At 47.6% G+C, this 236,840-nt stretch overlaps 8 protein-coding genes and 2 long non-coding RNA genes across 18 annotated transcripts; 5 read left to right on the plus strand and 5 right to left on the minus strand.

The window, feature by feature from the left end:
• Positions 1-10,864: 10,864 nt before the first annotated feature.
• DNHD1 (dynein heavy chain domain 1) lies at positions 10,865-80,404 on the minus strand. Its single transcript, XM_014560088.2, is given in 47 exon segments — positions 10,865-11,842; positions 12,034-12,672; positions 12,674-12,822; positions 13,044-13,193; positions 13,357-13,448; positions 14,218-14,419; positions 14,506-14,628; positions 14,803-14,989; positions 15,190-16,152; positions 16,283-16,461; positions 16,639-16,791; positions 17,017-17,298; positions 19,601-20,072; positions 20,250-20,681; positions 20,813-20,995; positions 21,245-21,394; positions 25,024-25,126; positions 25,201-25,405; positions 25,602-25,810; positions 26,011-27,604; positions 30,359-30,692; positions 30,933-31,125; positions 31,290-31,467; positions 31,674-34,560; positions 34,648-34,745; positions 35,053-35,178; positions 36,597-36,804; positions 37,329-37,423; positions 37,832-38,030; positions 38,125-38,252; positions 40,531-40,877; positions 40,879-41,021; positions 41,494-41,651; positions 44,287-44,530; positions 44,621-44,886; positions 51,901-51,952; positions 52,086-52,223; positions 52,333-52,587; positions 60,321-60,477; positions 62,295-62,405; positions 62,486-62,689; positions 67,162-67,335; positions 70,758-71,574; positions 71,828-71,901; positions 72,337-74,199; positions 74,615-74,741; positions 75,904-80,404. Coding segments are annotated over 45 exon segments (14,673 nt in total). The 5' UTR covers positions 72,603-74,199; positions 74,615-74,741; positions 75,904-80,404; the 3' UTR covers positions 10,865-11,488.
• A 1,300-nt stretch (positions 80,405-81,704) lies between these two features.
• TIMM10B (translocase of inner mitochondrial membrane 10B) lies at positions 81,705-83,066 on the minus strand. The gene is made up of 3 exons (XM_006185651.3): positions 82,963-83,066; positions 82,667-82,762; positions 81,705-82,504 (listed from the first exon to the last, which is right to left on the minus strand). Exons 1-3 carry the CDS (start codon positions 82,999-83,001, stop codon positions 82,328-82,330), a joined length of 312 nt encoding a protein of 103 aa, XP_006185713.1. The 5' UTR covers positions 83,002-83,066; the 3' UTR covers positions 81,705-82,327.
• A 77-nt stretch (positions 83,067-83,143) lies between these two features.
• ARFIP2 (ADP ribosylation factor interacting protein 2) lies at positions 83,144-88,079 on the plus strand. Of its 3 annotated transcripts, none has more exons than XM_014560093.2 (8): positions 83,144-83,299; positions 84,094-84,234; positions 84,488-84,584; positions 85,323-85,441; positions 85,620-85,841; positions 86,381-86,538; positions 86,687-86,861; positions 87,311-88,078. In XM_014560093.2, exons 2-8 carry the CDS (start codon positions 84,136-84,138, stop codon positions 87,464-87,466), a joined length of 1,026 nt encoding a protein of 341 aa, XP_014415579.1. In that variant the 5' UTR covers positions 83,144-83,299; positions 84,094-84,135; the 3' UTR covers positions 87,467-88,078. The 3 variants fall into 3 exon arrangements, with proteins under 3 accessions (XP_014415579.1, XP_032345049.1, XP_032345050.1); XM_032489158.1 differs by having other exon boundaries at positions 83,208-83,353; XM_032489159.1 differs by lacking the exon at positions 83,144-83,299 and having other exon boundaries at positions 84,103-84,234; positions 84,378-84,584; positions 87,311-88,079.
• A 2,315-nt stretch (positions 88,080-90,394) lies between these two features.
• On the plus strand, positions 90,395-114,050 carry TRIM3 (tripartite motif containing 3). Of its 2 annotated transcripts, XM_032489160.1 has the most exons (12): positions 90,395-90,570; positions 98,417-98,581; positions 104,314-104,545; positions 104,770-104,921; positions 105,137-105,317; positions 105,608-106,340; positions 106,468-106,571; positions 111,326-111,493; positions 111,684-111,852; positions 112,102-112,172; positions 113,214-113,354; positions 113,477-114,050. In XM_032489160.1, the coding sequence occupies exons 2-12, from the start codon at positions 98,427-98,429 to the stop codon at positions 113,627-113,629; spliced, it is 2,259 nt and encodes a 752-aa protein (XP_032345051.1). In that variant the 5' UTR covers positions 90,395-90,570; positions 98,417-98,426; the 3' UTR covers positions 113,630-114,050. The 2 variants fall into 2 exon arrangements, with proteins under 2 accessions (XP_032345051.1, XP_032345052.1); XM_032489161.1 differs by lacking the exon at positions 98,417-98,581.
• A 6,021-nt stretch (positions 114,051-120,071) lies between these two features.
• HPX (hemopexin) lies at positions 120,072-128,848 on the plus strand. The gene is made up of 10 exons (XM_032489168.1): positions 120,072-120,231; positions 120,383-120,447; positions 120,546-120,617; positions 120,784-120,905; positions 122,525-122,675; positions 123,321-123,533; positions 123,809-123,916; positions 127,995-128,125; positions 128,206-128,368; positions 128,503-128,848. Exons 1-10 carry the CDS (start codon positions 120,161-120,163, stop codon positions 128,772-128,774), a joined length of 1,368 nt encoding a protein of 455 aa, XP_032345059.1. The 5' UTR covers positions 120,072-120,160; the 3' UTR covers positions 128,775-128,848.
• Positions 122,643-134,830, minus strand: LOC116666459. 2 transcript variants are annotated; one of them, XR_004323333.1, is made up of 4 exons: positions 134,699-134,830; positions 132,295-132,424; positions 131,550-131,626; positions 122,643-122,768 (listed from the first exon to the last, which is right to left on the minus strand). It is a non-coding gene; the product is annotated as an uncharacterized LOC116666459 (long non-coding RNA). The 2 variants fall into 2 exon arrangements; XR_004323332.1 differs by lacking the exon at positions 122,643-122,768 and adding an exon at positions 130,538-130,658.
• Positions 134,831-134,915: 85 nt separating this feature from the next.
• On the plus strand, positions 134,916-156,815 carry APBB1 (amyloid beta precursor protein binding family B member 1). 4 transcript variants are annotated; one of them, XM_032489164.1, is made up of 15 exons: positions 134,916-135,055; positions 142,219-142,950; positions 148,391-148,566; positions 148,665-148,721; positions 148,805-148,890; positions 149,005-149,068; positions 149,493-149,642; positions 149,992-150,119; positions 150,225-150,230; positions 150,528-150,642; positions 150,789-150,873; positions 151,130-151,213; positions 155,750-155,865; positions 155,993-156,169; positions 156,254-156,815. In XM_032489164.1, the coding sequence occupies exons 2-15, from the start codon at positions 142,233-142,235 to the stop codon at positions 156,419-156,421; spliced, it is 2,130 nt and encodes a 709-aa protein (XP_032345055.1). In that variant the 5' UTR covers positions 134,916-135,055; positions 142,219-142,232; the 3' UTR covers positions 156,422-156,815. The 4 variants fall into 4 exon arrangements, with proteins under 4 accessions (XP_032345055.1, XP_032345053.1, XP_032345054.1 ...); XM_032489162.1 differs by lacking the exon at positions 134,916-135,055 and adding an exon at positions 135,109-135,446; XM_032489163.1 differs by lacking the exons at positions 134,916-135,055; positions 150,225-150,230 and adding an exon at positions 135,112-135,446.
• Positions 156,816-156,938: 123 nt separating this feature from the next.
• On the minus strand, positions 156,939-161,445 carry SMPD1 (sphingomyelin phosphodiesterase 1). Of its 2 annotated transcripts, XM_014560090.2 has the most exons (6): positions 160,981-161,443; positions 159,336-160,108; positions 158,620-158,791; positions 158,232-158,308; positions 157,889-158,034; positions 156,939-157,698 (listed from the first exon to the last, which is right to left on the minus strand). In XM_014560090.2, the coding sequence occupies exons 1-6, from the start codon at positions 161,278-161,280 to the stop codon at positions 157,289-157,291; spliced, it is 1,878 nt and encodes a 625-aa protein (XP_014415576.1). In that variant the 5' UTR covers positions 161,281-161,443; the 3' UTR covers positions 156,939-157,288. The 2 variants fall into 2 exon arrangements, with proteins under 2 accessions (XP_014415576.1, XP_032345058.1); XM_032489167.1 differs by lacking the exon at positions 158,620-158,791 and having other exon boundaries at positions 159,296-160,108; positions 160,981-161,445.
• A 13,341-nt stretch (positions 161,446-174,786) lies between these two features.
• Positions 174,787-181,444, minus strand: LOC116666630. Its single transcript, XR_004323563.1, has 3 exons — positions 181,434-181,444; positions 176,651-176,655; positions 174,787-175,012 (listed from the first exon to the last, which is right to left on the minus strand). It is a non-coding gene; the product is annotated as an uncharacterized LOC116666630 (long non-coding RNA).
• A 24,175-nt stretch (positions 181,445-205,619) lies between these two features.
• On the plus strand, positions 205,620-207,568 carry CAVIN3 (caveolae associated protein 3). The gene is made up of 2 exons (XM_006185672.3): positions 205,620-206,106; positions 206,676-207,568. Exons 1-2 carry the CDS (start codon positions 205,723-205,725, stop codon positions 207,075-207,077), a joined length of 786 nt encoding a protein of 261 aa, XP_006185734.2. The 5' UTR covers positions 205,620-205,722; the 3' UTR covers positions 207,078-207,568.
• Positions 207,569-236,840: the final 29,272 nt, after the last annotated feature.

The following is a 236,840-nucleotide window of genomic DNA, read 5'->3' on the forward strand; positions in this document are numbered from 1 at the left end:
AGCTTCCTTTTTCTACTCCACACAGTGCTTGTGAGTTCTCTTCTAACACTTGCCCCCTTCACTCACACCTTTCCAGCTGCACTGTCTGCTTTGCTGTTTGTTGAGTATTCTAGGCGTGCCCCTGCCTCGGGCCTGTTGTACTGTTACTTCACCTACTTCCACAGATATTACTTCCACACATATCTTTATGGCTCACTTCCACACTTTATTCAGGCCTCTGTTCAAATGTCAGTGTATCAGAGAGTCTCGCTCTCTAGCTGATACTTTCCACTGCTTTATCATGCTTAGTGTTTCTTCAGGGAGCTCATCACCATCTTCTAAATGACATACGTACTTGTTTATATAATTATCATGTATTTCACCACACTAGAATGTGAATTCCAAGAGCAGGGAATCATCTGTTTTGCTTCATACTGCCTCCGTGGGATCTAGTACACACTTGCACCTGACATCTGTTTAGAGTGTTCCAACACATGTCTGTTTAGAACATTTAACAAAGCCATTCCTCTAGTTAAGGACACTTAGATTATCCAAATCTGTGTGACTACAAAAAATTACAGGAAGAATTTTCTTTTAAATCTTCTTTTGAGAATGTATATATGAGTCTTGGTTCCAGATTTCAAGTTAATTTGTCAGGCCAATTATCCCACAATTAACAACACTAAAATCTGAACAAAATACAGACTGAAAAACAACTATTTGAAGGTCCTGGAAAGTGAACAAAAGCAGGCAGAAAGCAGAGGAGAGTTTACCCTTGAAAGACTTTGGCTGCAATGGGTAAGAATTGTGATTTTGTGGTCTTTCTGTCTGAAGATTTTCCTTCCCCACCCCATTTTCCAGCCCCACCCTATCCCCCAGTTCCAAAGGCAGAAAACCACAGCCTTATTGGCTCAAAATAGCAGAGGACAGAATTCAAGGCTGGTGAAGCAGCTGGAAATTTAAGAGCCGAAATCCTGAAAGAGAGAGAGTGGTGTAAGGGGTGAAACCAAACTATTGACCTAAACTGTCCAAGTCTTTGGATGACCACTAAATTACACATGTACAGGGGAGACTCAAGTGGACCTAGCAAAAAAAAAAAAAAAAAAAAAAGCTGCAGAATCCAGTGAACAGTCTATTCCTTGAATGATAAGAGATGCCCTGGGTTAGATGTGCAAATTTGCTGGTTTTTTGCCTGAGTGCATTCTTCGGTTTATATCCAGCATGGGTGGCAGCTGCAGTGTCAAAAGACAGGGTTTGGCAATGGAGAGCAGCTGGAAATTTAAAAGGAAAATCCCAGAAGCCAAAGGACTGTAGAGGAGATGAGCTCCGAGACCTGCCCAAATCCTTGGCCAGTGTCTGAACTATGTAAACGCAGGTGAGGTGCTCTGAGGCTAGGCTAAAAAAGCAGCCGCTGGAAGCCGAGAGCACTAAGCAGATGGATCAACTGTTGCGTGCTCAACACAGGAAATATAAAATTTGCATTTTGAGCCCACCCCAAAATGCCTTCTATAACAACATCAACAACAAATCTTTAGAACATAACAGAATGAAAACTTAACAACTTACCCACAATATCCAGTTTTCAACCAAAATTACCAGACATGCAAATAAATAGGAAATTAATTATACCTTGTTATAATTATTAAAATATGAAATTAGACAGTAATTTTTACTCAGGGTAAAAGACACTCAGTAGAAATTGACTCTTAGGGGGCTGAGATGTTGCATTTAGCTGTCACATCATTCAAAGAAGCTGTTTTTAATGTATCCAAACAATGAAAGGAAAATATGTGTAAGAAATTCAAGGAAAATACGGCCTCAATGAATACACAGGTAGGGAACCTTCCCAGGGACAGAAACTACAAGAGAGAACCATAGGAAATTCTAGAACTGAAAAATATAAATAACTAAAAGGAAAAAAAAAAGACAATACAAGTTACTCAATTTGAACAACAGAGAGAAAATAAACTAAAGGAAATGGATAGAACCTGTGGGACTAGAACCAAAGATCTAACATTGTGTCATTAATGGCCCAGAAGAAGATGAAAAAGAGGATGTAGCTGGATGGAAAGTAGCTGAAAACTTTGCAGATTTGGTAAGAAATCCATATGGATTCAAGAAGCAAGTGAACCCCAAACAAAATTAACAGGAAGAAACCAATTTAAAACGTACCATAATTGAAGTTATGAAAACTAAAGAAAAAAATTGAAACAGCTGGAATTGAAATGACACCTTACCTAAAAGGGAAAAAACAATTTGAATGAGAGCAGAGTTCTTATCAGGAACCATGGAAGCTATAGGGGAATGGCACACTTTTTTTTTCTTTTCAGATTTTGAAAGAGAAGGACTCTTAACCCAGAACCAGCAGTGAAAATATCCTTCAGGAGTGAAGGGGAAATTTGGATATTCTCAGATAAAGGAAAACTAGGGGAATTTGTCACCAGCAGACCTACCCTAAAAGAATGGCTAAAAGAAGTTCTCCACATAGAAAGGAAATGATAAAAGACGAAACCTTGGAACATCAGGAAGGATGAAAGAGCACAAAAATGTGTGCAAATACAGCCAGCTTTCCTTCTCTTGAGTTCTCTGAATTGTATTTGATGGTTGAAACAAAACTTATAACATTGTCTGATGTGGTTCTAAATGAGTTAAGACAATTATAAACAGGGAAGGATAAAGGAAAGTAAGGTTTCTATACTTCACTTGAACTGGTAAAATGACACCACCAGTAAACCATGTTAAGTAATGAATATAATGTTAATACATAAAGCAACTGCTAAAAAGCTATATAAAGATACAAACTCAGAAACAGTATAAATAACTCAATAGTTCTAAAAATAGTCAGTTAGCTCATAGAAGGCAGAAAAAAGAAAACATGAAAATCAGAGTAAACAGGAAAAGAAAAAAAAGGTGGCTTTACTCCCTAGTATATCAATAATTACATTATATGTTACTGAACTGAATACACCAATTAAACAACAGACATGGGCAGAGTGAGTTTTTAAAAATGACCCAACTATATATATGTGTTATTTACAAGAAACTCACTTTAAACATAAATGTATAGGCAAATTAAAAGTAAGAGGATGAGAAAGATGTATCATACAAACAAGTCAAAAAATAGGAGTGGCTACAATGATAACAAAATAGACTTCAGAGGAAAAGAATCTGACAGGGATAAAAGGGGCATTATATAATAATAAATGGGTCCATGCAGTAAGAAGACAACAACACTAAATGTATATACACCAAACAACAGTGTGCAAAATACATGAAGTAGAACTGATCGAACCGAAAGGAGAAATACACAAATCTACAACTGCAGTTGGAGACTCTCAAGAACTGGTAAAACAACTAGACAGAAAATCGACAAATACATAGAACTCAACAATACCTTCAACCAGTGGGATCTAACTGACATTTATAGATTACTCCACCAACAAAATACACATCATTTTCAAATACCCATGGAACGTATCACCAGCGTATCTTGGGCTATAAAATAAATTTCAACAAATTTTAAAGATTTGAAATCATATAGAATATGTTCTCTGACCACAAAAAAATCAAACTAGAAATCAGTAACAGGAAAATTTCCAAACAGAAGCTAAACAGTACACTTCTAAGTAATCCATAGGTCAAAGAGAAAGTCACAGGGAAATATAAAAATACATCGAATGTAATGAAAATGCAACGTATCAGAATTTGTGAGACATAGCTACAGTAATACTGAGTATTGCTCAGCACCAAATGTATGGCACTAAATGTGTATGTTGGAAAAGAGACAGTCTTAAATGAATAATAATATCTTCCATCTCAATAGTCTAGGAGGGGAAAAGAGAAAAATCCAAAGCAAACTGAAGGAAGGAAATAATAAAGGTAATAGCAGAAATCCATGGAATTGAAAACAAACAAACCAATAGAGAAGATCAATTAAACAAAGGGCTGTTTCTTTAAAAATATCAATAATGTTACAAACTTCTAGCAAGACTAAAGAGACATATTATCAATATCAGGAATGAAACAACAAGTATCACTACCTGTTCAGACAAATACATAAAGATAATAAGGAAATACTGCAAACAACACTGTGCATGTATATTTGACAACTTAGTTGAAATGGAACAATTTTTCAAAAGACACCAAAATACTACAGTTCATGCAAAATGAAATAAATAAATAGCCCTGTAACTATTAAAGGAATTTAAACTTGTAACTTTAAAACTCCCAAGTAAAAGGATTCTCCAGGTCTTGATTGTCTCATTGGGGAATTCTACCAAATGTTTCAAGAAGAAATAACACCAATTATATGCAATATTTTTCAGAAAATAGAAGGGAACATTTCCCATCATTTCAAGAAGTTACCGTTACTCTAATACCAAAACCAGAGAGGATATACAGACCAATATGCCTGATGAATAGAAATGCAAAAATCTTTAACATAATACCAGCAAATAGAATCCAGCAATATATGGGAGAGAGTACAGCTCAGTGGTGGAGTGCATGCTTAGCATGCATGAGGTCCTGGGTTCAATCCCCAGTACCTCCATTAAAAAGTAAATAAACCTAATTACCTCCTCCCCAAAACAAAAACAAACAAAAAGAATCCAGCAGTATATAAAAAAGAATTATATAACATGGCCCAATGGAGTTTACTTCAGGGACGTAAAGGCTGGTTCAGTAGTAGAATATCAGTCGATGTATCCACCATATTTAAAGGCTGAAGACAAATCACAGGATTACATCAGTTGGTGCAGAACAAGCATTTGACAAAATTCAACAACCATCATGCTCAGAAAAGTAGGAATAGAGGAGAACTTCTTCAGCTTAAAGAATGTCTATTTTTTAAAAATCTACTTAATGGTAAAAAAAAAAAAAGAACTTAATGCTTCCCCCTTAAAATTGAAAAGAATGCAAGGATCTCCACTCTTACCATTCTTATATCAGTACAGGGCTTGAAGTTCTAGTTAATGCAGTAAGATAGGAGAAGGAAATAAAAGACATGCAGATCAGAAAGCAAGAATTAAACTGTCCCTATTTACAGATGACATGTTTGTCTACACAGAAAATCCCAAGGAATCTACAAAAAATTCCTAGAATATAGTAAGTTCAGCAACATTACAAGAAACAAGATAAACACACAAAAATTAATTGTATTTCTATATACTAGAAATAAACATGTAGACACTAAAATTTAAAATACCATTTACACTTGCTCAAAAAGAAATGAAACACTTAGCTATAAACATAACAATACATTTATAGGACTTCTATGCTAAAAACTGTACAACACAGATGAAAAAAATCAAAGATCTAAATAAATGGAGAGACATACCATGTTCTTGGGTTGCAAAACTTAACATAGCAAAGGTATCAATTGTGTACCCATATGGGTAAAGAGGTTTAACACATTCCTACCAAAACCCCAGCATGGCTTTTTTTGTAGACATAAATAAGATTATTCTAAAATTTGTATGGAAAGGCAAAGGAACTCCAATTCGTAGACAGTTTTGAAAAAGAAGACTACAGTAGGAGGAGTCAGTTTACTCAATTTCAAGACTTACTCTGTAGCTACAGTAATCAAGACTGCAGTATTGGTGGAGGAAAGGATAGGTACATAAATCAATAGAATGGAACAGAGAGCCCAGAAACAGACCCACACAGCTGTGCCCAACTGCTTTTTGACAAAGGCGCAAAAATAATTCAATGGGGGAAAGAGCCTTTTCAACAAATGGAGGTGGAGAACTTGGACATCCACAGGCAAAAATAACTGCGTACACACATACATATATAAATCGTTATCTGTCTTGACCTAGTCTCACACCTTGTACAAAAACTACCTCAAAACGGATCAGACTTAAATGTAAAATATAAGATGATAAAACTTTTAGAAAAGAAACACAGGAGAAAATCTTTGATATCTAAGGTGAGGCGAAGAGTTGTAAACTTGATGTCAAAAGCATGATTCATAAAGGCAAAAAAAAATGGTAAACTGGGAATTTATCAAAATTTAAAACCTTTGCTCTGTGGAAGACCCTATGAAGATAAGAAGCTACAGACTGGGAGAAAAGATTTGCAAACCCCGTATCTGACAGAGGAGGATTGGAGTAGGACAGAACACTTCCCAGCTCATTTTGCGTGTGACTCTCTGAGACATAAACCCAGGAGCGGAACTGCAAGGACATACTGTACTTAATTGATTTTCATTAAGTGCTGCTAAATTGCTCCCCAGAGTACGCCAGTATTCCCATCTCCCAACAGTGCATGAGAATTCTTGTTTTCCACTGTCTGCCTAACTTGTTACATTAGAGGCAACAGAATGTCGTAGAGAGAATGGGTTCTGGAGACAAATGCGTGGATTCATAAACTGGCTCTGCGTATTTCACAGTAACTATAAATGGGGTATGAGCTTTAAAAATTGTGAGTCACTATACTGTACACCTGTAGCTTATATAATATTACACATCAACTATATTTCAATTTAAAAAGTACAAAAAGGGGAGTTGACAAGATTGTTAAAAAGATTAAAGGAGACAGCTGACTTGAAGGTGACCACTTCAGCACCTGCTATATGGCATGTAGGATCTGCTTCCCAAAATGGGTTAGCCAGTTCAGTCTAAAAAGACTAAACACTCAAAAGGCCCATGTCACTACCTCCGGTGCTGGCACCAGCCAGTCTTAACAGCAGGCTCACGCTGCCCGGGGATGGGCTAATCATTTGTCTAAGAGCACAGAGGGGCCTCCTTCCCCCGACTCACACAGCTGGAGAAAGCAATCCTCAGTGGGGTGCACTGGCATCCTTATTCTGATCGATGGCTTAGATCCTCGGGGACAGCCAGTACAACTGTACTGGATGCTGACTATACTCTTTCAAGCAGAAAAAGTTCAGATTAAAGTAGTGCTGTCTTGGGCACCGTCCAAGAGGATTTGTCATCCTGAAGTTTTTAAAAGTACTCCTACTCAAATGCCATTCCTTGCCCAGCTCTCAAGCACAAGCTCACAGGCACATGGTCTAAAATGGGTCCAGTCTTCTCTCACCAAGTGAGAAAAGTCAGCCAAGGAGAGGAAGAACTTGAAACCTGAGTAAGAGTACACTTCACCTAAAATAAGACCCAGGTATTATTTTGTTGTAGTAACTACAGACTGAATTGTTTTAAAGCTAGGAATAATACAATAAAGTTTAAAAAAGAGAGAGAGAGAAACACTAGCTCTGACTTTGTGATCTTGGATAACCGACTGAACCAGTGTCTGAGTTTCCTGATCTGTAAAATGGAATAATAGTTCCTGTCTTAGAGCTACCAGGGCTTCTTAGGCATTAGTGGGCGAAGCTGGCACTTTTTATTTTTTTTCTTGTCTCAGACATTTCCCCCACATATCTTATTTCTGAATGAGGATTTCAAATTAGACTGAAAGCTGAAAATATATACATGAGTATCAGCTGAGCTACAGAGCACACGTCAGTGAGGTTTTTGGTCGTTGGATTATTAGTGCATACAGTGTGCAGAGCAGGACCACAGATATCCTCAGAAATTTGGATATGCAAATAAAATTTAGCTCTTTTCTCAATTACTGATCTGATTTTCCTCACAAATCTCACTCCCATCCTCAACTCCACTGGATAGTGGAAGAGGCTAGAAATAAATTTGGCTCAGTCTCTTTAGGCTTCGTTTATTCTCTTTGAAATACATGCTCAGGATTTCAAATTCTGAGCATTCTACTTTGCTCCTCTCCAACGTGTCAGCAGGGTATGGAGAGGAGGGCTTATGTGGCATTGTGATGCCAAAAGGAAGGGGTCCCCTGGCCTAATACTTGTTCTTGGGTGTGCACAAGCTGCAGTCCTCTGGGTATGGTTGGCCCAGTTCCACACTTGGGTGTCCTGCCAACATTTGCTTCTGAAGCTGATGAATTTGGAGTCTTGTCTTTTTCAGCTGTCAGGGCCTTGTGCCCCACCTCCCTGCCAGTTTGGCTTCCTCTCAATAACTCTGTTTGGTGCTGCAGACCTCAGTGATTCTCTGCCTCATACTCCACTGAACCTAACAGTTCTCTGTTCAGTTTCCACACCATGTAGGGATCAAGGGACACTTCTTCCTGTCCATGCTTCTCTGCCTTCTTAATGCTCTTGGGGCCACAGTAAGTCCATGCTGCAGGGCAGTTCCCTTCTGAACTGCCAGTAGGGAAAAGGGCAAAAGGCTCCTTGCCCTCAGTACCTCAGTTGACTGCTCCATCCCAAAGTCCCAGATCAGGTCGATTTGATTTGGTCATTTTCCTCCCTCCCTGTCTCGTTCACCTCCCACTACCCCATCTGTCAGGACAGGATGGGACATATTTCTCCCCTTTGCCATGTGTCTATTTCTTCCTTCCTTTCACTGTTTGACACTTTACTTTCCTAATGAGATTTTAATTTATCTGGTAGACAGTTTCAACAGTGAAATTGGATGCAGTTATTGTATTTGAGCTATGCTGTCATATGGTACTTATAATCTGTAATTGCCTGAGTTTACTAGCAGAATGTGCTGGGCATAATTCAAGAATGAATTTCAGTCAGTTATGCCTCAATAAAGCTGAAATTAAAAAAAAAAAAAAGAAACGCTAGGTAAAAGAAAAAAAAAGAGTAAATTTCGGTCTAGAGAATGATGTGGATTTGTAGAAAACATTCTGTACAAACCAGTTTACTCGTATATCACTGCTGTTCCCTGTTCCCGCTGGGGGAAATAGTAGTGACGGTACATAGGGACAGGGGGTTCATTTACCCACAAGGACTTCTTTGATACTCTGCTAATCTCTTCTCCTGAAGGAACAGCCGTGCCCCTGGTTGACTGTGGAAAAGAAAAGGGAGGGGTTTCTGAGGAAAGTGCAAGTTTTTGCCTCTTTGCTCAGCCTTTTGTTAAAGGACATGGTTGCACCGCAGTCACTAGCAAGCGGGTGACTGTGAGGAGGTTGTGCACCGATACTCGGTCTGTGCTTCATTTGCATTTCCTCCACGGTGTAGCTTGTACCTAGCCAGACAGCGAGGGAAGTTAAGTTGTACTTAGTAAGTTTTGATACGTGGGGGCAAGCTGGGGAGCTGGTGTTGGCTTTCAGCTCTGCTGTACTCTAACTGAACTTTTATCAGAGAGGTTTGCCCTCGGGTAGCAAGCAGTTATGTAGCTAGTAACAACTGAACATATTAAAGCGGAACTCCTGATTCCCCACCCCCAACCTGTCTCCCTCACATTTCCTGTCTCAGCTGACACCATGATTCACCCAGTTACTCAAGCTTAAAATCTAGGAGTCATCCTAGACTTGTCCCCTTCACTCACTCTTCACATTCAGTCCATCAGCAAGTTCTTCTGGCTTTGCCTCCACAGTATGTCCTAAATCCATCAGTTCTTCATCTCCACTGTTATGACCCTGGTCCAGACTCCATCATCTCTCACTTGAATTACTTCAAAAGTCTCCAGACAAATCTTCCTCCCTGTTACTCTGGATTCCTTCCATCCATCCACCCACCCACCCACCATAGAAAAGTCACAGTGATCTTTGAAAAAGATCATTTCCCACCTAATAGTCTCCAATAGATTCCTCCTTATGCTTTTAAAAAATACAAGCTAAAGTCCATACGACTCAGTAACAAAAAACAACCCAATCAAAAAATGGACAGAAGACCTAAAAGACATCTCTCCAGTAAAGACTTGCAGATGGCCAACAGGCACATGAAAAGATACTCAGTATCACTAATTATCAGAGAAATGCAAATCAAAACTACAATGAGGTATCACCTCACACCAATGAGAATGACCATCATTCAAAAGTCCACAAACAATAAATGGTGGAGAGGGTGTGGAGAACAGGGAACCCTCCTACACTGCTGGTGGGAATGTAGTTTGGTGCAACCACTATGGAAAACAGTATGGCAATTCCTTAAAAAACTGAAAATAGACTTACTATATGATCTAGCAATCCCACTCCTGGACATATGTCCAGAGAAAACTCTAACTCAAAAAGATACATGTACCCCAGTGTTCATAGCAGCACTATTTACAATAGCCAAGACATGGAAACAGCCTAAATGTCCATTGACAGATGAATGAATAAAGATGATGTGATATATATATTCCATTATAAATATAATGGAATGTTAGTCATAAAAAAGAAGGAAAAAATGCCATTTGCAGCAACATGGATGGACCTGGAGATTATCATACTAAGTAAAGTAATCAGAGAAATACAAATACCATATATCACTTATATGTGGAATCTAAAAAAATGGCACAAATGAGCTTATTTACAAAACAGAAACAGACTTACAGACACAGAAAACAGACTTATGGTTACCAAAAGGGAAAGCTGGGGGAGTGGGGACTAAATTAGGAGTCTGGGATTTGCAGCTACAAACTACTATATACAAAATAGGTAAACAAGGACCTACTGTATATCACAGGGAACTATATTCAAATGCTTGTAATAACCTATAATGAAGAATATGAATATATATATATATATATATATAATGAATCACTGTGCTGTACACCAGAAACTTACATTGTAAATCAACTATACTTCAGTTTAAAAAAATACAAGCTCATTATCCTGAAAAGGCTATATGTGATCCTTCCCTTTCTATATACCTTTGCGTCCTTTTGGCCCACTCTGCCCCTCTCTCCGTGGTCCAGCTACACACTCTGTTCGTTGAATGCCCCAAGGCTGTTCTGCCTCAAGACCTTGGCATCTACTGAGGGCTGTCCCTGAAACACTCCTAGATCTTCAAATCGCTCCCTTTCAGATAGTCAGCAAGGCTTCCCTGACCACCCAAACTAGATTAACTGCTCTCCTCTAGTCACTCTAATACATCAGCCTACTGTAGTTTCTTTATAGCACTTAAAAATAATCAAATTTAACTCATTTATATGTTGGCATTTTATTTATTGTTCATCTCTTGGCATTAGAACCACCTCATCAGTGCCTGGACGAGCACCTGGTCCAGAGGAGTACTCATAAATCATCACTGAATGAACACAGGACCTTGTGTCTTACTTTGTTTTTGTTTTGTTTTGTGTGTGTTTGTGTGTGTGTGTGTGTGACTCACTCAGAGATTCCATCCCAGGGAAGGCGATGGCTGGTAGGGCAGGACTGGGGCATTCCCAACAATACCACTAAGTGCCAGAAGAAATTATCTGGGAGTTCTAATGTTCTCCCTTTAAAAATGTCTCTTGTGGGTTTAGCACAAGTGCTGAGAGCACAGTCAAGAGCTGGGCAAGGACTCAGGACCGTGTGTGTTAGCCATCACCAGATCTGCCTAGCCCCTTGGATACATGACTGATACCTGGCCATGTCCCCAGTGTACCCACACTCTCCTCTCCCTAGCTGCCAGGCACACACCCTCCTCCATTCAGTGTGAACAGACCTCTCTCTGTTGTGCACACTGTGCTCTCCCCTCTGTGTCACATTCTTGGTGTGCACACACCCTACATTCCTTCTAAGTCTCAGAAATCTGTCATCAAATCACTCCACCTTTATTTTGGCTGAGGATTCAGGTCAGGGGTGGGCTGCACACGTGGACCCTCCGTTGGACGCAGGTGGCAGGGCTGAGCTTCGTGGGCAGGGGCAGGTGCATCAGGATCTTCCTGCTGTGCAGCCTGGTGGTGCCAAGGGGCCCTTCCATGTACACAGGACAGGAATACACAGCCAGGCCTGCTGGGGGCAGGTCGTTGGCCCCCAAGGCCTGGGCACTGATGCTGACGCTGACGGGAGGCAGAGGGCTGGGCTGACGGGAGGAACTGTCCTGCAAGGCCCCTGCAAGTGGGTCCCACTCGGCATTCCGGAGCTGTAGCCCAATCAGCAGCAGCCCCGTCTCTGGTACTGTGGGATTGGGGACGTTCACCACCTAGAGGCGCCAGAAACTGGTCAGGCAAGGCTAGGAAGCTGAGGGGTCGTGGAGCTGGATCAAAGAAGGAGATGGGGCGATGAAGGGGCAAAACCAAGAAGAGGCAATGTGGGTAACTGCAGGGTGTAATCAGGGACTTAATCAGGGATTTGAAGGGCAGAATTGGAAACGAAGGGGCAGCACGAAGGTACCTGGAGGTGCAGAGGGCTGCTCAGCTCCTGACGTCTGTCGGGGAGCTGACTGGAGCTAGAGCCTTGACAACCAGGGAAATTCGTCAGGGCGACCACAGCAAAGGCAGCCTCCCAACGCAGTGACAGCAGCAGGCGGCGCGGGTGGCAAAAGGCTGATAGGTGAAAGATGCGCTCTGGTACTTGGGTTCCCACACCCAGGTAGCGAACCAACAGCTGCCCACGACGCGACAACTGTCGCAACCATTGCCAGGGCGGCTGCGGCCCGGCAGGCGCATGGGGTCGCCAAGGCCGGGGTAGGCGGCCAGCCCAGAGAGCGTGAGCCACCTCCGCGCAGCGCCGGGAGGCGCACGGGGGCGCGCCCTTCAGCTGCTGCAACAGGCAATCGAGGTCCCGTTGCAGCGCGCCCACCAGCTGGCTCACTTCCAGCACCTCCGCCTTGAGGAAGCCCTCCAGAGGCCGTCGCGCACTCAGCCCCAGCTCCACCCACCCGGCGCCAGACTCATCTTGGCAAATGGTCTCGGTCAGCAGAGCCTGCAGTGACTCCAGCCTCCGCTTGGCTTGCACTAGGCGTTGCCGCAGACGCCTTTCAGCGCGCCGGGAGCCTCCGCAGGCCGCTGGAACCCATGTGGGTGAACTCCTGCTGCAGCGCGCTCAGGAGAGCGCGACTCTGGCGTCGCCACAGCCAGGTCTGGGAGCCAGCACTCAGTCCGCAGATCCGGGGTTCAGGCAGTGTGGGTAGTAGGTGCATCTGAGCCTTGCATTCTTCCATTGCATCCAACTCCCCTAGTTCTTGGGGGTGGAGGGGAGGGGTGAGAGACAAGATGGCCTCTCCTCACCTTGCCAAGGGAGTAGGCCTTTCCCTGACACTTTAAGCCATCATTCGGTAACTGTGATTACTGTACCCTTCTACACCTTTATTGATACCTCTGTTCATATGCCCTTCAGTGAGGTGGCATATAACTATGCTGCCCCTCTCCCACCCCCAACACAGATACTTGACTGGAGCTTACCTGGACTGGGCATCAGAGTGGCCAGCAGCTGCTGGGGTGTGTGTGGTTGGGCCCAGTTCCCACTGCTGGGGCCCAGGCAGGCTTGCGTCAGGCTAGTCAGGGCCTCCCTGTCCTTGTTGTCTCCCACTGGACCCCCATAGAAGACCGAGGCTGAGGATGAGGTCAGAGCCCCTCAGTTCCAGTCCCTCCAGTTTCCACCAACTCCCAAACCAAAGTTGTAAGTTATGTCCCCATCTCTGTGCTCCCACCCCTACCCTTTTCCAGGCTCTCCCTGGGGGGCTGATGACTACATGGGGGACAGAAGGAGTCTCACCGGCCAGCTCCTGCATGGCGGCCCTGGGATTGCTAAGGCTGGCCCACAGCTGGTCTTGGATCTGAAGGGCCTGGGTCAGGGTCACTTGACTCCTGGGGGCAGGGAGCAGGAAGTAGGGCCTCAAAACCATTTATATGCTGAGGACTTAAAACATCTTTCTCTCCAGCCCAAACCTCTCCTGAGCTCCAGACCCATGAGGGCTTACCAGTCATCACCAATTGGCACCTCAAATACAACTTCCTTTCAACTGAAATCATCTTCCCCACCCCACACCAGCCAGTTGTCCAAGGCAGAAGCCTGGGAGCCATCCTTGACTCCTCCCTCTGCCTCACCCCATATATACTCTCTCCCTGCACTGTGACTACATGAGTCCCTACCACCGCTACCACCATCTCGTTCCTCAAGAAGACCAGAGCCTCCTAAAACTGTTTTGCTTGCCTCCAGGCCTGCCTTGTCTGGTCCACTCTCCACACTGCAGCCAGCTTGATCTTTCCAAACAAGAGGATCATGTTTCTTCTACTTAAAATCCTTCAGTGCTTCCCACTGTCCTCAGGATCCAATAAGGTGCCTTGCCATGGTGCCTACTCAACAGCCAGCATGTCTACCTCAGCTACACTGATGTCTTCTCCCTCCTGCTGAGCTTACTTCCTTCTGCTCTGAAGGGCCCCATCACCACCTGATCTGCCTCTGCTGTTAAGACTCACTTCAGAGGGAGATCCTAAAGCCCTTGGAGAAGCCTTCCTTGACTTACCCTTGCCTTGCCCTCACATTTTGGAGCTCCCCAGAGATGAATCCCAGAGTGTGAAAAATATTCAGTGTTTGCTGAGTGACTGACAGAGCCAGATGGGTGGGGTCCCTCACCAGCGCCCCCTGTGGGCCTGCAGCTTCATTCCATAGAGCTGCCGGTGTAGCAGGAGGCCATGTAGAAGGAGCAGAGGCAGCACCCTGGCTGGGGGTTGCACACTGAGTCCTTGCTGGGCTAGCTCCACGCTGTCCACCAAGACGTGGCCCAACTCCAGGGACTGGTCCCAGAAAACAGGCATGGAGTGCTGAGTCAGTATGGCTGGGGAGGAGGGAGAGTGCAGAGTCAGCACAGTACAGTTGCCCTCCCCTGCTCTAATCTGAGAGCCTGTGGGGGAAGCTCCTCACCTGGTAAGGAAGCAACAGCCTCTGCAGACACAATAAGCCAAAGACGGAAATCTCGGTGGACAGTGGCCACGTTCCTGCTCACTTGTTGAGCTAAAGGCAGTTCTAACTCCAGGTCCGAGACCACTAGGGGTCAGACATAGGGCTGAGATCAGTCACCGGGTAAAGGGTCAGACACAAACCTAGGGGGTCAGGAGTCAAATACAAGGGGGCCAGGAGAAGGGCCATGGGACCTGAGTTCAAGCTCAGGACCAGGTGTTGGACAGGGTCCTAGAAGCCATCTGTAGGCAACAAACCCACCCTTGGCTCCATCCAACAGCCCCAGCAAGGGCTGTAGCAGCTCTTTCGGCCAGTGAGGCATCAGATGACAGTTCTCCAGCACCAGCCAGTGCCCTTTATGCATAGCCTGGCGGAGAGTGCCCACCACAGCTGAGACCGGGTCCCAGGCTTCAGAGCCCAGAGCTATCACCTCCAGATGCTTCTGCCCCTGGGGACAAACAGCAAGATGGCAGAGTAAATCAAAGTGATCCCAGGGTGACCCAAGGGACCCAGAGTAACGCCACAGATGACCTCAAAAGTTCCTGAGTAATCCAGAAAGATCCATGAGAACGCTGGGAGGGGGGCCCCACACCCCATCCCAGCCCGTAGGAGTTCGGTTGCTCTGTGGCTGAGAGGCTGGGTGCAGACCTGCTCATGTTTGGCAGCCAGTTTCTGGATGACAGTCAGGGGATGCAAGGAGGCAGTGGGGTGACCAGGTGGTGGCAGCAAGATCAGCACGGGCTGAGTAGCCTGACTCTGTTCAAAGGGTATGGTGGAGGTACCCAGGTTTTCATCCAGGGGCCGGCCCAGGATGCTGGTGGTGAAGGCTGCCAGGGCACTGGCCAGGCACTCAGGTCGCAGCACACGCCACAGGATCAGCTTCTGGAGGAGGCTGAGTGGGTCAGTCCCAGGTCCCGGCGCAGGCCCTAGCACTGTGGATGGCAGTGACAGATAAGCCTGCCAAACACTAGAGTGGCCTGCCAGGGACGCACACAGCCCAGCAAATGGGGGCAGCAGCTCTAACACCCCACATTCATGCCAGGCTCTCGGCCCTAGCCAGGCCGGTCGAGCCACGCCTGAGACTAACTTCCTGTGGTCTGTGCTGGGAGAGGCTGCCAGTCCAGGCCAAAGCGCCAGCCTCTCCAGCTCTGGTGCCTTCCTTGCCATTCGCAGCACAGCCAAGGCACCCAAGGCACCCACCAGGGGTACTTGGGTCAGGCCCAGTGTAGCAACAGCACTGCCCAGAAGCTGGCGGGTCAGCTGTCTTTTCAGCTGCAGCAGGTGGCAGGGTAGTTCCTCCCTGTGATGAATCTCACGCTTCATGCTATTCAGAGCCCGTCTGGTGGCTGCCAAACAGTTCTCTGGACTCACACAGAAAAGCGGCAGCAGGTTCTGTAGTGGGCTAAGAGCCTTTACAATGGCCATTCCGTGCCAGACCACGCGTCGATAGGGTGCGCACGATGCCGCCTCCTGCAGCCTCAGTTCCTCTAGTTCCTCGCAGTGGACACGCAGCTGACACAGGCCTGCCTGGGCCCTCACTATGCCCCGCAGGAACTTGGCTGGCTTCTGATGCTTCGAGTTCTGGAGCAGGAGCATCGTCAGCAGCCGCTCCTGCAAACAGGCTCTGGTGGCACAGGTCCAGCTCTTTCCCACAAGTCCCCGGTCAGTGACACTCATCTCCACCCCCACACCTTGGCCCCTACAAAGCTGATCCCAACCTGTAGACTGGACCCCCACGCACCTCAGCAGCCTCCACGGCTTCCCAGGTGTCCAGGAATCTGATCTTTAGGTCCTGCCAGTGGCTCTCGAGCTCGGGACACTCTACACACAAGATTTCATGCAGCATTTCTTCTTCCAGGATTTCCATGTTCATGCCCAGATCCAGCACATTCAGCCCCTTCAGCAGTTCACAGCCTAGCACTTGAAGTCACATGGGACACACTGAGCCCCTCCCCTTGGCACAGCCAGGGGTGGGGGGCACAGGGAGGGTGGCTCCCCGCTAGGGTCCTGCTCCCTCTCTGGGCCAGAATGAGTGAAGCTAGTAGGGCCCTCGTGTGTCCACAAAGGTGTGCTGGCAACTTACCCGCCGGGCCTCACCTTTCTCCAGAGCACTGAGGCGGAGGGCAGTGCTCAGGTAGAGACAGAAGCCAGGCTGCACCTGGGGCGGGCTCAGCTGTTCCCGCTGCAGTAGCCATTGCAGTTCTGGGCACTCGAGGCCCAGTTCCATGTTGGTCAGCAGCACAGGCTGGCCTGCGAGGCGGAGGCACAGACACCCTACCACCATGCCAGCACCTGGGCCCCTCAGCCCCCCATGACAAAATCTGGCTCCGTCCAGCTCCCCGCTGACTGAGAGGTGGGTTCCCTCAAGGCTCTTCCACAGAGTTAGGGAGCGAAGGTGGGAGCTGAGGTCACACTGGGATGTGAGAGGTCTGTGGGGCCACAGGGACATGCTGGGGGGACGGGGCCAGCTCTTACCACTGGCAGCTGCCTCCCGGAGCTGAGGCCCCAGCTCTGGGTCAGAGCCGGAGAAGATGTGGAGGTGGGGAGGGGGCGGGGACTGAGTCACAGGTTCCTGCCTCTCTGTCTCCTCCTCCTCCTCATCCTCCTCCTGTTCTTTCTCCTCTTGCTCCTCCTCATTTCCCCTTTCCTCTGCCTCCTGCTCTTTTGTCTTTTCACACTCTTCATCGCTATCATCATCTTCCTCTTCCGTGTCCTCCTCCTTAGGCTCTTTTCCTTGATTTCTCTTGAAGCCCTTCCCTGTGGAAGAAAGAAGAGGATCTCTTCTCAGGATGGGGGACTCAGGCTTCTGGGGAATCCCGTTCACCCAAGGCCTCAGCTCATGAAGAAAGGTCCATGAGAAGACACCTTAGGAAAGTTGCTTAAGCTCACTATGACTCAATTTCCTCAGCTGCAAAATGGAGTTGACGTTAGTGAGTCCAGCCTCATACGGTTACTGGGACGATGACTTGAAAGAAGAAGAGAAAGCACTCAGCAGGCACCCAGCAAGCACCAAGCAAGGGTTAGTTAGAAGAGTCAGTGCACTGCTCGTTTTGCCTAAGCTAATTCTGTCACTAACAACTACAAGAGTCATCGTAGCATAGAGATCCATGCCTGGAAGTAGTAACCTGTAAGAGAAAGGCCATAAACTGTGGCATTAGCCAAGTCATGGGCAGTGCTGTGGACATAGGTGGTTGGCTGACCAACAGCCATTTGCAGCCCCCTTCTCCTGTGTCTCCTCTCCTGAGGAGCTGTAAAAGATAAATATATATATTTATGTGTCAAGACACTTAAGAATCTTAAGAATTTTTTAAAATATTAAGTGTTTAAAGGGAAAGGTATAGCTCAGTGGTAGTGTTCATGCTTAGTATGCACGAGGTCCTGGGTTCAATCCCCAACCTCCATTAAAAAAACAAATAAACCTAATTACTCCCAAAGAAAAAATTTTTTTAAAAAATTAAGTGTTTAAGAAGTGGGCAAGTGGAGGTTTCCAGGTCCACAATTTGCTGTATTCATTTCCTATTGCTTAACAAATTACCATAAATTTAACAGCTAAAACAACACCCATTTATTATCTCTCAGGTAGGTTAGAAGCCTGACCAGACATTCTGCTCAGGGTCACACTGGGCTAAAATCAAGGCTGAATCACTGGGGCTGCAGTGCTCATCTGGGACTTGGGTGCTCTTCCAGGCTTACTGGTTTTTGACAGAATTCATTCCCCTCTCACACTTTCCCTATAGCCCACTCCATCTTCAAGCCAGACAATGGCTCACTGAGTCCTTCTGTGCTTCAGATCTGTCTCACTGCCCCTTCTTTCTTCCTTCCTTCTTTGAAGGGCACATGTGATTACTTTGGGTCCACCCAGATAATCCAGGATAATACCTCTAGTTCAAGGTCAACTGATTAGCAACCTTAATTACATCTGCAAAGCCTCTCTTGCCATGTAACATAACATAATTAAGGGAGTAACACCAGAGGACAAAGGTCATGGGGGCCAAATTCTGCCTACCACATTTGGCTATTCAGACTTCTGGAAGATCTTTTGTTTTCCTGATGAAGAGGACAGAAATGGCTAAGAGCAACTCTGACATGATGCTCGAAGGGATAAAAACCAATTTAATACATGTATGGTGGCTTAAAACAACAGAAACTTATTATCTCAGAGTTCTGAAGGTTAGATGTTTCTTCGCAGTGTCTCCTATTGGAGAGGGGGTAAATTAATTAATAGTTACACATGTGATAGTTGTATAATGGACATTTTTGTAATGGTGTATGGGCACAACAGAAAGTCATGCTGGACAGCCAAGGGATAGACTCTAATAATAGTAGCAGTAATAAATTGGTAGTAATAATGACTGACATTTTTGAGAACTTGTATATATTACAAACTGTGTGAACTCTGTTTACATGAAATATCTTAATTCAACACTTTATGAGATAGGTATAATTAAGACCCTAATTTTGTTGGCAAATAGGCTTAGAGAGATGAGATACTTTGCCTTAGGTCACACAGCTAGCAAAGGACAGATATTTGACCTAGAATCTGCTTAAAGAACCCATGTTACAGTACAGACCACTTTATTATACACTTTCTACTGTATTGAATAATGTCTATTATTTTTACCAGTGCAACCCCCAACCCCAGCTTCTGGGAAATAAACACTCTTCTTTCTCTCCCCCAGGAAACACTCCTTTGGATGCTCTACTCAGATGCATCCCTGAGCGAAGCAGAGCCAATAGAAATAGTTCCCCAGAATTCCTGAACATGGGATAAATTTGGGTAGTAAAGCTCTGAGTTGTAGTCTAAGTTTCTAACAGGGCTGAGCAGACCAAGGAAGTGGAAAATCATGGTCAGTCATGTAGATTCAGAATCATTGTAATATGGGCCAAAAAAATGTAAATGTGCCCTAATTTATTAATATCGTGCTGGCTGATGAAACCTGGAATACCCTGGCCACAAAAATGTAGCATCTTCCTTATGAAAGGGAAGACCACATGTGGCTGAGAGCGTTGGGCAGCTCAGACACCCAAGCAGCACTGTGTTTACCATCCCCAGCTTTACCTCTGCCCTCGGTGGGACCTGGGGCCGAGCATCTAGTCTCTTCCAGAGGCAGTGGGTTCAGCCAAATGAGGGCCTGGTTGCTGGGGTCCAGCAGCAGAGGCCAACGGCAGCTGAAGTAGTGTGTGTGACTTCGCAGAAGCAGGCCTGCCAGGCGGGCTGACTTTGCCTGGGGCTTCAGGTCTCGGTCCCATTGGAACTGCTGGGATTTAGAGCTCAGCAAGGACAGAAGGCTGAAGGGGGAGCGGGTGGAAAGCAGGGGGTTCTTTGGTGGCATGACGACAGATTTCTGTGTCTGCTTCAGAGCCTGCGCCACGTCATCTGGGCCCAGGGTCTCCTGGCAGCCCCTAGAGAGAGCCAGCCACTTGTCTAGCAGCTCCTGGCGCCGCGCTGGTGGGAAGGGACCCAGGTAGACAACGGCAGCCGAGCACAAGAGGGCATCTCCGAGCACAGTCGTGCAGTGCCCCTTCAACTTCTGGAGTGGAAGAGACCAGAGGGTGTGCAGGCCAGTGGGGAGGGCACCGTTGGAGGGTCTGGCAGGGAGGGAGGAAGGAAGGGGACGGAGGGCAGAGTGGGACAAGGAGAAGCAGAGAGTGGGGGCCGTGGTGCAGAAATGAAATCGGGGGTGGGCACTCTGGGAGGGGCTGGTTACCTGGAGCTCCGTAGTCCAGGAGTCCATGGGTGTGAGCAGTGCAGCCTTTATGGGCCACTTGTGATACTGGCCACACTTAGCCTGATGGAGGTTCTCTACCACATGCCTGTGGGCAGCCTGGGCATCTTCTAGCTTCTTGGACAGGGACAAATCATACTTTAGGATCTCCTGGGCCTGGAAATGATAGTGGGCCAGGCGAGCCTGCTCCCGAGCCAGGGTGGCCTCCACCTGCCGCAGCAGCAGGCCCGTGGGCAGCCCTCGGCGCTGGGCCAGCCCGTAGCACAGAACGGCCCAGAGCCAGGCTGCCAGGCTTGCTGCCGGTATGCTCACTGCCCGCAGGGCTGCATCACTCATGCCCGGAGCCTTCAGAGCTAGGCTTAACTTTATCATCTCTGAGTCTGTCATCTTCTCCTTGGGGAACACCACCAGCTCCTGGGAGAGTGTGTGTTAAGAGGGGCGAGGGAAGACATAGATGCTCTGAACCTTGTCCCGACAGCCTTCTCCTGCCAAGTCTCCTCTTTATGCCTCCACCCTCCTCGTCCATTGTGCCCCACATTCCCTACCTGATAAAAGTCCTCAGTGCATAACAGCTGCTTGGCGCTGGCCCAGCCTGTTTCGCGGTGGAAGAGGTCACACAGAGCATCAGTCACCTGGACCACAGATTCTGGTGGTGCTCGATAGCTCCTTATCTCCTCAAAGTCGGCCACCTGCAGCTGGCTCAGGGGCCCCAGAAATGCCTTGCCCATCTAAATGAGGAGAGATATGCTCTTGAAGGGAGTTCCCCAAATGACCTCTTTCTTCAAGGTATTTCCAGGAGGGATCATCTTCTCTTAGGTTCCCCTGCAGGACCATTCCTCGAGCCGTCCTATTACCTGTGCCCCCTCCCCGAGGGGACTCCACAACAAGTTGACCCACCCTCTCCTCTGGGCATACTGTGAGGGGCTGTCCCCCTCCAAGAGCAGAGCAGCGCAAGACAGGCAGCAGGAAGAGCCCACCTGCTCCAGGAAAGCCTCGTGCTGAGCCCGCAGGGCATCCCGCTGCTTGGTCAGTTTCTCAATGAGATTCTCCTGCTGCTGACACTCTGCCAGCTGCCGCCCATACAGGAGCTTCCTTTGGTCCCACTGATGCTGCAGTCTGCTGAGGCTCTGTGAACAGAGTCGAGGCTCTGCAGGTCTAGATGCTGGGCCAGGTGGGAAGACCCTGGAGGAAGACCCTGTGGGCTTGGACTCGGGCGTGCTCCTCACTTGACACTCAGGGTGGCCAAGCTGAACTCCCAACAGGACACAGATGCACACTGAGCTCTGAAACTGTCCTTGACTGTGAGTTACACATCAAGCCCTGCAGCTCTCCTGATCTACCGCATAGGCCCACGCAATCTCAACCAGTAACCACTATGCTTCAGATTGACCCATTAGTGGCATTTGTCGCAGAAGACAGTTCTACCCTCTTGAAACATTTTTCTCCCTTGACTTGCATGATACAATGTTCTCCTTTGACTTTCTCCAAACTCCGTGGTTGCTCTTTCTCAGTCTCTTCCTCTGCCATCCCTTAAATATTTCTCAGCAAGTTTTTCAGGGCCCCCTTCTCTTCTCACCCTACACTTTTGTGCATCCTCCCTAATCTCACAGCTCTGATTACCACTTAGATTTTAACAACTTCCAAATCTTTGTATCTAGCCAGGTTCTTTCCCAAGACCCACAGTCCCATATCCGTCTGCTTAGTGGGAATCTCCTCTTCATTGTCTCACAGGCCCCATCAGACTCCACATGTACAGAAACTGAGTAGCAGTATTGGCTGTGCCTTCCCAGATCTCTTGCAGTCTTACCCATCTCTTCATGAGCTCTTTTCTCAGAGAACTGTGGCAAAAGACACCCATGTTTCCCAAGGAAGAAACCTGTTACCCCGACTCCCTCTCTCCCATTCCCCCCAAACCCAACCCATCTCCAAGGCCTTTCATTTCTACCTTCTGAATGTCTCTCAGGCTTACTCCCATCCCCAACACTATCACTCATGCCCACGCTCCCTCACTCCTGACCCTCAGTGCTGGCTTCCTAGCTGGTGTCTCAGCTTCCTAACTCTTACTTCCCCTCTACTAATCCATTTTTCATGCTGCAGCCTAACTGGTTTTCTAGTAGCCAAGTAGCATTATCATTGTCATGTCTCTTAACACTCGCCACTCTTTCATTTGGTTTACAAGAACTCTGTAACGCAGAGGCCTCTACTTATCTTTCCAACCCCATCTCCTTTTCCTCCCCCAGCACCCTACTCTCCAGCCATTCCCAACTTTCAGCTCCTCCAATGTGGTACACATTCCCTTGCCTTGGGGCCTTTGCACCTGCTACTACTTCAGTCTCACTGCAACATTCTTCCCACCCTCTTTTATGCCAAATCTTACCTAACCTTCAGGTATCAACCTTGATGTACTTCATTCATTCGTTTACATCTTTAAGGAATGTTTTTGAGCGCTGACCATGGTCTACAGATGCCTCCGTGCTATAGACTGGCACTGTGCTTTCTCTGCAAAGTCTTGCTGTATCAGAGCACCCTGGACTTGCTCTGTCATAACACACTGTTCTGTAATTACCTGGATGAGCCTATATCTTCCAGTAAACTAGGCACCACGAAGGCAAGGACCGTGCCTTATCTTTCTTACTAGGAGGCAATTTAACCTAATATTAATAGACGCCAACATTTATTGGGCTGTTGCTATATGCCAGCACTTTGAAATGCTTTACATGTGAGACCTCTTTTAACCCTCATCCTAACCTCTGTGGATCTGAGTTTTCTCATCTGAAAATGAATGTAAATGAAAGAAATGTAAAATGAAAGAAAGGATGGCTGCCTTAGAAAGTTGTGGCGATGATTCTATCTGTCTATCTCAATGTAACCATAGATACAAGCATAGACAAAAATATTAACGAGTGCCTGCACAAAAAATGAGTTCAATTAGTTTTTGTTGACTACAGTAATGAATAAATGAACCAGTTGAATATGAGAAGGAAATGAGATGGAGGGGTCCAGAATGACTCCTCGATTTAACTTAAATGACCTAGTGGTTGGTCACCGGTACCATTGCCTCAGGTGGGCAACACTGAAAGAAATACACACTATTATGGCTGTTGAGTGAATGTCCCTGAGACTACAAACTCCTCTTATCTAGATTTTGAGCTTCTTATGTTGTGGTCTGATACATCTGACCCAGGGATCAAAGAATAATACCACTTCCAAACCAGATCAACAATTTCAGGTATTAATCATTTTGGGAAAAGGTAGGACCCAAGAGAAGAAACTGGAATTTGGAAAACATGGGGAAAAGGACTCCTGTCCATCTATGAACTTCTTAATTTGTCTGCATGTCGACTAAGTTTTGATGTTTAAGCTAAGCTAGCATTCCTCGGGGACGGATGGTAGGAGGGCACCGGTACTGTGCGGACTCCCGGGAACACCGTTTACACAGAACACAGGTAAAATAATGTGTGTAGACACGATGCGAGCCCTGCCCCTGGAAGAGGCCTGTCAGCCACAGGGAGCTGTAAGGCCTGAAAGCCAGCAGGCAGGTAAACCAGGTTATGTTTGTGGATTGAGCACTAGTTTACTTCGCTGTAGTTAGCCCCAAACTTTCACCAAAGTCTTGTCTAGCAGGAAGGAAAAAAAATGCTATTTCAGAATTTCTATCATTAAAAACAAAAGATAAGGGCGGGGGGGGAGGATATAGCTCAGTGGTAGAGTGCGTGCTCAGTATGCACAAGGTCCTGGGTTCGATACCCAGTACTTCCAGTTAATAAATAAATAAACTCAATTATCTCTCCCCAAAATAAATTAAATTAAATTAAAAAACAAACAAACAAAAGAAAAAACTCTTGATTTTGAGACAACACTTGTAACTAAGAGAGTTTGGCTACAGAAGTTGTGGTGACCCCACTGATACCGGTTCCAGCTAGATTTGACGGGTTTGTGTATACAAAGAAGAAAATTGCTCCATATAAGAAAACAATAGGATTTAGGGTTTGGGCTGTACAAATCTCTTACTACATGAGAATTGTATTTGCGGAGCTCTGAAGGGAAAGTGGGTGGCTGAATAACACTATGGAGCAGTTCTGCAGAGATGGGAGGAGAAAAGTCTGTCACTGGAAATGCCCTGTAGAGGAGGGTGACAGAGGAAAAGTCGGGACGCTGAGGTCTACATGCCATTTAAATCTATTTCTTGTTCTGTTCTAATGTAAATTGCCCCCACTGCCATCACCCATTCACACTTTCCCACTGTACACCAGAGTGTATATTTTTATACATACAGTGTATATATTTGTATATTTGATGCTTTTGTGGCAGGAAGAGGTGCAGGGACACGGTGGCACGGGAAAAGAGGACAGCTACAAGAGGTGTGCCAACTAGCAGTGATACAGAATCCAGCAGAAGAGGATTAGGGTGAGAGGTGGCCATGAGGATGTAATCCTACCCCATCCCCAGTGGGAATCTATGGAGAGCTTGGGGAGCAGACTGAACTTCACACAGTCAAGGTCCCAGGGACAACCAGAAGCAGACACTTGGATTTCATGTGTTAGAAGAGGCAGCCTGGTCTCCGCTGTGCCAGGGGCAACTTTGAGTCTGAGCTCTAAAGGAGGAAGCAGCGGGAATTAGAGACAAGATCCCCTTGGGGGAAGGGGGACTCTTGGGAGACAGAACTAAGGTTCAGTCTCGTTGCTTCCTCCGAAGTCCCCTTTTGGGCACCTGCTTTGACCCTGCCGTGCATGCCTCATAATCCTCTCCCCCTTACCTCGCGAGAGCCTTTTAGCTGCTGCTCCAAGGCAAAGACCACGTTGCTGTGGGCATTGTGCTGCTCAATCAGCATCCTCAGATTTCCCAGGGCATTCTGGATCCTGGAGATACAAAGTGCCAGTGAGTGGACCCGAGGGAGCAGAGGAGGTTTGGGGGAGGGAATGAGGGCCCTCACCGCTGGGCCTTGTTCTTTATCTGCAGGGTCAACTGTTGCTGCAGCAGCACAAAAGTGTCCAAGAAGTCCAGGAAAGTCTTGGGGGTGACTAGTGGCAATTCTGGGCACAGGTGCCCTTGGTAGCTGGCAGCCGAAAGGTGGATGAGAGCCATGGCTTTGGCCACACTGGGGACTGAGGCCTGGAGGTCTGGGTACTTCAAGGAGTCTGCAACGAGCATGGCTTTAGCCTGGACTTCTGAGCTTGTGGGAGAACAAGAAACGAAAGGAACCCTCTCTGGCTCAGGAAAGAGGGCAGAAAAGGTGAAGAAGGCTCAGTTAGGTTCTAGAGAGGCTGACCTCAGTAAACATTCTCATTAGAACCTAGTTGAGATGAGTGGCAAGGGCAGGTAAAAAGAGCTCACCGTCATCAAGGGGTGGGCTCTGAGTACCCTCCAGGTGGTGCTGGACCACACTGACCAGGGAATCGTGGTCCCAGGGCTCATAGTGGTCAATGCTGGCGATGGCCAGCTGAAGGAGCCTCAGGAAAAGGGTGGAGGGCAGCTGTTTGTGGGCCTGGTCATCTCCGATCAGGATGAACATGTGCAGGTGGCTGCACACTTGCTGGTAGAACCTGTGAGGAGAAGCTCAGATACTGGCCCCCACTTTAACCCTATTTTCCCATCCAGTGCCTGTCCCAACCCTGACCCCTTAGCCCTGATCCTCTGAGCCCTCACACTAGCCCTTGGGTTTTGTTTGTCTGTTTGTTTTTTGGCCTTCGGCCAGGAAGGGGCAAGGACAGGACAATCCCTGCTGTGGGGTTCTGGGCCTCACCTCTGCAACAGCATTTCCTTCTTGATGTTCTGCTTGACACTAAGGTTATCCCTGAGGAGATGCTCTTCAATGTTGTCCAGATCTGCCTCTGTGTACTGGTCAGGGAAACTTCCTGAGGTTGCCAGGGCCAGTAGACGATGAAGGGTAGTGAGATCCACACCCCTGGGCACCAGCAGGGCCACTGGCTTGCCTAACATGCCAGCATGCCAGCTGGCCTCCCGCAGACACTGGAGAATGGCCTCCTCTGATCCACATGGCAGATGGAGGAGGCGGGCCTGACAAATGTTAGCAGCCAGTGTGATAGCGGTACGGCGCCCAGTGCCCCGAGCCCCCGACAGCAGGAAGCCATGCTGCCAGGGCCTGGCCAGCACCCGGACCAGGCGGGCCACATGCTGGGCCATCGAGTGGCACCGGGCAAGGTGGGGGCTCAGCTTCAGCTGAGCAGCTGAGGTGGCCAGCTGCTCCTCTAGGCTCTCCCACTGCCGTTCCAGGTACAAGTTGGGGCTCTCGGAGTTGGACCCTAGCATCAGTTCCTGACTGAAGACCAGGTCTGAGGGCTTTTCCTGGGGACGGAGTAATAGGACTGGTAGCAGCAGGGGAGAGATCAGGTCTACCTGGGCTGTCTTCTGCCACCGGTTCTTGGATCGATTTAGCTGGCTTTTGTAGCTGGAGGTCCCTTTGCCTTCCTCCTGGCCTATCTTCTGACTTAGGCTCCCTGTGGTCTCCCTCTTTACTGGGGCTATGGATGGTGCTGAATTGTTGGCTGGTGAGCCTGTGGTGACCTGAAGGCCATGCGGGTCCTCCTCCTCCTCTGTCTCACTGCCGCTGCTGCTCACATCCTCCCACTGGGCCAGCTCCCCTTCAGATTCCACCTCAGACACCTTCTCCTCCATCTCCTCCTCATAGCCCTTGCCCAGGCTCTGGGGCGCCGGCCCACAGCAGAAGACATTCTGAGCTACCTCAAGGAGCAGGTTGGCACAGAAGGAGCGCTCCCTGGGGCTGTCCAGCCGGTCACAAAAGGTTCTCTGTGCCTCATGCAACCAAAGACGCACCATGTTGCGCATGGCTATCATGATGGCCAGGTGGGTGCCGCGTAAGCCGGACACCCGGCGCAAGTGCTCCTGGTGGTCGGGACAGTCCACAAAACCCCACGAGCCCACCCTGGGGGGCAGCAGCTGCAGGCTTCCCAGCAGCTGGCTCACCAAGTGCAGGGAGAAGCGGTAGTGGGGGCGGAGGGGTGAAGGTAGAAAGCAGTGGCCCACCACCTCGCAGGCCTCCACCGAGGCCCGGACCAGGGCTCTTGCTAGAAGGCTCTCCCGCTCCACAGAGGGGAAGCGCTCGAGCCAGGCCTGGATGCTGGGTGTGTGCCTGCTCAGCAGCGCGGCCTGGGTCATGCTGCCTAAGGCCAGCACCGTGAAGAGTCGACAGAGGCGTGGGCACAGCGGGCGCTCGCAGAAGCCCGGCACCGTGGCGGTGGCAAGGAAGTTGATTTTCGGCTGCAGCGTCTGTAGTTCCAAGGAGCCGTGGGCATACACGGTGCCGTCCATGGCCTGGCGCAGCGTCTCCAGCACTGGCTGACAGCTCTTCTCTGGGTCTGCAGGACAGGAGGAAATTAAGAGACAAAAATGATAGTCATTTATATGTACCCACATATTTACCGCCTCTGATGCTCTTCATTCTCTTCTGTAGATCTGAGTTTCCATATGACATTCCTTCTCTTCTGCCTGAAGAATATCTTTTAGCATTTCTTGTAGCAGTCCTAGCAGCAATGGATTTTCTCAGTTTTCATGTATCTGAAATATCTTTATTTCATCCTCATTTACAAAGGTTTCTTTACTGAACAGAGAATCCCAGGATGACAGAGTGGGGTTTTTTTTTTTTTCCTTTAAAAAAATTATTTTTATTTTCTTATTTTTCATTTTTTTAACTAATTTTTTTAGGGGGGGATTAATTGGGTTTATTTATCTACTAATTTAATGGAAGTACCGAGGCTAGAACCCCGGGCCTCGTGCATGCTAGACATGCACTCTACCACTGAGCTATGCCCTCCCTCCTCCCTTTTAGTGCTTGAAAGATGTTGTTCCATCACCATTGGGATTCTATTATTTCTGATGAGAATTTGACCATCATTCATTCTTAATGTTATACATATGTACGTAATCTGTCCTTTTTTTTCTCTGACCACTTTCAAAGGTTTTCTTTGATTTTCAGCAGTTTGAATGTGATGTTCCTAGATGTGTTTTTCTTTTTATTATCCTACTAGGGGATAACTAAGCTTTCTATATGTGAAAGTCAATACTTTTCAAGAAATTTGGGAAAACATGGTAATTATTTCCTCAAATATATTTGTCTGCCCTATTCTCACTCTTCTTGCCTTCTGAAACTCCAATTATATATAAATTAGATTGAAGCTCTTTTCATATTCAGTATTTTTCTGTTCTTCAGGGTTCACTCTTTTTCCATTTCCAATGTGCTATTAAGCCAGCCAGTGCATTTTTCCTCAGTTATTGTATTTCCCAGTTCTAAAATTTCCATTTAGTTGACTTTAGTAGTTTCCATTTCCTTGCTGAGATTACCTCTGTTTATTAAGATCCTATTTTCAAAAAAAAAAAAAAAAGATCCTATTTCCCCTTAAAAAAACTGAATGCTTTTATAATAGCTGCTGTCAAGTATTTGTCTGCTAAACTCAACTTCAAGGCCATCTCAGAATCAGTTTTTATTGACTGTTTCCTCTTGACGAGTCAGTTTTCTGTTCTGTTGGATGTCTACTAATTTTTGACTTTATGCTGGCTGTTTTGGTGGCTGTCACTCAAGAATACCTTTTACCCTGTCAGCTGTGTATACTTCACTCTACGACATTGCTGGCAATGTTTTCAACCTTCCTGTTGAAATCTCTTCTCAGTTGCCCTTCACAGATCTGGCGGTACCACTTTTTACTCTTTCTGTTATCCACTGACATCCTGATTACTTGTGCAAATTCATTGAGAAGGCCAAATAATATAGTTGGAAAAAATTACTGGTTTGGAGCCAACCAGGCTTGAATTTTACTCTTGGTCTGATACTTACTGGCTAGAGTATCTTGGTCAAGTTATAAAATCTCAGTTTCTTCATCTTTAAAATAATCATAGTAAATCTCCATCATATTAGGCTTTTATGAACATTAAAGATGGCATAGGTAAAGCATGTAGAACTCAATAAATTGTACCAAATATTATTAAGTACTTATACCACCTGGTTCAAATTTTCTACATTGCATAAGGGACTTCAGTGTCTGACTGGACAATCCATCTTCAGCTTTAGCCCATGGACTTCCTTGACTTCAGTAACCTGTACCTATACTTCGTTTTTGTCCATTCCCACAGCCATATTCAAAACCGTTAATCTCTGGAGATGTATCACTTTAGAAACTTTAAACTTCAATAGCCCAAGCTTTCATCACAATTTCTCCTCTTTCCTTTCTTATCTTTTCTTCTACAGACTTACTGAGCATTTACTTTCTGCTGGGTCTATCAGAATGAATGAGGCAATTCTCTGTTCTCACAAAGCTCAGAGTGGATGGAAGGGACAGGCCAGTAAATGTACATGTCACAAAACCATGGTTGTCACAGATTTTTGTACAGAGCACAGGATGAGCATCAAACCTAGCCTGGAGGCTCAGGCTTCTGGGAGATATTGCCTGAGATTATTTGTAAAGAATAAGTAGGATTTAGCCAGAATAAAGAAGGCAGAGAGGATGGCAGTCCCAGAGGCCAGAAGCAGCCAGACTTACTGGATGCCTGTACTACATAGTTGAGTCTAGTTAGAGCACAGAGTGTAAAAGTCTAGAGAAGAAAGCCTCATCACAAGAAACCTTGTAAGAGCATTTGCCAAAGTTCCAGGTAATGACTGTCTGAACCAGGGAAGATGGAATGGACATAGTCAGAGAAGTTTTAGAGGTACTTAGGAAGCAAAATTAAGTCACAGGGTGACTGCACATTGGTGAGAGAGGGGAAGATGTCAACAAGATTTCTAGCTGAAGTGACTGGATGGATGGTGGTACTGGGAGCAGGTGGTACATGGGAGCAGGGTGTTGGGGGAGATGATGAGTTCAGGGTAGGGTCTGAGGGTCCAATGGGACAACAAGGTAGAGATATCCAGTAGATCGTTGGATAAACAGGTCTGATGCTTAGAAGAAAATCAGAGATGGTGGATGAGGCCACACAAGGGATACGATTATTCAGGCAGCATGTGTAGAATGAGAAGATATTAAGAATGGAACACTGAGGTTTGGTCTGCAGGTGTATGTTTGACAGTCAGTGAATATTGCTAGGTATTTTACAGTCTCAAGAGTCTCCTCCCAGGTCCTCACCAGAAGCAGCCAGGTGCAGATCCTCCAGCAGGAAGAGGAGGAAGCCTTTGGAATCCACGTGCCGTGTAGACCACTGGCTGGCTTGTGGTTGGCTTTGGAACCCTTGGTTCAGCAGAAGGCGAAGGTGGGTGGTACGGACAGCTGGCCCTTGGTTCAGCAGAAGGCGAAGGTGGGTGGTACGGACAGCTGGGTGGATGGGGCTGCACATGTAAGGGTGCAGTGGCTTCACGAGCACCTCCACAAAGGCTGACTTCCCTGTTGCTGCCTCTCCAGCCAGCAGCACGGGGTGTCCCTCTGACAGAAGAAGGTCCACCACGTATAGGAGCCGTTCGGTCTGCAGGACAGGAGCAGGGCTTACTGTGGCAGCTCCAGGTTAGCACAGTAGTCTGGCTGAAAGAAGAGGCCTAGGGGCCTTGTCTTAAAGCTGTGCTTGCAGAACACTTCGTATATTCTTGTAATTGTGAAAACATATCAAAGAATGGGGGCAGGTGGGCCTCGGCTAGGCCTAGGACCCGACCACCCCAGGATCTCTCTTGGAGCCTAAACCCCAGCTACTGCCCCACTGTCCTCACACCTGGGGAGAAGGGTTGAAAGTGCCCTGAGGTCCCTTGAGGTGGTTGCCCAGGTATTGGCCAGTGAAGGGGGCCAGTGTCCCATCTTCAGGGCATACACGTAGATCAAACACCAAGGCTGAGGGTGGTGGCTCAGGGTAGTCGGAGAGGCAACTAATAGAATCCCTCAGGAAGGTATCAAAGAAGGGCCAGAGCCTGCTTAGATGGACATACAGGCAAAACTGTCAGGCAGTTACAACAGTTCCATTTGCGATATACTCACACACCCCACCCTCCTCCAATGATGTCACCTGGGGTTTGGCTCCCATGGGCTATTCCATCTCAGCCCTCTGCATCCCCCCTGCCAACGCTGTAGATACCTGGAGGGAAGGTGGGCTCCAAAGCCCCAGATCAAAGCAAAAAGAAAGCTGCTGACAGCCAGCAAGTGCTCCCTGCGCTTATCAGGTACACCATCACCATCAATCTGGTACCGGTTCAGAGAGCTGCTTTTCGAGGACTTGAAGCTTTGGGCCACAGTATCACTATATTTGAGGTCTTCTGCAAAGGTCACCATGGCCAGAATCGGAGCCCCAGTAGCAAAAAAGGGAAGGGGGTTGGGGAGGTGACGTTGGTTATTGCTTCTCACTTTCAGTCTCCAAGCCCAAGGCCACCTAAGAACCCGGGCCTCAGGCTCCAGCTATATCTCAGCTATCCTTGAGGCCACATTGCTCTCAAATCAGCCCTGCCCTTTCCCTTTCCTTCACCTGGGATATGTGCCTTCTCCTCATCATCTATGCGCAGGTGCAGGTCAAGCAGACAACGCAGGATGCGGGCTAGGCTGGTGACTTCAGCCACACCTGGGCAAACAGCCTGCTGCCCGTGAACCTGCAGCAGAGAGCTGGCACCCTGGCTGGTGAGGAATTGGATTGTTGCAGGCACCAGCACGTCAGCCAGGTAGTTGAGCTCAGTGATAGTCTTGAGCTGCAGGCGGTACTCCCGGGGTAGGGCTGCCATCAGGACGCTCAGCACACCCTGCCAGGTGTGCTCCCCGCCACACCAGACTAGGGCACAGCGGCCTACCAACGTGGGGGACATGCCTGTTGCATCTCCCATCTCCATCAAGAGAAAAGTACCTGGGGGTCGTGCTATCTGCTGACCATTGGGGAGGCTAAGCTGAGGAGGGTCACCCAGGAGGCAAGTGACAGAGTCCAGCCAAGCGGCACTGGGAGCCCCATCACATATTATCCAGTGATGAATCCCCACTGCTTCCTGCACCTGCCCCCTTGGGCCCACAGTCTTGCACCGAATGGCTTCACAAAGCAGCTGGGGGAAGACACCATGGTGCCAGCAGGGGCCCTCAAGCCATCCCAGGAACTCCTGGGGGCTGAGGGCACTGGGATACAGGTGAGTAAACTCCACGGGCTGGCAGCTCTGGGTTGAGGTAATCTCCATGGCTGCCAACCGATTCTGGATCTTAAATAAGCTGTTCCAACAGCTGGTCTTGCCACTACCTGCAGGGCCCAGAAGCAAAACACCGGAGGCCTGGCCCAGGGCCTGGCTCAGCTGCTCCAGCGACCCCAAAATATCAGGGCTGGGATGCAGGCGTCCTTGCTGCAACTCCTCCTCCAGCAGTGACTTCCTCAGCCTGTGAGTCATGGGCTCTGCCAGTACCTGGTGGGCAGCAGGGAAGAGCCCACAGAGAAGCTCCCGGAGGCTGCACAGGTGGACCTCATCCAGGATGCTGAACAGTGGGGAGCGCAGCAGGGCCCGCAGCAGGGTGGCCTCCTCAATGGCAGCCAGGTTGCAGGGCTGCTTGGACTTGGGACCCTCTGTGGTCGTGTTTAGGGCCTGTATCGTGTCTTCCAGTACCTGCTTGAGCAGGGGCAAGCGGCAGGGCAGGGGCCTAGACACCAGCTCATGCTCTAGGGAGAAGAATCTGGACAGGCGGGTCGCCATGCACGTGGCGTCCCGTATCCCTGCACCCAGCAGGGTCAGCTCTGCCACTTGCTGCAGGTCAGGCAGCACCAGTGCCACAGGCCGCAGTAGGAGACGCAGGTTGGCAGGCACGGCAGGGCTCAGGGCCCGCAGCGTCAGGAGACAGCCATAGCCAAGGCGCATGTCCACGTGATGTTTCTCAAAGCAGCCACTGCCGAGGAGCTGGGGGTGGGTGGGGTCAACAGTGCTGGTACTTCGGGAAGCCTCCTGGTACAGTGGGGCATAGAGGTGGTGCAGTTCAGCCAAGCGCTGGCCCAGGGCAGAGAGCAAGCCCAGGGGCAAGCGCTGAGCTGCCTCTAACAGCAGCCAGGCACCACCCTGCAGGGCACCATTCAGGTAGCTGCTCAGGCTTCGGGCCTCTATGTGAGGCAGGCAGGGAATCATCACCAGCTGGCGCCCCAGGGCCTGTGCCAGGTTCTGCACCGTGGCTGCCTTGCCCACACCATCAGGGCCCAGTAGGGTCCCACAGGTCACCTCTTCCAGGGCCAATAACAGCACTAGGGCTGGCCGCTCAGGCAACAGGTTGGGTAGAGACCCCAGTCTGGGACCCAGGTATTCATAATTGTACAGGAAAGACCGGCCCAGTACATCTACCCAGCATGCAGCTGGTGACAGAGAAGTCTCAGAAGATGCAAAGGACTTGGGACTCTGCGGGGGTTTCTGGAGGGTGGTGGGAGGTGAACCCAGGTGATACTTGAGTTGGCGGGCCCAGTGGAAGTCAGTCAGATCGCTGACCTGGTGCTCCTGCAGCAGCTGCGCTATATCCCGGTGAGTCACCGCCATGACCAGCAGGGCACTGAGCAGGCTGGTCTGGCGGACAGAGGGCAGGGGCTGCTCACCCTGAGAGGCCCTCTGGGCCTGCAAAAAATGTACCAGGACCTCAAGCTTCCGCACATGCATGGGGACCACTGCCAGGGTCTTCCCCTCAAGCAGAGCCTCCTCCATGTGGACCCGCCACACCACCTCCTCTGCCACCAGCACACACTGCCACGGGAAGGCCTGGACCAAGTCCAGCCAGTGCTGGACATACAGTTGTGGGGGCAACTGGCTTTGCTGGGGCAGCTGCTTGAAGGCCTTGTCTAGGGACGGGCTCAGAGCAAGGCGGGCAGCCACGCAGTCCTGCAGCATGTGCACCAGTGACACACGCAGACACTTCTCCAGAGAGGCCAGCCACTTGGGGAGATCTGGATGCAGGGGAAGGGGCCCCTGCAGCTTCACCTCCTCCCCACCGGCCCCGAGCACTGCAAGCGCCTCCACCTGCGTCTGCGTGCTTGGGCTTGACTGCTGGCCACCCATGTTTTTATCAGTTTGGCTGAAGTCGAAAAGCATGGCCCGCACGTGAGGAAAGCAGCGTCGGACCCACAGCTGGGCCTCACAGGACTCCAGAGGGGCAGCCAGCAGGGCCACCAGCTCACTGTCGCTGAGGAAGAAGAGGCGGGGGAACTGAGCGCACACGCTGTACAGCACGCTCTCCAGAGCCATGATGATCCCCTCCAGCTCCACGGAGCCAGCTTGCAGCAGCTGCTGCAGCTGCTGGCCTTGGAAGGAAGGGCTGCGCTTGGCACTGGGCACGATGAGTGACAGAACCAGGGGATCAGTGACAGAGATCTGCATCAGGGTCCGATACTGCTCATCCACAGCCTTGAAACGGGAGCTCTGTGGGGAGGGAGAGGGTCAGAGTGAGGGCGGTGCCCCCCTCCCACCCTGAGCACTTGTCCACCCAGCCACACCCACCTTTCCTACCAGGTCAGAACTAGGAAACTGGATCTTCATCTCATGCAGAACTTTATTCAGAAAGATCCACTTCTGCTGGAAGCTCACCCACACCTCCAGCAGGGCACCTGTGAGAGCAGCCAGAGCAAAACTGGAGGGAGACTAGGGTTCTGGCTTCTGCAACGGGGTTCAGTCTGCTCCTGCCCTCTTGGAGTGCCCTACCTCCAAAAAACTCTGCTTAGCAGGACCCAGGGACCTTGCTCTAAGGAGAGAAAACCTAACACCAGGAACAAGTATCTGGTCACTTCAGCCCAAGAAGTAGCCCTGAAAGAGGTCCTTACTCTGTCCTCGCCCGGCCCTCACCTCTCACCCCATCCTTCTGGACCATCTCGCCTCAGGTCCTACCCATCAGCCCAGTTAGAGGCCTGCACTCACCCAGGTCATGCATGATGGTCACCCACTCCAAAGCCCTTCTATTTAATTCTCCAGACTTCTGGATGGCCAGGATCTTGCACAATACTTGAAGACTTTCCTGGATAGAATCCTGCAAGCTGCTGTAATCTGAGGAAGAGGGGGGCTCCAGCTGAGCTGAGCTAAGCTGAGCTGGCAGTCAGATGGGGCAAGGGTGACTGATTCCCCAAATCCACTGAAACTCACAGATCTCAAACTAGTCTCTAGAAAACACAAATATTTTTTTTTTCTTCCACTAGTTGAACTGTATGCTCACCAAGAGTCAGATTATATTTGCAAACCTGTTTATGTGACTTCCGATTATGGGAGCTATAATTTAAATGACAGAATTTACTCTAATAGTCTGTTAACTACTAAAATATGGGTAGAAAGAGAGTTGCTGGTTCTATGGAAACTAGGGCAGGCTTCAGCAAAGGTGAACTAATAAAAACATGGTATTAAATAGCAAGTCAATTTTTTTTTAAATTCTAAAACTGTAATAAAAATCTAGAAAAGTCCTGGACTCAGATAACTTCACAAGTGTCTTCATGTCACTGCTCAACTTTACAGAAACTAAAGCGGAAATAGCAGACGATGCATTAACGCAAGAAAGGCAGTAAGGAACTTCTGTTAGTTGATTGCAAATCAAAGAAAAGCTCTTGTCCTTAGGTTAAAAGGTTAGTAAATAAGTGCACGTTATATAACTCAAGCTAAAATAAAAACCGTAAGCAACGTATGCATATTTTACGATTTCCCTATTTAACTAGCTTCCTAAATTTGCCAGTTGGGTTGCAGTTGTGTTGCATAAGAGCACTTCTCCCCTACACACTTCCCTAATTAACCATCTTAGGGGCCTGTACATATGCTATTCCCTCTGCCTGGCATGCCCTTCTTCCCTTGCAAGTTTGGCAAATTCCTGCTCCTTCAGAAGTCAGCATGAGGCCTTTGCCTAAGAGAAGGGAAGATTTCTCTGACTCTCCTGGTCCTTTGAAGTCCATCCTCTTTCTGAGCTTCTGTTACCCTCAGTTAAGCACCCCATCATGCATTTATCTCTATTCTATTGTCCCTCTCTCACCAGACCAGGAGCTCATAAGGGACAGGACTCCAGTCTGTAAATCTCAGGGTCTCCTGGGTTCAGCTTAGAGGAGACAGGTGAGGGAGGGAATGAAAAAGGAATGAATGAGTAGGGCAAAAGAACAGATAGCAGCGGGCATCTAGAGGATGGAGCATTGAAAGCTGGAGAGATGTGACCATGAGGAATTTCTTAGCACACCCAGAAAGGGGGGGACCTCTGCTGAAGAGGCCAGGCACTGGGCAGGAGGGAGGGGGCAGGGGGCTCCCAGGAAGGTTAAGACTGTATGGGAGCTACATGGAAAGTATTGTCTCAGAACAGACTGATGGCTCAGGCTGTCCAGGAGTTTGGGAGGTGGGGGTGGCTAGAGAAACCAGCTCCGGCAGGGCTAGGTGGATGAATATGGCTCTCCGCAAGGTGAGGGAGCTTTCACTGGGCCACAGGGGCTGGGTCTCACCTGAAAGGATGAAGGTGCCACTGTCCTTGCCCACGACCTCCCACTGGGGGCTGCAGAGCGCTTGTCTCCTGGAGCGCTCTGAGGTGGGGGGCTCGTATGGCATGTGCAGGATGAAGTTGAGCAGCCGCAGCTGGCGCGCTTCCCAGGCCCGCTGCAGCTGCAGGAGGGCCTCTTGGGCATGGATCCGTTCGTTTTCACACTGCCAGATCTGGAATAGCTCAGTCTCAGGAACCAGGACTGTGTAATGGCTGAGGGGATAGCCTCGGAGCTGGGACTTGAGGGCCAGGGCTTAGGGCAGTGGAGGTCTCCGAGATGGAGAGTGGGGCCACCAGCATCAAAGACAGGCCACCAGCAGCACACTGTGACCTAAGGCTGGGGCCCTGAAACCCACTGTTTTGCAAGGTTCCTGGCTGAGCAGACAGTACCTCCAACAGCTCAGGCTCTTTTTGGACAGGGTAAATGTTGGGGGACATCTATTATCCTGTGTGCCCACAACTTTGGGGCTGCCACCCACTTCCTTCCCTTGGGGAGGGCATACTCTCAGTCACAGAGAGTCTGGAATCACCCATCACATCCCCATACCCTCCAGGCAGGCTACCAATCTCAATCCCCCACCCATCTGCCAGTATCTGCTGCCCCTTGTCTCAAGGGGCTGCTGGGCCTTAACTGGCTCTATTAGAGCTCAGTAAATAGGCCCTGCGCTTGGACTATCCTGTCTCTGGTGGGCCCCACCTGATTGATCTGATCTGCAAATTCCAGCAGTGGACAAGTGAGCAGCTGGCCCAGTGTCAGGAGCTCAGCGTTGTGGAGACCGCCTAGTCCTAAGGCTGGAGGTAGAGGGACAACAAGTTAGCGTCACACTCAGTATTTGGCAGATTCCAGCCCATATCCCAGAGCCCAGCCCAGCTCAGCTCCCAGACAGCAGATCTCAAAGCCCAGCAGAGAGGCAGGGGCCCAGAACCTAAGGTCCAGAGCACAACTTAGAGTCCAAAGCTAAGACTCCCGCCTAAGCCCAGCCCAGGTCAGCTGAGAGGACCCACATGGAAGTGCAGGGGGTTAAAAATGTTTGTCCCTGTGTGGGGGGAAGCAGGTTATGGTACACGGGGTGGCGGAAGGCCAGGGGCAACCCAGGGAGGAAAGGTGTTTCCAAAAGGAGCAACAGGGAGCTGAGTCGTCCCATTGTTCTAACCGGATGTCCTTCCCTTCCCCTCCCCTCTGACTCTACCCGAACCCACCTCGCAGGAGGGCTTGGAAGTTGTGGTTCTGCGGCTGGAGGCTGCCCAGTTTGGTGATCAATGGCAGGAGGCTGCGAAACTCCTCCAACATGTGCATACAGTGCTGCAGAACTGGGCTGTGCAGCCCCAGGGTGGCATTCATCCGGGCGGCCTCCGTCAGCCAGCCATCTGTCTTCTCCTGGGCCATGGGCAGGTTGAACTGGAGGCAGAAAGGCAGCTGGAGACCCTTCCCCACCCCCACCCCTGAGGACACTCCACTCCTAGGCAGGAGTTCCAAGGAAGGGTGTCAGCACCTTGACAAAGGCCATGCACTTCCATTCGCTAATGTTTTCTGAGATGACTCGGTACAGGTGCCAGATGCGCTGCTGCTGCACAATCGGAAGGGTCCCACAGACTGGCAAGGGCACAGGACTCGTGTCCCCTGTGGGGTAGGGCTGGCTGAGGCCCGGGCTCCGTGCTGGGGTCCGGGAGAGGAGGGGGGGATGGAGGGGGTGGGGGCATCAAGGGGCATGGTCAGTCACGAGTCCATAGCGGCAGAAGGGAGGGTCCTGAAAGGGCCAGAGGTGGGGGGATTATCCAAAATTGTTCAATACACTGATCCAAGGGAGAATTAGTCCAAGGAAAGAAAATCTACGAAAATGTGACGGTGATCAAAGGGAAGGATTCCTCTTCTATTAGTCTCCATCTCACCTCACTCCGTCCGCATCACACTCTTTACTGTTGCTCAGATACACCAGGCATACTCCCTCCTGCTGAGGGCCTTTGACTGGCAGTTCATTTCTTTCATTTCTTCCCCCAGAGAACCATATGGCCCACACCCTCACCAAATTCAAGCCCTTGCTCAAATGTCACCTTCTGAATGAGGCCTATGCAGCCCACCCCATTAAGAACCGCCAGCCACCCTCCCTGGCATTCCTGACCCCTCTTTGACTGCTGTACTCTTTCTTCTACACCACTTGTCACTTTCTAACATACTCCAAAATGTGGTTATATTTTATGTTTATTACTTGCCTTCCTCTCCCAACTAGAAGGTTGAGTTCATAAACTTTCTAACATACTCCAAAATGTGGTTATATTTTATGTTTATTACTTGCCTTCCTCTCCCAACTAGAAGGTTGAGTTCATAAGGGCAGGGGGGTTTTGTCACTTGCTCACTGTATACCTCAAGCCTGGTGCACAGCAAGTATGTATTGGACAAACGGATGAGTTCAGTGAGATGTCTATGAGAAGAGACCTGGCCCACGGGGAGGACCATAGGGGTAAATGGTGATGCTTCCTATTGTGTTTGCCTCTGGCCATTATTCCCTCATTCATCTCACAAGTTACTGCATTAGTGCTTAGCCAAAATTTACATTCAGTTGTGAGATACGTGTCAAAAGTAATTTGTAATTAATAACAATTATAGTAGTGAGGTTTGCAATTTGCTGAAAAGACATCAGACCAGATTCAAGAATATTATGATAATGGGGAGGGTATGGTTCAGTGGTAGAGTGTGTGCTTAGCATACACAAGATCCTGGGTTCAATCCCCAGTACTTCTGTTAAAAATAAATAAATGATTTTTTTAAAAAGAATATTACAATAAAACTGTCAGTCTCATTCACCTGAGTTCCAGTGTACCTTCTTGAGTGAGAGAAAAAGGGAAAATTTACACCCAAATGCTGAGAATCATGTGTCTTATCATGTAAGCATCATTTATCACAGTGGTCAGAATACTTAAAGACTGAGAATCACCAGGCTATCAGAGCTCTGATCTGACCAAAACAAACAAACAAAACCTCACATACACATAAACAAAAAAAAGTAAATTAAAACTCTTTAAATCTTCCTTTGTCTGAAATCAAAAGATCTAGCTAGAGACCCACAAATATTCCAACCAGTAGCAGGAGAGGTCAAGGTCTGTGGTGTGTATCAGTCAGAGTAGAGGATGAGGGTCTCCCAATACTTGATCAAAGAGTAATCCCTTGTTTGAGGATGGTCCCAGAGTGCCCTCCACCTCACATTTGGTCAAAGGGCCCTCCCTGGGATTGAGGATCCCACAGGCAGAGATGGTAATAGTCGGCAGTTGGCCAAGAGGCAAATCAGAAGGAATGCATCCTTCCAACGGATCCTAGTAACTGACAGAAGTGACAGTACCTGAGAAAAGAAACCTGAGCCCACAAGTTCTTTACGTGCACAAGAGAACCAGCCTAGCTGCACCACTGCACAGAAGCGCTAAGGCCAGTAGTTCTGTCCTGCCTCCTCGTATGCGCCAGTGAGGCCCTCACCAGCCACCTCTTTATAGATCCGTGGCTGTGGAGCACCAAGAGCCCCTTTACCGGGGGCCTGCTGCCTGCTGTAGGGCTGGGCTGAACAGGCTACACAAAGGCTAAGATTTACAATGAGCACACCTTTACATTTCTCCTGCATAGGCTTTCAGTCCTCTGACCCCATCACATTCTGGTGGAACACTCACCTACTTGCCTTCCCTTCCAGACTGTGAGCCCCCAGTATCTCAACCCTAAGCGCAACACTTGACATATCCAATGTATTTAGATTTTGTACTGCAATTTTCATTTATAAAAGGGACTAAAATGAAGACATGTGATTCCTGAGTCTTGCTTAGGGTCACGTGGGATGCATGTCCCTGAGTCTCAACCCTGATCTCAGTGGGAGGGCCCATCCTAGGGTGATGGTGGAAGGGGTGGGGACCCCCGGTACCAGTGAAGGTGGAATAGGTGTGGTGCAGTTCACTGAGGCGGCTGGCTGTGTTCTGGAACTGACGCTCCAGGGAGATGAGATGGCGCTCGGTGCTCCTCTGCTCCTGGGCAGGGTCCATGAAGGGACCGGAAAGGGCCTTCTCAATCAGGCCCTCCAGCTCCGCCAGGGCCGCTGCCATCAGCTGCTGCAGCTTGGGCATGATGGCATGTCGCTTGGTGAGCAGGAACTCTGAGGCCTGGCTTTTCTCAAACTGGAATGCCTCCCACGTGTCCAGAAGCTGTAGGGCAGGCAGCCGGTGGTCAAGCAGACGTGGTTGTGGAGAAGGGGCACAGAGAGGGACCGGCAACTCCCGACCGCCTTCTCACCAAGATGTCCAGCGCCTCATCCTCAGTACTGAAGAGGCTAACGCGGTTGCGGATGAGCTCATAGAGTGACCGTGTGTATTCCATTCGCTCCTCCAGTTCCGTGTACCTCTCGTTGGCCTCGTTCAGCTGCAGGGACTTTAGCATGAGACCTGCGCACCTCTCTGGGCCCATCCCTGGGGGGCACTCCCACCTGCTAGAGTCTCCAGAAGCCAGCAGGCACCTTTTAACCAACCGGGATCAGGGCAGTCTGGGATCAGGTCCCCCATGTGACTTAGGTCTCCCCAAAGACAGCACAGTCCCTCCCCCAACAACTCTGATGACAGGGCAATCGCCCCCTACCTGACTGTCTAGAGAGCAGAACTCTGTCTCTGAAAGCAGCGCTGTATCTGTCTTATCACACCAGGGCCTCCCCCTGAGGGGAGGAAACCGAGGGCCTCACAAACAGGGTGAGAATTGGTGAGGGCAGATCACACACATGAGCACAGTTGAAGAGCAGCAAGCCCCACCGGGAGCTCAGCTGAGACCTGAAGGAAGCGTGCTGAGCATGCAGGGGGGCGGGCCCTGGACAAGCTGGGAAGGAAGGGTGTGGAGAACCCACCTTCTGGGAGCACCATGAGATGGTGTGGATGTCTGAGTTGATGGTCTGGAAGACCTTCATGAAATCTGTCAGCTCTGTTATCAGCTGCTGACTGCGGTTCCGGCACTCATTCTGTACCTGCTCAAGAATGTCCTTCCTGATGTTCTCCAGCTTGGCTTCTGAAGACACAAGAGAGGAAGGCATGAGGGGTTGCAGTGCTGGGGGAGTGCTGGAGGTCCCGAGTAGGAGCAGATTGAAGGGGAAGCAGACCATGAATTCATTTCCTTGCTCACTGAATACTTGTTGGACCCCTGCTCAGTGTCCAGTCAGCTGCAGTGCACTGGGGCCTGGGCTGGCCACTGGTAGACAAGAATAATGAGATAGAAAGGGTTCCCACTCAGCAGCTCACAACATGGTGGCAGAGACAGACGTATAAATGGACAACCACCTATCAGTGTCATAAATGTTCTTCGAGGAGCCCTCAACCTGGCACGGTGAAGGGGGAGGAGGCCTGAGGAGGCTGGGGAAGGCTTCCTCGGGAAGTGGACATTGGAGCCAAATGTATTGAGTGGTTAAGGCTCCAAGGGGCATGCCAAGTGGATGAAAGCACATGCGAAGGCACAGGAAAGCTGTGTCCATGAATAGCAGAATGCCCACCAGGGACAAAAATTTTCTGTCTGGGGAGTCTCACTGCCTCTGCTCCAGTAGAAGAGGTACCAAGAGGAGTGTGTAATCTGTCTTTTGTTTTTAAGGATTAAAAGAAAGAAGCTGTCAGGCGGATTTGGGGCTAGAAGATAACCTTGGAAGCTGCCTTTGGCAATATGAACAACTCCACTGCCTCCGAGGACAGGAATAATACCGATACTTCATCAAACCCAAGATATCACTGATTGTAAGAAACACCATTATTTTAAATAAATCACCAAAACCCAAAAAATGATGCCATCTAAACTTGGACATGCCATCAGTCATAATACACCTCTTAAGTTCAGAGATGATAAAATATGTACAGAACAGCAAAATACAACACAGAAGTAGGAGATGCAGTGTATCACGAAATACAGTTACAGAGTGCTTACTGCATGCCAAATACTATTATTATTGTCCCTATTTTACAGATAAGCAAACTGAGGCTCAGAGAGGTTAAATAACTTCATCAGCATCACATGATGGCAGAGCAAGGATTCAAACTCTGGGAGCCTGGCTCCATTCTGTTACATTTCATGTTTTGAGGGATTAAAAGTAAACTGACTTATCCCTCCATGAGCACTTCTGCAACAAAGTGGGATAGTGAATTCCAGGGGCAGAGATTGAGACATACTGGGAATGGACCTTTGGGAGCTTTGGAGGAAATAACCAATAGGACTCGGCACCAAGAGCTGAGACTGAGACAACCAAGAGAGAGGGAATCTTCGAGGGGCACCCAAGGTTGAACAGAACACAAAGATGTGAACTTAGCTTTTCAAACTATCCCACTGGCCCATGACAGTAACTAGGCCATTGCGATGGGACCACAGTACCAGGCAGGTGAAGACAGAGGAGCTCAACATTGACACCGTGTGGTAAAAGGGCGCAATGGATGGATAAAACATCAGGACTCATCAAGGTTGGAAGTCAGAGCTGGATGGAGAACAGACCTGAGAGATATTTAAGGAGGCAGAAAAATGGAAAGGATTTGGTGACAGGTCGGGTGTGGTGGAGTGAGGGAGAGGGAAGAGTAAAGGATAAACCCAAGTTTCTGGTGAGGCCAATTCACAAGACTGGGTGATTATGTCATTCACTGTTCAAGGGAGCCCAGGTAGGAGAGGAACCACGTAGTGTTTGCATTTAACCTATGTACATCCTCCCGTATACTTTATTTTTTTAACACCTTTACTCTGGTATGGTTCCTGTACAGTAAACTACACATACTTCTAATGTACAGTTTGACTGAATTTTGATAGATGTATATACACCAATGAAACCACTGCCACAATCAAGATAGCTAACATTTCCATCACTCCCCAAAAGGTGCAATTTTCAAATTCCCAATTTATCCCTTCCCATCCCCTTTACCTCCTGGTAACCATAGGTTTGTTCTCTATGTCTGTGAGTCTGTTTCTGTTTTGTAGATAAGTTCATTTGTGTTCTTTTTTTTTTTCTCAGATTCCACATATAAGCGATTCCTCCTGTATCCTGTAAGTCATCTCTAGATTACTTATGATACCTAATATGATGTAAATGCTATGTAAATAGTTGTCAGTGTGTGGTGAATTCAAGTTTTGGAACTTCCTGAATTTTATACACGGATGCAGAACATGCAGATACAGGGGGCCAACTGAATGTTCTTCATTCACCATCAGCAGAATTTCGGAGTAAGCCAAAATCAGTTAAAGGGAGTAACTTTTTTACACATGCAAATTGTAGTGTCAATTTTGACTGCTACATGTGGGGAGAGGGCACCCCTGATTCCTGAGAATCTCTGTAAAGAAACAGAATTCTCTGAGCCTAAGGAACAGGCAAGGCTTCTTCTCAGTTACATTTGGTTTGAACTATTTCTACACCATAAGAATTGAAAGTTGCAGTTGCAGGAACATGATTCCTAAGGAGTATGGGGAACGGGCAGAGCCAAAACAGATGGAGAGGCTAGTCCTCTGGAGTGATCACACCTTCAGTTACAAAGGGAAGGGGCTGGGACCTGGGGCTTTAGGAGGCTCCACAGGTCCAATGAGGAGGGGCCAGCCCCAAAGGTCCCCGGAGGACACTGAAGGCGCAAGGAGGGCCATGTGGAGAAGGTAAGGATGCTGAAGGAAAGGAGGGAGGATAAGTACTCACCCAACTCTACCTGTACGCCATGGCAGTTCAGTAGCAGCAACCTGCCCTTTGTGATCAACTCCCAGGGTATACTGGAGACACGACCCTGCCAATCGTTCAGGCAGCTCACCAGCATCCCGTAGTTCTTGATAGGACAGCCTCTCATAGACTCCAGCTTCTGAGGCCCCCAGGCCTGCAAGAACTCGTAAATGCCTGTCATCCAGTGATGGTTCCGGCAGAATTCCTGCACCTCCTGCAGCATGCCCTAGGGGCAGACAAGGTGCTTAGGGCAGACGTGGGTGGCTGCGATCGGAACTGGTGGCCAGTATCCCACTCCTTAAACCTCTGTTCTTGCCTTTAGCAGGGCCTGTTGTACAGCCAGTGCCTGCTGGATTCGAGGGTTGTTGTCCAGGTCCTCTTGCAGCTGCTTATAATTGGGGGGCAGGTACTGGCCCCGCAGCCGGTACCCACGGACCTCCAGGGCTTCAGTAATTGTGTGAGTCTTCCAGGGCCATACCAATCCTATATTCGGGCCACAGAAGATGTCCACAGCATCGCTGTGCTGGCCCTGGAACTTGGGCATCACAAATTCCATGTCCGAGTCTTCCTCTTCATCTTCTTCTAGTGGGGTACATGCCGTAATTGTCCATGAGTGCCCTCCAGGGACCACACCAACCTCTCCCTCTATCCTGAATGTGCACCTACATTACACACACACACATACATACTCCCTGCTCATGAGTCAGTTCACATGTACATCTACATCATAAACACAGTACCAGACCCACCAAGAGAATTTATTAGTTAGGGTTCCTGTGCAGAGAATAGAAGTTACTCCAGCTAGGATAAGCAGGGAGGGAATTACTATGGAATATCACATGGGTTGTGAATAATTTGAAGAGCTGAAAGACAAAAACACTCTAGGCCAAGTGTCTAGGGCTTGGTGCTGCCTGGAAAAGTGGGATGTCACTGCTGTACAGCCAGCAACACAAGCACGTAATCACGAATGATCACGATCCCACCAGCAGAATGGATGGCCTTTGTCCTGCCTCTCTCCCCTACCTACCTCAGTTCTGACCTGAAGTCTTAGGTAGATCTAAATCACATACGACTCCCAGCTGCACAGGGGGCTGAGAAGTGCAGTGTGTAGCCCTCTAGCCTCTGCAGAGCAGAGAAAGGGGTGGGAAAGGAAGCTGAGCCAGCCAGTCCTCAGTATCTGCCTGAAGGAATATCCTTGAACTTGGCCTCCCTCTTAACTTCTTAAAAACCGGTTAATTGCCAATTTCAGTTTTTATGTTAAAAATTTTGTACAAAAAAGGGAGAACTGTGGAATCAAAATGTTCAGAAATCAGATCCATGCTACCAGCCCCTGAACACCACGGTGCCCCGCCCCACCCCCAATCCCCAAGGCCCAGGCCCCAGATCTCTTCTCCATTTCTACTCACCTTCTAGGAGAACTCATCCAGTTTCACGGTTTTAAATATCATCTATTTGCTCTCAAATTTATGTCTAGCTCAGATCTCTCCCTGAATCCCAATCCCACTTAAAGAACTGCCTGCTCCACACCTCTCCTCAGATGTTGAACATGCACCTCAGACTTTTAAGAGCCAAAGATGAGCTCTGATTTCTCTCCCTCCTCCAAATCGTTCCTCCTGCAGGCCTCCAACTTCAGTAAATGGGAACTCCATTCTTCCAGGTGCTCCAGTCAAAAATTTCAAAGTCATCTTTGACTCTTCCCTCCCACACACAACTCACTCAGCCATCACAAGATCCCATTGGCTCTACATTCAAAATATACCCAGAATCCAACCCATTCTCAGCACCTCTACCATCACCTGCCCGCTCTCCCCAGCCCCACGCACCATGCAACGTCGCTGCACTACTGCAGTACCCTTCTAACTCGTCTCCTTGCTCTGGTCCTTACCTCTACCACTTTGCAGGCTCTGCCCCACATAACAACAGGAATGATCCTTTAAAAATAATGCTAGAAGGGGTTCTGGGAAGAGGGCGGAAGGGGCAGCTTAGTTTTGAAATCTATCCCGAATCCCCACATGAATTTGGGATATAAAACTGACAGAGCAATTAGACAGTAAAACCAAAATCCCATCGGGATAACATTTTTAACAAAATGAAGACAAGGGATCCTCAAAAACTCTTAAATATAAGTGGGTGGGGACAAAGCACCTACAGCCTCAAGACCCACATGGTATCACCATTTGTGGGAAGGAAGCAGAGGAGACAGTGACACATCAGACTGACTTGAGACCAGGAAAACTCCAAAACAGTCAACAGCCATTTCTTGGAAAGCAGGGAGCTAACTTGAGAACAGCGGGTAAAAGGGGAAGGGGCTGTGCCTTGCTCCAGTAGCAGGTGGGGTAAGGTCCGCAGGTGCTGAAGTAGTCTATGCTCGATAAACTCCTGAAGTTGACTGGTAAGGGCTCCCTCCCGGGGCAGAGCACAGCACTGAGGTGAAACTGCTGGGGGTAAAATAAAGATTGAGCAGAATGGAAGCAATAGAGAAAAAGGAAAGAAAAGGTCTGGATAAAGGTGGGAGAGAGACACCAAAACCAGGCAATCTCAGAAAGCTAGCCACCATTTTTGGAACACTACAGAAAACCAACAGAAAAGGAAATTGAGAGGTTAGAAAACTATTCTGAACCAAGCCGTCTCCTAAAAGTTAACACAAGCCAACTTTTTACAAATGAACAACAGAGAAGTATCAACATCAAACCCCATACAAAGGCAGCGAAAGTAAAGAGAGAATGGGGAGTAGATCAAAACAAGCCCATTTCAGAATGAGCCAAAGACACAGAAAAACGACAAAATCCATGAAAGAAAAACATGTATCAGTTAGAAAAACTCAGAAATTATGCTGTGCCACTCATGAAAGAATTAGAAATAAAAGAAAAAATCATTTTAGAATGGAAACTGAACTACAAAAGAAGATAATAACAAATAAACTTAACAGATTAATAATGCCTTAAGAAAAACAGAAGGTAAAAATGCGGATAATTGCAAAATAAAAAACAAAGAAGTTTTTTTTTTTCAAAGAATTCAAGAGAAAAGGACATATATTTGAGATACACGATAAGGATCTAAAATACACGTAACAGGAGTCCCTGAAGAAAAATCTAAAGCATGGAAAGAGAACAATACTAAAAACTTTAATTCAAGGACAGAAATACAGAAGACTTAAAGCTATATTTTGAAGGAGTATACCTGAGAAAACTGCCTCAGGATGCTCACTACCAAGACATATCCCACTAAAATTACTGAACTGCAAGGAAAAAGAAAAAACATACTTTAGGTATCTAGGCAAAAAAAGCAAGTGATTTGTCAGGAAAATATAATTAGATTACTATCAGATTTTTTGAGAACAACTTTGAATACCAGAAGAAAATGGAGTAACATCTTTAAGACATGCTGGGGAGTTTCTGGAGAAGATTTCCTTTCCTGATAAAATGTGAGTCAGGCAAGGAGAACGTCTCTCTCTAACCTTGCCTCACCCCACCCCCATCCGCTTTTTTTTTTTTTTTTTAACCTGATTTTGCTTGAGGATGGGATGCTTGGAGCTGCAGCTTGTCTTGCAACTACAAGGCAGTAAGACTGGGGATGAAAAAAGAGTTTTGATTGCAGCCTCCGCTCCCCTTGTAAGAGGCTCTGCTCTTACTGAGAGCTACGGCCAGAAAGGAGTAGGGGAAGGGTATAAAAAGCCTGCTACTTAATGACGTTTTGAGCCACTGAACCAACCTGGAAGCTACCTAGAGACTTCCTGTTATGTGAGATGATTGTTTTTATTGTTTAGGCCCCCCTTAGGTCTTCTGTTACTTCCAGCTGAAAGCATTCTCAGTAATTCAGAATTCAAACACAAGAAATCAAAAGCCTGCAAGAAATAAAGACTTGATGACACTGCTTGAGCCCTGAATCCAGCTGCAACCATGAATTTCTTAGTTATGGGAACCAACAAATCCCCCCTTTCACTGACCTAATTTTGAGTTAGGATTCTGTAATCCAAAACCAACTGGCACATTTAGGCTCATACAACAGATATTTGTAGCCGGTACAAGCACAGCTGAAGACTGGAGCCCCCTCCACCACATACACCCTTCTAAGAGGACACGCTCTGACCTATAGCTGAGTTAGCTGACTTGTACCATGACCCATCCCCTTGCCAGAGCTCATGGATACGCGGTTCTCTATAGATTAGGCTGAATCAATTCTATTCTTTGTCTTGAAAATTTGAACAAGGTCACACAGCCAGGAGAACTTAACTGAAAGGTCATAAAGAGTCAAGAATTGAGCTGGTGCCATAGAAAGTCGAAGTCGTTTGGAAGCAATAGTTATAAGGGAGCAGAAAGTTCAAAGGAAGCAGAGTCAGCGAGTGTTAGGAGAGAATCAAGGGAATTCTCTGGGAAGAAGCACAGAGAGAAGTAGAGATGAAAGGACAATCAGCATTCTGAGAGGCAGGGGCTCCTTTCTTGACTTTCAAGTTTCAATTTCTCTGAAGCTTGGTGCTGCCACATCTTTTTCTGCCTTTGAATTTGGTAACTTTCTGTTTTGTGAGCTCCAAAACAAACATAAGGTTGAAGAACTGTGACTCAAGGTGCCAGGACCCATGAGAGCACTCAATCAATATGATGCTGTATGGTCAGTTCATGTGTGCTTCTGAGCAACGGAAAGAAAAGCCAGTGTATTTTTAATGTGATTCGGCAGGTGCAATAGCCCAACAAGACAAAACACTAATAATTTCTTAGCCAAGGTAAAAGTGAAATAAAGAGAACTCATATCAACTAAGTCAAAGATACATAAGTTACCTGTCATTGCTGAGGGATTTGGGCTTCCATTTAAAGAACACATGTATTAGTATAATATATATAAGTCAACATGGAGCTTGCATTTTTAATTACCCATCCAACTTTGAAAGACCTAAATAATGGTAGATATTTACTGTATGTTTACTTGAATGAGTGACTCAGACATTTCACACAGAGCAAAGCATCTTAAACATATTTATATGACTTTTCATCTCTTCAGAATTTCATACAGAGTGGCAAGAAAAAAACTCTCTTCCCCTCTCATGTGTGAATCCACTCATGTTACACTACTTCCATCTAGACTTCCTCTTGCTGGTGATACTATTCACACCTCACCTTCTCAAGAGATCCCCCCCCCCCCGCCACATGCAGCCCCCTGGAAAAATATAGAGGAATGACAGTTTCTTCTCTGCATTATATCTTTAGGCTAACTTCAACACCATCCCAAACAAAATGTACATCAAAAGATTTTATAATGAAAATGAAGCAATCCTTTGCCCCTTTTTAGGGTTACAGATTTATCTCATCACAAACATCAAAAAGATATTCTGATCTTGGGAGAATCCTGTCATACTAAAATTAATGTAAGAACTTTACAATAATAGTTCCTGAACTTGACACTTGTCAGGTGAGAGAAATGATTATCTGATTCTATTTTCTCAGCTTTAAACTGCAGAATATTCCTGATATGACTATAAGAGCATCAGATAGTAATATTAATAATCTCTTTTTGGTCTCAAAATGTTTCAGTACTAAGACTATCCTCTCAAAAATGCCGGAGAACATAGCTTATGTATAGATTGTGTTGTAAGCACGGTTATGAATAATACATTGGGTATTCTTCTAGGGACTAGAATCTAGTCAAGGTGTTAAGTTTCTGTGGTAAGGGGCTTGGTTTTCATTTTTTTGTGTGTATAAGTAGAGGTACTGAAATCACTTTGTAATGTGGTTAAAATGCCATGTGAATTTTACCTAATTTAAAAGATTTCTCAGGTGGATACATGTTTCTTAAAGACTACTAGTAGTGTTTTAATTGCTACATGTTTACTTTTATTGAATATTACTCTAATTTTCATGAAGAACTTTCAGAAAATCCTAAATCAGAACTTTAGTTTGGTTCTTCCACCATATTAATTTGATTTTCCATGCTGATCTTTTTTTCTCCTTCAAATTTTGATTTTGAAAAATCTCAAACATGTAGAAAACTTTAAAGATTCTACAAACCCCTTTATCCATTCACTCAGATTGAACAATTATTAACATTTTGCCACACCGCTTTTCCATCTTATTTTCCCTAAACCATTTGAACGATACAAGCATTGTGACATTCGATCCCTAAATACATCAGTCCCTGCTGCTCTTTTAAAAGTAGAAGGGATGATCTAAGACATTGCAGGTAAATAGGGTCACTTTCAGAATACAAACTTGTGGTTGCCAAGGGGGAGGAGGTTGGGAAGGGATAGACTGGGAGTTCAAAATTTGTAGATACTGACAGGCATATGTAGAATAGATAAACAAGATTATACTGTATAGCACAGAGAAATATATACAAGATCTTGTGGTAGCTCATGGCAAAAAAAAATGTGACAATGAATATATGTATGTTCATGTATAACTGAAAAATTTTGCTCTACACTGGAATTTGACACAACATTGTAAAATGACTATAACTCAATAAAAAAATGTTTAAAAAAATAGTCTCACTTTCACTAGAATTTTGAATAAAAGTTTAAGCGGTTTTTGTTTGCTGGTTTTGCTATTTGAAGGAAAATACTACAATATATTCCTAGTATGAGTTAGTGCAACAAATAATGAGGAAACACTGTGAAATGTATGATTTATCTACATCTTTAATACTAATAATAGTAAGAAGATACTATTTGTTGAATGTACCACTATGGGCTGAGCTCTATTCTCGACATATTACCTCTTTGATTCTTCAAAATAATGCTGCAAGTTAGGTATTTTTATCATTCCCATTTTACAGATTAGTAAACTAACGTGTCTAATTTCAGAGCCCTTCCTTTTTCCACTGTATCATATAAGACAAATATCAAAAGTCTCTAGATTAACCTAGATTCATTTGAGAAAAAAACGTGCACCAAATGGTGTGATTTGTAAAAGACATGAGTTCCTTTCAATGAACCTTGTCCTTCCTTGTCACCTACTTCCTGAAATTAACTTCGCATCTTTACGTCATCTTAATTAAAACATACTGGCTGAATGGGAAAATGAAAAAGCATCTCCATGTCAGATGTGACTGAATGCATTTAACGAGTTTATTTATGACAGCATGAGTGTTCCAAATAAAGGAAATGTGAAGGTGTATTTCCTCCCTGATGATTAACAAGTGTGTGGATTGATAACCAATGATAACTGGTAACTATAAAATAGCTCAATATTACCAATGAATTATTCTGTACGAAATTAAAAAAAAATCAAATATTGAATAGGCAGAGTTCTTCAAACAAGTACAAATTAACTCAGCAATCAGATCCAACAGTAAATGAAATGCAATTATGACATAAGAGAAAAACCTCGTGGAGTTAGGAGGAACAACAGAGGACAATGCACTCATTTACACTCTTTCATACACCCCTCACTACACTCACTGCTTGCACACACACACAGGCACACGAGTGAATGAGCAAAAACATGCCCCAACCCTCCTACCCACCGACATGTGTGCAGACGCAGGTTAGAGCTGCTCCATCCACATCCAAGGCCTGACTCTGGCCGTCACAACGCCGCATCTGCCCTTCTCCCTCATTCCCCCCTTCCGTTCCCCCTTCCTCCCCTCTGCCTAGGGCTCCTTAAATACCTTCAGAATATAGGGGATCCCAGGAGGTCTTCGGGTCTGTAGACTGCATTACCTTCACGCCCAGGTATGGAGAAAGGGCAGAAATAGCAAACAATGAGGGTTCAGACCAGGCTGAGAGTTTCGGAATGTACAGAGGATAGGAACCGGGAATTCCTACAGCCAGCCCCCGGCCCCGCCCAGAATACCTTCAGGGTGGAAGCTGCGACAGACTTTAGGCTCCCAGTTATAACCTGGATCATATTTTCAATACACGGCTCATGAGACAGCTGGCCACAACTGTCAAAGACCAGCTGTGCTGAGAGAAAGGGTTTCTGCCTTGGGGCCTGTAAAGAAGGGTCAGGCGAGGTCGCGGGCCTAAATGTCAGCATCCGCGCCCCTCAGGCCGGCCCCTGCCTGCCCACCCACCTCCACACATGCCACCCACCACCTCACTTGCAGGATGTTGGCCACGAAAGAGGTGATCTCCTCTTCTATGATGGACACGAGGTTCTGGCAAACCATGTAGTCCACCAGGCGGGCCAGCTGTCCCATCTGCAGCAGCCAGGCCTCTGCCTGCTGCAGCTTCTGCTCCAGCTGCTGGCACTGCTCCCTCTGAAGGTGTACAGAGCCCTGGCCAGTCCTGATCCTCTTGCAATTTTTCACTCGCTCCTGCAGGCCCTGTTGCATGTGGTATGTATCCTCATGAATCTGCCGGCAGAGAGAGTGGAAAACTCGCTGCAGAAAGGGGGATGGAGAGCAAACTGCCACCCTCTGGTCTGTACAAAGCTCTGACAGCTTGGAGCCTGAAACCTGGAACCTGGATGTGCACATAAAGGGCTGCTTTTTAGTAGCGATTGGCCCCAGAAATCTTTAAGAGAAGATGTGAAATGGAGAACATATATTGAGAGGCTTCAATGTGCTAATTCGATAGGCCAGGCCTGTCTGCTAAAAGTCCCCAGGGTGGACCTCAAATAGAAAATATGTGCATGTGTAAAAAGAGAGCTTCACAATGCGTTGATTAGACAAAGAAAAAGAAAGACTGGATAAGCAAGGCTCAGCAATTATTCCAGGACATGGAGTCCAATCACTAGGCCTGGGTGATGTGGCCTGCTGACCAGCACAGCAGTCTACGTGAGAGTAGAAGCTATCTTTGGCTACTGACACAGACTGTCTACTGGGGGCTGGGGAACATGGGGGAAAAGTCTGGGAGCCTCTTGGTGGGTTCTTCTCACATCTGGAAAGTTCCTCAGCCTGCAAAGGTTGCTGGTAGTTGCCACCTCTCTGGACCTGTCCTGTTGAGGAAGAGAGACACTGGGAGACCCTGGAAAGATGTGCTTGGCCAGATGGATCTTTTGTCCTTGCTACCTCTCCTACCATTTCTGATCAACAGAGCCTGTGATTAGAACTCAGTGGTGTCTGGAAATTGTATTCTGCTAACCCTGAGCTCAGATACCAGTCTTCTGAGACCCAGACACAAGGCAGGTGAGACCTAAGCTAGCCGTGTCATACACAAACATGCCTCAGACTCGGTAAGGTGTCCCCTTCCATGCTCTAGCAACACCCTCGACACCCAGGGCTTCCCGCGTCATAGTCCTTAGTCCACTGTATCATTATCTAGTTGCTCGTGTGACTTGTCTACTACTGTAAATTCTTGAAGGGAGAGGTCTCTGTCACACTTTATTTGATGTCTCCACTGCTTAACACAGTGCCTGACATGGCCAGTTGCACAGTAAATGTTTGTAGAAAGGAAGTATCACCGCATATTGGAAGGGCTTACTGAGTGACAACTAGGACAGAGCATACAAATAAGCACCAAAGCAGAACTTCTTCAGTATACGTTTTTTAAATCCTCACCACTAGGGGCAGTGTCTTCAAGGTTCTGAAGACATTTTTTAAACCTAGAATATTGTATTTAGCCACAGTATAACTGAAATTTGAGGATGAAGACATTTTTAGATATACAAAGACTCTAAAAATTTACCATCCACAGATTCTCTTTGGGAAAAAAATTAAACAATAGTGTATTTCTGGCAGAGGAAAACGAATATAAAAGGCTAGTGTATTCTACAAGAAACTCTGATGAGCAAAGAAATCTGAAACATATTGTTAATTTTAAATGGGTAAGCTGCAAAACAAGAATGTTCATAACAATCTAGAACTAAAATTCCAGGAGATATCAATGTAAGCGTAATGAGAAGGGTGGAGGATGGAGAGAGGAAGAGAGGAGAAAAAGGAAATGAGGAGAGGGCTAAGGTGCTTACTCTGCTTGGAAAGAAGATGGACACAGCTTCAACTTGGCATTCATTCATTCAACAAATACTCGCTGAGCACCTACTATATGGCATACCTTATACGAAATACTAGAGAGATACTAGTGAATTATACAGATATGAATGAAACAGAATCCCTACAGTCTTGTGGGGTGGGGGGGATACAAAAACAAAATAAATAAATAATATACAATAAACACATAAATAATAAATTTGTATGGTATGTAAAAAGGTGATAAGGGCCATGAAGAAAACAACAGAGCAGGGAAAGAGGGATGAGGAGTGCTGGTGATAGTGGGGGTTTGCAATCTCAAACAGGGTGACTGGAGAAGGCCTCTCTGAGAAGGTGCTTTAAGAGAAAGACGTGAAAAAGACATGGTTATAAAAATGTAAGTTGAACGGCTACACCTGTTGGGCAGGTGGATAAATGTCTTACATATGCATTCAGCTGCAAGTAAGAGAAAACTAGAAAAAGTGTGGCTTCATCAAGTAAAAGGTTTATTTATTTAATGCAATAAGTAATCTGTGTATGGCATATTGGCCCAATAATATCAATCAGGACAAAGTTCCTTCTGTCTTCCTCCTCTTCCATCCTTTTATATGCCTTTCACCCTCATCATGGTGTGGTGGCTTTTCCATTACCAGAAATTACATCCAAGGGTTAGGCAGTAAGACAGGAGTAAAGGTTCAAAAAGACATCCCAGTTACTTATGTCTCTTTATCCCAGCGACTTCCACTTAAGTTTCATTGCCCAGAACTGAGTTACATAACTTCCTCCAGGTAGGAGTCTCAGAAAAAGAATAAAATCAAGATTCTAAAACTAAGAAAGATGAGCAAACACAGTAAGTAGTTCCTGGGCAATGAGCAGAAGAATAAAATGTATAACACCCAAGTCATTAGAGGACAGTAATAGCAACAAAAATGAAATCAACCCAACAAAGGACAAGAAACACAAGGAAGAATCAAATAGAAATAATAGGGGATAGGAAACACTAAAATGAGACGAGAAAAATAAATCCAAACCTATCAGTCATCATAAGAAATGAGATGAGCCTATTGCAAGACATAAATTCTCAGACTAAATTGTTTTCCAGCTCTTTATAAGAGAAACATATAAAACAAAGTAACAAAGGAAGCTTGAAAACGAAAAGACAGAAAAAGTTCAAGCAAACACTTGATGCTGTAAACATCAGAGAACTCCAGTAGAAAGGTAGTAACAAGAATGAATCCTTTTTCATATCAATAAAGTCACCTAGAAATAGTGTTATGAACCTTTACACACGTAACAATGTGATTTTGAAATACATGTTGTAAACTGAAAAAACATCAAGGAGATGTTAACAAATCCACAGCCCTAGGAGGGGACTTTTAACATCTCTCAGAAACTGAAAGGTAAAGTGGGTAAGAAAAATGATTGTGGCTATAGAATATTTGAATAAAACACTGAATGCGCTAGGTCTGATATTTTTTTTTTTTTTTAAGGTTGGGTTCCCTAAAAGCAGAGCCGAGACAGGAATTGGGGGAAATGTGACTTACTGAAGGAATGATCTTCTTGAAATAAACTTCTAAGGGACTGAGGGAAGCAAGATGAGGAAGGGAAGGTGCCAAGATGGATCTCAGCCAACGCTGTTCCCCATCTGATCTGGAGGGGCAGCGGCCTTTGGAATGCACATCACACTGGAGAGTTGTCCCTCTGTGAGACAAGGAGCCAAGAAAGGCAGGGGAGCTTTTCCGTGTGAAAGAGACTGAGAAGTGACCACTAAATGCAACACATGATTCTGGAGGGGGTCAGAAGCAGGAAGGAAACAGTAATAAAGGACATTGTTGAAATAATTGGCAAATGTTTAATAAGGATTAAGGGTTAGATAACAGAATGTATCAAGTGAAACATCCTAATTTTTTATGAGTGTACTATAGTTATGAAATAAAATGTCCTTGTTCCTATGAAAATAACACTAGCATACCTAGGGGTAAGGAATTTGATACCCACAAGTCACTTTCACATGGTTCAGGAAAATAATGTATATACATATAGAGAATGAAAAAGAGCATAAATGGTAACAGAAAAGGGACAAAAACAATCTGGATGAAAGGTAGGTGGAAGTTTATTATACTATCCTTGCAACTCTGCTAATAAGTTTGAAATTATATCAAAATTAAAAGTTACACAAGGAAGGAAGGAAGGAAATGGGTTTATCCCAGTAATGAAAAAGTGGTGTAATACTGACAATTCACCATATTAACAGACTAAAGGAGAAAATCCCATGATTATCTATACAGAACAAGAAGAAAAAAAAAAAAGATTGGACAAAATCCAACACTCACTCATGAAAAAAATGTCTTAGCAAACTAGGAATTGATGGAAACGTCCTTAAAAATGGATGTGTCTACCAAATACTCACATTTAATACCATTATTTATTTGTTTCTAATCTATTTTATTAATTATTGTTATTCAGTAATGCTACATTTGAATGGGTAGCAGCCTGCTTTTCTTTAGCACAGATTACAAACTTTGTTCTGTAACAATTCAGTTGTCAGCTATGACGATTACTGATCCTCCCTCATGGCCCTCCCCCACCTTTGGGATGACTACCAACAGGGACAGGTTCCATTCCACTCCACAGCGCAGTACAGAAAGTGGCTGCAAATTGCATTTTCTTGTCTTTTCATTCTTTTTATGGTACATTTTAAAAAGTTAATTTTAATAAAGACATATTTATTTTAGGGTTTATAATTTTTACATTTTAAGAAACCCTGAGATGATAAAAATATCCCATATTATCTTCTGAAAGCTTTTTGGATTTTCTTTTCACATTTAATGTCTTTTATCCATCATGAGTTAATTTTTGTGTATGGTATAGAGCAACTATTAGAAAATAATAATGTTTTAAAAATACCATTTATAAGAATATGAAAATGAATATATGTATGTATATGCATGACTGGGACATTGTGCTGTACACTAGAAATTGACACATTGTAACTGACTACACTTCAATTTAAAAGCATGTATAAAATAAAATAAAAATACCATTTATAACAGCAACAAAAAAAATCAAATATCTAGAAACAAATCTAATGAAATATATTCAAGATCTCTACAGGAAACCTTAAGAGTAATTAAAGAATAATTAAAGAAATTAAAATAAATCAACAGATCCATGTTTATGGATTGGGAAACTAAATATTGTTAAGATATAAATTCTCCCCCAAATTGAACTATAGATTCAAAGCAAGCTAATTAAAAAAACGCCTAGTAAATTATTTTGTGGAAATTGACAAGCTGATCCTAAAATTCATATGTAAATTCAAAGAACCTAGAATAGCCAGAGAAATCTGGAATAACAAAAAGTTATAGGATTTACAATACCAGATATTACAACTTACTATAAGGCCTACAATAATTAAGACAGTGTAACACTGACAGGCAAATAGATTAACGGAACAGAGGAGAGTCCAGAAACAACCCATACACAATCACCTGACTTAAGAAAAACACACAGCTGTAATTCAGCGGGGAAAGGATAGTCTTTTCAATAAATGAGAAAAACAAAACTTGACTCTTACCCTACACCATACATAAAAATTAATTTGAAATGGATCATATACCTAAATGTAAAAGATAAAGTAATGAAATATCTAGCAGAAAATATAGGAGAATATCTACAAGATTTTGGGGTAAGCAAAGGTTTCTTAAACCAGGACTCAAAGGGCACTAACCAAAACAAAAAGACAAAATGAACGTCAAGAAAATTAAGAACTTCCATTTATCAAAAGACACCATTAAAATAATAAAAAGATAAGCCACTATGTATATATATATTTAATATAGGATTCTTATCTAGAATATATAAAGAACTGCTACAGATTAATAGGGAAAAAACCAGACAACCCAATAAAAAATAAGGAAGAGTTAGACACTTCATAGAAGATGGTACCAAAACGGCCAATAAACATATGAAAAGATGCTTGACATCACTGGTGATCAAAACCACAATGAAATACCACTGTACACTCACCAGTTTGGCTAAAATTAAAAACCCTGACAATACCAAGTGCTGGTGAGATCACAGGACAACTAGAAGTCTGATGTGAATATAAACTGATACAACCACTCTAGAAAACTGTTCGGCACTGCAAAACACACATATACCCTATTCCAGCAATTCCACTTCTGGAATATATACCCCAAAGAAATGAGTGTTTTTGTCCATCAAAAGACATACAAAAATGTTCATAACCACGTTATTCACAGTAGGAAAAAAAAACTGGAACCAACACAAAAGTCCATCAATGGAGAATTAGCAAATAAACTGTGGTATATTTGTACAGTAAAACACTGCACAGTAATACAAAAGAGTGAACCACTACTACCTAAAGGTTACGGATAAATCTCACTAACATAATGTGGAGTGAAGAAAAACGGACAAAAAAGGGCACATGCTGTCTGATTCCATTTACATCAAATTCAAAGTCAGAAAAAACTAATCTATGGTGACAGAGGTCAGAGTAGTGGTTACCTGTGGGGGCACTGATGAGAGAGGCACCAGGGAACTCGCTATGGTACTGTAGGTGTTCTGTATCTTGACCCACTGGTAGTTACATGGGTGTATATATACACACAAATTTCAGCAAACTGTACATTTACAATTTATTTTCTTTACTGCATGCAAATCATATCTTAATTTAAAAAATAAAAGTAAGTTAACTATGACCATAGAAAAGTTATTCCTAGTATTTTTGTAATATTAAAACAAAGCTCAGACTTAAGAACTTGGAGGTAGAGAAAGGCCGCAGAGCAGCTCGCCCCCACCTTCGGCCCTGTTCAGTTTTGTGCAGTGGCAGGTCCAGGCTTTGCTGTCTGGACGCTAAAGCCCACTGCCTCCTCTTGTCCCACACTATGGCTCCAGGATGCTGACACTCCTAATGCCATTGGCCCCTCTCTCCTAAACCTCCTGAAGAGAGACTACAAATCTCCTCTTCTGCCAGTCTTTGAAAACAACTAAAGAATAACCCTGAAGGGAAGGGTCCAATCAGTACAAACTCAAAACACACAGAGGCTCTGCTAAGTTCAAATTCTCAAGCCTGTGGAGCTGTTATGCAGCATCTTCTTTGTGCAAGGACCCCTCCAGATTCTTGGGATACAGCAATGCACAAAACAAAGGTCTCTGCTCCTGTGGACCTTACATTCTATCATGGGCACTTGGCTTACCAACACAAGTAAATTACATGGTGTGTTAAAAGGTGACAGGAAGCACGTAAAAAGGACAATGAAGAGTAGGGTGAGGGGATAGGGAATTCTGAGAGAGGGAAAGGATTTGACTATTTCAAATCATGTGAAAAAAATTATTACAGGATTTAAAATACTTATTATGGAAAATTTAAGATTTTCCAAGGGCTATCCACAAAAGAAGTCACTGATTCCTCCTGGGAATAGAAATTCCTTGCGGTCAAGGCCACCTTTGAGACTTTAGGGTCCTGTCCCTAGTGATTAACCTTCTCTGATGAAGTTTAAAGTGATATATAAGATCCAAAACCTGGCTCAAGCCAGGCAAGGTAGGCCAGGCCTCCTTCATGCCATTTCCCATTTTCATAAAATCTAAGTGGGTCCCGTCTCTCAGAACTGGACTATCTGCAGATGGTGATTAGCCAGAGAACTGCGTGAATATCCAGCCCCACCTGATAAACAACAAACTATGAGGATGAGCCACAAGCAAGAGGCAAGTACAAGGCAGAGCCCTCCAGAGCCCTAGGCAGGGGGCACGTACCACAGACACAAAGTAGGCATACAAAGGAAGGACTCCTCTACCAGCCACGGTGGCTTGCCAAAGGTTCCAGACAGATTCAGAGATAAGCCCAGCAGCATGAAAGATCAGGATTCCAACTCTCAAATCCCCTAATGCTCCTGGCACAAACAACTGAAAAAACAGACACTGTTACATTCCTTCTCCTCTCTGCTCCAAGGCCTTAGGGAAAGGCTGAGTCCAAGTGTCTGCCTACCTGTTATAATCCATCCACCCAGAGCAGAGACTGCTGTTACTGGACTGGACAAGGGCTCTGAGCCAAGTGCAGAGTCCAGAACACACAGGGAAGCTTAAGCCAAGAGAAGGCTGAAACCCTGGTGAGTGCATCTGGGAGAAAAATTTCATGATAAACTGGAGTCTCTTACCAGATGAAGGATGGATGTGCAGAGATGCAGGCAGCGACGGAGCAGCCGCAAAGCCTTGTGGTTCTCCTTGGCTAGAGCCCGCTGCAGGTCCAGCAGTTCATAGCACCGATCTGGTTCGTGGGGGAGCCAGGGCACAGAGTGCAGCTCCTGCAGAAGCCTGGAATCAAGGGATAAGCTGGTCAGAGCTAACAACTCTGCCCTCTCTCCTTGGACACCTTTGATGTCTTCCCAGCCCAGCTCACCTCAGAATGAGTTAAAGTTTAGAGAGGTTATAATATTCCCAGTGACCAACAGTGACAGCTTCCTCCTGAGAGGTCTTTGGAAGAGTTCAAGCCCAGGAAGTTTCTGGCTGGGGAATTCTTTGGGAAAGGCCTGGGGTATGTGAAAATGTTCACACTGAGTAGCTTTTCTGCCAGAAAATAGGGTCAAATAGATCCCAAGGTCTGACTGAGGAGACACTGCAGAGACTTCTTCCTTGGAACTGGAGGAGCTGAGGGCCCTAACAGTCTAGATGGACAGGTAGGTTTTAGAATCAAAGTTGATGAACCCCAACTTCCCTATGGGCTGACCATCCCCGAGGAAACCCACTTCTGTTATACATTCTCCCCTACAAACACCCAGAAAAAGCCACATCTCCACACATCCTTGAAAAAATGAAGGACCCCTAATAAGCAGAGGATGATCATAACAGGTGTCATTTATTCAGCACCATGGCGGCACTGAACATGGTACTTAATAGTCACATTCTCATTTAATTCTCACTACCACTAGGTAGTAGTAGAAATCCTTCTCTCTCGTTTTCAGGTCAGGAAACTGAGGCTCAAAGAGTAAAGTCCCTTGCTGGTATTCAGGACTTAAGTTCAGATCTGTGTAGCCCAATTATGCCATGATGATTAAGCTAGACTGGAGGATATCTAGAGTGGAGGTTGCAAACTGGTAGCCCATGGGCCAAATTCAGACTGAAAAGGTTTTCATATGGACCACTAAGACTTGGCCAGCACAGTGTTTTTATAAAAATCTGAGCTAACCAGGTAAAATTAAGAAATTTTACAAAATGTGGATTTCCAGGTCATCCTGAAAAAATAATGTGGGTGACATGCTGGACCTATATTCCCAATGGCAACAGTCGATTGGAACTGAGTAGTGTGTTCCGTTTAGGTGCAATCTCCAACCTGACTGCAGTCCCATACTCCCTAAAGTCTTGAACTCAACCCACTGCATTTCTTCCATTGTTCCTCCTTGGGCCCCATAGGTGTCTGAGTTTGCAACTCCTATCACAGAAGATAACTGGAGCAGCTGAGGAGCTGTGCAGAGAAAGTAAGAAAGTACTAAAAATAGGAGTAAGGTTTTCTCAAAAAAACAAAACAAAACAAAATAATAATCCAAGCAATGCCATTGAAAGAGCAGAGTTTAGATGGAAATACCTGCATTACAGCCTCAGATCTGACACTTAAGAATTGTATGATCTGGGGCAAGTTGATGGAGAAATACATAATTACATAGATATGTTCACAATATATCATTCAGAGAAAAAACCTGGTTAGTTAACGGGTATGTGCACTATGATCACATTTGTGTATGTGACGAAAAAAAGACTACAAGGATAATAGGTAAACAACAAGGACCTACTGTATTGCACAAGGAACTATATTCAATTTCTTGTAATAACATTTATGGAAAAGAATCTGAAAAATATAGATAGATACACATATGTATATGTATAACTGAATCACTTTGCTGTACACTTGAAACTAACATTGTAAATCAACTACACTTCAATAAAAAACAAAATTAAAAAAAGACTACAAGGATATGTAACAAAATGTTTGTCATGGTTATGTGCAGACGGTAAGATTAAAGATTTTTTTCCTTTGTGCTTTTCCGTATTTTCCAAACTTTCTACAATGAACCCGTTATTACTTCCTGTAAACTAATTTTTGGAAGTCCAGTGAAGCTGTGTTTTGAAGACCTCACCTGCTAATATGCAGCAGCCCAGCTCCGAAGTGGGGCACAGCAAGGAGCAGATGCTTCCCTAGGAACGTCCGGCACCGGTGCAGCCCCTGCAACTTCACGCTCTTCTTCCAACTACAGATCGGAGGGCAGTGACAGTGTGCTGTTGCTCTTTGTGACACTTCTTCCCAAATCCCATACCCATCGCCACCTACCAGGCCAAGGCCTTGCGTAAAAGGCAATACTTGAAGAATGGGATGAACTGGAGCTGTTGCCAGAGGACAGAGTGGTGGTGCCAGGTACCCAGTGTCATCGTCTCACTGCCCTCCTCGGGATGGACGTGCAGGATCCCGAAGGGAGAGAAGATGTAGTGCTCAGGATTCACCTTGTCGGGTGGTACCACCGTCAGGCTGTAGGGCCTTTAAAAAAGAGCACAGACCAGTGGGAGCCCTGGGAACTTGTGCAGACTCCAGGAAGGGACAAAAGAAGGCCAGGAGGGGGAAAACAAGGAGGCAGGAATGAAAGCGGGAGAGAGTGGGAGGAGGGGGAAAGATCAGAATGATCTTCAAACCAGAAAGATGGAATAAATATTAGAAAAAAGGAAACCAAAAATTGGTGGGAAGAAAAAAAAAAGCCCCCTAGCCAGTTCCAAGAAGTTCCTATCTCCAGACCCAAATAGCTTACATTCCATCAAATCTAAGATGCCACCAACTGTAAGTTGCTGCATTTTTTTATGAATCACTAAAGTAAAAAATGTTGCCAATATGATACTCCAGTACTGCTAATACGATACAATTTGTAAGATGCATCACAATTTCAGAGATGTTGAAAAATGTGCATCCTAGAAATTATAAAATATGTATATCCCTAGATGCTGAAATAACATGCAGAGATAATCAGGAAGTGCTGTTTGGAGTAACTGAAGAGGAAAAGCAGGGGCAACTAGAAGACCAGACACAGGCCAATAGAGGAAAACTGCCACCTAGTGAACCAGACAGGTACCTCCAGAGCCATCTTAAAATCCTACTAAGGTCTCCTACTTCAGGGAAATGCACCTATATCCCACGTTAAATACAATTTATATGTAACTATATAATAGTTGTATCTAGTTGCAGTAAACTGTTTGGAGTAATGCTATGTTTGGGCACATTTAATAAAGCATTTTTTTTTTACTTTTCTTTTCATAACTTAGAACCAGTAATATTTTTAAGCACTAAATATATTTTTAAGTCCTTTAAAAGCTGTGTGTCCCAGGTCCCATGCATATAATGCCTAAAGGATAAAATGGTCCTCCTTCAGCTCTTCTCTCTCTAAATTTTTTAGGATATGTTACTAAGCAAATGACTTGAAAGCACTTAGATGGATAACAGAATAAAGTCATATGAAAACCTTATTTCATTTCTGACAGTGAGTAGATCTTCTCAAGTACTATTATCCCCAATTTACAGATGAGAAAACTGAACAAAGAGAAGGCATAACTTTACATAGGGCAACTAAGGAAGAAGATAGGATTTAAAACCAAGTCTACCTGATTCAAGCCCTCTCTCTTAACCACTGGGTCACTGAGCTTCCCACAGGATAGCTACCTACCCTAGCTGAGCCCTGACTCTCCCCAGGGGACACTCCTTTCCCTGTGACCTTCTTAATAGGGGCGACTCTTTCTGTACAGGGCCAGGCATCAGGGACCATTCTCCCCGCTTCCACTGGCCACTGCTCCTGCTGGGGATATTCATTTTTTCTACAAACACGTATTAAGCCAAGCACTGTCAGGTGCTGAGGATACGGCAGGGAACAAGAAAAATCTAGTCCCTAATTTTATGGATCTCAGTTAAACCATTTATCAGCCACCCCTTCTGTCCAAGTGCTATGATGGGAGACGAGGACATAAGAACAACTACTACATAGTTGTCCTCAAAGAGCTCAGATCAACTGGAGTAAAAAGGGATGCCAGAGAGTAAACAGGGCAAGTCACGATCTTCCTGAGTCCCAGACTCATATATTCAAGACTTCCAAAACATCGCAAACTCTATGTCGTCTGTGTACCTGAAACACAGCAAGTTCTATACTAAACTCATCATTAATTCCCCCCAAATTTGTTCCCACTTGTGGTAGTTCATCCATTCCTTCTCCTTCATTCATTCAACAAACGTGGCTGTGTTTCTACTCTATGCTAAACTGTTCTAAGCCCTGAGGATACATTCATTGCTGAATATAACAAACAAAAAAATCCCTGCCCTGGTAGAGCTCTCATTCTACTGGAGAAGACAGATAATAAACGAGGAGCGGGGAGAGCAGGAAAAGGGAGACTGGCACTGCCCGGGGAGAAGGGAATGCAAGTCTAAATCGGGCTGGTAAGGGTAGGGAGGTGAGAGCAAAGACTCTAAGGAAGTAAAGAAATATATTCCTAAGTATGAATCAAAATCTAGGACAAATACAAGAAAACTCTGATAAATGCAAACACACTGCAAAAACCTGTTATATGGCAAGTAAGTAAAGTGAAACAAAAAAATACCAGGCTTCTACTTTTGCTGATGGTGCACTAGAAATGTGGACCAACACTCCCACTTGAGACCAACTAAAAAAACTGGGCAAAATATCTGGATGAAATATGCAAATCATCAGAGAACCCACAAATTAAACCCCCTGGGCTTCCAGCTGGGACCCTGGTTACAATACAGGTGGAACCAGAAGACACCTCCCTCCTTGGTGTGGGTCCTAAGCTGCAACGTCTGCTCTTCAGCTTTCTGAGTCTGTCGAAAGCTCAATTCCTCTTCTCCGACTTTTGGGAGCATATAGTAAAACTCATGCACCTCTGCCTCTCCTGCGATAGAAAAGCAGCACCAAGTGCTGCTTCTAGACTCCCTTCACTGGGTTCCTTCTTTGGCAGATGTTGGTCCTGTAATTACTCACTGCCTTTCTAGTTCTCTTCCTCATGGCTTCTTGTCTCTCTGTGCACCTAATTATCTTTGATTGTGCTACTTCTCTGATTATGACTGAGCTGACAGTTGAAAGCCCTAAGCTTGTAGCTTTCTTTCTTGTAAGCTCTCCACATGGTCAACAGGCACCCCATCCCACCCTGCTACCATCATGATCACCCCCTGCTGGGAGGTCAAGTGCAGCAGCCACTAGGTGTCAGTAGGTAGTTCATCACCTTCAACCACGTGACAATTTAATTGTGATGCCACTACAGGTCACGGGTTCCAAGTATACTATTTCTCGTTAGCAAGGATCCCAGTACTGTCCAGGGCCAAGGACGTTACCAAACCAATATCAGAATCCCATCTTTGAGGATTGTTTCCTGGGACCACTCATAATACCAAGTACGATTATCGGAGTCCAATCAGGAAAACAGAAACTGTATTAGGCATTTCAAGAAAGTAAATTTAATAGAGAAAATATGTTCTAGACAAGGTGTCAGAGGACACCTAAAAAGCAAAAAGGGAATGCTAAGGAAGCACAAAGGCAATAGCTGCAGGGATGGACGCCAGCCCCACAACTAGAGGAACAAAGGAAAGAAGTTTGGGTTCTTAGAAGCAATGGGCTGGGAGGAGTGGCCTGTAGCGCTGGGACTTGGATTTCTAAGAAGGAGATGCTGCCTGGCTGGTACTGGTATCTAAGGAGTTTGGAGAGGGGGCCTTGCAGAGTTGTGACTCAGAACTCTGACAAGAAGGTGCTACCCAGTTGGCGTTGGTTCCTTCCAGGATCATGAAGTGGTTGATTCTGAAAGTGCCTGCTGCTGCCAGGGTGAAGGGCCATTTCTGACGCCATGACAGGAAGAGCAAGTAAAGGAAGGACAGAGTCCCTTCTCCAGTCTCCTTCTAGCACCCCCTATTAATAAAACCTAACAGGAAGCGAGCTGAAAACGGAGAAATGAAATTTGCAGAGTCCCAGCCCCAGTATTACAAAGCAGAGAGAAAAGAGCAGAAATAGAGCCAAGAGACAATTGCTTAGTAACTGGCACGATGCTCTTAGTGAACTTTTGTTAAATGAATTGATCAGTAAATCAATGGATGGTACAGATCATTAGTGCTACCTAAGTTCAGGACAAACTAGTCATTGTATGCAGGAAACAGGGCCCCCTGGGAGTGTGTATCAGATATTGCTTAAGAGTGTGGGCCTTTGAGTTAAGACAGTCCGAGGTTCAAGTCCTGTTTCACCACTTACTATGTGGCCTTGGGCAAGTTACTTAACCTCTCTATGCTTCAGTCTACTCATCTCATATATGGAAATAATAATAGTACCTACCTGTTAGGTAAGAATTAAATGACGCATGTACTTAGAAAAGCCTGATTAATGGCAATTGTTATTATTTCTGGGAAGAGAAGGGACTTGAATAGAGCTTTTAAAAATACTAAGATTTGGATCGAATGGAAGAAAGTGAATGGATGCCTCTTGAGTCATATGGAAGGAAGAGACTTGTTTTTATAGCACAGAGATAAATCTAGGACCAAAAGGATGAAGTTCAAAGAAAGAAGATTTGGGTTCAGTCTAAGAACAGGACACCTTAGGAAACACAAAGCTTCCCTGACACTGTAAAGATTTAAACCCCTGATTCTTACACTAGAGTTAGAAGAGATCACCATTAAATTCCCCTCTGAGGCGATGACCAAATGTTTCCATCATTCTAGGGTAGAATAAAGAAGACAGAGCAAAATTTAGGAAAGAATGACCAAGACCAAAAGCTATGAGAGCAAAGGGGAGCCAAGAGGAGGTGAAGAGTGGAGAGGAGGCTGAGGGGAAGGGAAGGAGGAGGCAACAGGGAGAAGAGCTGAAATGAGAAGGGAGAGAAGGGACAGCAGCAGGTCTGGAGAGGAGGAAGAGGGGGAAGACAGCATAGGACCAAGTCTGGGAGTGGGAGGAGCGGGACAGGGCTCTGGACACAGGCTCTCACCTAAAGTAGCGGCTGGAAGCCACATTGAGATAGAGAAAGTGGACCTTCTTCAGGTATCTCTCTGTCTTCATAACAGTCACTATCTGGCTACCCAGGAGAGAAGTCTGCGGTAAGAAGCCAGTGCTTCTTTTCTGGAAGGTCTTCTCCCTGGGAACTTCAGAGTCAAGCAGAGACCTGCAGGATAAAAAATCAGGAGAGAAGAGGTAGAGCAAAGCTGTCAGGTTGCCACTGCTGACCAGCGAATGAAGGAGATAGATCAGGAGCCCGAGAGGACCTGACATAGCCTAGTCAGAGTTTGTCAACCACCTGCACTAAAAGGAGCTCACATACTGAGCAAATCCAGTCAGTCCATGAGGTGACACAGTCAGGCAACTATATTCACACACACCTGTAAGTGAACAATCCCTCCCTTCCTGATCAATGAATAATCATTCTGGATTGACTGTGATTACTATGAAGTCGATGTTACAAAATACTGAGTAAAAATAATGGGAATACTTTGCTGTCCCACTCATCACCTTGCAAGTCCACAGTCCTGGATTTCTCCTCTCTGGCAACCTTCCTAAGCTTCTAGATCTCCTATCTATTGCTCCCATTATATCTGCCCTCCAACCCTGTGTGATCTCCGTGCCTGTGACCTTTTTTTGCTCTTCCTCCATTATCACCCACCTTCCAACTTCACATCCTTTTCTTTCCAGCCAGGATCCAGTGATGCCTCCTTTAGCCCCCTCCAGCCTGCACTAGTACTGTCAATCTTCCTACTCTCCTACCCCACCAGTCAACAAAATTGGTATTAAAATTAATTACTTAAGAAATCAAAAGTTAATTACTTGGACTAATAATTCTGATTAGACTGAACTCAGAGCACAAAAACAGACCAATAAAAAGACTCTCTGAATAATTAAACTCAGACTTAACCAGTCGGAGTATACCAGTGTCATAGTATAATTGGCCCAAACCTTGATCAACAGAACAAGTTAGCCCAGGGATAACAGTGCAATCCCATTCTAAAGCTCACGTTGAAAATAGGGTTTACGATCTTGATGTTGGATCAGGACATCTTAATGGTGTAACTGCTATTAAAGGTTCATTTCCTCCATAATTAAAGCCCTACAAGATCACAGAACCAGGCCTATTAGCTCCTCTATAGACTCCTGGTAGCTAGTCTCATCTGTGGGCTCACTCTGCTCTGATGTCTTAGCACAAGTCCTCAGGCAGCTACCTCTTGCAGTCTCCTCAGCCACGATTCCAGGCCTCCACCTACCTCCACCCCATGTCCAGCCCTGCTGAGCTCCCAGTCCCAGCCCCTTCCCTGCCTCCATCTCTGCCCAGGGAAAACTGAGGCTCTCAGCCATGAACTAACTCGTTCAAGTTCCGCTGCCTCCCCACACATGTATCTGTACATATTCCCATCCTGATCTCGTCCCTGAATTTGAGAGGAAGGAGTGACTTTCTTCTCTGCGAGGCTAATTCCTCCATTTGTGCTCTGGATCCCTTTTCCCCTCTTCATGATGTATTTTCAATTTCTTCTTCTTCAGCTGTTAGCCTATATTTAATCATTCACTCTACAAATACTTACTGAGCACCTACTTCTCAAGCACTGTCTTAAGGGCTATGAACATCTCTCCATTTTTTTCTTTTTGTAGAATCATGCTCAGCCACCAATACTCTTTCAATCTACTGTCCTAATCTCTCTTTCCCTTTTAAACCAAGCTTCATGAAAAAAACAGTAATACGTGATTTCCAGTTCTTCATCTTCCATTCACTCCTGAACACACTACAATCTGCCTTCCTCCTCACAAAGCTCCACTGAAACCGCTCTCACCAACCTCTTCCTTATTGCTAAACCCAGTATTTTTCAGATTTTTCTTATTTGCCTCAGTAGCATTTAACACTACTGACTGCTCCCACCTCCCTCCCTCCCTCCACCCTACTTTTTTAATGGAGGTACTGGGGATCGAACCCAGGACCTTGTGCATGCTAAGTATGCACTTTACCACTGAGATATACCCTCCCCTCCTGCTCTCTCCTCCTTGAAATTTTCCTCTTATTTTGCCTCCCAACCTGCAAGATATTTTGCTAATCCTAATCTAAATTCAAACTCTCCTGATGTGCTTTCCCCTAACTCTGATGTGTATACACACACACACACACACACACACACACACACCCCCCAGAGCAGCTGCCAGAGGAAAGACAATATTCTTTGATTTTATAGCACTTAACACAAATTGTAATGATATTTTATTTATATCAACTTACTTAACATCTATCTCCCTTAACTAAGCTGTTGTAAAACCCCAGGGAAGGGACTGAGTCTGTTTTGCCATTTCTGTATCCTCAGCATCCAGCAGTTTCTGATCTATATTAGATATACTATACTTCTTTTTTTTTTTTTACTTCTTTTTATTGAGTTATAGACATTTTACAATGTTGTGTCAAATTCCATATCTTATACTTCTTGAATGAATGAATGCCAAGGAAGCCAGTTCTGGAGAACATGGTGCAAATTAAGCTACATTAGTTAGGCCTCAGAGGTTTATTGCCAGCTCCAAAGAAAGGGCAAAGAACTTGACTCCTTTCCAACATCTCAGCCCATTCTCACTTCAGTTAGGTTCCTCCAGGAAAAGAAACTTATACTCAGGGCCTGGGGCAGGTCTTTGAAAAAGGAGGGGTCTGCAGGGGTTACTGAAGGCATACATTGTTGGCACTGGCCACCTTCCATCAGGGCCCCAGGGGCCTGCCTATCTGTCTACCGTCAAGGCTCTAAGGCTTCAGGAAAAACTTGACCCATCCATGCATTTAGAGCAAAAATTGAGGAAGCCAAGCTTGATTTAAGGTAAAACTACCCTTCTTCCCAGACAGTGAATGAGTCACAGACAAACTGGCCAGAGGACAGGGAGAAATTCCAAGACTAGAATTAGAGAACTCTCAGAAGAGAGGGTCTCTGTAGGCATTCTGAAACCCTGAAGAGAGCAATGAGAGCCAGATTAGGGAGGAAAATCATAGCTCCAGGGGCTAGGATTCCGACGCTCGCAGGGCAGGAAGAAGACTCTGGAAGGGTCAGAAGTAAAGTCTCATCTGGTAGTGCTGCCAACTCTAATCTGCCTTTGGAGCTGGCTTAGCTCACACAGACATGAGTGGGAAGGGCCTTCAGACAAGCACTCACCTAGGAGCAGCCCAAGGGAAGGACCTGGACCCAGCGTCCAGCACCCAGCACCCAGCACTAGGTAGGCCCAGAGGCAAGACAGGGATTACAAACGAGTGAGAAAAAGAACTAAGCACTGTCTGCAAAAGAAGTCTAGAAACTCTGGAAACTCAAGGTTTTTTCTGAAGCTTTGGCTTCCTCGTGGTTGACTTTTGATTTTCATGAATTTCTGCACTTTCTTTTGGGGATTAACACTGAGAACACTGGGTTCATTCTGCAGACAAAAAGGAAGCAAGGAGTAGCCTCACACCAGCTTGGCTCGGGGTCAGGCTAATTGCTAACATCAATTATGAAGCTGGCTCTAGACATCCAAGTGACCTGAGAGGCACCCATGAACTGGCTTCTTTCTCTCCTTTGCTCAAAGCCCCAGATACGGTCCCTCACTTACTTAGTCTCTCTTCTTTCAACAGGCTCCTCCTCTCCGTTGCCAGTGTCACTGCTTTCATACTGTACAGGGATGTCCGTCGCAAGTGCCAAGGGCAGGAGGTTGAGGCCATCTAACCACTGGGCCTCTTCCAGGGCCACCTCGGCACCAACGATACCCAGGCTGTGCTGTAGCTCAGGCAGTGTCAGTGGTCGCAGCCATGTGGACAACTCCTCATCTACTTGCTGCCCTCCCCAACAAGCCTGCACAATAGGGCAGGCTGGGCGTGGAGTCCCACGATGGAACCTCTGCTTCTGGGGACAGCAGTCAACATGGGAGGTGCCCTCTAACAAAGAGGTGTCTCGGGGAAAGGCCTGGTCTATGGCAACTAGCAGGTCCAGCTGGAGCTGGGACTCGACCCAGGGTGCCCAGCGGTACAGCTGCTCCAGGAAAGGCAGCAAATCAAGATGACCGACAAGCAGTGCACGATATGGAGGGAGCAGATTCAGCACCGCAAGCAGGTAGTACCATGCGTCAGGGCTGCCGTCCTGCAGCACAGCTGAGAACAGAGTTCGGAGCTCAGCTACCAGGAGCAGCAGGACCGTAGGCCGCTCTGACGGAGTCACGGCCGCCTTCAGGCGCTGTCTCTGTTTTACCTGACAGGGCCAGGGCTGTTCTCCTTTGTCTTGGATACCTACAGAGTGCCGAGATTCAAGGGCTTCAGATGACACCTCTTCATCTGAGACCAAGAGGAGCCAGGTATTCAGCTGCTGTCGAATCGACCTTGCCCACTGCTCAGGATCCGAATGCCAGTTCCACGTTCCTCGTGGCTGGACCTCACCTGCTTGGCCCAACCCAGGAGAAGGGCAAGAGAAGAGGGCTTAGGCTCTAGGCAGGGTCAAGGGGTTAGGGGGAAGGGGAAGGGAGGGACTTCAGACGGGGAAATAAATGGATGGAGCTGCAGGGGGGAGCCAGACCAGAGACCCTGAACCCTCCCTACAGCTTTCCTAAAGACTGGTAAGCAGGCCCAGGACAGAGGTAGGGCCCTCCCAGCACAAAGTTCCTTCCCACTGCCCGGGACAATGTCCCCTCACCTGGCCTAAGGGGCACCGGAGGCAAAGGAAGGGAAGAGAGATGGATCTGCTGCTGAGGGTTCATGGGGATGTGCCTGTTGGAGAAATGGATGATCGAAGACGTGAGTCCAACCACAGAGACTGGCATAAACGTGTGATCACTTGTGGAGGCAAATCGACACACACACTGAAAGGGGCTCACTCAGAGGACCTCAGAACAGCAAGGAACTGTCACTGGGACTAGAGCCTGGCGATCGCCTGAAGGGGGAGAACAGGTAGTCACTCAGAGGCAGCAAAGCCCCAGTCCCATCTGCCCATGCACTGAGGTGGGTGGTTAGACAGAAAGCAGAGGACTGGGTTCACATAACTACTTGGTTGGATGGAGGGGCGTGGGAGAGGACAGAGAGGACCAGGTGGGGAGGAGGAGGAGGAGGATCTGTGGGAGTGTGGGAGAAGGGGACATTCCTGGGAGCAGTGGTGAGAGTGGGGGAGGAGGGCGAAGGGAAGCGGATCCCCAGCAGCGGACTCACCGGCAGCTCCATCCCCTCTCTGCTGTTAGAACGGTTAGAAGAGGCCGGAGCCTCTGCTGAGAGCACCCGCGGAGCCAGAAAGGGGCGGGGCCAAGGGGGAGGGCCTGGGAAGGGCGGGGCCCAGGCCAAACTTGTCGGCTGCGCGCAGGCCTTGGGAATAGAGGTCTGCCTGGTTGCGTCTGGAAAAGAGGGGCACGGTTGACTTGGGAAAGTAGCAATCCTGAGAGCGTCGTGGGCAGGTATAATCCATGTGCCCGTTTACCCATTCACGGAGCGTGTAAGCGAGCGCCGGGCACCAACAAGCTGTCTTTGGGACCCCCTCCCCCGCCAACACACACTCTCAAACATCCACCTCATCTCCCCAAAACCCAAGTAAGACAAAATCCTGGGTCACCGGGGACTCAAAATCAAGGGTAGGGGAGCCTGATGATTTAAAAAAACAAAAATTTAGCGTATGATGGAGTCCCACCTCTGCTTTGGATATCTGGTAAGAATCCCAAAATTAAAAATGTAAAATGCCCACCAAAAGAAAGGAACCTGTTCCTTTCACGATCTTCCCCATCTCAGTAAATGGCAAGTCCATTTTTCCAGTTGCTTGGATCAAAATTTGGACTCCCCACCCTGCACACACACATTCCATATCTAAGCTTTAGCAAATCCTGTTAAGCAACAGCTTCAAAATATATCCAGAACCCAACTATTGCTCACTACCTTAAGAGCTACACCTTGGTCTAAGCTACAACCACCTTTCACCTGGATTATCCCATAACCTTCCTACTGGTCTCCGTGCTTCCACCCTTGCCCCTACAATCTACTCCTTCCAGAAAAGCCAGTGACCCTTTTCAAATACAGGCAGATCCTATCACTCCCCTGCTCAAAACTCACTAATGCCTTATTATCTCATTCTCTCAGGAAAGCCGAAGTTCTGTGTGGCCTACAAGCTGCCATCTGACCCAAGCGGGCTGCTCCCTCTGTAACCTGTCCTACTCTCCCCTATTCACACCACTTCTATTGCCTGCATCCCACGGAGCCCGCTCCCACCTCAGAGCCTACCTATAGTACCTACAGTTTTCTGTGGCTGTGTAACCGACTGTTACAAACTAAGCACCTGATTACTATCTCACAGTTCTGTAGATCCATGCTCAGCATGGCCTGACTGGGTTCTCTGCTCAGGGTATGATAAGCCTGAAATCAAGGTGTTGGCTGGGCTAGATTCTTGTCCGGAGGCTCTGGAGGAAAATCGTCTTCCAAGCTCATCCTTGTTGTTGGCAGGATTCAGTATCTTGCGGTTGTGGGACTGAGGTTCCTGTTTCCTCCTGGACATCAGCTGGGGGTCACTCTCAGGTCCTATAAGCCACCTGTCTTCCTCGCCATATGGCCCCTCCATCTTCAAACCAGCAACAGCACCCCAAACCCTTTTCATGCTTCGAAACTTTCTACATTCTTTTCTGCAACTAGCCAGAGAAAACTTCCTGCTTTAAAAAAGTTCATGTGGTTAGGCCAGACCCACCCAGATAATCTTTCTTATAGTCAAGTATGCCATAAAATGTAACCTAATCACAGAAGTTATACCTATCATATTCACAGTCTAAGGGATTATATGGGGTGTGTACATAGGGGGCAGAAAATCCTGGGCACCACGTTACCATTCTGTCTACCATACATATGCTGTAATAACAAAAAGACCCCAAAATACAACAGCTTAACATGATAGCTTATTTTCTCTCTCACATAACTGTCCAAGTATAAGTACTCCAGAGGTAATATGGCTGCCTTTCAGTTGTGCTGCCTTCTCCAAGGAAATGGTCCTTGTCTTCAAAGTCCAAGAGAGTTCACCATCATGTGTGCTGGGTTTCATCCCAGCTAGTGAGATGGGGTAGAGCAGAGAAGACATAGTCTTACCTTTCAAGGCAAAAACTGGCATTGCACACATCACTCAATCACAGGCACATACCTAGCTGCAAGGAAAGCTGCAACATCTGATTTTTATTTTCAGTAACCATGTGCCCAGATTAAAGTCAGGGGTTCGACTAGTAAAGGGAGAAGACAATGGATACCTGGGGACAAGCAGAGGCTTAGACCACAGTGAATACTCTTCTCCCAGACATCCACTAGGCCTATTCCCTCGTTTCAAGTCCCTGCTCAAAGAGACCTTACTAGTGAGTTCTTCTCTGACTACCTACCATAAAATAGCAACCCTCTCCCCACCTTTCTGATCCTCCATACCCCGCATTATTTTTCTCCGTAGCACTTATTACCGCCTCATATCAATACTTACTTAGTTGCTTATTGTCCATTTCTCCTGACTAGAAGTGTAAGCTCCACGGTGGCAGAGATTCTGACTGCTCTCTGCTCTTCCCTCAGCCCTTAGTGCTGGGCACCATGAGTAGGTGATCAGAATGTATCTGTGGAACAGATGCATAAATGTACAGCAACCTTCGTTAGCCAGGAGGATGGCCTCTGGGAGTCAGACTGCCTGGACTGAACACCTGACCCCAGCACTTGCTAGTTGTGGGATATTTTACTGCAGTTTTATTTTTTATTTTTTTTTATAAAATGAAGATAATAATAGTACCTACCTTACAGGGCTGTCATGAGAATTAAATGAGTTAACGTAAAATGCTTGGAATAGAGGCTGGTAGCTAAGCACTAGGTACAGTGGATCTGTGTGAGCTAGGTGTCTGTGCTGTTGTTTATGGCACTCTACCAAGGACTGTGGACAAAATGGTGAACAAGACATAACAAAAGGGTTCAATGAGGGCACAGATAAGAACTCGTCCTAGAAAAGGCAAGGAAGAGTCATAGAATCATAGTAGGCTCTAAAGTTTAAGACCTTAAAGAACAGTTTTTTTCCAGTTATAAAATAAATAAGTTATGGGGACATAATATTTGGAATAGGGAATATAGTCAATAAACACTGTAATTACTTTAATTGGTGACAGATGGTAACTGGACTTATCACGGTGATCATCTCATAATGTATATAAATGTCAAATCGTATGTTGTACACCTGAAACTAATATAACAATGTATGTCAATTATACTTCAACTGGGGAGAGGGTATAGCTCAATGGCAGAGTGTGTTTAGCATGTATGAGGTCCTGGGTTCAATCCCCAGTACCTCCATTAAAATAAATAAATATACCTAAGTACCTCCCACCAAACAAAACAAAAAAACCCAACCAAATAAATAAAATTTTAAAAATTATACTTCAATTAAAAAAAAAACAAAAACAACAGTTTTCCAGACAGGCAAGGTGAAAAAGGAAATCTGTTCAGAAACTTCTACTGAGCCCTCAACACTACCTAATAACCTAATTATGTTCCTTTTGTCAGTTCACTCTCTCATTCTCTGCGAAGACTATTTCAAGCCTTCTGCTGCACTCTCATCTTCCATTTTCTTGTTTTACTCTCTGGTAACTTTACTTCCTACTTAAAAAAAAAAAAAAAGATGCTGTATCAGTCAGGGTTCTCCAGAAAAAGAGAACCAATATATAGAGAGAGACACACAGAGAAGAGACAGAGATAGAGAGACAGAGAGGCGTTTATTTTAAGAAATTGGCTCACATGATTGTGGGGCTGGCAAGTCCAAAATCCTTAAGGTAGATAGGTCAGCATGCTGGAAACTCAGGCAGGAGTTAATGTTGCAGTGTCTTGAGGGAGAATTCCTTCTTCTCTGGGAAATCTCAGTTTTTGCTTTCAAGGCCTTCAGCTGATTGGATGAAGTCCACCCACATTACTGAGGGCAGTTTCTTTTACTTAAAGTCAACTGATTGTAGATGTTAACCACATCTATAAAATACCTTCACAGTAACACCTCGATTATTAGCGTTTGATGAAATAACTGGGTACTGTAACCTAGCCAATTTGACACACAAAACTAACCATTACACAATTATTTAAAAGGAATTCTCAGGGGAGGGTAAAGCTCAGTGGTAGAGCACATGTTTAGCATGCACAAGGTCAGGTTCAATCCCCAGTACCTCCATTTAAAAAAAAGACAGATAAATAAATGGAACTCTCAACTTCCCAAAACCAAATCACAACTACTTAGATCTGATCTCATCCCTTCCTCCCTCCTTCCTGTTTCCAATAAGAGTTTCTCCTCTCTCTTAAGCCAAGCTCTAGAACTTCGCTCTGGAAATACTCTCTTACCTTCATTTATTAGTATTTGTTGAGCATCATCTGTGTTGGGCATTAATTTGGGTGTCTGGTTACATCAGTGTACAAAACAGTAACACTGACAAAAATTCCTGATTTATGGAGCTGACACTCCAGTGGGGGACACAAATAACAAGTAATAAAATGAATAAACTGTATAGTACATAAGAAGTGGCAGTGCTATGGAAAAAAAGGGGATCAGGAATGTTTTAAGGGAGGACAGGTTGCAATTTTAAGTAGGATAATCAGAGTAAGTCTTAATAAAAGGTGGCATCTAAGCAAAGACATGAAGGAAAGGAGGGCAGCTCTTCCCCCTGTCTTTGCCTGATTAATTCTAATTCACCTTTGAAATCTCAGCTTCAAAATCACTTCCTCAGGGAAGCTCTCCTTCATCCCACATGCAGGTAAGTTGGCACTACTGTATATCCCCATTACAATGCACATTTCTTCTTTGCGAACGTTCATCACAGTTGGGATTACTTGTTCTATATTGACCATCACCATATCGAAGTTAAATTCCAAGAAAACTAGGATAGCATCTTTCTCATTCACCTCTATATCTGCAGGACTTAACGTTGGTAAAAGAAGTCATTCAAATATTTATGAAATATGTAAATACATGGATGAATGTGGGACATACCAAGAAAAGGCAAAACAGAGTCTGGAATTATTAGCATGATGAACACCACAAATGAACTGATTCTTTTATAACCAAGCATCAAAGAATAAAAAAAACTGGCTGAAGAGGAGGCCAGAGAAGTTATCTGGAACCTGATCAGAGAAGCCCCACTTGTGAGGCTAAGGAGTCTGGAGTCAGTGGAAGACCTTACGTAGATGAGTACCATGGTTAAATGCATATTTTACAAGAATCACTCTTGGTTAGTATGGAAAATGGATTGGTAGGTGTCTCCCAATAGCCCTTCTCCTTTTCTTCCTTGAACCCAATTTTTAATTGAGTAAGTGACTGGTAAGAATAAAGATGATGTTCCCCAGCCTGCCTTGCAGCAAGATATGAATGATCTGCTGCAGGTGGAGGTGTTTTAGGTGTTGACTAATCTGTGGATGTTTAGAGCAGAAGATACCAAAAAGTGAGATTTTGAATTAAAAACACCTCTATACCTCTAAATCACTGGCAAAAGGCCAAAGGTTAAATGCAGATTCATTTTGGTCTCTTCAGATAAAAAGCCTTTCTCTGATTATGCAAATAGCTGATAGAAGACTGAACGATGTGCATTCAACAAAGATTTATCAAGCACTTTCATGTGCCAGGCACTGTGATAAGGATACAATGGTGAGCAATGCAGACAAGGACTCTGACCCCACGGGGTGTATAATTACCAACTGTACAAGTGCTACATGCCTAAAACATGAGGAATTATGGGAGCTGGGGTCTGGGAAGTTATTTGAGGAAATAGTATTTCAACTAAGTACTTCCAGAATGAGTAGAAGCTCAGTAGATCATGTAAGGGGGAAAGCATTACAGGCCAGGAAACAGCAAGTACAAAGGCCCTGAGATGGACTAGTGTATGACAGGTTAGAGGAACTGAAAGGCCAGTGTGGTCAGAGCAGAGAGAGGGAGAGTGAGGTGTGGTTCAATTCAATTTAGTTCAATTCAACAAACAGTATTAACTGTCCAGTGTTGACAATCATTGATAAGATCAAGGTAGGACTGAGGTAGGCAGTGGCTAGATCACACAAGATCTTGTAAGTCATGCGTAGAATGTCAGTTTTTAATCCTAAGAAGAATTGGAAGCTATTGCAAGGTTTTAAGCATCAGTTTGTGTCTTCTGGCCAATGGATGGAGACTAGGTTGGAGGGGTGCACAACTGGATAGGGGAAGTAGCAGGAATTGGAATAATCCTGGTGGGAGATCATGAAGATAAGAGAGGCAGCAGAATTTAGGGATTTTTAGAAATGTAAACGGATAGGATTTGGCAATTGAGTGAACGGGTAAGTGAGGTTTCTAGCTTCTGCAACTGGTTGAGTACTAGGCACAAGAGCAAAGTTTATGAGGAAACCTGCTGAGCTTGGTGGGATGTTTCTGAAACACCAAAGTGGAGATGTCAATCAAGCAGCCCGGAGGAGAGATCTGAAAGTCATCAGCAACTAAAGCTCAGAGTGGGGATGACACAATCGCAGAAAAATTAGATTGAGAAAGAATGGGGCTTAGAGATACCTTTAGATTTAAAGGTTGGAGGCCAGTAAGCCTGCAAAGGAGCCTAAGGACTCCTGCAAAGGAGGCCAGAGGTTCTAGTAAAACCATGAGAGTGGAATCATAGACACCTATGTGTTGATGAGGAACTAGTCAATAGTACCAGATGCCACTGAGAAGTGAAGTGGGCCGAGGAAATAAGCTGAGGGCAATAACCGCTGGATTCAGAGATATGATGGTCACTTGGTGAGCTAGGGTGACCTCAGTAAGAACCATTTCAATAGACTAAAGGTTTTGTAGAAGTCAAAACAGACTGGGATGAGGCATGGGAGTGGAGAGGGCCAAAGTATCCAACTTTTCTGGGGGGAGAAGTTTAGAGGTTTTGAGAAGTTTAGCTACAAAATGGGGAAAAAATTGGATGGTAACTGGAGGTGAAATGAGGTAGAGTGGTTTGTTTGTTGTAATGAAACTTTAGCACGTTAAACACTGATGAGAAGAATTTAGTAAAGTGGCAAAAAGCCAGAGAATAAGGAAGGACTAGGATTCAGAGCACAGGAATGAGCACTGACCTTAAGAGGGATGCTTGTCCTGTTTAGACAGGAGGGAAAGAGAGCATGATAACAATGTAGGTGGGTGACCAAGCTTTGGGTTGCAAAATGTTGCAGGAGTTCCCAATGGATAGCTTCTACTTTGCCTATGAATTAAAAATAAGGTGACCTACAGAAAGTGAGAATGGTAGGAGTAATACGAGGCTTAAGAATATTGGTTTGAAATAGTCATTGCAGGGAAGAGGAAAGACGGCTAGAAAAATTAAGTGGGATTACAGGGGCCCAGACTCCATCTAAAGTTGATAACCATGAATTCATAGTAATATAAATCTGCTCTTTAGTGATTTTCCTTGGGTGCCTTTTAGATGTCCAAATGTAGGCACTAATGTTTCCTTTTATCCAAGTCCAACAAAGAGAGGTGAGACAAGGAAATTAAGCCTATTCCAAGAGAATGACTAGAATTTAAACTTGATTGGAATCTAAAGATAAGGTGTTAACGGAAAGAAGGTAGAAGCAATGGCCTGAATGATCCCGTGAAATAAAAAGGTGGTAGAGGAATAGCTCAACAGACAAAGTGGAAGGAATACAGTCAGTGAATAAGATGCAAGTGTTTTGAAGATGGAGCAGTCTGGGTGGTGACAATGGTCAGGATATGACTAAGGGAGTGAGTGGCTAAGACAGGGTGGAAATCTTTGGAGACTAGGTCAAGGAACTAAGAGACCAAAACATTGGAAAGACTGTCATTATAACATTAAATTACCAAGAGGTGGATGGGAAGACCAAAGACTAGCTATTTAGGGGGAAGTAAGAGAGTGACAGTTACTAAGGACAAGTAATGAGACAGGGTGATATAGCTGAATAGGCTCAAAGGAATCACTTTGCAAAGAAGTGGGCCACAAGGTCCACTAAAGTTGTTTAGTTCAAGTTGTGAAGCCACAAGGTCTGGAACAACCCTGTCTCCAATATGTGTTTGTGATAAAGGGATAAAGCTTTGTCAGTGTTTATCCTTGTGTTGTGCTTGGAACATCACATTGCTCTCATTATGCCAATGGCTAACACTTCCATAGTAAGTCCTGAGGGAGCCTTCAGTGACTATGGAAGACAGAACGAATAAGGTTTTTCTCCTAAGTACTGAACACATTTACAGACAGAGAGGAGAGAAGAGATGTTAGAGTTGAGGGACTAACTGGTGGACTAGACTAAGGGACACTTGTTTTCCCATGCCCAGTGACAGGCTGGGTGCAGATGAGCAAGCACAAATGAGCTCTGGAAGTTCGAAGAACATAAGCTTTAGACTCAGATCTATGTTCCTAGCCCCTCTCCAGCAATTACTAATTATGTGACATGGAAACACAGATAATTCACAATGGAAGTTTATTGCAAGGATATAAACACAAATGTTAATGTGGAAGAATCCTCCCACCAGCAGCGCAATATGCCAGGTCCCCATCCTGTCACTGAGAATTCAGTTCACCAGCTCTTTTACCTGCATTTGTACCTTCCAAGGAGAGGACTTTATTCCACCTCCCTCAATAGGTATCTGTATATAAGGTGGGCTCTCCTGGTACAATTGAATTCTTGTTTCCTCATCTGTTAAATTGGGTAATACCAGCAGCAGAACCCATACAAAGTGGGTGCTCAACAGATATTTTGAAAGGCAAACCTGGTGTAGTAAAGGAAACATGGATTTTAAAGTCAGATCTGCATTTTCAGACAGGGTCTGCTACTAGAGAATTTCAACTTCCTGATCTGCCCAGGGGAGAAAAACATCTGCTCTCTGGGTAGTTCTTAAGTTTCTGTTTTTGTTTTTTAGTTACTATTGTGGGAGCCAATGTCTAAGAGCTTCCATTTCCATTTAAAAAATGAAACATGGTCATCTGATGGGGAAGAGCTGAGGGTGAGGTGGGGGATTAGGGAGAGAAGCAGTGAAGGTATAAAATAACTGCTGTGGTGACTAAGAGAGCAAATAGACCAGGAACCCCCAAAGGGTTGCTTGATGGTAGTAAGGGCTTGGTTGCAGCTAGAGATCTTAGTGTCATTCAATATATTTAGTGGCATTCAATATACAGCTGTTTTTCTCTAGCAGTGTGAATGGAAGAGCAGCAAAGTTAGAACAGCTGGGATGATACAAAAAGGATGCAAGAGTGGAAAGAAAATTCGGTGATGGTGTGATAGGCCATTCAGACTGCTGAATACAGAAGTAAATTCAACAACGGGAAGGGCGATTATGAGGAAAGAACAGAGAGGGTGAAATGAGAAATCACAGAACAGGCACAGTGGGAACAACAGGGGGCAGGGGAGGAAGAGCTAGAATTAGATTATAGACAAGTAGCGAGACATTAAGGTAACAGTCAAGAAGTCTTTAAGATTTTGCTTTCCTCCTTTTTTCCCCATAACCACCACCATCTACTTCTCCCTTGGGTTTCTCTCCCTCAAGTCTGTGTTGCAGAATACAGTTCCCCAAGTTTTCCCCTTTCTGACTGCTCCTGAAAACAAGCACACATACCTTCTTTGATAATAGGTTTTACTGCTTATCCTGGAAGACAGAAAAGAGTAAGAAAGTAACAACTCAGGGAAATAGTTGAAGTTCCAGAACACTCCAGAATTCTTACAGGTTTTAGCTCTGTCTGAGGCTACTGACTTCCCAGGAGGTAGTGCCTAAAAGGCCTGTAGTTTCCTAATTTGTTGTTCCTAGATATCTCTTAAATGAGCCATTTAAGTCAGATAGATTTAAGTTAAGGTCAGCTAGATGGGCAGAGCTCCCATTTTCTCTGTCATCTGGGCAGGAACCAACTTCCTGTTGCTACTGCCACAGGACCTTACTTTAAGCAGGTGTTTGGGAATGTTGAGGTTTACTTTCTACACATAGAAGGCAATTTCTCTGCTGCCAGGGCTGAAGCACTGACAGAATAAGAAGAATGGTGCCAATAAAGTGGGCAAAGCTTCCCTGCCCATTATATAAACCAAAAAGAGTAAAAGCGGGTTTATTAGCTCCAGGAAAAGGAGCAACAGTACCCAGCTCTCAGGCAACCCCTCACTTTCTATACCCAGGCTGCACCTAGCCCAAGGTCCACTGGTTCCTTCAATCTGAGGGTCCATCCAGTGCCTCCCTTCCTGGGGTTGGGCATGGCTAGCTGCCTGATGGCGAGGTTTCGGGCTGTTCAGCAGCAGCACCTGGCACAGCTGAGGCAGCCTCGTAGTCGGCGATGCGGCGCTGTACCAGGGCGGGCATGAGCTGCACGTAAGCAGCCATGAGGCGGTGGTTGGAATCGATCAGCTTCCCAGCACAGCTGTGCAGACAGGCCTCCTGGAAGGAAGACCAAAGGTGTTCTGTCAGGTCCATCTCCTTCTTTCCCATCCCTCGCCTAGGCCAGGGCTAGAGGTAGGGGAAGCGCGGGGGAGAGGCAAGTAGCCTATGGTTAACTCTTGAGGATCGGGGGTAAGCTCCCTACTCAGTTCCCCACCTAACCTCCTCAGCATCCAGAGCTCGATGGTGCAGGCTGGGCACGCAGCGCTGGAAGCAGAGTTCCGTCATCCGATTGTAGACCAACAGGAAGTCCCGCAGCTGGGAGGGAAGGGTACAAGGAATTCAGCGAAGAAGAGGACCGTATCTCAACTCAAGGCCGCACCGCCCGAGGTTCCCAGCACCGCGCACCAAGGCCCGACGTTCTCAGCCCTCGGATGCCTGGCTCTTTGGGGTTCCCGCCACGCTGACAAGGATGCTAGGTAAACGTATGGCCCTATAGCGACTCTGCTCCCACTCACGTTTCTCAACTGCTGTTGCTGCTGCTGCTGCTGCTCCATCGCGCCAAGGGCGCCTGCCCTACGTCACTTCCGTTACAACTTCTAGGTAACGCCCCGGAAATGACCTCTTGTGGCTCCCCAGAGACAGCGGGGTTGGCTCAAGGATCGTCCTGCCCCCTGCTGCCTACGTCACTTCCGCCCTTATCATTTGCGACGTGGCCGGCTTCTTCTGCCCGGGAGAGGACGTCACTTCCGCCGAATCCCTGACCTGCTGCTAGGATCGCGAAGGGAACTGGATCCCGAGGTCCCCGCGCGGCCCGGGCCTGGCTCCCTGAGGGGAAGAGCGGCCCGGCCCGAGGTGAGAGGGACATGCATGGGCGAGAGCAAGTTGAATGCACGAACCTGACCTGAGGTCAGGATGCCTCTGAGCCCTGGGGAAGGATGAGAACACACCTGATGCCCAGGTGTATGTGGGGGGAGGGCGGAGACTCACACCTGGGGAGACATAACTGACTTTGGAAGAGATCACATATGTCCTGGGAAAGAGAGGCTTTTGCCAGAGGTCGGGAACTTAAACCAACTGATTTAACTAAGGCCTGAAGGGGAGGGCCCGAGGAAAAGGAGGTGCATGGGATGGAGGAGGGGGAGACCACCTGCAGGAAAGGGAAGAAACAGTAAAGAAGTGTGGAAGGCCAAGCAATGGAGAACTTACCTGAAGTGGGGGGATGGGTAGACACCTGAGCCCTGGAAAGGGGTTCACCTCCTGATCAGGGGAAACACCTGCATGGGGATAAGCTTCTTGAGAGCACGGACTTTATCTCGTGTTCACTGCCTCAAATAGTGCACATGGTCGGCACTCATTAAATGTCTGTTGAAGAACTGAATGCATGAATGATCACTGGAGTCCTGAGTGGGGTGGGGGTGGGGGGGGTGGGCCATGAGAACATGATCTCAGGTTAGGCACACCTGTGGCCTGGGTGTGCGTGTATAGAAGCATGTACCTTGGAGGGGAGATATACATAGAGCTAAGGAAAGAGTGATGTCCAAACCCCAGAACACTGAAGCCCTGGGACAACCTCAGAAATGGCAGGGGAGATCTTCCTCTTCGGAGTACTGGCCAGTTTTCAGAAGTGTCTGTATTGGGCTTTGCAGGGCGCTGGGGTGGAGACTTTGAATCCGGTCCCTTCGCTCGCCATGACGGACGGGATCCTAGGGAAGGCAGCCACAATGGAGATCCCCATCCACGGGAATGGTGAAGCTGGGCAGCTTCCTGAGGATGATGGGCTGGAGCAGGTGCTTCTGTTCAATTCTTCTCCATGTTGTTTCGGTTGAGGAATCCCAACTCATAAACCCTGAGCTTGCACCCCAGTAGCCTTCCCTGAACTTACCTGACTCCCTTCAATCTTTTTACAAATCTTTGTTCTGATTCTGTGCAGACGTCCCTTGTGTGCTCTCTCTCTGATGCTTCAATCCAAGCTTGTTTTCACCCCCAAAATGCTTCAGCTGCCCCTCTGTTCCTGAAGCCCCCCTCTTCTCTGGCCTATAGGACCTCCAGCAGGTGATGGTGTCAGGACCCAACCTCAATGAAACCAGCATTGTGTCTGGTGGCTATGGGGGCTCTGGTGATGGACTCATCCCCACAGGTATGAATGATCAGAACAGGACAGGGAGCTTGAGTGGAGAGGGGGAGAGGGATGGTTCTAGGGATCATAGGATGTGTCTAAGAAGGCTTGAATTCTGTCTAGAGATCCTGGGAACCTCTGCCAGTATGAACCCTATGGAATCTCAGCCCAAGGCCCATTCCCAGGGTTGTCCATCTGCTTCCATTTGCCGTATAGTCCCCGAGATACGCTCATGGGTCCTTTCTGTGCTGTTACCACCTGAGTTGAAAGAAGAACTCTGTTTCACAGACCATTCCCCTGCTCTGGAGCCTGAATCTTATTTGGAACTTTGTGAGGCTTTTCAGACTTTTACTTTACACTCTAATGTTTAGAGGAACAAACAGCCCGGAATCTCACACTGACAAGGATTCCACATGAGAATGTCAACCGGGTTTCTGTTTGATGGACCCACCATTCTTGATCAGCCACTCTGTACTCAGCCTATTTTGGCTGTTTCCTCTGCCCCTGTCCACTAGCAACTCCCTCTTCCCTCCTCCAACCACCACCACCACCTCAAAAGGAGGCTGATACATATTGGGATTTGAGTGTCAGGGCACAAGGTATGAGTTCCTCCTAGTTGGGTAGGAGAATCTAATTGTCTCTAGCTTATGCTCCTTCAGGGAAATCATTATCAGTGCTGGGAGGGAAGTATGGGTGGAACCACAGAGGTTTTTTGATTGTATCTGAGAGAGGCTGGTGTCAAAGAACTTGGTCCTTTAGGGTCTGGCCGCCATCCATCTCACAGTGCTACTCCTGCTGGCCCCGGAGATGAGGTGGCTCGGGGCATCGCTGGAGAGAAGTTTGACATTGTCAAGAAATGGGGCATTAACACATATAAGGTGAGATTCAAGCACCTCTCCCTTCCCTCAAACTTTCCTAGGTGCCTTTTCCCTATCTTCCAGATCCTAGTATCCTATCTATGGCTGAGACTAGGAGCCTGGGGATGCTGGGATAGATACCTGCTGGGAGGGGACGGCGTACTAGGGTCTCTGATCTGTTCCCCCGCTTCCCAATCAGTGCACAAAGCAGCTGTTATCAGAGCGATTTGGCCGAGGCTCCCGGACTGTGGACCTGGAGCTAGAGCTGCAGATTGAGCTGCTGCGTGAGACGAAGCGCAAGTATGAGAGTGTCCTGCAGCTGGGCCGGGCACTGACCGCCCACCTCTACAGCCTGCTGCAGACCCAGCATGCACTGGGTGATGCCTTTGCTGACCTCAGCCAGAAGTCCCCAGAGCTTCAGGTGCCTCGACCAGGCCAAAGAGGGTGGGGGGACTGGGCCCAGGCCCTCCCAGGCAGTCACCCCTCAGCCTCCCTCCCTCCCTCCTGCAGCCCAGAGGGAGAACCCCTCCAGGGTGGGCCCAGCCCTGCCCCCAGCAGCACTCACCTGTGGAGGCGGCCTAAGGGTTTGTACAGAGGTCCAAAAGTTGGAGGGGGTGGGGGAGGCGGCACACTAGGTGCCTCACAAGTAACCCTTCTCCGCATTGACCAGAATACCTTCAGTGCTCAGCCTAATCAGAGCCTCTCCCTTGCCTGCTACACCAGCTTTCCCTGATCTAGGCCTGCGAACTTATCTGAGAGCCCCACTCCCACATTCCTGCCCCAGGCATCCCCAGAATAGCCCCACTAACTTTCTGGCTAAGAGAGCCTTGCTGGAGGCAGTCCTGGGTTGTTCCAGTTTCAATGGCTGTTTCCCCTGGGGCGGCAGGGGGAGGGGGGAGGCTACAGCTCCATTCAGGTGGGGACTGTTACTCAAGGCCTGTCCCTCCCTTCTGCCCTCAGGAGGAATTTGGCTACAATGCAGAAACGCAGAAGCTGCTGTGCAAGAATGGAGAGACACTGCTCGGGGCTGTGAACTTCTTTGTCTCTAGCATCAACACATTGGTAACCAAGACCATGGAGGACACACTCATGACTGTCAAACAGTATGAGGCTGCCAGGTGTGGGCACTGGCAGGGCCTAGGGTTTTGGGAGTTGGCTGGCTTGGGTGGAAGTTTGAGCTTTAGGGGCCTAAGAATTGAGGAAAGAAAGGCGAGTATGTGTGGAGAACAAAGGGGTGGAGACCAGCCTGTATCACCCCCTCCCCAGGCTGGAATATGATGCCTACCGAACAGACTTAGAGGAGCTGAGCCTAGGCCCTCGGGATGCAGGGACGCGTGGTCGACTCGAGAGTGCCCAGGCCACTTTCCAGGCCCATCGGGACAAATATGAGAAGCTGCGGGGAGATGTGGCCATCAAGCTCAAGTTCCTGGAAGAAAACAAGGTGCCAACCCCACCCCTTTGACCCAGCCCACCTTCCCATCTGTAACATTGACCTCACTCCTCTGAAACCCTCCCCATCATTGAATGGGAAATGCAGCCTGGCTAAGGAGTGGGATCTTCCCCCAGCCCTCTCAACCCCTGGACCTTTCCACTCACCCTCTCTCTGATCCCTGGCCCTTTTCTATTGGTGGATTTAGCTGCTGGTCCCAGGGACATAACTGGGAAAAATCACCCCTTGAGCTTGGGTACCAGAATCCCAGGCCCAGCCAATCAAGTCAGATGTCTCCTATCAGATTAGTCCTTATCCTTGCACTCCGTTGGTGGAGTTCAGCTCCCATTCCAAAAAGCATCATCAGAGCAGAGTCCATGTGCCCCTGGTCTGGGCTTGGGCTCATAGCCCCTCAGGAAGGGTATCTGAGTCCAGTCTCAGCTGAGCTTGTGGACCTCCAGATCAAGGTGATGCACAAGCAGCTGCTGCTCTTCCACAATGCCGTGTCAGCCTACTTTGCTGGGAACCAGAAACAGCTGGAGCAGACCCTGCAGCAGTTCAACATCAAGCTGCGGCCTCCAGGAGCCGAGAAGCCCTCCTGGCTAGAGGAGCAGTGAGCCGCTCCAGCCCAACCTGGCTATCAAGAAGGACATTTGGAGGGGCAGTCCCAGGGTGGGGGAGGTGTGGGCATGGGACATCCCTTGCCTCCTGCCCTCTGGCTTGGGTTCCCTTTCCCTGGCTGGGGCTGACACCAGTTGTGCCCACACTGCTGTGGGTAGGGAGGGGTCCTGCAGGCCCAGCGGCTGCTGCCCTGTCCTTTATCTTCCTGGCCACTGGGCTTCATTCCCAGATCTTCTCCTTCCACTCCACAGTCAAAGGCTATGACAAAACCACTCCCTGGCCAATGGCATCACTCCTCAGGCCTATCCCCAGCTCCTGGGGTGTGCCCCCTGACCAATGGCAGAGCCTCAAAAGGCCCTGTCAGCCAATGGCAGCTCTTCTTGGGCTCCCCTGGGCCAATGATGTTGCCTCCAATACCCTTTGTCCCTCCTCAATGTGTGCCCATTGCAGAGAAGGGGACTGGGACCAAAGGGGTGGGGATATGGGGAGCCCCACTTCTGGCCCTACATCTGAATGGGCCTCCCCTCACCTACCCACCCAGTTTAATTGTGCTTAGAGCCCTGGAAGATTGGGACCTAGCACTAGGAATAAACCTTTCATAAAAGCAGGCCCAGTGAGGTCAATTTGTGGGGGACTCTAGGAGGGTGGTCTGGGTGGAGAAATGCTCAGTCTAATCATCCACCAAAACCCTATCAATTCAGGAGAGCTGGGGCTGGACTGAAGTCACAGGTTTCAGGAACAGTCTGAGAGCCCATTGTCCTCCCCCAGCCCCAGGAGGAACCATATCTTTTATTTGCCCTTCAGGCTAACACCAAGATAGCAATGGATCTTAAAACACAGGGCCCAGAGAGGGTTGGGCCCACTGACCTCTATCATCCATTCATTCATACAGCAAATATTTACTGAGTGCTTTTATTTGCCAGACACTGCGCAAGACCCAAGGGAAACATCGGGGAATAAAACACGGTCCCTGCCCACAGTGCTTATGGCCTAGTGGGGGATAGAGGCAAGTAACCAGGCAACTACAATACAGTGATAAATACTAGGATACAGAAATACAGAGAGCTATGGGAGCACAGAGGAGGGGCATCTGGCCTAGACTGGGGTGGATAGGGGGATGTCAGCTTGAAAGCTGAGACCCAAAGGGTGGGTAGATGACAGCCAGGCAAAGAGGCTAACATATGTGAAGGCCCTGGGTAGGAATTGGGAGTAATTCAGTTTCAAATGAAAAATAAGGGGAAGTGGCTAGAGGATGACTACAGATGTAAGGTAGATCACACTGGGCCTTTTCAGGCTGCTTAAGGACTTTTGCCCTTTCAACAAAGGCGCAGTGAAACCTTATCACCAGAAGTGTGATGACCTAGGAGAAGATTAGGATTAAGGTAAGAAGTCCTTGTGAGGCTTAAAATAGTGTTATACAGACCCAGGTCCTCATGCTGGGTAGTCTAGTAGCTCTGGCCCCAAATCCCAAAGCAATCATGAACCCTGCCTGAGGCTCATTCACAAGCACCAGAACACCTGGGCTGGGCACTGGACCACAGTGGATGAGCGGTCAAGGCAAACCCCTGCTGCACCCTGATGTTGAGCCCAATTCTGAACCTTGTGTGAGGCAAGAAAGCTCCCCTGATAGCGCTTTGATCTAGTCTGAGCCCAGGTACCATCACCCCTATGTTCCTTGGCCAAGGCGTGCTGTAGAACTTTTCAGCTTTCTCCCCTACCTCTGTGGGGATCTGGAGGAAAGGGAAATCCAGTAAGTAGCTTCTCATAGCCCTGAGATCCACGCAGTCTGATTATGCTCTTTTGTCACACATACTGCAGCTCCCAGGCAGGCCTCCTGGGCTTTGGTCAGCCTTCAGTCACCTGACTGGAGCTTGATTATTGGGTAGGGTGGTCCACATACAAGCCCCTCATCTTATGGGCCACTGGGTCGGGGTGGGGGAGGTTTCAGCATGAAAGATACCGAGTCTCCAGGTGACTGGAGGCAGGAGCTACAAGCAGAGCTCAACCCTGGTTCCAGCACTTTCTAGCTGAGTGATCAGGGTTAATGTCTGGGGTGCCAAGGGCTCTCAGTTCTTTCCGTTGCAAAACACGGCTAATAAAAGAAACTACCTATTAAGATTATGAGTATTAAAGAAGATAATATATGTAAAGTGATTCGTTTTGTGTCTGGCACATAATAAGCACTCAGTCCCTGTTAACTGTTATTGTACTTTTTATTATTTTCCACCGGGGCTGCTTTTCCACAATGCAATGATTCTGAGAATTGCTCTGGTCTTTGAAGTGAGGAAGGGAGTCGCTGGATGGTCTGAACCATAATTTCCTCGCGAGGGGGCTCCTTAGGGAGAGCCAGGCACCTCGAGCCAAGGCAAGACCCCCCAACCTTTCTACCCCGTCAGCCCCTTCTCCCAGAGCTCTGGGTACTGCCTTTCCATCTTGGGACCCTTCCGCCGCCCAGAGAGCCTTGACGAGGCGCAGACGATCCCTGTCTGCCACCGCTCAGGAGAGACCACATTAGCATATTCCTTAGGAGTCCCCTCAAGAAAGCCTGGAAAGGCACCTCCGGGAGACAGCCGGGACCCGCTCCCAGAGTCCGAAATCCCTGCTACCCAGGGATTTTCTTGACCAAGCCTCAGCCCAGTCCCTGATACCTACTACGCTGCCCTTCCCTGGAGCCGTTGGGAGCCAGAGGCAGTGGGCAGGGGTCGGGGATCGAGGATCCGGGATCCAGGATCCTGCTCACGGGTCTCCCCAGCGCGACCGCAGAGGCAGCTCCCGCAGGAGCCTCGGGGGACTGGGGGAGCGGGGCGGGTTGAGGGTAGGAGCGGGCGGGGCCTCCGCGGCGGCGGGCGGGGCGTGGGTGGGTCTTCGGTCTCCGAGCCGCCCCCTCCCGAGGCTGGTCCGCAGCCCCGCCCCGGCCCCTCCCTCCGGCCTGTGCGGCGGGTCCGGCGGCGGCGCCGGCGCGGGGACAGGCGGAGGCGCGGGACGTGGGGCGGCGCCGCGGGCAGGGCTGGGCGGACGGGCGCTGGCAGCAGGGGCAACGCCGCGGGCCCCTCGGAGTGGCCGCAGTCAGGGCCTTGGCCCTCCATCCTGCCTCGCCGCGGTGAGTGCGACGGGCGGCCCCCAGGGGTGCGTTTGTATCCCTGTCTGCCTCGGTCTCGGTCTGGGTCCGAGCAGCGGTGTGTCTGTCCGAGTGTCTGTGGGTGGGGGCACAGATGCTTTTCAAGAGCTGTGCCTGTCTCTGTCCACGTGAGGCGTGTCCCTGTCCGTGAGAGCAGTGGGGGGATTCTTCGGGCTGTGGCTGCTCACGTGAGGTCCATGTTTGAGGGGGGAGGCGCGGGTGGATGGGTGACGGTTCCTTGGAGGAGCGCGGGGTTTGGGAGCTTGTGTTTGTTGGAGGAGGGTGTCGAACGCTGCGGCCGAGGATGGTGGGGGGTGGGGGCGCGGGTGGGGTCGCTGAGTGAGACTCTGGAATCTTGTGGCCCAGCTTGTCTGAAGGGTTCCTTTCTCCCTGGTGCAGACACTTTCACCCCTTGCTACCCGCTCCATTCTCCTCAGGCATCTAGAGGCCCGCCGGCTGGGATAGAGGACACCTTTTCCTCCTCTAGCACTGCCCCCTGGACAGGAAGCCTCATCCGGAGGCTGTTTCTTGTAGGAAAGGACCCTTCTGTTTCCCCTGCAGCCTGGGCCCCGCCTGGAGGACCCCGGGCTCCTCCCTGGTTCTGGCCTCCTCCCTTCTGGACTTGGCTTCAGATCATGGGCTGCAAACCTGCAGGGACAGATGGTTGCAGGCTGGAGGGGCAGGCTGCACCCCAGGGAAGTCAATCCACTGAAGTCGGGCCCTGGGCTTGTTCCTGGTGTGGGGGTCTCTGATGTGGAATTCATAAAGCCAGGACTGGCCCCAGTGAGGATGAGAGCTGGGAGGTTGGAGCAGGTGCAGAGGTCTTTTTCACAGGTTTCTCCCTACCTGTCTGTCCAGCTCATCAGTGCCCATTCATCCCCTAAGCAGCGCTCTGGTTTGCTGCAGAATTGGAATCAGCTGCAGGCCTGACAGGTGCCCTGCCTCTTTTGGCTTGCATGCCTCCAGTGACAGAGCACTTACTACCTTATGCTATGGGAGAGCTTCTTTAAGTAAAGGTTTTGTTCCTTGGAACTTTGTTCACTTGTCTTGTTATTGCCTTTGCTTTTGCCTCTCTGTCTGGTGAGAGGGAACTGCAGTGATTTAAACATGGCTCTGCTGTCACCAATATATACGGAGCACCCTCTGTGTGCCAGGTGCTGCCTCAGCCACTTAGGGCACAATGACATTCTTGCTGAGAGAAGAGCTTGAGCAAAGGCCCATGGTTGGTATAGTACAGCCTGTGTTCAGAAAAACAGCAAAACCATATGGCTAGGGTGGAGGGTGCCCCGAGGGAGTGTCATGGGTGCCCTAAACTCAGCAAATATTTATTTCAGAAGGGAGGTGGGGGCAAGTACAACCACTCTCTAGCACACCTAGCCTTCCTGGGGAAACCAGTAATCACATACTCAAGGTGGTACTGGATTGGATGTAATCAGGGGCACATATTACAATCTGTAGGGACCTTTGGCTGGAAAGAGAACCTTGGGAATCTCAGATCTGGGGAAGAAAAAGACACCCTCCCCCCAATTTACAAGTAAAGGATTGGAGTAGGAACTTGTCCAGAGTCTTACCTTGCATTAGTGAAATTAGAGTCAGGACTAGCTCCTAGATCTCCAGACCTTTTAACTTAGACACATTTTAGGGGCAGAATCAAGGATATAGTCATAGCTTATACCTGAAAGATGAAAGAAGGAGGAATTGAGAAGACTCCCAGGATTCTGGCTGGTGTAGGCTAGGTGGATGGTGGTGCCTTTTACTGAGATGAGAGATGCAACAGGAAGACGAGGTTAGGGGGAAGTGAATTCAGTTTTAGACTAGTCTGTGTGCATAATCCATGTACGGATATCTAAGGTACAGTTGAATATATAGGGGTTCAAGGAAGTTTTCTGCACAGGAGATAAGGCTTTGGGAGTCATTAGCAAGTGCATGGTAACTGAAACCATGGGAGATGGTGAGATTTCCCAGGCAGAGTATAAAAGTTGAGGGGAGAAGAGGCCCTGGAACAAAGCCCTGAGGAACTAGACATATAAGGAATGGACAGTGAAGGAACAGCCGGAGAGGCGAATGGAGAACTCACATCGAGTGGGTCGTGATAGCATCAAGTACAGCCTCTGCCCTTTTGAGTCTTGCTCCTTGCCCAGCTGGTCCGTGTTTCTTACTTTTTCATGCTTCTGTTCCTTTACTCACTGTTTTCCCGATCAAACTCCTATCAAACTCCTATGTTTCCCCCAAGAGCCAGCTCATATATTCATATATCCCTTCCTCTGAAAGCCTTCTTCTTCTTCTTCTTCTCCTTCTTTTTTTTTTTTTTTTTTTTAATGGAGGTACTGGGGATTGAACCTAGGACCTCCTGCATGCTAAGCATGTGCTCTGCCACTGAGCACACCTTCTTTATTCTCCTCCACCACCTTCAGAGTTAGGTACTTCCTCCTCTTTGCTGCCAGAGGTTGATATCATGACATTTATGACGTTGCAGTTAGATATTTCCATGTCTGTTTCCCACACTGATCTGAGAACTTGTGAAGGACAGGGAGTGTGTCTGTCTCAACTTGTGTCTCCAGTAACCACTTTAAGGGCCTTGTCCAGAGTGCCCAGGGAAGTTTGATTGTTTGATAGGTTGATCAGCTGATTAAATGTTTCATTCACCTACTCAGTCTGGCAGTAGGGGCCGGGGGGTGATGGTAGCTGCAGATTTCATCACTTTCCTTCCCTGCCAATCTTACTGAAAGGATTCCTTGGCTTTGAGGACTTTACCTCCTCCAAGGCTTCATCTGTTTCAGAGAAACCCCAAGACTATAACCTGCAGTCATTTGTCATTTTGCTGAGGTCTCAAACAATCAAATGCATTGGGAGGCTAGTGAACAGGAGTGAGTCATTTTCAGAAGCAAGTGAACCTAACTGGCCTCTTGCATCCACTTTTTAACAATGTCTTGGTCACCTAGCTCTACAACTGTGTAAATCATGTGTCCTGGGACTCTCATGAGGTGGCAGGAGAAAGTCATGGAGGATATTAGGTGCTGTTTGAAAATTTGGGGAAACTGAAAAGCCTTGAAACACATCCTTTGCAGATGTCAAAGAGCCAGTGGAATCAGTGCAGGCTGTCCTCATTTGTTCATCAACTTCCTCTTCAGCCCCCTAGATCTGGCTTCCTCTCCTCCAGCCCTTGGAAACCACACTCCCTTAAGTTAATAACAGCTTCTTTGGAGATTTAGAGCATGGAAACTCTTTGCATAATTTCACAATGAAGATTGTTCTCTTATCTATGAAGCTCTCTTCTCCTTTGGCTTTTATGGTATCTCTCTTCTGATTCTCCTGCCTCTCTGGCCACACCTTTTCAGTTTCTTCGCAGGCTTTGCTTCCTAGGCCTGTCTCTTAAATGTTGAGGTTCCTGTAAACAGTCAGAGGCTCTCCTTTCTTACTGTATACCCTTTCTGGGTGATGTCATCCACATCCATGGCTTCAGGCACCACCTCTACACCAACAGCTCCTAAATCCATGTCTTCAGGCTAGACCTCTTTCCTTGGCTCCAGCCTATCTTTCCAACTGCCAGTTGGACCTCTCCACTCCAATGTCCCATAGACACTTTGGATTCCCCTTACTAAACACTGAACATATCCCCCTGCCCATCTTTCAGAATTTTCAAGCCAAAAAACTAGGAATCATCTGTCATTCTTTCTTCTTCCCTGCTCTTCACTTCTGACCAACCAGTCACCAAGTTCTGTTGATTCCTCCCTATGAAATCTGCTTCTCTCCTTTGCTACTCCCCTAATGAAGTCTGCACCATCTCTCCTCTCAAATATCATGGCAGTCTCTTAACTCTCTAATGGTGACCCCTCTCAGCTATTCTCCACACTGCAGTCAAAAGTTTATTCTTGTCTGTCTATCACTCTATTCTTTAACCCTCTCCCTCTCTCCCCCCACATCGAGGTTTCCTTTGCTCTTTGGGTAAACCCTTAATCCCCTAGCAGGGAAGGGCAAGGTCCTAAACTCCTTAAAAAGGCCCACAAAGTGTTGTGCAAGCTAGCTCCCACCCACTGCTCCGTCTCCTTTCTTAGCCCTCCCCTGTTGCAGGGTTTGATTCAGCCTCCTGATGCAGAAGGCACCGTGCTGTCTGGAACTCTTACCCATCCTGGAGCTCTCGGCTTGAATGGCCTTTCCTCTGGAGAGCTCCCTTGACCTCCCACCTCCAGTACCCTCTTCCCCCACCCCAGATCTTGGTTAGGTGACTCTGTGCTCCTGGAGCAATCTCTGTTTCCCCATCAGAGGTCTCACCGTGTGGCACTGCTGTAATCTATTTGTTAGCTTGTGGAATCCATGAAGGCTGAACTGCAATTATTTGTCTTTGTATCCCCAGGCCCAGCAAAGGTGTTGAATGAATGCTGAATGAGGAAATGAGGTGTCTTTAGACCTTCATTTAAAAGATGGATGGGATAAGGGATGCAGGGGTGCCAGTGGGCAGCCTGAGGAAGGACAGTGAAATCTCAGCTCTGAGTTGAAGATCTTCCAAGTGTCTGCTGTGATAAACAGTCCAGTTAAACCAAGGCCTATAGGACCTCTAAGGAACAGTGGGATGGGAGAAGTGGGAGTCGAAGCCCAGGAGAGGAAGGGAATCTTAGTAAGTTAGGCCGGGGTATGACCTCAGCGGCTACATGCCCAGCACGTCTGGGTGGGGAACTGAAGCAGGAAGGGGAAGGGAGGGAGGAGCTGTCCCTGCTTGGATGTAGCCCAATCCCCGCCCCTGGGTAACAGGCTGGGAGAGCCCCTTGGGCTTGGAGAGAGGCGGAGCCTGCCATCCAGCTGCCCCAGCAGGGCCCAGTAGACCACTCCTACTCTTCCTCCCAGCCCTCCCCTTCACCAAACAGAAGCTTCAGCTTGGCTCTGGCCTTCTGTTCCTTTCACCAACCCTCAATCTGTCCTCCTGCTGTGTTGCTGTCCTCCTATGAAGTCTCCAGACTCAGAACCCATCACATCTGGAGAAAGAACCTCAGAATCTCAGTGCCCACATCATGAGAGGATATGCCCAGAGATGCCCTTCCTACCCTACCCATGTCCACCCTCACATAAACATTAAGGCACATGCAGCCCAGCCCCTCTCCCGCCCCACCCCAAACCTGGAGAGGACTCTGGGCTGGCCCCACTGTGTCCATTCATTCATTCATCCTTCATTCATGCATTGTCTTTAGAGAGGCCCATGGTGTGTCTAGCTGGGTACAGATAGTGCTGACCTGCTCCCACTGACTGCCTGTTTTGAAGTAATCTGACTGTCTTTCTGCCTCCCTTCATGGCCAGATTTCTCTCCTGAATTGTCTGTATCTGCTGTGTTAATTTCTTCATCTCCATTCATCCTTCCATCACTCTAACCTGGCTTCTGTCCCTCCCACTCCACTACAGCCAAATCTGGGGGACACTCTCCAGTCTTCACCTTAATTCACTGCTCCTTCTTTCTTGAATCACTCTCTTCCCCTGGTTCCCTTGATCCCACGCTCTCAGTCTCCCTCTCATCCCTCTGGGTTCTCCTTCACTCTTCACTCTCTGGCCTTCAGCCGTCTCATCCATCCTCATTGCCTTCAGTGTCATTATTATGCCAGTGCTTCTGAATCAATAACCAGCCCAGACCTGTCTCTTGAGCTCCTGTATTCTGTTCCTTACTTGACATCTCTACCTGGGTATCACACAGGCACCTCAGACATAGCATGGCTAAAATGGAATGGCCCAAAGCAGCTGCTCAGCTTCCACTGTCTCTGGGTACAGCCCACCACCTGCTCAAGGGGGAAACCTGGGAGTCCTTACTGCCGTTCCTTTCCCCTCTCACATCCAGTCCATCGTGATGTCCTTTTGACTCAGCCTCATGAGTATTTCTCAAATCAGTCTACCGTTTTGCTTTTGGCTCTGCCAATACCCAACATCATCCTACCTGAAGAACTGGGGTAGCCTCCCCAGTGGCCTCCCTGCTTCATCCCTAACTCCTCTTCAATCCTCATAGTTGCCGGAGTAGCTTTTTATTTTTATTTTTTGTGAATTGTATCATTTCCCTCCCAATTGGGTATAAAACCCAGATTCTTAACATCAAGATCCTTTGTGATCTCATTCCACCCTGCCTGTCCAAACTCCCCTCTGGCCTTTTATTCCCTTCGCTCTAACCATATGGTCCTTACAGGTTCTCAGTGAGCCTTCTGCCTAAGAACCTTCCTTCATCCTCTTCCTTCAGCCAGCAATGATTTCCCTCCCTCACTCCCTGATGCCCCCACTCTCATCCCTACCATTTTCCTTCTGTTCCTCAAAGTGCTGCCTAAAAGTTTCCTGCTTGGAAAGACCTTCCCCAATCACTCAATCAAAAAAGCATTCTTTCTCATAGCATCTTTTTCTTCTATATAGCACTGTCCTCCCCCAATTTGTACGTAGGTATTTATTTGTTTATTTACTTTAAAAATTTCTGCCACCACCTCCCCACCACAAGAACAGTGACCATATCTGTTGTTTCTAACTGTATCCGCAGTGCCTGTACAAAGCAGGCACTTAATAAGTACTTGTTGAATTACTGAATTTAATTCAATAACTGTAAGCGAGTTCTTATGTCAGGCTCTGAGCTAAGTGCTAGGAATGAAAAAATAAAATATAATGCCCACCCTCAAGAACTCTGCATACAGTGGAGGAAGTAAAGAAATAATAATAAGATTATAGTATAGTGTATAAGGGTTTGGTATGGAGGAAATACAGGGTGCAGAATGATACAGAGGTGGAGCACCTAAGCCAGATGTCAGGAAATCAAGGAAGGCCTTCTGGAGGAAGTGACATTTACCTGCAGACCTGAAAGATAAGTGGAAGTCAACCAGACAAAGTGGGAGGGAGGTCTGGAAGAGGATCTCAGGCAGAGGGAACAGAATGTGTGATGGCCCAGAAACAAAAGAGAACAAGGAGTTTTCCAGGAACTGACAAGAAACCAGTGTGACTGCTCACGGAATCATGAAACATGAGGTTTTAGAGGGAGATATGGGCCAGACAAAGCTAAGCCTTGTTGACCAATTTAAGGAGTTTGGACTTTGTCCTCTGGACAATGGAGGACATTGAAAGAATTTAAATAGGGAGTTAGTGACAAGATGGAATCTGTGTTTTAGAAGCCTCATTCTCACCACGAGAGGGATGGCACAGGCGAGGAGACAAGGGCACCAGTTAGGAGGCTGTTGCTGTGTCGCTGGAGGGAGTTGGTGACAACTTGAACTGGGAGTGATATCTGTGCGGTTGGAGAAAAGGGGATAAGATATTTGGGAGGCAGAACCCACAAGTCCTGGATGCTGAATGGGTGTGGAAAAGAAGGGGACCCCAGGCAGTGTGCTGTGAGGTGGGTAAGAGCACGGGCAGAAGGGCTGCGGGTAGTCAGAGGAGACACACTCCGTCAGGAAGGTCTCCTGCGGGGGTCTGAGGGGATGGCGAGGAGGCGAAGGGTGGGTGTGCCAGTGAAAGTGGGCACCCCGGTGCCGTGCGCTCGACACGCACTGTTGCAGGTTCTCAAAACAACCATCTGAGGTGAGGATTACTTTTCCCATAACTGCAGATTAGGAGATTGAGGCTCAGAGAAGGTATATGAATTATCCAAGGTCCCACAGCTGGGAAGAGGCTGAGCTAGGTTTGAAATCCAATCTAACCCTGTGCTTTTATCCAGAGCTGTATCCTTGGAGTGGGAGTGGGGCACTCAGCCCACCTGCCTCACCCTGCTCCTTCCCTGACGGGAGAAACGAGGCTAGCGCTCTGCCGGGGTTTTGAGTGGTGGGGATCAGGTGGAGAGAGGGAGCACTGGCTTCCCTGGAGCTGACCATCTCTCCATACACAGGCCAGTGTGAATGGCAGGAGCATCCGTGGGCACCATGGCGAAGAGGGAGGACAGTCCTGGTCCAGAGGTCCAGCCGATGGACAAGCAGTTCCTGGTGTGCAGCATCTGCCTGGATCGATACCGGTGCCCCAAGGTCCTGCCTTGCCTGCACACCTTCTGTGAGAGGTGAGGGCATGTGTACCAGGTAGGGATGAGGGCCTTGCAGGCCCCCTGGAGAAGGGAGTGATGTGTGTAAACCTGTAAGAGGTGAGGGAACTGTGTGCACACGTGGAAGGGAGCAGATGAACCCCAACCTGCAGAAGGCGAGTTTTTGATGCAAGAGCCTGTGAGAGGACCAGAGGTTCCTAACACTGGGCCGTGCTCCCTGCCCAGAACAGGGCCATCTCTGCCTCTTCCCCATCCACAAGGCAGCCTTCAACCCCACCAGAGAAATCAGACAGAGCTGAGACCCTCAACCAGCTTTGGCACCAGAAGTCTGGGACCAGTGGGAGGATGTTCGAAGCTAGGTCTGTCCCCCAGGCTTCATTGTCATCCTGAGCACTGAGTGAAAGGCAAGAAGCCTCTGGGCTTCTATCTGTTATTCACTCATTCAACAAATATTTATTTATCAAGCAACTATGATGTGTCAGACCTGTCCCAGGTACTGGGCAGGCAGTGGTAAGCAAAACTAGATATGATCCTTGCTCTTAAAGAACTTACAGTAGAGTGAAGCAGAAAGATAGTCATCAAATCGTCATACAGCCAGACTACAGATAACTGTCCTATTGCACCCTTAATGAGTGCTGCAGAGAAAGTGATAAGCAGTGAGAGCTTAGGTGGGATCTGTTATAGGTTAGAGAACTGGGAAGGCTTCCCTGAGGTGCAATCCAGAGGCTGGCTGGGGGTTAACTAAATGAAGGGAGTAGTAGGAGCCTTCCAGGCAGAAGGCAGAACATAGGGAAGGGCCATGTGGTGTGAGGGACTGTGTTGGTCAGCGGTCCTGGAGGGAGCCCGACGAGGCTGGAGGGGAGCAAGCGTGGTGGAGTGTGGTGTGGGATGGAGCTGGAGAGCTGGGTGGAGGAGGCCAGACTGCGAGGGGCTTTGCAGACCTGTCGGGGCATTTGGCTCTTCCCCTGAGAGCCATGTGAAGCCTTTGCAGGGTTTTATGCATAATCACTTCTGTATTTTGACAGTATTCTCTCTCCAGCCCTCATCCCTCATTGCTGTCTAGAGGGTCCTGGTCCCTGGGTCTCTTCACTATCGCCTCCTCCCACGCCCTCCTCCCTTCACAGAGTGGGCTCGGCTGCCCTTCCAGCCCTGCTCTCTCAGATTCCAGCCATACTGTTCTCTCCTCTTCATCTGGAAACAGTCTCAGCCTTCCTTCCTATTCCAAGTTCTTTCATCAGCCTGGTGACTTCACTACCCACTTATGCCTCTCAGTTCTTGACTGTTTCTCCAGGGACGTCCTCTGTGCCACCTGTCAGACTCTCTACCAGTGACAGTGTGGATCTTGCCATCACCCAGAATAACACCACTTCTTCGATGGTTATAGACTCCAGTATCCCACTCCTGGCCCTCCTTGCCCCACTCTCACTACACCAGCTTTGGCTGGATGTAGACGTCCAGCACCCTCGACTGCTCCCTCTTCTCCCAGCCACCAGCTCCCTCCTGGCCTCCCTTTCTTTCCTACCCATCCCTGATCCTATGGCGGACCACAAGCCACCACAATTCCTGCACACCTTTGTCCTTTTCTAAACCCACGCAGCAGAAGCTTGATCCTGGATCAGAGCAGTAATTGGACGTCTCTGCACCTTTTCCTACACTCAGATCACTGAGCACTCCTGGAGAAAATCAGTGCCTGAGAAATTACAATGATAGCTACCATGTATTGATTGCTTACTATTTGCCAGGGACTGGCTAAGTGATTTACACGTATTGATTTACTTAATCCTCACAACAGATACTTTATTATCCCCGTTTTAGAAAGGAGGAAATTAGGGTTCAGAGTCGTTAAGTAATTAAGAGATATTTCTAAGGCTCCCTAGCAAGTAAATAGTCAAGGTTTGAATACGGGTTTGACTGCAGAGCCTTCTCTCTTAACTATTCATTCATTTATCCCTTGGTCCCTGCTCTCAAAGACTTATGCTCCAGTGGGCAGTGATGAACAGTAGGCAAGCTAATAACCAAGCAGGAGAGTCACAGCTTGGGCTAAGTGTTTTGCAGGAAATAAACGGAGTAAGTGGGGGTCGTTGGGCCAGGGGCTAGTCTACGTAGAGTCATCAGGGAAGGCTTCCCCAAGGAGGTGACGTTTGACCTGAGGATGAGAAGGAAACAGGTGTACAGATTGTTCTAGGCAATGGGAACATCTTTGAACTGTTCCATGCAAAGGCCTTGAAGAAGTAGTAGGCAGGGCATGTTCAGAGACCAGAAGAGAAGCCAGCGTGACTGGGTGGGGAGGAAAGTGGGATGACGTGAGGTCCAAAAGAGTCAGAACCATTCATGAGGGAGTTTGGGGATTTGAGGAAAAGTGTTTGGATTTTTTTTCCTAAATGCAGTGGGAAACCACTGGAGCTTTTTTTTTTTTTTTTTTTTTTTTTAGCAAGGAAATAATGTGACACAAATTAGATTTTTTTAAAGCTCACTCTGGCTGCTGTGTGGAGAACAGATTACAGAGATGCAAGAGTGAAAACAGGAAATCAGTTAGGAAACCATCCTAAGCCAAGTATGCACAACATATAGGAAGGAGATCCTGTTGACTTGGAAGGTATTTCACAGGGAAAACCCCAGGTTCAGCAAGCTGGGAAGAAAGCTACAGGGGAATGGAGTGGAATGGTTGAAGTGCAGATTTCAGAGCTGATGCAGTGATGGGTGATGAGATATGGGTGGTGCTCACGGGGGCATGGGAGTGGACAGCTGAGGTGAAGTGAAGGAAGAGCTCACAGTGGGGTGAGGAGGCTGAGGTACTAAAATCTTGATAGTGGGGGGGGGGGTCACCCTATAGATGTCAGAGCCACTGAGGATGATGGCAGGAGGGTGTGTTAGTGGAGGTATGGATAACGGAAGAGAGTGCACCAGAAGAAAGACTTCAGCAAGGGGAGAAGCAGCCACGAAGTCAGTGGAGACAATATCAAGGAGGGGTGTTGGAGGCAGAAGGCACGAGCTTCCAGAGCCGAAGAAGAAGAAGAATTTAGAAGTGATCCAGTTGGGGGCGGGGAGGACTCAACCCCACCTTCTGGCCCTGAGGAATGTGGAGTATGAGACGAAAACCACTCTAACCTCAAGGAGACTGCAGAGGAAACTAGGTCACAAAGAAGTTAATATTTGTGAAGCACTTAGAATCGTGCCTGGCACATAGTGTTGGTTAAATACATAAAAATTAATTAATTCAGATGGAGAGATGTAGAGAACTTTCAGAGAAGAGATAGAGGACGTGGGAAAGTTTGCACTATGCAGATCTTCCCTCCACAAGTTTGTAGTCTCTGAACACAGCTGCCGACAGCCTGTTTCTAGTAAGATTCCTCCCCTCCCTGTTCTCCGGGACCACCCCGCCCCTTTACTTTCAGCAGCTGATCTTGCCTGAGGCAAGCTAGGCATCCTCTACTTTTGCCCCCCTGTGCTCAAGTACATCTACCTCTCTTTTCTCTTCCTTCCATCCAGAGGATGGGGTCCACTCCCCATCTTCAGGCCAGCCTGAGCCACTCTCCCATCCCCAGATCTTGTCCCATGTCTCTTAGTCTTCTCCCCCTCTCCTTCTCTACTCGCTCCTCAATTTATAAACATGCTCCATGCACCCATTACACACAGATAAGAACTCCCCCTTGTCCCTTTGTCTCTCCCAGCTGCCAGCCAGTCCCTCAACCTCCTCAGTCAAACTGCCAACCTCCCATTCACTCCTCAACTGGCAACAGTGAGCCTGCCTTCTGCCACCACTCCACTCACTCTTTTCCTTACAGATAAAAGTACTCTTACAGTTGCCAAATTCAACGGGCATATTCCAGTCCGTCCCTTCCCTGACTCTTAGCTGCTTTTGCCGCTGACGACGACTTATTCTCTTCTTCTGGAACTGCATGCTCACTTTGCTGCCCTGACATTGTCTTTGCTTCTGCCTCTCTGCTCGTTCTTTGCTCTCCTCATTCAGTACTTGCTGAGTGCTCTGTCCTGCTCTAGGCACTGTATGCCCCTTCTTGGCGACCACATCCTCTCCCATGGCTACAGAGGCCATCTAAATGTTGATGACCTTTCCATACTCATCTCTAACCTGGCTTCTTCCCAATTACTGGTCCCCTCTGCCCAGATGTCCCACTGTTTCAGTAAACTCAACCAGGTCAATGCTGAACTTCCCTATTAACCACTCCTCTTTCTATGTTTCTCATCGTGGTGACTGTCACCACCATCCACTCAGTTACCTAAGCTAGGAATCTGGGAGGCAACACTCATGTCTCACTCCCCGTATCTAATCAAACAGCACCTCCTGCTGGCTGTACTTCTTAAATACTTCTCAAATTTGTTCCACCTTGGTCTTCTCAAATTGCTATTGCCTAGATCCAGGTCTGCCTCACCTCTTGCCTAGACTATTGCAAGAGTGTCTTGGTTAAGCACATACTTTGCCTTGGGTCTGGCTCCAGTGCTCACTAGCTTTGTTACCCTGGACCACTTACCCTTTCCGAGTCCATTAACAAACAGAGCGCTTAATAAATGGCAGTTGGATGCTGGGGATGCTGCTGCTGCTACCCCTTATCTGCTGTCTCATCACCTTCACCTTCACCCTCTGCGCAGAGGCAGTGAAGGGGAGTTTGATACAGTGTAGAGCTGGCGATACCGTGCTCCTGCAACTCCCTAGTGCTGTTGGGGTAACTTCTAAACTCCTTGGTGTGGCCCAGGAGCCCTCCGTGAGCTGGCCCCTGACTCTCTCTCCAGACTTCTCTTACCATTCCTTGCTTTCGACTTGGTCTCCAGCCACCTCAAACTGCTTATAATTCCCTACCTGGAGGGTGCTTTTTCTGCTACCTTCTGTATCTGGACACCCTGCCTCCTCTCCCTGCACCTTTCTTTGGCCAGACTAACAGTTATCTGTCCATGAAGATTTTGCTTTTGTCACCTCCTTTGCAGCCCTTCCCTGGCTACCCTCTCTACCCACCCTTGACCCAATGCCCCTTCTGTGCATTTCCGTATCATTGCATCTACTGTATTCCTTACCTTAATGAGAAGTAACACTAATAGCCCACAATACATAGTGCTTTCTGTGAGTCAGGCATGTAAGCACTTTACATTTAATTCTCCACATCTTGTAAAGCCTGTGCTGTCTCCGTCTTACAAAGGAAGGATCCTTGGCTCGTAGAAATTAAATACCTTGTCAGGGTTCACACAGTGTAACAGGCGACCTGGGAACTGAACCCAGGCATCCTAGCTCCAGGACCCATGCATTTAATCATTACATGTTCTCTTTCTATAAGCTCTATTTCTGCAACTTTTTTTTCTCTGTAGACTAGAAGTATTTTAGAGGTAGGCACTGTGGTTTATCTTTGTATCCCCAGAGCCTGGCACAAATTTGGCAAGAGTAGGCAGTCAGTAAATGTTTAATGAGTTAGTGGGGTGGGGGAGGGGCTTCACACATTTTCTGTGAGAAGGGTTTGTAAACACCTGTGAAAGGTGAACCCCTGTTTGTGCACACTGTGAGGAATGCGGATATATCTGCTCTTCTGAGAGACTTCAGGGATGTGTTTCCACTCAGATGTGAGGAGTGAGGCCTTTTACACCTGCTGGTAAGACAAGATGCACGTGCCAACCAGAGGTTTCGAAATGAAGTGTAGCAGCACACCTGTGAGAAGAGGGATTGGCACCCATGGCAGGTGTGAGGACGGGTGCACGGACACAGCCCCACCCCTTCATTCCTTTGATTCCCCCTCCTCCCTGGCCAGATGCCTCCAGAACTACATCCCTGCCCAGAGCCTGACGCTGTCTTGTCCAGTGTGTCGACAGACGTCCATCCTCCCTGAGCAGGGCGTCTCCGCACTACAGAACAACTTCTTCATCAGCAGCCTCATGGAGGCCATGCAGCAGGCACCTGATGGGGCCCACGACCCCGAGGACCCCCATCCCCTCAGCGCAGTGGCTGGCCGCCCCCTCTCCTGCCCCAACCATGAAGGCAAGGTGGGCCCAAGCAGGCCCAGTGAGGCCAGGACTTGGGGTGGGCGGGCAGGAGAGGTCGGGGGAGGGGCCGAGTGGCTGTGGGTGAGAGGGTGTTTCTCTGGATAAGCGGTCCAGGTAGAGGGGCGCACCTGGAAGGGGAGAGGGAGGAGGGCAGATGAGGGAGGGGAGGGGACAAATAAGTTTGGTGTCTAGTCTTTGCCTGACTAGAGTCCTTATGCTGCCAGACGATGGAGTTTTACTGTGAGGCCTGTGAGACGGCCATGTGCGGCGAGTGCCGCGCGGGGGAGCACCGAGAGCACGGCACCGTGCTGCTGCGCGACGTGGTGGAGCAGCACAAGGCGGCCCTGCAGCGCCAGCTCGAGGCGGTGCGCGGCCGGTAGGCACCTGGCGGGAACCCTGGCTGGTGGGGCCTTACGGGATGGTGTTTTAACAGGGACAGGGGAGGGGTCCCGGGGAGGGAGAGACAAAATTCTCAGGGAGGGAAGGGGGGTCTCAGGGAAGGGGAGTCCTGGACGGCAACAGTAGAGAGAAGGAATGGTCTGGTAAGGGCACCCTCAGGTGACCCCGGTATGAGACGCTTCCCCTCCCCAGACTGCCACAGCTGTCCGCAGCCATCGCCTTAGTGGGGGGCATCAGCCAGCAGCTGCAGGAACGCAAGGCCGAGGCCCTGGCCCAGATCAGCGCAGCCTTCGAGGACCTGGAGCAAGCGCTGCAGCAGCGCAAGCAGGCTCTGGTCAGCGACCTGGAGGCCATTTGTGGGGCCAAGCAGAAGGTGCGTCTGCCCACCCTATCCTACCACCGTCAATCATGAAATGGCTTTATTGCCTCCATGCTTCCCTTGCTTTCCACACATGTGCATCCATCCCTAGTCTATAGTTTCTGCCTCCTGACGTGGCCCATAGGTGCTGTGGGCATCTCTGTCCCTTGTCCACTCTCACCCTCTTGTATTTTTTTCATGCCATAGTACTACAAGCTCAGCAGGAATCAGAGGCACTCGCCTAAAATCCCCTCTCCACTCCCTGACCAGTCTGCTCACCCAGTCCTCCCGTAACCCCTCCTCAGGTGTTGCGGACGCAGCTAGACACTCTGCGCCAGGGGCAGGAACACATCGGCAGTAGCTGCAGCTTCGCAGAGCAGGCCCTGCGCCTGGGCTCAGCCCCAGAGGTGTTGCTGGTGCGCAAGCACATGCGAGAGCGGCTGGCAGCGTTGGCGGCACAGGCCTTCCCGGAGCGGCCCCACGAGAATGCGCAGCTGGAACTGGTCCTCGAGGTCGATGGGCTGCGGCGCTCGGTGCTCAATCTGGGCGCGCTGCTCACTACGAGCGCCACTGCGCATGAAACCGTGGCCACAGGCGAGGGCCTGCGCCAGGCGCTGGTGGGCCAGCCTGCCTCGCTCACCGTCACTACCAAAGACAAGGATGGGCGGCTGGTGCGCACAGGCAGCGCCGAGCTGCGCGCGGAGATCACCGCCCCCGACGGCACCCGCCTGCCCGTGCCGGTGGTGGACCACAAGAATGGCACGTACGAGCTGGTGTACACGGCACGCACCGAAGGCGAGCTGCTCCTCTCGGTGCTGCTGTATGGACAGCCGGTGCGCGGCAGCCCCTTCCGCGTGCGTGCCCTGCGCCCTGGGGACCTGCCACCTTCCCCCGACGATGTCAAGCGCCGCGTCAAGTCCCCCGGCGGCCCTGGCAGCCACGTGCGGCAGAAGGCAGTGCGTAGGCCCAGCTCCATGTACAGCACCGGCGGCAAACGGAAGGACAACCCTATTGAGGACGAGCTTGTCTTCCGTGTTGGTACAGAGGGCGAAGGGCAGAGCCAGATGAGGGTGGCGCAGGCGGGAGTAGGGAACAGGGCGGGGCCAGAGGCTCAAAATGACCTCACTGTGAATTTTTTAATTTCCATCCTATCTCTTCCCCACAGGCAGTCGAGGAAGGGAGAAGGGTGAATTCACCAACCTACAGGGTGTGTCTGCAGCCAGCAGCGGCCGCATAGTGGTAGCAGATAGCAACAACCAATGTATCCAGGTAAGCCCTCCCCCACCACCAAAATAAAGGTTTTCAAGTTACAGCTTCTTAAAAAAAAGAGAGAGAGAGAGAGTATACAGGTCACCTCCTGAAAGATGAAACCCTACAGATAGGGTTCCTTAACAAGCAATGAATCATAGCACCACCTCTCACCCACCTACTTGCCACCCCTTCCTCACTGGCTGCGCAGTAACCAACACGTTCACAGCTAGGCACCGGGGTTGACCTTGCTGGCAGCCCCTACCTCCCAGGCTGTGGCTTAGACCCGACCAGCTCCTGGACCCCCAAGAGCTGGTTCATTCTTCCTTCCCCTCTGCCTCCACCTAAGCCTCCACCTGGCTGGCTTACTTTCTCCCCTTTTCACCACCACATGGTCAGGATGCAGGCTCTGCCCTCCCCTGCTATCTTCCTACTGCCTGTGTGGCTCCAGAATGTGTGTTGTCTCTGTCAGTCTCTGCAGACATCCTGTTGACTAGACAGTCACATTGGGGTAACTTGTGAAAAGGGGCACCTCCAGTGGCTAGACTGTAGTGCAGTCTCATAAGTGGTCCTGCCCCTGGCCTTCCCAGAGCCTCACTCCCCTGAGTAAAGCACCCACTACATGAATGGACAGGCCTCTGCTGTACTTCCAGCTCCTTAAAGCCAGAAAATGTTTTTTACTCTCTCTGTTCCCTGTTGTGAGCCTAGGAGCGGGCAGAGCCTAGTGGCGGGTGCCAGTGTGATAGACGCAGTAGAGCAGGGAAAAGCTCAGGCTCTGAAACCAGGCACCTGGGCTTGAATCCTAGCTCTGCCACTTACTGACAAGTCATGTGACACCTCCGAGCTTCTGTGAACTCATGTGTAAAATTAGGAAAAGAATACCTCATAGGGTTGCTGGGAGCACTGAGTGACATAATGTACCATGCCTGACACCTGGTGAGCCTTCTAATGTTAGCTGTTGTTGAAAATATCATTGTCCAGGTGGAGGCTGTAGACAAAAGCCAGGAGGTGGGAAGGTACTGGAAGGGGTTGTTCAGGGAACTCGAAGGATCCCAGAGAGGCTGGAGGTGGATTACGATTAGGAGTTGGGCAGCTGAGGTCACGCTGTAAATGACTTTGGAGAGGAAGCTGTGGGATTTTGATTTTATCCAGGATTGTTTCTAATTGCCATAAACTTTCAGTTCTTGGGAACATTTTATCAGGTAGCAAAACTTTTCCCTGAAGATCCTTACATCACATCTGAACATTTAAACTTCTTACTGACCTGCTGCCTGGGTACCCCTGTCACAGATCCAGCTCTGCCAAAGGGCTGTCACCTCCATGCCAGCTCCTCCTGGCCCTTGCTGGCCACCTAGCCAACTGAAGGTGCCAGGAAATCTTACGGGGGCCCAGGAAGATGTGCCACTTTGTCTCCCCAAGGGGAGGCTGTGCTTGTCCCTTGTTTCACAGTGTAGGGACTTAAGAGGGAGGACCCAGTCCCTTCTGAACGCTTGTTTTTCCTACAGCCATCCTCCCTGCCCCTGGTCCCAACCGCACTCCAACCTTGTAGCTTCTAGGAGCCTGGCTCTCAGATTCCAAAGCAGTTTCTCCTTCTCTTACTCTGGGGTCCTCAGGCCTGGTATGGGCCAGGCTCCCACGTGGACTATGGCTCCCTACTTAGTTCATGAGGATTGCAGTCCTCTGAACTTTTCCTCCTTTGGACCTGGCTCTGGTGGTGGCAAATCCCCTCCTTGTGCTGAATCAGCATCAGCTGACAGAAGAGAGAAAACATTTTGTGATTTTGAATGAAGAATATGATTTGTATAACATCCTGGTGTGATTGTCTTAGTCTAGAAATTCTATCAGCTTTTCCATGAAAATGTCCTCATTTCCTTCAGACAGAATGTTAATCACATTCTCCTCTGAGCTCCCTCAGCCTTTTGCCATAGTACTTTGCATACTTTACCAGAATCACTGGCTTGTTTGCTTTATTTTGCTTTAGCTTCTCTCTCCCCCGACTCGACTCAGATCCTGAAGTTGCTTACTGCTACTATGGCATAGGAGAAAGATGTTCAGGACCAAATTAGGGCACCAGCAGATTCTAGAGATAAGGAAGCAAACACAGCTGGTTTCCAGGAGCCCTCAGATGTCAGGGCAAAGGGAGGGATCAAGAATTGCAGGCTGGGTGCCCTGGGTAGGTGTTGCCATTCAGGAGCAGGCCTGGGAGTAAGTTGATGAATTCGCTTTTGTGTGTGTTGAGTTGGAGATTGCTGTGCAGCATCCAAGTTGAAGCTGTCCGATTCTGGTCCGAGACTGAGCTGAGGAATTCATGCATTTGTTAAATGTTTGCTGTGTGCCAGTTTGCCACACCAGTGCTGCAAATGCAGCAGCGAACAGAACAGACACGGTCCCTGCTTTACCTGGAGCTTACATCCTTGGCGGGGGACAAGGATATTTAAGAGCTATTTAGTCACAGAAGTGACAGTGGGTATGAAAAGAGCTAAAACACATATATCATGGAGACCTAACTTTATGTATGTGTGTTGGTTCAGGGAGTGGAGTTGATCATTAAAAGCTGCTCTGAAGAGGTGACTGGGAAATTCTGAGAACTGGAAAATGAGTAGGAGTTGGCTAGGTGTAAGGGGTGGGACAGGATGGGATGGGAAGAGCAAGACAGCCCCCCACCCCCACCCCAGCCAAGCCTCAGTGTTGAGCTGGAAACTATGCTGCCGAGGCTGGAAGAGGCAGACATGTTGCCACAGTGCTGATCTGGTGGTAGCTCTAAGTCTCTCTCACAGCAGCTCTTCAGCCCATGGTGCCTACCTTCTTGTGCTGACAAGTGCTGTCCAACCATGGGGGAGCAGTGCAGAATCCAAAGGCTGTTCTGATCAGCCAGGGGAGGGCAAGATTCAGGGTCCACATCAGGAGGGAGTGATGTCCATTGATGGGACCAGTTCAAACAGCCCTGCAGGCCTAAGAAATGGGGATGGTACAGGAGAAGAGGGACCAGTCCATTAAGAAGGGAGCAAGTTTGGATCAGAGAGCAAGGCCAGTTTCTCCAGTGCTGCCCCTGACTTGATTCATCTTATGTCTCTAGAGCCTCTAACAAAGCAGTGTGTGAGATGTGTGCAGTGAGTGATGTTTTGGCTGTGCAGGAGAGGCCAAAAGGCTTAACTCTACAGGAGAGGAGCATTAAAACAGGTGCTTTTAGGATGGGGAGACCTGAGCGTGTTGGGCAGCTAAGGTGGAGGAGGTTGGAGAGGGCAGGAGTTTGAAGGGTTTAACCCTGTCAGGGAGCAAGGTCACCGTATCAGTCTCACAGCCCGGATGGGCTAGTCCTTGCCCATCCCCCTACCCTCACCTGCCCCTTCCTTGTCTGCTACGAAGTCTTATTGAGTCTTCCTCCTCCATGTCTCTTGAGTCCATCTACTTCCCTCTAGCAAGTGGTCCCAGCCAACGTCATTTCTCACCTGGACCACTGCAGCACCTCTGACTGGTTGGCTAGCTTCCAGTCCTGACTCCTTCCTGCAGCCAGAGTGCTCTTTCTGAAAAAGCTTCCATGTGTTTTTTCCTACGCCACCAAGCAATTCTCCAAGTCTCAGTGAACACTGACCAGGGGTCCTGTAAATTTGATTCAATTCTGACACGGTCCACCTGGAGATAGTGTCACATCCCACAGGTTAAGGGCTCAGTTCCGAAAGACTGGCTCTACTTCAGATGCCAATTGAAAGTTCGGCTTGTCGCCTGTACTGACCAACCAGCTGTAAATTGGAAGTTCCCACAACCCACTTTTGGGGTTTAATTAATTAGCTAGAGCAGCTCACAGAAGTCCAGGAAACATTTAATTATGTTTACCAGTTTACTATATGGAATACAGATGAACAGCCAGGTAAGAGTTACGTAGGGTGAGGTCTGAAAGAGTCCCTAGTGTAGGAGCTTTGGTTCCTGTGGAACTGGGGTACACACCCTCCTGGCACCAATCCGGAAGTTCATCAAATCTTGTTGTTCAAGAGTATTTAGAGAGCTTAATCTGTGCTTCCCACCCGTTCTCCTTCCCAGAGGTTGGTGGGCAGGGCTGAAAGTTCCAGCTCTTCAATTGCATGATCTTTCTCGAGACCAGCCCCTCCTGAAGCCATCCAGGGATCTCACCCTACGTCTCCTCATTCGCATAAGCTCAAAAGGTCTCCTTTTGAATGACAGAAGACACTCCCATTAATCTAGAAATTCTGAGGGTTTGAGGAGCTCTGTGCCAGGCAAGGGGGACAAATACCAAATCTATTTCTTATTTTACCATCAAAGCAAATCTCATCTTGTCACTCACAATTTTCAGTGAATCCTCATTATACCCAGAATAAAATCTTTTTCCTTTTGTTCTTTATGGGCCTGCCTGCTGCAATCCAGCCACACTGGACAGCAGCGTCCATACTGGACTCTGTGCCATTTACACACTGATGACTCTGCTTAAACACCTTTCTTCCTCCTTCTTTACCTGACAACTTTGGTTCCTCTCTTAGCATCCTTATTAGGCTCTTAGCTCAGATGGCCCCTGCTCTTGGAGCCTTTCCTGACCACCCCCACCCCTTTCACAGTCTTACAATCCCATTCGCCCCTCTGCTGCATGTCCCCTAAGGTGCAGGCTGTGTCTGAGTCTTCTCTGTACCCCCAGCAGGGTGTCGGTAAGTACTTGCTGAATGAGGAATGAACTGGGGTCTCCTCCCTCAGGATCCTGCTCCCTTCCCTCTGTGCCCACAGTCTCTCCCCTCCTGCCCACTCCCTCCCTTGCTCCTCTGCTCCAGGTTTTCTCCAACGAAGGCCAGTTCAAGTTCCGCTTCGGGGTCCGAGGCCGCTCGCCTGGGCAGCTGCAGCGCCCCACAGGAGTGGCGGTGGACACCAACGGAGACATTATCGTGGCAGACTACGACAACCGCTGGGTCAGCATCTTCTCCCCTGAGGGCAAGTTCAAGGTGAGAGGCCTACTGTCACTCTACTCTGCACCCCTGGTGGCCAGCTGAGGTGATCATTCTAGTGCCTCCTGGTGGTCAGGTCCTGGAATGCTTGGTCCATCCCCAACCTGAGGTTCTGCTTTGCTGCCAGGCTGGGACTACTCTCCCACCAGGCAGGTTAGAGCCCCTAACGGGTGTGCCCTTCCTCCAGACCAAGATTGGAGCTGGCCGCCTCATGGGCCCCAAGGGAGTGGCCGTGGACCGGAATGGACATATCATTGTGGTCGACAACAAGTCCTGCTGCGTCTTTACCTTCCAGCCCAATGGCAAGCTGGTTGGCCGTTTTGGGGGTCGTGGGGCCACTGACCGCCACTTTGCAGGTATTGGGGGAGAATTCAGAGACCTATTCTGACACCCCAGTCCTAGAGAGCTTGCCTGGGTGCCCCAGCTCCAGAGACCCCTCCTGCTATATTTTGGCCCTAGGGGACCCCTCCCTTCATGGTGTCCTAGTAGCACCATCCCAGAGACCTCCCCGTCTCCTAGCACCCCAGCTCTCTCATCCCAAATGCTCTTCCCCATCCCACTCAGCATCCCAGCTTACTGCCAGAGAGCCTACTTTGTATTTTCAGGGCCCCATTTTGTGGCTGTGAACAACAAGAACGAGATTGTAGTAACGGATTTCCATAACCATTCAGTGAAGGTCAGTGTTCCCCCTCCCTCCAGGACCACTGTCCCAACATCCTTTCCTCTTCCACAAGACTCCTCTCCCCCTCACTTCCTTCTTTTCTCCCTTGAGATCATTGATTTGAACAGTCAACATTCATGGCATGGCTCCGTTGTCCCAGGCACTATGCTAGAAGCTGGGAATACTGTGATGAGTAAGGCAAATATGTTCCTTATCTTTTAGGAGGGGTGTGGTCCAGTAGGGGAGAGAAAAAGGTGCTAGGATATTACAGTGTGATGTGATAGATTCTGTGATAGGGGAGTGCAGGGAACTGGGGGAAGGCGTAGCAGGAGCATTTGATTCAGGTGAGACAGAGAATGACCTAAAGCACAAGTGGGAATTAACCAGAAGGAGGAGGGACAGGAGGAGCCAAGAACTAGAGGTGGGAACCCTTACCGTGTAGTCAAGGAATTCCAAGTAGTTCAGACTGGATATGAGGAGGGGAGTGGTTCCAGGTGAGAACAGGGCTGGCTCATTCCCTTAAGGGGCTTCCTCTCTTCCTAAGAGCCACAGGGAGTCACTGAAGGATTGCGGGCATCAGGGTGATGCAATCCTGTGTGTCTCAGAAAGATTGCTCTGGCTGGGGCGAGACTAAAGGCAGGAAGATCAATCTTTTGCAATCATCCAGATGAGGACCATTGCAGTGGCAGTATGTGTATTGGGTACAGATTGAAGATAGAATCAGCGGGTTGTGGTAATTCATTGGCTGTCAAGCAAAGGAGAAGGTGGAGTCGAGAATGACTCATGGCCACCTGGGTGTTGCCAATCACTGAGAAAGAGAACATAGAAGAACTGCTTTCCCTGGGAAGATGAGCCGTTAGATCTGAGATGCCCAAGGGACATCAGCTGGCGATGTCCAGTAGGCAGTGAGATGCATGGACGTGAAGCCTGGAAAGAACTGGTTTGTAACTGCAGATCTGGGGGTCCTCAGCCCTGGGATTTCACCTCTTCCTCTTCCAAAGCCCCGCCCTCTGCCTGAGGCCAGGTCCCCAGTCCCCAGCCCTCTCCCCCTGCCAGGTGTACAGTGCCGACGGAGAGTTCCTCTTCAAGTTCGGCTCCCACGGCGAGGGCAATGGGCAGTTCAACGCCCCCACGGGAGTAGCTGTGGACTCCAATGGGAACATCATCGTGGCTGACTGGGGCAACAGCCGCATCCAGGTGAGGCGGGCCCAGGGATGGCATGAGGGGGAGGTTTCCTGCTGGGCCCCACACACCCCCCTCCCAAGATGCTGCCACCCACCTGATCTCACCTACGCCTCCAATCTCCACTCCTCCCCCAGGTGTTCGACAGCTCTGGCTCCTTCCTGTCCTATATCAACACATCTGCAGAGCCACTGTATGGCCCCCAGGGCCTGGCACTGACCTCGGATGGCCACGTGGTGGTGGCTGATGCTGGCAACCACTGCTTTAAGGCCTATCGCTACCTCCAGTAGCTGCACAGGGGCCCTGCCTGGCTCATGGAGGGACGGACATAGGGGTGATTGGACAAGATGGTCTGGCCAGAAGGTGGGCCAGACCTGGCAGCACTGAATGTGGGCTGCGGGCGTCAGCGCGCCCAGTGGCCTCCCTCTCCCCATCTCCCAGCCCCACGGTTGCACTTTATTTATTCGGTTCTTGCTTTGGTGACTGGGTGGGCCTGGACTGTGGTCCCAAGGATGTGTGCAGAGCTTCACCCTCCCCTCCCAACCTCCACACCTCCCCGTCCCCTCAGTCTGCTCCCCATCCCCCAGCCTGGGGCCAGAACAGCCTCTTACTCCAGGGCAGAAGTCCCTCTGGTTGTCTCCCTACCACCCGTACACACTGACAGAGACAGCAATACCCCACCCCCATATTAAATAAATGCGTTCACCAAGATGGTTGTGTTGTTTTCTTGCCGGCTGGGAGGGGAGGGGATGGCGGGACCAGATCTGGACTAAAATGTGGGCAAGCAGCCAGGGAGGGGACTGATTCCCAAATGTGCCCTGATGTTTTGAAGCTTCAGGAGTGGAGAGCGAGAGAGAGGGAACCCTGGGACTCAGCCACTGTAAATGCCTGCCCCCAGGCCCACATCTTCTGTAGAAATAGTAAGTCCTTTGGCTGTCTGCTGAGAGGAGCCTGGAAAAATGACCCTTGCCGAGAACACAGCCAGCAGCGGCCAGGAGAACAGTTGCAGGGATGGTGGCCATCCTGGAAGCCCGGGCCTGGGTTAGGGACCAGGGACAAGCCCAGGTGGGAGCTGGGTGTGGGAGCCTCTGTGGCCAGTTCTAGAGCTCAGTCCTGAAGCCTGGGAGCAATGCTTCATCCGTGACTGCTGCCCCTTCCCCACAGTGGAACAAGGGTCCCAGCACCCTGGCCCAAGCCCTCTTTTGCCAGGATTTGGCTGCGAATTCTGGAGATAATTACCACCAACGCTCAGTGACAGGGGAGGTGGCACTGTGGTTTCTCCCGCTCTACAAATGGCTGAAGCTGCTCTTCATTGCTGAGGAAGAGCAGAGCCCAGGCTTGTATCTGTAGCTGTCATGCTCCTAACTGGGCAGTGACAGCACCTTACTCATTCTCATTCCCCTCGCGCCCGGCGCGGCAATTGGCACAGAAGACACTCACAGGATTTGGGGAATGATGGATCTGGGAAGGTTGGTTTGTGAGACATCGTGGGAAAGTTCAAGACTTTGTCCTGGTGTAGCAACACGGCTCCTGGAGCAAGATGGGAGAGCTTGTCCATGGACCTGTGGGAGACCATAGGGGCTTTGCAGGGATCAAGGGGCACTGTGTGGACCACAGGGAAGTCTTGGTGACATTCACCTCCCTGGTTCTTTTTGACCCCACTGGTTGGGATCTGGTAGGCAGGTGGAGGGACATAAGAACTCCCTGAACTCTAGGGCAAGCATCTTTTTTTTTTTAATTCTATTTTTTATTGAAGCATAGTCCATTTACAATGTTAGTTTCATGTGTACAGAAAAGCGATTCAGTTATACATATACATACATATATTTTTTCAGATTCTTTTCCATTATAGGGTAAGCATTCTTACAAGGCCTATACTCCTGGCCGATTGTGGGTAGGATTGCCTGAGCCCATGCCCTGACCAGCAGAGACCATGTGCTCAATCATCAGTCACTTGGCACCAGGGGGGCCTTCCCTGAGAGCCTCAGTGATGGTCTGTTCCTCCCTTGCACTCCCACCCTAAGCAAAGCACCAGCAATGACACTGAGGATGGAAACTCAAAGTTTCAGCCCTCAACCTCTCCATGCTAACAATCTGGACACCTAAAGTTAGTGAGGGAATAAGATGGCAATAAAGGTGAACTTCCTTGGGCGGGGAGCCCCACATGGCTTCCCTACCAGCCCGAGAACAGGCTCCTGGAGCTGATTTCCACAGATACCAGATTAGGCAGTCAGCCTAAGCCACGCAGAAGCTGTCTCAAGGAGAGGTCCTTCACTTCCTCCTGCACCTGATCACGGTGGGCATTTTCTCTCCAGTTCAGAGCTTGGGCCCAGAAGCAGGTGGCGGGGGTGCCTGGCAGTGGAAGCTATGCCTTGATTTAGCTGGCACAAGTCTTAAGTGATCTTCACAGACTTGGGGGCTGCAGCAGAGCCCCTGCTGGCACAGGTCAGAAAGTTATTTTGTGGTCCTGCAGAGGCTCACACCATGCTTACATGGGGCTGTCTGGTGACTGGAGCAGCCCCATTGCTGCATGTGGCCTGCAGTTTCACTTAGTCACTCAGAAAGTACTTCTGAGTACTTACTACTGATCAGACAGAGGGGTGGGCCCTGGGAACACAGACAGCAATGGTCTTTGCCCTTATGGAGCTTATAGTTTAGTGGGGAAGGCAGGCAAACAAGTAGACACAAGGAACTAAATGTGTAATGCAAGTTTGTGTTCAAGTTGTGAAGGAAATGAATGGAATGCCTCTCTGAGCAATGACCTGCAGGTTGTGGGGTGGTGGGGAGGGAACCATACCAATAGTATGATTTAATAAAATGATTCATATTATATCAAGTGTTTAGTGCAGTGCCAGGCACACAAGTACCCAACGGATACCAGCAAATTATTATTATAATTATTTAGTCATAGGGAAGCAAGAATGGACTATGCTGGAAGGCCCATTACAGAGCAAGAGAAATTCTTGGAGGAGGTGGTTGGGAGCAGAGAGTATTTTTTGGTACCTGGAGCTAATTCTAAGCCTGAGGCGAGGGAGAATCCAGTCTCTGCTCCCTGGAGTACATAACCATGGGCAGCAGGGTCAGCACACTCAGCACTCACTGGGCCCCCGGAGAAATAACTGAGATCAGAGACCCCAGATAACGGCAGGGCAGGCTGCACACAGCCCTCCCAAGGGACAGGGGTTTGGCGTCCAGCTTTAACGTGGCGCCTGGCAATGCAAGAGGATGCTCTGTCCATGAAGATGTTTGCAGGGCCCCGTTCAGACGCTCTTAGAAGGAAGCCAGAAAACTGCTGGTTAGGAGGAACGGGAAGACCACATGAAAAGGGAGATGATTGTATATTTCTGAGCTTGAATTCCCCCAGAAATCAAGCAAGAGACTGAGAGTCCCAAACCCACTCCTACTCTGGGCAGCAGAGATATGCAGAGGAAGGGGACGTGGCACTAAGCCACCATAGCCAGGCGGAGAGGAGTGAGAAGGGAGGAAGTCTGTGGAAAGACAGTTTTAGGGAGGGCAAACTCCAGGGCTGCGGCTTCCAGTTGAAGCGTGGGAGCGCAATGATCCCTGCGGCCTCCAGAGGGCGCCCGGACCCAAGTATGGACAAACACTTGGTCCGCAGCCCAGGCCAGACGGCTGGGAAGGACTCAGGACCAGCAGAAATAGCCACCTTAAGTGAGGAGACGAAAAGCAAGGCCAGCTCTATCTTGGGACCGCTGAGTGTCCTTGCCTTCCGCCCCGGGACCAGCATCAGGAGGGCCAATATCCACAGCCTAGGTTCTCACATGGATATCCTCTCAGCCCCTGCACAGAACGTGAGCTTCAACCTGAGCTGCCTGCCATGCAGAAGACTCTGCCCGCCTAGTCCATGAGGGGATGGGGGGATGGGGGTGGGTGGGAGGAAAGAGGAAGGCTTCCACTAGTGGTATCTAAGCCACCTTAGGGTAGACAAGGCAATTAGGAAACAGCAGTAAAAAGGTGCCACAAATCATTCTTCTGCAATGGAGAGACCCAGGGGTGCTGTGAAGGGGACCAGAGCTGGGTGGGAAAGAAGAGGCCAAGCTGAAAAACTGTCACCAGGTATACATGCTGTGTTCCCTAAAGAGCCCTGCTAGACCAGAGAGGAGGCTGTTCCCTGGAGCAGCAGGTCCGTGCAGGGCCCTGACTGTTGGAGACCGTCACAGTGGGTTTTCTGAGGGTTGTTCATGACTCAGTGTGAATGCTTCCATCTCCCTGTGCAGGCTCAGTAAAATCTGTAGGACACGCAGCCACAGTTCTGGAGTTAGTGATGGTTGTTGAGGGGGTTGCTGATGAAAGGTCATTGGAGGTTCAGAAAGGAGAATCCTGGGAAGGTTATGTAAGGTTTTAGAGGATGAGAGGGAAGAAAAAGTGAGGGGAGTCTGGGAGTAGCAGCATCCAGTGCCCAGCAGCTGGCGGTGGCGGCGGGGGGGGGGGGGTGTAGAGCAGGTCCAGCCAAGGATGCCCTGCACTGGGAAAAGGTGGGTGTCAGGCACCTGTCGTGGGATCTGTGGCACTGCCCATGCTGCCAAGGGCTTGGTGAGTCCAACTTTATTCACTAACTTATGAGGAGGAATGAAGTTAACAAGGCACATTTTCATTGTAAGTCAGGAGAGGATGTTGGGATTGATGGCTGAGGCCTGGTGACAGATTGTTGTCCAGTCCCAGAAATCTCTGTCTTCCTATTAGGAGGAACCCTGGCACAGTTGGTAAGGGACCTGGGACCTGTGCTGAGGTTATACAGGGGAATGTCAATGGCATGGCACCTTCTGAGACAGATCAGGGCCCCTTCAGGGCTGGGGAACAGGGGTCCTGGAACCTCAGCCTGGCCCAGAGCTGACTTTGCACATATTTGTCTCCTGACTCAGCAACCTCAGGCTTGTCTCAGATGGAAATGGGACAGCCTTTGGAAGTGGCCCCGGCTAGTACTGAAGATAGCAGGTACTAGAGATAGCAGGTGAGATCCCAGGGCTGGAGGAGAAGAGGTATATAGGGCTGGGACCCTGGAGAGAGAAACAAGATCTTAAGATGAAGGTCAGTGCCAAGGAGACCTGTGACTCCTAGATCCAATATCCCCCCCATCATAACACATCCCCAGTCCTGAAGGAGGAAAATCGTCAGAAATTCTGCTGCAACATTAGTAATGCTAGTCAGTACTTGAAATTAATTTTTTTCATATATTTCAAATATTTATTGAGCATCTCTAACAGGCATACCTCATTCATTGCACTTTGCTTTACTGTGCTTCACAGATACTGCATTTTTTACAAATTGACGGCTTGTGGTAACCCTGAATTGAATACTTTCCAACAGCATTTGCTCATTTTGTGTCTCTGTAATTTTGGCAATTCTTGAAATAGTTCAAACTTTTTCATTAATGTTATATTTGTTGTGGTGATCTGTGATGTGACACTTGCAGAAAGATTACTACTCCCTTGAAGGCTCAGATGACAGCATTTTTAGCAATAAAGTATTTTTAAATTAAGGTATATATTTTTCTTTAGACCTAGTGTTCTTATACACTTAATAAACTACTATAGTGTAAACCTAACTTATATATGCACTAGGAAACCAAAAAATTTGTATGACCCAGTTTATTGTGAGGTTCACTTTATTGTGGTTGGTCTGGAACCAAACGTGTGATATCTCCAAGGTGTGCCTGGATGTGCCAGGTACTAGTTTAGGTGGGGAAGATGTAACTATGCAAGACAGGCAAAACAAAAGAAAAAAAGCATAAGTAAGCATAGCATAAGCAAAAGCGTAAGTAGATAGATGACATAATTTTTAAAGCTTATTTTTATTGAAGTATAGTTTATTTATAATGTGTTAGTTTCAGGTATACAGCAAAGTGATTCAATTATACATACACATACATATTCTTTTTCAGATTCTTTTGAAATAATTTTGTTTTATTAAATGACATAAAGGAAACAAGCGAGAGTCTGAAATGGCTAAATGAGGTGATTGAGAAAGGCTTCATTGAGAAGATAGCATTTAAGCAGAATCAGCTGTAAATATTGTGAAACCCCAGTACAGTTCTATTTATTCTGCGATGGGTAAACAAAGCACTTTTCCCTTCAGGTGGAAACTATGAAGAAAGTCTAATTACTAGTAGGTCTCTCTTCCTGCCCCACTACTGTCAGCCCTTCCCTCCCAGGTGATTTTTGCTAAGCTATTTGTCATAGGGGTTCGGGGCAAGGGTGGGGCTTAGACATTTGGCGACAGTGAAATATTGTTGACGCATCAAGGGCAAAGCGAAAGAGGCTTGGGAATGCCTCAGAAAGGCCCTTGATGGAACTTGGAAAAAGCTGTTCTCTGTGTTTCTAAGTATGTTTGCGTGTGTGTGTGGTTACTAAGTACACGTAAGAGTGTCTTTAGGGGTCTCAGAGCTGAGCTTGGCACAGTGCATAGAAACGTTAGTTTCCTCTTCTCTCCTCCTGCATTGTTGAGGTGAATCCAGCCACAGAAAGCCAGTCCTCAATCAGCGTACCCTGTCCCCTGAACTTATGGGCATCCAGACCCACCACCAAGGTGACGGGAGCCACAGCTGCGTATCAGGGGCCTGGGCTAGTCACTGCTCAAAAGTCACCGAAGGGGGAGGGGGTCTCCTGCTGGGAAGAGCTAGTCCTGGACTCAGATTTCTGTCCAGACCCTGACCTTATTTGCACTGATGTAATCGGCCAATATTGGCATAGTCCTGAGCGAGCTCACTCCCCGCAGTCTTGGACGTGGGGGTGGTGCCGCTGCCCTCTCTATATAGGGGCTCAGCCAGGTGCCCAGAGCTGTCCTGGCCTTTCCAGCTCATCATGGCTTGGGCACTGGGAGCATTGTGGTTGTTGGTGTGCTGGTCTCTGGCTAACACCCACCCTCTTTCTCTGTGAGTGAAGCTGGGGCAGGCGAAGGAGGGCTGGGGTCTGGGCTACAGTGGGATAGGGCCAGTGTTTAAGCCTGGGGTGAGTTTGGGGTCAGGAGCTAAGGGAGAGGGACTGGGCTCTGTGGACCCGGACATATATCTGTCTCCTCTCTAGGGCTGGTGCCCCTAGTCATGGAGCTGAAGGTGGGAACAGGACCAAGGTGGACCCAGATGTGATCGGTGAGGCCCCAACTCCCTGAGTCTGTCTGTCTGGCTGTGTCTCTGCGTTGTACCATCTGACTGGTCTTTTACTTGCTATCTCCCCTCCTCCTCCCCAGAACGCTGCTCGGATGGCTGGGGCTTTGATGCAGCCACCCTGGATGAGCATGGGGCCATGCTGTTTTTAAGAGGTAGGAGGGGCATTCGGGAACACAGACTTGGTCCCCTTCTCGGAGGGTGTGTCCAACTGTGGGAAATCTTAGGAATCATCTGAGGGTAGCACCCACCGCTTCTTTGTAATTATCTCAGTAGGCTGAAAGTTTGTTCTGGGTCCCTCAATGAGTGTGCATTTTTCAGGGGAGTCAGTGTGGAAGGCTCCCAACTGGACCCGGGAGTTAATCTCGGAAAGGTGGAAGGACTTCCCCAGCCCTGTGGATGCTGCCTTTCGCCGTAGTCACAACAGTGTCTTTCTGATCAAGGTACGGCTGGACCAAGGTCAGGGCCTGGCCAGGAAGTGCTGGAATCAACACTAGGGACCCTCCCCCAGGTGGCCCTGGCATGGAGCCCTTCCCAACAGGTGCCAGGTTTCCTCTCCGTGTACCTTCTTTTCTTGAGAAAGCCCAGGCTAAGGGAGTGTGTGTGCATGTGGGCCTGGCAGGCATGACATCCAGCTGCTCTTTTTCAGCCCTTGTCTTCACCCAGACTTCTCTGCTGCTCCTCACACCATCCTCTCCTTCCTGGAAATTTCTCCCCTTGCTTCCATGACCCCGCCTTGGGTCCTCCTCAGATGCTGGCCAGGTTGTTCACCACATGACAGCTCTGGGCCAGGGGGTCGAGTGGAGGATGAAACCCAGTGTGCTGTGCTCACCGAGTCCCGTGCCCCAGCCCGGGCTGCGCCTGCTCCTTCCGGCACCTCCTCCTGACTCGCACAAAGACGCTGTGTTGTTCGGGCGGCTTCACTGCCAGGTTTCTTTTCCTTCCCACCTCTTCTCCTGCTCTTCTCATGCTCCTTATCCTGGGCCAGTCCCTGAACGTTCCTTGGGGATCCAGCCCAGCCTGTCTGTACGCCCTCCCTGGGCGATCTCAACCACTGCCATGGCTCTGAGGGCTTTTCACGATGTGGACACCGGGTCTGGATCTCTTCCGGGAGCTCCAGACAACTCTTTCCAGTTTCCTGGCTGACATCTTCAACTTAGATGTTCTGTAGGCACCTCAAATTCAGCATCCCCCCAAAATGGAATTTAGTATCTTCCTTACAAACCCACCCCTCCTCCTGTGTCCCTATTTCAGCAAATGGCACCACCCCGTGCTGGTTCCTGCAAGCCAGGAACACATGGGTCTTGAGATCTGGCCCTTGGTTATCTTTTCAGGTTTACCTTCTCCCTGCCACATTCACTGTGTGAATCTGAGCTCGTGGTGTACATGCTACTCCCTCTGCTGGTAACGTCCTTTCCACACTTGTCCACCTGGAAAATTCCTGCTCAATTGTTAACCCTTGGCCCAAATGCTTCCTCCTCTGTGCAGCCTTCCAGGAATTCTCTAGGTAGACTTAGGAACACCCCCTTTATTCCCAATGCATTTCACATGCTACCACCTTGGGGCTTACATGGCTAGAATTGTAGGACACTTTCCAATTTTGTGCAGTGAACTCCTTGAAGGCAGAAACAGAGTCTAGTCATCCCTTTATCTCCAGTGCCTCTCACAATACCTGGCATATAGTAGTCATTTCAGCAACTGTTTCTTGAATGGGTGAATGATCAAACAAATGATGGTGTGGATGGATGGATCGGATCACTGGGGCATGACGATTTGTGGATGTTTGCCCAAACTAGTGGTGTTGCAAATAACTGTGCCATGGTGGGTGTCTGGTTGCGCACAGCCAGATGTGAGTGTTATAGTAATAGTGATGAGATTTGCATAAATTGAGGGTGTGTATTTGTGCAAGGAGACAGCACACTGTCGTCTACAGATGGATTGAGAGTATGTGGGACTGCAGCAGGATACTGTGTAAGTGCAATAGATCAAAGATGTTGTGTGAGCCTGCAGAGTGGCAGAAGTCTGGGGATGCATATTAAAAACAGAGTGCTTTTGTATGCAGGGGGACAAAGTCTGGGTATACCCTCCTGAGAAGGAGAAAGAATATCCACAGTTGCTCCAAGATGAGTTTCCTGGCATCCCATCCCCACTGGATGCAGCTGTGGAATGTCACCACGGAGAATGCCAACAAGAGGGTGTCTTCTTCTTCCAAGGTCAGTCCAGGCTGGAATAAGAGAGCCTGGAGTAGTGGTGGGCTGGTGGTGATGGAGGCAGTTGTAGGGATGGTGGTGGTGGTGGCGAAACCACTATAGGGTTTCCCAAGGAAGGGAAGAAATAGAGAAGCCAATTATAGTCTAGAGGTCAAGTAGGGGAAAAAGAGGAAGTCATCTGGGGAAGGTAATTCTGCTAAAAGTCCCTCACTGTCCCCTGTGACTCTTTGGACAAATCTATATTCCTTTGTCTTACATACAAGGTTCTCCATGACCAAGTCCCTATTGATCCCCCAGCCTCTACTCTTATCAGATCCTTGCCTTGAATAGGAAGCTCCAGGAACTCTATGCTGTTCTGGAGTTCCATCTCCCACTCTTGTCTGCCTTGTAACTCATGCTTCAGGTTTTAGTTTAAGTATCACCTTCCCTGGGATGCTTTCCCTGACTCTTCCCACTGCCCTTGCTGAGCTGATCACATGTACTTTGCTGCTGAATTTTACTGTATGATGACTTTCCTCGACTGTCTCCCTGCTGGGCTGTGAACTCCAGGTGACCTAGAACCACATCTGGTCCATTCTGGGGCCCAGTAAAGGACAAGGGAGGGCATAGCCTGGCCTGACTGAGTGCTTATTGGTTGATCGGACAAAGGCACACACACGTGGTTCTGGGACTTGACCACAAACACCACAAAGGAGCGTTCCTGGCCAGCCGTCGGGAACTGCTCCTCTGCCCTGCGATGGCTCAGCCGCTACTACTGCTTCCGGGGGAACCAGTTCCTGCGTTTCGACCCCGTCACGGGAGAGGTGCAGTCCAAGTACCCTCTGGATGTCCGGGACTACTTTATGCCCTGCCCTGGCAGAGGTGAGAAAACCCCGGTCCCTGGGGCCTCCTGGACATTGTCCACCTTCCCGGAGTTTGCAGACTCCATATGCCCCAGCTCCTACCTTCACCCCGTGGAAGGACACCTTGGCCCTCGCCCTAACCCCTCTTCCACTCTGGCTCTTCTCAGCTGTCCTCACCTATGGAAAACCTGCACCACCACCAACCCCAGTAACCTCAGCCATCGCTTCCACCTCAGACCTTATTCTGACCCCTTGCCTCCCTCTGTGTTTCCCCTCACCTATTTCTCCCCACAGGCCATGCGCACAAGAATGCGACCCACCATGGGGATGTGCGCTGCAGCCCAGATCTAGTCTTGTCGGCACTGCTGTCTGACAACCATGGTGCCACCTATGCGTTCAGCGGTAAGAGATGCCCTCCAACTCCCCTGTCTCAGCTCTCCGCACCTCCCACCTCTTCCATGTGCCTCCCGTCTCTGCTGCATTCCCTCCATTTTCATCACTGTGCCCCACATTTCGTCCCTTGGCCCCCATCCTTGCATCCTAGCATGCCCCCTTTCATCCCTCGTCTCCTAGGATGCCTATTGCTCAGCTTGTCTCTTGCTGCCCAGGCCTCTAACTCCATCCACCTGTCTGCCTCCCAGTACCATCTGCTCCCGGGCTGATGCCTTTTCTGGACCTCTCGGCTCCTATGACTCCTCAGTAGTCCCTTGGCGCCTGTGTATCTTGCAGGGCCCTCTGCCCACCCTCCTCCCTTGAGCTTATCCCCAGGAGCTCTATATTTTTCCAGATGCCTGGTTCCTATGTCCAGGCCTCTGGCACAGCGTTACCTGGGGATGAGATGTTCCCATTGTTGAGAACCAGCCAAAAAGCACTCAGTCCCTTGGACCTTTAGGCAATAGCTTCACTAGCTCAAGGAGATTTCTCCTCTGAGTGCCCAGTGAAGACCCCTCTCCCCAGACCTGTGGCACTATTGGCAAAAAGCCATTTAATGACAGCTAGGGGTGTTCCAGGGCTGCTCAGACAGGTAGTGATGAGTCTTAATCTGTGCTTGAGGACGGCTCCAAGCGAAGGAGTGGATCACCCCATTGCACTCAGCCTGAGATATCTGTATGATCAGGCAAGAATGTAAAACAGTGGTGAGAACACAGAAGAGCGAAAATCTTTTCTTGCTCTTAACCCCTCAACAAGTCTCATCAGATATGGCTACCAAGCCATAATGAAAAATGCACAGTCCCAAAGAGAACATCTCCCCACCCTGTGCTGAGAACAGATGCCTGTGGTGAAAAGGCAGACCTACACTGAGAATACAGGCCAGAGTAAGGGCACAGAAATATCGGGAGAACATGCAGCTATTTTTTTAAAAAGGTTATTTTTCTTTATTCCCAGTGCCCCTGGTCTCATGGCAGGGTCTGTGGGAAATCTCAGGGTCGTGCCAACTCCCAGGCTTCCTTGACTCTGCATGGCACCTGGGTACCCCACCAAGGAGCTCAAGTTCCAAAGGCTGGGGGATCTTCAGCTGTGGGTCTTTCTAAAAGCAGTTCCTGGGCACAATGCAGAATCAGGGCTTCTTGGTCATTCCTTAGTCCCCTTCCCCGAGCACAGAACAACCCAGCAGCTTGCTCCACTGGCTTGCTGTGCCCATCCCAGGAAAAGGCGGGGAGGGGCTCCAGAAAGTGGGTGTCTCCTAGCTGGAAGAAGCTGGGGCCTTTGGTCTAGTTTAACCTGGGGCAGGCCCTGGTGAGAGCAAGGCACCACTGGGAGGACACGCAGACAAAGTGAGACAGTGATGGAGATACAGAGAGATAGACAGAGATGGAGATGGAGATGGATGGAGAGATGTGGAGATGGAGACACTGAGGAAACAGGGCCACAGGACCACACAGAGAGGTAGAGAGATCACCTAGCCATGGCGAGATCACAGAACCTCAAGGCCATGTGTCCATAAACAGAATGTACCTTAAATTCTAAATCAAAAGTATTAGGCACATTCCATAGCTGTTGAGAGAACACCATCGTATTAAAAATCTCCAGCTGAGAAGAGAATGCACTGCCTTGGTGACCCAGCCACTCAGCACAGGGCTGGGCCTCTCCTGTCTCTTATTGATAAATCCCTTGTCCCTACCTCGGAGCCTCTCACCCACTCTTCCTGCTTTGTCCCAACTTTCGGCTTGAACATGGGCCACCATGCCCTCTCCACTTTCTCTCCGGCCCTGACTTCTTAGCCTCAGAGCCAGCTAATAACTGCCTCGGCTGCCCTTTTTCCTACCTGGATTTCCAGGGAGAGAACAGGACCAGCCCAGCCCGCACCTTTATTCCAGACCACATTAAAGTGGCTGCCGGTCAGCCTCTGCGCTGGCTGCAGAGGGACTGGGGGCTCAGCAGTTATTCCCTCTGCACAAAGAGCAGCATAGCTCTGATTCTCAAACTAGGGGCCGTGAGCAGGAGGGGAAGGTGAACGTGTAGTCACCATGACTCGTGCAGTTAATGTGCATAAAGAGAACCTATGCTTGCACGGAGAACACCAGCTACTTTTCGAGCACCAAATATTTGTCAGGCACCTGATAGGCACTGGGCATCATTCTAGGCACTGGGATACAGTCGTCAACAGGGCCGATGAGACACCTGCCCTCACAGAGACTCCTAAAGGGAGAGAGGAAAATCAGAAAGAGAAAATGAAAGAGAATACTTTCAAGTAGCTTTAATAGCTGTGAAGACATTGGAATGCTTCTTATTCTCAAATACCAGGGGTTTAAGAAGCTGATATTTTCAAATATAAGATAAAAAATGTTAAGTGCCCCCAAAAAGCTGAGAAGAAAATAAAACAGGACAATGGGGTAGGAGTGAAGAGAGTGAGGGGCCCCTTCTCTCGAGAGATTTTTGAGCTGAGATTTCAGTGATTAAAAGGGAATCAGCCGCATCAAGCACTGGAGGGAGAAAAGCATTTTCAGGGGGTGGACAGCAAACACTTCGAGGAGTCAAGAAAGGAGGCCAGTGAGGCGAGAGCATTGGAAAGGAGCTTGAGTAGAGGAAGGCAGGGGCCAGGTGATACAGGCCTGGGAGGGATTTTCAACTCTAAAAGGAAGCCAGGAATGGGTTTTGAGTAGGGCCATGATACATTCTGACTTAGTTTTTTAAAGATCATCCTGGCTTCTTGTGGAATATAAATCTCAGAGATAGATTTGTGCGTGCAGGGAATCCAGCTAGGAGTTCCTGCAGCTGTCTGGATTAAAGGTGATAACAGCTTGGACTAGGGTGATAGCAGCAGAGGTGGGTGAGGGGTCATCATGATGTATTTGGGAAGTCGAGCCAGCAGCATACCCATGCATTGGACATTGGTCAGAGTAGGGAAGGGAAAAGAGAAGTTTTCAGAATGACTTAGCTTTTGGGGACTGGGCAACTGGGTGACTTGTGGTTCCTTTTCCTAAAATTGGGAAAAAGTAGGGAAGTAGTACAGTGTGTGTGTGTGTGTGTGTGTGTGTGTGTGTGTGTGTGTGTGCGCGCGGTGGGGGCAGGAATAAGTTTAACGTGTTTTGGTGCCTAATGGCCTCAAATGGACATGTCAGGTAGGCAGCTGAGTTTCAGCCTGAAACTCAAAGGAGAGGTCCAGCAGAGCTGAAGAGGACAGATCGAAAGTCATCAGCACGTAGATGGTGTTTAAAGCCCTGGACTAGGTGAAATCATCAAGAGAGTAAGTGTGGATAGAGAAGAGGCCCAAACTAGGGGATTCCAATATTAGATACCAGGCTGAAGTGGAGTCAAAAAGATAAGGGAGACACTGAAAGAGTGTGAAATCACAGGACCCAAGATCTAAAAAAAGAAATTAAAGGAAGGGAGATGTGAACGGTCAGATGCCACTGAGAGGTAGTGTAAGATGAAGACATTAGATGTGGCAAGTTGGAGGATACTGGTGATCTTGCAGAGAAGTATCCATGGAGGAGGGAAACAGGAGTGTAAGTGAAGTGGGCTGAGGAAGAAAATGTAAATGAGGGTTTATATAGTTCCTTTAATATGTCATTATGAAAAGGGGAGAGGAAAATTAGGGCGCTGGTCTGGCTACTCCCTCCTTCTCCCGCTATCTGAAGGGATTAGAGAACACAGCCAGGGTGAGGACACCCAGGAGAACCTGGCTGCAGTGCTTCCTTTTTAACTTCTGGCCACCACCTCATTGTAGCATCTCTGCACACGGACACCTGAGACACGTAAGGAGCCCCCACCAAACCCCATGGTGTTGGCCTTACCTGGCAACCTGGTCACTGTTGGCCTTGATGACTTGGCCTTACTGACTCCAATTCCAATCAGGTCTCAACGCTCAGCTTTGCCACCCAAGTCCTGCTCTACACCTTCTCACTGGGCCCCTTTCCTCTTGGCCTCTGGATGCATTCTCTGCTACCTCTCAGGACCCATCCCTGCATCTGTCACTTGCATCTTCACTGCCTGGCCTCTTACCACCAGCACTAGAGGTGCCTCTGCTACTCTACAGGGTCCAACTACTGGCGTCTGGACACCAGCCGGGAGGGGTGGCATAGCTGGCCCATTAACCATCAGTGGCCTCGTGGTCCTTCAACAGTGGATGCTGCCTTTTCCTGGGATGATAAACTCTATCTGATCCAGGTGTGTGTTGGGAGAGAAGCTTGAGGTGGAGACTGGGAGAATATCCAGCTCTATGCTGACTGATGTCCTTTGTCCTCCAGGGCACCCAGGTGTATATTTTCCTGACCAAGGGAGGCTATACCCTAGTAGAGAATTATCCAAAGCGGCTGGAGAAGGAATTTGGGAGCCCTAGTGGGATCACCCTTGATGCTGTGGATGCAGCCTTTACCTGTCCTGGGTCTTCTTTGCTCCACATCATGGCAGGTGAGGAGCGTTTGGTGCTAAGGGGTGGCTTGTTCTGCTACTTCTCCACTGCACAGATCCCCATCAGGGCATGAGAAGGGCTGGGTAGGAGCCATGAGGTGGAAGCCATATTATGTCTGGTGTCTTCTTCCCAGGAGAGCGGCTGTGGTCGCTGGACCTGAAGTTAGGACCTCAAGCCACGTGGACAGAGCTTCATTGGCCCCACAAGAAGGTCGATGGGGCCCTGTGTACGACAAAATTCCTCGGCCCCAACTCGTGCTCTGCCAAGGGTCTGGGCTTGTACCTCATCCATGGCCCTAATTTGTTCTGCTACAGTGATGTCGAGAAACTGACCGCAGCCAAGAATCCTCCCCAGCCCCAGAGAGTAAACAGCCTCCTGGGCTGCCTTCCTTCAAATGGCTCCTGAAGTGAGTCTGGCCCAGCTCTTCTCTTGGTTTGCCTTACAATAAAGCCAGAGGGCTTCTCCGCTTGAATCAAAGAGCCCTGCTTGTGGGACAATCTCACTTCTGTCTTTGAGCGGAGAAGATCGTAGCATCTCTTTTGAGGCTCCTAGTGAGGCCGCAGGAGACAAGGAAAGAGAGGGCTGAGGGACAAATCTTATTTCTGCCACAAGTGATTCCTGAATCCCGGTCACAAACTGGCTTCTTCCAGACTATTGACACATAGAGGGGGAACAGAGGGCCAAAGGTAGAGAAAGGAACTGCTGTGTTTACACAGCAAGTAAGAAGCAGCGCCGGGACTCTGCCTCCGCCTGCTAATAACTGACCACAGCGTGGCCCCAGGACATGGAGAAAACAGGGCTGGGGGTGGCTACGCATGCGCAAAGCACCTCACCTCCAAGCTGCTCCATGGCCCCTTCTCCCCGTTCATCATTGTGCCTCTTCTTCCCAAACTTTCCACGGCGCCCTCTCAAATACACCCACTCAATGGTCAATAAGCTTCTCTGTTTTCTTCACACACTCCACAGTTAATACACTTCTCTAGCTCTTTACCTTCAGCCTTAATTGAGGCCAGGCTCTGCCCCAGGGGCCCTCTTCCTTCCCCCGCAGCTGTCCCAGTGGATAGGAAGCAGTCTCAGCATTGGCAGGACTCCACGCACGTCTATGCCATTTTCCTTCCTTCTATGCAGGTTAAATTCCTCTTCCTTCATCATCGAGCAGGTGAGCCATGCCATTCTTGTGACCATCATCTACCAATCTCCTGACTATGTCCCCTCAATTGCTGAAGTCCCCATTTCAGCTACCCAGTTAGGAAGGCCAAACTCAGACCCTAATCCTCATTCACAATTGCTCCACCTGTGAAGAGATTCCTTAAATTCCAACATCCCATCTGTGACCCCGACCTCTTACCCTTTACCCACCCTGCCCCCCTCATGACTTCAGTCTCACGCTCCTGCTCTTTGACTTTACAGAGATGTCTGATCCCTTTATTCTCACCCCGTCCTCTGTTCCCTGAAGGCCATTTTTTCCCTACCCAAACTGAACATCAAGGTTGATCATCTAAACAACTTTCTAAACCATGCTTTTATTTCTCTGCCTCCTTTAACTTCTATTTAATCTAGCCATAAAAAAACAAAGAAGGGGGTGGGGCATAGCTCAGTGGTAGAGCGCATGCTTAGCGTACCCGAGGTCCTGGGTTCAATCCCCAGTACCTCTATAAATAATACATAAATAAAAAAACAAACAAACAAACAAACAAATAAATAGAAAAGAATAACAAAACCCAGCTTTAGGTCAGAGAAAGAGTGAAAACTTTAGAGTCAGACATATCTGAACTCCAGTCCCAGCTAGGCCACTTACTAACTCTGGAGGTTTGATACACTCGGCCTCTCTGAGCTTTGTGTGTGGTGTGTATGTGTGTGCACGCACATGTGTATGCAAAATAGGAAAATGTTTGTTGTTTCAATCACTGTTCAATAAGGATACAGAAAGCACTCTAGATATTCCAAGTAGATGGGAATTTAAAGCAAGGAATTTGTTACAAAGTTGTGGGGGAGGTCTGGAGAAGCAGAAGGAGAAAGCAGGGTTACCAGAGACCAGGAAACTACCAGTAATCTTGGTTTAGAGGAGCAAAAGGGAGAAAAGGTATTGCCAAAGATCAAGGAGGTAGAACCTGCAAATCTGCACTGGCTGCTGACACAGCTGGAGTCTGTATTGCTGATGCTACTGGAAGGGTCTCCATTCGCTAGGTTGGAACCACTGCTGCTGATGTTGCCAGAGGCACTGCCAAAAGCAGAAGGACTTTTCCCTTCTTCCCACCTTCCTCAAGTGAGGGTTCTCATTGGCAGAACCTAATCGGAACGAGGCGACACAGAAATCTGTAAAATATGGTTTTCAGATTTCCAGCCTCGTTGGTACAGAGGAGATTATAGAAGACTGGATGTGGGGCTGAGTACCAACAGGCAATATCTGTCTCATGTATTCATCATAACTCTTGGTTGCAAACAAGAAAACCCACCTTAAAGTGGTGTAAGCAAAAAAAAAAAAAAAAAAATCAGCTCATATGACTTCAGGAAAAGGTAAATAGCTATTAAATTGATGTTATCAGGCATCTGTCCCTCTCCATCCCTTAGCTGTGCTTTCTTTGAGTTGGCTTCATTCTCAGGCAAGCTCATCCCACCTGATAGCAAGATAAGACCAGGCTTACATTCTACCAGCACCTCCTGCCCAACAGTTGCAGGAAAATTCTTGGATCTATTTTCACTGGCTCAAACACAGTCACGTGCCTATCTTTGAATTAATCACTTTGACCTGGGTTAGGAGCCCACCATTAAAGTGGGTTGTGGGGCTGGGATGATACCCATCTGAACCACATGGACTTAGACTGGGGAGGGCATGGGTCTTCACAGAAAACTGATGTGCTGTTACTAATTAGAGGGGGAAAGGATGCTGCACAGATAACAACAAAGGCAACAACAACATGTTCATGACAGGATATTTATCTTGCAAGGTTTTCCTTGTTCTCCAACCAACCCTCCTTCCCTTCCTCGGCCCAAGACTTTGAAAATAATGATATCACTAGGCATGAAATACCGAAACCTCTTGCTTGCTCCCACCTTATTAATTACCCGACCTACCCCCTATCCTTGCCCCTATCCCTTCAGCCTGTAAAGTTCAGGTGTCCAATTCTTCTACATGAGCCCATGATCCCACCTCCTCTCATCACCTCCAGGATCTCTCACCTTCTTTTTTACTTTGAAATTCATTTTCTCTACTGGTATCTTTTTGTAGTTCACACCCATGTTCAAGTATTCGCCATCTTTAAAAAAAAAAAGACAAAATCAGAATCTCTTTAACTTTATATCACTTTTCATCTACTGTCTATTCTTTCTTCCATATTCCTCAAAAGGGGACCCTGCACTTATTCTACTTCCTCATTTTCCTTTCCTCAATTCACTATGGCTTCTGCCTCCATTTCCTGCTGATATAGATCATATCATGGGGATCCATGACCTCTATGTTGCCAAACTCAAAGGATAACTTTTTGCCTTGACTTTGGAAGTCTTTGCTACATTTGAGGTTGCTGACCACATTTTCTTCCTTGAAAGTCTTTCCTCCCTTGGATTTCTTCCATGACATTACTCTCTCCTGATCTTCTTTTATTCTCTGTTTCTTCTTAGTTTTCCTCTTGGCCTTCTTTTCCTCTGCTGCCTTGCCAAATGCTGGCATTCCCAAAGTTCAGTCCTCTGTCCCTTTCTCTTCTCCTCCTATACGCTCCACCTGGGAATGTATTAGAATGGTCCTGTTGAAGATGGGTGTTGAGGACGTCCTTGCCAGGCCTAGCACCTGTCTTATGAATTCCACTGCATATAACATGTGGGAAGATTTTACTCCTTATGGATTTCCCAAGTGATAACAACCACCCTGAAGAAAAAAGGTTTATTGGATCAACTACAAGAAAAATGATAATATCAAAGCAATACTTACATGTAATGGTAGAAGAGACTGCCTATACTCCATAAGTGTCTTTGATGATGAAAGAGTTGAAAGCTCTGTTCTTCCCTTTGGGGGCCTTGGGTGCCAACTGCCTGGTAACACAAGTATTCACCAGTCTGACCTATCAAACCAAACAGCATAAAGCCAGTACTCCTGGTTAATTACTCTGCATGGATTTGCTTCTAATTCAAGGTTTTCCTGATAGGTCCAAGATAATAATTTTAAAAGAATGCTGCCTCAGAGGGACCTACATTGCTCAAAACCACACACAGCATCTGAGGTGGCTCATAGGCCACTGGCTGCTCCTAAGCCAAGAAGAGCACCAGAAGAGGGGTGAGATACAGAAGAGAAAGGATGGATAAAGGACACCAGTTGACTCCCCACTGATTAGGAGGCTTTGCAGACCTAGGATCAGAGATTCAGGAAGACTGTGTGTGGGCCAAACTGTACTGAGTGTGAACTGTAAATTTTCCTTTTTGCATCTTAGCTAATTAGACTCCTCTTCCCCACCCTCACCATCCTATCTGTGAGCTTCTGGTTACTTGGTGAGACTTCCCTGGATACTGCAGCCATCCTGCTCAGTGGGACTAGCAAGACAAGTATTCTGGTGGGCTGTTTGTAAATGGGTGATATTTCTGGATTTTTTTTCTTCATTTGCTCAAGCAGAAATCTGGAAGTCATCCATTCCTTCATACTACCATAGCCAATCAATCACTAATTTTTGTGAATTCTATCCCCTGAGTATATCTAAAACCTATGCAGTTTCCTCCATCTCTACTCCCACCACTATGATCATCTCCCACCTAGACTACATCAGTTGCTTTCTAACTGGTCCCCACACTGCCTAGTTTTGCTCTTCTCCTATCTATTCTCCAATGAGCAGCCAGAAGCGATCATCTAAAAGGCAGGGGTGAACATGCCTTTCCCCTGCCTCAAACCCTTTGATGACTTTCCATTGCCCTTAAAAGAGTCCAAAACACTAAGCTCAACATACAAAGCCCTCCTCGATTTGGTACCTGTCCACCTTTCCACCTCACCTGATGCCATTCTTCTCCACTGTTGCATCCATACTGGCCTCCTTGTACTGCTCCTTTGACTTGGAGTCATTTTTCTCTTCTCCTGGATCACCTCTATCTCCTTCACCCTTTCCCCTCATAGAAGTGCCACTTCCTTATGAGAAAGCCTTCCCAAACCTCCCGAGGACAAATTTAGTCCACTCACATAGCATCCTGTGATCATATCTCCTGCAAGATACTCATCACATTTCTAATCACATGCTTAATGTCTCTTTCCCTGTTAGTCAAGCTTCATGAGGGCAGGTACTGAATCTTGTTTCTTTACAAGTTCCTAGCACCAAGGACAGTGCCTCCCACACAACAATTACTTGTTGTGAGAGAATGACTGAATGAGTGAGGACACCTTTCTTCTGGGTAATTCTTACTCATCTTTCAAGGACCAAGACCACATTATATCCTCCAGGTTGGAGTTACCGTGAACTCTGATTCATCTTTGGATCCCCAGGGCCTAGCTTGGGACTTGGTACCTGGTTCTTATATCATAGAAGTTTGTCAAATCATAATAAATTCTTGGCCAGGAGTTGATAATTGTTTAAGCTGTGTGATGGGTATATGAGAGTTCACTATACTGTTCTGTCTCCTTCTGTATATATATAAATAAAATATATATATATTTTAAAATTTCTATAATAAAAAGTTAAAACATTTATATTCACTCAAGTCAAGTGAAAGTGTAGTCAAAGATGATCTTGAGGCAACTGGCCTAGGCAAGGCAGTAGTAGATGGTGGTGCCACTCACTGGGATGGATGAAGTAGCGCTGCATCCAGTCTGTGTGTGTGTGTGTGTGTGTGTGTGTGTCTGTGTGTCTGTGTGTCTGTGTGTGTCTGTGTGTGTCTGTGCGCGCGCGCGCGCGCGCACGTGTTGGGGAGGGTTCTTTTTCACCCTAGTGAAACTTCTTAGAATAAAGGCCAATAAAGAGGATGAGATAATGAATTTAGATTTGGACATTTTTAGTTTTAGGTACCTTGAGGGCCTCCGGAGCCAGCTGCTCAATAGTTAGTAGGTATAATATATTAAAACCTCTGTCTTAGAGGAATGAGCCAGGAGAAGGTTTCTGGATGGTAATATTCCCCTGCCACTGACTTGACCACTGGGAACTATCCCACTACCCAGGGTGTCTGGGTAACTTGGGGCCCCACCATTCCTTCTTTCACACTTTTCACCCACATTCTCCCCTTCTTCCTTCCCTCTTGTGAATTTCTACCAGGGAATGATTCATTGGTCACATCTGCAAGGCCCTGGGGTCACAGTTTCATGTTCAGCCGCAGGGGCAGGGTGTGAAGAAACATCTGAGTTCCAGTTCGATTTTACCACTTACCTGCGACTGCAGGCAAGTCGCTTTATCTTTCTGAATCTCAGCATCTGCCTCTGAAAACTGAGGCTAATCACGGTGGCGACTTCACAGGGCCGACGCGAAGATGGATGCATGTAAAGGGTTTTAACACAAAACCTGGCACGGTGTGAGCAGTCAATAAATACAAGCTATTATTATCACCAACGCTGCGTCCTCATCGCCTCTCCACCAGGACGTCAGGGAGTGTTGCCGCAAGAGCGGAGCAGGCTGCCTCCTCGGAGCCCCTCCCCGCGCAGCCACGGCCCGGCACCACCCGGCTGCAACCTCGTCCGTGCGTCGCCCCGCTGGGGTGCGTGGCCAGGGCCCTGCGGGGCGCGCAGGGTGAGTCTGGGGCCTCGTGGTGGAGGGCGGTGCCAGGCTGAGCGGGGGTCGGCAAAGGCGGGGGCAGCGCTCAGGGACCCCGGGACACGGGCGCAGGGATGGCGGCCGGCGAGGGGGTGTGGGCCGCGGGGCTCACCGAGGCCCGAGGGTCCCGTAGGGAGGAGCCCTCCGCTCGGCTGCAGCAAGTGGCGCCCCCGAGGGGCTCGCGCCCGGCCCAAGATGGCGCCCCTCCCCCACCCCCTGGTCCGCGCGCGCCTCCGCGGCTCCGGGCGCGGTCCCGCGGCCCGCGCGCTCCTGGGCGGGGGATGTTGTGATGGAGAAGCCACCGCGGAGCCCGAGCCCCGCAGCCTGAGCCACCTCCGCTACCTGGGCCTGGGGCCTCCCCTCACAGGTAGGAGCTGCCCCTGTCGGGGCCCAGCCCGGGCGGTCGGATCCGGACCCCCAGCGGCGGGCGGACTCTGCAGCAGCCCTGATCCCCCGGCCAGGCCCTATCCCTCGGGCGGCCCTCCCACCGCGTATTCTGACCGCCCTTCTGTCACCCCACCCCAGCCCACCCCACCCCTTGTAGACTCCACTTCGGTCCTCACACCGTCCCCTCCCCGACCTTTACCTCCTGCCCCTCCGGGATGAATAGGGAACGAAAATAGGGGATGGAAAGCAGGGGCTTTAGGAGGTGGGGGATGGGAGCTAGGGGATGGGGGAGGGGAGGCCAAGGCCTGGGAAGGGGACGTGGGGTGAGGTAGGCAGAGAGATCACACGGATTCCTGCAGGGCCCTAGGCCTGGAATCTGACAAGCCGCATTCTGTTGCCCTCCGCGACCGAGGGGTGTGCCCTGGGGCCGGCGGTGTCCCCAGCTCAGCCCGGAGGCCTAGCACTCGCAGGAGCGCTCATTTAGAGCCGTTTTCCCACCGCCGGTTCAGAAGGTATCCCCAACCTATTTTGAATCTGCCTGTGGATTTCTTGCTTTCCCAGCCCCTCCAGCAAAGTCCTAGCTCTCTCCACTCCTTAAAGCCTCGTCTACACTTGCTGTCTTTTATTTCCTCATTTCCTATTCATTCTTAAAACGACTTCACTCGATCTTCTGCCTCTGGCACCCACGAAACTGCTCAAGCCAAGGTCACCATAGACCAACTCCAATGGACACTTCCCTGTTAGCCCCTTTACATTTCCGTACTATCAGTGGTGTATGTCAACCCTCCTTGAAACGTTCTCCTGGCTTCTCTCCTGCAGCACTGTCTGCGCCTTCTCAGTCTGATTTGCGACCTCCTTCCCCACCCTTTAGATGGTGGGAGGCTCTTGATTCTTTCCTGGCTATCTTCCCTCATTCTGCACTTCCTCCTCATATTTTAATCACCCTCAAGTCTTCAGGTTTCACATATATATGGTTACCAGATTTAAATATCTCGCCCAGATCTCTTTCCTGAACTCCAGACTCAGTATCCACCTGGTCTCATGATAGCCCCTTGGAAGTCCAGCAGGACTTCAACGCTTCCAGACCCCAAGCTGTGTGACCCTCCCTATGCTCCCTCTCTGCCATTCTTCCAAACCTGTTCCTCCTTCAGCTCTCAGAAATGGCTACTGTTTAATCATTTACCAGAGCTGGAGTCCTGGACAGCATTCTAGATTAACTTCTCTCTTCCACCCTCCACATCTATATCACCAAGTTCTTTCGCACCCACTACCCAAGTATTTTTCAAATCCATTCATTTCACTCCATCCCACCGACTGCTGCCAAACATAATCTAGACCACACACCCCCTTTTTCCCTTGACTGCTCTGATAGCATACCCTCTTATCTACCCCCCATTAATACTTTAACATAGTATTTTCCTTAAAAAAAAGCACATCTATCTCATCATTTATTCATTCAACATATGCTTTGAGCACCTAATATATACCAGGTATTGTTAGGCACTGAAGATTTAATTATGAGCAAAAGAGACTTGGTCCTTGTCCCCTGGAGCTGACAGTCTACGGGGGAAATCAGATAAGAATAAAATTACAAATGTAGTAAGTACTACGAAGGGAAAGATGGATGGTGCTTTAAGAACACATAAGAGCACTAGCTAAACTGGTCTGGAGGTAGGGAGATAGGTCAAGGAAGGCTCCTCTGAGAACATGACATTTTGAACTAAGAGGTGAAGGATGAAGAGGAGTTAGGCTGAGAGGGTAGGGGAAAGAGGTTCTAGGCAGAAGGGGAGTCATGTGCAAAAACACCTTGTGGAAGGAGAGAGCATGATATCTTCGAATCAAAAGAAGGCCAGTGAGGCTGGATAGCAGAGTGTAAAGCTGGAGAGGAAGGTACAGGCCAGACTATTTAGGCCATGTTAAGAATTTTGATCTTAAGGTCCTTGTCCTTGGTGTGGACTGTTGACAGTAGTGGACATGGAGAGTAAATCAAATCCAGAATTGAATGTAGGGAGTGAGAGAAAAGATAGTTTCAGGAATGGTACCTCTACTTCTGGTTTACACACCAGGATGGGTGGTCATGTCACCCCATGAGCCAGGATCCTGAAAGGGGACCAGTTAGGCTGTGGGAGAGAGAACCATGAATGGGGATATTGGTTTGAGAGGCCTTTGTGACATCCAAGTGGAGATATTGAGTAGACAGTTGAATGTATATGTCTGGAGCTCAAATGAGGGGTCTGAAATGGAGGTGTACTTTTGGAAATCATCAGTGTATAGGTGGTAACTGAAGCCAGGGGCATGAGAAAGAGAAAAGGGTGTAAGAACAAACCGTGAGAAACTCCAACATGTAATGGCTGGCGGAGGAAAATGAGCCAGCAGAGGAGTGTAAGAAACCACCAGACAGTAACTAGAAAGTAGGAAGAAACCAGGAGATGTGGTGTGTGGAAGCCCATGAGAGGCCCATGGTGTCAGATGCTGCTGGGACTACAACCAAGATGAGGACTCCAAGGGTCTGTTGGATTAAATGACACAGAGGTCACGGTGACCTCGGTAGGAGCTATTACTGAGGTTTATTGGGCGTGGAAGCAGGAAAGAGTTGAGGAGTGAGAGCCAGGTGGGGAAATGGCAACAGTGAGTGAAGAAAACATTTCAAGGATTTTGCATGTTAGGGGAGCAAAGAGATCGAGCAGCAAGTGGCACTGGAGGAGAGTCTGGTCAAGAAAGAGTCTGTATTTAAGCTGGAGATAGTGGATCCCAGAGGAGAAATTGATTAGATAAAAGAGAAAATGGATAAACAGTGGCATAAAATTTCTGGAAGGAGGCATGAAAGGAAGGATTTAAATGACAGGTGAAGTAGTTGGTTTTAGGAAGACGTAGAGAAAAGGATAGATACCGAGTCAGTAAGTGTGTGTGTTTGAGAACTTTCCTGGGCTGATGGCTTCCATTCCCTCTGTGAATTAGGAGTGGGGCTCATCCTCTGGGAAGGAGGGGTGGTGAAGCTAGTGTTCCAAGGAGATTTGTGTTCTCGTCTCAGCTTGAAGGTCACATCCTCAGGCAGGTCTTCGCCGATGTCTTGGCTAAAGTAAGGCTTGGGCTCCTGTAGTGCCCTGTTCTTTCCCATCATAATACTCAATCATTTATTCAACAAATAGGAAGTGCTTAGAGTTACTAAAAGTGCTTAGAGTGCTAGATCCTTGCATTACACCGCATGGCAACAAGTTGTTCAATGACTATTTCCCCACTAGACTGTGAGCTCCGTGGGGAGGAGCCATTTCTTTATTATTCATCACTCTCCCCACCCCCCAGTGGGGGTGCCTGGCATATAGTAAGCAATCAGTTTAGAAGACCACTGACCCTGAGCAGGTCTCATCACCTGCCTCTGTGGTCTCATACCAGCCCCGTTAGGCTTAGTGGCCACTCTTTTAATTCCTCCCATGAGAGCCCCACCCAGTTCCCTGACTTAAGTCAGAATCCATGTGGCTCTTTCCATCCTTTGAGAGGCTCCAGGGCTGGGTAACCCCAGTGAGAGGGGAGAGGTTAGGTTGTGCCCCTTCTTGAAGATACTGGGAAGCTGGTCATACTTTGACCTCAAAAGGTGACCACTCTGGCTTGGGCTAGGTGCTCAGGCTTCAGTGCTCACTCCCGACAGAGCTTCTTTTTCCTCCCCTAGTGCTTTCTGCCTCGGTGACCAGATGGGCAGCTTCCTTTTCCTCCCCTAGTGCTTTCTGTCTCCTTGACCAGATGGGCAGGGGTGCCCTGAAGTCACCCTGGCTTTACTCTATCCCAGCCTCACAGTGCCTGTGCCCTTCCCAGACCACACGTCCAAGTGCAAAGGAGGTTGGTCCCAGCCTGAGCGCTGAGAAACCTGGCTCCATCCACTCCTGCTTCAGAGAAGGCCCATCATCCCTATGCTGCTCTGAGCATGGCAGAGTCACAGGAACTCATGGAGATGCCATGCAAAGGAACAGCTTTTGAGCCAGAATGTCGGTTTAAGCTAACCCCTTCCCTCCCTTTTTCCTAGATCTCAGCCCTCACCTGTGTAGGGCCACATCCTAGTCCCTTCTCAGGGACCCTCCCTGACACTCCCGTTGCCATCCCCAGCCCATGGGGCCACACACACCTGTCTCAGGGTCTCTTCCCAACTAGTTCCAAGCTTCCTAGTTCCTAGTTCCTCTCACCGCTCCCTCCTGACCAGGGGCCCACTCTGTGCAGATGCACAGTGCACTCTTTTTGGTAATGGGAGTGTGAAGTTGAATAAGACACGGTGTCAGATGTTCTGATAGAATCCCGTACTGGGTATCGTGAGACACAGAGGAGGGAATGGACACCTGAGGATGGAGAGAGGGGACTGAACAGGAAAGACTCACTGCTTAGGAGCTGTGACCGCTGAGCCAAGTTTTGAAACATGAGCAGAGGTTCTCACAAGGGGAGACAGAATTCCAAGCCTAGGGAGCAGTGTAAACAAAGAGCCAGGACTGTGTGTGTGTGACGTGCTCTAGAATCCCCATACTTCACATGGCTGGAGTGTAAGGTGTGAAGGAGGCAGGACAGGAGAGGAGGTCTGAGAGGTCATAGGGATTGGCTCAGTGAGGCTCTTGGTGATCTGCTGACAAGCACAGACGTTATCCTGAAGGCAGCGGTGAGCCATCTAATTTTTTGAGCTGGAGAGTGACACAATCCGGTTTCCATTTTTGGAAGATTGCTTTGGTTCTGGATAGAGGCAGAGCCGTTTATTTTTCTCACTTATACCAGTGGCCACGAGATTTCTCATTGCCCAGGTGGAGCTGTACCAAGCAGACCAGCAGTTACACGTGAGGCAGACACAGACAGGAACCTTCTTTCGTTTAGTTCACAGGTGAGGGCATAGCACTGTGCCAGGGTCTGAGGAGCTAGAAATGATGGAAAGGTGCGTGAAGGCTCCTGCCTCAGGACCACGTGCTGCACCCGAGAGATGGCAGAGCCTTGCCAGGCAGCCTGAACCCCTCACTGCAGCCTATGCTCAGTGCTGAGAGCTACACTGAGGAGGCAGGGAGAACTGGGGCAGGGGCGTCAGGGAGAGGAAGGACTCGGGGGGAACAGGGAGGTGGAGAACCCTCAGGTGAGAAACTGAGGGAGCTGTGCAGTGGGAGTCAGAGAGGAAGGTGTGTGTCAGGGGGCAGTTGGTGAGGGAGAGTTGTGTGGTGGGGGGAAGGTCAAGTGGGAAGGGAGAACTCTAAGGGAGGGTGTCAGGGAGGGGAGGGGAGTGTGAGAGGGGCTGCCTAAGAGGGCCAGGATGAGAGGGAATGGGGGAGTGGTTGATCAGGGAGAACCAACTGTGAGATGGGGGGCCGGGAGGCCCCAGGGACGAAGTACCTTATGGTGGGGGTCAGGGAAGGAGAGAAGCCCAGCAGAGGAAGGTCAGGGAGATGGGGACATGGAATGGCACCTTGAGGGTGGGATCATTAAGGAAATGGGATTGGAAGGCTAATAGGTGGAGAAGGTGATCCATGAAGGGCTTCTGAGGATGGAGGAGGGAGTCCAAGGGGACAGGAGCGGGGAGCTGTCACTGTGGAACAGGAGAGTCCCTCACCTGAAGGGCACGTGGTGTTTGGGTGGGTACTAGGAGCAATGATTGAGACACAATCACATGACCAAAGTTTTTCTGAAACTGATTGAGGAGTTGTTAAACAGGGCCTGGGGGAGGTAGGAGGGGAGATTAATACATTGATTCAACCAATATTTATTGAGGTCTTACTCTGTGTCAGCACTGGGCTAAGCTCTAGGCAAACTGTATTAAAAAAAAAAAAGCCAAAGTCCTCACCACCATGGAACTGAAATTATGGTCACGAGGAGACAATCATTAAACAAACTAGATGATAAATTAGCATGTCAGGTGGTGTGAGGTGCTGGGGAGAGTTTGGGGATTGCTGAGAGGGGGCATGGTGGCCTGCAGTTTTAAAAAGAGTATTTAGGGAAGGCCTCGCTGATAAGGTGACATTTGGATAAAGACCTGAAGGGCTGGAGGGTCCCAATCAAAGGCTTCTGCGGTGGCCCAGGCATCTGGCATTATAGGGGCTGGCAGAGGAACGGGTACCCGAGGTGAGATGCTGTATAGAAACAGTCACCAAAATGCAGCTCCAGCTGGCCAAAGGAGCCATGAATTGGAGCTGAAGGTCCTTCTTTTGTGACCTGCCTTCCCAGGACCATGCCCTCAAGGGCTGGGTCTGTGGCTCATTCTCTCTTGTCCTACAGTCCCTAGTGCAGGGTGGGCTTGGGGGCTGATTGGTTCCTATGATGATAGGAACACAGCCTTGGGAGCTCACAGTGGTGGGGCTGTGGATAGTAGGGTAGCAGGAGGAAGGGGGCAGGCAGTGTTCAGCGTCCAGAACACATGAGCCGGTCCCACACCAGCTGTGGCCCTGGCACAGTAAGCCCCAGTCGGATGAGCTGGGGGTGGGGATGCACAGAGAGCCATTGTGTGGAGTCTCAGCCCTTGGGAGTGAGAGCAAAGCAGGGGCTGGCTGTGCTGTCCCAGGAAGCTCAGGGCTGGGGATTTGGGGATGGGGTGGGCTATGGGCCTGGGCCTGGCCAGTGGGGTGGTGGTGGAACGAATGGTGGTGGTGATGGTGGACGGAAGTCAAGCCCAGTTATTCTCCTGGGAAAATAGCTCAGCGGACAGCAGTGTGTGCTAGCCAGCTGAGTGTAGGGAGATAAGGAGATACAGGACACGGGCCTGGGGCAGAAGGCTCAACATGGTCTCCCCTCCCCACCTGCAGGATCTGCCAAGGCCATGTCTGTTCCATCACCCCTGAGCCAGTCGGCCATTAATGCCAACAGCCACGGAGGCCCCGCCCTGAGCCTGCCCCTGCCCTTGCACGCCGCCCACAACCAGCTGCTCAACGCCAAACTGCAGGCCACGGCCGTGGGACCCAAGGACCTGCGCAGCGCCATGGGGGAGGGTGGCGGGCCCGAGCCAGGCCCTGCCAACGCCAAGTGGCTAAAGGAGGGACAGAACCAGCTCCGGCGGGCTGCCACGGCTCACCGTGACCAGAACCGCAACGTGACCTTGACCCTGGCTGAGGAGGCCGGCCAGGAGCCTGAGACAGCACCCTTGGGCCCCAAAGGCCTGATGCACCTGTACTCTGAGCTGGAGCTCTCCGCTCACAACGCGGCCAACAGAGGGCTCCGAGGACCCGGCCTGATCATCAGTGCCCACGAGCAGGGCCCCGATGACGGAGAGGAGAAGGCGGCAGGGGAGGCCGAGGAGGAGGAGGATGATGAAGATGAGGAGGAGGAGGAGGACTTGTCTTCTCCCCCAGGGCTGCCGGAGCCCCTGGATAGTACGGAGGTGCCCCCGGGGCCCCGGGCCCTTGCAGACGGCCCCCGGGAGCACAGCAAGAGTGCCAGCCTCCTGTTTGGCATGCGGAACAGTGCGGCCAGTGACGAGGACTCCAGCTGGGCTACCTTATCCCAGGGCAGCCCCTCCTATGGCTCCCCGGAGGACGCAGGTACCTTGTGGAGACTGACTGGAGAATGTGGGAGGGCAGGAGGGCAGAGGGTAGGTCCCCGCATACAGAGGCCAGGGCCAGCCTGGGTGTGAGTCGCAGAGCCCGTGTCCCCAGTCCTCAGCTGGCCATGCCCAGGTTCTCCGAAGGAAACTGTCCCTACATTCAGAGTGCTTGAACAAGTTGACGGACCCATCCATCACACACCCCGTGATGGATTATGGACTCGGTCTGTTTGTGGGGCACTTACCAGGTGCGGGCCCTGTGCTCAGCCTTACTGTTATTTAGTCCTCACTATAACGTTGTGAAGTAGATACCATTATTATGCCCATACTGCTGGTGACGAAAAAGAGCCTTAGAGAGGTTTAGCCCTTTCCCAAGGTCACAGGTAGCCTGAGATCACAGTGGTCCTGAGATCTACACCAGGTCCAAGTGTGGACCTGAGCTCTTGGCCCTGCCTTATGTTGTCACCAATGCATACAGCACGATGGGCCCAGGTGCACCAAGGACAGTTTGTAGCAGGCAACACCTCCCCACCGGGGTCTGTTTGGAAAGGCCAGGGGTGTTATGTGCAGAGCACTGTGCTGGGCATTGCAAGAATGCTGTTTTGTCAGGAATAGGATATTGGCTAAAAGTTACGGAAACAAAGGAAGAATAAACATGCTTCATTGGGCTGGGGGGATAGATATTAGGACTCTGAGGATTGATCATTAAATGTGTCCCGTTTAAATAAATTGGGTCTCTGCATTTGCTGGTGTCACTTAGAGATGCAGACAGAACTGAGGAGCAGAGGGCTGCAGCCGCAAGCCCGGAGCGGGTTGGAGTGCATGGAAGGACTCCTCTGGCACTAGGCAGCAGGCACCATCCCCACAGCCCAGGCTGGGGGACCTTTGAAGGGAGCATGCGGCTCAGATGAGCCAAGAGCAGCACGCCACCCTCTTTCAGAAGCTTACTATGGGCCTTTTCAGGCATATACAAAAATAATAGAATAAGGAGCCTGATTTACCCATGACCCAGTTTCAACAATTAGCAACACATGGCTAACCTTGCTACATCTATACCCCAAGCTACTCCTGGGCCCCACCCTAGGTTATTTTGAAGCAAATATGTAAATGTTCACTCATGCATTTCTTTCCTTTTTTTTTGGTGAAGTGCAATCAGTTACAATGTGTCAATTTCTGGTGTACAGCACAATGTCCCAGTCATGCGTATACATCATTCATGCATTTCCAAAAGATAAAACTCATCGAAAAAATCCACAATAGCGGTATCATGCCTACAAAAATTTAACAATAATTCCTTAATATCACAGTTTCCAGTCAATGTTTACATTTCCCAGTTGTCTAACAAGTGTCCTCTTGTCCCCTTTGATTTGATTCTTTGCATCAATATCCAAACAGGAGCAGACTTTTTGATGGTCGATACATCTCAGAGTTTCCTGTGATCTATACATGATCCCTCCCTCTATTTTTGCTCCCAGTTTTGTTGCTGTATTAATTGAGACCACTGCGCTGTTTGTCCTGGGCTTTCTGTGGGCTGATTTTGCAGACTCCTCCTGTGTGGTGTTGAACATGGTCCTCTCCCCCTGGATACCCCGTAAATTGGCAGTGAGCTCTAGAACCATGGTCAGGTTCAGATTTGAGGGTTTTGGGGCTTTGTTTTTGCAAGAATACTTCATAGGTGTTGAGTACTTTTGTCAAATTCACAGTCTGATTGACTCGCTTTTGAAGGATTTTAGTGGCCATTGATGGTCAGCGCCTGGATCCTCCTTAAAGGGAACAGCTACTACTCCACTCCAGCTGCTCATTTATAGGGTTGAGCAGGGAAAAGTGTAGTCTTGATGCAGCCAGTTCATGTAACTTTTCAAGGGAGACTGAAAACTAGATATTGATGTGAAACATCCTAATTTCTTAATGTTAACAACCAGTTCTGCTTTCTAAAAAATACCACATAGGCCACACAAAATCTATCTGAGGCTTGCATCAGTCTGCAAGTTGCTTGTTTGCTACCCCTGCCGTAGGGGGTGTGAGTCAGAGGCCAAATAACGGAGGACCTGGTTGCTCAGGGCCTCCTGCATGGTCACTTTGGTGGCCTGGTCTGTGAGCCTGCCGGGAGTGGGAGGACAGAACTGCTGAAGAGCTGGGAAAGGAATGCTGGGTGCGGGCAGCGGCCTCAGCAAGGGAGCTGGTGTGACGAGAGAACCTGAAGGATCCCGCTCCGCTGGAGGCTGTGGAAGTGGAGGGTGGTGGTGCAGGGCCAGCCTGTATCACTACTTACTCTTGTGACTGTGTTGTTATCACCAGGAAGGCCACAGAGGAGGTCTGGGCTCCTGCAGGAATGTAGTAGAATTGATTAAACATTATTTTCTCCTTCCTACTCTAGGATCTCCACAAAGTTGTTGATTGGATGCATGTATGTGAATGAATGAATGAATAAATGATGAGTGAATGAACTTTACTACTTGTGTTGGGTTCTTACTTGGTGCCAGGCCTTGTCCTAAATGTGAGAATGCGTACTGCAGGCGACAGATGTTCCTGCCCTCGTGACACTCAAAGTCTAGAGTGGAGACAGAAATGAACAGGCAGTCTGAGCACTGGGGTGGGGGAGGTGCAGGAGGGGCGCCCAACGCTGCCATGTACCCGGTGGGGGAGAGGGGAGTGGGTCAGTTTTGAGAAGCCACCTTTACACTGATGCCTGAGGGAGGAGTGGGTGAGGCCAGGTGGAGATCCAGGGGAGGGGGCTGGGCTCTGAGAGGATAAGGGGCATGTCCCAAGCAGGGAGAGAGAGACCAGGGGTTTGGGGGTGGTCAGAGGTAAGGCGGAGAGGCAGGCGATTAAGGCGCACATACCCTGCAGAGGAATTTGGGTTCTTCTGAGGGTGAAGAGAACAGAGTATTCAGCTGGAGAGAAGTTTAGCATTTTGGAACAATCATTTGGGCTGCAGTGTGCAGCCCAGGTTGGAGGAGACTAGACAGGAAGAGGGAGACCACTTGTGAGGCTGTTGCAGTGATCCAAGTGAAAATACCGGTAGTCTGGACTAGGGCAGTGACGTGGGGGTGGAGAAAAGGAGAGAGCATTACTAACTCCTGAGCGGGTGACTACATCTGGCTTAGCCAGGAAGGCATGTGTGGATGGATGAATGACTGAATGATACATGAACCTTTGAATGCGTGGGGGAGCACCTGAATGAACTGATGCAGGAGTTAAAGTGTACATTCCTGAATAAATGTGTGCTTGTGGAAGCAAAGGCCCCGGGTGGGGCTATACTCAGAGGGAGTCGTGCCAAGCTCCAGAAGGGCCTCCCAGATGGTCAGGGTAGGGGCGGGGAGAGCGGCCCCTCCAGGACAGATCGGAAGGATGAAGCTCTTTGAAGCAGGAAGGTGCAGGCTGACGGGGATGGCAGATGGATTGGTGTGTGTGACTCAGTCAGAAGATGGCGAACTAGTCCCCAGATTCAAGGGGTGTATGACCCTTCAGGAAGAAGGGTATGGCTCTGGGGAGCACGGCTGTCCTGGGTGTGGTGCTCTTGGAAGGTTTGGCCTGAGGGCGATGGAGGGTCTCTGGGGAAGAGGAGGCATTCTAATTTCCTAGGGCCTGAGGTGAGGGGAGGGTGGGGGGAAAAGAAGCAGCAGTGGGTACCTAGAAGGCTGGATGGGCAAGAAGAGCGCCTCCTGTGTGGGCCCACCTGACCTGGAAGCGGAGGGTGGTGAGGCACCTTGCCCCAGTGACTCTCCCATCAGGTATGCAGCCACCCGGGTGTAACCACGCCCATTCCCTGCCCTCCTGCCTGGTTGCCCAGCAGCCTGGGTCTGGGGACTGCCTGTCCCTCAGCGCTGCCTCTTGGACCAGTCAGGGTTCCTGGTTTCCCTGGTAACGGGAAGCACGTCAGCAGTCTGGGCGCTCCCAGCCGGTCCTGGTGCTGCGGTTGCCGAGGAGACGCTGCAGCCTGGCTGGGCCCTGGCAGGTGAGGGGGGTTGGTGCTGGGAAGCCCCAAGCCCAGCCTCAAGCTTGCTGGGGCCCAGCCCCTGAGGCCCACTCTTGGGCTTGAACTGCTGGGCAGGTTCTGGGTGAAGGCAGGGATCCCTGGAAGCCTTGAAGCCACACCCTGTTTGTGCTGAGAGCTCTAGGCTTTGCAGGGCCCCAGGTGGCTGGGGTATTCCCGAGGGGGTGAGCCTCCTGGTGTCCCTAAGACTTTGTGTGACTGTAACACTGAGGTGACCGCTGTGAGGTGGAATGGAGATTCAGGATTGGGGGAGGGGAGTCAGGATCAGAAAGAAGAGGTGTGAACAGGGACGGCTAGGGTCTCACGAACCCACTCCCCATCCCCTTCCCTGGTGGTCCTGCCCCTCCCTAGTGAGCTCCAGGCGGGGGAGGATCTTGCCTGGCAGGCACTCTGCCCTGGTGAGAAGGGGGCGGGATGAGCTTTTCTCTGCAGCCCAGCACCAGGCTGTGAGCCCAGCTGGCTGGGCTGGAGGGGCTGTGAGGAGGGAGGGTGGAGGCAGGAGGGGCTGGAAGCCAGCGCCATGTTCTCCCAGGACATTTTCCTGGCCATCATCCTGCAGGACAGCAGCCCAGGTGAGAGGCAGCACGGGGCTGGACATGATGTGGGGTGGGGCTGGCAGGGAGAGCAGCATCGGAGGAGGCAAGAGCCAGGCTGCAGGACTGGAGCGGTGTGGCTCTGCCGGGGAGGAGGGGCTATGTCACAGGTGCAGGGTGTGTGTGCATGTGCACGAAACGTTTGCCTGCATCTGTGTGTGGCAGGGGTCAGGGTGTGAGTGTCTGAATGTGTATTCACTGTCTGTGGTACCCACACGTGTTGGTGGTCGTTGTGGGTGTGGTCTCTGCACACACGTATGGCAGGGGCTGGAATAGAGAGCTGTGTGTGCACACCTCTGTATGTGGTGTTTGCATTCGTGGATGGCTGGAGATGGTGTGTGTGTTTGCCCCTGCACATGCGAATGCACCTGTATATGAAACCTGCTGTCTGTGCAGCTATTTCCTGTTTGTGCACATCCTTGTGTTTGTGGTGGTTGCACAGGTGTGTAGTAGGGCTTGTATGTGTTGTATGTTTTGTATGTCTGTGTGCATGTATGTGTGTGCAGGAGCTGGTAAATGTGTGCACCTGAGATACAGATATGTGTGACAGGAGGTCATTTGGGGTCACTCAACCTCCCTCCCTTCTCTCTGCCTTCCTCTTTCCCTCTGTGTGGCCACATTAGCCAGGAGCAGAGCCCAGGAGGAGACCTGAGTCATGTTCTCTGCTGGTGCCCCCTGCCATGCTGTGACTCCAGATTTCAGGCTCTAGGGGGAAGCAGGAACCTTGTGCTGGAGCCCTTTCCCCACCCCTTCTCCACCATGGGGTCTCGGGAGGGGGTGGGCATAGCACCCATTCACTATCTGCTTTTCGTGGGGGCAGACATTCACCAAGCCTCCCCCCCTGGCAGATTCCTTTTGGAACCCCAACGCTTTCGAGACGGATTCCGACCTGCCGGCCGGATGGATGAGGGTCCAGGACACCTCAGGGACCTACTACTGGCACATCCCAACGGGAACCACCCAGTGGGAGCCCCCGGGCCGGGCCTCCCCGTCACAGGGGAGCAGCCCCCGAGAGGAGTCCCAGGTGAGGCTCACAGGCCTGATGACTTTGACCAGGGGTGAGGGTGGTGCTGCTGGAGCAAGATGAGCCACCCATTCCTTGCTCCCGTCCCCCCCTCCTAGCTCACCTGGACGGGCTTCACCCATGGAGAAGGCTTCGAGGATGGAGAATTTTGGAAGGTGAGAGGGGGGCCCTCCTTCACAATGGGGGAGCTGGAGAAGGGGCATCGTTTGGGTCCTGATTCCTCTCTCCTCTCCCCAAGGATGAACCTAATGAGGAAGCCCCGATGGATTTAGGACTGAAGGACCCTGAGGAGGGGACATTGCCCTTCCCGGCTCAGAGCCACAGGTGAGAGGGAAGGCATGACACAATGGGCTAGCCGTGGGATGGATCTACCTGGAAGGGGCCTTGGGACAGCTCCCTGTTTGGAGGCCTGTACCAAGTGTTACCATCTGCCTCCAGCCCAGAGCCATTGCCCCAGGAGGAGGAGAAGCTGTCCCCACGGAATGCCAACCCAGGGGTCAAGGTTTGTTCAAGACCAATGCCCATTCCCCCGGGCCCATGTGCAGGAGAGCCCCTCGGGTCATGTTCTGGGGGCCTTTCTGGTCTCAGTCCAGCCCCCAGGTCTGAAGCTCTTCCAGTCTCAGCACAGACCCCTGTGTCTGAGTGGGAGGCTCCTCAGTTTTTAACTCAACCAGCCCAGTGGCCTGGCAGGGGCCATTCCAGACTTGACTCAGATGCTTCCTTGACTAGCAAGGGTCTCCTCCGAGACCATCACCCCTCCTGCCAACTATATCCTGTTTATAGAGCCTAGTGTTAAACCCTCCTACCCACCATGTTCTGAGTCAGGAACTCCTCTGGTCTCAGTAAAGTTCCCTTGTCCTGGGCTGGGGGCTCTTCCGGTTTTAGCTCAGACCCTCTACCCCCACACCCTCTTTTGTGTCTGGCAGTGCTTCGCCGTGCGCTCCCTAGGCTGGGTGGAGATGACCGAGGAGGAGCTGGCCCCTGGCCGCAGCAGCGTGGCTGTCAACAACTGCATCCGTCAGCTCTCCTACCACAAAAACAACCTGCACGACCCCATGTCTGGGGGCTGGGGGGAGGTGAGGGCCTGAGCTGACAGGGTGGTGGGCAGCAGAGAAGTGAAGGGGAGGTAAGGGCTGGGACAGCGAGCTGCCCATGGGAGGGCTGGGGCAGGGAGTATGGACCCAGCGAGTGACAGCCTATGAGATGGACTTGTGACTCCAGGTTGGGCCCTCAGGAGATGGTTGTCTCATGGCGATGGGGATGATAAAAGGAGTCACGTCAGAGGTGACAGGTGTGACCCCTACCAGACTGACACCAAAGCAAGGGCCCCCAAGCTGCGGCTCACCTCCCTCGAGCTGGAGGTGGTGAAGATCAGCCACCTTCCCAGCTGCGGCACCGCTGAGCGCCTGCTTCCTGGGCCTGCAGGGGAAGGATCTGCTGCTACAGCTGGAGGACGAGACGCTAAAGCTGGTGGAGCCACACAGTCAGGCGCTGCTGCACGCCCAGCCCATCGTCAGCATTCGCGTGTGGGGCGTCGGGCGGGACAGTGGAAGGTGGGAGCAGGGCCAGGGATCCTCGGGTGGGGGCTCATGCTGCAGTCAGAACGGGGCCCCCCTCCCTAACTCTGTTCTTTGCCTCTCTTGTGCTGCGGGACCCAGAGAGAGGTACTATGCCTAATTTACCTTGACCGTTCCTCACCCCACACTTGGACCAGATGCTAAGAAGCACCCGACTTGCCCTCTTCTGCCCTGCCCCTCGTGCCCGCTGTGCTCGCCCATCCTCCCCTACCTCGGCATGCTTGCCTGTCTACCCTCCAGCCAGAAGGCAGCACCCACAAGGCACCATCCTGAGGGCAGAAGCCCTGGAGGAGCTGCAGTGGACAGGGAGGGTACGGGTGGGGTGGGGATGAGGCACAGCACTGGGTGGCACTGGGAGACACTGAGGTGCCCCTCCCCCAACAGGGACTTTGCCTACGTAGCTCGCGATAAGCTGACCCAGATGCTCAAGTGCCACGTGTTTCGCTGTGAGGCACCCGCCAAGAACATCGCCACCAGCCTGCATGAGATCTGCTCTAAGGCACGGCCCCTCTGCACCCTGGACTAGCTGCCACCTTTGCTCTACAAGGATGTGGGCGGGGTCACAGAGTTGGGGTGGGCGTCTCCAGCTTGATGAAGCCCTAAAGGACCTCCCTTGCTCTTCCCCTCCACCCCTCCCTTCCTCAGATCATGGCCGAACGGCGCAATGCCCGCTGCTTGGTAAATGGACTCTCCCTGGACCACTCTAAACTTGTGGACGTCCCTTTCCAAGGTCAGTGTCACAACCCTGCCAGGTCCAGCTCACCTTTATTGGCAAAGGTAGGGTGAACCAAGAAGCGTCACAAGCTACTGGGCAGAATGGTAGAAAAACGGAGACTTAATCCTTTGGATCAAGAGTGTAGGGACTTTGGTTAAAGAGAGGCAGGTGGAGGGGGAGGGTGGGTGACTGTCCAGCTTATGCCCTGGTTCTGGGGACTGGGAGTCAGCAAGACCTGCCATGTGACTGATCCTCCTCTTCTCTCCTGCAGTGGAATTCCCAGCTCCCAAGAATGAGTTGGTACAAAAATTCCAAGTCTACTACCTGGGGAATGTGCCTGTTGCTAAACCTGTTGGTATGTGTGTCCTTTTTCACCCAGGGATCACTACCTTGATCCTAGAGCTCTGCCCCCACCCTCTTTCTCCCAGTGCCTCTTCTACCAGACCTTCCTCATGCTTGGTGTCACCCTGTTCTTCAAAATGCATCCCGCTTCCTGTACCTCTGTCCCAGCTGCACTCTGTGTCCTGCCTTCATTGAATGTGAACCAGGCACACAGGGAGACCTACTCTTGAATCCCCTTGAAAAGCTTTGGTTGGGTTGGGAGGCGGGTCTTGGATGGCTGGAAACACCGGAGCAGCCAGGAGCTGGGCTTGATACTACGGCACCTACTGTGGGCTGCGGGCATCTAGACAGGAAGCAGGGAATATGTTTGTTATGTGCTTTATTGTTTATAAACTACTCCCTTAAATGTCATTTAGCTTATGAGGTTGGGATTATGATAATACCCACTTTACAGATAAGGAAGCCAAGGGTAGAGACTATTAGATTCTCTCGTATTTCCAGTGCTTTCACACTGCCGGTTATTTACTTGTTCATTCACTTAGCAAATACCTATGCAGCCTACCACGTGCCAGGTCCTGGGAGAGCAATAGCCAGTCCTTCTTTCCTGGAGGTTACAGGCGATTACAGTAGAAAAAAGGAACTACATTATTGCAAAAATAAATGTATAATTACAAATTGAGTCATTCATTGAAAGAAAGTAGCAAGGAGCTAGGAAACCATGTAACAGAGGGGCCTCACTTAGTCTAGGGAGTCAGAAAGGACTGGAGAAAGTGATATATGAACTGAGATTAAAAAATGGATAGGATCTAATGTGGTCAAGTGGGATGGAGATGGGAGTAGTCAGGAGAGGTCATTCTGGGCAGAGTGAACAGTGTGTGCCACAGGGAAAGGCACTTTGGCACTTCAAAGGCATTGTGAGAGGGCCAGCAGCATGAGGTGAGGCTGGGAGCTGGGCAGCGGTCAGACCCTGTGAGACCTCATAAGCCATGTAAACCATTTGTTCTTCATCATAAGAGCAGTAAGGAGCTATGAGAGGGTTTTGGAGAGCACACTTGGTGTAACCCTTTGAATTTTGTAATGCTCACCTTGGCTATACCACGGAGAGAGATGATCGGCAGGTGGAGGTGGATTTGGGGAACTCAGGCGGATCTTGCAGGAGTTGTGGCCAGTGATGAGAGTATCTTGGACTTTGCTGGGGCTGAGGAGGAGTGTGTGGATTTAAGAGATATTTAGACAGTTAAAGTCAACAGGCCTTGTGATTGGTTGGATATAGGGTGAGGGACAGAGGCCTCTAGGCTGACTCCTAGCTTCCTGACTTTCGGAACTAACTGGAGAGTGCCATTCTCTAAAGGTAGCAGACACTGGAAGAAGCCCATTTTGGTATGGAGATTTGAGTTTGATTTCAGCCATCCCGAGTTTAATGTGCCTTGGGAAAGCTGAATGGCAAACTCGGGTTGGCAGCTGGATTGAGAGAGGAGAGGTCTGGGCTGGAGATACGAAGGTGGGCATCACTGGGTTAGAGAGGTAATCAAAGCCATGCGTGTGGAGAAGACTGACCCTGGCAGGTGGGCAGCTGCTGCGAGAAGGGAATGAGGCTAGGCCTGGCCGTGAGCCCCTCCAACATCTAATGGACAGTGGAGGAGGATGAAACTGCCCAGGGGAGTGAGAGGGAGACAGGGCAGAGGGAAAAAGGAGACTGCTTCAACAAATGGTTGGGTGTCATGTCAAAAGACACTTGGGAAGAACTTGATAGTGGTTGGTGAATCGATAAACACAGAAATGAAAGAATGAATGACACTTGCCTCAGAGGGCATAGCTGGGAGATGGTAGACCCAGGACTCAGAGCCTGGTCATCTTCAGTTCTCTGCTGTCCTCTCAAACCGTGCTGACTAATGATCAGCATCTTACATTCAGTGACGAAAACCTTAGATAGGGTGGAGATTGAGCTGGGATTTGAAGGAAGGCCTGGATCTGCAGAGGAGTGGCACTGCCACAGACATGGAGCTGGAGGTGGTGAGAAGATCCTGCTCTGGGGTCAGGAAGGGGGCGTGGCTGAGCCCTCCACCTTTGCCTGAGTTTCCTCCTCCCTCACCCCCAACTTTGAAACCCTGTGGCCTCTTCCAGTTATTATGCTTACTCCCCTGTCCACCTGCCACCCACGTAAGCTCTCACTGCACGACAGCAGCCCCCTGCAGCCCTGGACGGCCCCTCTGCTGCTCACCGGCTCGATGAGTCGGCTCTGCTGAAGCCAGGGCTTTCGCCCACTCGTCCCTAAGCTCATTTTATGCTTTATTTATGCTCCCCTTTTAACCTCCATGAATTTAACATTGGCCCCTCCTGAAGCGGGAAGATTCACTCGTTAATTCAACAAATGACTAAGGGCCTGATCTAAGCCAGGCTCTACTCTAGGTTCTCGGTATATGTTAATGAACAAAACTGACCAAGATTCCTGCCTTCAAGTACCTGACATTCTATTCGGATAGGCAGGCAATGAAATTGGTACATTATGTAGAATGTTGGAAGGCTACAGTTGAGATGAAAAAAAAATGCACAGCAGGATAAGGGAGATTGGGAGTTCGGGGCTGGGGTCAGGGTGCAGATTTCAGTCCTGAACTGTTTCCAGTTATGACAGACTTTTCCCAGGCCACGTAGTTCCACTGCTTTCCCCGCCTCCACATTGGTCCTCCCTACTCTGGGGCCGGGTGCCACCCCCACAGCTCCATCTGCTTATTAAGCACTTTGACCTTGATGTCTGATTCACACTCATGATCCTTGAGCTTTTCCATTGACTGGCATCAGTGTCATTAACATCTGAGCCCTCTGCATTCTGCCCTGGCCCGCCCACTCCTGCCTGTGTCATCACCCTCCATGGTTCCTGGGTGGCTTGGTTGTACCAGTTTGGGTACATTTGCCCGTGTCGCCTTGAGGATGGCTTACTCATGCATCTGGAATTCCTTCAGTAGATAAGCCTTGTTCTAGGACTGGGGACACAGACATGAATTAAACTTGAGATGGCCATAGCCCAGTGTGGAGAAAAGGGTTCCCAGCAGTTACGGGTTGTGCTAACACTTGTCCTAGCAATGCCCCTTCTCTGCCCTGCAGTAGGGAAGGCCTCCCAGGAGGGGCCTGGGTGAACCCTGAAGCGTGAAAATTGGGAGTTTCTCAGTCAAGGGAGAAGGGACCCTCTAGACAGAGGCTTTTCCCTCACTTACAGTCTGTCCCTTGAGGGCATCCTCTTCTCTTACTTTGTATTCTCCATTGGTCTACCTGGGCATCTGCCAAGATTAGATGTTAATAAATGCTACATAAATTATTCAAAGTTCAGGGAGCAGTAAAATGTGAAGCTTGACAGGTCAGATGAGGCCAATTTTTGGAGGACTTGCATGCTTAGGAGAGGAGTTTGGCTTTGATCCAACCAGAGGTAAGATGAGCAAGGCCAAGATAAGGGAGGACCTTTGAGTAAGACATTTGTCCTCTGCCCATAAAGGGTCCACCTGGTCTACTCCTAGCGGTAGCTCAGAGGCACTGAAAGGGGCAAGAGGGCCCGCGAGCTGACCACGGTGGTGTGTGCTTCTGCGCTGGCATCGTTCATTCTAACCTCTTCACTGTGATGGTGCACAGGTGACAGAGCCAGATCACGAGCAGTGTGGATACCAGGACACGTGCCCCACCGTGCCGTGTTCTCCTGCCTTGGTTCTCTGCTGAGTACAAGCAGGAGTGGGATGCATGGGTGGAAATGTGTAACAGCAGTTTAAGGTTGAGAAGACATTGTTACAATGGCAAGTTGATTGATCTAAAAGCCTGGAAACTTGGGCTCCTTGGCCTTGGAGCACATCACAGAAATTACTGAGCGCAGTGAAGATTCTGACAGCCCTTCTGGGTCTAAAACTAAGAATATAGAGAAGGGGGAAGAGAAAGGCCTGGCTAAGAACCTAGGATCTGGAATCAGACTGCCTGCCTTCAGATCCCCATTCCTCAGTGTGACCTAAGGTTTATTACCTGATTTCTAAAAGCTTCAGTTTCCTTATCTGTGAAATGGTGATAAAGGAATCTGTTGTGAGATAGTAAATGGCAGAGTGCACTGTAATGATCAAGAAAGTAAACATTCCTCAAATGGATGTCTTAAAACAAACAAACAAAAAACCAAAGGTTGGAGAGGACTGGCCTGTAGGGGCTGACCTGGGAGGCACTGTGGTGTGAAGCCCTGGAAGGTCTGAATGTGGATGAACACTGAAAGCAAGATACAGAGAGGGCAGAGCTTGGGGAGGGTCAGTCTGCTTCGGAGGCTGGAGGAAGAGGCAGTCAGCGAGGAAAACCAAGCTTGGGATTCATGCTGGAAGAGGCCAGAGAAGTGCCAAGTCCCCGAAGCCAAGGAGGAGAGCACCAAGGAAGGGGTACGTGCGCCGTGTTGTCAGGAGGTGTAGGCTAGTGAAGCCGGGGTGGAGCCGAGGCCCTGAGCTTGATGGGGCAGAGCTGGAAAGTCTAGGGTAGAGCTGGGGTGTCTTTTCCCCACCCCCAGCAGTGCCATGCTCATGTCCTTGTCTTTCAGGGGTAGATGTGATTAATGGGGCCCTGGAATCAGTCTTGTCCTCCAGTAGCCGTGAGCAGTGGACCCCAAGTCATGTCAGTGTGGCCCCTGCCACCCTCACCATCTTGCACCAGCAGGTAAAGACCTGCCGCGCCTTGCCGTGGAGGGGAGCCCAGGGGCGAGGGGAAGGGCTGCCTGTAAGATGGAGGTGCCCAGTGGAAGAGGGTCGGGCTGTTCCTTTCCAACTGGCTCCCCTCCCTGCAGACAGAGGCAGTGCTGGGGGAGTGCCGGGTGCGCTTCCTGTCCTTCCTGGCCGTGGGCAGAGATGTCCACACGTTTGCATTCATCATGGCTGCCGGCCCAGCCTCCTTCTGCTGCCACATGTTCTGGTGCGAGCCCAATGCTGCCAGCCTCTCAGAGGCCGTGCAGGCTGCATGCATGGTAAGTGGGCAGGGTGGTGGAGCGGTGGCACCCAGCCCACAGTGGGCAGGCTGGGTCGTGACTGCCCCTCCTGTCTCTCTGCAGCTCCGCTACCAGAAGTGTCTGGATGCCCGTTCCCAGGCCTCCACCTCCTGCCTCCCAGCGCCTCCGGCTGAGTCCGTTGCCCGGCGTGTAGGGTGGACTGTCCGCAGGGGCGTTCAGTCACTGTGGGGCTCCCTCAAACCCAAACGGCTGGGTGCCCACAGCCCCTGAAGCCCTGTCTTCCCTCCACCTGCTTGCATTGGGCCCCAGGGAACTCAAGGGTTCGGGGCAGGGAGGGGCCCTACAGGCTATTCTTAGACCTCAGAGCTGCCCCTCCCCATGAGCTAGGGTTCCCTGCCTAGGGGCTGGGGAGGGAAATCTAATCCTGCAAGGAAGTGACAATACTGGTGGATTGATGAGAAAGGAGCAGGAAGCAAGGCCAGCCCCAGGGTCCCTATCCCCACGTTTCAGGTGGAGCAGGAGGAAGCGGTCTAGGCCAGGCCCCATCTTTGTAGGGTCCTGCAGGGGCAGGAGGGGACTGGTCAGGCATGGGTCCCCTGCCCCCTGCTCCGTGGGCACCTCTGCTGTACTGATATCACTAATAAAGTCTGTCTGCCCTGCTGAACTGTGTGCCTCCTGTGCCTGCACTGCACCATCACTCCTGGTACCCTGATCCCTCAGTTAGGCTCTTACTCCCAGGGCCCCCTTGCCCTGCCTGCCTCAGAAGAAATCAGGTCACAGCAGGGTCTTGAGTCCAAGTCTCTTGTTTTTATTCTAACAGCCTGGCAACCAGGCAGTAGCAGCAGTACAGGGTTCCTGGCTGGCCAGCACAGGCCTTGGGTGACAGCTTCTGTCTGGTCTGTCCAGGGCAGTGCCAACTGAGACCTCTGCTCCATGGCCACGAAAGGACAGCAGCCTCAGGGCACCCAGCCCCACTCCCATATCTTGCTAAGTCAGCTCCAAGAATGGCAGTCTTGTTTTGGAGGTGTGCCTGGGCGGGGGGATAGGCTCTTCCGCCAGACCTCGCTGTGGTGCCTCTCAGGGGTTTTCACTCCTTTCCTAAGACACATGCTTTCCCAACTCTGGGCCCTGGGAGTGCTAGCAGAACAATGGCCTTGGCCACAGGCTCTGGGCATCAGGAGTGCTTGCGTCTGGCACCAGGTGACGACATAGAGCAGGGCTGTCTGAGCGGGCAGAGAGCTGCGCACACAGAGTAGCCAGGCGGCAGGGCGTGCCACAGGGCTCCGAGGGCGGGTGGCCCTTATGGTAGAGAAACCAGAAGGTCTGGAAAAGTCGCATGTCGCTCCGCATACGGTACACTAGGTCGTGCCAGGCGGCAGGCAGCGCGTTGGGCAGCCCGTAGGTTTCCCGAGCCTTGTAGAGGAGCTGCCAGTGCGGCGTGGCTCCGGGCTCATTCGCCTGTGTCAGGTTCAGGATGTAGGTCTCATGGTCCAGGACCACGTGAGAGCTCCCCGAGTAGTTGCCATCTATTTGGTAGACGCGGTAACCTGCAAGAGGGAGGAATGACTGTAGAGGGAAGAGGCAAAGGCGACTCCAGGGAGGGACCACACGTCAGGCCTGCCCTTGCGCGGCCTTTCCTCCGACCCCGCCCCCAAATCCGCCTCCGCTTTTTTCTATCTCCCCAACTTTCTCCCACCAATTCCCTCTATCCCGAAAACTCAATTCTGCTCCACTCACCAGGATTAAGGCTGATGTAGGTGGTGGCACTGGGTGCCAGGAAGGCTACAGATAGTGGCCGGCTTAGGGTCTCTTCGTCATAGAAGACCTCAAATTCATCCACGTGGGTGTGACCAAAGAACTGACCAGCCAAGGTGTTCTCATACCTAGCCAGGAGACAATAATCATATTCAGAAGGTTCTAGGTTCTAGTGGTGGGGGTGGGGGGGAGTCTGGTGCAGACAGGATGCTTTCTTTCTCCATCCTGTTCAGATAAGTAGTTTCCCCACCCCAGTGGGGCAGCAAGGATGGTGAGATGCTCAAGGGAATTTCCAACCCACCCCCCTGCCCCACCTCCCTCCTACCTGTTTACAATTCGGTAATAATTCCAGCTCCAGCTCTTCAGGCAGTGCCCTGGGGGAATGTGGCCAATTATATGCACCTGTGGGGAGAGTTAAGGAAGGTTATCAGGGCAAGAAGGGTCCAGGAAGCCCTGGCCAGGAGAGTTGGTACTCATGTCTCCTACAATCGCTGGCATTCCTGGCCAGAGAGAGGGCGAGCAAGTGAAAAGACTTAGTTCTAAGGGTGACCATGAGCTGAATCCCCAGGGAACACTTGTTGGGTGTGCCAGAAAAATCAAGCTTCTCGGCTCACAGGTGCTCAGCTCCAGATAGGAGTCTGCTCATGAAGGGTCTGCTTTTCCACCCACCCCCCCCACACCTACTCCAGCAGGTTCCCACCACTCTCCCTCACTTTGTCTCCTCGATCCTCAGCGGCCTGAAGCTCCCCCACCAGCCACTGGAGCTGCCCAGCAGGATCTGTGGAGTTGATCAAGAGCCAGAAGTTCTCACGGGAACAAAAGTTCATATTGAGAGAGATGAGGCGGAGGCCAGGGCGTGGGGAAAGGGCATAGAACCCCCCAATTCTGAAACAAAGTGAACACCAGGGGTCAGCATGCGTTCATAATCCTGGTCCTGCAAAAGGAAACTTGGGGGAGGGCAGAGGCACACAGGACATCACCCCTACCCTCAAGCTCACATTCTAGCTGAAGACCAAACAGCACTGATTACAGGGCCCTTACGAATGAGGAGAGTGGCTCAGAGGGTGAAAGGCTTTGGGAGTCAGGGGAGAGGTAAAAGTGAGCTAGAAAAGGAAGCGAAGGTCATCCAGAGGGAAGAGGGCCTGGGCCTGGGCAAGTTGGGAAAAGTTGGGATGCTAATGAGAAGGCACTTTAGAGGGCTCACATGAGCCAAGACACAGACTAGCATGGGGAGAGGATGCTGCTAGCCCTATAAAGGAGGGCGGGTGGAGATAAGGGTAGAAATAGAAAGTGAGGTCAGATTGTGAGGGCCAGTGAGGACAGCGGAGGACTCACTGCTAGAGCAGTCACAGATAGTGCCAGGTGCCTGCTCCCTTCACTTTCACCCACCTGTCTTCTCCCTTCCTGGGTTTCTATGGGCCTCAAATACCTGAGGGTGTGAAGGGCTTCAGCAGGCAGCCAGGGCTCCCATGCCTTGGCCATCGCCTCATAGAGCCATCTGGAAGACTGGTTGCCCTCTATGAAGGGGGGAGGGAAGCCATTGACGGGTGTGCTTTCATGGTTGCCCACGGCAGGGTACACTGGCACTGGCCCTAAGAACTTCTTCACAAGGGCTGTGACGGTGGTCAGGGCCCGCAGCTGGTCCTGACGAGACTGGTGCCAGACATTGTGGGCAGGGATGTCTCCCGTCCAGTACACCATATCAAAAGGGCCGGCAGGGCCGAGCCCGCTCAGCAGGCTCTCCAGGGTTCGCAGGGGCAGGTCACACTTGCTGTACTCGCCCCAGTATCCAGCACCTGACCGGGAGGCAGGCGGCAGGCCAGAGTCCCGGCGGCAACACAGTGGGTTCTCACAGTCAGGGTCGGTGCCCTCCAGGTAGTCATGATCCCAGTGCAGGTCAGTGAGGAAGAGGACGCGGCTGACAGGGGAGCCTGGGGCTGGGGGCTTGGGCGGCTGGGGGGACGGCTTTGGCACAGTTGGCAAAGAGATGTTCCAAGATGAGAAGATGTCCCAGTGCCCACAGGAGGATCCCAGGAGCAGGCCACAGGCCTCAGATGGGCTCAGCACTGAGCGTGTCCACACCTCCACCATGTCGTCCTCGAAGAGCTGGACAGCCGACTGGCATACAGCGGGCGGTGCTATTTTCAGCAGCTTGCACAGCTTGATGGCCACAGAGCCCACCCAAGCCACACTGGGCTCTTTCTGTGGCGGGAAGAACCAGCGGTGAGAGGTCAGGGACAGTGTACAGGGACCAGGCCAACCCCTGGATACCATCCTTTGGGCCTCTATACCCAAACTGAGGCTAGAATGCACTCAGTTCCACCACAGTAAAGAGATGTCAGTTCATCCCTGCCTCCCTCAGGCATCACCAGGCTAGTAGGTTTAGCTCAGCAGCATTTCAGGCCTTTGCTTGCCGGGCTGGCTTTCTCAGGCACTGTCTGCTGAGTGCCCTGAAATTTGGGCTGGGCAGAATGACAGACTGCCCAGGGTTTGGGGACATACACAGGGACAGGGCACTCTTTCCCTAAGGATCCCCACAAAGCCTGCCTACCAACCAGGGCCCATCAGGATCAAGGCAGCCCCATCTAGCCCCACACCTCTGGATATTTCTTAATTCAAGTCCCTTTTGAGTAGCTAGTCCCAGGCACGGAGCTCAGAGATGGAGATGATAAGTGTAAGGCAGAGCGACTCAAGTCAGGCACACCTGGGTTGGAGTCCCAGCCGCTCACCCCTCACCAGCTGCCAGTCCTCAGGCCAAAAAGACTTCAGCTCCCAGCGGTTTCTATTCATTTGTAAAATGGAGATAACAACGGTAATGAAACCACCTTGCAGGCTGGATGTTACTGCATACATGGGCTAGCACAGTGCCCAGCATGTAACTTGCACTGTTGCCTTACTTCACAAGGTCACAATGGAGGTAGTGGTGGTGGTGGTGCCATGCAGCCATGGGTGTCCTCAAAGGAGAGCAAATTCAGTAAAGGCTTGTGGATGACAGCCTCTCCATTAGGGGACACGACAGCGCCGGCCTTAGCCCCAGCCCCCACTCTCCCTCCCCCAGCCCCTTTACCACTCACCCGCAGCCCGAAGTCGATGGCGGTGAACAGGGCTTTGCAGGCTGGGCAAGTGAGGTTCCACCACCCAAAGGCTTCTCGGAGCTGGGGCGCTATGCGACTGGATTTGGCGGGATAGCCTTTGGCGGGAAGAGGGTGGGCCCCGGCTGGGACCCAGAGAACCAGGGAGTCGGATAGGGCCAGCGCCATGGCCAGGCTCACCCACAGGAGCCTCGGGCTGGGGGCCCACAAGGACCTGTCCGGTCCTTGCTCCCGGCCCGACCTGGGGCGGCCCTGGCCGGGAGACACTCCTTGGCGGGGCATTACCCGTCTTCCTAGACCGGGCTGATTCGCCCGACAGCCCCGGCCAGTGTAGGCTCTGGTTGGCTCTCAGGATCCCAGGCGGTGCCAGGGACACCGACCAGCACCCCTTTGCAGTCGGCTGACGCTGAGACGCGAGCGGCAAAGCAGCTCCGCCTCTTCCTCTTCCCCGGTTCCGCAGCAGCTGATCGCGCTGGCTGGGGGCCAGATCAAGACTACGGAGGCGGAGGCGGAGGCGGAGTGGGCCGGGCGCACCCGGGACCCGCCCAGGATCCCGCCCGCGGTCCCGCCCCGGCCCTGACCGCGAGCGGTCACAGCTGTGGGGGGCCGCTGTATCCGTCCCGCCCTTGCTGGCGTGGATCGTGTGGCTGGTGAGAGGCCCATCTGAGGTTCCTAGGCACCGCCTCTCCAAACGTGTTCTCACCTTGTTGCCTCTTTGGACCAGAGGGCCCCCTTCCTCAGTTTCTCCTGTCCTACCGCTGGTACCCACACCCTTGAGTCGCCCTGACTGAGAATCCTTTTGATTCATATTTCTCTAGATGGAAGGACCCTGGACTCATGGAGGGACATCTATACCTTCATTATATGGATGAGGACACTGAGGTTCAGAGATGGTGAAGTGGCTAAGAATGGTAAAGACCATATCCGCCAGAAGGGCCAGGAACATGGAGTAGAACTTGGGTCTCCCCATCTTCCTGTATCCGTGATGGTAAAAGCTATCAGTGACTGAGCTCTACAGGATGTTCCAGGCACTGAAACAGGCACTTTATAGTTATTAATTTTCAGTTCTAACAACAATCCGAAGAAAGAAGTGTAATACTATTATTATCTCCAGTTTACAGATGGGGAAACAAGCCTGGGGATGTGGCAGAATGACAATTAAAACCTAAACTGTTTAATTCAGTGCTTCTCCAAGATCCACAGAACTACCAAGTCCTGTCAGTTCTTTCCTTTGAGAATTTCTTCCAAGTGACTCTCCTCCGCCACTCCCTCCACCCAGTTCTGTGGGCATCATATCAGATAGAGTAATGATGGTATAATAGGAAATATATTTTGTCTTCTCTCCAGTTTTTGGCACAGAGCTCCTAAAATCCTTTAAACTTCCTGAGTGATAGGAGTGTTTTTTGTTATTTGCACAAGCCCCTTTCAATCACACCTGAGTTTGTAGTAATAAGGTGACTTAGGGTAGGGCCCCTAAATAGCCTCAGGATGGGCTAGTCTCCATTAAGAACTAGTGATTAGAGAGTGAGACTTGTTTCGATCTCACCCCCAATCTCCAGGTTGGGAAGAGGGGCTGGAGATTAAGCTCTGTAAATAAACTCTTGGAGAGTTTCTAGGTGGGTGAACATATCAAGGTGTTGGGAGGGTGGTATACCTGGAGAGGGCATGGAAGTTCTGAGACACCCCCAGTTCGCACCTGGCCCTGGGCATCTCTTTCATTTGGCTATTCCTGAGTTGTACCCTTTGTATTAACAAGGACATGTAAGTGAGGTGTATTCCTGAGTTCCGTGAGCTGTTCTAGCAAATTATCAAACCTCAGTAGAAGGTCATGGAACCCTAGAATTTATAGCTGGTTGCTCAGAAGTAAAGGTGGCCACCTGGGACAGATGAGGTAGGGGGTCCTTGGAGGAAAAAGACCCAGATATAGATTTTTGACTTAAAAGAAGCCATTTTAGGCCTAAGCCATTTTGTGATCTAAGCTTGGACCAATGCTTGCCCTTGAAGAGGTCTCAGTAATAAAGATCCTAAGGGGAAAAAAGGGAACAAGACTGTTTGCAGAGGAAGTAACCATAGCAAAGATAAAAAATCAATTGTAAAGACTCTCAGGGCTGGTAGCGAGAGTGGTAAGGATAACTTTATTCTTGATTTTCTCTAGGTTTTAGAACCTTGGAAACCCATTTTGGAGGCTCCCAGACTCCCGGACAGTGGGGAGAACTTGGGGAAAGGGAATGGAGCCCAGTGTTTAAAGATCTAAGATTCACACAGCCCCTGCCACCATCAGCAAATTGGGTTCCAGTCTTGGAGAGTGATTGGCAGAGGGATACTATGGGCTGCCTGGTGGGGACCATGAACTTCCTAGTCAGTCCGGGCTAATTTGATCCCATTTAGGGTACCTATGTTCCACTGTGTCAGGAAACCTGTTCAAATTCTATACTCTTGAGCTGCCTAGGAAACTACAAATTAAATCCATAATTTCAGTCAGAGCTAGAATTGATGGGGAAAGCTCTCCCTCTTGTGGAATTTATAGAGAATACCAGGGAGCTAGACATCTACGAACTTAAGGGCAGGGACCCTGAAGAAATGGATTTTCTGACAGGCAGTTTCACCCCGATATGCACAGAGCCCTCCAGGGCAGAGGGCAGGGCGGTGGCTAAGGGGATGGGCTTTAGAATCAGGCTCCTGTTAGAATCCCGGCTCTGCCACTCTGCTAGTTGTGTGACCCTGCAAGCATGTCACTTTCCAAACTTCCATTTCTTCCTGTGTGACATGGAGATAATAGCACAAGGTTGTGGTGAAGATTCAATGAGATAAAGAGTAGTCCTGTAACCTATAATGAAAAAGAATGTGAAAACAAAAATATGTATGTACATGTATGATTGAAACATTATGCTTACACCAGAAATGGACACAACGTTGTAAACTGACTATACTTCAATAAAAAACAAAAACATATAATGGAAAAGAATCTGAAAAAAAAAAAAGTCCTACTGTATAGCACAAGGAACTATATTCAATACCTTGTAACAACCTATAGTGAAAAAGAATAGGAAAAGGAATATATGTATATATGAATCATTATGCTATACACCAGAAATTAACACAGCTTTGTAAACTGACATATTTCAGTTTAAAAAAAAAAAGCAATACATTATGTCTGCATCTGCCATCTGTACTGACTATCGCTGATTTAGTGAAGTCCAGTTCCCAGCCCTCCCCAGCTTCCCATACCTCATTCATGGTGTCCACTATCAGGGGAGAGAAACTCTGGCTGCTGTGAGGTGAAGGTCAAAGGAAAGAATGTGGGAAACTTTGAAAAATCCTCCCCCACCCTGGGGAAGATGGAAGCAACATTTATTCAACAGACAGTAACTTAGCTCCTTTTATTGCTATGCAATCATATATTCATTCACTCAAAACACACACACACACACACACACACATTTATTAAAACAAAACCCTCATTGAATTCAGCCTCCCTAGAAAAGCCCTACTGTATAGTCATCTATTGTTATTCATGCAGCCTTCCTGGGCCTCACTCTCTCCACCCCTAAACTTCTCATCAGAGGGTTCATTCAATACAAACAATTCTCTCTCTATATGTATATGCATGACTGGGACATTGTGCTATACACCAGAAATTGATACGTTGTAACTGACTGTACTTCGATTAAAAAAAATAGCAAAAACAAATAAACAATTCTCTGCTGAAAAAAAAAAAGGGAAAAATTCTACATCTAAGAAGAATACAATTAGAAATCTCTATGCCTTGTTATATGGCTGTCCTGGAGGATCCGTTGGGGGGTTGGTTCCAGGAACCCAGTGATACCCAAATCTGAGGATGCTCAACTCTCTTACAAAAAATGTACATGAATACACTCAGCCCTCTGTATCCTTGGGTTTGGCATCCTTGGATTCAACCAACTGCGGGTTTCAGTTGACTGAATCTGCCAATGCCAAACCCTTGGTTACTGAGCACCAACCATGCCAGTAACCCAACAATTCCAATCAGATAAGCTCTTCCACAGGGAAAGTATGAGGAATCATGAGAGCAGAGAGGAGGAGCGTTGCCTGAAACTGAGGGCCCTCGTGGAGGTTTTGGGAGGAAGTGATTTGTGTGCCCAGGTGTGCCCCCAGCACAGGGGAGGGCTGGGCAGGTTCGGGAACTGAGGGAGAAGGCAGGAGCCCTGAGAGGGAGATGAGAGAGATTGTGGAGATTGGAGGCAGGAGAGGCTGGTACCAGCCAGATTAGGAGGATCACAATAAAGAGTTTAGTCTTAATCCTCAAAGAATGGATATATTTATTGTTAATTTTATTCATTCAGCCAGCCAGCCAGCCAGCCATCCAGGTGACAAAAGACACTTTTAGAAGTCTACTCTGTGCCGCGTGTTGTGCTTGGGACCATGAGACACAGAGATGACTAAGACACCAGTATGTTCCTCAGACAGTTCATCAACCTGTGGGAAGACTTGAAAGCACAGACCTGCTATAAAGATCTTTTGATGAAGCAAGCTACCGTGGTCCTGAGGAGGTCAAAGGAGGAAATGATGGATTCCTGCTGATTAGGCAGTAAGAGTTGACAGGGATGAGAAATAGCTTTTCCAGAGGAGGCCAGTCTTGAAAGACGAGTTTGTGTGTGCCTGGAGAACCAGACTGAGAAGTGGTTTCCCCTTTCTTCTCAATGCTTGAGATACACTAATGTTCTTTCAGAGTCTATACAATATGTTCCCAGCTTATTCAGGGACTCTTATGCTGGTCCTCTGACCTAAAAAGTTCTTCCCTCTTCTTTCACTGAATTAACTTCTAGTCATTCTTTTTTTTTCTTTAACTTATTTTTAATTAATTAATTGTTTGGGGATTGAACCCAGGACCTCGTGCATGCTAAGCACATGCTCTACCACTGAGCCATACCCTCTGCTCTGTTTAAATTCTTATCCTTTAAGTTTCAGCTCAGCCACTCCAGCAGTCACAGGATGCCCCTCCCCATGCTTCCCCTGCAACACACCATCAGGTACCCAAACCGGAGACAATTACCGGATGTCTGCCCCACTAGACCACAGCCGAAGTGGGGACATGGAGAGGCAGGGCCTTCAGTTTCACTGCTTTATCCCCACTTCCTGTATAGTGCTCACTGTTTGATTTCTGAGAAAGCAGTGGTGCTGAGGTTGGGGTCTGGAGGAGAATGTTGACAGTACAGAGATAAGCAGAACAACAAAGAATTTAAGCAGAAAAAACCAACCTTATTGACCAGGAAGACTGGGAACCCAGGCCCAAAGGTACAAACTTCCAATCATAAGATGAATAAGTACTGGGGATGCATGTACAACACGGTGATTGTCGCTAACCCTGCCATACGGTGTATTTGGAAGTTGTTAAAAGAGTAGATCCTAAGAGTTCTCATTGGAGGGGAAAAAACCCACTGTTTTTTTCTTTTTTGGTATCTATGAGATGATGGATGTTAATGAAACTTACTGTGGTAATCATGTCACAATATATGAAAGTCAAGGCATTTTGCTGTACACCTTAAACTTACACAGTGATATGTGTCAATTATATCTCAGTAAAACTGAGAGAAAAAAGGAATGGGAATCCAGATGTTAGAACCAGAAAAAAATGATCTAAAGCCTGAGAAAAGATGACCTTTTAACATATAGCACAAGTAATAAAGTTGAACAGCTTAGACTAAATGGAAAATAACTGTATTTGGTCTGCTTGATCTGAGGAACAGCTCCTTTTAGAAAGTTAGAATTTAACCCTCACAGTTGGGCATTAGTCTTGTGATAAGCCTAATGATCTTTAACCAAATATATTTTTCTTGTGTTTTATCTAATAATTTTATCTACAGACTCTTCCTCCAGAGACAAATTTTTTTCAACTGGGTTTCTTGGAAGCCTAGATTCCATGAGGGGAAGCTTGGGAAAAAACCTTTAACCCTTGGTTGAAATCAGCTTGTCTGAGAAGTTACTTTAACAAAGCTGTTGCTTTGCTTTGTGTGAGTAATACCACCAACACTTTGTTACACTGGTGTAGGGACCACACCCCAGTAAGGGGTTTCAGCGACCCGTCCTGGAGATGGGAGAGTGAATAGGGAAGATTTCAATGTTTTTAAGGGCCAGTTTTCTTCAAATTGAAAAAGTAGTATATACATGTTAAAAATTGTTTTCAAGTACTTTAATGGGTGTACTTTAAATAGAGAAAGCTTTCTTCCTACCCCAAACTCCTGAGCTTCTCTCTGGAGAGAACCATGACTACTTTCTGTATGTGTAGAATTTTCTACCATAATGTGTGTGTGTGTGTGTGTGTGTAACAATGTCGAATGGGACTTCTGGTATCTTAATATTTTGACAAAAGCTCTAACTTTAGACAATACACATACCCAAAGGATTACTTAAGGTTGGCTGAAAAGATCCTTTGACCCTCACCCTAGCATCCACCTTCAGTCTATATAAAGTAAGCCCAAAATTCTATGAAAGTCAAAACACAGGGGGCAAGTGCTATGGTTTTCAAAGTACGTGTATATTTGTGTACGTGTGTGTCAGGTGGGGAAGCAGGGTGTTCCAAGAAAACCACTCAGAGTGGTTGGGAACCTGATAATTTTCTTGGGGAGAAAGGCTTGGGGGGGTTGCAGAAACATATAACCAGTGAATATATTCAATGAATATACCCAGTGCAGCTACCAGAGCAAAGTATGGTGAGGGAGTTCCTGGAAGAGCTTGTTATGTGACATAGCGTCCCCTGCCCTCTTTCCACTGTTGATGAAAATAATCAAGAAACAATCAGTAATAAGAATAGAAAAGAGTTTTATTTGAGCCAAACTGAGGACTAGCTTGGAAGCCTGCTTCCCAGGTTCCTCTGAGAAACTGCCCCAGAGAAGCAGCGTTTTCAGTAGTTTTATATCTTGTCAGAACAAAGAACATTAAACAAGTTGGGGATACATTTCTTCAAGTTTAAAAAAAAAAAGACCCCCCAAAACAGACCAGCATGTAGAGTGTGGCCTTGGCACCTGGGAAGGGGATCTTGTCATCCAAGGAAGACTAGCACTGATATCCCAGGTAGACAGGCATTTAATCTTCAACATGGACATTCTTTTCTTCTGGTCAGTGTGCCCTTTTCTTTAATAATTAAAGCAGATGTCTAATGTACGTTTGATAGGTCACAAACAAGCTAGTTTAGTTAGCAGAAAATTCAAGTTAACTCATGTGTAAGCCAGAATGATGTCCCTATATCTCAAGAGGTGAAAATTTCTTTTATCACCACCTATATAATTTTTAAACTGCGAGGCTGGCTGGGGCCACCATCAATGTTGGAGCAGGGAGAGAAGGCAGCAGTAGGGTCGTCTGCATGCTCGTAGCTTGAAATGGCAAAGTCAAATGGATGTTGCATAAGAGAACTGATGTGAAGGAACCTTGTCCAAGGGTGTGCTGGGCACTGAGGCTAAGAGACTGTAGAGTGTGAAGAGGAACTGAGGAGATAGATTGTCTGGGGTAGGGGGTTTGGGGGTGGTACCTACCCCTTCCTGCCCACTTCTTCCCCCATCCGCCATGCCAGGAAACTGTACAGGATCACCATCCTTCCTGGGCCTCTGAAATCCACAAATATCCCCAGGAGAGAGCCAAATTCAGACACCTCTACACAGAAGGTATAAAGAGCTCAGTTACAACAGTCCAGTGCCTCACGTATAAATGCACATCCAAACACCTTGTGGGGACCCTGGAGGAGCCAGCTGCAGGAGGCGAAGGAGGTGGATGGAAAAGAAAAGAGCTGCTCACATCACCTTTCATCACCACATGACCCCGAGCCGCAAAACTGGTCTAAGCTGGAAGTGCTAGGCCCATAGGGGAAATTTTGAATTAGAAATATTTTAAATTTTGATTTAGGCAAGACTGAGTCATTTTAATATATCAAAGTGAGTTTATTGTTATTTACCCATGTGAGACTCTTTCCATCTTAAATGACCAGAAATCTATGAGATTTACTTGAGACAGCATGGGTGGTGTGGAAAGGTCATTCAGCTTGTGTGAAAGCTGTGGTTAGAAAGAAAGCTGGGACTTGATTGTACGCCACTGAGTTCAGTTCATTCAGTAATCCAGTACGTGTGTATTTATAGGCAACAATACAAAATACGTAACAGGAAAAAAAAGGTACGTTGTTTCTTTCACTTAGCAAAGTATCTTTTCATATCAACTACACAGAGCTAACTTCTGGGTAGTTCCAGGGAGCCAGTTAATCACAAGGCTCTGCACTAGATTCTTTTTTTTTTAATTAAAAAATTTTTACTATTATTTTTTCAGTGGAGGTACTTGGGATTGAATCCAGGACCTTGTGCATGTTAAGCTATACCCTCCCCACCTTGGATTCTGAATGGAGGGTTAATGCCCAGAGGCAGATGAGGATGGAGGTGCACCATCTCCTTCAACCTGGTAGTGTATTGGAGGAGGATGTGTGGCTCGGAGGCCAACTTGAGCTTTTGCCTAAGAATTTTCTCCTCCAGACACCCTTCAACCAGATTTAGACTTTGGGATGGATCTGTAGAGAGAATTGAGGCTGTAGACCATTCCTCACCCAGCTAGAGGTGTAGAGGACCACAACCTGACATATAGTCCATCTACTGGGAGAGAGAAACACACTTTTTACTTGCAAATTCCTATGAATAAATGATTTTTGAGCACTCATCCTCAAATATTCATTTGTTTACAAATGACTACATATAAATTTACTGTTGTATCTTTTTTCTTGAAAAATTATTAAAATTAACATTATTAGAATGAAATAAGAACCTTTTCTAATAGTCTAATATTTTATTCTCGCACCTCAGTGTATTGGCTTGTGCACTGTTTAGGGGGGACAGTTGTGAATGAAAAGTATTGCCAGCCATTATCAGTAAACAAAGAATGCTATGGTCACCAAACATTAGCCACTACCACCACCACTGATGGTCAGAGGAGGGGACTCAGGATTCGGACCAGCAGGCATCCTGGCCTCTGCTGCAACCCACAGCCATGCCCCCTGAGGGAACTCAGGGTAGGAAAGAACAGGATACTGGCCCTAGACAGCTATATGCATATCAAAGGAATGAGTTCAATGAGCCCAGACCTTTACACCCTCCCATATATAGAAAAGCTAAATTCCTTAACTTGGTATCTCTGGTTTTCTTTAATTAACAGTCATCTTTTGATGTTCTGTCTACCTGGTCTCTGTTGCAAAAAAACTCCTATATCCTGGCTTCTCCTTTGCCTGAGTGGAACAGTCTCTTAGAATGGTCTGAGAGGCTGTGTTCGGGCTCGAGTCCTCAGGAAATCCACCAAATAAAACACAACGCTCAACTTTTAGTTTGTGCATTTTATTTCAGTCGACACAGCCTATAAACTAAGAATGGTTTTTACGTTTTTAAGTAAAGAAATTCAAAAGAAGAATTATTTATTGTGACATATAAAAATTACAGGAAATTCAAATTTCAGTGCCTGTAAATAAAGTTGTGTTGGAACCCAGCCACGCTCACCTGTTTATCTGTTGTCTGTGTCTGCTTTTATACCAGAGTGATAGAGCTGAATGGTTGCAACAGAGACCTGATGCCCCTGGAACCTAAAGCGTTTTGCCACCTGGCCTTTTAGAGGAAATGTTTGCCATGCAGGACTCTAGACAGTGGGAAATGCATATTATCTCAAGGAAATTTAGGATTATTCTAGTAGGAGGAATGCAAATAGAAACAAAGGGCTACTGTTCAGTGTGGTGTGTGTGTATGTGTCTGTCTGTGTATCTGGGTATATTGCTTATTTTCAAACAAGTTTTTTGGTATAAAAAAGGGAAGGGATCAAGGCATAGACTTTATGCAATAGACAGGGAACAGAACAGTGATAGGCAAGGAATTCAAATCCCCCATTCTTGCACTGGAGAAACTAGATAAGGATCCATGGAACTTCTACAGCAAGGAGCTGGTAGTGACGAGGTGGGCTGGGAGCCTGGACCGGGAGTGATTGTTATGCCAGGGTCAGCACCAAGATGCCCAAGCAGCCCGCACCGCCTCCGTCAGCCAGCATCAGGAAGCTGCACAGAAGCCACGCCCTATGGATGTCCTGTGAACAGTCACATGACCACCCCCTGTTACCAGTGTTGGCTGATGATCTCCCAGTCATTACTGGGAGGAGGCTCTCCACCCACTGTGCCCACATGTTACTAACGATGCAGGGCACCTGTGTGTGTCCTGAGACAGTGCTTCACCCCAACCACACTGCCCTATGTGGACCCCACTTTCAGTAACTCAGGATACTTTGAGCTCCAGTGAAGCAGGCGGTCAGATCTTTGACACCTGGGGTGGAGTGCAATGCCGGAAGGACCATCCCGTACTGGGGTGGGGCAGAACGGGGCTAGGATTCAGTCCCACAACCTATGGACCATTTACATTTATTTGCATCTCTAGTGTCTACAGACGCTAAGCCTTGGAGGCACTTTTCGGCCAGAAAACAGAAATTTAGCTAGAAAACCAATATGTATAGTTGTGTGGACATGTGCATGGGAATGGTGAGCCTGGATGAGCCCTCCTCCCCTTCCTTAATAGCTCTCTGAGGTCATCGATAACTTCAGTCTGTCATTTATTGTTTTTAATATTTAAAAAATTTGGGGGGGAGTAGGAATTAGGTTTATTTATTTATTAATGGAGGTACTGGTGATTGAACCTAGAACCTCCTATATGCTAAGCATGCACTCTACCACTGAGCTATACCCTCCCCATCAAGTCTGTCATTATTTTTCTCCCTCTTTTGTCTGCCTCATCCTGGCTTCACATCCTTTCTATACCATATGCTATAATTTAAGGTTACAAGGATTCTCCACAGTTATCTGCAGCTCCCTTGCTCCTCTTCCCTCTGTCATTTTCATCTGGCGTTTCTACTATCAAATCCATGTTATAGAAAATTCTACAGGTGAGAAGATTGATACGATGGTAGATTCATAAGCCACAGCCTCACATGGGCCATCAGTGCTGCCTGGCAACTTTTCTGTCTTTCTCTAGTCTCTAGAGTTTGCCCAATTTTTTGCTACAAAAATTGTCCCATAACTCTGTAAATTTTCTTATATCTCTGATTGCTCTGTCCCCACACCACGCAGTTGCATTTAAGGATTTTGCCTTTTTTTCACAGATAATTTAGGAGCCACCCAGAGAAACACTGTTGCTTTTATTATATTTTATTATATATTATTATTTATACATAAAATATTACATATAATTATGTTCTAATCTATTAATTTATAGATTTGCTATATAAATTAAAAGCCTACTCACATCTGTAGCTATCCTCTCCTTTCCCTTCTGCTGTGTCCTAACAGCCCAGCGAACACTTATAAAGCACCGTACTGTGTGCATCCACTCTTACGCTGTTTTTATAGATGATAAATGTGGGTACAGAGAGGTTCAGGAACTTGCCTAAGATCACACAGCTGGCAAGTGGTAGAGCCCAGTTCTGAGTAGAGGAAGCATCCCTCCTTCTAACCGAAGGCCAGGACTTTTTTGTATTGCTCTCTGTCCCATCCCTCTCAACTACCACAGAGAGTGGGAGAGTGGCTAGTCAAGGACAATGACAGTCTCAGCCATATCACCCCCTTTTCCTGTGGTCAAAACCAAGTTCTCACGCCTGACTCACAGTGATGCCAAACAAACTGAAATGTCGGAGTTTGGAGCAGAGGAAGTTTTATTGGAAAGGCCATGCAAGGAAAATGGGTAGTCCATGCTCAGAAGGCCTGAACTCCCTGACGGGTTTCAGGGAGAAGTTTCTACAGGCAAGATCTGGGGGGAGGGATGCAGGGTGTAACCCCCCTCTGATTGGGTTGGTGGTGAGGTAACAAGGTGGTAATCCAGGAATTTCAATCATCAGCCTTCTGGTTCCAACCAGTCTGGGGTCCCCATGCCTGTGCTCAGCCTGAAGTTACCTTCCTCCACCAGAGTAGGGGCCTTCGTTCCTGTAGAAGAACTCAGAGATCTGTATCATGCTGTTATGCACATCCCCCAGGGAGGAGCCAGGCCCAGGCCCCATCCTTGGACTGTTGTTTTTTCCTGCCTTCTCTTACTCTCCTAATTAGTAACTGTTTGAATTTGCCCTTTGAAGGTCTAGAGGCAGAAAGTCTTTTTCTTATAAATAAGGAATGGGGGACACAGAAGAGGCTTCTATCCCTGGGAGGTCCCACATGGTCCTGCTTGGTTCAACCCCTTCTTTTATTTGATTGAATCTTGAGGGGAACAGGTGTTGGACAAGAAACGGAATAATATTTTGGAGAGAAAGGTTAATCATCAACTCAGCAAAGGAACTTGATTTTAGAGGAACTTAGTCTCATTCCCTCTCTGACTTCTTCAACCTCTTCTTCTCAACCTGAAAACCCAACTGACATGCCATCTTTAAAAATTAGAATGATGCAAACCAAGCCAAACAAATTCAGCCCCCTCTGTAGACCTAACCTGATCTCCTCCTCCAACTATGCCTCTGTTGCTCTCTCAAACAGCTCTCCACACGTGCTGTCTCCACTTCCTCACTTACTTGTCCTTCAAAACCCTCCAATCTCATTTTGACCCCACCAATCTACCAAAACGTCTGTGGCACCAATGACCTCCACCATAAGAGATCTAACAGACACGTCTTAGTCTTTCTCTTCTGGATCTACCAGCAGAATTGGGCACATTTGATTACTCTGTCTTCAAGCACTCTCCTCTCAGCTTCTCTGTCACTCTGGTTTGGCTTTCTTCCGTTTCTCCCCTCTTTGCTCTTCCTTCTCCCCTCACTGCTCTCCGGAACCCCTGCGACTTTAACTTCCTGTTTTCACACAGGAAGCTGGGCTGAACAGGAAGTGCTACCAACACAAGGTGACAAGTGCTCTTTACTCATATTGTTGCCGGTGGATCCAACTGGTGTTCCAGGTTCTTGTCCTGTTCCAGAAAGATTTCAGAGACAAGTTATAGAGGTTAAAAAAAGTAAAATGAGGATTTATTAAAGGATGGATAGTACACTCTCAAGGGGAGAGCGGGCAGGCTCAGGTGAGCGGCTGCCCTGTGTTTCTTTGACAAGTTAGTTACATAGGGTGTAAAAATGAGTGGGTGGAATTTTCACTGAGGAGGAAAGGGCTTGGGGTCGTATTTCCTGATTATCATCCCAACTCCTCCTTCCCAATGGGAGGAGGGATTTTTGTCCTTATTTAGTCTGGATCAGAAGTGTCATGGCATCGGTGCATGATGGGTACTTCTGATCTGCAAGGCTAATTTTATTGAAATGAGGGCATAATGAGCAAAAGGTTACATTCAGACACTGGAAATTCCTGCCTTTTCTGACCTTTCCTTGCTGGTCTCCAGGCCAAAAGATGTGGCCCCTTATCAGCCCAAAGTTTCCTGCTTTTCTTTCTCTGCCCAGGGACCCCTGGTGCTTACATGATGTATGTTTTCCTACATTTGGCTTGTGCCCCTCCTTTCTGCCCAATTCCTGCCATTTGGTCTGTGTCCCCCTTTCTTTGCTCATATCTAGCTATCTGCCTGCTCTAACAATATTATGATTTTACCAGAGGGGCAGAAGGACCTTGATTTTACAAACTACTTGCTAACCCAGCCTAGCATCAGCGGAGGGTTCAAGGTGCAGGAAAGTAATCTGGGCTGATAGGCAAAATAATGGTTCTGCTGTCAGCTTTAAATGGCATCAAAAACTCTAGCTCCTTTCAGTTTGTGACATTCAGCCCCCTGTGTTACCCTCCTCTAGAATGACCTTCTGGTGATTCATGAAAAAAACAAATGAGGGGCTAGAGGATGGCTGTGTCTCAGATCTAGGTTGAGTCCCTGGGATGTGCCCTACCAAGTGTGGGTCCTTGCTTCATGTGGCAAAGAATTCACGAGCGAGCCACAGTTGCGTAAAGGTGATTTATTTAGAGAGATACCTACTATATAGAGTATAGGCTGTTTCAGAAGATGAGAGAAAGGTCATGAGGTGTGGGGGTTGGGTGCTCAGGGTAAAGTAAAAGTAGATACACACTCCATAGACAGAGTGTGGGCTGTGTCTGAAAACGAGAGAGCCAGAGAGGCAGCCACGAGGTATGGTAGTGCCAGTTTTTATGGGATCAGTAGCTTCACATACCAAGTGGGAGGATCATTCCAACTACCCTGGGGAAGGGGCTGGGATTCCCAGGAATTGGGCCACCGCCCACTCTTTGACCTTTTGCGGTCAGCCTCGAAGCTGTCGTGGCGCCTGTGGGAATGTCATTTACCATGTTGATATACTACAATGAGCATATAATGAAGCTCAGGTTCTACTAGAAGTCGGATCTCTCACCACCTTGAGCCTCAAGGCCTCCTGGGGGTTGAATCTTCCACTATTTTGGTGTTAATTGCTGTCGTCCCTTGAATGACTGTGCCCTGCCCTCTTCCTTCTTGTCTCACTGGCTTTATGCTATTTCCCCTTAGACCAGGCAACTCTGACAAAACAGAGCTGCAATACACTTGCATTTTGCCTTGCAGGGGAAGGAGGCACTTCCTCTTGAGCCAGGTAGATAATTTCAGCCTCTATCATCTAAAAGTATAAGGAAGGCTGTTGCTGAATTCAGTTGTATGGACCTTGCTTGGGCCCTAACCCAGAGGAGGCTCTCTGTCTCAGTGGGGAATGGTTCATTTTCTATTTGGGTTCGAGCAGCCGAACAAAACTGAAGCTGAGGTCTATACAGAACAAGCTTTATTCAGTGGCCAAAGAACGGAGAGAATGCAGCTAAGTTCACAGATCAACTTCTCGTCCACATGGCGAGAGGGATTTAATTTTAAAGATAAAGGGAGGAGAAGTAAGGCTAATGAAGGGGAGGCGTGTGCATTAGTTTCCTGGGGCAGGGCTTTCGAGGGAGTAGATTGCCACCCCTTTGTTACCCTTTTTTGGTCCTTCATGTCTAGTAGGTGTATCATTTAATATGTTGATGTAGTAAAATCAACACATAATGAGACCCAGGGTCTGTTGGAGGTCAGGTTTGTCCCACCACCTTGGTCCCAGCTGGTTCCATCTGGTGTTTTTGTTTGTACCTTCCTTTCTTATCTGTGGGCCCTTTAACTTAAAGATTTGTGTTAACTCCTGCTAAGGGTAGGGGGTAGAAGGGTTTTGAGCAAAGACTTGGAGCAGCTCTGGCAACAATTCCACTGTCTATCACAAGGCTACATCCCATAACAGGATCTTCTGCCTGCTTGGCTCAGAACTTTACCTCTTGGTATTTATCTTTCTTGAATCTAAGCCAAGAAGGTAGTATATTATTTTTTGCAAGTTTTCTTCCTATTTAGTTCTTTCTTTTTCAAATATATCTTATAGCTATTGCTTGTATCTAGTCCTCCTTGTGACACTGTCTGAGATGTTACCAGTAGCCAATAACAGCCTTTCTTTTGCTTTTTATCTGCTGCAGAACTCCAACCCAAAGCAGCCTTCCTGCTTTAACTTTCCTGTGTTAAAGCAGACCCTTAACACATGAACCACTGAAAGATACTTGGGAACCACTGTGGCTGAGGCCTGGAGGCCACACCTCACTAGAGAGCTGGCTGCTTTCCAAGTCCTGCCAGGGCAGCTGTCCTGTGCGGGCAGGGCAGGTGGCTTTCCAGAACTTGCCCGGTCTGTGGTATCCTTTCTGCTGAAATCCACTTGTTACTGACTTGGTCGACCAGACCCACCCTAGGGCCCTAGCCTGGGCTGAGACACTTGTCTAGGCCAGGGGTGTTCTTTTTCCAATCAGATTCATGCAGTCAATAATGAAACCAATGCTGAGACTGGAACAGATATTCATGGCCAAAGAGTGGAGAAGTGGGAACCTAGTTTGTTAATCAATTTCTCAACCCAATTTGGGCAGAGACAAGATATATGGGAGGGTAGAAGTAAAAGGGAAGGATTTGAAAAAAGTGGGAGGAATATTCATGAATTATCTGAGAACAGAGGTGTGGTTTGGATCTGGAACGGATGCAACTCTCCTTTTCAGTCCTTGTATTAATTGTCCCCTTTTCCGGTTGTTGTCATTGCAAGTGTCAGCTGTCTTGACACTGGTGGGTGTGTTATCTAACATGCTAACGTATCACAATGAGTGTATAATGAGGCTCAAGGTCTATTGAAAGTCCGATTTTCTGCCATCTTCAGCCTAGTTGGTTCTAATTAGTTCTGTTGGTTTTTTGTTTGTTTGTTTGTTTTTGTTTTGTTTTTCTTTGTAGCTTCCTTCTGAAACTTAGATAAGAGTAATTGGTTTCTATTCAAGGGAGGGGCAGGGGTATGATTCTGGGGCAGCAGTCTTGGTAACACAATTTGTCTCTCTCACTGTTTCTTTGGAGGCAAATGATCAAGTTCTAATTTTCACTTGCTGCAGTCAGAGAGTAAATCTATGAAATCTGGAGAGGTTATAAAATTAGCTTCTGGAGCAGGGTTCTGGTATCTTCACAGCTAAGAATTAGGGGAGAAGCCTAGGAGGATCAGAAAATTTAATTAAACTATCACAACACGACCCTGAGACAGGTACTATAATTATCCTCAGTTCTCAGGAAACTGAGACTGAGAGAGATTAAGCAACTTGACTGAAGTGATACAGCCAATGAGTGGTGGCATCAAGGCTTGGGATTTAATTCCAGGTTGTCCAAATCCTGGCCATACTCTCAGTGATCCCATGGCACTGTCTCTCTGCTCATATTTCATTGTGAAAATCTTGCCAGTCACACAGGCTATAAGATCTTCAGATTTCTTCCAATTTGGGAGGCCGTTGTAGGTTTCAGAATGCCATGGAAACCTCTCAGATCATGTGCCTCAGGGATGGGACCTTTTTTGCAAAGGTGGAAAGCTTATGTGACACTACAATGTCTACCAGTAACATAATGAGTAATTTTGCAAATGAACAGAAAGGTTTTTTTCCCTCCACTCCTTTGCCTGGGTAAGAAGACAGCTAGAGACGTAAAAAATGACTAAGAAAGTGGCTTTCCTCCTTAGCTTAAGGATGAGGCTTTGGCTTTCTGTCCCCGGACAGGCAGATTTCTATCACCATTAGTAGAAAGACATAAATGAAGAGTGTGAGGATGGGAAGTTGATGATTTGAGGGAAGGTAAAAAATAGTGCTATAGATGGAACAGAAGCCATTTGATTAGGGGAGCATAGTAATGTTACGAGACAATTTTGGGTTTATAGGATTATTAGCTCTCTATTCCCATACTTGTACATTAATCAGGATAAGTATCACTAGCTGCTTCAAGAAACAGTCCTGAAATATCAGTGACTTAACACCATTCAGGTTTATTTTTGGCCCTTGTCACTGTCCAGTGTGGATCTGTGGTGAAAGAGAAGTGAGAGGGACACCAGGTGGATAGAGGTTCCATCACACTCAACTCATGACTCCCGAAGTTGCTGAGACCCAGATATCAGAAGAGGGTGGGGCAGGCGAGGGGCTCATGCAGATGACCTGGGCTGGGAAGCGGCTTTTATGCGCCAGGTCTGGAAACAGTACCCACTGCTACTGCCCAGATCCCCTTGGCAGGAAGTGGGACAAGGGAGGCCTGGGGAATCTAGTTTGGCTATGGGCCAAGGAAGGAGAGGGAACAGGGCTCTTGGAGAGCACTGTAGCCCTTGTCACGATGTGCGACTCTCCAATGCCAGGTCTAATTGCAATACAGGAAAACAGATGTGGGGCATGAGGGGGACTGTGTCCCAGGTCTCAGTTGAGCCCCGTGGGACGTGCCCCGCCAAGTGTGGGTCCTTGGCTTTGCGCAGGGAAGAATTCAAGAGCGAGCTGCAGTTGAGTGAAGGTAGATTTATTCAGAGAGATACATTGAAAGGCAAGAGAAAGGCCACCAGGTGTGGGGGTTGGGTGCTCAGATTAAAAGTAGGTATACATTCCATAGACAGAATGTGGGCCATCTCCAAAGAGGGAGAGAGAGAAGCAGCCACAAGGTGCCATGTTGCCGGTTTTTATGGGCTTGGTGGCTTCATATGCTAATAAGTGGAAAGATCAGTCTAGCTAGCCTGGGGAAGGGGCTGGGATTCCCAGGAATTTGGCCGTTTCCCACTTTGACCTTTTGTGGCTAGCCTTGGGACTGCCATAGTGCCTGTGGGATGTGTTATTCACCATGTTAATATATTACAATTGGCATATAATGAAGCTCAAGATCTACTAGAATTTACATCTCTCATCATCCTGAGCCTCAAGGCCTACTGGGGTTGAATCTTTCACCATTTTGATGTTAATTGCTGTGGCGTTCCTTGAGTGGCTGTGCCCTGCCCCCTTACTGTTTCAATTAGACTTATCTTGATATTCCCTCTCTGCTCTCTTCCATCCACACAGTATGAGGCCCACAGAAGCTCAGAGAATGTGTTGAATTTTTGAATGACTTAAGTGCTTGATAAGAATTCAAGCTTTCTGTTTTGACTTTGATGCTTTTTTTTACCACTTATATTTACCTGACCCACACTGTGAAAAACAGATCACTGTATTCAGTGGGAGAGGTCAGTGTGTGCTAAGAGGTCAAGAACAGCTTCAGGGGAAAGCAGTACCTGAACTGGGTTGTACTGGGTGCATGAGATTTGTCTAGACCAAGCAGAGGTGCTGCACCCTCCAAGCAAGTTTGCAAACAGATTTGGGCTCAGATAATAACCATATTTATTTCCTTAAATTTATTTATTTTACTAATTAAATTTTTATTAGGTTTTTTTAAAAAAAGGCAACACATTCACATGGTTCAAAACTCAAAAGGCACAAAAGGATATAGAATGAAAAAAAAAAAAAATCCCTGCTCCCCACAGCCAGTTCCCTTTCCCAGAGGCAAACATTATTACCAGGTTCTTTGGTATCTTTCCAGAGATCTTCTTCGAATACAAAAAGAAATATTTGGGAATGCCCATCTCTTAACAATCTCACCATTATCTTCGCTAATCTGATAGGATAAAACTTACTTCAGAGTTGTTTTAGTTTGCATTTTCTCTTTTTGTAAGTAAGGTTGAGCATCTTTTTGAGACAGGAAGCGGGCAGGGCACAGCCACTCAAGGAACGCCACAGCAATTAACATCAAAATGGTGAAAGATTCAACCCCAGTAGGCCTTGAGGCTCAGGATGATGAGAGATGTAAATTCTAGTAGAACTTGAGCTTCATTATATGCCAATTGTAATATATTAACATGGTGAATAACACATCCACAGGCACTATGGCAGTCCCAAGGCTAGCCACAAAAGGTCAAAGTGGGAAACGGCCAAATTCCTGGGAATCCCAGCCCCTTCCCCAGGCTAGCTAGACTGATCTTTCCACTTATTAGCATATGAAGCCACCAAGCCCATAAAAACCGGCAACATGGCCCTTCGCAGCTGTCCCTCTGTCTCCCTCTTTGGAGATGGCCCACATTCTGTCTATGGAATGTGTACCTACTTTTAACCTGAGCACCCAACCCCCACACCTGGTGGCCTTTCTCTTGCCTTTCAATGTATCTCTCTGAATAAATCTACCTTCACTCAACTGCAGCTCGCTCTTGAATTCTTCCCTGCGCAAAGCCAAGGACCCACACTTGGCGGGGCACATCCCAGGGGCTCAACTGAGACCTGGGACACAGCCCTCCTTGTGCACCACATCTGTTTTCCTGCACCATTTTCATATTTGAGCCATCAGTACATTCTTTAGCTATTGGATTATTATTACTATTCTGGTAGTATTATTATTATTAATTTCCAGGAGTTTCTCCTATACTGGAGAAATTAAGCTGTTATGGAAACGACAGGCCAGCAAGAAACAAGCACCACTCGGAGGGTTGGAGTATTCAGATGTATTACGCCTGCGGGCTCAGAGGGGCTTCTGCTCCGAAGCTCTGAGCACCTCCAAGACGTGCGCATGAGGATTTATAGGGTTAATTACAAGCTTGGGGTATTCGGCCAATAGGCATGGAACAGCTTTAGCAGCATCATTATCACAAAAGTAGAGGCAGGGAGGCAGCAAGCCAACATTTCAAGGCCAGATATGTCTCTTTGAAAATCCAGCTGGCTAGCAAAAAAAACATGAACGGGGAATCAGCAAACCGACACTAATTAACTTAGATTTACGAGTTAACCCAGCAGGACTCAGATCAGTAATCCGACACTTGTTACACTTAGATTTGTGAGTTAGCTTGTTAGTCCAGCCTGGCTTTTCCTTCACAAAGCCTTTATCACTAATAAAAGTTTCAATTTTTTTTCCAGTTTGATTTTTTGTTTTTTCTCTTTTGTTTTTGCCATTTCTATTTTACATTGTTAAAATTTTGATCTTTTCTTTTATGGGTTGTAAGTTCTGTGACATACCTAGGAAGATCTTCCATACTCCAAGAATCATTCTAGAAAAATCCTGTGCTTTCTTTTGAGGGGAGGAAGTAGGGACTATGGCAGACGTAGCTCCGATACAGATTTGGGATGACCATCGGGGCAGCACTGCTGGCCCAGCCAGTCCCAGGCACCAGAGGAGACAGCAGACTCTGAAGAAGGCACTCCAAGGCTGCATCCCCCAAGTCGTGGGGTCGGGGCAGGGGCCTTGCTTGTAGGAGTCTAAAAGCCATGCTAGAATGCAGAGATCCACTCCTAACCAAGGCGAAAAAGTAAAATAAGGGGAGGCTAGCTGTCCACAAAGTGATGAGAAAGATCTGCTGCCTCTTTGGGGATCTTTTTTGGGTCAGCTTGACCCAGAATCAGGCATCCCTGCACCCCGTGAGGGCCAGGTGATCTCAGCCATGCTCATTGCCTCAAATACTTTTTCTATGCTGATGATTCCAGATTTATATCTCCAGTTTCCACCTCTGAGTTCAGACATCTCTAACTTAACCATGTCAAGAATGGAACTTTTGATCTTTCTTTCTGAATTGGGCAGTCTTCTAGTCCTCTCTATCTGGGGATTAGGTGCCTCAACCAACAATATTATTTGTACCAGAAACTTGAGTCATCTTTGACTTCTCATCTCCCTTTATCTCTCAGTTTCATTCATCACCAAGTCCTGTCTATTTCTCCTCCCAAATCTAGCCTAAAACCTGCCTCTGCTAAGTACCTCTGAAGCTACTGTTGACTGAAATAAATGCACAGCCTAAAACTTGACAGTTATATTTGACAGATATTTCTGAGGACTTGAACCCCTCCGAGCCCAGGATGACAGCCTCCCAGATCACTCTGAGGGACTGCTCTGAAGAGGTAGGGCAGGAGCTAGGATATACAGGAGCTTTACAACAAAGACCAGGTAGTTGGAACAATAAAAGATTAACTAAAGAAATCAAGGCATCTCAAGTTAAAGAATTTAGTGCTTTTCTATGTAAGGGAGGAAGCAAACATTTGGGCTCATTGAATTCATTCCTTTGACAAGCACCCAGCTATCTAGGGCCAGTATCCTGTCCTTAATTATTCTGAGTCCCCTCAGGGTGCACCATTGTGAGTGGCTGCAGAGGCCGGGCTGCAGGCTTGTCTTCACTGGGGAGTGGCGGCAGCCGCTGATGACTTGATGGCTTCAGCATTCTTTGTTTACTGATATGGTTTGCACAATTTTTCGTTCACAGGCAGGGACCCAGGAGTAAAGGCAAAACAGGATGGAAAGCCTGGATGACCGGAGGCCTCTCCCTTGATATCTCTGGGGGCTGAGGATAGATAGGGAAACATGCTTGACTCTTGGGGAGCCCAGAGTCCCCCAAATGCAGCTCTATATGCCCGCTGGGCTCTGAGTCAGGGCCCCCAGCTACTGAGCTGCACAAGGTCCGGAATGAGGGACTGCAGGTCGCTGAGGGGCCCTGGTCTCTGGGAGTGGTGAGCTGCAGGTCCTGTCATGGGGTGGCCCTGGTGGGAGGCCCTAGTCGCTGTGGGGCTTGAGTAAGCGGTTCTGGCCGTTGAAACCCAAGTGAAGTTTTCTGGTCATTATGGGCCCTGAGATAGAGGCCCTGGTCATGGGGGGTGGGTGGGACTGGGGGTTGAGTGAGGGCCTGATCTCCGAGGACCTTTCCCAGAGGCCATGGCCACTGAAGGACTTGAGCAGGGGGCTTCTGATCACTGAAGTCTGAGTGAGGGGCCCTGGTCACTGGGGGCTTACGGGGGAGGCCACCATATTAACTCTGAGCTGAGGTGCATGGGGAAGGCTTCCCAGTAGCCCTGATCTGTCCAGCACGCTCTGCATGTTTCCGGCCTGACCAGCATGGCTCAGAACAGCCAGCAGATGGCACTGTGGCCTCACATGTGGTCAGGACTCGATGGCGGGGAGGGCGGTGGCCTCGGGCAAACAGTCCTTGAGGGGAGAAGCTCAGCTGAGACAGGCTCAGGTGCAGCCTCTACCAGCTTTGGGACCTGCGGAGGTGGGGGTAGGGTGGGGCAAGGGACCCCTGGGGGAAAGGGTTGAGGGGTGGGTGGGGTGGTGGGGGTAGTTAGACTCTGAGCAAACTCCCTGGAGTGATGGCCCCAGGCAGATCCCCTGGAAGCGGAGAATTCCATGCTGTGGTTTAGGAGACCTGGGCCTGTTTCATACCCCACAAGCCAGGACAGCCTGGATCAATAGCTCTGGAGCTCAGAGGAAACGGCTCCAAATCCGGCCTCACACACCCAGGTGCACTGTCCCCTCTGGACTGGTCCAGCCATCCCTGTCCACAGAGCAGGACAAACCAAGATCCGCCCTGAACATTACAGAGACTGTTTCCCAGCATTTGGTGTCCCGTGAAACCCAAACAGAATCAGAGCCTGGACCTTATCAGAGTCAGGGCTCGTCAGAGCCGAGAACTTGTTGATACCTCACATACCGGGGCTTGGTCATGGTCCAGAACCGTGTCACATGCCGGGGCTGTGTCATATCCCAGACACAGGCACAGAGCAGGCCTCTGTCATCCTGCAGAAAAAGGCACATCCCTGGACCCCGTCACCCTTTGTATACGGAACAACCTGGGCCTTGATCCTGTGTATACTGGCACTTCCCGGGGGTCCCGTCACAGTCCAAGCTTGGCCCTGAGCTATGAGAGTATCTGCTGTGTGACAGCTGAGCTGTGACAGTATTTGGGTACACAACCAAGCCCAGGCAAGTGCCTGGATTTGAGCGATGACAGGGCCCTGGGCTGTGACTTTATTCACAGAGTGCAGTAGCTGGTCTCAGAACTTGCACCTGTGAGCTTGGCCGTCATCCACAAGAATCCATGATTAGCATCTGTAACAATCATGGCGACAAGTGCTGAGAGGATACAGAGTGTATAAAGCAGTGCTTTGCCAGCTCTCTGTGGTAAAAGACTAGTTTAGTTTTTTTTAAATTCCCACTTTGGAGCCGCTGCAGACTGACACTTTGTAAAGTGGAATTAAATTGCTAGGAAAAGGAAACTGAAAAAAAGCCATGCAAAATATAAGCCTATATTTTAAAGAATAGACGTTTTGTTTTGGGATAATTGTAAGTTTACAGAAAAGTTGGAAAGAGAGTAGGGAGTTGCTGTGTAGTCCTCACCCAGCGTCCCCTGAGCTAACATCTTAGATAACCCAGGTACATTTGTCAAGACTAATAAATCAGCCTCATACCATTAACTGAACTACAGGCTCTCCTTGGATTTCAGCGGTTATCCTGCTAATGTGTTCTTTCTGTTTCAGGATCGAATCCAGGATACCACACTGCATGTAATGCACTTTTTATTATTAGGTGCAAATGACATATAATTCTTCTGCCAGATTGTTATAAAAGTTTCTAAGCACTTACTCTTAATGTCTGAACTTACCTCGTCATGGACTGGTAACAATATGTGGCCTGTCACTGGGGTATCGGCCAACCTTGAATAGCACTGGAATAAAGAATAGTCACCATGTTTATGGTGGGGCGTCAGGGGAGTGGGTCGGGTAGAGGCAGCCGGCATGAACAACCGGACCACAGGGTACAGAGGAAGGAAAGATGGCAGCCAGCCGGTGGGCCTTGGGCATGGCCTGCTTGGAACAAAATAGAAATGGGAAACTTTCGGGAAAGAAGCCGCAAAAGATACCCAGTAAGGCTGTGGTCCTGCATTTGTGTGCACTGTACTGAACTTCCGTGCAAGTACTGGCAACAAGCAGGAGATCTGGGTGCCTACGTATGAGCTCATTGAGCTACACTGATGTCTGGGTGGTGAACTTAGGACTTGAAAAGACAGTGTTGTGGAGAATGTAAACTGGTGCAGCCGCTATGGAGAACAGCATGGAGATTCCTTAAAAAATTGAAAACAGAGTTACCATATGATCCAGCAATCCCACTCCTGAACATGTATCTGGAGAAAACTGTAATTCAAAAAGACTCACATGCACCCCAATGTACATAGTAGCACTACTTACAATAGCCAAGACATGGAAGCAACCTAAATGTCCATCGACAGATAAAAAAGTTGTGGTGTATATACACAATAGACTACTAGTCAGCCATAAAAAAGAATAAAATAATGCCATTTGCAGCAGCATGAATGGGCCTGGAGATCATTATACTAAGTGAAGCCAGAAAGAGAAAGAAAGATACCACATGATATCACTCATATGTGGAATCTGAAAAAAAAAAAGAAAAAAGGAAAAAGGACACAAATGGAATGAACTTATTTACAAAATAGAGAAGACAGACTTACAGACACAGAAAACAAACTTATAGTTACTAGTGGAGAGAGAATGAGGCGGGATACATTGGGAGTTAGGAATTTGTAAATACACACTACTATATATAAAATAGATAAACAACAATATCCTACTGTATAGCACAGGGAACTATAATCGATATCTTGTAATAACCGATAATGGAAAAGAATCTAAAAAAAGAATGTATGTGTGTATATATACAACTGAATCACTCCACTGTACACCTGCAACTAACACAGCATTGTAAATCAACTGTACTTCAATAAAAAAAAAAAAAAAAAAAAAAAGACAGTGCTGTGTGTGGGCTCAGAGATTCCAAGGTCTGACCCGGGCCCCTGCCAGTCTGAGGACTCCAGTGAGCCAGCACAGTCTTAGGAACACTTAGGTCTAGGATTGCACGACTGGGCACCAGGAAGCACAAAGGTTCAGGGACGGCAAAGTTCCTCCCAGGAAGGAGGAGACCTGGGCAAAGTGGACATGCCCGTGCTCCTGTGTTGGGACCCAGGCCCCCAGCAAGTGTGTCATGTGAACACTCTGGGCCGTAGGTTCCCGTGCATGCAGTGGGGTAAGTGATGCATCAGCTCAAGGAGGAGTCTGAGAATGAGAGGAGAGTCATAGGGAAGCACTGCCAGGATATCTGGCACGGAGCAGGAGCTCCCCTTTCCTGCTCAGGGTGGACCAGCTACAGTCATCAGTTTCCCCACCTTCACATCTTTCCTTTCCTCTCGGAAGCTGGAATTGAGCTTCCAGTAGAGGTTGCCTGGCCCAGGGCCCATCATATTCCAGATTCTCCAGCCTCCTCCTCTTTGCATTAGTGCCCACTGACCCCTTAGGTGTTGGAGGAAGCCCCCGGCCTTCTCTAGGCCTTCCCTCCACCACCTCTAAGCCCGCTCAACACACCTCACTCTCCACCATCATCGCTTAATTAACCTTGAGGACAGTGATGGCAGAAACTGAGCCCGTCTTATTCTGCACTCTCTTTCCAGCACCAACAAGTTCCTGGCCCATAGTCGATGTTTCATAAATATTTGTTGGGGTGGGGAGGGTATAGCTCAAGTGGTAGAGTGCATGAGGTCCTGGGTTCCACCCTCAGTACCTCCTCTGAACACAAATAAATAGACCTAATTACGCTCCCCACCACAACAAAAACAAAAAATATAAATATTTGTTGAATGAATAAATGGGAGGAAAATATGTGATTTCTTCCTTTAAACAATTTTGAGTATAGGTAACAGAGTAACACAGGACGTACAATCAATCAAGTGTCAAAATAGTCGTTTCTTGGAACTGAACAGGTTGCCTGGAAAGGAGATGGTTCTGGGGGAAGGTATAGCTTCTCACCAGGTCCTGGTTTCAATCCCCAGTACCGGCACTAAAAGTAAATATAGACCTAAATACCTCCCTTCCCAGGAAAAAAGCTAAAAAAAAAAAAAAAAAAAAAAAAAGAAAAGAAAAAAAATAAAGTCATTTGCAGGGGAGGGTATAGCTCAGTAGAGTATGCGCTTAGCATGCGCGAGGTCTTGAGTTCAAACCCCAGAATCTCCATTTAAATAAATAAATAAATGAATAAACCTAATTACCTCCTCCCCCTAAAAAAACAAATTAAAAAATAAAAGATGGCTCTGATAGACATGAGTTCAGTATACAATAAAGGTGGAATGAAAAATCATTGGCAAAGGAAGAAGTTTATTCCATACATGGCCTGGGAAAACTGGCTAACACCGAAGAAAACTAAGCTACATCCTTTCCTCACACTGTATACCAGGCACTTCCCAGACTAACTAAACAGCTTTCAAAGCCTCGGGAACAGTAACCTATTCATCACATTTCTGGAAGGAAGGAATTTTCCATCTTAGAAGTAACAGAAGCAGTCACAGGGAGAGATTAACTGACTTGACTATAGAACGATTTTAAACCTTTGCACGTTAAAAAAATAAAAGGTAACCCAGTCAGCTACAGCAAGAACTTTCATAAATTGAGTTTAGAAGAATACATGCAAGCCCCAGTGAATAAACTGGCAGAGTGTGTGATCAGATGGTTTCCAAAAAAGGAAAGACATGAAATAGTGCTTAATCTTAACAATTATAGATTACATTAATAATCTAATGAAAAATTTAATAATCGAGTAAGATATATAATATATCAATGTACAAATAATCTAACAATTATTATATGATATATAATATATACTATTTTATATATACTATGTGTACTATATATAATGAGTTTAATAATCTACGAGGAGGAGGTCCACGGCAGCCTAAGGAGTCAGGGAAGGTTTCACGGGGAGGAGCTTGTTCTGGAAGACATAGCTTTATGGAGATGGAGGGAGCAGTGTCACACACAGGGGTGGCATTTCCTGCTTACTCGCCTCTCCTGGCTTCTCTCTGACTTTGCAGGGCTTTGGAGGCCTTGAGGTGGACACTCTCCTTGGTGTCTCTCTGGCCACCATTATCCATTAGTAACAGAAAGGACTTTCTTCATGGAAACAAACCACCATGGCACCTCAGGGAGGTCTAGCCCAGGGGTGTCCTGAGGGACAATTCTGTGACAGTGGGGTCAGGAGCTGGCCGAGGACCCTGACTTTTCCCATCTCGCTGCCCCCAGCAACCTTGGAGTTTTCTGACTTAAAAGCCAGCTGCCAGCCCACCGTTGCCCCCACTGCCGAACGGGGGCTCAGCTGCTCCTTTTTTATAACTCTCCTGGGAACGTGAACAAAACTTTCTTTAATTCCTCTGAGCACTGCTCAAACTGGCCTTTCCATTTCAGAGTCTTTTCTTTCTGTGACTTTTAATAAATATCTTGAAAAAAATTAAGCAAGCAATATATATTCATTGGAGAAAGTAAGCAGATCACTGGCATTTCGGGAAGTTTTTCTGAAGAACCAGGAGGAAGAAAACAGAAAATCTAAATCGTTCACCAATAGTCAAATCTCCCAGCACAGCCTGTGGATTCCACAAGGAGACCCGGACCCACCATGAGGCTTGAGCTGATTTTCTCTCCAAGTTCCAGACATGAGGAAATCCGGTGCCTCCAATCCTTCCACGTGGGAGAGGTCTCCTGACATCACTGTTGCCTTCAGGCTGCAAAACCCCGATTTATAAATATAAATCTGCTCCCTCTGCTCAGCCTCCCACTCAGCCTCCTTTCTGGTCTAAGGAGCGTGACTCATCCTCAGCCTCATGCAACAGCCATTCTCAATCTTTTCTCCACCTACCACGTGCGATGGATGGCATCCGTATTCATACACACTCTCAAAGGTTAAACCCAATTTTATCTAAGCCCGGGAAGCATTTTTGCAGGAAGTGAAAGCCAATAGTAAAAATAATCATTACATCTCAGTGCAACATGAAGATTTGAAATTGGCATGCCCATCGGTGTGTTAGCGATCTGCCCACTCTTGACTGCTGCACATGTAGCACAGGCTTTGGAGGAGCAGTTCTTGGGTACTGGCTGTGAAGCCACCTCTTCCTCTCCTAAAGTAGCGAGGGTGACATTATTATAGGGACAACCTTAGAAGTGGGTCACCACTAAGTCTCATGCTTGTAGTTTTTCTAACAATCACTGTGTTTTGTTGTATGTCTGTTTTCCCAATTAAACTTTTGTGTTAGTTATTGTATCCATAGCACCCAGCAAAGTGCCTGACATTAATCAGTGGGCAACAATTGAATGAATGGGTGAATGAGCTCATTTTGCTGTAAGGCGGGTTGCCTTTTGCTCTGATTCTAAGGAATCCCAACTTCCTTCTCATCCTGTGTTCCCAGTTGGTGCCACCAGCAGCCCTCTGCTGCTCCATTTTCCAAACCTAGTTAGCTTTCTTGTTTGGCTTATTTGTGCTAGTCTAACATCCCAGCCCTGACACCTCGGCCCTGTTTCCTGGGCTCCTTTATCCAAGGTTCATCTTTTCCAGTCATCAAGAGTCTTGAAGATCTTCTCAAGAACTTTATTCAGAGTGAGAATTTCTCCAGGTTTCTTCTTCTGCCAGCAGGAGCTCTAAGTTGGCTCTCCACATAGATTTTGACACTTTGACAGTATATTAATGCCTTATCTACTTTTATATCACCCAGAGTAGGTAGCACAGGCCTACATACATGGTAGGTCTGTCTCCTTTATAGCATGTACTACAATTTTTATTAAGTAAGTGACCATGTAGTTTGTCTAACATCTGTATCTCCCATTTGGAGGCAAATTCCAAAAGGTCAGGTTCTGTTTTATTCACTGCTGTGTCCTCAACATCTAGCACAAGGCCAATACATAGCAGAGCCCAATAAAGATGTGTGGCAAGAATGTACGGACAAATGAATGAATGAATGCATATATGAATTAGTAGATTGAATGACTGACCCATTATGACTTTAATAAACTGAGGTTGGTTTCATTTTTCTGAAAGGAAGCCTTAAATGCTGAAGGTTCTGTTTGTGAAAGGGAAAAACAGGCTTTGGGGCAGTTGGAGACCAGAAGAGTGGTTAACGCTTAAAGGGACACTGTGGGCAGCAAAGTCAAGTGGAGGGGACCCCGGCCTGGGCCAAAATAGAACTGATGGCTCTGAAAGGGATGGGAACAGCAGTGGGAATGTTGAGTCACAATTTCCTACATCCGACCCACCAATTTCTCCCATAATCATGTGTGCTTTGGACCCTGAACGCTATTCTTAGAGGACTTGGGGTGAAAGTGGAAGTTGGTGTATTTGTTTATTACTCTGCCATGTGGGTTAGTGTGTGGCAGCAACATTTCAAAGAGGATTATTGCTAATCAGTCCTGATGCAGGTGGGCTGGGGCCAGGGTGGCCAAAGCTGGCCTTTGGGGGACAATCCTTGGCATTGGACCAATTATCCCGGCAGGCCCACATCTCCTCAGGAGACAGGCACAGCTGGGGCCCCTGTCTGGAGAAGGGGCCCAGGGACAAGGCAGGAGACAGAAGTCCTGGAGGCAAGAGGCCTTGGCAGCTCCTCCGTGGACCAGAGGGAAGGTGGACGGGCGATCTGAAGGGACCAGCTGAGCCCTTGTTGTGCTCACTAGACCTTAATTAAGGCCCTTCGGTCACAAAGCCCCTAGTGGTGGGCACCAGGTCCCCGAGAGCATGGGCCTGGACCAAGACTGTTACAGGTCTAAGTACAGGGAACCATATTCAACACCTTGCAATAGCCTATAATGAAAAAGAATATGAAAAGGAATATATTTATGTATAACTGAATCACTATGCTGTACACTAGAAACTAACACAACATTGTAAACGGACTGTACTTCAATTAAAAAAATAAACAAAAAGATGGTTATAAGTCTGAATATATTAAAGATTGTATGGGGGAGGGTATAGCTCAGGGATTAGAGCACATGCTTAGCATGCACAAGGTCCTGGGTTCAATCCCCAATACCTCTTGTCAAAATAAAGAAATAAAACAAATCTAATTACCACCCCCACCCCCAAAAAAACCATAAAGAGGCAAAAAAACCCCAACAGACAAAATAAATAAAATATTAAAAAAAAAAAGACTGTGGTTGGTCTCCATATGTCATTCAAAGTAAAAACAGTTAAACCACAAAATAAGTGCAAAGTTCAGGTTCATCCCACCATGGTCACACTGAGGCTTTTCTGCAAATATTGAATTCTTGGAAAGAAACATTTTTTCGGTTTCGTTTTGGTGATTCTGCTTTAATAATGCCATAAGCTCTTTCTTGTTGGCCTATTAAGGAATCTGTCTCTGACAATGTGTCTGAGGGAGGGACCCTGTCACTGAGATCTGAGTGAGGACTGGAGATAACTGAGTGAGGGATTTCTTGCTCACTGAGGGGTCTGAAGGAGGGTCTCTGATCACTGAAGGGCTTGAGCTGGGGCACTGTCACTGAGATGTCCGAAGTGAGGGTCCTTAGTCCTTGGGAGTGCTAATGGTGAATACTGGTCATTGAGGACGTGAGGAAGGGTCTTCATCACTGGGGCATCTGAGTCAGTGGCCCTGTTTTTCTCAGGGGTTTGGTGGAGGCCTCTGGTCATAAATTCTTGAGTGTGGTCACTGGGTTTTAAGTGACAGGCTCTACTCCCTGAGAGGACCGGTGTGTGTGGAGGGGGCTGGATTTCAGTGTTAGGATCACTAGCTTCTAAGAGGACTGAGTGTGGGGGTCACAGCTTTGAGGTTTGAAGAAAGGGCTCTGACCACCGAGACATACCTGAGGGTCTTTGGTTAGTGGGAACTACAAATAAGAGGCTCCCCCATCAAGTCTGCACTCACATAAGTGGGGAAAACTGCCCAGTGTGGGTCTAATAGCTGAGATTCCATGGCTAGAATAGACCATAGTGGCCCTAATTCCTCCTTCCCCTTCCTCCTTCGGCCTGATCTGCAGGCCTTCTAGCCACCAGTAGATGGCACTGCAGTCTCACACAAGGAGGGGGCGGCTGGCTTGGGTTCCAAGGTGGGGTCCAGGTGCAAGCAGGTGACTCCTGGGAGAGAGAGGAAATTAGTTTGTCCCTTCGCCCCCTTGGGGACTCCCTGCAGGCAGAAAGGAACCAGGCTACAATGGCCAAGGGAGAGCCGCTACACTCAGGCCACCTAGAGGCTGAGTCCTGTTATCAACAGACCTACTAGTTTCAAATGCAGAGTGACTTTTTCCTTTAAATTAAAAAATTTTTTTAATTGAAGTATAGTAGATTTTCAATGTTGTATTAGTTTCTGGTGTACAGCATAGTGATTCAGTTATATATATATATTCTTTTTCATTATAGGTTATTACAAGATATTGAATATAGTTCCCTGTTTTATATATAGTGGTATTTGCACATCCTAAACTCTCCATTTATCCCTTAGAGTGACTTCTTATGTTTGATTCATTCATGTATTCACTTGCTCAGCAAGTGTGGGTCCATCACATGATAGAATTTGTGCTAGGCACTGAGGGCACAAGAATGATTAAACAAGGTCACTGCTGTTGAGAAGTCCATAGTCTTGGAGGTGAAAAATTAATATAGACATCTTAAGTTCATGTAAACGTGATAAAAACTGTAATACAGGGATGGACACCATGTTGGGGGAGTCCAGGGAAGGAATGACTGTAGAAGTGAAATTTCAGAGTAAGGACTGGGATTTTGTTTGTGTGGCACAAATAAGGGAAGGTGTCTGGAGTGGAAGCAGAAGTGTGAGTAACGATGTGCAGTGAATGAGAGTCTGGATGTTGAGGGATGTCTGTGCAGCCCCAAAGCCTAGGGTATAGGATACAGGGTAGGGTGGGCTGGGAAGATGGGGAGGGGTCGGAATGACCGGTACATGCGGAAAGATCATTAAGAATCGTGTAACCTATATTTAGGGACTTGTTCATGGTCCTTTAACTGATGAAGAATCAAGAGGGTTTTCAAGTAGGCAGGTGAAGTATTCAGGTTGCTGTTTAATTACTCTGGTAACCAAGGCGTGGGGCAGATTAGAAGAGGAACAGACTGCATGCAAGAACCCAGTTAGGCAACCAAAATTAGAGTTCTTGAAAGTTAAGTAGAGGAGGAGAAAGGAGATTTGAGGGGCATTTAGTACGGACCATGAATAGGACTTTGTTCCAAAGTAGATGTGAAAAGTAAGGGAGAATAAAGAATTTAGGAAAATAATAATAATAAATGTTAACATTTACTAAGCATTTAACATTAGTGATGGTTCAACTCACTCATCATAACAGCACTCTATAAAATGGGGACTATTACCCCCATTTTCAGGTGAAGAAATTGGAGCTCAGAGAGGCTCTATAACTTGCCGAAGGCCACACAGCTAGTTGTTTCCCACCTGGTTTTCCTGTCTTCAGCCTTATCCCTCCCAGATCACCCTCCATGCATGAAAGTTTGTTAACTGCATAAACTTACTGAGTGGCTCCCATGCTGTACTAGGTCTACATGCTTAATATTCATATTAAACAAATTATAGCTTTAACTGATTCAGCCTGACAGACCTTGAACAACTGTATTTTCTGATCATTGACTTCTATTTTTTAACTGATTTTGAATCCAGGAGAGGGAAAGAGGGGGCTGTTTATTGAAGGTCCACAGAACTTCAACATACAGAGCACTGGACCAGGAGCCTTAAGAGAGAAACACGGAGTAGAATTTGGGGACCCAATTAATATGGGAAGAAGCTTTTGGTGAGGCCAGAGTCTGTAGCTTTAGGTCTGGACTTGGTAAACATGTGTTTGTGGCTGCAGTGGCTTGTGGAAGCTTACACTGAACAATGCGCTGGATTTTTAATGATGGAGTTGGTTTTTATCAGTTGTAACTGGGCAGGCAACTTCAGGTTTTCAGTGCCAGCCATATGGGATTTTATTCTTGGTGGGTCCTCACAATTCTCAGGATTTTATCCACAGGTGAGGATTTGTTTTTATAGAGGCAGGGCTGTGGGTTGGCTTCAGGGGCACGGCGAGGTGGGTCTTTCCTGCCTTCAGCCAAATTGCCTCTGTGAAAGGGCATGGAGGTGACTCGACATTCACAAGGGCAGGGCTTAGCCAGACACGACCCTGGGGATGGGGGTGGGGATGGGGATAGGATGAGGGGAGTGGCTCAGCAGACACTGGCCTCAGCAGATGCCTGCTACATGGGACCTAGCCAGTCTGTGCTGGCCACACTGCTCTCAGAAAAGGCACAGCCACAGCAAAAGTGAGAGCCTTGGGTATACCATGCTGCGGTTTATCCTTGACCTAGTCAGATACCAGACAGCATATGTGCATGGGCCACGTTACAGAGGTGCTGGTGGGCTGTGGTGCCCTGATAAACAGAAGCAGCTGTGGCAAGGCTTCAGTCACGGAAAAAAGAGAGTCCTTGTGTACACGAGCCTTTTAGACACGGGGTGAGGTGCAGAACAACTAATTATCAGTTGTATTATTCATCAGTGTAGACAGGCTGCTGCAAATCTGATGCAAAATAATGTTGTTTTGAAATGACTTCCCCCAAGAAAGGGAGGGACTAACCTCCTCTTATCACATGTTGAGAGAATCAAAGTGGATAAATAAAAAAAAAAAAAAAAAAAAAGGAAAAGGAAATGCATCTAGATCTAATTGCTCTTAAGAAGGGTACCAGAACAGGGTGAGATGTCTGAGTTATTACTAGGTCAGAAACAGTGATTGGGTCTTAAATACATTTAACAAGGTAAAAAAAAGTCCAGATTTCAGAACTGCCTGGAATGACTCCCTCCAAAAGGGTCCAAACTTAGGAAACTATTAAGAGGCAGCTTCTCAAAATGAGAAAGAAAGAGAGAGAAAGATCATAGTGTGAACAAATTAAAGTTGTAATTTACTTTTCCTGTGTTCCAGAAGTATTTTATTGACTTTAACCGTTTATCTGCTGAGATGAGTCGCCAAGAACATTCTGATTCACCTCTACCAGGTTTTGACTACAGTACTTTCAACTGTAAGGGAATTAAAGACACTTGGAAAAACACAACCATGATACTACGATGATACTCACAACTTATTTCCTTAATATTATTTAATATTCAATTAGCATTCAAATTTCCCAAATTATCACATAATCTTTTTCAACTTGTTTTTGGACTCAGATCCAAATGAGAACTCGTCATTAGTACTAGTTTATAGGTTTCTTAGATGTCTTTTAATCTATATATTTCCCTTCCATCATTCTTTTTTTCTTTGAAACTTATCGGTTGAGGCATCTGGGTCATTTGCCCTGTAGAATACCCCACCGTATGTATGAATTGCTGTGTTATCACTGAAGATGTTTCTCTGTCTCACATATTGCTGGGGAATTGGTAGTTAGATCTGGAGACTTGATCAGATTCAGACTTGATTTTTGATCTGACCCCTCTGGGGCAAAGGGGTCACTTCTTTGGTAAATTTGGGACAATGAATTAAATGAATTGGGCATGCTCAACTCAGCTCCCCTGACCCTCTTTAGCCAGGCTCCCCAGGATACACACATTCTGCTCTCCCCTTCTGTGAAGTAAAATTTATAGGGGTCTTCCCTGGATAGGGGTGGGGGACAGGGTGGGGAATGGGGAGAGCTATAGTTTTCTTGCACAGAGTGGGTGGGTTACTTTCCCTAATCCTGGAGTTCAAGATCAAGAAGCCCGTTCACTAAAGGATAGAGCCACGTTTGTCAATATCCACTTCATCAGTTGTGCTGTTGTTATTTTGATCTCTCAGTGTCTTATTCTTCTGCATTATTTCTCAACTGATTCAGAACTTTGGCAGGAAATGGAAGGGTATTATTTATTGGTACCCCTAAAGTCTGCAACAGGCACCAAGGATACACAGACAAGCTACTTTTATTCAACAAGCTTTTGTACCTGCCTTGCTCACAGATCTGGTAAGGGTTGGCCCCATTTACCACATTCATCTCATTCCCACAGCTGATGGGACCTGACCCAAGGCTATTAGTTAGATGCTCATTCTCCTTATCACTCAAGAAATTCAACCAAGACATGTGATGGAGGGCACGTGAACCAGGTTGAGATGGCCATTTTCCCACCCGGTGCATTGCTGGCAGGTTGACACAGAGAGTCAGCTTAGGGGATGCAGCGAGGAGCGGGCACATGGAGAGGGGTGGACAAGAGAGGTATCAGAATTAGTGGAGAATCAGCGGGAGAAGTCTGCCTCTCTGACCTCCTGGTTCTAGTCCCCCAGGCTTTTCTTGTTCCTAGAGTCTGTGAGGTGGTCATTTGAGACAGACCATTTGGAGAGAGAGCTCTGTAGTTTTTTGGGGGAACTTTGATGACAGGCTTATTTGAGATAGAAGCTGGAAGCCAGAGGGTCCACGTACGGGCAGAGCATCTGCAGGGGAAACAGAAAGCTTTGTGGATTCCTCTGGAGAGGGAGGGAGGAGCCAGAGGCAGAGCATGGGAAGCGGAGTCTGTGACACTGATGTGACATGTCCCAGGACTGACCCTCCAAAACTTCAGATCTCTTGAAATAAGAAATTTTCAGTTTTATCTGTGAAAACTGATGAAGGGGCTGTGCTTGACACCCAGATTCCTGTGAAAATCAAGGCAGCAAGAGGGCGTGTGGGAGCCCTGAGAGAGTGGGTGGGTGGGTGGGAGGAGTTTATCAGAGTGTGTAGACCTTGGACTTGAAACTGGGGTTCAGAACTAATTGTAGCCAGATGATATCTGGTCACTGTGAATGGCCAGCCTCCCTCATGCCCTCTCTTAGAGGGCAGCACCCTCTAATCTATACCAAGACACCAGAGCTTCGGTCTTACGGCCCCTTCAAATCTGTCATCTCTGCAGTGCTACCCCGTCGCTGTGGGTGTTTTCTCCCTGCTCGCCGTTTGGCCTGTCACCACTGGGAGCGCCACATTATAGCCAGCTTGTTGCCTCCCTCCCATCAATCAAAGGAGGAGATGGTTGGGTAGATCTTTCTGCTCCTTACTGTTCTTTCCTTTTAGTCTCAACAGAGTATTTGCAGGTTTCTTTACTGAGGAGTTGAAGCAGTTTCAGAAGGGAGATTTTGAAGGAAGGACAAAGAAGGAAGGACAAAACTCCTATCGGAGACTTTCTCTTTGCATCTCGAAGGAGGGACGGTACCTACAGGTCTAGATCCTCCACAAGCTCCCTGGCTTTCAGATAGCCAAACTTTCCTTCTCCATGGGCCTCCTTTTAAAATTTGCTCCATTCAAAACCACCAACTTCCACACCTGTCACAGGAGGGGATCTCACTTCTTGGATCTCTCTCTCTCTTCAAATTCACCACTCTTATCTGACCCAAAGTCCTAAATCTGAGACTGTCAATTGGAAGTGGGCCCCCAGAACTTCAGCCAGTTCAATATGATGTCACCCAAACCGTGCAGGATTCTGTGTACGGGAGCGGGGAGGGGAGTGGAGGAGGAGGATGAAGAGCCTCTGGGTCTGTTAGTTGTGAATTTAGGTCTTCCTGGTCGGATTTCCTTTTCAGTATTCTTACATGTGTGAGTAGGAATCACATCAGTTCACTTGATTAATAGAGTTGTTATCCTAGCCCATCCACTGCTCCCAGGAACAGACATTAATTTTTAGAGAGTACGATCTAAACCCATATTGAAAAAGGATATACTTCCTCAATTAGAAGGGCGTCTTGCCTTTTCCCCAGAGTTAGTGGGCCCTATTATTGTGCAGAAAAGAGGTCTGGTTTCTTTCCTGCTCTGCCTGAGAAGCTATTGAAATAATAAATAAGTTATATTATCCTTTAATGGCTCCTTTTTTGTGTTAATTCAGGAAGGGCTCCAGACTCAATAAATTGTTTCAACAGTCTGCTTTGGGGGCTGGGGTAGCTGCTAATTCTTTTACAATAACCCACCTTTGCTTAAGTCAACCGAGGTAGTTTTTGTTCCTTGCAACCAACTGATCCTTGTCTAGAAGAGAAATGGATTCTGGGAAGTAGGTTTGCAAGCCATAGTGCCTCAAAGGGATGTGGATGCTGTCCCCAGTGTCACTGCAGGGTACCCAGTGCTGAAGATTTTCTCATCCTGGGAAGAGCAGTTTGGTGAGGTCTAGCCAATGATGTGACTTCTGTTTGTTGCAAAAAAGTGATGCCTGAGTAGGATCCACTATAACAGAAGCCTGGAGAAATATGGGTAGAATGAGAGGAACCCCTGGTATGACTTCTCATTCTGCCATGTCTGGTGGTAAAGGCTAATGAAACCTTTGGCATAACTCTACGATAATTCACCACAGGTTCAGCCTTTTCTGGTATGAAGGTTTGGGCAGCACACCTGGTAAACCCTGACCAGCACAGGAACTGGTTAAAAGCATGGGCAACATTAAATGCGTTAGAGAGGACAGGCAAAATAAAGCCCACCTTTACTTCATAAACTCAGTTGTTAATTTGTTATCCATTTGGCACTGGATTTTTATTTGAATTTAAATTTAGCTTAACTTTGTTTTATTTTGAATATGTTTAATCCAAGCTGTTTCTGTACCTCTACTTGTGAGGTTTAACTTACTTCTTTTTCTCTCTGTCTCTTTCCCTCTTTCTCACAATATTTGACATTTTGTTTTATTTATTTTTTAAGTTTTATCTTTTTTAAATTGAAGTGTAGTTGATTTACAATGTTAGTTTCAGGTGTATAGCAAAGCAATTTGGTTATATATATATACATATATATATATATATGCAGATACTTTTCCATTACAGCTTATTACAATAAACTGAATACAGCTCTCTGTGCCATACAGTAGGTCCCTGTTGTTCATCTATTTTATACATAGCAAGGTGCATCTGTCAACCCCAAACGCCTATATTTGACATTTTAAATCTTCCCTGTTTACAGCTTCAGGATCAGCCCCTCTTCCCCCTCCCTGGTCTCTTTCCCCTGGTGCAGGTGTGAAGCAGTCCTCTCACTCTTTTGGGGCAAGAGTGCCTTGCTCATTGCTCTCTGGCTCATTCATTGTGTGGTTTAGACACCATTTGGTGACAGGAAAAAGATCTAAACCGTATGCTCTGCCTATGTCAAGGAATATTTCCTCCATCCAACCCCCTGCAATGAAGAGGAATCATGACTAAGCTTGAGCTCCCTCAAACAGGCAAGTTGAATAGCCAGTAGTAGATTGATTTCATATAGTATGTTACCTCTGGGGTAATCACCCAGTGGATTGTGTGATACCATCACACTGAACTGGGTGGGGTTTGATGCCAAAATGCTGGGGCACCAGCCTCAAGGACCATTCTACTAGTCTCAGGGATCATTCTCACCCTCAGGTTAAATGGGTAAGCTTGCAGACCTATTAAACATTGTTTTCTTTTTTTCCCCCAAAACCTCGTGATTGTCATACCAGGCTGGCTTTGTGAATGGATTGTTATCCATATGGTCTGGTTCTGAGAGCTTCTCTTCTGCTTTTGAGATCCACTGACTCCAAATAGGATAAGAAATATTCAGTAGGGTAACTTTGTGTTGTGCAATATCACTAAACCACGCCAGTTGCCTTAAAGGGGGAGGGAACAGACACACCAGTGCTATTCTTTGCCCAGGTAGGCTTGCTTGTCCCACTCCCCTGGCTGAAGGGATTAGCAACTATCTCTTCTTTTGACACCAGGCAAATGACAGTTATTCTTCAAACAAAATCTCATAAGTAAACATCATCCAACTAATGCAGTGCCCAGTGTTATGAGTCAAATTATTTCCCTGTTGTGGTAGGTATTAGGTGGCTCATAATGACTTCTCCTTCCTTACACCCAGCCCCCGAGATGCAGGGGGATGCTCGTACTAAGATAAAAGCAGTTGCAGGACTCCAGCTGCATATAATTTCCTGCAAGTCACCACGGGTCTGGAATTGCTACCCATGGTATCCCGGTCAAGCCGGTCTTCAACGCCCTATTCTACCTCTCAGTCTACAGGGCTGCCTATGAGAGGTAAGGCACACCATTCCCTAATGGTCTGTCCTGTCCTCTATTATGTGGGTGGTAAAATAATTCCTAGATCAAGGGCTGTAGTCGAGGAAGGCCATATTAGATCAAGGTAGAGGCCTGCCCGGGCTTTGATGGTGGCTTCTGAGTGATTTGCCCAGGAATGCAAGCTCAAATCAGGCGAGGCCTCCCCCTGTCAGAGCTCACTGAATTCCTCAGATTGCAGAAAGAAGTTCAATCGAGTCTATTCAGTAACTTCCAGGCGTTTGCCTTTTGGATGTCCCAGGACATTTTTGCAGGAGAAGCTCAACTCCCACATCCTGACAATTGGCTCCAGCAGCAATGACAACTCCTAAGTTCTGGGCTCCTGGGCCCCACCTCGAGTGCAAGATGCTCTGAGCCGTCCATGGCATATGGATGGATTTACTTGGTTGTTAAAACTGGTTTGTTTTTTTTTTGCTCCTAATCCTTCTGATAAGTGTTCATATGTGTAATAATTTCCTAGGGCGGCTGTGACAAATGACCACACACTTAGTGGCTTAAAACAACAGAAATGTATTACATCTCAGTTCTGGAGGGCAAAAGTACAAAATCAGTGTTGTTAGGGCCGTGAACCCTTGGAAGGCCCTGAGGAAGAATCCACTCCATGCCTCTCTCCTTCCTTCTGGTGGCTGCTGGCGATCGTGGGTGGTCCTGGGTTCGGGACAGCCCTCCAATCTCTGTCTCAGTCTTCACATGGCCTTCTTTTCTGTGTTTCTGTGTGTTTTCCTCTTCTTATAAGGGCACATATAAGTCACTGGATGCAGGGCCCACCCTAGATCTAGGATGATCTCATCTCAAGATACTTAACTTTAATTATATCTGCAAAGACCCTGTTTCCAAATAAGGTCACATTCCCAGGCACTGGTGGTGAGGACTATCCAACCCACTAAAATATAAGATGCAAAAAACAGATGTTTGATGGAATAATATGCCTGATTCTTGTCATAAAAGCCATCCTCAAACCTCTTGGTCATAATATACCATTCCAGGATCTTCCATCCATTTGGTTATTTGGCTTTCTGGAGTCAGTACAGATTCTCACTTCCTGTTGCTCCAAACTTATAGCCCTTTTATTAATTGCCAGCGGCACAGAGCTCCCTCATTGTGTGGAACAAACAGCCTTACCCCTTCCGTAGACAGGATGTCTGTGACAAAGAGGGGAAGGCAGTGCCTGTCCACTGAGGCTCGTTCCCTGTTGAATGCGTGGTTCTGCTTGTGCTGCACGTTGTTACTTTTTTTTTAAAAAACTGAAGTAGAGTTCATTTACAATATTGTGTTAGTTTCAGGTGTAAAGTAAAGTGATTCAGTTATATGTATATAATATATTCAATATATATATATATTCAGATTATTTTCCATTGTAGGTTATTACAAGATGTTGAATATAGTTCCCTGTGCCATACAGCAGGTATATCCCTGTTGCTTATCAGATACAAATTACTATGCACGCTGTTACTTTCAATTCGAAGGTTAAGTCCCTGGAAGATGTCCCTGTTTGTCTGGCAGCTGAAAGTGAGGCTCAGGGTCAAGGATGTTTCTTGCACAATTAACTCATACAGCCATCTCTCCTCCTTTTTTAGATTTTTTCCCCATCGCATAATTAAAGACTGTCAGGCTGCAATGCTACGTGAGACAGAGAGTTCCAATGAACAAAACAATCCAGCAACTTCTGGTGGATCTCTCCACCAGCATCTGCTAGTAAGTCAGCAATTATCTCTCAAAAGCAGTGTAATTCTCAGCTGCTGGAAGTATGGCTTTAGTTTGAAATCCTAAATACTTCTGCTACATTTTCCCTTTTAGGACCTGCCATCTCTCCCCCTCTCCCCAAATTGTCTTGGTGGGAGAGGCAGAAATCACAGAGACCTCAAGTCTCATCTTTCTTATAGGGTCGAAGGGGTAGAGCTGACTTGGAACTTGGAACTGGCCAGGGTCAGTCTCTGAGGCTCCTCTGAACCTTACTCAAAGCATGCGGCCTTTTGGATAACCCAGACACCAAGTGTATGAGAATTCCAAGGAGCAGCAAATGCAGACTCTAAAACCCAAACACCCTGATCAGCTGCTGTTCTTTGTTGGGAGGAGAGGTATCACCCGTGTTTCACTACATGTCACAGGCTTAAGTACTACCACTCCAGGAATCCCCTATCTGCTGGCTCCCCTGTGGCTGGTCCCTGGACCCAACAGTACATCCTCATCCACTCAGGTATGATGTTAAGAACCGCAGTGCCTCTGTCACTTTCGTTTCAGTGCATCTTTGCAATATCATACAGCGGGACATCTGACCACTGAGAAAAGAAAGAAAACAAGGATGCAGAATGAGAGCATCTAAAGCACTGTAATCTGATTTGTCTCTTACAGAGGTTTTTCTTGACTATCCTCTCACTTAAAGTAGAGGGAGCAGATACAGGCAGAGGCAGGGGGCCACCCTTGAGTCAGTCTTTGTTAGGCAGATATATTCCAGGCAGGCCCAGCTCTCATGAAAGGTGTAGTGATTTTTTTTTTTTTTTTAAATAAACTCAACCCTTCCCCAGAGTATGCTATGTTCTGGGAAGCAGACAGGCCAATGTATAAAAGGAACCCTTCAGAAGCAGGGTGGGCGATATATTTGTTTGAATTTTTTTCTAATTAAAAAACATTTTTTTAAAATGGAGGTACTGGGGCTTGAACTCAGGACCTTGTGCATGCTAAGCATGTGCTCTACCACTGAGCTATACTCTACCCCTGTTTTAATTTCTAAAAGCATTTGTTAGCTCAGGCATCATAGCATTCCATTAATTTTTGCAAGAACCATCTGGGCAACTATTAATTTAATTGTCTACATTCTACAAGGAATCCTCAGGTTCTATTAACTTTTCTTAGAGAGCATTTCATACCTCCACAGAATTAACTAGAGAGGGCATTTGGTGGGCAGGGATCCCGGTTAAGGGGATACTGTGATACAGATGGTGATTAATCAATGGGTATGTTAGTTTCCCAGGGTTATCAAAACAAGTGACCACAAACGGTGGCTTAAAACAGCAGAAATTGATTCTCTCATAGTTCTAGAGGCTAGAAGTCTGAAATCAAGATGCTGGCAGGGCCAGGCTCCCTCCAAAGCTTCTAGGGGAGGGTCCTTCCTGGCCTTTTCAGTTCCTAGTCACTGCAGGCGTTCCCGGGCTTGTGACAGCATCACTCCATTCTCTGCCTCCATTGTCACATGGTGTTCTCCCTGTGTGTCTCTTGTCCTCTTCTCATAAGGACACCAGTCATATAGGATTGAAGGCCCCCCCAACTTAATATGATCTCATCTAATTTGATCACATTCACAAAGACCTTATTTCCAAATAAGAACACAGTCACAGGTATCAAAAGTTATGACTTGAACATATCTTTTATGGGGGACATGATAAACCCACATCAATGGGTTTCTATTTTTTCACATCTATACCGAGGAGTTTGAGCGAGTGGGTCCCAATCACATCCCTGACACAGAGAATAGAGATATTTAAACTAAGATCAGGTCACACCACCTTGGAGACATCATTCTGCATCCTTGCTCTCTTTTCTCATCCTTACTGGGGAAACTGCAATATGGCTTTTTCTGAGATACTCTGTGATCAAGGTCACACTGCTATACTTCCTGTCAATTGGGCTTTGTTGATTCAGGGCATTCTTCTGGGTTGCCCCAAGTTATTTTTACCCACCTTATGGGCTTCTATTTTTCAATATCAGCTAGTTCCTATGGCTTTTATACTTGAGGGTTTGGGGAGATCAGTGGAATAATCAGTGGCTTTATTGCTAAGTTTTAAGGTCCTCCTTGTTCTACATACCCAGAGAGGAATTTAGCAGGGCTTTGGAAAATATCTATCCACATAGTTCGTGTTTCCAGATGCACTGGACTCCCTTAGCACCATTCCTCAAGGCTGGTGATTCTTTCATAGGCTTCGTGTAGCAGGTATTTTTGACTGACTATCCCTAGCAATACTCAGATGCTTTACATACATATCCACCTTTCCACCCATACCACCCATATGCTCCTAGGGAAGCTGACCACACCCTGCCCTAGAAGTGGGCCTAATTTGTCAAAAGGTAATTAGTTATCAGCTCTCTTGTCAGTGATGGGTTGAGGAACTCAGGCTTAAGCCCACCAATGCATAGCCACAGAATTTAGTTTTGGAATGGCCATTTAGCTCAGTGGCAGGCCAGTGGAAAAATTCTAGGGGGGCTTCTGGGGAATAAATGTCTTCAATTTTAAGACAGACTCCTCTTTTCTCTTGGTCTTGTGCTGAGATGTGAGGCCTGGAACCTCTGTAACCACCCTGCTCCCAGCCTGGAAATGAAGCTGACACCTGTAGAGGGCATAGCTGAGAGAGCTGTGCCTGACCTACACTTCATCACCACTCTACAATGGTCTTTTTCCACTTATGTTTGGATTGGATTTTCTATTTCTGACAACTGTTTGAATTAGGTTCTCTGTTCTCTTAGTTTGAAAGTATTTCAACTGGCCCACCTGATGGGTCTCTCTGAGCAAACATAGACCCACTGGAGGAGATGGTGAATCCCACTAGGCTCCCAAGGGGCCGAGGGGTCAGACTCTATGACCCTGTATTTGGAGAAGTCAGTCATCAACTTAGCATCACCAGACTTCTAGCAAGAGCTGCTCATTATCTACTGTACTTCTGTGTAAATCAGATCTCAGGTCCTTTCAGGCCTGTGTAACTCTCCCCTGAGAGGCAGTTCCTTCCACAATTATCAGGTGGCCCCCACAGACTGGGTGAGAAGGAGAGAGAACATCAGGACCAAAAGACTGCCTGGGCTTCTGTGCCTGGCAGTCAGTGTACCAGGTGTTGCTGAAGAATCAGGCACGCGGTTCTCCAAACTGATGATGTAATAAATTCACGACCCACATCATTAAGTGAATCCTCTTTGCCCACTCTCTTCCTGTCTCCTCAATTTGCCTCAGTCTCAGCAGATAGTCTCACCTATTTCCAGAGGGGGGAAAATATCAGGCGGAAGCCACAACCAGGCTCCAGGAGAACAAAGACATTCAGAACCTACTCTAACCCTTTTAAAGATTTCACAGGAAAGGCGTCCTGCTTGCTCTCCAAGCTTAGGGTGCAGGAGCTAGGCCCTGATGGGCTCAAAGGGAGGGAGGGAAGAGAACTAAAGGAAAGAAAACAGGGTAATGCTAACCAACAGCAGGAACTAGAGAAGCAGGAAATGAGGCCTGTGGCCAGACCCTGCGGATGACTGTTAGGAAAATACCAGAGGATGCCTCCCCACCCTCGCTGCCCCTCCGCTGTCCACATTACGTGGCTTGCTGGATCAGAGTGAGGCCTCGGACCTAAGCAGTCTTAGGTCTGTAGCGGAACATTCCAGAGCCTCCCTGCCTGCCGCGCCCAGCCTGAGGGCGCAAACACAACCCTCTACGGCGTGGGAGGTCAGGGTAGGCGGCTGCGGAGGTCCCTTTGCCCTGCTAACATAGTTTCTCTGCCCACTCGATGCACACAACAAAATTTTCCATGGCTCGCCCTTTGCCGTGGGAAGAGTACTTTCCAGAAAGAGGCACACCAGGGAATTGGAGTGGAGGAGGGGAACTCAAACTCAGAGAGTTTGCCGGGCGGGGTGGGGCGGATCCTGGGCCAACCTGCTTCCTCCTGGGTCCCCGGGGCGGGGCGGTAGGAGGGGGAGCGCTTCCAAAGGACCCCAACGCCGACATCCCGCCCCCTGCCCTCCCTCCCTCCCGCCGCCCGGGAAGCCCAACTCCGCCTGCCTGAGTCACGGCCGGAGCTGGGGAGGAGCCGGGAAAGGCAGCCCCAGCCCAGAGCGCAGCCGGCGGCTGCGGGGAGAGCCAAGCGGGGCGGTCGGGGGTCATGGGGGAGAGTGCGCTGGAGCCGGGACCTGGGCCCGGGCCGCCGACCGGGGGCCCGGTGCACGCGGTCACCGTGGTGACCCTGCTGGAGAAGCTGGCCACCATGCTGGAGGCGCTGCGCGAGCGGCAGGGGGGCCTGGCTCAGAGGCAGGGCGGCCTGGCCGGCTCCGTGAGCCGCATCCAGAGTGGCCTGGGCGCGCTGAGTCGCAGCCACGACACCACGAGCAACACGTTGGCGCAGCTGCTGGCCAAGGCGGAGCGCGTGGGCTCGCACGCGGATGCTGCCCAGGAGCGCGCCGTGCGCCGCGCCGCCCAGGTGCAGCGGCTGGAGGCCAACCACGGGCTGCTGGTGGCGCGCGGGAAGCTCCACGTTCTGCTCTTCAAGGTCAGTGACCTGAGGCGTCCCCCTTAATCCGGGTCCTTTTCCCGCCTGCGGGCCACCATCGCGGGACTCCCCGTCCCATCTGCCCACCACACCCACATTCCTGACTCCACCCTCCCCCGCCTCGTAGAACCCACTTCCAGGGCCTCACCCACTTCCCACAGCCCAGCCCCAGCCTTCCCTCACACCCGGAACCCAGCATGGCCAGTCCCAGCCCCCTAGCTCTAGCTCTGGCCACGTCCCCAGAGGTTGCTCCAAGTCCCAGCCCATCCCTGAAGGAAAATAACGGTGGTGGAAGTGCATCCCGGGACAGTTCGCCGCCGCCTCCTGTTCTTGCCCTGCGGCCACTGCCCCGTCTCCTGCCCCTAATCGGGACCCACAAACTTCTGTGTAGCTCCCCCTCTCTCACTCCGCTCCGCTCCCTACTCTCCCACGCCTGCCTTTTCTTTCTCATCCCGACTGCGGAGGCTCAGGGTGGGGCGGGTTCCCCTGATGTGATTGAGGAGTGAGGCGCGGGCTGGTGCGGGCTGGGGCGGGGCTGCCAGGGTCAGTGCTATGTCCGTCACTTGCAGGAGGAGGCAGAAATCCCAGCCAGAGCCTTCCAGAAGGCGGCGGAGCCCTTAGGCCCGGCGGAACAGGCTGAAGCTGGCCCAGAACAGCCGGAGGCCGAAGTTGAGGAGAGCTCAGACGAGGAGCCCGTGGAGTCCAGGGCGCGGCGCCTGCGGCGCACCGGGCTGCAGAAGGTCCAGAGCCTGCGAAGGGCCCTATCTGGCCGTAAAGGCCCTGCTGCGCCAGCACCCACGCCTGTTAAGCCACCTCGCCTTGGGCCTGGCCGGAGTGCCGAGGGCCAGCCCGAAGCCCAGCCTGCGCTGGAGGTCAAGCCAGAGCCAGAACCTCCACGAGATACCGAGGAAGATCCCGGGAGATCTGAGGCTGCCGATGCGGCTGTGCTTCAGATAGAAAGTGCGGCCTGAGGGCTGGTGCCGCCGGCCTCCCCCGTGCCTATGCCTGGTCCCACAGTAAATCTTCCTCTCCGAATGCAGCATTCCCACCCAAATAAGGAGTGAATCCTGCATCCACAGCCCAGCTCTGGCCCTCCCTTCCCGGCTTCTTCAGCCCAGCACTCTCTGAAAGAGGAACAGCCACTCACACCTGCTTGCACTCACCATCAATAAAAATAATGTCATCGTATCCAGACTCCATGTGAAGGGGCTGGGATGGGGGGAGGTGGTGCAAGGAACAAGACACGATGGAACCTCGAATGTGGCTTCAGTTTCAAACAGATCATTGCATGATTTCTCCATTTCCCACTGAATCCGGGTCTCAACTCTGGTGACAGGGCAAAGAAATAGCCTCCGGCTTGCTCCTTAAGCACTTTCCTCCTAGGAAGATAGAGTTGCAGTTTTTTCCAACATCTGGCACAGGCTTTTGTTGTAGGGGCTCATTAAATGTCAGCTTGTGTGTTTCCTTTTAGTCTCTTCTTCTCCCACGTCTTAAAAGTTGGGGTTTCCAGGATTCTTTTTTTTTTTTTTCTTTTTCTTTTTTTAACGAAGGTACTGAGGAATGAACCCAGGACCTACTACATGCTAAGGATGTGCTCTACCATTAAGCTGCACCCCCTTCCCGGTTTCCAGGATTCTGTTCTTACCCTCTTCTCATTCTGGGTAATTCCTCCATTAACACTCATTCCCAGGCCTCTCCTACCAGCCACCTATACCCTAGAGCACTGTCTTGAGTTGGATTTGGAAAGTATTCCACAGATCCAAAAGAAGCAGTCTGTATTCAGCCTTTAAGTTCAGTTTCTATTCAACTGCTATTTATTGAGCACTTACTATGTATCATTCAAAACTGCTCCCCCTGTGTTTTCTTTACTGGTGAATGGTACAGTCATCCACTCAGAAACCTGGGAGTCCTCATTGGCTCGTTCTCCTCTCTCTCCCTCCCCTACCACGTGGAAACAGTTACCCTATTGATAACTCTTTGATCTGTTCCCTTAATACCCATTGCCACTGCTCTAGTTCAGGCTTTTATCTTTCATCTGACCTTTATTTGAACTGCCAGTCTGATCACATCACCCTCCTGATCCAGACCCTTCAAAGGCTCCCTGTCACCTTCAGAATAAAGTTCAAGATCTTGAATGTGTCCTACAAGGCCCTTCATGATCTGGTCCCTGCCCATTTTTGTAGCCTCACCTCTTGCCACTTCCCCTCGTTCTGTTGAGTCACAGTGAGCTATGTGCTTTCACTGTCATTTCTAATGTCCTACAGAATGCAGCAAGGTATCCCTGTTTTAGGGCGAGATGCTTCTCTTCTTGCTCCCAAAGCATCAGTTGCACACCTTGGTGCTAATTGCACTAATCGCAATTGTTTGAAATTACTCCCCCACCTCACCTCCAACTCCACTACATGTGGCTCCTTTGCAGTAGAGAATGTTTTGTTCACTTCCATATTTCTCATACCTAATACCATGCCTGGTGCACAGTAGGTCCTTTCGAAGCATGAGCATCACCAAACGGAGAAGGGGGAGGGGGTTGGCTAGGGACAGGAGCACCGTTACCCACCCATTCACTCAGTCGTTGTAGAAAACATTTTGAGTACCTGTTGTGTTCCGGGCCCTGTGGTAGCTCCTGTGAACACCAAGATGACAATCCCTTCTGAGGCTTTCAGGGACCTGAGAGTTTAGGGAGATACAAACATATAATGAATGATATAAGTGCAGTGAAACACATAGGTTATTTTGAGAGGAAAGGGGAAAGGGGCACAACCTAACCTGAAGGAGAAAAAGAACGAATATTCTTGGAAAAGGTAAGTAGTGGGATGGGAAACAGGAATGGTGAGGGACAGCAGAGCTCGGTGGCTGGTAGTGTGGGTGCTCAGTTCCCTCGTCTACCAAAGCGGGTAATGATAGCCCACTGGGCTGGTGTGAGGGTTAAATGATGTAAGTGCCTAGCACAGTGCCTGGACCCTAGCTTATTTCAGGTATAGAATTCATTGGTCCACTCATTTGACAAATACACTCCGAGTGTCTGCCAGGAACTATTTTAAGAACTGGGCGTACAGTGGCACACAAGAAAGATAAGAACCCTGCCTTCGTGGAGTTAAATTCTAGTAGGGAAGATAGGCAATAAGCAAATACACTTATATGTCAGATAGAAAAAAGTAAACATATGAATTAGAATGGCCTTCTGGTTACAGGCTCTGAAGAGAAGAAAAGTTTACAGATAATTACTGAGAAGGAGGAGGACTTTAGATGAGGACATTGGGGATTTAAAGTGGGACCAGAGTTCAACAGTGATGTTTTAAAAGAATTTTCACAGATTCAATCAGAGGAGTCCAAGCCCCCAGCTGTCATGATTGGTGGGACGTCTGTTATCAGTCACTTTAGGGCTCCTCCCCTTCCTTAGATTGCACAGTTGTACCAGGGGGTTCACACCATCTCTGTTTCTCAGACTGGATATCTCCACTGCTATTGCTCCTTATGACCACACGATGCCACTGTTGGGGTACCAGTGTCCCGGCTGGTGCCTCAGCTAACAGCCAGGAGGTCTCCCTGTCCAGCTGTGTGCCCTGAACCAGAGGTCCTTCCTGGGGTGGCTCTGCAGTTGCTCCATTTCCTTTTGAGAAATGTAGGGCTTCTTCTGCAGGCTTCTAAGCCTTCGTGCCCAGACCATGTCAGCTTCCCAGCAGCCACTCCTCCTAGGGTTCTGCCGTCACAGAGAGGCTAGTCTGAGCAGGCTCAGTTCTCTATCCCCAAAGAAAAATAAATGTATTCCATTTCCAAAGGCTTGGAAACCCAACTCTTTCCTTTCAACCCACACACAACATTAAGAACCCAAAGGCATATTTCTCACATAAATTGTCTCGATATCTCATTGAGAAGCACATGAAGGCTCAGAGGTCCTGGACACTAACCCCTAGGACCCCAATGTTTTGGCTAACTTGGGTGGGGAGGTGTTACATTTTTATTCCTTCCTGATGCATCTACAGTTGCAAATAATAAAAATAAAGTAAAAAAAGTGACAGAGGAGGTACTGGAGATTGAACCCAGGACCTTGTGCATGCTAAGCCTGTGCTCTACCTCTGACCTATACCACCCCCAACCTGGTTATAAGGATTAAATGAGGTTTTTCACGCACTCATTCATTCATTTGATATTTGCTGTGCTAGGTGATGGGGCTGGATGGTGTGTTACAGAGACAAGGATGCTAACCCTGTGGAACTTACATTAAACTGGAAATTGTAATAAAGTTTTAAATGAGTGCTATGATGGGGGAAATATGAGTTAACCACTGGAGCACAGAAATGGGGCCCCAAATACAGTAGGAGTGGCAGTAATTGCAGAGGAGCTCTCTGGAGGAGAAACCATTTTCCCTCCAATCTGATTCCCTCTCCTATTTGTTTTCTATTCTGTTATATTATTTTTTTCTATGTAAGTTTTGCAAGTGACTTTTTAGAATGACCTGATATGTGATTAAAACAATACAGTCATCTGAGTATCTGACTGTCACATTAAATCAACGCATCCAAAAAACTGTGGTCAGCTTCTCTCAAAAGTCATGATTTTTCTGTTAATCACCCTTCATAGTGTTACACCGAAGACCTGACCTTCACCCCCCACTCCAATCCCTACATCCAATGAATCACTAAGTCCTGCAGATTCTTATGAATATTTCTCTCATAAATAGCTAATAAACTTGGGGTCATTATAAAGATCTGAGAAGAAACCCCACTTGGGAAGGCAGGATCAGGAAATGGAGAGGAGTTGAATACTGCACTTTTCTCTTGGGCATAATGGAGCTGTTCATACTACCTACCTGGTAGGTTTGCTGTCAGTTGAGTGGGTGGATTCACATAAAATGCTCAGAATAGTGCCAGGCATCTAAGAGCCTCACATTCATCATAGTTTGGTTATGGTCACTTGATCCCTAAATTCAGTCAGTCCCGAGACCAGCTTTTACCAAGGACATTTTCATTTACGTGAACTAATAAATATGCCTTTTGCTTAACCTCGGTTTTAGTTTTTTTTTTTTTTTTTTAACGCATTTGATTTTCCAGGCAGCTGAAAGATTCCTAATAGACACAGTCCAGTTGGCGCTGGAACCAACGTGGAAGGCAAGGGCAACGTTTCATCCTTGTATTCCCAGCACTTAGCGCAGGGCCTGGCACAGAGTAGGTGCTCACTGAGTATTTGGAGAATTAGCACATTTATTCCAGTGAGGTGCTAGGGACACAAGGACAAACAAGAACCTGCCCTGAAGGAGCTGGCTCACAGCTGAGCCTTGTTTGTGGTCCTTCTGTGAGCTCTGTTGTGTTCTCCCAGGGGGACTAAGGCTTAGCAGAGACAGAGCCTGGGACCCACAATCCTTCCTGGGCCCATGACAATGCTTTAATTTTTTTTTTAAATCAGAGGGAAAAGAAAAACTTTTTGGTAACAGAAGCATTTTAATATATGATATTAACACAGTCATTATATAACATGGTTATGAAATATAACTAAATACTTGGTTACCAGGGTGGGGAGCAAGGGAATTGGAGGAAAGTGGTCAAAAGGTACAAACGTCCAATTATAAATAAGTACCAGGGAGGTAATGTACAACATGAAAACTATAATTCACACTGCTGTGTGTTAAATCTGAAAGAGAGTAATCCTAAGAGTTCTCATCACAAGAGAAAATCATGTTGTACACCTTAAATGGTTACAGTATTGTGTGTCAATTATATCTCAATGAAACTGGAAGAACATTTTTTTTTCCTTTTTTTTTACAGAGGAAGGAGCCCATGAGGGCAAAAGCACCCAGAGCCCACAGAAGTCATAATGCAGCCTGGCTCCTTCTGTCTCCCCTCTATCTTCTTCCTCTGTGGAGTTTTCATGATTTGCTTTTCCCTCTCACACTCATCCTTGCATATTTCATCTCTCAATTTGATTCTAATTTTCTCTGTAGTCGGACACATAATTTCTACATTCTTTGGCTAATACTGACTTAACCTCAAATACTTTTCTATGAAGAAAGCACTGGGTCCACCTTACGACAGTCCACTCCCCCGGCCTGCCCCCAGGCCCTTGGCCACTACCCTCAGAATTGCCACATTTGTCTCATCTCCCAGCACTGCCCACTGTCCTGGCCCCCGGGGGCAGGGGCCGGGCTTTGGCCGGAGCTCCATTGCTCCAGCCACCGCAGGAGGAATTAACAACGCAGAGTTTTTCTTCTGCTCCCAGAAATTGCTTGCTGCAAGATGGTTGTCTCTTTGATTTCTCTGTCGCCTCTGCAAGTTCTACTCTGTATAAGCATCAAACTAGTTTTAAGGAGGCTCAGCCCAACAGCCCATGGACTCTTCTCATTGCTATAAGCCAAATTACGTTTCCTCTGCGCTTCAGCAAGTGTGCGTTCACCCTGTGTTCTGCCGACTCTGCTCCTGTCTTTGTCTTTGTGATTTGCTGTTGTGACTATCCTGGCTTTGATCTTCACTGCTGTTGGCAGCACTTCCTACATGTGGTTTGGGCTTTCAGATGTTTCCTAGTTTCATCAAAGATGGATGGAGTTTGCATTTATGCTCCTCTCTCCTACTTTAGGATTTTTTCCAAGATGATGAGATGACAAGAAAAATGCACAGGCAGAGCAAATGTGGGGCATGTGTAACAAACACGCATCATTTCCCTCCCCACGGTTTAAGGAACTTAAAATTGATTTCATAGAATATAGATCCAAACAGGATGTAGGAATCATCCAAATGTAACACAAATATCTCTGAAAATGAAAGGAAAACATGATTTCATCCAGGGGACTGCTGGCATCATAAAGCACCTAGCTCCTGATGCAGCATTCTCATCCAACTAATAGAGCATAGTAACTAGTAGATATTTCAGACAAACATGTATTGACAGAATTTTATCTAAAATCTCTAGCCTTTACAATTTTGGGAGATAAAAGTATAGACTTAACTTTTCCTTAGAGTCATCACTTGAACCTGCTTACTTCTTTCAGACACTCACACACACTTTAAAACACGTCAATATTTATATTAGTTGAATAGCAGTTTCTTGGGAGACGTTTGGAGACCTCTCCCTGTCTATACACATGTGCATATATATGCCCATCTGCATATATGTGAACACACATACACACATATATTATATATATATATACATATGCAAATGCACACATGTATTTTTTACTTCAGCATTGTATTTCATAAATTTCCAAAAACCAGTTAGGAATGTCAAGTTACAACTAAATTAATATAACATTAAAACACACTCAAATCATACTAAAAATTATTAGAGAAAGAAATAAAAGTACGTTTCTGAAAACTTAAATGAGCACGTTTGTGTAGAACTATATCTATACATCCAGCTAATTTTCACAAAATCAATTCACAAAAGATATCTAAGTTTTTATCTCATGTTATCATTTACATTTAGTTCACCAAATATCAAATGAGATATTGTAAATTTTTTATTTAAAAGCAAATAGAAAACATTTAGATAATTTGCGTCATAAGAAATTTTGGTCATTTCAGCTTTAGTATAAATAACAACTGGCTCTTTGCATGGATTAAAATATGTCCTTTCCATATCCTCCAAATGAGTTTTCTATAATAATTTTCTTCTTTATGACAGAGATGAAACATGCAGCCATCTTTCAGAATTAAGGCTCATAAATGACTTATTTCACCAATAAACATTTTCTGTTTTAGTTAGCAATATCAAGTTAGGAAATGCCCACATTGAGAGAGAATACATCTTTTAGTTCTACTATATTAGATACTTTTACTGCTATATTTCTGGGTTTAAGACAAAACATTTAGAATAAAAGTTACCAAAGTTGGAATTGTACAAATTAATTCAAGAAATGTCATGTAGGAATTTTACTGAAATGGGAGCTCTGATGGATTTCCTCTCCTTCTTGATTCAGAAGCAGCTGTTTCTAGGTAGAATGTTTAACTGGCTCAAAAGACTCCATCCATTCTCGGCTCTTCTAGAGTTTCTGTGTGGGAGAAACTTCTTGACAGTTGTTTGGGTGTATTTCGTTTTAAGTATCTTTATTTTTCCCCCAATATATTGCTTGTTTCAGTCTATCAAGATCATAATTATCCCTGAAAGAGAAAATTCATGAAAAAAGCTATTCTGAACAAAAAAGTTATGACTTTAGACATGATTTAACTCATGGTGGCAAGTTCCTTTCCTTGAATGGAGTCCATCTTATTGCAGCATACTTGAGAACCATAGATCATTTTGTGATACATGATGCTAATAGTAAAAAAAAGTTTTCACCAGTAAATCGCACATTTAACTAGAACTGATAAAATTTGTAACTTCTCAACTTCTCACACATGTAACTCACACATTTGTTCCAGTCAAAATGCACTCTTCAAAAAATAAGTTTCAAAAAGGAGTTTCTCATATTTATGAATGGAAATTTCATGTTCCCAATTAACTATTTTCAAACATTTGCTTAGAAGGCATCTATTTAAGCAAACATATTTGGGAAATAGTATCTGAATAACCCCTCCTGTCCCCAATACCTGGAAGACATTCTTTTCCTCCATGGGCAGAAAGATTAAACATAAGCATTTCAAACGGAATAATTCAGAGCTAAAAGCTTCAATTTACAATCAGCACAGGTATAAGTGCTTACAGCTTCAGTGTTTTGTTTCCAGTCTCCACTGTCCTCTCTCACATCTAAAACCTTGACTTCTATCCAATTTCCTTTGCTAAATTCAATTTTTTCATTATTTCTGATCTTCTCTATTCTAAAATTGACACGTAGAGGGATGTTTTACATAAAGTAGGAATTACCTCTTTGATTTGATAGACTTTGCATTTAAAATTTGCAGAACATGATGTGGATCTCAGGTAGTTGATGCCCCAGGGATACACTAAGGGATCAGAGAACAGAGACAATATTAGCAAAAGGGAAAAAACCCAAATGGTATCCTTTAGGGGAAGTCCTTAAAAGATGGTGTCACCACCTGGCAATCTCATGGGAGAACAGGTTTTGGCACTGGGGACTTGCTGATCCCTAGATGACGGTACAGACTTCACAGAGATAAAAAGTGTGGCAGGCGTGAGATACATCTGTAGAAGAGTGAAAAACTGACCCCCACCACCAAAGCAGCCTCCTTTCTGATCAGTGAACAGGTGATAAATATTGAACATACTAATGCAAAGGGACCTTTACATGTCTAGACAAGGAAGTCCATGATGATGGTCACTATTCAGTATTATTCTGGAGGTTTTACTCAATGTAATAAGGTAAGAAAAATAAAAATAAAAATAAAAATAAAAATGTGTAAAATATTGAATATGTTAATGTGTGAAAAGATGTCACTGATGTTGTTAACTTAGAGAGCAAATGTAGAACAGTATGAATTTTGTGATTCCATTAAAAACATATGAGTATATAAAGCATATAACATCTATGCCATAGAAAACTATCTACTTTTTGGTGGTGGGATGGAGAAAGAAATATTTTTAATTTTCTATACTTCTCTAATTATTTGCATTTATGAATATGCATTACTTTTGTTAATAAAAAGGAGTAAACTTTAACTCAGAACCACTCAGGCTATAAGTAAAATAGCTCTCTATTTCTTTCTTTTAAACATATAAATTACTTCATATAATCATTATCAAAACAAAATTATATATTTCTTGATCAAACTGTGTGTCTAGTTCACAGCAGAAGTATGAGCAGAAATCTTGAATTAAGAATTATGTAATTTTTTTCTTTGTTTAAATTTTGGCTTTTCTTTCTTTCCTTTTTCTCTTGTGACTATTATCATATGTAGGGCCCAGGAAAATTTTATTATAAAGAGTTAAGCAATGAGCAGAGGAGATATGTACAAAGGAAAATACAACATTCACAATTATGAAATTTTATTCAGCTGTCAAAAATGATTCTATAAGATAACTTTATATAAGAAAATTCTCAAAATATAGTGGTTAAAATATCAGAAAACCAAACCATTTATGCAGTAGGATCCCAGCTATGTTTTAAAATTAAAATCTGCCTAAGAGAGAAAAGACTAGGCTAAAATGTTAACAGTGATAAGAGGACAGGTCACATATTTTCTTCTTTATACTTTTTTTCTTAGTTTCCAAGTCAAGTCATTTTTTGCAATGAGTAAATATGACTTTGGTGACTAGAAAAAAGTAAATAAAAATGTGAAACAACAATACAGTATAGATTCAAGTAAATAAAAGCCATCAGAAATGAGAATGTAATTTACAAGTGTAATGTAGAGGTAGAAAGATGGAGGCAATTCTATGCTGACATGTGGAGAATTCAGAGAAAAGCTGAAGAGACTCAGTTTAGTAAGAGTGCCTCATCTGATTTACAGGAAATAGTGTCTTGAGACTGTAAATTTATTTTGCCAGCATCCAAATCAAGTGCTTTCAGATTGTGCTGAGAAGCCCCAAAATGCAAAAGATAGATAATCTTTGGTTAGAGCTCAAGTCTCTGCCAGCAGTCATTCCTCCCTTGACAGAGCTTTAATGATGGAGCACTCCTACATTCCAGCTGGGCAGGCTCATCTCCATGTCAGCACACAGAGGAAAATAAAACTGCAGGCATCTGACTTACTCAGAGAGAGCTAAAGCTAAATAAAGAGGTGACATGGTTGGGGTGGGCGGTGATGGCATGGATCCTAAGCACTGGCTTTTAAGACATGAATACTTATTCTGCACAGAGTATCTACAAACCAGGGCAATGTCTGAACAGACAGAATGAAAAGACAGGCATCTTCGCTGGGGAAAAATAAGACAAGATGGCCACACCCTATATAATCATCAACCGCTTTTTTTTTTTTTTTCAGCCTACAGCAATTTAATTTTAGAAGGACTCTTTTTACTGTTGGAACTCACTTTTCTTTTCTTTTCTTTTCTTTTCTTTTCTTTTCTTTTCTTTTCTTTCTTTTCTTTTAATTAAATGGAGGTACCGCTAATTGGGATTGAACGCAGGACTTCGTGCATGCTAAGCACATGCTCTACCACTGAGGTGTACTGTTTGTCTTGTCTTGCTTTCTAGGGTGCATAGAAAGCTGACGTTCACATGCTGCTGTTCATTTACAGCTTATTGTAGAGAAAAAGAAACAGTCCTTACAGAGGCTTGGTGCCTAGTGGGACCAGGATGACCAACCCATCCTGGTCTGCTCAAGACTGTCCCTGTTTTAACACCAAAAGTCTCCTGTCCCAAGAAACCATTCAGTCTCAGGCAAACTGGGATGGTTGGGTACCCTAAGTAGAACTGAATATGGCTCTGGTAAGAGTGTATGGGACTAACAGAATTTATGAAGTTTGGCATTTTAATGAAACTTTCACATAACTCTTGGTGACTATGTTCATCCACATCTGTGTTACAAAAAAAAGTTTTCCAGTTTCTAAGCCATGGAGGGCAATACAGTGAGGAATGATTGGTCAAAACAGGGTTTTGAGTTAAAGCACTATGAAATTCATTCAACAAATATTGAGTATTTACTATGTGCCAAGCACCTTTTGCCATATTAGAAATAGAGAAATGAGCAAAATGCAGTCCTTACTTTCTGAGAACAAACTCTCAGGAATATAATCAGGAAGGCTGGCATACTTCCTCTGAACGTATTATGAGATAAACCTGCACAATGGCCAAACCTTCCTAGCACCAGTTTGGCGAGGACACCCGGGAACCCAGCAGCAAGCTCTTCTCATGGTACATCCTACTATTTTTCTAATCTTGATTGCACATCCTATGAGAAAAAAGTTGGACATGTAACCTCAATACATGTATATTTACACATTATATGCATGTACTAATATATTAAACACAACAAAAATAGAAATTAAGAGAGGCTGTCCTGAGTAAGCCCTGAGACGTGTGCATCTAACTTTGGAGATGGCTAATACATCCCAGGTCAGTTCATGGGTGATGTGGTAATGGCCTGCTGGAAGAATGCAAAGGATACCTGTGCAGCTCAGGCCACCCGTGTCTTCACACACCTATTTGACCACAATATGTGCCCTCCTGGGTCTTTATGATGTGCTTGACTGTGTGGGGTTCCCTCCTTGAGGAAAATTTGACCCCGTCTACCTGCCATCTAGACACAAGCATGAAGCTTCCCATGGCTCTAATTTAAACACGTTTATGAAACCCTATGTGGCAGTGTTCCAGCACTATCTCGTTCTCATGAGAGTCAGACTATGAGGGTCTTGAATTTGTACATCTCCCCTGAAGTATGCTTTTGGGGTGTACACAGCCTTTTAAGAGGAGACAGGACAGTGTCTGCCAGAAAGTCCCAGGCTATTTCAAACAGAAGAACAGAAAAAACACCAAGGGGCTTCTGAACAGGGATGCCACCATAAAGCTTCTAGAAAGTTCCTGGGCTAGGTTCTTTGGAAGGCCACCAAACCAGGCTGCCTCAAAAGTCTCTTTGACACTGCTGTCTGAAGGTCTCTAAGGCCCTCTGTGGCCAAGGCACAAACTCAGGGCACACATCAGCCACTGAATGGTGGTTTAGCTCCAAGTAGACATTACAAGATAATTTTCAAAAGCAGGTTAAAATCATGACTCTTATATAGATATAAGAATGAGTACATGTTGAAGATTTTATTTAACGCATTCATGAGGAAACAAGTGAAGTTTTACAACCAGGTCAAAGGAGATTACCAAGAACAGACAAAGTTAGAGGTCAGAGATATTAAAATAAATGCACAAATAGAGCAAACATTGCTTATTTTGTTTGTTTCTCCCCTGAAGGGAATTTGTGTGTCTATGGACAAGAATTATTTGGCATTGCTGTCAGCTAGCTACAATTCACAGAGTCAGACAACCCAGGTGTGTTTTTGGATGATAACACCTAATTTTCTACTTAAGCACATTTTTTTTTATCCTTACAGTTTCTCCACTTTTGATCAAAAAGAGTCTCAAAGACACCTGATCACAAAACGAACCTGGCCTTATTAGATCTGGCCTGATTATTTACATAGGTACAGCAAGAATATTAATTTACCACAAAGTCCTTCATTAAGTTTGTTCTGCTGGAGATTTTTGTAAGGAATCTCAGGCTGGACTTCTAGAGGCCTCTATTACTTGCTGTCCTGAGGCTGGGAAGCCACATCCAAGAAACCCTACCCACCAGATTTCATCTGTAGTACCTATGCATTTGGGGTGAGTTCCTATCTTCTCAAAGTCCTCAAGACACCTCTAGGCTCCTGGCCAGTCATGGAAGTCATCTCCCTTACCAGCTGGACCCTAGAAGCCAGGTACCATGAGGGCTTTTCCAGTACTGTCTCCATAAAGTCAACTCACTCCATAAAGTCTCCATAAAGTGCCTGAAAGTGACTGGTCAGGCACCAGCAACAGTTCCCCCAGGTGGGCAGGGAGCCTCTTCCCTTGTCCCTGCCGTCATGTCTACCTATAGGGGCTGGGTGATGAGGCCGCTGCTGGTATGGGCAGCCTGTCCTCTGTAAAGCAGCTGCCTGGAGGCTGCAGAAACCAAAGACCATGAACTTGAAGCAGCTGGGAGTCAGAGGGCGTGATTCTCTCCCTCCTCTTCCAGAGTGCCCCGCTACTTGCTCCTGCTTATCTGAAACCATTTCCAAAAAGTATAAAAGGAGCCCAGATCAGTTGTCCACAGTGCTCCTGATTGGAAATGATTTGATAAAGTCCCTCCCAGAGAGAAACTTCAGAAAATCCAAAAAACCATTCAGCAGGAAAACAAAGCACCAACAGGAGGACCTATAAATCACCGCTTCAGTCTTTGAGACAGAAGAATTTTGAATTTGAGCCACCTTCTACCACCACTCTGATTCTTGAGGATGGGCCATCATATGATTGATGATTGCTTTTGGGTCCTGTTGAGATCTTTGCCTACTCCAAGAAAATTTTCCTGCCAAATCTGTGGAAGAAGATTTAACCTCACTGACAAGAACATGAGACCTTTGAGCTGAATCTTAAAATTGAGGAATTAAAGCAGTATATTAAAAAAAATTATGAAGAAAATATTGCAAATGCAATGGTAATTTGAGCCAGTGAAATACTGCCCAACTGGGAAGTAATTCATTGTAGGAAAAAGGTGAAGCTTGGAGTCTAGCTGTAGTAAGTGGACTAAATATTGCTCCTGAACTTTATGCAGTATTCCTCCCGAGAGGAAAGAAATCGTGGGAAAGCTTCAATGAAACAAGTTCTCTCTAAACATAACATTCTCTATGATACAGAATTTGTATCTTTTGATGGTCCAGGTGCTGGTCTAGAATTAAGCTGGACATATCCTATGTCTTTCTGTCTCTCTACATCTTTCAGAAGGATAGTCTGTATCAAAATGTCTTCTACAGGAGCATATTCATGTTACTGATCCAATGTTGGTCATGTCCAAGGGATGTCCTTCATTGCGGCAGTGTGCACTCTCAACTTGGAAGACGCAGGTGCCTCACTGCATTTGGAAATCTCATGAGTAAGCCATCCCAGTTGGCCTTTTTCCGTGTAGACTGCTGTAAGATGTTGAAATATTTTGGAACGTTTGAAGTATTCTTTGAGGAAAGTCTCTTTAACTTTTTCTTCATATCAAGTAGTCTTATGGTCTCACACTAGACATACATATGATAGGCTGGACCTTAATACAGTATCAGCAATCACTATTCTGTTTGGTCCAGCCTGTCCAGTCTGAGATGCATTTGGCAGAGATGGGAGGAATTTTTATTTAGAACTGAGATAGGAATCCTCCAGTTATATGAAGCTGGCAGGGGCATGCTGGGACTGGCTGCTGGAGATCGGTGACGAGCCCGGGCACAGGGCTGGGGCCCACTGCACAGAAGCAGCCTCAGGGGATTGGAGGGCAGTGTGAGGTCTGGCTGGAGGCTGTGTATGGAACAGAACAGCCTGGGACTCCCATAAAAAAGCACCACTGCTGGTGTGCATGGGTGTGGAGGAGTGCAACACAGCTGTGTCATCGCTGCTGTCTCTCCTTGGCGCCATTGTTGGTGTGTCCTCGCGAGAAGAGATGTGGGGCTCCGTCACAGCCATCACTACTGCGCGGAGGTGGGGCTAAAAGCTGAATCCATACCCAGTGGCCCTGCAACTTCACAGGCAGGACTGAGATTTGTTTACAGCCCCAAGCAGAGAGGGTGGATTTGCTGTCTCTGGACCCTTTGTGGACCCGCGCCTCTGGGACGAACAGGCAGTGAGTGGAGTTCTGGCACACAGCGGTGGTGAGTACGGGTATTTACAACAGGCCTGTGTACCGTATGCGGAAGCAGGCCGGGGTCTGCGCTGACCCTGTGGTGCACCACAGATTCAGGCGTGTGGCTGCAAGCTCGCTGCTCGGTATGGTGGGCCCTAGCACTTGACGATGAACAGATAAGCAAAAACTAAAAGAATTCAGCAATACTAAACCTATCCTAAAAGATATTTTGAAAGTTCTACTTTAAATAGAAAAGAAGCAGGATGCTATAGAAGGGAGAAAACTGTAACTGGAAAGGCAATAAATACAATGAGTTGCAAGAGAATAAACATGAAGATGTTAAAAAAAAAAGATATCAAAATCGTAAAAGGTGGGAGAGGAGGGCAAGAAAATATAGACCTTTTTCTCTCCTTTTTCTTTTTTGTTTTCATTTTTGTTTTTATTTCTTCATTCTTTTTAAGATGTGTTTGAGTCTACATGAATACTAATCTAAAGCAAATATAGTAAGGGGTTAAGATACTTGAAAAACAGGGTAACCACAAATCAGAAGCATATAATAGAGTCACAAAACCCAAAAAGAAACCAAGCTAATACAAAAGAAAACTATCAAACCAGAAAATACCATATGATATCACTTATATGTGGAATCTAAAAAAAAAAAAAAGACAAATGAACTTGTTTACAGGGCAGAAACAGACTCACAGACACAGAAAACAAACTTATGGTTACCAGTGGGGGAAGAGGGTGGGAAGGGATAAATTGGGAGCTTGAGATTTGCAGATACTAACTAATAAAAATAAAATATATAAACAATAAGTTAATACTGTATAGCACAGGGAACTATATTCAGTATCTTGTAGTAACTTAAAACGGTGAAGAAGAATATGAGAACGAATGTATGTATATTCATATATGACTGAAGCATTGTGCTGTACATCAGAAACTAACACAACATTGTAAACAGATTATACCTCAATAATTATACACACACACACACCCCAAACAACAACAACAACAACAAAGGTTGAGATGCAGATGTCACTCTCTCTCCTGGAAAGATAAGGTCCTACTGGAACTATCTGTAATCCAGTCACTCCCAGGCTCCACTTTATTGCTCTGGTATATGTTTACCACCCTTCCCCAAACCCAAACATTCCACAGCTTTTATTCAATCAGACCAGGCACTCCTACCTAGCACTCACCACCTAGGCTACACATGGGGAAGAAAAATAGCCTTTCTCCCATGCTTCAGAGACCCTGATGTGAAAAACTAAAGGTTAAAAAAATTTTTTTAAACTTTGTTTAAAAGCTCCCCAATTTTTTTCCAATGTAAAAAGAAAACATCCAGAGATCTAAAAGCTTTGCCTTAAACTTCTTTCAACAAGAAAAACAACAGGCTTCCTCTACTTCTCTGTAAAAATTCTTTTTGACTCAGAGTCATGGTGAATTGCCCCATCTCATTTCTAAACGGTTAAAAAAAAGATATTCTCATAAAAATATACTGTAATAAACTGTTAATAAGGACAGAAAGAAAAAAAAAAAAAGAAGGCAGTCTGTCACTTATATGTCTAAAATAATGCTCAAAAAAAGGTAGAGGTTCTTCCTCCTCCGAGGACTTTAAAATGAAACTTTGTGGGTGCATAGTGTAGCTAGAAAGCAGGACATGATGTTAAAATGGGCTCTGTAGGAACCGGGCCACCGCCCTCTCTTTGAACTTTCGTGGTTAGCTTGGGAACTGTCCTGATGCCTGTGGGTGTGTCATTCACCAGGCTAGTACATTACAATGTGCACAATGAAGCTCAAGGTCCACTGGAGGTTGAATCTCCCACTATCGTGGGCCTCAGGGTCTATTGGGAATTAACTTTTCTGGCTGTGTCCTGCCCCCTCCCTCCTGTTTCACCTTGATGCAGCTGAGGCCCAAAAGCAAGGGGAAAAAAAACAACAACAAACAGTAAGTAGTAGGTGGCCTTACTTCAAAGCGGATTTTGAGCTCACCTTCGTAGGCTAGGCAAGGAGGAGCTAGTTGGAGATAGTTTTGTGGCCCTTAGATTAACACCCACCCTTCAACCCCTCAAGGTTGGAGGTCAAAGAAGTTGAAGATACTTTGGAAAAAATGGTTGAAGCCTTGTGGATTTCCCTCCCACCTCCTTCCATTACAGGAGACTGAGCCCCTCCTCATCTCAAATCTCGCGAGAAGGAGCTTTGAACTGTCAGTGGGAAAACCATGTCCCTTTGAACTGAGAGGACCAAAGCAACTGTGTCTGACCCATGCTGGAGAGGATTAAAGGCCAAAGCTGTGGCTGGAGTTGGGTGCTAGGATGAGGAGGAATGCATAAACCACTAAATACAGAACAGCAGAGCATGCTTCTCCTGGAACTGATCGGGGAAGGGAGAGCATGACCTTGAGAGTTGTTTCCAAGGAGCCCCTGCCTAAGTGGGCTTGCGGCTAGAGGCTGCTAGGCAACAGGAGCTTGGAATCAAACGCAGAAGCCAGTGGAGCACGTGGCCAGCACGGGTCATGTTGTAGTCCAGTGTTTTCAATGGAGCCATTTCCAAGGGCCCTACCAAAGCGCCCCGAGAGAGGAGCTCGTAGTGAATGCCCATCAAAATCCTGGACCACCACCACCAGGTGGGATTCCCCTAAAGGGAATTCCCTTAAAGTGAGTTCCCCTAAAGTAAGGCCCTTCCTCCCCTCACACTTCCCTCCTCCCACCTTCACCCCCAAGTCTGTTGAACCCAAGCCCTAGAGGGAGTGGGTCTGGAGGAGTACAAGCATTAAGTGGGAAAACAAAGAAGACGGCTGTGCGGACCCTGCCCCCTGGGCCCCTACTTCCCTCTCCTTACTTCAGGCTTCCAGCCTGAATGAACCTGGGCTGGGGAAGCAGAGAAAGGAGAAATATTTGTCTTAAAGTTCAGAGTTTTAACTATTATATGTGCTGGACATTTTAATGACTGAAACTACTGTTTTATGACTAAAATTGGTGGGAGGACTTGCGTATTTTTCTATGAGTGTCTGGAAAAGCTATAGGGACGCACCTGAGATTTCATTCAGGGCAAAGAAAGGAACTAGCCCCTGAACACAGGGAGGAGGAAAAAAGTTGCTTTAGGAGCACACCCAATGAAATGTCACCTTTTTAACATAACGGCTGTACACATTTCCTCCAAAGAAGGCAGCCTCTTTCCCACCCTCTAGTAAGCCAACCGATATCCTCCTAAAATGGGACTCTACAGGACTTTGAAAATTTCCATTCCCAGGCTATCCTAGCCAGAAAAAGACCCTGCAGGCTCTGAGAAACAGGTCAACTGCAAAGAACACAGCAGCCAAGCAGGAAAATAATAGGAACACTTCACCTTTTTTTGAGGGTTTTCTAGCATTGGCTTCTTATATTGAGTATTCTGTGGGATTCATCAGTCAGAAAGTTTTAGAGCTGAGGGATTTTTTTTTTTTTAATCAGAGGAGGAAAAAAGAAATCAGTGGTGGTTCATTCAGCTGGTCAAAACCCTGGAGAAATCAAATCACAAGGAAGATGCAATGAATTCTAAAAAACTCACTCACAAGGCAGTTGTTTGTATTTTGTGCAATTTCCATCCCAGGAAGTAAGCCAAAGAACCTTCCTGTGAATTCTGCAGACCCTCCACCTTACAGTGACAGGTGAACACCAGCGAGGGCCCTTGTCAACCTCTCTGCTGAGAGCAATAATGTACTCAAACCGATCTTTGATGTAAGTTATAGGCTGAGGAGAGAATTACCTTCAAGGACCGTGTACATGGACAATTTCAATGTAAGTAGTGCTGTTTATTTCTCAGCACAGCAAATGTGTGTATTTGTTAACTAACAAAGTAGGTGCATCATAATAATTTCTCCTCCATAATATATTGAAATATCTTAAATAGAAAGTATTTTGTAGTTACAGGTGCAGATAATTTCAACATTCCTTCAAAATCTACCATTTATCTCTTTATGATAACCTGTCATACTGGGTTGGGTTATTATATTTTTTATCAATATTAGTGAGTCTACAGTGAACTGACATAAGGCGGCTTGCATAGAATCCCTGCAGAACTGCTATGGGAGACTCTATGGGCTGACTAGCTCAGCCGCCAAGGAATGCCTGTACAGTCAGCAGCATATGCAAAAAGGGGGAAATGGAGCTCTGGGGGCTAAAAATGAACTTGGATATAAATAACTCGAGTGGGAGAATTCAAAAATTCTGTCCCATTTAACAGAATTTCTCAAACCTTCATGTGTATAGTCATTACCTGGGGATCTTGTTAACACACAGGTTCTGATTGAGAAGGTCTGGGGATGGACCTGAGATTCTTCATTTCTAACAACCTCTCAGAGGATGCTGAATCACGCGTTAAGAAGGGAATACACTGAAAAATAGATAGTAAAGAAGGAAAAATGGAATGAAGGTGGAATGGAGGATTGTAAGTTCAATACTCTCCCCAGGTCCTGTTCTAGGACCACTTCCAGGGAAGGCCTTTTATTTATTTATTTTTTAAAGATTATTTAAAATTTTAAAAATTATTTATTTATTTATTTTACTTTTTTAAAAATTGAGTTAATAGTCATTTTACAATGTTGTGTCAATTTCCAGTGTAGAGCACAATTTTTCAGTTATACATGAACATATATTCATTGTCACATTCTTTTTTGCTGTGAGCTACCACAAGATCTTGCATATATTTCCCTGTGCTATACAGTATAATCTTGTTTATCTATTCTGCATATGCCTGTCAGTATCTACAAATTTCAAACTCCCAGTCTGTCTCTTCCCACCCCCTCTCCCCTGGGGAGGCCTTTTAGATTCTTTAGCAACTAAATCTCCTTAGAGGAGTCCACTGCAGAATCCCCTTATGAGAACTGTACTGTCTTACTCATATTAAGTCTGTGGCACAGAGTCAGGGATAGGGTGTCCTCCCCACAATTGGAGGGAAGCATCATGGCTCCTGGGAAGTGAAATCCTGGCAGCAGAAGACAGCGGTGTCCTGGGGCAGGGGAAGTGCTCCAGTGAAGAAAACAAGGGCAAGAGCCACATGGGAGCTCATGGAGCGCATGCATGGGATGTCACTGGCGATCCCCACAATTACATTTCTGGCCAGGAGGGTTCTCAGGGGCATGATGAGAGGCAGAGAAATATGTGACTGCCAAAGAACCAGATGTGTGCTCCCCAAGAGCCAGTGCTGTGGTACCCAGAGAAGCAGGAACCTCCTGCAGAGAAGGTAACACAGCATCACCCCATCGTGGAAGGAGGCACTTGCCTTTTGGCTTTTCCTTCTTTCCTGACACTAGAGGGGAAAACTGTAAGAGGGAAGGTGTGGGAGGTATCTGAGAGCCAGGCTTTGTCTCTTTCTCTTCTTCTCTCTACTCCAATAATACATATTAAATTTTTTGAATCTTTTTTGTTTTGGTGAATTTGCATGTTTGCAAACTTTGCCCAATTTTCTGCTGTATTTCCTTATTGACTTGTAAGATCTTTTACATATAGTAATAAAGTGAGGATTTATTTTGTAAGATTTATTTATATATATGTATTAATACAATGAGAACTTTCTTATGGAAAAAAAACCCAATAGCTTGAATCTTGGAGGTGATTAGTTATTGGCAGCGGCAATAATGGCAGCAAACAGTTTATCAGTCACTGTTTTCCTGGTAACTGTTAGACGCTTTACAGAGATTCTTTCATAATCCTCCTCCCAAAGCTATGAGGTCAGAACTCTTACCATTTCAGTTTTATAGGAAAAGGAAACTGAGATTTGAACAGTGTAGACAATTTATTGAATGAACCACAGCTAGTGAATACTGTCATCAGGATTTGAACCCGAGCACACGCTCTGAAGGAGAAAACAGGAAAGGCGTTAGGGTCTTGAGGATGCAGAGGATCTTGGAGAAGGGCGTGTGCCAAGACCTCAGGTTAACAGTCATTAAGGCCACAACCCCTTTCTCTCCCTCTTTTTTAAGAGAAATCTTAATGGTGAAAGATTGCTCTGGGCTAGGTACCAAGCCAAGAGTGGTGAGGGAAACAGACTGGGGTCATGGAGTGTACTGTGTGAAGGAAGCGAGCCACAAACACGAATAAGCGTCACCTTAAGTACTTGTAGGTGCTATGAAGAAATTCAAAGGGTGAGTAAGAGATACTGGGTGGAGGACAGTTCAGACTACAAGAGTAGGAAAAGATGCCTCTGAGTGAGAAATATTTAAACAGACACCCACCAAATGAATATAACAAGTTAATCAAATGAAGAGGAGGGGAAAGATCTTTTGGGGCAGAGGAAATTGCAGATGAAAAAAAAGAACATGTTTCTGATGCAGGATCAAGCAGAACTTTTGAACAAATGAATGATGCTGGAATGAGGCAGGGATCAGAGCAGGCAGGTAAGTGTTTAAAGTCTCAGGAGGGAATCTTAGGGTCTCTACACGTGATTGGGGTCAATGAGCAAGGGTTTTGGCCTTTGTGGGCAAAAGTTTCAGGGTCTGTCAGTCGGCTATGAAGTCAGAACGTGATCCCTGAAGGTGTGGGGATTAACTGATCTTGGGCTTTCTCTGTCTCTGAGGCTCCCAGTCTCACAGGAGAGTTTTTAAGGTGTCTGCCTCTTCTTCTCACTCATTCTCTCCCTTAATCTGGCCAGATCTTCTACATCTTCAAACTGTCCACTCCCCCCAACCCCTGTCCCCCTGGCCCTCTATACCTCCCAGCCTTTTGGCACAGTCATTCCCTTGAAGGTATGGAAGGAAGAGCTCAGTTTTCCTGCTTTTACTAAAACCAACATGGGCATTTTCTACCTTTCTTACTTTGCTGAAAATTATTTTCCGTTCCTGGAATTCCATCTCCTTTTCCTATTTGCCTGAAAAAATTCTAAAGCTCTAGAGAGAGGTCTAACTCAGAGCATACTTCTTCCACAAAGCTTTCCCAGGTCCCCATAGTCAAAGGCCCTATCTTGTCCATTAGTGCCCATCCGATGGGAGCAGAGTATGTTGGCCTTAAGATGTTTTATGTATGCCTATGTCTTCAAAAGTTCGGGAACCTGTCCAGACATCAGCCATTTTGCATCCACGTTCACAGATCCAGCCTCTGGTCTGGATCTGTAGTTTCTTCCCTCCTTTTCCTATAGCAGGAATTACCAATTCACTCACATTCATCAGTGCCTTGGCCAATATTGCAATTCTCACCTCCTAGACGTATTTCCACTATTCCATAAAGGTGAGAGTCACCTGGGTGCTTGTTAAAAAGTCAGATCCTTGGGTTTTCCCTTAAACCTAAAGAATCCTATTGTTCAGGTGAAGAGAAGCAAAAATTGTATTACTAACAATTGCCCCAGGTAATTCTTATGTCAGAATTTCAGAAAATACCACTGAGTATAATTTAGGTCAGGGAATTAGCAGGTGCACTCTAGGCTGGATGTTTACTCATTCACCTATTTTTTTTTTCCCTGTGGCTGAACAGGTGTTACTGCAATAAGACTTGTTTTTCTGAAGCCTCCAGCCCTTTAAAAGTGAAGGAAGGAAGTGTGTTTTAGATACAGAAGTATTTCAGTGTGGATGTTTGGAACTGGGAAGAAAGCCTGGGCTGGAGACCTAGATTAGAGAGTAAATTTGCATAGAACAGGCCCCAAACCCAAATTTGGGAGAGAATCGGCCCAGGAGTGCTAATACAGTCTAGGAGTTGTTAGGTGTTCTATGTAAGCTCAATATGAACTTAATCCTGACGAGTTCCCCTATAAAGTAGGTTTTGTTATCCATGTTCTGTACGTTAAGAGACAGTTTCAAGAGGTCAAATGAGACATGTCATAGAGCTAGTAGGCAGAAAAGCTCCCAAATATAGTGTGCTTGTTTATTCATTTAATAAATATTTATTGTCTCCCATGTACCATGTAACTTTCCTAAACATAATTTATCCTTTCTCTAGCAGATTTGAAGCTTTTCTCTTTTCCTTTGTTTTTTTAGAATTTCTTTATGATGATTCTAGGTGTTGATTCTTTTATGTTTATTGCGATTCATAGAGTTTCTTAAATCCATGGCTTTACTTTCTTGCTAGAAGCTGCCCTAAGCAACTTGCTGTGTGTTTACTAAGAAGACTGAGACTTTTGTAACATAACAGTTACCAGAGTGACATGCCATCACTTTGCCATGTTCTCTGGGTTAGAAGAAAGCCAAAGGTCTCTCTGCCTACACTTAGGGGCACCGGGTATACCTTAGAGCCTGTTCACCAGAGTCTCCTATGAGACTCCCTGCTTTGCCAGCCCCGGCTTTGCTTTCTGTACACTGGGACCCACGATGCTGTCCAAACACTCTAATCTGGGGAGTATGCAAGTACCTCTGGGTGAAAGCAGCTCCAATGCCTTCTTACTCCTCTTAAGTATTCCCTTCACATTTTAGCATGATTATTCCTTTTTATTTTATCATCTCTCCATTAATCGTAAGACAATGTTTCTTATTTTTCATTCAGTTTCTCTCTCTCAAGTCATTTGCAGCCAGAGGGTTGATCGAAATAGCCTAGCTACCATTACTGGAAAAAAGAAGTCCTGACTTAGCGTTTAGAAGATTCACTCGGATTGCCGTTTGAGGAACAGCCTGTAAGAATACAAGCATGGAGGCAGAAAGATAACTTAGTTACTGCAATAATCCTGGTGAGAGATGATAGTGGCTTGGTGTGAGCTGGCAACAGGAGAGAAACCCCAGGCAGAGGGGGTAAATAATTTAAAAAAATAATAAGCCCTTTAAAAACAAACATTAAAGAGTTTTATATCATCATTTTCTCTCAAGTAAAATAGTTAACGCTGGGATTGTGCAGAAGCTCATTAGGACTCTGAAATCTACCGGGTTTCTAATGAAAAAAATTCCAGGATTTTTTATGCTTCAGTGGAAATTTATGGTTTCATTGCAACCACGTCTACCATCATACATACAGTCTAGCTATGTATTTTAGAGAACAAGCCCTGAGGTCGTGGGTAATAAAGTTCCACTGACAATATAAAAGATTTCCCGTTTTTCTGTAGAGAGGACAATGGGGAGGGGCATCTCCATCCTCAGAGGTGGAGGCCTCACAGAGTCCTCAGAGGGAAGTCACTGAAGACTGTAGGCCCCCATCTGAAAGCACAAAGGTAGAAGAGTGGTGGAGACAGAAGTACCTTCCTAAAGCCCTGCTTTACGTCATGAGCCTCCTCCTTCCTCTCCTGTTCTAAGCATCGCCTTTACCCACCTCAGGTTCTCAGTATTCTCTCCAGAGAAGGTGGGCCAAGCCTCAAGGGAATTGTTCTTTTTTGGCCCAAACAGTTTTTCTTTTCTCTGCAGCTCTGTGTCTAATAACGCTGTAAATTGCTTTCCTTGTATTGAAACTGTTATAACAGGTCTGTTATCGGTTAATGAATGTGTCCAAAAAGCTTGCTGTCCTGTATGTCTGATGCCCTTATCTCCTCTATTATTTTCAGCAAATTTTTGAGCAGGTAAATAGGTATCAAAATAATTTGAGCAATTCAAGATTGCTTAGGAATAATGTAATAAGAAGAGGCATGAACCATAATTTTAATTTCTCCAGTATAATCATTATCAATAACACCAGGTAAAACTGTTAACCCTTTTAAGCCTACAGATGATCTCCCTATTAGCAATCCAAAATACCCAGAAGGTAAAGGTCCCCAAACTCCAGTAGAGATTAAGTAGGTTTTATTACTGTCATTTATCAACTCATTATCAATAGTTATTAGATCTAAACTTGTGCTCTGGGGGGGAAGCTGTGATGAGGTCAGAAATGGTGAGATGGGACTTCGGTTGACAGTGATTTCCTATATTTGTTTTTGAGGGGCACCTGGGAGGGTGCCCTGCTTTGAAACAGCCTTTAACAGAATATGGAAATAAATCTTCTGCTGTACTGTCAGCTGCTGTCCCATGGTTACATTGCAGTGTGCCTGATAGGCTGAAAATCCCCGATATAAATTTTTTCCCTTACTTACATGTAGTCGCCACGCTGATATCACGTCACTTAGTAAGCTGTTGCCCCAAATATTACTGGCACGCCTGTTAGACTGAAAAATCCCCCCAAATTTCCCTAGTTCCACTTATGTGTTGCCGAGTCTGATACCACGTCGGGGCCACCATCTGTCGGTGGCGCGATATCATGTACACATGAACACCATGCAGAGAGAAGCAAAGCAGTTCTCTGTTTATTGATTCTTAGAAAAGGGTTTATATAGGACATGCATGATGCCTCACATATCATCTAAGTTATAACAATGTTAATAATCTTAAGCTATTTAGGTCCCCAAGCTCCTGCAGTAAGCACAGGATGTTACATGATCAAGGACAGATTGTTTGAAAGTTCATGATGAAACTTCATCAAGTAGGCCATCTCTTACCGTGCCGACTGTGCCTATCTTAGGTTGTGCTCCTCTGAGGCTCTTACCCATCATTGCCTATCCAGCTGTCCATACTGGATACATTCAGTAGGCCATTTCTTATCCAGCCAGCTACGTGACATTCCTCACAGCTTGTTTATCAGTTCAGCCCATGGCTTATTCTCTACAGCCTTCAGACGGGGGCCTACAAAGACAGCCTGCAGCTTTGTATTGGGTTTGTGGCCTAAATATCTCTCAGATGCTGCTTATATTCTGGGTTTGAGAGGTTGGTGTGGCTCTTGGTGAGGTTCCTTCGGTCACGGGCACTCTGTGTTGCAAACTGTTGGTCTTCGTGCTTCTTCCCGTTCTCACCATGCCAGCTTCATGTCAGAGGCTCGGCCAGGTTGGTCCGGGTCTCCTTGTTTCAGCTCCTCTGCTGCTCTGCAGTATTAAGTTGGGGTCTCTAAGGGACCATGCTTAGTTCCTCTGGCAGTCAAAGATTTATATACTTTTTTATATTGAAAAAAGTTTGACCAAATGGTTCAAAATAACACCTAGACCTCCACTCTTTTCATAAAATCAGGATTGGCAACCCTTTACTGACTCTGCCCAGATTTCACCCCTGGCCTGAAAGTCCTCCCCCAGCCCCACTCCCACAGCTGTGGTTGGACCCCAGCCTTTCTCTCTTACTTCATTTCAAGTCACTTTCCCTGGCCTCGTGGGACCCTCGTTTTCTGAACTCACCAAGGTCATTCCTGTCCTAGAGTCTTTCCTCCCCTAGTCCATCTGCCTGGAAAGCTCTTCCCTTAGACCTTCTGGTAGCTGGCCCCTACTCACCATTCCAAAGTCCCTGAATCCTCCCTTGGGTTCAGGATCAGTAGATTAAATGAACACCTACGTTATTTGGATCCTGCACACCAATTAGAAGAAAGGTTAAACACACTCTGAAACAATAGGGAGGGCAGGCAAGCCAGTCTAAGAGACAAGATAGAAGGCTGTAGCCCTGCCTCACTCCTGAAGAACAAAGGAGCAATAGTTTCTCCTGAGCATATTTGATACCTCCTGTTATGGTCTGAATGTTTGTGTTCTCTCCAAGTTCATAGGCTGAAACCTAACACCCAAGGTGATAGTATCAGATGGTGGGAGGGCCTTTGGGGATGATTAGATCGTCTGAGCAGAGCCCACATAAATGGGATTAGTGCTAATAAAAAAAAGAAGCCCAAAGCAGCTCTCTTGCCCCTTCCACCAGGTCAGGTTACAATAAAAAGATGGCTACCTAGGAAGCAGGCTCTCACCAGACACCAAACCAGCCAGCACCTTGGTCTTGGATTTCCCAGCCTGCAGAACGTAAAAAATAAATTTCTGTTGTTTATAAGTCATCCAGTCTATGATATTCTCTTAGAGCTGCCCAAATGGACTAAGACAGGCTCCCAGTTTCTAAACTGATTATTACTCTGAGTAAAGGCAGGCCTGGTAGAGAGGGCTCCACACTGTGGACTCTCAGAGATGCTATAGAGGGACCAGGAGACTAGAGGCCCAAAGTGAGGCGCATCTGCCTTTCTGGACGTTCCGGATAAAGAAGAGAGGATGACTTTGGGGTCTGGAGACATATTTTTGTGGGCTCAGCAAGTTATCAGCTCTGTGTTGCCTCTTGTCACTGAGTCACATCCCGCTACAGTGATCTTTAGTCCAGATTGGCTGATACTGGCTTCAATAAAATCACAACCAATCTGTTGTTTCTACTCAGCCATTTTCCCCATCTGTGACTCTGGGCAAGTCATTTCAGCTGTTTTAACTTCTTTGCCTGTGAATACGGGGAAAATGCAACCATCTCAAGATATTAGCGTTGCTGCAGGGATCAGATTAAGACAAGAGAAGGTGTAAGGATTAATTAAGCATTCTGTGAGGAGGAGGTAGGATTATTAACTTGGCGTTTTGCCGGATCACAACCATTGCAACCCAAGCCAATAGTTAACAGCAGGTCTTCCAAGTCCTGCTGAGTGGGAGGCCTGCCAGTCTTTAAAACGTATGAGAATCACGGCTCACCCAGGCAGCTACTTCTGGGCTCCACAGCAGCACGTGTTTTTCCTGTCTGGTGAGGGCCCTCCTCACTGGAGTAAGTGAGCTCAGAGCTCTCCTCCTACATCCTCCATCCCCCCTGCCCCCCCCACCCCCCAGCAGATCCATCCTCCATTTCACTTTTCTCTCTTCTTCTTGCCCATCTACTTCCTCTCCCTGTGGATCACTTGCTCAAACCTCCCCGCCCACACTCTTCCTGGCCCCTTCCTCTCATTACCAGCTTCTTCCATCCTTTTCCCACAGCCTGAGTCTCAGCAGCTGCTCACCCTCCTCCCGACCCAGGCACTTTTCTTTGTAGGTCCTCCTCCTCTCTCTGTCGCGTCCCTGTCCCGAAAGCCCGTCTCAGCCAGCGACACCTCTGTGCGCCAGCCTCTCTCCCTCCTCTCGTCTCAGCAGTTCCTGGCCTCAGCCATTTCCTGTGCGTGCTGCGGGTTCTCTTCGGCAGACTTCGCAAGTTCAAAGCTGGCAGGAGAGCACCGGCTCCGTGTGTACCCAAGGCTGGGGGTCCCGGGGGCGGGGCCCCGGGGGCGGGCGGTGCCGCACACCGGAGAAGCGCGCAGATCGCATCCCCCCGCCCCGGGCTCGCCCAAGCAAGGTGACCTGCAGGTTGGTACCAACTGGAATTCGACGTCTTGCGTGTCGTGTGTGGCAGGGCCTGGCGCTGAACCACCTCCCATGGGCACACATCACAGTCCTCCAGAACTGGCTTGGGTCGTCTCTCCTTCAGGACCTGCCCTTGAGACGACTGACTGGGAGGCAGCGTGGACCAGGCAGAGACCACCCGAGCGGGACCCAGTATTCATGCGTGGGAGCGTCCTCCTTGAGCATGCTCTCTCTGTAGAATAACTGATTTTATAATTATTTTTATGACTGTGAAATTATAATATCATAATTAAAGTGATTATTTGAGGCATGCATTTAATATGCTGCTGGTGAAATTATCCTATCATCAGCACCAGCTGTATTTGCTCCCTTAGAGGCCAAAATTCACCTCCCAAAGCAGCCCATCCGGTGCTGGATAATTCAACAAACTAAGCAGAGGCCTAGGGCACTTCCCAGTAAAGATTTGAACACAGGCATAACATTTTGCCCTCTTTTTAAACCCCACTAAAAGTACAGTAAAGGGATTTTCCCCCCAATTAATGCATTACTTGCAGTATGGGTGGAAGTGAGAGAAAGTCAAGGAATAGGAGCCCCTCATCTGTCCTAGGCCAAAATATAACATGGGTCCCCACCTCCTATGCTCTGTTACCACTCTGGCACCGCGCTGAGGATGGTGCTGATCCCTTAACTGAGTTTAAAGGGATTTTTAAAAAAGGTTTAAAGTCCTCAAAGATGGTGAGAAAAAAAGAGGCAATGACAAAATTTTGGAAACTGAAAAATAGACAGACAGGAATCTGATGACTTAGTAAGCAGAAACCAGACATTTCTGGGTAAGGAAAGAACTGCCACGACTAAATGACAGAATCCTCAACAGGCCTAGGAATTGGTGGTTCAAGATATCTCCGGGAATAAAAGATATCTCTGGAAGCTGAGGCAGAGAGACAATAAGAGATTAGTTGAAAGCTGTTGAGAAAAAGACTTCTAGATCCCTTCCCTAACACTCCTGCTCTTCTCACAGACAGAGGATAGGAGATCTGTCCAGAGAAGGTAAAACTGAAGGTCCTTTCAGGCCCACTTGAAGACAGGGATACCATAAAACTACCAGAAGCTTAAGTGCCTATATACACACTAAATGCCTGGTCAGCCCACCCCTACCCTGTGGTCTCCCACTGACTCCCAAAATGCTGGAACCCAGAGCTTTCTTCTCTTCAGGACATTGGAGAAGGTCTCTAGGAGATCCGACCAGCCCACAAGGAAAGAATCAAAGGTCTTGACATCTGGAGTTCCCCAACAAACAGCCTAACCAGATTACCTAACAGTGAAGCTCCAAATTGACAACTCCATCCACAGCTCAGAACTTCCAATCAGCTGTTGGTCCTCCACTATTAAACTAAGTCCTGTCCTACTGTGAGTAGGACTGACCTGTATAAGCAACAAAATTCCCAAATTGATAGCCATGACGTATAGCAAAGGATCAGTAGTCAAATGACTGTGGTCTTCAAATGAACAACATCTTCAAAATATTTGTAAAAAAAATTCCCATCTAGAATCCTATATCCAGCCAAACTAGAAATCCACTGTGTAGGTGGACTTAGACATATATAGAAATAAGGGTATCAAAAATTTACCTCTCATACAGTCTTTCTTAAGAAGCTGTTAGGATATGTTAGGGGCAGGACCAAGGTAAAGTGAGGTGCTTTCTTGCTTGGGCACAAAATTTAAAGGAGCATCAAAAAATGTGGTGATCAAGATAAAAAATACTTTAGTGCAATACTAAAAAAATGATTTGCAAAAAAAATCCATGATGAACAAAAATACCAAAATGCTAAAGACGGAATCCAAGAGGGCTGGGATTAAGTAAGGGGAGGCGAGTCAGGCCAAGCTCTGCAAGTGCAGGGTGGGGTCCTGTCTTCATTACCCATTTTGGTATTTTGTTGCTTATACACATCAGCCCTAGTTGAAGTGGGACACAACGACACAGGGTCAGGAAGACAAGGAGGGGAGTCTCATTGGGGATCACCTTGGTTCCTGGATATCACAATGACAAAAATTACGTTGTGATTTTACTAGGTAAAATGAGGGTACAAGAATGTGTATGTCTGGTGGGCTGATGGTGGAAATGAGAGTTAAGGGCTCATATTCTATGGTGGGTAGTCGATAGATATTCCTGCCCAGCAGAACCCAGGAGTAATATTAGCATGTCATTAAAAGACATGGGTATAAATACTGGAAAAAAAAATGGATAAAAGATCTGAAAGCGATTCTTTCTGGGGAAAGGACAATGGAGAAAAACTAGGCAGGGGGCTGGGGACTGCTGTTTGTCTTCATGCCGTAGAATAGTTGACTCTTTAAACTATGTGCATATATGACTAGTAAAAGAAATTAAAATAAGTAAATCAATGTTTGAGATTTCAAAAAAAAAAGACTCTGAAGTACTCCTCACAAGGAGAGCAAAAATTTATTGGACTGGATTACATAATGTATGGACTGGATTACATAATGTATGATTTTGACTTTGGATTACATGTAGAGGTGGGTGTCAGCACTGTACGAATGCAAGGGCCTCTA

Source organism: Camelus ferus, chromosome 10 (genome assembly GCF_009834535.1).
Source record: "Camelus ferus isolate YT-003-E chromosome 10, BCGSAC_Cfer_1.0, whole genome shotgun sequence".
Taxonomy (NCBI): Eukaryota; Metazoa; Chordata; class Mammalia; order Artiodactyla; family Camelidae; genus Camelus; species Camelus ferus.

Bases quoted from the DNA above. Each gene is read 5' to 3' on its own strand.
- HPX (XM_032489168.1), top strand. From the start codon at position 120,161: ATGGCTTGGGCACTGGGAGCATTGTGGTTGTTGGTGTGCTGGTCTCTG. The intron at 120,232-120,382 runs GTGAGTGAAGCT...TCTCCTCTCTAG, and splicing joins AACACCCACCCTCTTTCTCT to GGCTGGTGCCCCTAGTCATG. The intron at 120,906-122,524 runs GTACGGCTGGAC...TTTTGTATGCAG, and splicing joins ACAGTGTCTTTCTGATCAAG to GGGGACAAAGTCTGGGTATA.
- TRIM3 (XM_032489160.1), top strand. From the start codon at position 98,427: ATGGCAGGAGCATCCGTGGGCACCATGGCGAAGAGGGAGGACAGTCCT. The intron at 111,494-111,683 runs GTGAGAGGCCTA...CCCTTCCTCCAG, and splicing joins CCCCTGAGGGCAAGTTCAAG to ACCAAGATTGGAGCTGGCCG. The intron at 113,355-113,476 runs GTGAGGCGGGCC...CTCCTCCCCCAG, and splicing joins GGGGCAACAGCCGCATCCAG to GTGTTCGACAGCTCTGGCTC.
- APBB1 (XM_032489162.1), top strand. From the start codon at position 135,275: ATGGCGCCCCTCCCCCACCCCCTGGTCCGCGCGCGCCTCCGCGGCTCC. The intron at 135,447-142,218 runs GTAGGAGCTGCC...CCCCACCTGCAG, and splicing joins CCTGGGGCCTCCCCTCACAG to GATCTGCCAAGGCCATGTCT. The intron at 149,069-149,492 runs GTTTGTTCAAGA...TGTGTCTGGCAG, and splicing joins ATGCCAACCCAGGGGTCAAG to TGCTTCGCCGTGCGCTCCCT.
- SMPD1 (XM_014560090.2), bottom strand. From the start codon at position 161,280: ATGCCCCGCCAAGGAGTGTCTCCCGGCCAGGGCCGCCCCAGGTCGGGC. The intron at 160,109-160,980 runs GTGAGTGGTAAA...TTCCCGCCACAG, and splicing joins CCATCGACTTCGGGCTGCGG to AAAGAGCCCAGTGTGGCTTG. The intron at 158,035-158,231 runs GTAGGAGGGAGG...TCTCCTGGCTAG, and splicing joins TATTACCGAATTGTAAACAG to GTATGAGAACACCTTGGCTG.
- TIMM10B (XM_006185651.3), bottom strand. From the start codon at position 83,001: ATGGAGCAGCAGCAGCAGCAGCAACAGCAGTTGAGAAAC. The intron at 82,763-82,962 runs GTGAGTGGGAGC...CTTCCCTCCCAG, and splicing joins AGCAACAGCAGTTGAGAAAC to CTGCGGGACTTCCTGTTGGT. The intron at 82,505-82,666 runs GTTAGGTGGGGA...TCTTCCTTCCAG, and splicing joins GAGCTCTGGATGCTGAGGAG to GAGGCCTGTCTGCACAGCTG.
- ARFIP2 (XM_014560093.2), top strand. From the start codon at position 84,136: ATGACGGACGGGATCCTAGGGAAGGCAGCCACAATGGAGATCCCCATC. The intron at 84,235-84,487 runs GTGCTTCTGTTC...TCTGGCCTATAG, and splicing joins AGGATGATGGGCTGGAGCAG to GACCTCCAGCAGGTGATGGT. The intron at 86,862-87,310 runs GTGCCAACCCCA...GTGGACCTCCAG, and splicing joins AGTTCCTGGAAGAAAACAAG to ATCAAGGTGATGCACAAGCA.
- CAVIN3 (XM_006185672.3), top strand. From the start codon at position 205,723: ATGGGGGAGAGTGCGCTGGAGCCGGGACCTGGGCCCGGGCCGCCGACC. The intron at 206,107-206,675 runs GTCAGTGACCTG...CGTCACTTGCAG, and splicing joins TCCACGTTCTGCTCTTCAAG to GAGGAGGCAGAAATCCCAGC.